Here is a 253,721-nt window from a genome sequence, read left to right on the forward strand (position 1 = left end):
TGGAGAACCATTGACCTCGCTGATCAATCAAAAACTGCCTGTAAAAATAGCTGAGACTGAGAGATTAACTCTGCCATTCCACAAGGAAAGGCACTCAACATCATCCAACAGCTGGGGTTTTTGCTCCAACTTCCACATTGATTTTATCACTAAGTTAGCCCTGAATAAATGTTTTTAAAGTAGTGTTAATAGTGACTGAAAATCTCAGGATGAGAAGTAAAACTATCTAGTAAAAACTGGATTGTTAGGACACCAAACATCGGAGTGTTTCCAAATATAAATAGGCCTTTCATCAAATATCTAGATAATGGACATCCACATAACCTGAGTGGTATTTCATCTAGACTTTTTTCAAGTTTTATAGACCAGAATGAAAATGTATGTCTGGTGCTGGTCAGTACACATTTGATCCAGGAATAGAGATGCCTCCTACACATGGAAACAGATTGCTTTTGTAGAAGTTTGCATTTTCATTACGCTTTCTGAATACCTACCCCCGCCACAGTCTTACCCTCTGTTGATGCATGTTACATTTCCAAGATACCTTTCATCCATGCATTCATTTGCCCATTCATTCATTTCCTACAATTTTCTGGATACCTCTTACAAATCAGTCACTCTTCCAGTCACATAAAAATTAACGACATGGCCTTGGCCCTCAAGAAGGTCAGACTCATATACAGGAGTCAGACATGAAAAAATAATTACAACACATACAGTGCTTCAATGATACACTGAAGAGTAACAAGAGGTAGCTTAGGGAGTTAGGCTGCCACGTCCAAACAAGGTTCTTCTATTTACTTACTTTATAATCTTAGGCATTTTACTATGCCTCATTTTCCTCAGATGGAAAATGAGAATAACAATACAACCAATAATTTTATCTACTTCACAGGATCATTGAAAAAATTATTTAATTAAAAAAATTGTTAAAGATATCTATGGAACATATTTAGGCTATACACATTAAGTGCCTATTATTATTACTGTTATAATGAATTTAGACTGAAAGGATTTTATTTTACTATTCTGAAGGTTAACAAAGGCATTTCTGGAGATTTTGCTCAATACCCTATATATTGAAAGAGTTTTCCAAAATAATTCTAACCTCCTCCCAATTCCTTTGCCAAGTGTTCTGGACAAGAACAATCTATTTACAGATATTGAAATAATCTGATTAGTCATTGATAAGGGAATAGCTAAATAAGTTAGAGATATTTTATTCTTGTTCACCACTGTGTCTCAGCATGGGAACTCAGTAATTATTCGTTAAATGAATGACTAGATCAATGAAATATTATGTAGCCCTTAAAAATATATGTCCTTATTTATTGATATAAAAATCTATTTATTAAATGCAAAATAGTCACAAAACAAAAGAGTATGATCTCCATTTTTGTCTTTAAATAGTGGATCTATTTAGATCAGTGGAACAGAATAGAAAGCCCAGAAATAAACCCATGCCTTTATGGTTATTTAATCTATGACAAAGAAGCAATAATTTACGTTAGGGTAAAAACAGTCTATTCAATAAACAATGCTGAGAAAACTGGACAAATACGTGCAAAAAGAAAAAAAAAGAAACTGGACCACTTTCTTACTCCATATACAAGAATAAACTCAAAAGAGATTAAAGACTTAAATGACCCAAAACCACAAAACTCCTAGAAGAAAATACAGGAAGTAAACTTTCAGACATTATCCTAGCAATATTTTTACTGATATATCTCCTTGGACAAGGGAAACAAAATAAAAAAAAAAAAAAAAAACAAGCGGGACTACATCAAACTAAAAAGTTTTTTCACAGCAAAAGAAACTATCCACAAGACTAAAAGACATCCTACTGAATGGGAGAAGATATTTGCCAATGATACATCTGATAATGCGCTAATATTTAAAATTTATAAAAAATTCATACAACTCAACATCAAAAAAACAAACAACTCAATTAAAAAATGGGCAGAGGACATGAAGAGACATTTCTCTAATGCGGACATACAGATGGCCAAAAGACATGAAAGATGCTAAACGTCACTAATGCAAACAAAAATCACAATGAGCTACCACCTCACTCCTGTCAGAATGGCTGTCATCAGTAAAAATCAACAAAGTGTTGGCGAGAATGTGGAGAAAAGGCAACACTAGTGCACTGTTGGTGGGATTGCAAACTGGTGTAGCCACTATGGAAAACAATACGGAGGTTCCTCAAAAAATTAAAAATAGAACTACTTTATGACCCAGTAATTCCACTCTTGGGTATCTATCCAAAGAAATCCAAAACACTAATTTGAAAAAATATATGTACCCCTATGTTTACTGCAGTGCAATTTACAATAGCCAAGATATGGAAGCAACCAAAACGCCCATGAATAGGCGATCGGATAAAGAAATTGTGGTACATTTATACAACGGACTATCACTCTGCCATAAAAAAGAAAAAAAAAACCTTACCACTTGCAACAATATGGATGGGCCTAGAGGATATTATGCCAAGTGAAATAAGCCAGACTGAGAACGACAAATACCATTTGATCTCATTTATATGTGGAACCTAGAGAACAGAATAAATGAACAAATAAAACAGAAATAGACTCATCGATATAGAGAACAAAGTGATGATTGCTAGATAGGAGGGGGTTGGGGGACAGGTGAGAAAGGTGAAGGGATTAGGAAGTACAGACTGGTAGTCACAAAATAGTCATGGGGATGTGAAATACAGTATGGGGAATATAATCAATTATGTTGTAAAACTATGTGTGGTGTTAGATGGGTACTAGATTTATCAGGGGAGGATCACTTCATAAATTACATAAATGCTTAACCACTGTGCTGTATTCATGTACCTGAAACGAATATAAAATAATATTGAACGTCAACTATAATTAATATAGAGAGAGGGTGCCAAAAAATGTATACACATTTTAAGAAAGGAAAAAAAAAACTGTATTAAAATTGTAATACTCAACATATACCGATAACAAAAGATGAAGGCAAGTCACGTTTGACTTGCAATTACAAGAGGTGCTCAAAATTACCATCAGCATAATTTGAATACAGTTTTTTCCTTTCTTAAAATGTGTATACATTTTTTTGGCACCCTCTGTATATATAATATAGTCATGGGATGTAAAGTACAGCATAGGGAATAGAGCAAATGGTACTGTAATAGCTACATACAGTGTCAGAAGAGTAGTAGACTCATTGGGCTATCACTGTCAGGTGTGTAAATGTTTAATAATTATGTTGTTTTTGTACACCTGAAACCAATAATAAAACATAATAAATAATGGATGTCCCTGAAATAAAAAATGGTGATCTCTTTATATGCATTATATATGCACAAATTCTAAGAAAATACACATCAAAGTGGTAACAGTCTCTTAGTAATCAGATTATGATTGGCCTTTGTCTTGCTCTTTGTAATTTACTGAACTTCACTATACCTTTTTGCAATACACATGTATATTTTTATTATTTATTATTTTCAGGTTAGCATGTATTTCTTTTATAAATAGAAAAAAGGAAATAAAACTCTTTTAATGGGACACTAATGAGAAGCTAAGTGGCCAAAGGTAAAGAGAAAAAAAAATAGCAATAAAGGGTAAAAACTATCCACAAACAGGTCATTGGCCTAGTACAGAAGTGACTATTACACAAATAAACTTCTGAAAATTATACTAAAATTATGCATTGATAACACTTCTTTTTTTAGCTAATTGTCTCTCTACCCGCCTTATGCATCCACTTTGGTTACCATAAAAGCTGGTCTTACCACTATAATCACATTATTAAGAATTTATTATTGGTAGTCCATAGTAATTGACCATTTCCAATGGATTATCCATTCCATCTTGGTTTAAGAACAAAATGCTAAGCTTGAATGTTTTTTATCCCTGTAAGTTACTTCTCTATGTATTTCAGAGCTTCCCTATAGCATGGATCAATCACTATCTTTATCCTTATTTACAATAAAAGCTTTATGAATTAACTGAGTCTGAGGGCGTTCTGAAAGTGCAATGTTTAAAATTCCCAATGGTTTGCTGCCTCTTTCCAGCAAATGAATAATGAACTGCATAACTGAGCTTGTAGGTTGAGGACAAAGTGTAATTACTACAAAATGACAATTCAACTATGAAAAAAACTGTAATCGGTGAATTTGCATCTGAAACACTCTTCTGAATTTTCGTGCAGTATATAAAAGAGTTCTGGATTAAACTCCTGGGATTATTGGCCTGTTGAATGCTGCAGTGAAAGAGTGAAATAGTACATTGAGGAAGATGCATTTTCTTTGTAAAAATCAGAATCTTAACTGAAATTTCCAGTGCATCATGCCACATGAAGAAAGCTTGGTGGAACAATAAATGCTACTCTCCATATGTCAGCAGAAGCAATGTTTTGACAGTCCATGGCATATTTTGTAGGTCTACTGAGACCTCAGGATTGTATTAAAGGAAGGATTTAGTCTTGTTTCTATGGAAACCATAACTACTCTATAATCCTGTTAAAAAAAGACAGTTTGCAACATGGTATCTTATTCATGATGAATAGTCTTTGCAATACATCATTGATAAATTTTTCAATCTGGATTTCAACATCTGCCTGAGACAACTCTAAATCTATGATGACTTCACGAGAAAAAGATCAGCTGGCCACAGTGTGAATAAACTTTGCACTCAGGTTCATATGCTGGAAATCACAGTGGCCTCTACTTGAAGGAAAAGGGATTCTGCCCAGAACACAGGAATAGCATTTTTACTTTAAATAACTGATGAGACACCCGCATTTTTCCCAACTAGATTTTATTTGCATTTCTTTGAATTTCTCAATTTTCTTCACTGCAAAGAGATTAATGCATTTATAATTAAGTTGCTTTAAGGATTAAGAAATGGAAAATTTGTGGTGTCTATTCTACCTACTAGTTGGGAATATTTATGCAAGTACATTAGACTATGTTTCTTACTGTTAGATCACCAGTATCTATCATAATACCCAGCACTTAGGCGAAAAAGCAGTGATATTAATATGATAGCATTATCAGCCATCATTTTTATTGAGCAACAGCTATATTCCAAATAGTGTGCTTAATGTTTTATATGAATTACCTCATTTAATTCTCACTACAGCCCTATGAGTAGATACTTTGATTAGCCCCGAAACATAGATAAGGAAATTGAAGTTTAGTAGGCCTAGGAAACTTGGCCAGCAAGACACAACCACTAAAACAGCCAGAAATGGAATTAAAATTTTGGTCTGATTCAAAATGTGATCTGACACTGTGTTATTCTGCATATTGCTAAATGAATAAATAATTAATAATGTAACTCCTCTGAGCCTTTGTTGCCTCATCTCTAAAAAAATGAGGATGGTCCCTACCTCACAGAGGGCTTATAATAATTCTATGGTTTATTTTATAAGCCATAAAAACCTATAAAAATTTTAGCAGAGATATTAATTATTATTGGCTCTCTGTATTTGTAAACAAGACACCATCTGGATACAATAAAAGAACAGTGCTTGAACTTACTTTTTTTTCCATGTGGGTGAATTGCTTTTAATAGTAATGTTGTGAGAGCATCACGTAGACAGTGACTTGCAAAGAAATATGAGTATGAGTAAGCTGGACATTAACCCTAATGACAAAGTAGTTTTATATATTCTTTTACCTTTTCTCTGTACCCAAAGCCCAAGGGAAACAAACTGTTGCAGTATTCATTGTGGACGAGCTGGGTTTCTGCTGATTACAACTGGGTTTCTGTCTTATCAGGACAGAGAGCAGTGAAAAGTAGTGAGCAGCCAGGTAGGTGGGGATTTGGGGGGGATGGGTGAAAAAGGTAAGGGATTAACTAGTACAAATTGGCAATTAAGAAATAGTCACAGAGATGTAAAGTACAGTGTAAGGAACACAGTCAATAAGATTGTAATAAATATGTATGGTGTCAAGGAGGTACTATACTTATCAGGGGGTCACTTCATAAGTTATATAAATGTCTAATATAACATTGAATTTCAACTGTAATTGAAAAATTTCTTTTAATTTTTTTTTTAAGTAATGAGTAGCAAAGGAGCACCTAGTCAACATTTATTAATTAATTGATGACATGGCTGATGATGACATGTATCATTGGACACACATGTGTTTGTGTACCAGTGACTGACCTTTGTTTCTGGTGACGGTGGGCACTTTTAAGAGCTGTCACTCATTGCAGGCCACCGTCCTGTGAGGGTGAACATGCAGATGTCGCAGTGGAACCAGAGAACCAGAGACCTCAAAAGTTCTACCTTGATCCTACTGAGCTGTGTGGGACTGTGACAGCAGGAATTTGGGGACAGAGCCAAGCTGGTGAGACAAGCAGGATAACAGATACAGCTTTCAGTTCTAGCTGCATCACTAACTAGTGTATGGTCTTGGAGAAACTACTTAATCTTTATATATTTTGGTTCCCTAATTTATAAATAGAAATGATACCCATGTGGAAAATAAAAAGAAAAGGGCCCAGAATGGGATGGAGAAAGGGCTTATCGAATGCAAGTTGCCATTATTTGGGGAATTACCATATTTAAAGTTCTAAAATGAGAACTTACTTTTTCAATTGGCTCTTTGATTTTGTAAACCGGATACCCTCTGAATTGGTGGGATACCATGTATATATATTAATAAAAGATTTTTAGACATTCTTCAAAAGGTTGTTTAATGTATCTATGTCTTGCCTATCATGCATCCTCTGTATTTCTAGGAACTATGGAAATGACGATGAATAGGACTCTGTCTTCAGGAAATTCACAGCAATACCCAGAACACAGTATATGTTTAATTACTGCTTATTAAATTCGTACATGAAGGAAAAATGTCATTAAACTCAGTTTCTTGGATTCACTGGAATAAATACGTACTTTGAAACTTAAAACTAAAATTTAAATATCAGGTCTTCTGATCATTTGCTAGTGTCAAAATAAATTGCTCTCAGGATAGAGGAGGCCCCTGTGTTCAATCTGTGGACTTATGGGCAATATTTCTTATCCATGACTAGAAGAAAGAGCTGGACTCAAGGTCAGCAGGAATTATGTACAAAGCAATGCAGAACAGATCATTTTGCGGCTAAGGCCAGTTGACTCCAATTCATAACTGACTCTGTTTCCCTGATTGCAGATGTGAAAAAGCAGTATATTATATTCATCACACCAAGAAGTTCAAGTTAATGCCATTAGTACATAGTCTTTGGAAAATTAATGCTGCAGAAATCATAGTCCCTGTATCTTAACATTATTTTAGTATATGTGCTGTCTTAACATTATTAAACTGCAAAATTTTAGTGTTGAAGAGATCTTAAGGATCAAATTTTACCTAACATCTTCATTACAGATGAACAGTGTAAAGTCCAGAGAGCTTAAAAGGCTTTCTGTGATCACCGAGCTAGCCTAGTGACACAGCTAGGGCCAGAATCTAACAAAACAGTAATAAGAAAACTAGCATGTTCTGAGTTTACTACGTGCCAGGTGGTACTACCTGGGACAACTCTTTCTGCCACTAGAATCTTTAAAAAAGAAAAAAAAAAAAGAAGAAGCATACAGGTAGATTTGTCAAAAAAATTTGCCTCCATTTGTGAAAAAAACAACAACATTTTTTTTTGATATGGTCAAAAATATGGATTTCCTGTTATTGGTCCTTTGTCTAGTAGGGATTTAAAGTCCTGATATATTTGAGAACCACTTTCCCTTTTAAGTATTTGCACGTCTCTTAGTGAACAAGAGAATCCAAATAATTCTTGTATAATACATGCTAATTTAAGGGGGTGCAGCCTTAACAAGGATTCTATTGTTTGTAAAGTGGGGAAGGACTACATGGAACGTGACCACACAACTAAAGAACAGATAAATGACACAAGGCTGGGAAGTGAAAAGTCACTCCCTTTCATTTCCTGTCCTTACATCCCTCTACCCTCCTGAGTCTTCTCCTAACGATGTAAAAAGGATGTGCCCAGAAAAATATGCCTTCAAAAACTTTAAGATAAATATGGCAAGTAAGGTTTATTCCAAACCAAGTCAGCTACCCTGTCTTGTTTGAGCTACTTCAGAAGATGGTAAATCAGCTCAGACGGTCTCGAAGCCTTTTTACAGAGCCTATCTCAGGAAGGCTGTTTCAGTGTCCTGCTGCTGGCACTTCTGGGAACTGAACTCCCCTGAAAAGTACAGTCTAAAGCAGATGCCTGAAATTGCTACTGTGTTGAATTGATTATACTGTAGCATCAATATTTTCCAGCAGTGAGGAATAACAGAATTAGACATGCATTAAGCTTGGGAAGACTTTTCATCATTTCAAATATGTTTTATCATCTTGTCCATTTTTAAAAGTCCAGGATTGACGGTTACTTTTGCCTTCACTCCAGCCATCTAATTGTACTACTTACACTTTCCTACCCCTTGCAGATGTTCCCCTCCCTCCTATCAGGTTGGTCTCTAAACATTTTCCAAATGAGCAGAGATCACGCTGGTCTCCAAGCCCTTGCTGACGAAGTTTTCACTTTCTGAACACATCATCTGCATTCTTATTCTGTCAAAGTAGTAAAGCAGATAAACTCACACAGTCCCAAAGGTCATGATAGAAAAGAGACAGATACTTTAACTCTTAGCTGTTTATACACTCTAATTACCTCTGCATTCCTAAATAATTTATGCACAGTATTAACTCTTGAATTTTAAACATTATCTACTGACTTGCTCTTACAGTAGAAGAGAATTAGTTCTCTTACTATATCCTCCATATTTTTAATCACAAATTTTAGTCATTATTTGACTGTGTTAAAATTGTTTATGCTGAGCCAAGTAGCAAACTATGATTATGGTTCCTTCCTTGTACAAATGTTTTCCCCTAGAGCTAATAAGTATCTTATTTTGTCATTAATTTAATATTTTAATTTCTGAATTTTCTTTCCACATCCTCTGAAAGCTCTACAAAATGCTGCTTAATACAATTTTCCTGTTGGTCAAACCTGTCAGATAATCTACTAAGTCCATTTCTCTCCTGGAGACATGGACCTTTCCGGAGCCCTCCCTTTTCCTGATACAGTCTAGACTGGTTGGCCCCCAGCCTGGTGTGAACTTGAACTCCTTGTCTCTCTCTTGTATTGAATACTGTTTCCACACTGCATTGTCTTCTTCTTTCTTGCTTTAGCCTTCAATTTAATAGAGGACTTCTAGGATCTTCTTGAAATAGGGCACTTGGCAGACATATTTTTTAAATTGTGCATGCCTGGAATACTTTTATTTTACCTCATACTAGAATGATCCTCTTGTTTGGTTTAGAATTCTATGTTGAAAATCATTTTCCTTCAAAATTTTGAAAACCTTTTCTAGTATCTTCTAACATCCAGCGTTGGTACTGAGCATTGTAATGCCATTCTGATTCCCAGTCCTTTGTATGTGATCTTGTTTTCTTCTCTCTGGAAGTTTTCGAATCTCTTTTAACCCCAGTGTTGGGAAATTGCATGATGCTGTGCCTTTCGTTAATTATACTGGGTACTCGACAGGCATTTTCAATCAACAAATTCATATCTTTCAGTTCCAGGGAAATTTTTTGTATTATTGTGTTGACTCCTTTCTTCCCTTCTGCTTGTCTTCTGGAACCTTCATTTTGATGCTAGAGTTCCAGGGCTGATTCTGTAGCTTTGTTATCACCTCTCCTATTCTCTACTTCTTTTATTCCACTTTCTGGAAAATGTCTCATGTTTGCTATCCTCCTTACTATTACTCTTTTTTTCCTGTCTGCAGCGCTTATTAGTCCAACATTGAATCTATCCTCTAATTTTCTTAACTTTCTATTGTTCATTCTTTGATTCTTTTAAAATCTAATTTCTGGGAGATTTGTTTAACCTTTACATGTTACTATTTTTTTATTTAAAAAAAAAATTTCCAAGAGTACTTTACTGTTTTCTGATCATCTTATAGCATCCTAAGTCTTATGAATACAAAAAAGTCTCACCTCTCCAGGCCACTCTATCATTTCTTCTACTCTCTGCATTTTTATTATTGCTTATTTTGGACTTTGTCTTTCATGTTCCAGAGCCATCTGGGGAAACAGGCTTCATCTTTCCATTTTTGCCCTTTTACAAAATCCCTCAGTTTTATGTCTGATGCCACACCCTTGCCCCTCTCTAGGTCTAAGAGCTCGGCTAACAGGGGCCAGAGAGGCAGTCACCATGCAGAGTAAGGATTTTTGCTTTTTATATAAACTTTCTAAGAACCCCAGCTTTTCAGCCTTCTAACTCATTCATTGACCTCCAGCCTCACACTTTCTGGGTACCTGGTACATCCAATGACTGAAACTTTTTGGACATCGGCGAATGAACTGCCTTATTTCTCATTCATATTCTCTGTATGCATCCAAGTTTGACTTCCTCCCTGCCACCAACTTTCTTACCCTTCCTTCATCTGCCTTTCATCCTCAGATGCTGGTTTAGAGTTATAGATGCACTTATTTGTTCTTCCCCTTGGTTTGTCTTAAATTTAGTGTTTGTTTTGGTTTTTTTTACTAAGAGCAAAAGAGTGGAAATATCTTTATTCCCCTTTATAACCATTATTTTCCTCTAAAATCTTTTACAGGATACTCTGGGTCATGTTTTTCTTTCCCTTTGCTCAAGTCTAAAAGTCAGAGTGTAAGTGACCACTGTGGTTTCCCAGGTGTTGCCCACCTTGTCTGTACCCTTTCACTGTGGTCTGGTCAAATTCCAACTGCTTTCATCTACTTCTCTCAGCTTGAGGGACCTTTCTGGAACTGCAGAAGCTGTCTACCTGTGTATACATGGCAGTGCAGAAAGAACGGGAAGTTATCACCCACTCGAAGCATCTCCCCATGGATGACACTTGGGAACTGATGTAGAAATACCCAAAGTACCTTAGCCCTGTGGTGATAAAATAATGAAGTGTGTGTTCTTTTCTTTCTTTGTCTCTCTTTCCTTCTCTTTCTTTCTTTCTTTCTTTCTTTCTTTCTTTCTTTCTTTCTTTCTTTCTTTCTTTCTTTCTTTCTTTTCTTCCTTCCTTCCTTCCTTCCTTTCTTTCTCCCTCTCTCCCTCCCTTCCTCCCTTCCTCCCTTCCTTTCTCATAGTTTTGGGATTAAGCTGCAGCTGCTCACAATGGTGGACAACTTAATGATGGACCCACTTATGGGAGAACCAAATACAAAACAATTGGTAGCATAAGTGCTCCTAGAAGAAGAGCCTCAGGAATTGGATCACTCAAGGTCAAATGACAACCAGAACACTGCTGTTGACAAGTGGGGTTTTGATGATGCCTAAGCATGCCAAAGCATCACAATCACTAAGACTGTCATCTGGGGTAAATGGAGATGGGATCCAGATGGAAGGGGACACACTAGCTTGTGCAATCTCTCCAGCATGGCGGATATAGGGTAATTAGAAGCAATATGAAGTTGGTGGGTTGCTCTTATGTGCCACTCATCACTGAAGAAAGAAAATGACAGGCTCAAGTCACATCAGCTAAGGTGATAGTAGAAAACCAGAAATACATTCTAAAAGTGATGAAAGGGACCTTTAGCTTCTGCCCAGATTCTCAGCATCTTGTCCCCAAGCCAAAAATCAGATGGTCTGAGGGTAGAAGTGACATGCAGCTTACTTTATCTCTGAAAGGCTTCAAACTGACTTCCTCAGCAATTCTCCAATGCCTTCACACACATTTGTTTCCTCTACTTTATCTTATTTTTTTCAGTTTCTCTCAGGAAAAGTATTTGTCTGCTACAAGCTACAAGCTACTTGTCTGCTACAAGCTATCATAACAGTTTACTTAATTTAATCTTCTCTTTCCATAAAAATCTATTATTTCACATTTCAAGTAATTTCAGTAACAATTGTTCATCATATGTACTAAAAATTCTACCAACAGTTACATTTAAAGTGAATTTAGTATTGCAGGACATTTGTAATGTTTGATATATGAAACAATTTTTACTGTGATAAATTGTAATGGACTTACAGAATATGTATCATTTTTGCCATTTTCCCACTAAATGTCAATATATTCCAATCATTATAGCAACAAAAAAGATATCACTACAAAATACCAAATTTCCGGGAAGTGAACAACGTCCTTTCTCTGGGAACTATTGGTCTCTGACAAACACTGTAACCCCTTGTGTGGGGACAGAATCCCAGAGAGCAGTTTCCAGGCTCTCGGCCTCACATGGAAAGGTGCTGGCTCGGGTAGTAGATGGTCATCAGCTGTGGCTAATTGGCCGTCAGCTGTACCCAGTGAGCCAATTAGCCACTGATATAACTGCCACCGGACAGCAGGTTGCAGGTCGTGTGACTCCAGCCTCCAGTGAGACTGTAGTGGTCTGACTCCCCTACCTATGGCTCCGTGGGTGTTCCTTTTTGGCCTCACCATGTCCTGCGTTCTTATGTGGGGAGTGGGACTAGAGGCCCCGCAGGTCACCTCGCACGACAAATGGCAGAGCGGGCAGGGTCTCCCACATGACACCTTATCAATGATTATTTCAGGAATCTAGACATAGGCAATCAACTCATGGCATTTCTCTAACATAAGTTAATGGTCCAGAGGGAGGCTCATGGTCTAAATTGGTGCAAAAGAATGACTCTGAAAAATATAACCTGGGTTCTTGATGCCATGTGGTGCTGCTTAATCAACCAATTATTTATAACCTTAAAGCCCATCCTACCTCTGGACTTCTAGCTATGTGAGATAGTTACATTATTGTTTAAGATAGTTTGAGAAAGGCTATCTCTAACTTTCAGTTTAAAATGTTTTAACCGATACAAGTGGAGAAAGCTCACTCTCTCCTCTGTTATACCAAGTAATATAGGTCTGACCTCAACTTACATGGCCTATCAGCAAAACAAAATTCCTGCCTTCCATCCTTAGGAAACAGTTTATCAATCACCTGTGGCCAACTGAGCATTGTTTTAGGCTTTTCAAGGGAAATAGAAATATATACACACACATGCACGCACGTGCGCGCGCACACACACACACATACACTACATATATATATATGTGTATATATACATGTATATATACATATACATGTATATATACATATATACATATATATATATATATATTCGCATTTATTGTAAGAAATTGGCTCACGTGAATATGGACGCAGGCAAGTCCCAAAATGTACAAGTGAGTTGGCAAGCTCAAGACCCAGGAAGAGTCAATTTGAGTCCAAACGCAGGAAAAAAAGCCATTGTTCCACTTTGAAGACAGTTAGGAAATAATTCTTTCTTACTCAGGAAAGGGATAGTTTTTTGTTCTGTTCAGGCTTTCAACTGATTGGGAGGGCAATCTGCTTTAGTCAGTGTTGGAGGAGGTGGTCAAGAGGACATGACCTCTGGCTGACTTGAGAGCTGGATTCGGGCAACCAGAGGTCCCTTACCCCTTCCCCTGTCCTTGGAATGTACATTCCACCCACCATTCCCACATGAGGAGCTGTTCCAAGGACGTAGCCTTGAGCGAGCAATGTGTTGTTGAAAACATCTGAGCTGAATATGTGAATAAACCCAGTTAAGACCTCTATAAACTTTAAGATTCTGGAGGCTGGGTGCAGAGATCTATTATGCATCTTGTGGTCACCCCAGATAAGCCTTGTACGTTAAGTTCCCTTGCTCATTAAACCTGCCACTGACCAATCTTGAGCAGCCTGTCTCTTTTTTCAGTCTTTCCTTGTCTTTCACGTAACTGGAGGCCAATTTGGGAACCAAAATTCAGTCTACTGACTTAAATGTTAATTTCATCCTAAAACTCCCTCACGGATACATCCAAAATAATGTTTGAACAAATATCTGGATACTCTGTGGCCCCGTCAAGTTGACACATGAAATTAACAATCATAAGCAAGCACTTTTAGAAGTCTTATTCTACCTCACCCAAGTAGTTTATCAAATAATTATTGCCCACTACACACCATACTCACCTGAGAAAAGGTTTGAATAAACATTTATACTGTCCCTTATCTCCTTACACTTGTAGTGGTATTGTATATCCTTTACAAATTGATGACCAGCCAATTGCCACCTCGACTTGCTCCTTATTTGGCTTTGCTTAAAGTGCTTTAAGTAAAACTAGTTACAATCACAGCTATTTTTAACAAATGAGCAAACAAACAATCAAGGAATACACTATGACAAACTTTAGTTCTAGCTCTTAAAAATCCATCTTGAAAAACTGAAGAGTGCTCTGAAGCTAATCAGACAGTTAAATTAATGAATAAGCTATTGTGTACAAATTAAACCAACCTGGTACATGGCAGAAGAAGAGAGCAGATCGGAGGGGGAAATGACGTAAATGCTCTGCAAGTAGGTAAATACCTCCCTCTAATTGGAAAAGGAAAGAAACAGAGGTCCATAAGTAAGGGCAAGTTGTGTCTTGGTTGAGGTGGAGAGAACTGAAGAAGAGGAGAAAAGAACTGAATTAAAGCCATTCTTTCCCCACTCCAGTCCTCTAATCATTCCCTTTCTCTCCATCTTCCTGTCACTCTGTACCTCAGGCCACCAGCATCATTCCCAGAATCACTGGGCCTCCTAACGGCTCTCTTGGCAGCCAGGATTGCATCCATTCACCATCCTACAGTCAAGTCATTCTTCCAAATGTAACCATGGTCTGGTTGTTTCCCTGCTTCAAACTCTTCCGTAGTATATTCTATTCTCAGAATAACATCTTAATTCCTTATCAAGAGGGACAAACCCTTCTCAATCTGGACCCTGCCTATACCTACATCTGTAATCAATTGGGCACTGCTTGCACCTTATGCTCCAGCCATTCTCAAATATTTTCAGTTCTAGGAAGGTACCATGCTCTCACTCACCTTCAGATTTTGTAATGCTTCTCTTTCTTACCTATGATTCAGTTACGATTAAGTTGTGCTGCAAGTGACAGTGACTTACACAAGACAGTTTATTTCTTGCTCACATATTCAAGTCACCACCAAGGGCTGTTGTGGAAACTGATGCAAGGGGTCAGGGATGAGGACTAATTTGTTCTTCTGCTCTGCCTGGCTCCCAGGCCTAGGCTGACTCTAACGTTTAACACAGTTACCCTAGCTCCAGTTATCACAACTGCATTGCCTTGAGAAGGAACGAAAAACGGAGATGAGAAATACATGTCTCTTTCCTTTAAGAAGACAGCCTGGAAGGAGCTCCCACTGTTTGTGCTTATATCTCATTGGCCAGAATATCGTTGCATGCAAGTCCTAACTTCAAGGGAGGCTGAGAAATGTGTTTTCTGTTTTGGGCAGCCGTGTTCCTAGCTAAAATTCTACAATTCTATGATTGAAATAAAGGAAAATGGATATGGAGAGACAACTAGCAGAGTCTGATGTCACCTAACCTGCACTCTCTTTTCTGCCATGTAGCCTGGCTACTTCTTGGACACTGTAGTTCTCAGCCTCACTGTCACCTTTTACAGAAAGCCTTCCTGAACCCCTAGCTCAAGTCTAGGTTAAATGACCTTCTTTTATGTTCCCACAGTCCCCGTCCCTCCATCCCCAGTCAATCTACTATCCACCCCCTCCACATACCCTATTAGGGACCGAATGTCTGTGTCCTCCCCAACGTCACATGTTAAAAACCTAATGCCCCACGTGACCATATGAGGATGTGGCGGCTCTGGAAGGTGCTTAGGCCATGCGGGTGCTGCCCTTATAAAAGAGACCCCAGAGAACTTTCTCTCCCCTCTGCCACTTAAGAACATAGCAAGAAGACGGCTGCCTACGAAGGAGTCTGACTATGAACCTCACCGGATACTAACTCTGCTGATGCCTTGATCTTGGATTTCCTGGTCTCCAGAACTGTGAGAAATACACTTCTGCTGTTTGTTAGTCATCCAGTCTACGGTCTTCTGTTACAGCAGCCTGAATGGACTGAAACACAGGCTAAGTGATTTGCCCAGATCATAAAACAATAGGGGGTTTAATTGGTATATGAACCCAGGCAATCTGTCTCTAGAGACAGATTGCCCTGAGCCACTTCCTTAAATGTACCTTGTAATATTTCCCCACTAATCTCTGTGGGAGCAGTAAATTGCCAATCTCAGTTACCATTGCTTTCCCATTACCTAGCCCAAAGCCTGACACTTAGTAAGGTCCAAAAACTATTGTTAAATCAATGAAAAGGCAAATAGCAATGCCTCTCACTGAAATCTGCAGCTGGCCTGTATTATCTCCAGCCCCAGGCAAATTATACAAGATAAGGAGTGGCTACAGCTTGATTTGTAATGAGATCATTTATTCCAGTCCCTTATTTAACAACAAAGTAAAGAAGAAATAAAAAATATCTCACTGTACACCTGAAACTAATAAATAATAATAAGAAGAAACAAAACAAAACAAAAAAAAGTGATGATAGCTAAAAAAAAAAAAAAGAAAGAAAGAAAGGAAAAAGAAAAATATCTCACACACAAAACAAAGATCTTCAACTTGTTTTTGATACATCTAGGGACTAAATCTTCTGGGTCCTTGTCCAAGGTACCATACAGGCTCTCGGGTGAGAGGTACACTTCTGAAATTCTAAGATGATAATAAACCCACAGGTAAGAACACCTACTTTAAACACAGTCATTCTCAGGAAAGTAAAGGAACCAATCAGTCACCATGAACCCGATATCCTACTGCTGTTTATCTTTTAGTTAATCTGGATATAGAACTAGTTTCATGACGATGTCAAGTAATAAAACATTTCTTAAATAAAGCTTTCCAGAATGCAGTTACGTGTTTCATAGCTTTGCCTTCTCTGTGTGTACTCATTTACTTTCAGCTGGAAAACCACAGTGCCTTTATATTCATTGCTCTCCTACATACTACTAAGAAACCAGGATTGTACCCTACCCTTTGGGACTGAAGCTTCCAGTTGTCTCATTCTTGACCCAGCTGAGATTTTATTGCTTTTGGTCAAAGATCACTGTGAGAGTTCCATCATTTATATGATCATTTTTAAAACCCAAGCACATTTTCCCAGATGTATAAATGTGGATTTATATTTGATGAGTGCCTACATTATTTAGAGCAAAGAAGAAAAATCTAAGCATGATTTAATAACAGCCTCGAAGACATCCAATCATTGTGCTGATGATATATGACCTAAGGGCTGGGCACAATGGGAGAGGGGTAGGTAAATTGGATCAGGGAGAATTTTAACTAGTCAAAAAGAAACTCCTCTGTTTCACCATCACCTCTCAGCTTCCCTTTCTTTCCCCACTCCAGCTCCAATTCACACCTCTACTCACAAGCCTATGTTCACAGTGAGGTACAATCATCATCTTGGATTGTGTTTTCCAAGAGATTCCATATTTGAACATTCCATTTTAGCATCCAAACTATCAGAGTACAAGTCTCAAAATGTTAAAAACATAATTTGCATACCAATAGAGCATGAGCATTAATGCAAGTACTAAAAGAATAACAATGTTGATTCAAAGAGAATTTGAAAAATTAAGATTTTTATTGTGAATGGGAAAAAAGGAATGCTGAAATTAGACGGCTGCATTAAATACAAAACTGATTAATATGTTTCAGGGCAATAAAAACCAGAACATTATGTACTATCTTTTCTACAGAAAAATATCATTTAAAATGATCATATTGTTTATAGAATTGTTTACTCAATCATACCAAGTTTATTCTCCTGAAGAGTCAAAGGATCTTTTAAGACCCATTAGACAATGTTCTTTGTATGATATTAAAACTTCACATAATCAACTCTTTGCTTTAATCCTGTCGATGCACTTCAACCAAAGTCCACCAAGAACACACCTACAATTGAATAATTTGGGTGCATCACTTGTTGCAGCGAGGGAGAATGCTCACGTGGGGAACTGTGGGGTGTGTCAGTAAGGGGACATGAGACAGAACCTTCTACCGGATTTGGGTTGTGGTTGAGTATTTGGTGGAGGGGTCTAAAAAAGCCAGGGTTTGACCTAGAGTAGGTGCTGTCAGAAAGCAGGGGGCAATTCTATGATTGGGAGTCTCATTAAGTCTATATATATATAATGTTATATACACATATACACACATATCTCATTTCAGGTACTCCTTACACTGTGACATTGACACCCCTCCATTGAGACACAGGATTCATACCCTCTTCCCTCTTCCTCCATCTTGAATCTGTGCTGATCTTTGTAATTATCTTGAGCAATCAAACATGGCAAAAGTGACATTGCTTGACTTCTAAGGTTAGGTCATAAAAGTCAATATGATTTCCACCTGTCTATCTATCTGTCTCTCTCATACTTGCTTGCCCGTGGAACCCAGCTACCATGTTTTAAGGAAGCAGGGGCCCTATAGAATAGCCTCATGTACAATGTCCCTGTTGACACAGCTGACAGCTCTAGCTAGGACCCCTGTGAAGCAGAGGCAAGTCATCCCCATCTTATCCTATCTGAATTCCCGACCCACAGATACCATGAGAGGTAATGAATGATTGCTATTTTAAGTTATGAGGTTATAGAGTCATTTGTTATGCAGCAATAGATAATACAGATAGATTTAGCAATCAACTCCTCTCAAAAACAGATATGGCAATCTTAAAACATATACTCTATCTCCTATTTCTACTTCTTGTTCACACATAAGAGAACACGCAGGAAGTCCCATCACTGTCTTCTTCAGGTTAATTATGGAAGTACTGAGTTTAAAGTTGAAAAACACCGCTATATTTGGTATAACCAGACTCTCAGGAAATAAACCAACTCCCACATGATCAGTGTACAAGTGTTACCTTAACCAATGCAGTTGTCATACCATGTTCTTGATTCATCCACTATACAGTGGGAAATACTACAAATATAAAAATTTCAATCTCTGAAGTACAAAAATAAAAAGTTTGATTTGAGATTTGATGAAGTAAATTGATCTCTTCCATCTCTTAAAACATTATTATTATTTTTTGGTATCATTAACCTATTTTTCTCCCCACAGGAGCCTAATAAAGGGCAGGGCAGCCAGCCAGGCCTTGAGAACATCCAAGGAATCCTCTACTCCGAATTAAGCAAGTGTCAGACCCTCTTCTTACAATGTTTCATTTAATACCACGTGAACCCTGTGCAGTTCATTTAATTCCCATATTACACATGATGAAACTGAAGCACAGAAAATTGGACGGAGGCTCTTCCTCAACACATCAATTTAAGTGAATTCAAATATACACATTCAGTCAAAATATAAGACAAAATACTTATTTTTAACAGTGCCTATGGCTCCAGACATTTCATTGAAAGAGCATTTGCTTCAGATATCAAATGGTATCTCAAAGAAAAAAGATTGAACCTTAAAGAGTATATGACCACACAGAAACACTTGAGTTTGTACTGAAAGAAGGTGAAGAACTGTCAGAGGTCACTCTGACTATGCACACTGACTTCACAACCTGACCCTCATCACCATTAAGCCCCCACATGGTAGTAATTTATCCAAAGTCACAAAACTAGAAGGTGGTGAAGCTAAGGTTCAAACTCGGGTCCACTGGACTCAAAATCCCATGCATTATTTACTCCACTATGTCTGTGGTTTCTCTACAGATCCATTCTGTTTACTTTACAGATTTCCATGCCTGCCTGCTTGGGGACTACACATCTGTAATCACCAATATCAGGACCATAACAACAGAAAGCATTGGAGGGTGGGTCAGAGAAGAACACTGGTTGAGAGCAAGGCATCTAGACCCAAGCTGCCTGGGTTTCAATCCCAGCTCTGCCATTTACCTGCTGTGTGAGGGTTCTGGTTATCTATTTTGTATAATAAGCCAACACGCAACAGTCGGTAGGACTGTTGTGAGGAGTCAATGAAGTAAGACATGCAACATGGTTAGAAGAGCACCTGGTACATAACAGGGACTCAGTGAAAATTATATTGCTGTTATTATTCTATCTTAGGAACACCATGTTCCTAAGGCACCATGAGGCACTGGGACCGAGTGCCTCACTCGCACACTATACTGCTTTTAGAGGCCATCACCAGGATCATGATCATTCTTGGACGGAGAGCTTCACAAGGGCATCCTGGGAACTCTTTGTTATGCTTCATGAGGCTCATTCCCACCATGTACAAATGCAGAAATTCTATCACTTGTTGTCAACATGGCATCTCGAGGAGGATAGTTCAAAGCCAGCCACACTCAACAGGCTCTCATCCAGGCAGATGAAGGAGCATACTCACCAGCTGTCTTCACAATTTTAAACATGGGTTCAAGTGGACCCATTTAGCAGTACACTGCCTCCCATCCACTCCTGGAACCAAGCTGAAAACTTCTGTTCTTTTAGAGGTCAGCTTCAAAGACTGGAGGGCAAACAGGGACCTTGTGGTTCCCAGGAACCTTGGCCCCAAGCTGGACAACTTTCTATACAACCAGCCAGCTGAGGTTCCTTTTGAAAAAAGGAGAAGAAAAAAAAATCACCCCAGGCTCCACATAGCTGAAAAGCTGCACAGTTCTGAAGAAATCCCTGCATAACTGGCCCATGGTCACATCCTTTATCCCAGTGCAAAGATTTTTCCCAGGCTCCTGCCACATAGATTTGTGGCATCAAAGTTTAAACATAGCTGATGGGGAGATTAGACCCACAGTGCAGAATATGGAAGTTCCACTTAATGCAGGCTTAACTTCTTTCTTTCTAGATTCCTTCAGAACTCTCAGGAAGCAGCTGGGCATTGTGGCCTCTTCTAAAGAGAGTCACCAATTCATCTACCTCTAAATGCTCAGAGATCCTTGGTGGAGCCAGCCATTTTGGTGAATGGCACAGATTAGCACTGGCATAGGGGAAGTTGAGAGGCATCAGGGTGGACCCTCTGTTCCAAACTGCTTCCCTTCCAATTGCCATACTGCCTGATATGCCACCAAATGTGCTGTATTAATTTTAGTGCTATGTCCTCTTGAAAAATAAAAATGTTCTAGATTGAGTTAATTCATTATGAAATGACAGTTTTCAGAACTCTGAATAAAATTAAGAAAAAAATGAGGAAAACTGGGAAGGAGAGGAGTAAATATTTCTTGATTAATATGTGTAAATTTCAGGAAAGTCAAGGGTAGAGCTAGGCCTAAGAGAAAACTGGAAGCAGACGCTTGACATCTGTAGGACTCGAACTCTCAAATGTGTCAGCTTTTTATCTTAAACAAAGTCTCTACAATTAAAAACGTGGACACTAGCAATTATAGGCTTCTATTCTTTCACCCTCAATATCAGAAAGGAAAGAGACTATTACCTTCCTGACAGGTTAAAAAAAATTGTAAACAGAACTCTGATTGGCCAGTTTAGATTATGTTTTTATCCCTGAATCAATCACTGTGGTTAGGGAGAAGGAATCATTAGAAGATTAAAAACTCTCATCTATATATAACTGTGAAGGTGAGGTAAAAAAGTGATTCACTAAGAGGAAGAAAGTGAGAGTCTCACAAGAAGAAACAGGTTCTGGACACACACACACATTACAAATACCCACAGCAGATGTTATCAGCCAATAACATTTTAAAATATATTATTTTATCAAATCAATTGTAGGTGAGACAAGTGGACTGAAGGAAAAGGGATGTTACTGAGAGGAAGGAGATAAGAAAGAGGTCATTTTGAATGAATTTATATATATTTGCAAATATTAATTATAATTTGTATGGTTTTTTATTTAAATACATTGGCAAATCTTTTGTCAAACCAGGTGACATAATTTTTTTTTTTGTCTAGAACATAAAATTATTTTAGTCATGGTACCTAAGAAGGCAAAAAGTAGGTAACGGAACATCGGTTGTCATTATAAAAATGCCAGGGGTGGAGTAAGGGTGGGATGGAAGGGGGTAGGACCATCATCAAAAAAGGCAAAGTGAAAAACTCCCCAAAATAAACTTCAATGACATCAGTTTTGCCTTTGGTTTAGATTTTTGGATCTATCTGCTCCTGCATGCTTTTTCCATTCAGTAGCTTCCATTTTTATCCAGGAAAATATCTAGGCAAATTTTGCCATATCTCAGATGGAATCACAACATCCATTATGGGGCTGGATTTGCAGATCTGCTGCTACATGCTTCCATTTCGAGTCTGCATACAGAGCACAACTCCAAAGGTTTTCCAGTGCGAATCTAAGCGCCTATAAGCATTGCATGCCTAATAAGCTACAGAGTGAAGCCTCTGAATTTTCTTCTTCAGTTTTTTTCTGAGAAGTTTCATTGAATGATAGGAATTAGGGCTGGAAAGATTTACATTTCACTGGCTACATTTTGCCAAACGAAAGTTCAAACTTTCTTTAAAATGTCTTACAACTCTTAACCTCCCACCTGAGGTAAGACCATGTAAACCTCAATGTTTACCTCAAGAACAAAAGAGCTAAAGTCATTTTATTTGCTTGGTGTTCGCTTGTACAATAGCGGTGTCAAAGCAGAAACTCCGATTTCCCTCCCCTCATCTGTAAATGGCAGTAACGACTGTCATGTGGTAATAGGAGCAGGTGCAGCGGTCCAGTGCCCGGCACACAGGAGTAAGAGCAGTTAACCTCCTGTCAAGGAATGAGTCTCATACCTGGGGAGTTCTCAAAATGTCGTCCATCTTTGTAAAAAGCACTGTGTCTAATTGTCCAGGTCAAGATCTACTCCCTTAACTGGTTTCCTCATCTCAAAGGAAAACTTGCCCCTTTCCCTACTTGAAGGTTATATGTTTCTCTGCACTCTGGATACCACTCTTTCCACTCCCTCAACATTCCTTTCCCCGCTCCTTCACCCCCTTCAGGTCTTATCCCACCAGTATCCTCCTTTCTTCTCCCTTCAGTCTCTCCCTTCTTCAGGCTTTCATCTCACTTCCAAAACACACCGAGGCCTCTCACAGCTCCCTTTGAAGAAGAAGCTGTGTTTCCCTGGGCAGAGACCAGTGCCTTTTCCTTAGAAGAGTCAACATTTAGGATGGAGGGAGAGTGGGGTGGAGGAGAGGGAGAAGAGTGAGCGAGCACAGCAGCTGTTGTCTTTTGCTTGGGGTAAAACAATATTTTACTGATTCCTTAGAACTCTAGTTTAGCGCAAGTTGCGTCCTGCTCAGAACAGTGCTGGCAGAGAAAATAATGTAAGACATGGGATGAGAACCATACAGGTGAAGACACAGGAGGTGAAACCTAAGACATTGACAAGCTCCAGGCTGCAGAAATATTACTGAAATTCAGTGAAAAACAAACAAACAAACAAAAACTTTTGCTATAACAGATATGACCTCTGTATAACTACATACTTTTCATGTTGATACTACCACAAGTACAGGTACCAAGTGATAGTTACGTGGCAAGTTGGGGAAATGGTGCCAGATTCCTGGGCTATTATAGCATAGAGATTTCCCTACATTTTTGGATGAAATCTCCAAACAAGAAATATGTGCCATTACTATAAGGTCACCTTCCTGTCACTCTCCAACAGATAAATTTAAATTTTCACTTTGTGAATTGAATTATATTTTCTCAACGAATGGCAATTACCAAGAGGCTCTTTTTCATTTATGACTGATCTTCAATTGAGTATTTGTCTTTAGTGCTTTAGCTTTTATTTTGTCTTCTCCCACTCTCTCTTGTCAAGTGGCTAATGATCCATAAACAAGAATTTGAAAGAAAAGACTGCTTTTATACTATGAATAATTATTTTCTAATTTGAATAATGAACCCTATTCCTTCTTTGTTCCTATCACAACCGCATTCGTGTGTGTGTGTGTGTGTGTGTGTGTGTGTGTGTGTGTAATAGGTCTCTTTTAAAGACAAGTAAACACAACAAAGATATCTGGGGAAAATTTTTTCCTACATCATGTTCTAAATGCATCAAATGTGTTTTTTCTCTCTGTCATGCAGGGTCTCTGGTCCCGTTCCCCACATTAGAACGCATAGTATGGGGAGGCCCAAAAGAAACACCAATGGGAACCATGGATAGAGGGTTCATACCACTATTTTCTCGCTGGCGGCTGGTCAAGACACAAAATCAAACATCCGCCAGTACCCCTACAAGGGGCCTTCCCACACCCGTCTTGCTGGTGGCCAGGCGAGATACAGGAAGTAGGATCAACATGATCCACGATCCGCAATCCGCAATCCACAATCCACTTGCTAACCATACTCACTAACCGTGATCCACTGTCTGCTTCTCTGCCAACCAACCAACGCCCTAGCATAGTCAGGGCAGTTATATTACTGGCTAATGGCTAACCGGTAACAGCTGATGGCCACCCAGCCACAGCAGATGGCCATCTAATGACTGAGCCAGCACCTTTCCACATGAGGCCGAGAGCCTGCAAACTGCTCTCTGAAACTCTGTCCCCACACTCTCTCTTCCTAAAGCCTCAGGATAAAGAAAAGCCAAATTCTGCCTTAATCTTGGCATTTCCTTTGAACAAGCAGCCTGACCTAGTTTTCTCACTTAGTGTCACAAAGTCCTCTGAGCACCTGCAGAAAAACAGACAAGAACAAAACCCATTTACTGGATACCCAACATCAGATATGTATAAATGTGCGTATTTTAAAGAAAACACTTTACAGAGTATAAATTTTAACATAATCATGGAGTCAGATTTGCAAGAATATAATTTTTCCTTACAATTGAACTTTCCTTAGTTTCCAAGTTTCTACTTTGACTAATAGCAGAAAACCAAATCTTGCAATTCAATATAAATTCAACGATTTCTGTTTTAAAACTCAAAATGTCTCTTTCTGGGTTAAAAATTTAGTTAACTTAAGATTCTCAAGCTCCTTCTTAATCTTACATTCTCTTTCCCAGGGATGGGACTAAATGACGGGTGGGGACCAAGGGCTTTGTAGCTTCCTGGCATCGTGGGAGAGGTGGTGGGAGAGGTGCCTGAGGCAAGGCCTCTGCTCAGATGGCCTTGGTTTTAAGCATCTCTTTAGAATTTTAAAATACAATTTTTTGGGGGTAAAATCCAGATTGATTTCCCCCTTTAGCATGTGATCACCAGATAAATCACCCATTTACAGTTTCAGACTAACACATGCTTAACTCAGTTCTGCTCATAGCAGGCCATTCCACATCTGAAATAGTAGCTACATTGAAAAGAGAGTAACTAAAGCTCCTTTGAAGATCAAAGCAAATAGTATATGAAGTCAGTGAGTTATAGTTTCTAAAATACGCAAAGGTTAGGGATGTTACTAGGGTAGTTAGGGACCTCGTGTTGGTAATTGGAATAGAATTCTCATATCCTCATCAAAGTTCTAGCCATTAGAGAGCCCACGCAAAAATTGATAGTCAAATGAATTCACAGCACTTGACTACATTAATTGGTCTACCAAATGCTCAGGAACTTCACAGGATAGGAATGGGCTGGCCTGGAAAATGCAGCTTGCATATGAGAACTAATTAGAGGTCTTCCTTCTCACGCTGGAGAGAGCTTGGTTTGCAAAGCAAATTTAACCTACCTCCACATCCAGCTGCACAAATCTAGTTGCTAGCAGAATAAAGAGAAAAAAGATCAAGAGATGGGCTCATGTTGTGTTTTCAGTGCCTCTATCCCCTTTCCCCAATAAAAATGGTGTCCAGTGAATACCCCCCAAACTCTGCCCAGTTGTGTCAGCTACTCTTCCTATCTTCATGAGGTATAAATAAGTGATTAGAGTGGAAAAGGTTCAGTTCAATACAATCCTCTGATATGAAGGAGAATAAAGTTTCCCTCTCTATTGAATAATGAGAATGGAAAGCTGCAGATTTCCCCCTTAACACATCTCCAAAAATAAGGAAGATTTTAGAAGAATCTGGTACAGTAGTCACCTGAATAAGAAATTTACTTCATATTTAATCTTGTATATAAGCACAACTTCATTAAAGTTTGGCCCAGAAAACAAAAAGGGTAGTGTTTGCCATTCCCTCACTCTTCTACCCCAACAAAACTGAGGGTCTGTTCTTGGCACCCTGCTTTTCTCTCGTCCCACATTCTCCACAGAACAACCCATACTCTTGTGTTTAAGCTGATGACTCCCAAATTCATATCTCTCGTCCTCACCACTCCATGAACTTCAGACTCATTCATCCAACTGCCTGCAGACACCGTCATTGGAAGTCCCATGGACATTTCAAAATCAGTATAACCCAAATAGAATCTCATAGAACTTAGTAACTTCCCTCCCTATTCCCATTCCAAACTTTTCCTCCTCCTATGTTGCAATTATTGTTAATGGCACTTTTACCATCTACCTAGGCATCAATCCAGAAAACTCAGAGTGACTCTAGGATACCCCACTCCCTTACACATTCCATCAATTGCCAGGTTCTACTGATTTAACATTTTACATGTCCTTGAATCTTAACTTCTCATACAGTCTGGTTTGGGTCCTCCTCAATTCTTATCTGAATGACAAGTCTCCCTGCCGTAACTTTTGTCCCTTAAATTCATTCTCAACAATGTCACCTATCTAAAGTGCACATCTGACCTGCCATGCACTAAACCATTCGGCAATCCTCCACTACCTACAGGGTAAAACACAAGCTACTTAGCATGGCACATGAGCCTTCCAATACCAAGTGCCCACCTACCTCTTAAACCTTATCTTTCTACCTCACATTTTTAATGTTCTAGTCATCAAACCACTTGCTTCCTCCACACTCCATGATCATCCAAACATCTGTGACTTTATAAATAGTCCTTTGTCCAGAATATCATTTCCACCTTTTTTTCCTCCTAATTGTATTTATCTATTATGATTCAGCCAAAGTGTCATTTCTTTCTAGAAGCTTCTCCTAAACCTCCAGTTTTTGCCAAGTGCCGCTTCCCACCCTGTACTTCTATGACACCTGCATTTTTCTCTTTTACGAAATACACAATAGTGCACTAAAATGATCTGTGCACATTTCTCGGGCTTTTGGAGAGTTGGTCAATAACAACACTCTTTCTCCCACCCAAGTTAGATAACAACTGAAAAATAAAAGAACCAGGTAGATGGAAACAAAAATATCACCTTTATTATGGATAAAGCTAACATTGGAGAATGTGGCAGAGTCTGTGAGTCAAGTGGGTTGAGTTAGACTTACCTGGAACACTTTCTGGTGCTTCTGTGCAACCACAAGCCTCCCCCAACCCTGCCCCACATGAGGGGCTGCCTGCCCCTGAAAATCCACACAGAGGCATCAGGAAGAATGCATGCGTTCTTCAGGTAAGCATATCCTAAAGAAAAGAAGAGAGAGAAAGGCTGACCCACTCAAGCTCTGTTCTTTCTCAAAGAGAAGCCATCCTTCCTCCCCCAAAAGGAGGGAGAGGAGGATTTGGGGCAAGAGGCCATGAGTCTCACTCTGGTGGGCCTCCCTCCACATGGAGCATAAAGCTGAAAAAGTGAGGTTTACCTCCAAATAGCTCTCTCCCTCATTAGATGGTAAGCTCCTTGAAGGCAAGACAATATCTTATTCCTCTTTTTCATCCATAAAGCTGTCCTCAGTGAATGCTTATTGAATTTAAGTGTTTCCTCAGCCATAATCATTAATATCAACTTTGAGTAAGTTATTGAAGATAGTTACAGAAGGAAGAGTCAAGGTAAAGGCAAAAAATGGAAAAGTATCTAGCCTAAATTGGTGATAATTTTAAAATGTCTGCAATGTAATAATAGAGCAGAAGGAAATGGGAAAATGTAATTGGAAATGAAAATTATTACATTGCCATTATAGAATTATTGGTGATGTTTTTAATAAATAATATTTTTAACATAATGTTTTTTGAGGGAAAATGCTTTAATATATAAGGCAGTTTAGTGTCTATTTATTGTTTTATCTACTCATAACAGCACCCTCTTTCTTCTGTGGAACTGTTCCTTCTCCTCTCCAACCAGGTGATTTTGATAGGAACTGCCAGACACAGTATCTTATCGTGGTCAGAGGGGTGGGCACCTGACCACGGACAGACCCAAGTCCTGACTAACATGGGCAGGTGGCAGGGAGGGGGCTCCCATTAGAATCCCCTCCTGTAGAAAGGTTTGGTGTGTCTTGTAAATGGCAAGAAACTTACATATACTTTCTGATGAGAATTTACTGTAGTTAAAGACAAATCTTTCCTCAGAAAAGCAGCACCTATCTCATTTCCCCTTCTCTCTCATTACCATTTTTCTGTTAGTGCTTATGAGAATGGCTGCTCAGGCTCTGTGGATTTGGACATCTCCTTGTTAAACAACCAGTAGGGAACTCTACTAAACTACTACCTCCATACCCAGGGCCTTCTTTCCAATTAATTCTGGGAGTCCCAGCAGGTATCTTTTGGTGTTCAAGAAAACGTCTAGCCAGGCAGAAAATGGCCTCTCTCATTTTCTCCCTCTCCCTCACAGGTCACCCTCTGGCTCAGTCCTAGCCAAGCAGAAAGGTCACTGTTCCTAATGGCTCTTTGAGTGGGTGCCCCAGCTTAAAAGAATGACTCTATCAAAACTCTCTGAGGAATCTGAATAAGGCCACACACCTTCTTGGGCTGTGGAGAGCTCATCCTTGTTCTTGCCTCACAGCTGGAGGGCCCAGCTTCTCTGGGTCATAACCAAATGATGCTTTGTTTATGCCCAGTAAGAAATTTGAAAGGTTCTTTAGTTGAATGAAGTGCTCATTTATACCTTACTAGCTAATGATACAGAAAGTGCATTAATGTTAATTGATTCCATTTGTTTTCTTTCATTTGTTTCTCCAAAAGTGGGATAGAAATAAAATGAAAGTTAAACATGCTGAATTGTACTGTTTAGGAAAACTGACTATTATCATTTTGGCCATGGAGCTCCTTTAATGAAGTATGTTCTGTGGTAAAGTGAAAGAGAATGCTGCTTCTCTTTTTACACAATTCTTAGTGACAATAACTTTTTCCTCACAGCCTCAGTTTTCCTAGGTCCCAACATAAATGTGGAGCTGTTTCAGGTACAAAAGATAGGTCATACACAACAGAAGGAACCCATGATTACCCACCCTCAGAAAAAGAAAGTTCTGTTGCTGCCAATGTCAGGCTTGCCATTCCAGAGCCTGTCGTACATCACTAGATGTGTCTGCTCCTTACTGCAGACATAAGTAGATTCTCTGAAAACTCTATAAAATATCTCCTTGTGTTTGTGTACAAAGTTCTCAAATACATTATACGAGCATATAATATTTCTATATCAGTTCTATACAATAGAACTTTCTGTAATGATGGAAATGCTTAATATTTGCACTGTCCAATATAGTAACCACTAGCCACATAGGGCAACTGCACACTTGCAATGTGGCTAGTGACACTGAGGATTGAATTTTCAATTTTATTTGATTTTAATTTAAACAGCCACATGTAACGAATGACTAACATTGGACAAGACACTTCTGTAGGGAAAAAAACAATTCCTTGAAAGTGACCAAGGATTCCAAAACAGGTAACTAGAAATGGGTGAATAATATCAAATTAATTTTGCTCAAGCTTTTCCTTTAAGATGCTCCTAATAAATAAGCAAAAATAAAATGAACTTGTAAGTCTGGGGCATTAGGGATATAAAATTTTTCCAATGTATGCATAGTTTCTAATCAAGTCAACACTATATTTTTTTAGTTAAAAATGATGTTTAACATTACTTTCCAAGTAAAACTAGTACTTGAGGAAGATGTTTCCCATACCCCCAGCACACCATCTTGTGCCCGCTAGTATATATCTTGGGAAATATGGGACTAAATCATAGGCCAAAGGTAATAGCAAGATGGAAAATAGGGCAATGCAGTTTTTCTGGCCCCAAACATCACTCCTATCTTCTTAGTCCAGGCCTGCAAATCTCACTACCTTCCTTTTTCAGATTAAAGACAGTAGAGGCAACTTGAGTGCCCTTTCAAATTTGAGAAAATTCTCAAGACATCTACTATGGTGAGCTTTGTGTCCCTGTTGTTAACAAGAGGTTACAAGATAAACACACGGGTAAAAGCCCAAGAAGGGCATTCCCAGACAGCTATGTGAAGTAGCTCTTGTGTTCTTTTGTAAGACAAAAGAGTCCTATCTGGACACATTCTTTCCTATTTTTTCAGTGGCTGTTTTCATCAAGGCACCCAGGGCTGCCATGTTACTGGCTATCTCTGATTAACCTGAATGAACTTAACTCATAATCTTTATTCACAATAATGTATAATTGCAAATTAGCTTTTCCCTAGAGTATGTACATATTTATAAAGAGAGTTTCCTGTGGAGGCAGTAATTATAAGTGCAACTATGCTACCAAACAGGAAATTCAGAGATCTCTGGCAGTATAAAACAGAGAATCCAATCTTGTCTAAAGGACTTGAAACAGCTCCTGTGTGACTCTCACACTGAACAGAAGCTCAAAGTTTAGCCAAGATTTGGCGAGGCAAAGATAGGAAAGAAAAACATTCCTGGGCAGAATAATACAATAGAATGAAAAAAGAATAAAATTTAAGCGAGAGTGTGTGTGAGTTGTTAAAATAAATTCTGTAGAGTAAGATTGTTAAAAGAAAGGAAGAATGGTGCAAGAGAATGCTGTATATGTAGGCAAGGAAATATCTGATTTGGAGAATGTTTTGATGTACAGCTACTCAGGCTATTCAGGCTGGTCCTGTACTCAATTCAATAAGTTTAGGAGATTAGGTAAATCTTTGCTCTGGAAAGGTTCCCCATTCATTCACTGGAACTATGATCCCCTTAGCAGATAACAGGTCTTTTCTCCAGCTATTTCATAAACAGTAATTCATTTTCAGAATGTCTCTTCCATATGTATCTGTACTTGTTGGTTTCTATGCTGTAAAAATATGGAACAATATCAAATTGATTTGCCTTTTGAAACCATGAAAGATTCCCATTCAGAGGGAGACAATTCAGGGTCAGAATTTGTGTCCTTCTGGATCAGATTGTTCCAGCAGAATTAAATAGGAGGCATTGCTCACATTTTGCATACATACCAATAAGCCCCCCCCCCCAAAAAAAATTATTGCATCTGACTGCCTGAAAATTAATGCAATAAACCCCTGTCTATTATGTTCCCCTTGGACACCTATGAATAGGTTCTAATTGTATGAAAGGAAGTCTGTTCTGCATGGACTGGAGTAACAAAACACTTGGAAAATCTATTTAGGTCTCTAGACATATGAGGTGGCTAGAGGCCTGCTGTCCATGATTAGGTAGGAAGCTTACTCTTTCCTCCTGTGGAAGTCAGCACTCCCTATAACATGGACAGGTAGAGTGCTTCGGCCAAGGTTGTAAAAGTAACCCAGAGAGAGCTAGATAGACAACTCAGGTTTTCTACTTTGTGTGAATTACTCAAACCAGAAGGTCAATCACTATGCTGGTTGCTTAGCATAGTGGGATTATGAGTAATTTTTTCAATACTTTTCAGGTATTGTAATAACTAATTATTAGTTCTATAGATGAGGAAAAAACCCACACTTAAAAATATTGATTCTGTAAGACTCTACAGACCCCTGCTAGCTATTTTTATACCTGAGGATGGAGCTTATCCTATCACCACCCTCCTTTGATAACAATAAATTAGCTTCATTATGATTCTGTGAGACTTTCAGTCAAGATGTTGAAGTAGGTAAATGTTGTGCTCAACTCCTCGCACAACCACATCAAAATTACAACTACATTATACAACCACTCTTGAAAACCACCTGAAGATTAGCTGAACAGAACTCCTACAACTAAGGATATAAAGAAAAGGCCACATTGAAACTGGTAGGAGAAGCTGAGATGTGAAACAGGCAGGTCCCACACCTATGTGTAACAGTTAAGAATCAGAAGGGATATCTCATCTGTAGAGGCCCCTCTGAGGAGTGACAGGTCCCAGTCTCACATTTGGTTGCCCATCCTGAATAACCAGTGCTGAGGAGTCCTCAATACAGCTGCCTGGGAAAATCATCAGGGACTCAGTCTAGTTGAAACACAGGGCTGCTGGACACCCAGGTATCCTGCTAAAGGGCCCAAGCACAGACTCATTTGTTGATGGACTCTCTCACTCCAGCAATGGGCGAGCAGCTTGGAAAGCACCATGGACATATGAGGAGGAACTAAATTATCTGGCTTCAGGGTGAAGGCTGGAGGGTCAGCTCTCTCCAGGACTAAAGTGACTACAAGGGTCATTTTATTACTTTGTTGAGCTCCCCCCAACACCCACTCCACAGAGCCAGGAGGTGGGCACCACTATTCCTTTGCTGAATCCTTTACAACTCAGCCTGCAGGCACAGGTACCAAATCTGAGTTTGCATCAAACTTGTCCCACCTTGGTGATTCCCTGAGAACCAACCTGCAATTGGTGCACAGGCCAGAACCTCTTTCATCAGCTGTGACTCACAAGTGGCTAGCCATGGCCTGCACTGTGGACCTCCCTAAAAACCTCTGAAAGGTCCACAAATGCCAAGGAAGCAGTGGATGGCCTTAACATGCCCTGTACCTCTTGCTAAGTGGCCCCCCAGCCTGGCACTAGTGGCAGCCAGCCTTGGTTTGCAACATAGCCTCTCCCAGCCAGAAAAGGCTTTTCTCCAAGCCCAAAAAAGGCAGCTATAAGCCTCATATCACTTTGTAACTCCTACTAGGTGGTCCCAGGGTTAGACATAGGCAACAGCTGGCCAGGCCTGCGCTAGACACCCTTCAAAGAGGCCCCAGAATCAATACACCCTGTGACTGACTTCAGGCCACATCAGAGCATGTGGGGACAGAGCCCTAGAAAGCAGTTTCCAGGCTCTTGGCCTCCCATAGAAAGGTGCTGGCTCAGGTAGTAAATGGCCATCAAGTGTGATTGGATGGCCGTCAGCTGTGGCTAGTTGGCCATCAGCTGTAACCAGTGAGCCACTGGCCACTAATATAACTGCTGTGGCTATGCTAGCAAAAAAAATGGGGGGCTAGCAAGAGGATGGTAGCTGAGCCTGCAAGCGGAGCAGTGAGGGTTGTGAACAGTGTGGCTCCTACTTCCTGTGTCTCCAATCTAGCCACCAGTGAGAGTATAGTGGTATGACTCCCCAATCTATGGCTCCATGGGTGTTCCTTTCTGGCCTCACCATATCCTGTGTTCTTATGTGGGGAGCGGGACCAGAGACCCCGCATGACACCCTGAGTGACAAATGGCGCTGTGAGCAGGATACGGTGCTGGCCAAAGCTCTCTGAAGTGCAATGGAGCAGTTTGTGCGTGAGTCTGAGGAAAACCAGGAGGAGCAGGTGCTGGAGAGCTGGACCCCTGTGGAGGGGTGGGAAGACGTGGACGGTTCCCCAACCAGCACAGGCCAGAGAAAGTGAAGGTTGTTGCAACCCTGTGGGCTAGGAAGTGCTTGCTGAGGCAGCCCGGATGCAGGACTTGTAGTCCCAGGAGGAAGCACTTGCTGAGTTCTCCATGGGAGATGAGGGTGAGGTCAAGGTCGTCCCTCACCCCCAGGACAGCTCTAGTGAATGACTAGGGACTATGGGGAATCATCCCTAATTTAATGGACCGCTTGACTGTTTGCTTGGGAACATAACACCATGTAGTGGAACTGGCGGATGTTTGCTTTTGTGTCTTGACCAGCTGCCATGGAGAATATGTGAGAAAGACTGGCTGTGCCCAGAAAGACTAGTGGTACCTGCAAAACCCTGGCTGTGCCCAGGAAGTCTGGCTGAGCCCAGAGAGAGTGGCAGTGCCCAGAGAGAGTGGTAGTGCCCTGAGACCCCTGGCTGAGTCCAGAAGTCTGGCTGTGCCCAGAGAGAGTGGCAGTGCCCAGAGAGAGTGGCAGTGCCCTGAGAGGCCCTGGCTGTGTCCAGAAGTCTGGCTGTGCCCAGAGAGAGTGCCAGTGCCCAGAAAGAGTGGTAGTGCCCTGAGACCCCTGGCTCAGTCCAGTAAGTCTGGCTGTGCCCAGAGAGAGTGGCAGTGCCCTGAGAGGCCCTGGCTGTGCCCGGGGAGACTGGTGGTACCCTAAGAAGCACAGGAAGTCTGGCTGTGCCCAGAAGTACTGGTGGTGCCATGAGAAACCCTGGCTGTGCCCAGAGAGCCTGGCTGTGTCCAGGATAGTGCATTCACCTCAGGTTCCTCGCAGAGGACCCCTTGCAGAAGACGCTTGTTGCATAGATTGTGAGGCAAGACCCTGTAGGGGTGGAGTGTGGGGACAGAGCCCCAGAAAGCAGTTTCCAGGCTCTCGGCCTCACATAGAAAGGTGCTGGCTCAGGTAGTAAATGACCATCGACTGTGATTGGATGGCCATCAGCTGTGGCTAGTTGGCCGTCAGCTGTAACCAGTGAGCCATTGGCCACTAATATAACCGCTGGCTACTCTAGCAAAGAAGAATGGGGGGCTAGCAAGAGGATGGTGGCTGAGCCTGCAAGCGGAGCAGTGAGGGTTGCGAACAGCGTGGCTCCTACTTCCTGTGTCTCCAATCTAGCCACCAGTGAGAGTATAGTGGTATGACTCCCCAATCTATGGCTCCGTGGGTGTTCCTTTTTGGCCTCACCATATCCTGCATTCTTATGTGGGGAGCGGGACCAGAGACCCCACATGACACCCTGCATGACAGAGCACCACCCAATTAGCTCCCAAATGACATATCCATAAGATGAACTGAGTAGGTACCAGGTCCTACAATGAATCCCACTCCGTGGGGTCAGCCCCCACACAACAGCTCGTCTGCTCTAGTCACAGCCAGTCATCATAGCCAGTCAGTCTGAAGATCAATCCCAGCCATTGACATGCCAACAACAATCAAGACTCAACCACAACAGAAGGGTGCACACAACTGATACAAGGAACACAGGGTGGCTCAGGTGACCAGGGGGACTCTGCCCCTGGGCCCCACAGAGCACTTGCTACATAAGACCATCCTGCCGAGACTGGGAGATGTAGCAGATCTACTTAACACGTAGAAAGAAACACTGGGAGGCAGACAAAATGAGGAAACAAAGAAACATATCCTAAATGAAAGAACAGGACAAAACTCCAGAAAAAGAAGTAAATTAAATAGAGACAAGCAATCTAGCAGATTCAGAGTTGAAAAGACTGGTGATAGGATGTTCAATTAACTTAGGGGAAAAATAGAGGAACTCAGGGGAACTTATACAAAGAGACCAGAAACATAAAATTATGTAATTTCATTAACAATTGTCACCCCAGTAAATAAATTTTAAAAAAAGAAACATAAAAATGAATCAGTCAGAAGTGAAGAAAAGAATAAATGAAATGAAAAATGCACTAGAAGGAATCACCAGCAGACTAGATGAAGGAGAGGATCAAGTCAGCAATTTGGAAGACAAGGTAGTAGAAAACACCTAATTAGAACAGCAAAAAGAAAAAAAGAATAAAATAAAAAAAAGAGCATAGTTAAAGGGGTTTCTGGGACAACATCAAGCATACCAACATTCACTTTACAAGGTTACCAGAAGGAGAAGAGAAACAGCAAGGAATTGAAAACCTATTTGAAGAAACAATGATGGAAAACTTCCCTAACTTGGTAAAGTATGTAAAGATATAAGCCCAGGAAGCTCAGAGAGTTTCAAACAAGATGAACCCAAAAAGACCCTCACCAAGACACATCATAATTAAAATAGCAAAGGTTAAAGAGAGAATCTTAAAAGCAGCAAGAGAAAGGCAGTTAGGCAGTTAGTTACCTACAAGGGAGCTCCCATAAGACTGTCAGCTGATTTCTCAACAGAAACTTTACAGGCCAGAGGGACTGGCAGGAAATAGTCAACGTGATGAGAAATAAGGACCTACAACAAAGATTACTTTACCCAGCAAGTCTACCACTGAGAATCGAAGGACAGATAAAGAGCTTCCCAAACACACAAAAAAACTAAAAGAGTTGATCACCACCAAACCAGTATTATAAGAAATATTAAAGGGACAAAGAAGGAAAAAAGGAGAAGGATGAGGAGGAGGAGGAGGAGGAGGAGGAGAAGGAGAAGGAGGAAGAAGAAGAAAAATATGAATAATAAATGGCAATAACTACATACCTATCAACAATTACTTTAAATGTAAATGGATTAAATGCTCCAATCAAATATATAATGTGGCTAAATGGATAAGAAAACAAAACCCTTACTTCTACCTACAAGACACTCACTTCAGATTAAAAGACACACAGATTGAAAGTAAAGGAATGGAAAAACTTATTTCATGAAAAAAAAAAGCTGGCGTAGCAATACTTATACGAGACCAAACATATTTTAAAATAAAGGCTACAATAAGAGACAAAGAAGGACATTTCATAATAATAAAGGGATCAATCCAATAAGAAAATATAACCCCTGAAAACATTTCTGCACCCAATGTAGGAGCACCTAAATACATAAAGCAAATATTGATGTACATAAAAAGAGAGATTGATAGTAATACAATCATAGTAGGGGACTTTAGCACTTCATTGATATCAATGGATAGATCATCCAGACTGAAAATCAACATGGAAACAGCGGCCTTATATGTGGAATTTAAAAAATAAAATAAACAAGCAAACAAAACAGAAACAGACTCATAGATATGAAGAACCAATTAATGGTTGCCACATGGGAGGGTGGTTGGGGAGGGTATGAAAAATGTGAAAAGATTAAGAAGTACAAATTAGCAGTTATAAAATAGTCATGGGGATGTAAAGTACTGCACAGGGAAAATAGTTAATAATGTTGTAATAACTGGGTATGGTGCCTGGTGGCTACTAGATTTATCAGAGAATCACTTCATAAGCTATATAAATGTCTAACCACTATGCTGTACATCAGAAACTAATGTAATATTGAATGCCAACTGTAATTGAAAAATAAAAAAAAATTTTAAATAATAAAGTGCTCTAAAATGAAAGAAAAAATAAAATAATTCTGTGCCAGAAAGAAAAAAAAAGATTCTGGAATAGTTAGTATTCTTGTTTTACAGATGATGAAACTCAGGCTCATAGAGCATAAGTAACTTGCCCAAGATCACATTAGAAGCACAGTAAGGAGTCAAACCCAGGCACTTCTGATTTCAAAGTCTGGGCTTTTTCTATTAAGCAACAAGTTTATTAAGCTATTAAGTTTCTGGCATGACATCTGCTTTAGGTGAGACTTGGTCATTGGGAGCAAGGGAAAGCTGTAGTCTTCTATGAAGGGCAGTTGACCACTTCTGTAGGCCCAGAAGCTTCAGAGAAACCTGGGGATTTACAGCTCTCAGGGGCAACTACCCAAAGACCTTAACCCTAATACCAGGGTGTCCTTCCTACGAGAGCCGACTTTGATGTGGATGATTTTGTGAGGCGGAAAAGTCTGATGTCTATGAAGTTCTGCCAATTTTACAATTAGGTCTTGGGCCTGGTCTTTCATAGAATCGGACTGTACAGCAGGAGATGAGAGAGATCATTAAAGGCTGTCAGGGAGGCCTCCAGCTTTCATACTGTCTTAAATCAATAATTAATTGACCTGAGCTTATTGTTTCCTCTCTTCAGTTTATAATGGTACTCAGCAACAACCAACCAATTCCACACAGTTTAATAAAATAGAAACATATCTGTAAAATGTAGCATGTGATAAAGGTGGAATTTCAAATAATGTGGAAATTTCTGAATTATGCAATTAGTAGTGTTGGAACATCTATGAAGCAATGACATAAGAGCCATACCTCACACAGTATCAAAATAATTCCAGATGTAATTACATGTAAAAAAGCAAACTTCAACACAACTAAGAAAAATAAGTATAGGTGAATATTTAAATAATCTTCATTAAAGAAGGCTTTCTAAGTATTTCACAAAAGAAAAAACAATATAAGAAATATCTTAGTTTTATTTGTCAGGTATATCTCAATAAATTTAAAAAAGAAAGATAGCTTTAAGGAATTTTAAGTTTTTAATAGTTTCTTTTAGAAAATATCCCATAAATAAAATAAAAACCAAAGTGCAAACTGAAATGTTTGTAATAGATACGACGTGCAACTATAATATATGTGTGCATGTTGGTATGTAATACTGATATACTTATTAGAGCATAAATTTCTTTAGATATCTATTAGAAAAAATAAATACATCAACATAAATAAAGGGGAAATCACAAAAACAAAAGTTTACATGGCTAAGAAAACACATGACAATCTATACAACCCTATGGTTTCAAATAAATTCCAAAAAATATATATATATGTGGCCGACCTGGTGGCTCAGGTGGTTAGAGCTCCATGCTCCTAACTCCGAAGGCTGCCTGTTCGATTGTTCAATTCCTCGAGTCCCGCAAGGGATGGTGCTCCCTGCAACTAAGATTGAACATGGCACCTTGAGCTGAGCTGCCGCTGAGCTCCAGGATGGCTCAGTTGGTCGGAGCACGTCCTCTCAAACCACAAGGTTGTCGAGTCCCGCAAGGGATGGTGGGCTGCGCTCCCTGCAACTAGCAACGGCAACTGGACCTGGAGCTGAGCTGTGCCCGCCCCAACTAAGACTGAAAGGACAAAAACATAAAGCTGAATGGCACCCTCCACAACTAAGATTGAAAGGACAACAACTTGACTTGGAAAAAAGTACTGGAAGTATACACTGTTCCCCAATAAAGTCCTGTTCCCCTTCCCCAATAAAATCTTTTATATATATATATATATATATATATATATATATATATATATATATATATATGTATTACTATGTATGTACTTGCTAAATTGGGAAAGGCTTTTTAATAATTATTTCCATTACTTACATGGAAATTTAAAACAACATAAATGTTTAATAATAAAATGTTTTCAAGATATATAGTTGTGCATGCCTAAGAATGGAATACTCTTGTATTCATTAAAATTTTTTAGGACTCAAAATAATAGGAAAGGTGTTCATACTACATCATGTGAAACAACAGGTTTCAAAACCATATGGATAATATCACCCAATGTTTTAAAAAGAAACTGTATGTTTGTGCAGAGAAAAGTCCTAAAGGATATGTTAACAATATTTTCTATGAGAGGTGGAACAGTCTGATGACTTCAATTTTTTTCTTTTGGTTTATCAATATTAAGTAAGTGTCCTAAAATGACCATTCATTTTTTTGAAATGAGATGTACAGTTATCATTTATTAGCTTTTAAAAGTACAATTTTCCAAACTCCCCTTAATTAAATGTTCCTTTGGCTATTCAACCACACTTGTGATAAAGTTTGGGGGAGGACCTGGGGAAAATGCAGATCGGATAAGTGAAGTCCTAATGGCTCACTGGAGAGTCTGGGTGTGGGGCTCGGAGGTCCTGAGAGGTGGGCCTTGCCTTTCCCATCCTTCCTGCCCTAACACCTCATTCTCACTGCTCCACAGGCCAGGGCTCACCTTGTTGAACAGTGGCCTTTGTACTTGCTGGACCTGACCTCAGCACGACCCCCATTCACAGCCTCTTCATCAGAATACTAGCCCTATAGTGTAACGTCACACCATCACACTGTATCCTCAGAAGAGCAAACTGCTTCCCTGGCGATGACAGGTTTATTGCATTTCAAGGTGAAGGTTCTATAAACTTCAATTAGGACCAGACAGAATTCTACCAAAAAGCTTTATAATAATTAGGCAGGAATATGAGTCATTCAAACTCAATATTATGGAAGTTTCACTAGGGATTTCTTTCTTCTCTGAATGACAAGTATAACAAAGGCCTATAAAATAAGTGACAGTAATCTGTAAATCTTTTTTTCTTTTTGACTAATAGAATTGTTCAGTTTGTCCCCCTGGGTCTTAAGGCATACGTGTCATAAAAAACTGCCTCTCCAGGGTTAATGACACTTTATATTTGCCTCTGGAGTTCTAATGTGACTATAGTAAAGATATTTTCAGCCAAGCATCACATATGGCCAGTTAAGGGAGACTGCTTTCCGGAGAGGCAAAGAGAAACCCTTTCTGGACCACTACCTGCCATCTCTGAGACATGCAGTTCCACAGAGCAAAGCGAGCCACAGAGAATAATGGCTATCATGAAAAAGCCCCAGGCCTGCTTCCTGAGCTTTAGGTTAGCGGGATTTAACACGACAGTCAGGCCATTCGTGATTCCGCTACTGCGTTGTCTGTGTATATTGGCCTTTCCACCGAGAGACAAGTTTGAGAAATGGGTGACCAACCCCATGTAGTCCGGCTTCTTAGTTTATAGCCTAGTGAACAAGAGGAGAATAACTGGATTATGAAAGAGTTTGGTATAAGATTATTATAGGTAGTGTTGGAAGGGAATACATTTTCTGTTTCTTTTTCTTGTATTTATGTATTTAACAAACCATTAGCCATGCATTCACTTAAATAAACACTAAAGAGCTACCATGTTTCCCCGAAAATAAGATCTAGCCAGACCATCAGCTCTAATGCGTCTTTTGGAGCAAAAATTAATACTAGACCAGGCTTCATTCTAATATAAGACCCGGTCTTATTTAAGACCGGGTCTTATATTAGAATAAATATATAAGACCGGGTCTTACATTAATCTTTGCTCCAAAAGACATGTTAAAACTGATGGTCTGGCTAGGTCTTATTTTCAGGGAAACATGGTAGAACAAGGAAAGCAACACGAAGAAGCTAATCAGAGCATGAACCTGGTTCATCAACACGTCTGCCCAACCAACACCTCCAAGACCCTCAAGAGGCAATTGTCAAACTTCATAATAGCTTACATTTATATATTTGCAGACAGAAATACCTAAATTTATATTTATATATACTATCTTACATTTTCCAAGTGTTTTTTTTTTTTTTAATAAAAGAAAAAAACTGCTGAGAGATTAAATGATTTGCCTGGTCAGCAGCAGAGGCTAGTCTGGAAGTCATGCAGGCTGTTTTGGTCCACATTCATTAGTTAGTAAGAGAGATTACTATAAAGCATTCTTTTAAGTGAGAAACATATCTGTGGAAGATAGAGCGACGTAAGGCTTCAGAATCAAGTTTTATAATTTTAAATGTGCCAGGCACTGTGCTGAGTTCTTTAAGTGCTACTAATACAAATAGGATATGCTCCCATCTCTTAGAAAGGAAATTAACTGACAGTAGAGAGGTATACACAAATAATCCTAACACAAGGCAGATGATGGCATAAAAAGTACAGAGTTTAAAAGATATAAATGAGGTAACTTCTGCACAGTAAGATTTGGACAGATAGAAAGAGGGGAAAGTCTTTCCAGGTGGAACAGAAAGAAGGAGCAAAGAGTCAGGAGCGGAAAAGTTCAGGACGTGTTTGAGAGAACATCCACTTTGACTGGAGGTCAGGGTGCTCTTCTTAGCCTTTTGGAAACATAGCTTCTCTTTAGGTGGCCCCCTAGATAGTAGATAAGAGCCTTGGAGTTGCAGTTTGGTTCTATCCGGTCCAGGTCACTTCCCAGACAGCAAATGATGACATTGGGCAAATAACATCACCATTCTCAGACTTGATTTTCTCATTGGTATATGGGAACAATAACAGTGACCTTGTGGGAGGTTCTGAATATTCGTATATATGGGCCAGCACTGCTCTGTGCAGCACAGATAATGCAGTGAACCAACTGAGGAAGGCCCTTGCTCTTTAGAGCTCTGCTAGTAAGAGTATCAGATATCAAACAAATGAGAGCTATTCGTCCTTCATTTACTGGCTTAGAAGGCCTTTCCTGACCGCTCCCTCCTACTTCCTTCCCAGTGTAAACTAGGTCTCTTCCTTTCTTATTTTCTCTCAGAGATCTATACACATTTCCTTCAAGACCCTTGTCTTCATTTTAAATCGTAAGTTTATTTCACTAATAGCTCAATGAAAAGTAGGTGAAGAAAGTTCCAAGGAAACCATGGTGGTGCAGCAGCACGCTGAAGTGGGAAAGATTTTGGACCTTTTGAGGGATTAAAAATTTAGCGCAGATAGAGCACAAAGTGAGGAGGAGAGAAAGGAATTTAAGACACAATCAGAGAAACAGGCATGCGTCAGATCATGCATGATCTCCCAGGCTAACATGAAGAAATTTTTAATTAACAAACCTAGTAACACGAAAAGAAAATCTTAATTGAAATCTGGCTTGCACAATGTTAAATCATGTCATGGAGGCTAGGAATGCTCCGTCACTCTGTGTGGCTAAAGCCACCAGGGCTCTTGAGGAAAGATCCCATTTACCTAAGTGCCTTGAACGTCTTCAGGACCACAGGCTAACTCTACACAGAACTTTCATTTTATTTTCATTGCCATAGGAAGCCATTAACGGTTTTAAGCCTGTAAATGTCTTCAATGAAAAAAGACGTGAGTGAACACTGCAGTTCCCTCTTTAGCAGTTATTCCATTGCCCCCCAAGTAAAGGTGAGACTGGCCCATCGCCAGGCAGTTACTGGTTCATGACCCAAGCTGGCAAACTGGAGTGAACTCCAGGAGTTTATTTTCACAATTAGAGGAGAAAGAAATCCCTTCTCTTGCCCAAAGAAGTATGCAGCACCAGGAACGGCTGCCTCTTCGCCATCAGAGGGAAGCCTGGTGAGGATGAAAGCAGGAGGTCCCAGGTGAAGATGAGCACAGAGATGGGCAGCAGTCCTGCACAATGAAACGTCCCACTGAAGCCTGCCCCATCTGTGGACTCACTGGGTACCCGAGCCAATCAATTCCACTCATGATTTAAAATAAACAAATAAAAAGAACATTAGGGCCAAATGGTGACCTTAACTGCAGAGCTCTTTAACATGGAACTAGGGAAATGGGAATGTAGACAGGTGACTAAGAAAAGTGATTAGATCTCAGGCAAAGGAGGTAGGCAGGTTCCATAGTGGGACCTCAAGGCCTCTTGAAACCAAAAATGGAAGAATCTGGTATCAAAGGCCATGAAGTTTCCTTCAGCTTGTCATGAATTTTCTTGCTAATGTTCTGCCCAGCATAATCCAACTCTTCTTCAAACGCTTTTTCTAGTTCCAACTGGGTTTCTTGTCCTCCACCCATATAGGATATCTATCTATATATCTATATCTGTATCTATCTATATATATGACATGATATCTATACATAGATATGATATATTTATATACCTATAAATATCTATAGTTATCTAGAGGTATACATATCTATAGGTCTCTCTCTCTATATATGTGTGTGTATGTGTATACATACATACATACATACATACATACATACATATATATATATATATATATATATACCAGGGGTGCCAAAAAATGTATAGAAGTGGACACTTTGGTCAGTGTTGCTCAAGCAGTAGTTCACCATAATCAGAAATGTCTGGACGCTGATAGTAGCCACTTTGAGCACTTCTTGTAATTGCAGAAGTCAAACCTTTCTTGTATTCATTCATCTTTTGTTGTCAGTATATATAGAATATTACAATTTTAATAGTTTTCTTAAAGTGTGTATACATTTTTAACACCCCTTGTGTGTGTGTGTGTGTGTATTTTTATTTGCAACTTTGACTTACTTTTTGGCCCATCATGGCTCTCAGATCGGCTTCTTTCTATCATATTTCATAGCAGCTTCAGATTCCACTACTGACTACCTGAACACATCCATATTTCCCCATTCGAATTCCTGGGACTACCACTAGTCCAGCTCCTTCCTCTGTGAGCAGAGCTCATCACACCAGACCACCTCACTGACCTGTGGGTTGACAGCCCTCGGGTCATGTGTAACGAGAGAGGAGGGTCCTTGGCTGCAAGGCACATGACACCTATCCACACACTGGGGCTGGTAGGGGGAAAAAAGAAATACCTTGAAATCTCAGTCCACAATACTGGTTTTACTACTATATGGAAAAGTTTTTCATTTTGAAAGGATTAGAATGCTATCATTCTCTGGTGTCCTTGGAAAGAGTTTCTTTGAACCAAGAACTAATCATTTACTGCATTAGGAAACAAAATGAACCATGCAAATGGAAACTGTGAGTTACTCATTTGGAGACTAATTGGGAGAGAAAACAAAGTCTGCAATCAAATGTGTATCTGCTTTAAAGCAGAGTGTTTGTGATAGAGCCAAGTGTGTTTTCTTTCCTTCTTTTACATTTCTCTCCAGGCTTTTTAAGTAGATGACATATAACTATAAATCCAAGAGCATTTTATTTATTGCTACCAGGGCCCAATAGAACTCAGGCATCCAAGCTTCTTAAAGAAAATTTAAGAGAACCCTGGATCATACTATCATCATTGCTTATTTGTGAGTCTGGCATGTGTTTTGCATTATTGTCTCTAGTCTGATTTATTTGGAGATTATCTCTATGCCTTTAAAGGAAGAATGTACTTTAAAGGAAGAAAGCAGTATCATAAACTTTAGCTCCAAATATCCTTCCATGTAAAATATTGTGTCTGCTTTCCATTATACCCTTCTCTTGCCTTCCTCCCGAGTCAGCTCATCCTTTCCTTAGCAGCCAAGTAAATTCTCAAGGCTACACCCAATCTGTGGGCTACTACTCCCTCCTCTCCTTACCCTGCTACCCAATCAACCCGACAAGCAGCAAACCTTAGGGGTAGATAAGAGAGAGGTGGGGCACCCTCCTCACAGAGGGACAACCAAAAGATTAGGAACTAGTCTCAAGTGTGCCAAGTTCTGATCAATTTATTTGTTTGCCTAGGGATCAGTCACATTCTAGGAACTGATTTCCTGCTTTCCAAACTCACAAGACGCTGCCATGAGGGCTGCTTTCATTTAGATAGAAAGCAGACTTTATTGGAAACTGACATCCTCGTGAATACTGTGAAGGGCACAGCCCTCCCTCCACCCATGCCACCTAACCTCCAGCTGTCAAATTACTGGGAAACTGACTTGTCACAAGATATGTGGTAAGCATACTATCCCAAACAAAGAAATTCAAGTGATGTTTTGGGTTTTATCCCAACTCTACTAGGTAGTATAGCTTTAAGGTGACTAGAAAACTCATGTCTGCCAGACAATGTCTCTGTGCTTCTGACAATGACAAATTAGCAACAACAAATTCTTCCCAAACACTTGCTCTTTCCATGTTCCTTAACAGCCACTAAAGACTTCTGCCATGATATACCCTCAGGACAGACATGTCATTATTTCCAAGGTAACAGCTTTTCTTTCATTAGTTACATTGTAAATTGACCCCTACTTTTCTTAAGGGGGAAACACCTTGGTTCCTTGGCTGGGAACGAAGAAACTCCCCGACTTTAGGAGAAACACTCATCAAAATCCTTTCTTCCTGAAAAGATTTCCACAGATAGGCAATCTAATCTCATTCATTTCTGATGCTTTATTACTTTTAGTTTCAAAAATTGCCATATCCTTACTTTGCTCCCAAATAGTTGGAGTGGACATGATTCTGAACCTGCGGCTGAGGTCAAGTGACTTGAGTGCACATACTGGACACGGGAGGTGGGGGTGGGATGCATGAAAAGCAGAGACAAAGTCCTTGCCTTCAATACATGTATATTCTGGAGTAGAAAACATCTCCAAAAACAAGACAACAATACAAATACCATATAGTACGTTAAAGGAATGACAGAGAGAGATGAGCTACTTTGAGAGTTCAGGGTAGACAACCTCAAGGATTTGTCACTGTTAGGACCTGTGGTGGGGCGGACGGTGGCCTGCACGTCCATGCTGTACTCCTGAAATCTGTGAAGGTGACCTTATTTGGCAAAAGTGTCTTTCCTGATGGAATTAAGGATCTTGAGATGAGATCATCCTGGATTATCTGGGTGACCCCTAAAGAAAATGACAAATGTCCTTAGAAGAGACAAAGAAGTGAGAAGACGATATGAAGACAGAGGGAGAGATTGGAGTGATGTAGCCAACAAGCCAAGAAATTCCTGGGAGCACCAGAAGCTGGAAAAGAAAAAGGAAGAATCCTCCCCTAGCACCTCTGGAGGGAGCACGGCCCTGCCGGCCAACACCCTGATTCCATACTTTCGGCCTCCAGAGCTGTGAGAGAATAAATGTCTGTTGTTTTAAGCCACCGAGTCTGTGGTAATTTGTTACAGCAGCCAAGGAAACTAACACAGTCCATTTGCCTGTGACACTCTTTGTTCCCCCAGCTCTTGAGATCTTGGCTTTAACACAACGTTCTCAGAGAAGTGTTCTCTGATGTGCCCTCACCCCCATCCTAAAGCTAAATGAGGTCCCCTCATTATACTCTTAAAGCCAGCTCCATGTACTTTTCCTTCCTAGTACTTCTTAAAACATATTCTTACCTATTTGAGGCAGAACAATTTATTGAGACGCTAATTTGTTTGTTTCTGTCTAAAAATTCACCTACTGTGCTCCTTAAGAAAAACGGGACTGTGTTTTGCTTTGTTTCCTTAGAGCCTGACCCACTGAGATCATATAGAGAAGACACTCAGAGCACCAGGGAAGCTGGTATGAGGAGAGGTATGATCCCCCACAACGGGAGACGAGCACAGCCCTCATCCCACTGCCTGCCAGCACCCAAGGCGGCAGTGAAACTCTGAGGAAACCACTGGACCTCAGAAACCTGGGCTCACGTTCTCACAGATTTCCACAGATTTCCAGACCTGAGCACAGTGTTGGACCACAAGGGGCCCTGGGAGATACATCAGCAAGACCCAGTGTGACCAGGTGCCCAGTTACTGAATGTATCTCCCTAATGTTTGGTGCCACAAACAAATAGCTGTGTCCTCTGGTGGGGGACAGAGGGAAGTGCGCGGAGGGTAGGCAAGAATTGCTGTTGCTTCTCATCAATGCATCTTAGTGCAAAATGACGTTAAAATGGAACTTTTCCTGTTTTCTCAGTTATGGCTGGTATTACAAAGCTAAGAACAAAGGGTATTAAATACCCACATATTCCAAAGAGACGTACCAATGTTTGTAAAACTCACTAGGATGGATATCCAGTCCAGCAGACATTGCCCATCACCCAAGAGGGACCCTTCGTAGTAGACCTAGAGATTATATGCTGAGGATTTCTTTAGAAAGGAAATTGTCTGAGTGTTATGGTATAACATCCCTTCCTTGGGAAGGAGTAGAGGACTTCCGGGAATCACTGAGAAGGTGGCATGTTTCTCTTGGAGTTAGAAGGAGGTAGGGACATAAGCTGTTCTAAAAGTGAGGAGCTGGCTGGAGCAGCACTTAGTGACAAAGCAGCAGGGAATGCTTCAGGAATGGCCTGTGCTTCCAGAATTCATCAGTACCTCCCAAGGTATAGACCCTTTAAAACATAGTTGATTTTGGTCATTTTAAAAAATACCCCAGCCAAGAGGATCATCTTGAGGGGCTGAGTGACCCCCTCCCCCGCAAGGAGTCTGTATGAGACAGATGACAGAAATTCAGAGGGGCAGTACCTGTACTGGAGAACTACAGGAAAGACAGCCCCTAGGAAGGGGATTCTCTGAAGGTCCCCCAGAACGATCTTCAAGGAATTGCAGGAAAAGACCAGCTTTGGGACATCTGATACCCCCAGACAGATCTGATACCAAGCCACAGAGTTTTTTGTTTTGTTTTGTTTTGCTTTGCTTTGCTTTGCACCTGACCTGTTTTCTCTCCTGCTCCAGCTGTGATGGAACCGAGGCAACTTAGAGAATGGACCAGAGAGAAGGACATAATTAAAGTATCACCAGGATCTCCTTTCTCCTGCAATTTTCCCCGTCTGGGAGGCTTAGTTGGGAAAAGGGAGAAACTTTGAATTGGATGAGACTGAAAGTTATATATCGGACTGGCCTACACTTCCAATACTTGACAAAGGAATTATTTATTAATACATGAAAATGACTTGATAAAGCTATGGGATTTACCCATGGTGTCATCTGGAAGTAGAGAAGAAAGCGGCACTGAATCTTCCTTAAAGGCAATCATGGGAAAGAATAAAGCTGCTTTCTTCTTGTGCCTTTCTCAGTGCAGTGCAAACAAAATGAGGTGCAGTTGCACACGCTTCTGGCCCACAGTGATGCCAGGTGCGGGTCCTGCACTGCTGTGCTGGGACTCATGCTCAGGTTCAGAGCCTCCTCTTACAGCCACAGCCCAGGGACAAGCCAGGACCTAACAGGATGCACTGTGACAGGGTCATGTGACCCTAACTGCAGCATCCAGTCCATGACAGTCTTTTCTCCTCAGGACTAAAGCATCTTCTGTAGCCACTCAAAATTCAGTAAGGTCGTCTTATATCCACCTCATAAGACAGGTGACCATCTCCTTCCAAACATATATAGCTGAAGGAGCCCCTGAACGTGGTCTAGTTGACTTCAATTTGCGTAAGTAAGTAGAGACAGCAAAGTGACACCTCCCGGGAACAATGTCTGTTTCAAGTGATCTGTTCTCTCCATCTCGGGCATTTGAAGACCTTTCTCGATGGGCATCCCATATATTTCTGCCCTAATAGACTGTTATACCTATGAATTGTTTAAGCAAGGAAAAAGAATATTGTTTCTAGTTGAGAGACAACAGATTGGGTAGATAAGAATAGATACCTAATAAAGAAAAGAGATGGGATCTTGACCCGCTAGGACAGGAGAGAGGGAAAAAGAAAGGCATCAAACACATCTTTGATTGTGGGACCTACCCCCAGCTTCCGTCTGCCTCACTTTTAGTTCTCAAAACTTCATCATTTTTGAAACTGTTCTTTCCTTGACTGAGGTTTAAATGGGACAAAGAGCCTCTACTGGCTGTAACCCAACTGCAGCCACGTTTTCCCCATGTCTTTGCTAAGCGTGCTCAAGTGTCACGGCTCTGTACTGTTTCTCTGCTACAGGAAACATGTGAAAACAAAAGGGGTGGGTTGCTTCATCACAGCTTTCCAGGGTTCATTAAATAAAAACGGCTCTAAATGAAGTTGCATTAGAAAGCACTCACGTTAAATATCAACTGCTAATGAGCACCTTTTTAAGAGTGTTCCCTGAAAAACAGAGCTTGCCACCCATTAGCAATTGTTTTTAAGATCAGGTAGGGGAAAAGAGTGGCTTTTCCCTGAAAATCAGGGTGGCTTCCCGTGGAGATGGATGTCAAACGGTGCAACCAGTTCACTGAGGAGTCTCAATTGCTAGGATAAAAAGAGACCGTTTTTTCCCCAAAAACTGCCACGCCACCCACTAATACTACGTCATATCTATCTTTCCTTTTGACTAGGTGCTATAACATGTTAATCACTTTTAATTTTCAAAAAACTCTTAGTTGAGACATTCCAAACATGTCTAAGAATCAGTCTGTTCATTCAAAGCTCTTCCCTTGGCCCATTCCCTCCTCAGTCGTAATTCAGGTTTGCCTTAAGGTTCTAGCAGCTTGTGATGGAGGATGGAGCGTGCCTGCCTCTCACACATCTCCCTACATCCCTCTTCTAATTTCTCGACTGAGCGAAGTCTCAGTTCTCTTCTCTGTGGGTATCCAGGGTCACTTTCCTTGGACACAGACTGTGGGCTCCATGGGGGCTGGTGGTCATCCCAACCTGCACTGCTAATGAGGGGTCCTCTCTCCAATAGCGACTCTAGGCCTCAGCAGTCATCTTGGGCACCATCAGCGCATGTGGGGACCATCTTCTCTGCCTCCAGGTGGAGAAGCAGCTTTGGCTCCATCTTTGTTCGGCCGTTTCCTCCCCAAGGTGGTGCCTTTCTTGATTCTTTTCCCCCTGTGCTTCGGTAACACAGATGCAAATTGGCAGGCTCGCTATTTAGGCAAAGACCCAACTAACGGGTAACATGCCGGTCTTTCTTCCCACCCACTCCCTCATCTTTACAAGTGGCTCCACTGGGACCCTTCCCCCTTCATTGCAGGGAAGGATGACACCCCTTATCGCCTCTCTCCACCAGCAGGTCTTGAGGGAACAAAAACAGTCTCATCAGATGCACTGCATCACACTTCCAAAGGCAGAGCCTCCTGCTTGCAGATCTCTGTTTATATTAAGCATGAGGAGTAGGAGGGGAGAAAACGCGGTTGGAGAAACAGAGAAGCCATGTTAAGCCACTTCTCTGAAGCAGAATTTTTTTAGTAAGCTATATGTATACATAGCTGTTTCTCATTTTGGCAGTTCTCTGGATTTACAGTACCGGTGTATATAGACTTTTTTATTCCTAACTTTGAAATCCTGGGGTAACAGAAAAATTCTCACACGACATCCTGATGCAATAGTTACCATGGAATAAGTGAATAAAACATAATATCCTTAACATTTTCAGTCTTTCTGGAACTGTTGAAAACTATAATTTTAACTGAAAATGTTAAGGATATTATGTTCTAATACTCTTTTTCCTGGACAAGTAATTTGGTGATGGAGGAGAAAGAGGTTGGTGAGGCTCCAGTGTGTAGAAAATAAAGTCCAAAAAACACAGAAGTTACATACATACACATACATCTGAGGTGTGATCAAAAAGTACGGTGAGGGGCAGCTGGATGGCTCAGTTGGGTAGAGCGTGAGCTCTTAACAAGCTTGCTGGTTTGATTCCTACATGGGATGGTGGGCTGCGCCCCTGCAACTAGATTGAAAATGGCGACTGGACTAGGAGCTGAACTGCACCCTCCACAACTAGATTGAAGGACGACTCGACTTGGAGCTGATGGGCCCTGGAGAAACACACTGTTCCCCAGTATTCCCTAATTTAAAAAAAAAGTACGGTGAATGTATAAATAAAAACAAATTTATTATAATAAAAGACACATCGCCATTACTCCCCCTCAAAATACTCCCCCTTGCTTCGAACATACTTATGCCATCGTTCTTGCCACTTTCTGAAGCACTTCTGGAAGTCCTCTTCGTGACTGTCTTTACTTCATCCTCCATCATGACAATGCTCCACGTCACACATTGCTTCTGGTACGGCAATTTCTTTCAAATAAAAACATCATTGTGTGTCCACATCCATCTTATTCACCGGATCTGGCACTGTGCAAACTTTGGCTCTTCCCCAAAGTAAAAAATGACCATAAAAAACAAACATTTGGAATCAATTCAGGACATCGAGGCAGCCACAACAGCGCCACTAAAGACACTCATGGAAGACTACTTCCAGAACTGCTTCAGAAAGTGGCAAGAATGAGATAAGTGTGTTCAAAGTGAGGGGGAATATTGTAAGGTGGATGAATAGCAATGTGTCTTTTACTGTAATAATTTTTTTTAATATTTAGACATTCATTGTATTTTTCGATCACATGTTATATTCACATACAAACATACATTTGAAGTTGCATGTCCAACGATATCACAGTTACACTGGGAACAGTAGGGAATATATTAGGTTGGTGCGAAAGTAATTATATAAGACCCACTTATAAAGAGTCACAACCATTTCTTCTGGTTACAAAAATTGAAGTGCTTCAACAGGGTTCTCATGATATGCGAGGTCTCAAAATTAAGTTTGCAAACTTGTTGCAATGATGTTGCTAATCTTTTTTTGGTATCTGAGGGATTATTCGTTATGAATTTGTACCAACTGGAAAAACAGTTAACCAAGTATACTATTTGGAAGTACTGAAAAGGCTGTGTGAAAAGGTTAGATGACCTGAACTTTTTGCCAACAATTCATGGCTCTTGCATCACGACAATGCTTTGATAGCCATTCCAGAAAAAGAGTTCCAAAATTGCTTTGAAGAGTAGACTAGGTTCTGGCTTCGGTGCATAGCTTCCCAAGGTGAGTACTTCAAAGGTGACCATAGTGACATTCAGCAATGAGGTGTGTAGCACTTTTTCTAGGAAGAGTTCGCAAACTTAATTGTCTGAAAGTAAAATGTACAAATTCTAGTTTCACACAATTTAAAGCACTAAATGTCACAGTTGAGTATTTGTGCAACTATTTTCTTAGGATAAATATTTACAAGCAGAATTACCAGGTCAATGAATATTTAAAATTTTGAGTGTCCTTCAGAAATGTACTAATTTATACTCCCACCAAGAGTAAATGAGGATGCCTGTTTACCAAAATTTTCTTTCTAAATCAATGAATCTAATAAACATCTAGAGAATGAATTAGAGGACATTATGAACTGAATTACATCTCCCAAAATTCATTTCCTGTGTCAAAACCTTAACTAACCCCCAATGTGACTATATTTAGATAGGGCCTTTAAAGAGGTAATTAATGCTAAATCCACTGTGACTGGTGTCCTCAGAAGGAAAAGAGACATCAGAGATGTGTGTGCACAGAGACCATGTGAGGACACAGTGAGAAGGCAGCCACGTGCAAGCCATGGAGAGAGGCCTCAGGAGAAACCAAGCCTGTTATCACTTTGATCTTGGACTTCCCATCTCTAGAAGTATGAGAAAATAAATTTCTGTTGTTTAAATCACCCAGTCTGTGGTATTTGTTGTGGCAGCCCTAACAAACCAATAGGAGAAATGTGACTGGAATAAGCCAGCCCATTTAAGCTGTGGCAGTAATCAGTGAGAAACAAGGAGATTCTGAAGTGAGGCAGTGAGGGCAGGAATGCAAGGAAGGACGTAAACTCAAGATATATTTAGGGAGTAAAATCCAGCATTAGCAATTAACGGTATGATATGCTTTGGTAAATGTGTCACTTAGAAAGTGCATTTGGATGCTCATAAGACCCTGGATATAACGAAGGCTTTTTAAAAAGGTGTAAGTGCATTTCTCCTCACACACAAAAAGGTGGCTGCACAAAAACCGGTGCTTCAGGACCGGTTCGACAGCTCCATGGAGTCATCAAGAACACTACAGTGGTACCTTGTTTTTCGAACATCTCCGTTGATGAACATTTCAGTTTACGAATGTCGTAAATTTTATGGATCTATGGTATCATTAGATAATAAAATTCATGCTAAATTTGCAGTTTTAGGTGTTGACTTTAAAGGTCCAGAATGGATTAATCCATTTTGCATTACTTTCTATGGGGAAACTGTGCCTCAGTTTTCAAACATTTCATAACTCAAATGGTCTTCCGGAATGGATTACGTTCGAAAACTGAGGTACCACTGTAGTTTCTTCCATCTTTCTCTGGCCATCCTTAATGTGTCACTTTCTGGACCAACATGGCTCCTAGAGCTCCAGCCATCATATCCACATTCCAAACAGAAGGAAAAAGAAAAGACAAGTGTTGGAGAGGCTGTGGAGAAAAAGGAACCCTCATACACTGTTGGTGGGAATGCAGACTGGTGCAGCCGCTATGGAAGGCAGTGTGGAGGTTCCTCAAAAAATTAAGAATAGAATTACCATATGATAATCCAGCAATCTCTCTTCTGGGTATCTACCCAAAAAAATCTGAAAACATTTATCCATAAGGATATATGTGCTCTGATGTTCATTGCAACTTTATTTACGGTGGCCAAGACATGGAAACAACCAAAGTGTCCTTCGAAAGATGAATGGATAAAGATATGGTTTATGTACACAGTGGAATACTATTCTGCCATAAGAAAAGATGAAATAGTGCCATTTGTGACAAAATGGATGATCTTGAGATTATTATACTAAGCGAAATAAGTCAGACAGAAAAAGTCAAGAACCATACGATTCCACTGATATGTTTGATATAAAACTGAAAACAACAAAGGTACAAAACAAACAAAGAAAGAAACAAAACCTCATAAACACAGACAATAGTTTAGTGGTTACCAGATGGTAAGAGGGGCGAGGGACTGGTAGATGGGATCAAATAGTAAACGGGATCAAATATATGGTGATGGAAGGAGAACTGACTCTGGGTGGTGAACACACAAAGTGAGGTACAGATGATGTAAATACAGAATTGTACACCTGAAATCTATGTAACTTTACTAACCATTGTCACCCCAATAAACTTTAAAACACAACAAACAAAAAGGACAAAAATATACTCTATGTTTAAAAGTGTTCCTAGAATTTCCACCCAATGAGTTCCACTAACTCTCACTGTCAAGAACTTAATCCTATAGCCAAGACTAGTTGCATGAGGTTAAGTATCATCCGGTCTAATGGGTTGAGGGTTTCTTATTAAGAAAGAAAAGATGCCATATTGGTAACTAGCAACTGGTAGACTCTGCCATTAAGACGGGCACAGTTAAATAAATGCTGCTGACATATTAACAAAGCTGCTAAGAATAGTTTTGCCCAATGAACAGAAAAACCTCATCCTCTAGCTGCTCACATTTGCACCTGCACAAGCACATCCACTTCCATCCAATACTTTCTATAAACTCCTATCTTTTCCTTTTTCTGTGACTGCTTTATTAAGCAAACTGAACTTGAAGGTATACATAAAGAAAAAGATCTTCCTTCCACTGCTGCAATCAATCTGCTTAGTTAGATCTCCCCTCCATCTCTCAACTACGGTTCAGGCAGACATCCCAGCTCTATAATCTATTTTAGTTTTAGGTACAAAAATGGCCGGTCCACCCACATCAAAACTTAAATCTCTCTTCCAATGGCATAGAATTCCCTTTCTAGTGAGCTCAGGTCTGACAGTGAGGGTGAGACCCATCAAGGGAAGGGGACATGGTTCCGTCTGCTCTTTTGACTATGCTCCTGACATCTTGCTCCTCTTTCCCCTGCCACCCCAAGTTCTGATACCTCAGGCTCTTCTCAGGACAGTGGCAGGGACAGGGGACTGGAGAAAAAGGAGCCAAGATACCAGCAGCTATATTCTGTCATATTCTAGTTACTGGCAACTTCTGTTATGACAGACATTGAAAAGTTGGCTCTCTCTTGTGGGCATATTTGCAGGTTCTCCAAAAACAGAGCACCCTTTGGCAACTGTGCGCCGTCCCTTTCCCTAATACGGATTGTTTCTCTGGCTCAACTCTGACTCTTGTCCCCCAGGTGGGGGACACCACCACCCAGCAATACACCCACATCCACTCTGCTGGGACCCCTCACTTTGGGCGGCAGCCCACACAGGCAGGGATGTATCGTCTTTGCCAGCCACATGGCCTGAGGGAACTCACGTATCTTTCATCTGCCAGTGCAGGCTGCTTCCGTGTCCTGCTGTCACAGCTCAGGCAGTTCAGCCAGCTTGTCTTCCAGATTCTCCACACAGGAGGCAATTACTAGTCTTTGGCTCAAGCGTGCATTCAAACGCATGGGGATCCATTTTAGCATCTCCCAAGAACTCTCACCCTGCTCCAGATCTGCAGACATCCCAGGATGGACCTAGGAATTTCTACAGCTAAGTAAGCCTGTGGCTGGTGAGTGAAACACCACTTTCTCTTCTTGCAACTTCTAAGTTTTCCCTCTTGCAAGTTGTGCCTTTTCCTTAAAATCTTCTATCACTTGGCTGGAAGGGGAGAAAGAGGACACAAGACAAAGCATTCTCCACTCTTACAAACTCCTTAAGTGAATCTGTTTGACAGCCCTAGTCTCCTACAAAGACTGGAGGTGAGTGATGGATACACATCGATCATCTTTGTGCAGGTCTTGTGTGTGTGAGTCTAGCCATCTCTCCTTAGAAAGTGGGTATATCTCCCCATTCATCCTTAGCGCTGAGGCTTTAGCAGACATTAGGAGGCAATAGCACATGCCCCATTTAACAGCCTATTAGATTTGTTTAAAAAACTTGATAGTTCATTCCAAGAGTGAAGAATTTCATTTTGGCTCTGCTACTGACCAGTGGCTGATATTTTCTGTTTCATTTGATCTTAGTTATCAGCTGTCCAGAAGTCCTTTGGGATATTCACACTTATCTTTAGAGAATGGGGAAGAAAAAGAAGCCAGAAATGGAGCCTTAGTACTAAAAATTCTTTTCTATCTTTGCTATGTGTGAGTAACCAACTTGAGCTTGTTTATAAAGTAAAGACTGAGGGAAAGGTAAACCCATTGCTTTTCTCCTTTGATACTTTTTAGATAGGTAGAGCTTCCGAAAACCAAATTTGGATAAAGAATAACAAAAGCTATGAACAATGCTCAAGTGCATTCATTTCTTCCCAAGTTAAAAATCTGGTGGAGTGGGGGGTGGAGGGGCGAGGGGTGGGGGGGTGGGATGGGAAACACTGTGAGCAAAGCATCCACTCTTTATTCAGTTGACAAGTATTTACTGAGCACTTATATGTCAGGTACAGTGCTAGGTTCTGTGTCCTAATGACCAGACTAAGCTTTGAATATTGTCTTTAGATTTGTTCATTAAAATAGCAATATCCTTCCCTTTTACAGATGGCAAAGTGTGCCACTATTTCAAAGATGTAGCTTTCCTACATCATCAGGATTCAAGCCACGTTAACCAATAAGATCTGTGAATATGGTTGGTCAATTAGTATTCCTTGTCTGGATGTGCAGCTTATGAAGATTCTGAGTATAGCTTTAACACAGCTGTGAAGTTAGTTAGAACTTGGGGTGTTTTTACTTCCTGAGCAGCCGAGCACCTCCTCTCCAATTGGGATCTTGCTTCACCAGCCTTCTGAACGAACTCAAGCTCTGTGTGCGCAGCCAGAGCATGGTCAGGCCACAAGTTGGCTGGTGACACTGCGGATGGGAATATTTTTCACAAAGCTGAGAACGGAAGAAGGGCTTCTGGCTCCAGAAAAGTTATACTCATAAAAAATTACAAATTCTCATGGATTCCATTTATCGCTTTTTAATATTAGATTCACTTCCTCCTAATATGCAAATGGATAAGGGAAGAACGGATAGTTGAGACAGGCTAGGACTAAACTTCAGGATGCAGAAAGAGAGAAGAAAATCTTACCATTGCTAAGTTCTTATTTCATAAAGACATTTAACAACTGGGTATAAAATAAACAAAGGTCATAAATATCTACTTTATGTGCACTTGTGATCAGATGTAACTAGATAAGTAAATACAACAGGCAAAAAAAGAAAAAGAAAATATTGAAGGAAAACAATGATCTTTTTATTGTTTTCTTTTTTTTTCTAGATGCATCACATTCAGCACAGCTTTTCAGCCAGCAACCCCAAAGGCAGCTTTCTTTGAAGCTTGACAGTACTCTTTCTTTGAATGAGGGGGCATTAGTTCAACTGAAAAACTAGTTTAGTTGCTAAGGAAACTAGAATAGGATAAAGTCAATCAGCAATTATTTATTGGGCATGGCTATACGTTGAATAAATAATAAGTATAAGCTCATAACATTTATTAATCTATGGGATATAAGAATTATATACAGACGATGATGATGATGATGAAACAAGGATTCCAACTCTTAAGAAGCTTAGCATCTATTTCAAGAAATATCATTCTTTAACTTGCTACCTGTTACAGGAAGAGGGAAATGGCTATTTGAGGAATAGATATTTGGGTTTGAGTAATTATGACCAGAGTCTATTTGTAAGCCAGGCCCACTCACAGGCATGTGAATGCACTCTATTGGCTTAACCCTTCCTTCAGATGGATACCATCTTCCAGGTGAACTTTGTTTCCAAGCATTGCAAAGCCCTGCATCTAACTCTAACCCTAGGAGTCTAGGCCCTTGGGGGGGAGGATCAGAGTTGTTGACCCAAGTTCACAATGTCTGTGAGCTGGTGTTCTCATGTCTGCACGTGAGGTTCATCTTTACCTGAAAGCAAGGAGCATTACAGAATCCTTGTTAGTGCAGATGGCTGTTCTGACTCCAACAGCCTGTGCATCACTGCAAGAATAGTGGCTTTAATTTCCACAGAAAACACCAAATAAAATGCATTTCTTTAATCAAGGAAGGTTTCATCTGATGCATGCTGTCCAAGTCACAGAGTAGATTAGGCAGCTACGTAATTGGCCTGTAATATGGATACACTTGAGAATGCAATTTACTTTTTCTCATCCTTGGTCGGGTCATGAATTGAAATCACAGTAGGAACACCAGGCTGTCAGGGCATAGAAAACAGGATTTGTCTGCAGGAACCCAGCCAAGGAAACATGCCAAGTGAGGCTTAAAATGAAGTTTTCCTGTCCATATTTCCCAAGTTCAGACCAATAGGGAAAATAATTCTTCCCTTTCCCTACCACCCCCTCCACCATCCTACTTTAAACTTTGGATGGAATACACCATAATGATATTTACACTAACTGATTATGGTCATGTCCACTGCACTGGATGTCCCTTCAGTGACTCAGGTGGCCAGGCAGAAGGAAATCAGAATGCAGAATCCGAAGAATAGGAATTTCATTTTGTCTCTGCTACTGACTAGTGACTGACACTGGGCAAGTTACAACCTCGCAGAGGTTTTGTCATCTGTGAAAGACAATACATGACCTGCCTATTTCATCCGCTATTATAAATCTTTATCTTTCCCTTCATGGTCAAGCTTCTAGAAGAATGAAATAGTCACAATTTTGACTTCTTCACCTCTCCCCAACCTAAAACTGACCCTCCACTGAAATGCTCTGCCAAAGACCACTGCTGTCAAATCTAACAGTGCTTTGCAACCGTTCACTTGCTCTCAGATACTTTCAGCAATATTGAATACTGCTGTTCTAAAACTTTTGTAGCAACCCATTTTCACAATATCCTCCTTATTCTCCCCTTTAATATTAGTATTCTCCATGGCTTTGTCCTTGGCCTTTATGTTTTTATTGATTTTTCCCAGTTTTACTGAGATGTAACTGACATATAACATCGTATAAGTTTAAGTTACACGACATAATAGTTTGATATATGTACATACTGCAAAATGATTACAAAATGATTACAACATCAATCACCTCATATAGTTACACGTTTTTTTTTCTTTGTGATGAGAACTTTTAAGACCTACTATCTCAGCAACTTTCAAATATGCACTACAGTACTGTTAACTATAGTCATGCTGTACATTACATTTCCAGGATTTATTTCATATCACTTTGGTTAATCTCACCCAGACTGTGGATTCAACTACTATCCATCAGTTGATGACACTCGGATTTATCTCCAGGGTCACCACTTTCCTGAGGTCTAGTATACTTTTGGAAATATCTTCCTGAATGTCCTAGAGCTCACAACAGTCAAAAAAATCTAAACCCAACTTCATGTGGTTTATTTCCCCTGACCACTATCCGAATTGCTTCTCCTCCTGTGTCCCCTCCATCGCCCAAAATCTGGGGCCCATCCATGACCCATTTTCAAAATTCTATTTACAAAATATTTCTCAAATATGTCTTTTACCTACTATTGCCACTTCTGGGGTCCATGTCCTTCTCGTGTGAACAGACTACAGTGTAAATGCCTGTAAACTCATCTCCCTTCTCTTACGCCAGGTTAAGGCATCCTCCACGTGGGTGACAAAGTGGTCTTTCTAACAACAAATCCATCATCTCTCTGTGCTACCTTAAACTCTTTAATGATTCCCATTACCCACAGATAAAGTCCTAATTTGTGAGTATAGATGTCCTTTTATGTCTTGGCTCCTTGCTGCCTCACCAGGATCAGTTCTTGGATCTCCTCCATTCTCACCTTGGGTTACAGCCATTTCTGAAATCTTTGTCAGCTCCACTTGCTATATGACAATTTGATGAATTTGTACTAGGTTGTCTCTTTCTGGAATGTTCTCCCTTACATTCTGTTTGTTTAAATACCATTCATCCTTCAAGGCTCAATTCCCACATCTTCTTTCCTGTCACATGGTCCTTGACCTTTCCCTTGTTCCCACCTACCTCAAGTAATTTAATTTCCTTCTCCTTAAATTAATACTTAATTTAATTTCCTTCACAATGCATACCTCTATTCTAACATAAGTCACCGCTTATTGTAACTGTCTTGTTATCTAAGCTTTTCTGAGGATAAGAATCATGTCTTACCTATTCTTGTAATATAACCCATCACAGCAAGGTCTCAGTAATTCCTGGATCTGGCCCCATTTGCTTTAAACTCTCTAGCATTTACCTGGTTTCCCTGGTTGTTCAACCTATTGTTTCCCACCTAGATTCCTCTCAGCTTAGCCTTCTTGGATCAACAACCCAATTGGGTGGTCTGCGCCAGTTTGACAGAGCTTGGCCCAAGGTGGCAGCCTATGAATTCCTCTATTCGGCTCCATGCTCTGAGAGCAGTGTGTCATCCACTCCCAGGTTCCCATATGAGCAGCCCAAACCCAGGGCCCTGAGCACCCACCTGTCAGGTGGGGGACAAAAAAGAGTGAAGGAGAGACTGGACAACTTGGAATATTATTATCTTCTAATAGCAACATTTAAAAAACTGTGTATTTAGATAGCAGGTAGTCTGCTGACAAGCATCACTGTACTGCTGAAAGGATAGAAAAAGATTATGTGAACTGGAATAGTGATAGCGAAAAGACAGCAAGGCAAGGTTTAAGGGAAAAAAAATGAACACTGTTCTCATCCTGCATCCCTGTGTTGTCTGTTGTGATGCAACTGGAGGGACGGAAACGTCTGAAGTCAGATCAAACTGCCATCTATTATTCAGCTTTGCTAGATTGTTGCTGAAATGCACATGAAGGCAAGTACCCAATTAAAATGCCAGACCATTGATTATCTATTATTAGCTCTAAAAGACAATGAATGCTGCTGTAGCTATGTGTAAACTATTTTGTCTAATGTGAAAGATAAAAGACCAAAAATGTAGATAGCTAACCAGAAAATGGAATGGAATAAATTAAAGAAAAACACTCACTGCACGCTTCTAGTCAACTCAAGGCTCAATGGTCTCACACCAAATACTTGAAATGAAATATGTAGATTAAAAATCCTAGTATTTGTCCTTGTTCAAAAAAAAAAAAAACATGGGAGATTGTCTAGTCTTTGTCTCTGAATTACACTGAATTAAACATATGTGAGGTTTGTCACGAACTCAGAGAGAATTTATTAAAGGAATTCATCACAGCACTCACACGTAGATTACAGTCCTGCTACGGGATTACAGCTTTGAAAGCTGCTGGAAAATGTGTGAATACTTACCAGCAAACCACATAATAGAAAAGGATGGATATGATTATTTTTACTGCCAAATCAGAAGATCCTGAGATAATAGAAAATCCCTTCAGATTCTAGGTTCAAAGTTGTTAATAGAACTCACCTTTCTATCATGTAAGCCTAAGAATTGTGTTTATTCCTTCCAGCTGGGCCCACAACTCAAATTATATATAGCAGACAGCGTGCGGTCTCTGGAGTCAGAAAGATGAGAACTTGAGTGTTTGCCCTCCACGTCACCACCAGCACCACTGTGATAACTGTGCAAAGTATGACCCGCTCAGCTCCAAGGGGTGCTGTCTCCTAGGCTGTGACGTGATTACCCTCTCTTGGTGTTTTCAATTGCCTGCTGCCTGGAAAGGCAGAAAACATTTTATTGTCAGGATGGGAGGCTAAAAGAATTGCAGAGAGGCTGGCTGTAAGAATTTGGAGTCAGCTAACCAATACAAGTGGTTGCCTACTCCCAGACTTCTTGCTATATGAGATAATTAAAAGTTTTACTTCACAAGTCACTGTTAGGTATTCTAGTTGCAGCTGAACACATTCTAAGCGTTGCAGTATTTCTCTCTTAACAAAAAGAAAATATAATTATATGCCTTAAGGAACCCAATAAGCTCTGCTCTTCACTTTGGGTCATTTGGCTGATGGGCTCACTTTATCACTAACAGCATGGATTTCACTGTCATTTCCCACAGAAAGGTCATGCAGGACTTCTGTTCCTGCTAAATCTCACTGTTCCATCCAGGCATCTCTAGGGGCACCTCGCAGACGCTCACAGTCCAGCCCGTCACCTCTATTCTCCAGCCCCCTGGCTGATGTCTGCTTCTCATGAAGCCACAGAGGGTGCTTCATCATTGCTCTGGATTGCCTTACCATAAGAATGCTGATATACATTTCAAGAAGGTATCTTCTAATATTCACAGATCTACTACGTTTCAAGGCCTCAGAGCAGCACTTTGTTCTATAACATATAGAGAAATGGAAAGGATAACAATAATTACAAGTCACTGAGCACTTACTATGTCCCAGCCTAAGTGATTTATAGAGTATCTCATTTATTTTCCACAATAGCCCTATTAATATACAAACAGGTTGTGTGTCCAAAAATCACAAAACTAGTGGTGGAACTGAAGTCAAATTTAAATCTGACCCCACCACATGTAGCCGCCGTGCCCCATTGCACTGTCACCTGGGAGCCTAAGGAGAATGGTATGTTAAATTGGGAGTTTCCAATGAGGCTCCACCATAAAATAGATATAAAATTCCATAGTGTTTTGTCACAAGGTGCAGACTTTGAAAGGAAATTTAACAATTCTAAAATCACATCAGGGATATAAAACATTGAGGCAGTGGAGAGTCGAGGAGGATTTGTGAAAATATTTGGAGAGAGCAAGTGAGTACTGGGAAAACCACCCATTCCCCAAAAGCAGAGAGGCAAAAACACAACTCTACTTCCTTCACCTCCAGTCTCCAGAGAGGGCTTTCAGTGGGGTCACTGGAAAAGCTCAACAGGTATCTTCTTACGTTTGGAAGAAACAGTGGACTAAAGTCTGACAGCTGCCTAAGAAATCTAATGGCTCCTCCTCCATGACAACATAACCAGCGGGGTGCTCCAATGCTGAGAGCACAGTAGAGGCAGCTGTGTTGGGATTGCCCTGCCCTCCTCAGTATTTTTTTTTAATTAAAGTTTATTGGGGTGACAATGGTTAGTAAAGTTACATAGGTTTCAGGTGTATAATTCTGTAATACATCATCTATACATCACATTGTATGTTCACCACCCAGAGTCAGTTCTCCTTCCATCACCATATATTTGATCCCCTTTACCTTCATCTACCACACCCCTCCCCCCTTACCCTCTGGCAACCACCAAACTACTGTCTGTGTCTATCAGTTTTTGTTTGCTTGTCCTGTTCCTTTTCTGCTATAAGAAAAGGCGCCCTCCACAGTTTTATGAGTCAAAGGATTCATGAATGTTTTCCATGGACCAAATGTGGGCCTCAGTGGGAGAGTGAGCCACAGTGTAGTCTGCCAGAAAACTAGGGCTGAGAGGCAAGTGACAATGAAGAAAGCGAGTTCATCACACATGACAGTACAGCCCATCAGGGGAACCTCCAAAATGCCATGAATACAGCAACAGGACAGTCAACTTTCTACATCTGCCAAACTAAGAGAGCCAGAAGTCAGCTTAAGCCCTATTCAGTGAAACTCTCCAGCCTACCTTCTCCTTTCCCACTCAATATTCCAGCTCCATCTGGAGGAGTCAGTAATAAGAGGAGCTAGTAAAGGAGGGAGAAAAAAGATTAAGAAGTCAACCACCCTCTGCTGGAGGGGGCAGGGGCCCTCCCACTATAGGCCCTAACAGGACAGCAGGAAGTCCGTACTTTGGAATGAAGAGTTTTCTAATATAGTGAACATTTTAAACCATGGAATCGGGACAACTTAGTTACCTGTTAGGTAACATGTGCTACCTAACACAAATCAGGAAAGCTATGAGCTGGCCCAAGTTTCATCCAGGGCATGGGGAAAACTTCCTCCATCATATGAATTTTAAGAAACTAAGAGAGACTAAATAAATTTCATTCAGCAGTATTGTAACGTTATCAATACACAAATAACACATTGGTACCTATATCTCCCTCAGAAACCCTATAAAAAAAACAGCTTCTTCAGCTTTTACTTGGATTCTTATTCCTCCATGTAGCTTAAACAAAATCTACGGGAGCCAAGTGGGAAAACAGACACCCTACAGTACTTTTACCTATAACTCAGGCACCCATTAATTCTCCTTCCCAATATGGCCCAAAACAGAAAAACTTCAGGCATATTAATGAATAAAGACTGATGTCTCAGGGGCCTTCTCACCCACGCAGCAAACACAGTCATGTTTTAATTGCGGTGATGTCTCAGGGTAATAGACCTCCTACACCAGCAGTTAACCTAGTTGTTCACAACACGGGCAGTAGCACCCCCTAGGGGAAATTCTGCAAATCTATGGGGACATTATTCTAAGTGTAGTTGTGCCTGAGAATTAAGCCATTGAAGAACATGATCTGTTGCTCTCATGTTGCAGTAGAACATTCTATCATTTTTTAAAATTTTATGTGTAAGTAGGTTTTATTTTCTATGGATTTCATCCAGATAGCAAAGATGGTATGGAAAATATTTATGAAAACGAGAATTGGGTCTGATATGATTGGTAAGTTAGATGCACACTGTATTGTTTACCCAGTCTAATTTTCTTTCTGATTTGTCTATGCATTTCCCAAATTTTATTTTGAAAAATTTCACACATTCAAGATTTTCAATAATACTACACTGAATACCTGTTTGCTGTTCCCCTGGAGTCACCAGATTTAACATTTTGCCTCATTTGTTTGATCTCTTTATATACATTTTCCCCCCTCAACCATTCAAGAGCTATTTTCAGCCTTTGAAACTTCATCCCTAAATACTTCACCATGCATCTTGGAAGAACAAACACATCCTCCTACATATCTCAATACAATGATTACACTCAGGAAATTTAACATGGATGAAAAACTAGTATCTAAGATCCAGTCCCTTTTTAAATTTTGTCATTTGTCCCAATCAAATTTTCCCAACTGTTCCTTTACAGTTGTCTTCTTTTTCTTAACCAGGAATTAATCAGGAAACACACCTGGCATTTAGTTGTCATATTTCTTTAATCTCCTCTAACCTAATCAGCTCACCAGCCCCTTTGTGTCTTTTATGTCACTGTATTACTATATGACTAGCTTCTTTGGGGACCAGGCACACTTTAAGTCCACATGCCAGATTAGTAAGTAGCTGGATGAGCAGAATCTCATCACTGCTATGTAAAATCTATTCAAAGAATATACCTTACTAGGGGAAGGTCTTTGAATTCAAAGACTATTTCACAAAATTTAATTATAGCAAACCTCTTGGGGAAAAAATAGTTTTTGGCTTCTAATAGAATGTTACCATGGGCATCCAAATTCCTTGATCACTGATTTGTTGATTTGGCCCATTTGGTTCTTATTCAACGTACTTAAAAGAGACCATAACAGCTTGAAATATTTAAGTAAGGTCTAAAAAACTGAGCAATTTATTTCCTACTTACTATTAGGTTGATGCAAAAGTAATTACAGTCTAAAAGGTTAAAAATATTGCAAAAACCGCAATTACTTTTGCACCAATGTAATAGAAAAAAAGCTCCTTTGAGTATTATGAACATCTTGCATAGATGTATAGAAATTCTCAAAAATTATGCCAGCTAATAATTTAATATATCCTGTGCTAGACAATGAATTGGAAAGTAATTTAAATCCCACAGATCTTCCCTAACAAGAATAGGACATGTTCCTAACTGAATAATATGAACTCAGACACAAAATGTTTAATATCTCAGAAAAGACCACAGAGCCCAGCAAGTGTAACAAAACAAGAAACCATCTCAACCACTCCTGAACCCTTCACCCTCCCTGACAATTTCCTCAGGCTACAAAAAAAGTAAAGAGAATGCGAACTATCCAGGCCTCAAACTACAGAGCTAACTGGAAAACAAAATGGTCCAAGTTAAAGTGTAAAGTTGTGTGATATTTTTGATAGACTGTATAGCACATACCTCCAAGGATGAGCAAGATGGAAAGAAAACATCCTGGTAACTCTGTATATACACCATGATAAAAAAGTTAGCAAAAGAATAAATGTATAAGTAAATTGAAAGAAAGCATGCAAACTACAAAGAACAAGACTCGAAGAAAACACACCAAAGAAATAAATTTTTATAAATTGCTCCTTAAGGAACTTAACAAAAATCTAAATATAATAAGCAAAGGCTCAAAAACAAGATGATTTAAAAAAAAAAAAAAAGAATTAAGGAGATTACCAAGCAAAAACAAAAAGGCAAACAGCATCACTACACAATCAATTAATAAATTAGAAACAGCAGGAAACAGAATAGGCAAGGCTGAAAAAAAAAATCAAACTTACTTTATGCCCATTTACTTAGGTGACACCAAATATCAATTTGGATCAACTCAAAGGAATGCAGAGTACTAGGAGAATAGCAAATATTTGAATAAATATAAAATAACATTTTTTTCTCATCAATAAAATTGCTTTAAAATAGAATTAGGTGTTCAAAGCAAAAATAATAACGTATTCTGTGGATTATAAATAGAAAGAGAAGTAAAATGTAGGACAGCAAATGACAAGGTGAGAGGAATGAAAGAATAAAGTCTTAAGGTTCTTAAAATGTGAAGTGGCATATTTTTGATGGACGGACGTAGAGTGGCTTTCATTATATTCTGGTCCTGGAGTTCACATCCTGTGTGACCCCATCCCTTTGAGTGTAGGCAGGACCTGTGACATGCTTCTGACCAACAGATATGGCAATGGATGTATGTCCTTTGGTGTGATGGTGTGATTGCGTTATGTAAGATTTCAGAGGCCATCTTGCTGGTATCTTCCTCTCCTCTGCTGGTTGTGAGGAAACAAGTAGCCACACTGGGGAACCCCATGTGGTATGGACCTGCTGAAGACCTACAGGAGCAGAGGGAAGTGGGGCCAACAGCTGGCAAAAAAATCTTTCAGTCTTAGTTGCAAGGAACTAAACAGTGCAAAGAACCACATGGGTGGGAATAGGGCCTTTTCCTAGTTCAGCTTCCAGATGAGAACCCTGTCCTGACCCACACCTTGATTACAGCCTGGTGAGACCCTCAGCAAAGGACCCAGTCCAGCTGTGCCTGAACTCCTGACCCATAGACGCGGTGATAACAAATGTGTGTTACTTCAAGCCGCTAAGTTTGTGGTGGCCGTGCAGCAAAAAATAAATTTTACTGGTATGTTTAGGTTTAAATCTATCATCTCGCTATTTGTTTTCTTCTGTTTATCTCATCTGAACTTGTTTTTTTCTCTTTTTCTGTCTTCATTTGGATTGATAGTATTTATGTTCCATTTTATCTTCTTTCCTGGCTTATTGCTATAAATTTTTATTTGCTTATTTATCTTAGGGTCTGTTTTAGAGTTCATAACTATCCATCTTTATCACAGTCTGCTTCAAGTATACAGTATACTTGAAGTACATATACTTCAAGTATATGTAACAGTATACTTCCATTTCTCCCCTTCCCGCCTTTGTCATTGTTATTTATTTTGCCTTGACATGTTATAACCTCACTGTTTTTCTTTAAACAGTAAAATATCTTTTAAACAAATTTGAAGAATAAGAAAAAAGTCTTATATATTTACCCATGTAGTCACCATTTCAGTGCTTCCTTGTATGCCCGATAACTTTTGACTGGATGCCAGACACTTTGAATTTTATGTTGTGACTACTGGATATATTTTTATTCTTATAAATATTTTCAAGCTTTGTTCTGGGATGCAGTTAAGACACTCAGAAACAATTTGATCTTTTCGTCTCTTGCTTTTAAGATTTGTTTGTCAAGACTAGCTCAGTGCCAAGTCTTGGGATAATTCTTCTATAGTACACACGACCATTCTGTATACTCTACCCAGTTCTTGGCCTGTCTTGAAATTTGCCCTTCTACCTAGTGGGAAATGTTACCTCCTATCTTCTCAGGTATGTTAATCTTTGCCTGGTCTCGGGTAGTTTCCTCTCACGCATACACTAATCAGTGCATAGATACTTGAAGGGGACCCTCTGAAGATTTCTAGAGTTCTTTTTGTGCAGTGATTCCCTCTCTAGTAACCTGTCCTGTTGTCTTGATCTCCCCAGACTCATAATTCTGTTTCCTCAACTTGGTAAGTTCAGTAGGCTCTGCCTGGATTGCCCCGCATTGCACCACAAGATGGGAACTCTCCCAAAGCAATCAGATAGGGCAAGCTCGGGGCTCATCTCTTGTGTTTGCCGTTTCTCAGGGATCACTGTACCTTCTTGCCTGATATCCCATGTCTTGAAAACCAACATTTAACATATGTTGTGTACTTTGTGGTTGTTTTAGGCAGGAAGGTAATATGGTTACTTTGCCTTGGCTGGAAGTATAAGTCTTGAGCTATTTCTTATGAAAAAGAAAGGCTGATTCAGAGTTGAACCAAAAGGAGGCAGAGCACAGCCAAGGAGCCCCATGGAATCATTCTCAAGAAGGTCTGAGGCCCTAATCAAGCAACTAACTTAACTTTAGAATTTTAGAATTACTAATTTTAGAATTACTAGTGAACACTCACTGCAAGGTGCCTCAAGTTTTCCTTTTCAATGAATGTTCCCACTGTAGTTATTGTATGCTTCTCTTACTATTGTGTGCGCGCACGCGCACACGCAAGCGTATACACACACACAGGGGATGCAGATAATTTGACTCTTAAGCTCACAGGTCTCCAGATTGAAGCATTTGGGCAGCCTCATCTCCATCTGGACCAATTTAGATGGGATTCTGAATTTCGGGCCTAACTTTAATGCCCTACTGGGATGAGACTTTCTTGGTAGGATTTGAATATATTTTTCATGTGGGAGGAGTGTAAACTGGTGACCAGTGAGTAGACTGTGGTAGATTAAAGATGGCCACACATTATTTGACACTACTCCCACTGAGAGGTAGGGTTATGACCCCTCTTCTTGAATGTAGTTAGGATCTATACAACTTTGACAGAGAGAATATGACAGAGAGAAAAATGAAGCTGTGCTCATTTCTGGGCCCCGGTCCTAAAAGAGTGGCACCTTCCACCTCTTATCTCTTAGAACTGTCTTTTGGAACGGTCACTGTAGAGGAAGCCACGAGACATGCGGCAAGTCCAACTACCCCAGAATTGCCAAAAAGAAGAGTGTGTCATCAGCCATCCCCAGCTGTTCCAGTGCAGATAGTAGACGTGGGAGTGAAGGAGCTATTTCAGTGACTCCAACTTCAACACACACCACAGGAAAAACAGAGGCCCCATATCCCAGTCATCTCCTGATGTGTGAGCCATTCCAGCCGAGAAAACCAGACATCATGAAGCAGAGGCAAATCATCGAGCTAAGCCCTCAACAAATTTCTCACTGACAAAACATGAGATATAATAAAATGGTTGTTACAAATAACTGAAACATGACGCAAATATGGAGATCAGTTTGGATACCCATGTTACAGATACAGATTCAGTAGAGATGCCAAGTTGGTATATGGATATATGATGCTGGAGTTCAGTGAAGAGGTCCAGATTGAAGATATAAATTTGGGAGACACCTTTCTCGTTCTGTTCTACTCTTCCTTTTTCCATAGTACTTATCACCTCTGACATGTCTAATGTTTATTGTCTGTCTTCCCTGATACAGTGTAAAATCCACAAAGATGTGAATTTTTGTTTTATTCACTAACATCTCACCTGCATGCAGAGCAGTGGCCAGCATACAGAAAGAGTGACTAGCGTAATAGAAATTGTGACTAGCATATAGAAATATTTGTTGAATAAGTGAATCAACTTAAAAATGGTATTTAAGATTATTTTAGTGATGAGATTACCTTAGGAAAGAGTGAGTGTAATAGAGAAAATATAGGTTTGAGAATGGGCATTTCAACAGTTAGATGTTGAGAAGATTAAGAAGAAACAGCAAAGGAGATAGAGAGGATGCAGCCAGTAAGGAAGGAGGATAAATAAGAGACAATACTCTAGAAACAAAGTAAAGAAAGTGCTTCAAGAAGGGGAAGTGATCAAGTATGTCAGTGATGCTGACAGATAAGAGTAAGATGAGTACTGAGCATTAATTACTTGATTGGCCAATGTAGAAGATTCACTGAGGATCTTTACATAAATAATTGTGGCGATAAAGTCCAACTGTACTGAGACTAGAAGGAGAATGGAAGGAGAGGCAACAGATTTTAAAAATGAGTTTTGCTTTCAAGTGGAGAAGAGAAAAGGTTAAAGGGGGATATGATGCCAGGGTTTGTTGTTGATATATTACAAAACATTTTCATATGCTAAATAGGAATGAATAATCTTATGGAGAGGGGAAAAAACAACACGGAGAGAGAAGGGCAATTGAGTAGGTAAGAACGGATGAAATCCCATACATAAATGAGAGGATTAGCCCTACATAAGAACAACAAAAATAATTTATCTACAGCTAGCAAAAGGAAAAATAGAGTACATGGGTACAGATGCAGGTATATTGATAGATGTAGTAGAAATTCCCTTCTATTTGGTTCTATTTTCTCAGTGAAACAGGAAGCAAGGTGATCAGCTAAGAATGAAGACGGAGATGTGAAAGAGTCCTTTAGCACTGTACACCTGGCATATATCTTGCTTTAGAACTTATGTTGTGCTATAATTATTTATGAATATTTCCTTTTCTCCACTAAACTATAAAATAATTTATGGTAGAGGAAGCACTTTTTTATTTTTGTACTACCGGCACATAACGAAATGCCCTGCAAACAACTGTTTAACTCACTGACTGAATAAATGAATGTTATAGATTCCTCTAAGACTGCAACAAAGCCAAAAGACTGAGAACAGCAATAAAATACTATCAAGAATCCATTTGATAAATATACTTAAATACAATTGCAAATATTGCAAATATTGAGAAACCAAAAACTATTAAATTTCAACTTATATGTGAAATTTAAAAACTACATATAGAACATAAACATTTCTTTTTGACATACTAATAAAGTAATGAGATGTCAATATTAAAAATAAGTATGTAGAGTTAGTCACGAGTTACTCTAGAGTACCCATCACACTGATTCTAAGTATTGAACATTTCATGACAAAATGTCAAGATTCAGCTCTAAAAAACCAACATCTATGAAAAAGTTACTACAAAAATATCATCCATATAAAAAAAAGTAGAACTCTTACACCATGGGCATATTTTATAAGTGTGTGGTTTTTTTCGTAAGAACAAAGAAAAATGAAGAACAGAATGTGTTCCTGACCTTTAGAATATTCTGATTACTTAAGAGTTTGTAATAATCAATACAATGCAAAAACGATGATTTGGCTAAAATTTTTAACTTTCATACAAACCCTAAATAACTGTGAACTGTGTTACGTGAAACAATTACTTTTAAAATGACCCAAAATTTAAAGACTGTATTTAAAAACCTAGAAATAAAAACAAATCATGAACATGTTATACTTCATTTAACTCTTTATTACCTTTAGGACATTCTTTTTCCTTCAATAAAAAGAATAGCAGTGATATATATGTTATTGGTAGAAAATTAAGAGCTCATCTATAAAATGTTATGAAAAAAATTTCAATTATTACTGAATATACCAATTCTTAATTTAAAAAATGCTGAAGAAGTCAGTCAATAGACTTAACCTTGAAACCGACCTACCTCCCTCTGAACCAACGATCTGCTAGATTTCCTATGTAATTAAGAAAAGTCTTTCTATATATTCACTGAATAGTCCAGAACACCAAGGCGCAGGTATGGAACAGGAAGGTGAGAAGGTCACCCAATACATCTGGTCCCTCCACTCCGACCCGCTTCCCCGATTACTACACTGAAGTCCACAGGAGCAGGTGGGGAAGGAAGTGACACAATCCGACGAGGCACAGCTGTCTGAAACCCAGTGCATGACTTTCTTTCCCTAGGACCTGAGGGTCAGTTGTTTAGTTAGATGCAAAGGAAACGAAACCAAAAGGATTGTGAAGAGGAAATAAAAAATTAAAGGTATGACTCAACATTCTTTACTTTTGGTAAAGTCAAACGGTTTCCACCACTGAGCAAACTGCAGTGCTTTCTTTCTCTGATCCTCAAAGCTTTCTCGGATCCCTTTCCTCCAAAGTCTTGGTTCTAAATCCAGCATCCCACCAATGATTTCCTTTGAAAGAATGAGAAAAATACAGGTATGTATAAATACTGAAAACAGGAATGAAAGTATTTGCTTATTCATATCTTTCAGTATGTGGATACTCACATGCATTAATTTGATTAATTTTATAGCTAATAGCACAGGAAAACGATCACAAAGGAAATAATCTAGAATCCATTCCTTTTAGTGGTTGGGAATGTGACTTTTAAAATGAAGGTGATTTATAATTTTTAATTCTTGGTTTACTTAGATTAGTAACATGCTCATCAAAATATGCTTTTGATTCCTGAAAAAAAGATCTCCAGCTCATGGTAGAAGAAACTGGTTTATAAATATACTGGGTAGCCGAGAGATTCAACTATAGCTGAACATGTTGATTAACTTTTTCTTCAAACCGTTTACCAGAGGATAGATAAGGACCAAATCAATTAAATTCCACTTTGTCTTCCTCCCCTTTGCTGCTGTCTGGTAGATGTGCTAACAAGCAACAAAATGGACAAACTCCTTGACAAGCAGATACAGCCACCGTGTTTCTCCGAAAATAAGACCGGGTCTTATACCGTATTTTCCCAAAAATAAGACTGGGTCATATATTAATTTTTGCTCCAAAAGACACATTAGGGCATATTTTCAGGGATGTTTTATTTTTTCATGTACACAATCTACATTTATTCAAATAGAGTCATGTGATCTTCTAGAACATCATCATAACGTACTAAATGCATCCATCTGGCTGACCATCTTAACTGGGGCTTATTTTCGGGGAAACACGGTAGCACTCCTAAGATTACAAAGTTTGCATAGTTAGATGTGACATTCCTGAGTGTTATAAAAATTCTGGGATAATTTTATCAATAGTTTCTAGGTTGTCACTCTAAAATTGGGTGGAACAGTACTCACCAACTTTACTGTACATTGTGACCAAAGATTTGACTTACCTTCAAAAGAAAAGTGTTACCAAGTTGCTAAACTCTGGGATTTTATTAAATCTGTGAGCATACCTTTCCAAAGTAACGAGGGAATTTGTGTTGATCTTCAATGACATGGGCAAACCCTCCTTGGAGGCCAAAATCCACAGAGAAGTAAGGTAAGCCTTTGGGTACCTAAATAAAGATAAATCACACATAAGTACAGCATGAAATCAGAAAGTCATGCTTACTTCCTCTTCTTGCTCTCAACGTGGCAGTAATTAAGCATCCCTCATGACAAAAGTATACAATATTTCCAATTCTAGAGAGAATGAAGCAATGACCTAACTTTCTAAGTAAAATATTTCATTTGGTAGTGTTTCAGCCAGATAGCTCTTCGCAATAATTCAGCAATTATAATCAAAACCAGTTATTTTACTGTCTTTGGTGAAAACAGGGAAAAAAAGGGGATTTTAAAAATATATAACAGGGGAATAATTTTCCTTAGACTACACAAATAGAGAATAAGGATATGCTTTCTTATATTTTCCTCACAATGCAGAATAGAAAGAAGGGCCTAGCCACATACTTAGGGCTTTGTTTATAATATCCCTGAGACTTTACTCCTACTTATTTATCAAAGATAAATGCAGGAGTCATGGGCACTGAACCACATGCAGTAAAAAATCCGCATGTAACTTTTGACTCCAGAAGAATTTAACCACCATCAGTATCCATGGGGCATTGGTTCCAGGACGCCCCTGCAGATACGAAAATCCATAGATGCTCAGCTCCCCTATTATAAAATGGTGTAGATCAATGCATACAGCTGGCCGTCTGCACCCACGGGCTCCCAACCGCAGATCGAAAACAATACAGGTATTTATTGAAAAAACCCATGTATAAGTGGACCTGTGCAGGTCAAGTACATGTTGTTTAAGGTCAACTGTATTATCTTTTCTTCTCAACTTCTTTTTACACACACACACGCACACACAATATTTTAAACTCTATTTTAATTGGAAAAGGCCATAATTTATTGCTTTATTAATTAAGTAAATCTTGTCCTTGCAAGCTTTTCCTGCAACTTCCAATTCTGTCATTAGAAATTATTCAAATTAGTCCATTTATAGTACGATCTCTCCTCTCTAATCCCCTCATACATTCTGCTTTTACTTATTTTGGCCATGATTCACAAATTTCTACTCAACTATATATATTTTGTATTGTGTCTTCAAGAAGGTTCAACTTGTAAGTAGATAATATGGTATGGTGAAAAGAAAGTGGTTATCTTGAAGTAATATATAGCAATTAAAATTAAGGGTAATAAAAAGTTGTTCATGTTATATGAAAAGCCTAAGTAAAACAAATCAGTTTACAAAATAGTATATAATATGAAATGCAGAAAAATGGGCTAATGTTTTGTGGCTTTGCATTTTTTTTTATGTTTCCACATTTTAAAAATATAAACATGTATCATCTAGACAATTAAGAAAAAATAAAGAAACAGACAAGGCTCTAATTGCAGCTCTGATTCATGTAACTACTGAATAAGCACAGGCAAGTTATTTAACATCTCTAAGTCTCATGAGAACTCTGAAGAGCTCAGAGGTTTCCTGTGAGGACCGAATAGGAAAATGCACATAAAGTGCATGGCCCAGTACTCAAACATTACTTTCACTTCTGTCTTGCAAACAATAGTGCTTTGTGCAAAACTAAGTGCTCAAAGAAAAAAAGATGGAAGGCTCCATTAGAATATTTGTGCTGTCTGTCAACATGGATGGATCTTGAGAGTATAATGCTAAGCGAAATAAGTCAGACAGAAAAAGCAGAGAACCCTATGATTTCACTGATATGTGGTATATAAACCAAAAACAACAAAAGAACAAGACAAACAAATGAGAAACAAAAACTCATAAACACAGACAATAGTTTAGTGGTTACCAGAGGGTAAAGGGGGTGGGGGGAGGGAGATGAGGATAAAGGGGATCAAATATATGGTGATGGAAGGAGAACTGACTCTGGGTGGTGAACACACAATGGGATTTATAGATGATGTAATACAGAGTTGTACACCTGAAATTATGTAATTTCATTAACAATTATCACCCCAATAAATTAAAAAAAAATAAAAAATAAAAAAAATAGAATATTTGTGCTGTCTGAAATAGATCACCATGTGCGAAACATGAATCTGAATGGCTAAAACAATATTATAGTACGTCAACTAAAGGACAGTACTTTGAAGGAAAGAGAACTTGAAGAAGCAATTTGTGATGACAGTGCCCACAGCTTTTGTTTATGTCATACTGTGTTTGGCAGAATAATGGCCCCCTAAATATGTCAATAATCTAATCCATTATTTTCCATGAATATGTTGCCTTATACTGCAAAAGGGACTTTGCAAATGCAATTAAGTTATGAATCTTGAAGTGGGGAGATTATCCTGGGTTTTCCAGGTGGGCCCAATGTAATCACAAAGGTACTTATAAGAGAGAAACAGGAGGTTGAGACTCAGAGAAAGACTGGCAGATCCTACACTGCTGGCTTTAAAGATGAAGGAAGGATCATAAGCCATGGGCTGCAGGTGGCTTCTGAAAGCTGGGAAAAGCAAGGGAATGGATTCTCCTGAGAACCTCCAGAAAGAACGCAGACCTGCTTAACACCTTGACTTTAGCTCAGTGAGACCCATTTTATACTAATGACAGCCAAACTAATAAATACAGAATGTGCCCCAAAAATACACATTATAAGAAAAGAAAAAACTGTATTAAAATTACGCTGATGGCAACCACTTTAGCACCTCTTGTAATTGCAGAAGTCAAACATGACTTGTATTCATCTTTTCTTATCGGTATATATTGAGTATTAGAATTTTAATAGGCTTTTCCTTTCTTAAAATGTGTATACATTTTCCCCTCTGCATGTCATTTTTCTTTCTGTATGTGTTGTTTTAAACCACTCAGTTTGTGATAATTTGTTATAGCAGCATTAGAAAACTAACACAGACACTAAATCTCAACAATCTACTGCACAATTGCCAAGATGGCACAATGAACACTTGACTATTTTTACACAAAGAACAGCTGCTTCCACAGCTTCTCCTCTGTTTACTGCAGGCTGCAAAATGTACAACCTACTGTCTTGCTAGAAGAGTTGTTAGTCAGTAGGCATTGCAAAGGCTCTAGTATCAAAATATATGCACAATTACCATCTTCCTTTTCTTGTAATTACTAGAATCACAAAAAGATTTATTGCTGGTAGAAAAACAGCAGGATTTGAATTTTCTCCTTTTAATATTTCTCCTGTTACCCTTGACTTCTATAACTGTCCTTGAGTTTGAAGGTCTCTGGGTAAACCCAAATTTTCCTTGAGATTGACTTTCCTTAGTTCTCTCTTTTTTTTTTTTTTTTAAATTGGTCCCTAAATGTGTTAGATGTTTTTCAACTATAGTTATCACAAAATTAAACTTAAAAACCACAACACTTAAAAGTTCAGAAAGAATTCATATGAAATCTCAATAAAATAGCCTTGTTAAAAATGACCACTTTCTTGATAAGTTATTTAATATCATGCAACTCCTCTGCAATCAACATTCAGATCTGTTTCCCGTGTATATTTTCAGAAACTTCACACTACACAGCAAAGATAACAAAAGACCCAGAGAAAGTAAACAAAATGGACATATAAAGAGAAGCTTAAACTCACACTGCAAGGAGAAACATAAATCAACGAAGAATCAGAAAGAACTACAAACATGTGAATCTTTACTACAAGCCAAGTTATCTACCGTGGGGAAAAAACACACAAAATTACCCTCCTCCCAAATAAAGCAGGTCAAATACTTTATGGAACTGCAAAGGATGTAGAACTTTTTAAAAGAAATATGTGAGTGTTTTTTTTTTTTTCAGAATAAAAATACTGTTAAAGTAACTAAAGACTATTATAACTTCATGCTCAGAAACATTTTTATCATTTTTAAAAGGCACTGGAAAGCTTATTAACCTAAGAGTGACCTGCTTTGGAATTACTCTTATACTCAAGCTCTCTTCACAATTCCATTCATATAATTACGGAATCCTAAAGCTTACAGAAACCTACAGAGGCCATGTCATCTGGATCATACCCAATATGCTGTGACTCACACACAACACTATGTGGTGGCTTAGAAAAGGCCATTGGTGTTATTTGTAACACTTCAAAATTGAATATACAACCACCATTCCTATAAGGATCTCTGTTTCTTATTTTCCATATTTGTTGTTAAAATATTAGAACCCTCTGTGTACTTAACTACTTATCCAGGTTTTACAAAACAAACTTACAATAGGGAGGAGATAGTTTATCAGTCCGTAACAAAGCTGCATATGCAGTGTAGCAAATGGAGAATAATATATTTATTTTAAAAGTTCTACTTTGAAATATTTTAACTGAAATTTTTAAATGTTCTAAAAAATATTTAGAACATTTAATGGCATTGGAAATTATGATATGAGAAGTGAAAAACTCAGCCACAAAAGACATATGTACATTAGATGCCTTTTTTTCTATAGGCTCATACATAGGACATTTAGGAGAGGTTTTTGTTTTGTTTTTTTTAATATATTGACTGACCCAATTCACCAGCAAAGGGAGAGAAAAAGATTGTAAATATTATATTACCTTTGAATTAAAACTATCTTCAATAAATGCAACAAAATTTTAATCTTTTGACTGGAATATAATAAATGTAATAAGAAATCCTACCAGTCTCATGTATCCGGTGTCTGGCTTTCCAAAAGAAGAAATGGGAGAAAAATATTCTAGTGACATCTACTAGAAGAGGGGTCAGCAAATTAAAAAAAAAAAAAAAAAACTTTAAAAAGTTCCAATTAAAAAAAAATATTCTGGGCTTTGCAGATCATACAGTCTCTATTGCAGCTCTCAACTCTACCCTTGCAGCACGAAGCTGCCAAAGACAATACATAAACGAATGGGTGCATCTGTGTTCCAATAAAACTGTTTACACAAAGAGGCAGCAGGCTGGATTTAGCACACAGGCTGGAGGTTCCCAACCACTGCACTAAGCTATAAGCTCCATAAAGTCAGGGATTTTCTCTGTTTTGTTCCACCGTGTATGAAAAGAACCTAGAATTTACCAGTGCTCGGTAAGTAGGATGTATTCAATAAACTATGTAAACTAAATTAAGTTTTTAACAGACAAACAAAAAAAAATCCACAATTCTATTACATCTATTCTATTTAATTTATATTTCTAGGGAAAAAAACAGAGGTCATTACAGAAGTACTCAACTTGTGTAACTTGTATCTAAAAGTTGATCTGCAAATCACGATTAAACTATGAAACATGGTGCAGAAACTCCCCAAAAGAATAAAGAACCTGTAATCTAACTCACTTGTTTAAAGGGACGTAACAAGGAACCTTTGTATAAAGGGGGGAAAAATTAAAAACGAGTTCCAAATTCAAAATAGAAAAATGTTTCTCTCATTATAATTCCATTAACAAGAAAGCCCCTCTCACCACCTGTCCCACAGAAGCTGAGAAGCCCATGAGAGGAGCTCTCCTGGCAGTCTGAGAGCTGTAACAGCCAATTATAGGGACTACGACAGCCAGCCAGGGATCAGAAATCAACATTCAAACTAGCATCTGAACAAATATGTACTTGCTAGATCAGGTAGAGAGAACATAATTTCTTCTGTATTTGTAGATGAGTTACTTCACATTTGGTCATTCACCAAATGGTCTTTTTCTCAACTAAGATGTGGAAATTAATGAAGATCCTGGGTAATGTCTTATATTAATAAAGAAAAGATACTTACAGACTTTCTGATATCTTTTGAAGAGAGATCAATCAATTTCTTGTTCATAGACCACTCTTCATCAGATTCCATTATGGCTTTCTAAGAAATAGCCATTTTTTAATAAAAAATAATATATATGCAAATACAAAAAGACAGTTAAAAAATAAAATAATACAGTAAATTAATTACAGGGTATATTATACATGGTAAGCCATTATTTTTAATGTATTACGCTTTAATTTGTGTTATTTAAAACAAGAACTTGATTTTTTAAGTCCTATCTTTAGTCAAGATAATACTCTTCATTCTCAACTTTTGTACTGAAATTAACTTCAGATCCACTTTACATGACAAAAATAATCCTCAATAAGACCAAACAATTTAATATTGTGCATAATTTGTGAACATAAAAGTTCCCAAACTCCTTACTCCATTCACAGAAATCTACTCAAATAAATACACTTAGTTTTACTGCTCTTGTCCCAAATATGAAAAGAGTAATTTATAAGTTTTCTAGCAACCAAGTACTTGAACAATTTCTGGCCATGTAACAAAGAAGTGAAAATGCTGGGGGAAAAAATACATAGAAATGGTATTGTAAGAATTTCTAGGCTAAACAATAGGACTAAGATTTATGGTTAAGAAATGTTTAATAGAAAGACAGGCCAGGGTGATGAGCATCAAATAGTCTCGTTTTGTACAATATTATTATTAATGAAGAAAATTTTAAAGATGAAATTAACATTCAAATAAGCACAATTTAAATACATCAGATATACTGCTGTTCCCTATTTAAAAGGCACGGGTCACTTGTGTTGACATTATAATGTAGAATATTCAGTGTAAAATTGAAGTCAAAGACAATAAATGCATCTTTGATGATCATAGAAAAGCTTTGGTGTAGAAAAGTGACACCATCATGCTAAGAGATTTCTGTCACCCAACATGAGCACCAGTGGCTGCTCTATGTTGTGCCTTATACCTCAATGCGTATAGTCACAATTACCAAAGACCCCCATGTCCCCCCCACCAAAAAAAAAAGAAACCACTGAAAAACAGTATAATAGTCTCTTTCTCAATTGATTTTGCTTAACATAGGATTGGCATGGATTCTGAGATTGTCTGGCTTACACAACCTCCTATAATTGCATAATTCTTCAAATCAAAAAACCAGATAGTTTTAAAAAATTTCTAGACAAAAAGTAGATTTTTCACCACCTATTTATCCTTAAAAAGTTGTATAATCCTCTTTATTGGAATTTCCAGTTCACATTCATAAACTTTACCATCCAATACTGTATAAACATTTCATTTGCAAGTCTTCCTATACCACTTCACAAAATATTACTTCCTTTTTTTCATCGCTCATATTACTAGTTCATATATGGTTCTACATTTATGTATTTATATTAGTCTATAAATTATATTATATTCAGGTCAGCAAAACACATGCTATTTAGTAAAAGTTGCTTGAATATTATAATGACAATTAAGAACTCTAGTCATTTACTATATACCCAAAAATGTATGTTGAGAGTAGATGTTAGTTTCTTTTTACAAATAGCATAATGGGGTATTAAACACTAAACTTACATCAATAAATTGTCTCATCAGGTACAATTTGTACTGTTTGAATGTAACTATCTATGGTTCTCATGAATTTCAATAAGTTTTCTAGAGTTTATGACTATAATTTTGACTCAGAAGTTCCTCAAGGTAAAACCTGATTTTTAATTTGAGAAATGATAAATTAAAATAGAAATTATAAATTACCATTTGACAGTATATTCACACTTATAAATAACCATGCTTTTAAAGGTCAAAATCCCAAATTTCTTTATACAGATTTTTTTTGTGCTTTACTTCATTTCTTTCTGATATAAAATTTAAGTATATTGGAGAAAACTACAAGAATAAAGATAATGCCTTCATAAAACAGCTCTGTAACAAAAAATAAGTATGCATGTAAAGATTATAAATACCTTAAAATAGATGGGAGCCATATCACCCACTTCCTTCGGCAGAGGAATGCATTCATAAACCATATGATACTGTTTCTTCATGCTCAGATTAGTTTCTAAAAAGATGCAGTCCAATCCTTTATCTTTAAACATGTTTACCAATGATTTTCTAAACATCTGAAAAAAGGAAAATGGTTATGTAAATAAAACACTTAGAGAAGATTCAAATTATGAAAACAATAAAAAGTACAATGAATCTCTTTAAAATAAAAAACAAATAGTAAACAGTATCTGAACTCTGTAATGTTTGTTACCTTATAGTTACTTCCCTTTCTAAACCCACTACATAATTTCACATATGGCAACATTTTTTTAAACTGAAACTCATTCTACAGAGTTTTATGTATATATTAGACGGTTCCAGTAAACTAAGAAAAAGAAGAGAAAATCAAATTTAGGTGGTAAAATATGCAGAACTGACAGTAAAATCATAGAAAAACACCCAGAAGCCAAAAAAGATACTCTGAGCAGGTAGGCATTCTTAAATTCAGTAAGAGACAAGCAGAATTCATTTCTAATGTTTCCTCGTGCTCATAGCACGTTCACTTGTCGGTTCCCTTATGTATCTACTGACCATTGTAACCTTATATTCAAGCAATCCTCTATTTTCACACATAATCCAGTCCTACCAAGTGTATAAAAATTGAATATACTAAAGTTGAAAAGTAAGGGTGTTTGCTCCCAAAGAACTCATCCTTATTATAAAATCCCAATTTTTACTTCATTTACTTATTATTTATTTATTTCACACCCCCAAGCCTGAGGGACAGTTGTTTGTAGAGAGCGGTTGGATAGAGCTCAGATGTGGGGTCCAGGATATTCGTGTGTATTCACAGGACATCCCTTGTAGTACATGATGAAGCCAGGGGTTAGAAGAAAGGGGAGAGGCTGCAGACTAGGAGTCAAAAGCCACCTCTACCCAACCACCATGGGTGGACCTCCAAAGTGTCTGGGAATTACAAATTCAAACTTGGCCTCATACAGTATTATGTAAGTATATTTGTATAAGTAGGGGGATGAAGCGTTTTTTATTTAGATTTGTCAGCTTGATTTGTAACTTTTTAATATTTTAATTAAAATTTATATTATGATTATAAATCACATGTAGAAATAATACAGAACAATCCCATGTACCCTTAACCCAGTTTCGCCCAATTGGTAACATCTTACAAAACCACACACACCATGATATCGATATTGATACAGTCAAGATACAGAGCAATTCCCACGCTATGGGGATCCCTCCTGTTGCCCTTTTAGAACCACACTCATTCCCATCCCCCCTTCTGAAACCTTGGCAATCACCAATCTGTTCTCCATTTTTTAAAATTTTGTCATTTCAAGACTGTTATTTAAAAAACAAACAAACAAAATCAGATTCATAGAAACAGAGACCAAAGGGATGGTTACCAGAAGGAAGAAGGTGAGGGGATAAGTGAAAAAGGGAAATGGAATATAGTCAATAATATTGTGATAAGTTTAGACAATGACAGATGATTACCAGAAGTTTATACATTGTAAGGTATAGAAATGTCGAATCACTATATCGTACACTAGAAACTAATATAACCAATATAAGATTGTATACCAACTATACCTAAATTAAAAAAAAATTTAAATGTTATATAAATGAAATCACATAATTTTGGGGGGTTGGCGTTTATCACTCAGTATAATGCCCCAGAAATTTGACCAAGTTGCTGCTGAACCATTGCCTAGTTATACCACATGGAGACAGAAGTTCAGGTTCCCCACTTAGCCTCCGTTGACACCCAAAAAGGGGAGAGGCTGTGTAGGGGATGACGGACAATCTGAGTTCCCACCAGGCCTCTACTGATCACTTATTATTGACCACTCTTCACTATTCTGTTTTCCACTCATTTTATAAAATAAGAGCAAGTAAAAAAAAAATCAAGTTATTATAATTTGAGGTGAACTAGAAAGGTACCTAGTAAGCAACAGAGATGGGATTCACTTTTCATTTATATAAGCTGAACATAGTTTCTTTATTTCAGACACTCAATTTGTTGTTCAATTCAAAGCCTTGGTTAAGAATGTAAGGGAATGCAAACTTTCCACCAGCAATCTCATTATAGGTGATTGTTAGATAAATCATTACAGATGATTATTTCCCCTTTTAAAAATTCTGACTGAAGTATTATATTTTATAAAATCACATTAATAGAAATAGCATACAAACGAGGCTAAATTATGATAAAAAATAATAAAATATAAAATATTGGTATAGATAGCTAAATGGTAAAATTGATCATTCAAATTTTATAGTTGCCATGCCCCCAATCAGATTTCCGCAGACAAAAACCCTTCCCCAAAAGGGCCTTGTTAACTAAACTGTTTCATTTTCCTCCTCCTCAGCAAACAAGAAGACTGAATTTCCCAGCGTCTCTGAGACTTAGGTGTGGCCATATTTCGTTCTGAGTAATAAATGTATGTAGAAATCATATGTCACATATGAGTTGAAGCAGTTAAGAGGTAGTGTGCCTTCTCGTGTTCGTTTTCTTCCATCGCAGGGCCGAAGGAGAAAGACTCCACCACAGGAGAGTCATCACGAAAGGAGCCTGGATGTGTGAATTACTGCTCGGAGGAAATCTGCCTTGAAGAACTGTCTGTCCAGCCTACACTGGACTATGATACAAAAAATTAACTTTTGCTGCCTCAAGGTACTGTGAGTTAGGTTTTATTTGCAACAGCAGTGAAGAATAATAAGATGGGCAATTAACTGACATCAGTGATGTGACTGAAGCAGCTAATGAACCAGAAAGTGACCAGTTAACCCTATTGTTCCCTCTACTCAGCTGTATGTCCCAGACAGTCACCTTCACATGCACAAAACAACTAAAAAACAAAATCAAATGGAAACATGTATACATTTGGTTTTATAACATAGTTTTTTTAGAATGTCTCTATTTTGTTAACTGTTGCTATATTTCTGAGTTTTTATCTATTATGAATATTTCCACTTAACTTTATTTCATTATTTAGTTTTGTAGTGAAAAGATCATTTTATATAATAGAAAAAGAAAATCATTCCTAGAGTGGAACTATATATTTGAAAATTAAACTTTTATGAAGATGAGGAATAGTGGATAAAAAGCAGCAACAACAACAAAAATTTACATAATCCAAAGATTATCTCACAAAATGCCTTCCTTCATGTTTGTTCATAATTCTTTCCTGGTTTAACTGTTGGATGATTGTTCTAAATTCTATCTGGACAAGAGTGAAGACAGACTCAAGATCATCATGAGTTATAAATGAAAACTCAAAAGTACTAAATCAGTAATGAGGCAAAACTAATTCAATATTATAAAATATATAAACATCATACTGATAGCTTTAAAGAGGACACACATGTTTAAGTTCTTCCCCTCTATGTACATAAACGACTTGAATTTAAAAATATGAGTTTAATGGTATAATTTGAGGTTAATCAACTCCATTAAAGCAGGACTTCCTCCAAGCTCAATATAACAAATACACTATACATATTTAAATAATATTCATTTTTTTAAAGTTGTATGACAACAGTGAAGAAAGCTTTTTAGTTCAATATCCTAAGATACCAAAACTATTTTATACTTCAGAGATATGTAATCCCATGTTATGGGGATGACATAAAATTCCCATATTCCTAGTAGAAAACACTTCATCCTTTGGGTAATCACTGTTTTCCATATTTCTAAACTATAATTACTCACCTAATTGCCGTCCATCATTTAGTTAACAATGTGGACTAAAATCCCTTATAACATATTTAAGTAAACTATACTATAGGGTGTTATAATTCTTAATATGCATCAAGTCACATTACAAAACGGCAAGTAAATATGAACAAACAATTTTGAAATGAAAATTAAAGTATAATATTTTCCTTAACAATATCAAAGCTATTTAGGGTTGATCATGTAATAGTAACACTGTAATTTATTCAAGTTTTCTAAATAAAATATGTCTAACTAAAGATAAAGTTATCCAAAGATAAATGTTATGAAATAGGACAGAACATACATTTTTAACTTTATACCCTTCACGGAGTGACCCTTCAAAAATGACATTCACATAACTTTTAAAACAATACAAACTTACTAAAACAAGAGAATGAGACAAAATACACTGTAACATCAGATGACCCCGTGTATCTGACTTAAACACTAGAAAGCTGGTTCACACCTAGGTGGGGTGGGGGCAGGGGGCTTAGGGACAGTAAAGAAGAAAACATGCCGCACTTCAGAGTCCTCAGAAGGCTCAGGAACTGGTAGTGCCAAGTAATTATGGAAGTAAAAGTGAAGGTGTGGTGCAAAACAGATGGCGTGCTGAAAGTCTTTTGGAAAAGCAATTAACATGCCAGACTCCCTCCTCCACAACAGCAGAACATTATAGGATTATCCTTTAGAGACAGTGTTGGGCTGGGAAAACCAGCCAGTTAAGAGTATACAGTCTGAAAACAGGGGCATTATAGGAAGTGTTATTAATGTTCTCAAATGTTCAACATTCTGCCACCCCAGCCTTCTTCCCCAGCTCAGCTCCCAGAACACTGGTAAGTGACTTAGATGCTCTAGGCCAAAGATTAAAGGAGTCTTTCTAGAGATTCTGACTGGCCCCAAGGAAAGGATCTAAAGGTAGCAACACAGGAGGCTGCCCAGTAAAATGGCCCAATCATATCACTACACAGTGAAGCCCAGTGCAGATAAATATCAACCACCCCACCGCTACACGGCTAATCTGGGATATTTTTAAAATGGACTTACAGTGTCTGACTATAATGTATGTTCAAGCATATTTGTCAAACTGGTAAAAATGCATTTAAAGGAGGCAGAGTTTCATTATATATTTAAGAAAACTGAAAATTTGGATCTTACTCATTCGAATTCTGTGATTATTCCCCTATGCTCTGTTGAAACTTATTTTTGCATTTTCTATTAAATATAAAATATAAAATTCATTAAATGTTACTAGAGGATGGCGATAAAAATCACAAAGAAATGGCTCCTGTATTTGCAAACAACATATTTTACTTAAGTCTAATCCTTTTTTAAAAATATATTCTCTAAAAGAGGTAAATGACCATAAGGATATTCATCAAGACATAATTTGAGTTTTTGTACATATTTTAAGGTAAAAACAAAAATCCAAAAATGCTACATTTCTTTAAATAAGCCAGAATTCAGATATTTTATTCATCCACTATCTTACAGTAATTTACAACTTCTAACAACTTTTTCTTTCACAAACAAAAAGAGCTATTATTTGCATAAAACAATTTGGCTTTTCCTCCTTCACTCAACTTTCCATAACGCATCGGCTTACAAAATCTGCTAAACTATAATGTAACCTGCAGTAGAATATACTGTTCCTTTGGGCAAAATTAATGAATGATTTTGTCTCGGCATTTCTCACAACCTCTGGATTATCTTATACCCATGTTCTCAGTATATGTTGTACAGAATACATTTCTTCTTTATCCACCTCAATGTTTTTCATCAAGTAGCTTAGTTTCTTACAGAAATATAAAACACACAGACCAGATTCCTGTATTACTTAAAATCTTTTTGGCACTGTAGTTTGCTCTAAGTTAAATCAGTTTTGCATGTATAAATTTTTAAAAGGCATTTCAGAAAAGTTCTAAAATAATTCTGAAAACCAGATTTGCATACTTTCCACTTTAAATTATTTACTGCACTGGCATCCATTACTAGGGAAAAAAATTTTTTTTCATGTCAAATATACCGAGGGTGCCAAAAAAAAAAATGTATACAATTAGACACTTTGGTCACCATTGCTCAAGCAGTAGTCTACTGTAATGAGAAGTGTGTGGATGCTGATGGTAACCATTTTGAGCACCTCTTGTAACTGAAGAAGTCAAATGTGACTTGTATTTATCTTTTGTTACCAGTATATATTGAGTATTCCAATTTTAATAGTTTTCCTTTCTTTAAATGTGTATAAATTTTCTTGGCATCCTCTGTATTTGTTCACATTCTTAACCCTTCTACCTTTTGACTTTCTCAGCATAAACTTAAATATTACAGGGAGAAAGAGACTAAATTTTATTGGATATAGTCAAAATATCTCCCCTTTAAGTATCTTTATCAGCATGATGCACAGACTCATACAGTCTCTCTTTTGAAATCTTACAATTTTCACATTTTTCTAACTAGGAGTCCCTGTAACCCTTAACACAAGAGTTTCATTCGTTCTTTCTTTTTTGGTCATTATGAGGTCTTGAAATAATTCAGCAGCAATTTCACCCATGCTGTGCCTTTCAATTTCTGGAAAATCAGACGCGCGTACACACATACACACACACACACACACACACACACACACACACACACACACACAATAAAATCCCTGAATCCAAACCCTGGGCCAGGTTATGAAAGGGAAAGTGAGGAAATTAAACCTGGTAACAAAAGCACAGGAGCAAAGAAAGCCAATTCCATTACAGGAAAATATGAGAACTGCTGAATATAAATGTTTCTCTAACTTCCCCAAATTGTTTTTCTATTATCTGAAAAATAACTTTCCTTTTGGCTGTAATTTATTAGTTTATTGTGGTAAGAATGATTATTCCATGTTCCACAAAAGCAAAGATTAGAAATCTTACACTGATTTTTTTTTAAGTAAAAATAATTATTACTTTGTCACAGTATATTTAGTAGACAAAAGTTTTCAGTAGTACACCTGAAGCCAATATGTCAATTATATCTCAATAAAAAAAATATTTTTAAAGCTTTCAAAACATTGAGTCTACAGAGGATCATGATGAAAATATCATGGGCCATACCGTGTTTCCCCGAAAATAAGAGCTAGCTGAACAATCAGCTCTAATGCATCTTTTGGAGCAAAAATTAATATAGTAAATTATATTTAGTAAATATAGTAAATTATAGTAAAATAAGACTGGGTCTTTAAAATAATATAAATATGATATGATATATGATATGATATGATATAATATAATATAATAAATATAATATATATAATACAATATAACATAACATTACATAACATAATAATATAATATAATGTAATATAATATAATATAATAATATAATACCGGGTCTTACATTAATTTTTGCTCCAAAAGACACAGTTGGAGCTGATAGTCCGGCTAGGGGACCAGGGTAGATTATTTTCTGGGAAAGAGGGTAAATATGCGCACTATGGAAATGTACACCAGTGTTTAAGTTCAGAAAGTAAAATCATTGGACAAAGGTATAAAACCTGTTGGAATTTACCACAATAGTTTGTAAAAATTGCTGATGAGCATTACAATAATAATGAGCAATATCATGCTGACCTGAATTTCCTCCCAGATGTCTTCATCCAGTAAGGTAGCTGCTCTGTGGTGTTGCAAAGGGACAATCAGGCAGTGCCCCTCAGTAAGAGATCGAAAGTTAGGTAAACATAAATAAACCTATTGGGGAAAAAATGAAATGTTATTGGTATTTATTTTCAGTTGCAACAGATGAACCCCTAGTAGGGAAACATGGCTAACATTTAATAAAATATACTTGTTTATAAGCAATATATTTTATTTTAATATTTTAAAAGATAAATTTAATATTTTAAAAGTATTATAAAAGCCATGAAAATTGCTTTTAATAAATTGAAAATAGCACGAGTCTTAATTTTAACTGTTCTACATCAAAGATTAAGCTTACCGAAAGACAGAATGGCTATATGCTTTCAAAGCCCTTGAAACAATACAATTTTTGCAAGGATTTAATAAAAAGAAATACATGGCCTAGTAATAGCAGAGAAGTCTAACTTATGCCTATTAATTTAGGACTTCTTCTCTCATTGGCTCAGAGAAGAGAATTAACCAACTAAGAAAAAAAGGAAATAACTTCTGTATGGCTTCACTGCTCTGGTTAAGTTTTATTTAGTTACATACATGTATTACCTACAACTTGGTGCTATTTTTCCATTATAAACTATCTTTTTTTTTAAAAAGGGTCAATTAGTATGTATGCAGTGACCAAATGTGTGCATAAATAATATTCTGCAGAGGCTTGATCTTATTTTCTGTTATTTTTTTTGTTAGGTTTTAGCTAGAAATATTTCATATGGCAGACAATGTTTATTTAAGAAAATAAGGCAAAATTTTAAAACTTTGCTGAGAAAGGACAAAGTAGAAGTAGATATGGATATTCACCTACATTTCTAGTAAAAATCACAACCATATTCACAATGAAAAACGATTTATTAATTCTAACAAATTTACTGCACTAATGTAAGATGTTAACAACAGAAGAAACTGGGTTTGGGGTACATGGAACTCTGCAGTGTCCTCTCAATTTTTGGATAAATCTAAAACTGTTCTTAAAGAGTCTAGTTTTTTAAAACAAAAAGTAAAGCTCTGTGTTAAGACAAGGAAGTGGCTAGATTACTTTTACTTTAAAAAAAGGAGGAAGAGGCAGGGACAGGTGATGACCAGAAAATAATTTAACTGTCTGACTGTAGTAAGTACTAATATAGTTTCATTAATACATGTGGATTTAAAACATTAACTTCAAATATTAAAAATTCAAGCTGAATGAGAACTATTAAATTGCTTTGGAATACTACTTATCATTTCTGCTTAACGGCAAAGTAATTTCTTAGAAACTCATAATCAAATATGATTAACATGGTAATAACTAAAAGGAATAATTTATTATTGTTTATCCAGATTAATAAAATAACCTATTAACTACAATCGATGAGATAGGCAGTCAGTGCCTTAGGAAATGGATGAAATTCCTCCCAATCAATATTTCAAATATTTATATATTATGATATTCACAGATGAAAGGATGAAGGTTTTTAGAACAAAGATGGCATATTAAAGCATAGGTGAAGAAAGGAGAGACTCAAATGGTTTTAAAATGAACCAGAATAAAAAGGCTCCTCGAAGAGGAAAGAAACAGATCAGCCAACTCTCAGTTAAGTTACAGGCAAAGAGAAGAATTGGATACCCCTGGAAATGACTAATTGGAAAATGTGGATTACTTTGTAGCAGAAGAGGAAAGCTGAGAGGAATGGGAAAAGGAATGTATGCAATAGTAGAATGAGTTAAAAAAAAAAAGAAGAAAATGTCTCTTTACTGGCCAAGTTTCCTTCCACCGCTGAATGAGAAATGCCTACTTTGGTATTGAACCTCCAAAGCAGGAGGCTAACAAAAGGTTCGCACACATTATCCTCTGTGCCTCCCTGCATCCCGCCTGTCTTCAGTGCACTTGGGAGAATGAAGTCATTGAAAAACACCCAACCTTCTCCTAAAGCACTGTAGGAAAAATTTATGGTTAATTTCCTCTTACATTGTTTTTAAAGGTAGGAAATCAGACTAAAGGAAAATGAAATATTTATACATAGTGTCATAATTATAAAAATGTAAATGTGTATGTAAAGGTCTGGAAAAGAACTTAGAAAAATTAACATAACTAACTGGCTTAACTGTGTGTTTTTTAATTGATTAAATTTTGAATGGAATTTTTACATTTTTTTCATAAAGTATGGAAGGAAAGAAAGAAGAAAAAGAAAGGTAAGGGAATAAAGAAACCAAAATCCAAACTGATAAACTGACTATCTTAACAACCTAAAGATACTAAAAGACTAGAGTTGGAATAGAAAAACTAATTCTTCAGATACATAGGAGTGTGTACTTAAGTGAATATACAAAATAAACAAGCTAATTAAGAAAAATGTATAGTATGTTCCTAAAACTATGACTTCTTATAATTAACATTCATTCATTCAACTTCCTCTCTCATCAATTTTCCTCCCTCACTCCACTCCAACTACACTAGTCTTCTTTCTGTTTCATGAATGCCAATTTCATTTCCATCTCAAGGCTTTTCACTCACTGATGCCCCTTCCTGAAATATCAGTCATTCATATCTTCACGTTGTTTGCTCCTTCTCATCATCCATTTCTTTACACAATACCTTCCCAGGGAAGCCTTCTTGACCACCTTCTCAAAACATACTCTCCTATCATTTTATCCTATTTTCTTGCTTTATCTGCTTTATGACAAGCAGTAACACTTTCTTAAATCAGGGAAATCATTACTTAGTTTATTTTCTGCACTATTTCACTAGAATACAAGCTCCACAAGTACATCAGAGTCTTTACTTTCACCATGATAATTACACAAGACTAATTAGTCTGATGTATATCAGATAAATAATAATGATTTACTTAACATAAGAATTAAATCACCAAATATTTATTGAAATAAGTGACTATTATTAGTGACTATTAAGTAAGTGATTATTAATATTTATTGGAATAAACATGCATGCTTGGTATACAATGATGAATATAAGTTATCTATGTCTTTGTGGAACTTAGAGACTATTGGGGAAGAGACCCAATAAACAAGTAAAACAAAATATAGTAAACCTCTTCAAATTATGAGCTATACTACGAAGAAATAAATAGGTACTTTGAGAAAGTAAGAGAAGGAGCAAAAACTACTTTAGACTGAGTATCTTTGAAGTGATTTTAATACTGAGACTGAGTGCCAATCATAAAAATAAGGTTGCACAGCTGATAAATGGCAGAGCCAGAATCCGAATTCAGGTAGCCTGGCTCCAAAGCCCGGGGCCTTAACCACTACTCAATGCTTTCTCTCTAAAGAGCAGAATCATGCAAAATGTGAGCTCCAAGTCATTTTAATATTTATGCTCGCTCTAGAGGAGACTCTAAGAATCATGGGAACCTAGAAAAGAAAAATATTTGAAACACAGAATAAGAGAAGAAAGATTCCTCGGGAATCTTGTAAGAGTATGAGGAAAGAGGCAAATCTACATAGACCACTAAATGGTTTCCTTAGGGCAATAAATGCTCTATTTCTTACCTTAACACCTATTGCAACAATAAGGTGCTTGGGAAATTGAGAGCTGTCAAAACAATACAGACATTTGTCCATTTGTGCAGCAAGCCTCCGATGTTCAGCAATAGCTTTTTTCCTCTGGTTCTCTTCCTCTTCACCAAAACGTTCTCTCTCAGCTGCTCTGGAAACAAACATGTCATCCAGAGTGTAATAGTCTCCATCTGTTTTTCCCATAAACTGAAAAATCAAAATAACAGTAGTGGGAAGAAGATAGTAGTTAAGATTGAATTGTACTAGCACACTGAAATCATATCCCAGAGTTCTATGATAAAACTCTTACATTAAAAAAAGAAGAAGAAAAAGAAAACATGATTAAAATTTAAGCTTGACCTTCAAGGGTCAATCAATCATCATCATTGTCATCATCATCATCATCACAGCTAAAACTTACTGAGCAATTACTATGTGCAATTCTATGCAATTTGATTGTTTTATATTCCTATGAAGAGAGGACTGTTCTCATTTCCATTTAATAGATGAGGAAACTGAACAACACTAAGTAAGAACTACTATTACTTTAAAATTAGCATACACTCTATACAGAACATAAAACATTTTTCAACTGTATCTCCAGGTGCCTTCTCCACACCTCCAATATAAACTGTAGCCAGGGTGTTGCTTTTATAACACAAAACACAAATTTTATTTATGTTCCTGATTAAAATCCTCCAAGACTTCTACACTGTGAACAGGGTCAAGTGCAAGCTCTGGTTTGGCCTACTAAATCAAAGACACAGAAAGGTATGACGGTTCAAAGCTTACACTCTGTAGTTAGAACGACCGTGGTAAGCTCTATCGCCTGTCTGTATAACCTTGGGCAAGTTATTTAATCTGTCTCTGTTCTCTCTACACCTCATTTCTTCATTTTACAATGGTTATAACAATATTACCTATAACAAGGTTACTCACTTAATCCTCACAACACATGCATGGCATATAGTAAGGACTCATAACTGTGAGCCACCATTATTACACATCTCTTCATGATGTGACCTCTCCAGTCACATTCGATCACATTCTTATGCAAACTGTATATTCCAGTCATCTTATTTTCAGTCCCCAAAAGTACTGTTCTCTTCAGAACAGTATTGCACATATTACTCTCTGAACAATTCTGCCCTCAATTTTGCCATTCTACTCCTACTCATATTTCAGTCTGAGGCTTAGATTTAGTTGTCTCAATGAAAGAACTGTCGCAGAGCTTCCAAGCTCCTCTGGTGCTACATTCCCAACAGTATTGTGATAACCACGCTGTATCATAATTGCTCATTAACTTGTGTTTTCCTTCCATTCGACTAAGTTCTACTTGGCCTACTAAGTACCAAAAAGAGAACTACCTTTTATCATTAAATAAAAAGCAATAGAAAGATGCTTGAATCTTAGCAGATATTTCAAAAGAGTTTAAGGAAGATGGAATGGCTATATTTGTGTCAGAAAAAGTAGATTTCAAAGCAAAAAGTATTGTGAAGGATAAAGAAGGTTATTTCATAATGATTAAAGAGTCATACCATCAAGAGGACACAACAATTCTAAAGTTTATGTACCTAATAACAGAGTTTCAAAATATATGAAGCAAAATTTAAGAGAATTGCTGGAGAAACAGACAAATCCACAATCATAATCAGAAATTTAAACAACACACTGTCAAAAACTGATAGAACAAGTATAAAATCAATAGGCATATAGAAAACTTGAACAAATTATCAACCAACTTGACCTGACATTGATAGAAATTCTCTCCAACATCAGCAGAATACACATTCTGCTCAAGCACACAGAGAACATTTACCAAGATAGATGATATTCTTGGTCATAGAACAAGTCTCAATAAATTTAAAAGGATTCAAGTAACATAAGATATGTGCCCTGAACACAACAGAATTAAATTAGAAATCATAACAGAAAGATATCTGGAAAATTGCCAATTACTTGGAAACTAGCACACTTTCAAATAACCCATGCATCAACAAAAAATAAAAACTGAATCAGAAAGTATTTTGGACTGCAAAAAAAGAAAAAATACAACATATGAGAATATTGGGATGTTGTTAAGGCAGTACTCACAGGGACAATTAAAGCACTTAACACCGAGCATATTAGGAAACAAAAAAACCCAAATCAATGATGCCAATTTCCACCTTAAAAAGCTAGAAACACAAAAGAGAAAATTAAACAAAATGTAAACAGAAGAAAATTTCTAAAATATCATTATTGAGTCAGATAAAAAGGTTATTATTAGTTAGTTATTTCTCAGACCACATTAGCTTCCTTGCCCATACTTCCTTGCCTTCTTTTTATCCATATTAATTGTGGTATATCTGTCTATTCTCTCAGGTTTGTCTATTTATGTAAATTGTCCTAGCTTACAAATTCTTATTTTAACTTCAGACCTGTATCTCAACCATAATATATTATATTTTGAAAAATATCAGAACTGGTCACTAATCTTTTTCATAATAGTGACCAACTATGTGCTAGGTTAAGTAATCTCTTATCCAAATATCCCTGCAACATTAGGAATCGTCATTCTCACTTGTACAGATTAAAAGGATGAGGCTAAGAGAGATTGAATGACAATCAAAATCACATAGCTATTAAGAGACAGAATGAGGAATCAAACACAGGTTGACCTAAGTATAAAATTGAAGGCTATATGGTATATAGTAAGCCTCTCTCACTTAAGAAACCCACTTTTAAAATACAGAAAGGGTATACTTTGAAGCAAAATAGAGAATTTGCAGAAATCTTAAATTTCATCTAGAACATACCCAACTGGGTTAAGTACTTATCCAAGAAAACATAGGTATCTAATAGGTATTTATCTTATCTAAAATATATTAGTAGGAGAAGAATATGCACTTTTATACATAAAACTGTGCCTTCTTATGATATGTTGTTACAAAAACATTGTTATTAAAAATCAATTCATAATTGATCAGGAAATGTATTCAATTCAAATCAATCTTCTGTACATGGAACATAGCATTTCTGTTCTTTATATCTATGTTCATAGATGTTGCCAAACTTCTCTGCTTTATTCATAGTGTTTGAATTAAATAGGGTACAGTCGTACTAATTAAGTCTGAATGATTCTTCAACACAATTGAAAGAAAATATGATCCAAGAACAATAATTATAACTCCCTGATCCTACACCTTCTACTTATTTGCATTTTTCCCATTATCTTTTCTTTGGGGGTACATCCAAAATGTTTCAAATTTATCAGTCATGTACACATCTTCTATGACCTTTAACCTACCATCTTCCTATATTTGGCAAAAATAATCAACATTGTATAACAGAAAGAATATTTTTTAATTTACAGACTGTTAACAGACAGTGGAGACTATATTAAGTCTAATGGGTGGCAAAGTAAAAAAAAAAAAATTGCTGGAGGAAAGGAGGTGAAGATGACCACCAGACAATGGTCCATCCCCATTTAATTCACCATGTTCTCCATCATTCTGAAGTAGCTGGCAGGATAGAATAGTGAACTGGCCTTTTCCAGATTTAATTACAAGTGCTGGCTAGGTGACATCTTGTGGGGCTAGGTGACATCTTGTGGAGCTAGGGCAATGTTTTCCAGGATGAAGTATATACATTCCAAATCAGTATCCAAACTATGATGTTGTCTCTCCCACAGCCAGGATTCACAGGTCTGGGAACCTAGGGGTAAAAATCGGAGTGACCCATCTCATTATTGTCCCTTTTGACATACTAGCAAATTTTTGCCTCCCATCTGAGATTTCAGGCCCTACTGGTCTAAAGGTTTTAGTTCCAAAGGGAGGAATACTTCTACCAAGGGACACAACAATGACTCATTGAACTTGATGTTGAGAGTGCTACCTGGCCACTCTGGCTCTTCATTCCACTGAATCAAAAGGCAAAGAAGGGAGTTACTGTACTGGCTGGAGTAACTGATTCTGACAGTCAAGGACAAATTGGGTTGCTATTACACAATGGAGATAAGGGGAAATATATCTTGAATGTAGGAGATCTTTTAGGGCACCTCTTAATATTCCCATGGCCTATGATTAAAGTCAATGATAAACTACAACAACTCAATTAAGGCAGGACTGCTAATAAACGGTCCAGACTTTTAGCAGCTTAGGGGCTGCTGAGAGCAAAAGGAATATGGACTGGGTAATAGAAAAAAGCAGTTGTAAATACTAGCTAAAACCATGTAACAAGTTTCAGAAATTAATATTGTAATAGTTATAATATCCCTTCAACATTTTTACATGAACATATATATGCAAATACATATTTAAATATTAAAGAATTTTTTTTCTTCTCTTTCCCTCTCTCATCCCCTTACCATCTAACACAAGATGTATTATTAATAATAGTAGCTTTATTTTCTAGTCTGGGGAAAGGGTTAGCCTGCTTTTGGTTTTATGTGGGATAGCTATATCATGTTAGACAGAAGCATGGCTTTGTTCTTTTCTTTATTTGGAGATTAAATATAGTTTAAAGAGATGTGCCAAGGTAACAAGGCATGGGTTGTGGTCACTTTGTCAACTTGACTAGTCTGACATACATTTATCAGAACTCCGTTCTCTGTGTGTTATGGTCAGGGTGGACAACAAAAGAGATTCTTACAGAAGGCTTGGAGACTAGAAATGGAGCAGCAGCAATTTTATAGCTTGCATACATTGTCATTTATCTGCTGGTTTACGTCCTGACAGAAGGCAGCAGCTGAGTCTGTAACTGCTCTACCTTTCCCTCTATCCTCCTTCAGCTTCACCACCATCCAGGCCAGATGTGTGCACTAAGCTCTTGGCCTAGTCTATAGGATATACATACCACCAAGGTCAGAGGTAACAAGCACGGATGTGTGTTTCTGTCCATCCTTGACAGCTCCAGCTCATGGCTGGATTCCAGCTTGTTCTTGTTCTCCTCCTCTTCACATTCATTGTTCCCTCCCAACTGCCTGCCCTTTAGACTTCAAGCTCCAACATCAGATGCAAACACAAAAGCCTTCAAATGACTGCTTAACAAGCTCCCACAATTTCATAAGGTCAAACCTCTGTAAGAGACCTGCATCTGTGTATCTCTTAGTAGTTCTGGTTCTCTGATTGAAAGGTGACTGATACAGATTTAACCTTCTAAAAACAGCAATAACAAGCTGTTCGGGGGCTCTGCTTGTACAACATTTTTTTCAAGAATGTTCCTGGAATAATATTATTTTTAATATCATTAACCACTGTTCAAAAATAGCATATAACAGTACTGAAATTCAGAGATTTCAAATGTCAATTATATAATATGATGGTTGAAAATTAATGTAATAATGAAGTAAAACCATTCCTTTTCTGCTTCGGTCCACTATCTCTAATGACCAAATCCAATAATACTATTTTAGTACACTCTAATCTGAATGGAGTCAATCATCTCCCTTCTCTGGTCCTATGCCCTGGTTGCCATGTTATTATAGAAAAGTCACTCATTTCTGCAAATGGTTCCACTATAAACTCATAAGCTGAACCGCCTCTTCCATACAATTAGAAAAAAAACCCATTTTCCACAGTGGCTATTTCAGAAGATCACCACTGAACTTTGACACTCCATCAGCTCCCCTCTCACTCTCAGGAGATGGCCTCAAAGAGAAAATTCAAATCAGACAAAAATTTCCTCATCTTCCTACCACCAAATCTCCAAACCACTCGGCAAATATAGGACTTGTAATTTTTCCCTCCTACTAAATAGAAGGGCACATGTACTCCTGTTTAAACTAAGCCTATCATCCATGCACTGAACTCTAATCCCTCTCTATACACTCTGGATACTCTGCTCAGATATGCCACTCATAACTTCTCCTTTTTATCTTTTATTATTGGCCTTTGTTTCCCTTTCCAACAACTCTTCCAAATCAGAATTTAAGTATTCAAGCACACTAAAGATTCTTGTTTTAAACATTCCTTTGGAACACATATCACAGTCAAAAGCTAAACCTCTTAAATATATTGTCAAGAGAAGAAAAAGTCTGGATTTTATTAAATAGTGATTGATAATTGATAATAATATGGGAGATATCAAATTATGACTGATATTTAGAATACAACTATTATTGTAAACTGATAGGATAAGTCTTTCTGAACAGCCAAATTTCCAAGTAGTTAAGGGTTTACCACTTAAGTATAAAAGCATTTCTTATTGTAGTCGCTTTGAAAGGAAATGTTTCCAGTGTTATAAACTTTCCTGCCTTTTAAAACATAACATATGAAACTTAATCTTTCTCTGATAATACAGGATAATTATTGGGACTATTACTATAATGTGTCATAATTCCTGAATGGCCCCTCTGGAGGGCTGGTTGCTTCTGTGAAAGCTATATCAACCAAGATGACAATGATTTTTTTTAGTTATTTCTCTCCATTTTCCCATCTCATTCTTTGCTCTCTATGTTCTTTGCCTTCTTTGCACTGATAAAAGTGAACTGACATCTTGGGATGCTTAACCATGGAGCTGGGAGGACTGTGGGGGGAGCTGCCCCCCCCCCCGTTGACTCTCTAGCTCTGACTTCCTGTTGAACTTTGTGGTAACTTCAGGGGGCGGGATGCTAATAAATAGAATAGCCATCTTAGAACCAGGCCATTATTTTCCTTCTTCATGTGGGAGACTATTGGACCTCCGAGTTGGGGGTGTGCGTTCCTGCACTGCTTTGGTGGTATTTTGTTTCTTTTTCCTTTTGTCACGAGGGGCGGCCTGCGGGGCCTCTGGTCCCGCTCCCCACATAACAACACAGGACATGGTGAGGCCAAAAAGGAACACCCAGGGAGCCATAGATGGGGGAGTCATACCACTACATTCTCTCTGGCGGCCAGGCGAGACACACACAGTAGTAGCCACATGATAGGGAGTCAGCCATTCACTTCTCTGCCTGCCAACCAACCAACCAATCAACGCAGCCCTGCAGTTACATCAGTAGCCAATTGGCTAACTGGTTACAGCTGATGGCCAATCAATCACAGTTGATGGTCATTCACTCCCCGAGCCAGCACATCCCCACGCGAGGCCCAGAGCCTGGAAACTGCTCTCTGGGGCTCCGTCCCCACAGCTTTTTTCCGCGAATAAACCGTTTTTCTTGTGGATTTATCTGGAGAGTTATTTTTGCCAGTCAACACACTAAGTCACCTGTCAGTTCTCACCGCTGTCAGCAGTTTTCCTTGCGGTAGTCTGTTTCCCCACTTCTAATTTTCAGCTTTTCTTATACTTCTGGTCTAAAACTGGACAATCAAGTATATTAGAATTACATATAATAAAAAAGTAAGGCCCCTAAGGCCCTCTCCAGGTAATCAATAAATAGTTGTTATATTTAGAGTAAAACTAGAAAAGTTAGCCTACAGTTTATAAACATTTGATTAGCATCAAGAGAAGAGACAAAGAATGCTGTATTTTAAAACCATGACAAATCATGGGGAAAAAAAGGATTCATATGCTTGTCTTTTTCTGGTCTACAATGACATCCTAGCTAGAAGCAACTTTTTGAATGCTGTTTCTTCTACTACTAATTATCATTTGTATATTGCATTATTGTACTAAAATATTCACTATAATTTGTTAGAGGAATAAAATAAGGAAACTAATGCTATACATTTTCAAAATGACTTAAGATTGTTTAAAACCCAAAGACTCACACGGAATTATTTTTCAAAGTAGAACTAAAGCCACTGGCAAAGACCAAGAACAAATGATGTATTAAGACAATATATCTAAACTGTGGTTTTGGCTTCACCTTAGACATTCACACTATGGGAAGTACCATACTACCTAACTCTTTTACAGATAATTAAAACCCTCATAGTTCATAAAGAACTAGCATCAATATTACCTAGTTTTTAAGTATCAGCTTTATGAAATGACTAAAAATATACCCATGATTCAGTTATTCGTATAATTACCAGATAAGCATACAACAAAGTCAGTCTTTTGATGCACGGCCTACTGATGATTAAATTTAGTTGAGAGAAAAATCTCAAATGAAATACATCTTACTACAGCAACTCTCAGCTGAAAAACTATTTCTAAAAATTACTCTCCTGTTAAATCATGTACCACTGCAACGCCAGAAAGTCAGCAGCTAAACAGATATGCCAAATAGATCATAATTTTAGCTACTAACAAAGTCTGTTTAAAAACAAAAAGAGCAAGACAATAAAAACCAATGGATTTCCATCAAAGCATATTAAAATATTATGAGATAACATAACAAATCATTCACTTCCAGGTGGTTTAAGTCCCAAAGTTAATTTCTTACTTGTTATCTTTGTTCTTCACAAAACACCTGGGAATTAAAACGAACTTATTAGAAATATAAGTTTTATGGCACAAGAATGAGTCACTCTTTCTCATAAATGATTGTTTTCTTCACAGAAGAAAAACAACACATACACAAATTATTATGCCCTATGAAAAATCACTGATGTGATGAGGTTTTTAAGAAAACCTCATCTTAAACACTGAAAATGAAAGTAGGTGTTTCTGATGCCATTAAAAGCATAAGAGATTTGACGTATCAATAAGCAAAACTCCAGGGCCATTTTTAATTCCACATTCTCTTACTATCTACGTAAATAAAAATAAACTTTAATGATAGCTTTTACAAACAACTCGCATAGTTTTTCATTAGAGTATTTCCATGTATAAAAGACCTGGGAACATTATAAGTATCTCTGTCATGCTTGTTTTGCTGTACAGATAATTTAACATTCCTGTATACTACCTTTAAGAAGACAATTCAACAAGGTTTATTCACTTTTTAAAAAAATCACTAAGTTTACTTTTCCAGTGTTTCCATCTATAGCTTTATTGGTTCATACATATTACATTAAGGTGTAAATAACTTGATCCCTCTCTAATGGGTTAGTTGGAAGAGGAACAATAATAGGAATTACGGAAAGAACTGAAGAATATTCTCCAATATGGTACCGGCTTATGTTTAATTCTATATATTTGATATTCAAATTAAGGCATGGATTACCGACAAATGTTTATTTTTTTAAAAAGGTGCTATTAAAACTTTGTTAATTTTATTCGGGCAACTTAATAGTTAACACAGAGGGTGCCAAAAAATGTATACATATTTTAAGAAAGGAAAAACTGTATTAAAATTGTAATAGTCAATATATACCAATAACAAAAGATGAATACAAGTCATGTGTATACATTTTTTAGCACCCCCCCCCCCGGTATATATTCATCAGGTTATTTGTTAAGCATTTGAGCTTCCCAAAATAACATTTTTGGAATTTAAAACAATATATATTTAATTCTTGATTCTGTGTACTTCCACATATTCCACAATCAACGACATATTCCAGGAAACTCATCCTATCATCTGACTATCCCTCTCACCACACCATCATGAAAGTACTTCACACGTCACTCAATTGCAGTTAAAAATGGTTACAATGTTAAATTTTATGTTATGTATATTTTACCATAAAAAAAGTAAATGAGACCTGAACTAAAATATATTAAATAAATTACTTTCTGGTGTTCCCACCCCTAAGTGATGTTCAGAGAAACAAAAAATAGTTCATTACACAGTTTAGACTGGATTTAAATCTATCTTTTAGAGAATGAACAAACTAAATCAAAATTTATTTTATTCAGTTCCACGTAAAAGCGAAATATCACTTCTATCATTTTATGAAACTAAATTTCAAATTTTTTTTAAAGACTGTCACAGGAAAATATACATAATTTCACACTCTTGGATTAGCCTTTTCCAACGCTAATTTCAACCCATATCAAATGAAAGCCTATGAAAATGGAAAAGGCTAACACGGGAACTGAAACAACTGAAAGGGTGTTGCAATGTGTTAGCAATTTTGACATTCCTTACTTCCTTCTAATCATGCCTTTAAGAAAGGTATGTTGCTTAATCTCTTAACATTTGTTATTAATATTAGTTTACTGAAAATAAAAAATAAAGGACTTTAGGTTCTAGTACACATTATGGAAATATGTACTTTGTATTTTAAAGACTTGAATCAGAAAATATATCAAGGCTTGAGTGTCACAAAATCAGAAAAAATGAAACTATCAGTAGAAACACAAGCATCTTTTACTAGAAAAGGAAATCATCTTGTTTTCTTAACAATTTAAGGTAAAACCCTAATTACTTTGATTCTTTTTCTTCCTATTCTTCTCTCGTACCTTCCATTTTTCTTCCTCTCCAGTCCATTTTTAACACACTATCAGTACAAAAAGTATAAAATTACTGCCCACCAGTGCTAACAAAATTAATGAGGAAAGATGTATATAGCTCTCCTGAAGATGTGCCTAAGTCTACGTTGCCAAGGAAACACTGACGTCTTAGATTTTAAACGGGGGAGTTTATATTTAAAGAATGTTGGAGTCAATAGAATGTATTTTAAGAAAGAGCAAAGCACACGCCACTTATTTCCAAATACCAACAAATGACACATGGAAATTGTACAAAGACAATTAAATTTAGGCAACAATCAATAACTATCCCATTAACCTGAGTCATTTGAAAAGTAGTTTTGTTTAATGAAAAATGCTGGACTGGCAGTTAAAAGTTGAGGTTTCTGGTACTGGCTTTTGCAACTCTTTAGCTATGGGAACTTGGGAAAGTTACTTAGCCTTTCATAAGCCATTTAATTCTCTTAGAGTCTTAGTTTCATCGTTAGTAAAATGTTAAAGGTTAAGCGAGACTAGTAAAGTCCTTTCCTAGATCTGAATATTCTTTAGTTCTATGATTTTGAAGGAAGAAACTTCCAAAAACCATGTACCTATTTTCTTCTAAGAAATCATAATAAATACACTCATCCATACTCTAAAATACATACAGTCTGATGGTAGATGCACATACTCTTCTTTGTAAGGATATTTTTAATTTTTCCCCTTTTCCTTTAATTATGTAGTAAATACTCAGAAAAATAATGAAAAATACAGAAAGAATGAAAAAACCAACAACCATATTTTTCCTATCCAATCATAACAACAAAATCAAGTTTATACTTGGCATGAGATACCTTTCTTAACCTGGTTATAAGAAAGAAATGGTATTAAGATTTAATGGTAAATACAACTGGAAAGAAAGTGAACATAATCTGAATTTCAGAACTACAAAAAAAGGACAGTCAGTAAAAATGAAATAAATAAACAAATAAATATAACACAAAGGGTAGAATTGAATATGGACTGGAAGTTGTATAAAATTTGCTGTCCAACCTGAAATATTTCCTTCCTCCCATTTTAGATTAGGACACCCTGGTATTGTTCTCAAAAGACTTTCCACTTGTCTTTCACAGTAATTTGCACATAATTACTGGATTCGTTTCTCATAATTATTTCTTGAATGCTTCTTTTTCCTCACTAGACTACGAGCTTCCTTAAGACAAGGACCATGTCTTCCGAAAGTGCCAGTGTGTATCCCCCATAGAACACCTCACACACTGAATACAATCAACGAACATTGGCTGATTGAATAAACAAACTGGAACTTGATCTGTATCAAAACTATTCCTGACTGGTTACTACTCCCAAGGCCTTTTAAGACCCATTTTCAGGGCAACTGAAAATGGTAAGGACCCAAATTCAAAGACATTTGCCATAAAAAAAAAAAAAAATAGGATATAATTTAGATATGTCAGACCCAGAATTGACAAAACATGACGCATAGGCCTAATCAGGCCAGCCCCGTTTTCGTAAATAAGGTTTTGTTGGAATACAGGCATACCATTTATTTACAAATCGCCTACAGCTGCTTTTATGCCACAATAGCAGAGCTGGTAGTGGCAACAGAAAGTTGAAAATATTTTCTACCTAGCCCTTTAGAGAAAAGGTTTGCCAACTTCTATCCTAGACTAATAAGGACATTTAACTAACAAAAGAAGAAACATGGGGGCGGCCAGATGGCTCACTTGGTTACAGCACAAGCTCTTCACAACAAGGTTGCCCGGTTCGATTCCCACATGGTCCAGTGAACTGAGCCCTCCACAACTAGATTGAAAACAAAGGCTTGAGCGTGGAGCTGAGCCACCAGTGGGCGGCGGGTTGGTTCAGTTGTTAGAGTGAGGTGTGCTCATAACACCAAGGTCGCCAGATCAAGTCCCACATGGGCCAGTGAGCTGCGCCCTTCACAACTAGATTAAAAACAACGACTTGACATCCTGGAAAAACACACTGCTCCCGAATATCCTCCAATTAAAAAAAAAGATATGATAATGAGCTCTTGTGGTCTCTTCATGAGAATATTTAACATCTAAACTATGTACCATTGATAGTACTATCTCTAAAAATGCAATAACAGCTACATTAGTTCATAAACTTTTAAGAGTGTAGGGATTAAGCACAGGAATGATTAATAGAAATAATTAGTATTCCAAATACTTTAGTTTTTATAAACTTTGAACATTACTTCAAATTTTTAGCAGAGCTGATTTTAGTTATTAAATATACAAAACAAACTGCTACTTTGATTATTACCCATGGTGAACAAAAATCAAAATGCCAAATCAGCATTTCTGTAGTAATCTGTAACTCCATTAGCTCTACCACACACAGGTAGAGACAGGCATTACTTCGTGAATTAAAATTTAAAAAGTGTTTCTGTTTTCTGTAAGAAATTACCTAATATGATTCAAACCAACCAACCCTCTTCCTTCTGCTATCACACACAACTCAATCTTCAGCCAAAAATAAAAGAGAAAAGATAAATCTGACTGCAGGAGGGGAAATGGGATGGCACTTACCACATTGCCTTAGCTGCTACAACCAAATTAACATCTCCATTATATAACACAAAGAAAATTTGCTCAGAATAAAACAACAGCCTTTTGAAAATCTTAATATCACACTATTACAAATTCAACAATGCATAAGTTGCTCAGTCAATGCTTTTTGTAAAATCTGAATTTTATGTCTATCTGAGTTATGTCTAACTTTGCAATTCCAAAGTTTGTCCAATTTGTAGGTTTTCTTATTGCTATGAGTTCTGGCTGATTTCTGCCAAAAATTATTAGGCAGTATCTAAATCATATTAAAAATACTTATGAGTAGTGTAAAAAAATGAATGGAAGATGGGAAAAAAACATTTACTGAGTGCCTACTATCTATCCTAAGAAGTTTTCTTGTAAATCCATTTAATAAGGATGATTTCATGTGACTATTTAATCTAAAATGTGTCATTTTATTAAACTGGAACATTATTTTATAAGTCAAAAATTTCTGTTATAGCTAATATAGACTGGGAATGAAACTTTTAAGGTTCATATACCATAGACACGTTTTTTTCCAGTTTATTGAGATATAATTGATATATATATATATGTTTAAGGTGTACAATGTGATGATTTGATATGTACATACCGCAAAATGTTTACCACAATAAGGTTCCTTAACATATCCTTTACCTTCCATAATTACCATCATGTTACTGTCATTGTTATAGTAGTGCGATCATTAAAGCTCTACCCTCATAGCAACACGCAAGTATACAATACAGTACAGCTAACTATAGTCTCCATGCGGTAGATTAGAAACTTATCATACTATTCATTCAGAAACTTACCAAAACTTATTCATACTATAACTGCAAATTTGTACCTTTGACCAGTATTTCCTTCCCCCACCTCTCACCTCTGGCAACCACCATTCTATTCTCTGTCTATGAGATTAGTGCTTTTAGATTTCATGTACACATGAGATCATACCCTATTTGTATTTCTCTGACTTATTTCACTTATAATGCCTTCAAGGTCAATTGTTGTTGTCACAAATGGCAGGATTTCCTTGTTTTTTTTTTAATGGCTAATATTCATATACATCCCCCCACCACATTTTCTTTATCCATTCATCCACTGATGGACACTTAGGTCATTTCCATGTCTTGGCTATTGTGAATAATGCTGCAATAAATATAGGGTGGAGAAGACTTCGAGATAAGTGTTTTATCTTCTTTGGATATATACCCAGAAGTAGAACTGCTGGATCATATGGTAGTTTTATTTTTAATTTTTTGTGGAAACTCCATACTGTTTTCCTTAGTGGTTGTATCAATTTACATTCACACCAACAGTGCACCAAGGTGCCTTTCTGTACGTATCTTCACCAGCATTTGTGATCTCTTCTCTTTTTGATAACAGACATTCTAATAGGTGTGAAGTGATATCTCACTGTGGTTTTGATTTGTATTTCCCTGATGAATACTGATGTTGAGCATCTTTTCATGTACTTGTTGGACATCTGTATATCATACTTACAAAAATTTGTCTATTCAAGACCTCTGCCAATTTTAAATTGGATTATTTGGGTTTTTGCTATTGAGTTATATGAGTTGTTTATATATAGCTTCCTTATTAGAGAGATGCCTTGCAAATAATTTCTCTCATCCAATAGACTGCCTTTTCATTTTGTTAATTGTTTCTTTTGCTGTGCAGCTTTTTAGTTTGATGTAGTCCCACTTGCTGATTTTTGTTTTTGTTGTCTGTGTCTTTGTGTCATATAGAAAAAAATCATTGCCAAGACCAACATCAAGGAGCTTTTTCCTGTTTTCTTCTAGAAGTCTTACAGTTTCAGGTTTTACATTTAAGTCCTTAATCCATTTCAAGTTAATTTTTGTGGTAAGTATAAGATAGACGTCCAACTTCATTCTTTTGCATGTGAATATCCAGTTTTCTCAACACCAACTATTGAAGAGATTATCCTTTTCCTATTCAGTATTCTTGGCTCCTCTGTAAAATATTAGTTATCCATACATGCATCATATATATTTACATCTAGGCCCCCTATTCAGTTCCATTGGTCTATACATCTGTGTTTATGCCAACACCATACTGTTTTGATTACTAAATCTTTGCAATATAGTTTAAAATCAGAAAGTGTTATACCTCCAGCTTTCTCAAGATTTTTTTGGCTATTTGGGGTCTTTTGTGGTCCCATACAAATTTTAGAATTGTTTTGACTATTTCCGTGAAAAATGCCAATGGAATTTTAATAGTGATTGCACTGAATCTATAGATAGCTTTGGGTAGTATGGAAATTTTATGGACACAGGATTTCTTTCCATTTATTTCTGTCTTAAATTTCTTCCATCAATGTCTCACAATTGTCAGTGTATAAATCTTTCACCTCCTTGGTTAAATGTGTTCCTTCCTAAGTATTTTCTTTTTCTTCATACTATTGTAAGTAGGATTGTTTTATTTCTTTTCTAGATAGTTCACTTAGTGTATACAAATATAACTGACTTTTGTATGTTGATTTCGTATCCTGAAATTTTACTCAATTGTTTATTAGTTCTAACAACTTTTTTGATGGAGTATTTAGGATTTTCTATATACCAATTTATATCATCAGCAGAGAAAATTTTATTTCTTCTTTTCTAATATGGATGCCTTTTACCTCTCAGAAGCAGCTGACACAGTTATTCACAATCTCCTTCCTGTCTTCTCTGATTTCTGAAACACCACACTGTGTTTTCTTTCTACCTCACTGGCTGCACCTTCTCATTCTCATTTGTTAAATCCTTTTTGTCCTCTTCCAGGCAGTGCTCGGTCTTCAGATTTTCCTCATTAATAACTTTTTAAGTCCCATGGTTTTAAATACATTTAAATCTTAACAGCATCCAAATATATAAGGGAGAACCAACATCTACCCAAAACTCCACAAGCAGTCACTCCACACTACAATGTGAATGTCTAACGGGCATTTAATACTTACGTGACCATAACAGTATTCTTGATCTCCTACCTCCTGAAAAATCTGTCCCCTTGCAAAGTTTTTCTATTTAAGTAAATGGCACCAGCATTGCTTCAAATCCTAAAACTTCTTACCAGTTTACCAACCTAATCCAATACTCTGTCTGAATTAATGCAACACCCTCCTGACTGCCTTGCTTCAACTCCTCCCTCTCTATATTACCTTCTCCAGAAACACCTTTTCAAAGCACGAACCAGAGGTTTCCAGTCTGGAGTTTAAGGGGCTGAGCAGTAGCCACTGTCCCAACAACAAGTACAAAGCTGAAAAACGGAAAAATCAACATCTCTTTTTAGATCCATCAGGAAGTGACTACCCCAAAAGTCAGAGAGACAGGAAGATGGGTACAATTTATATGTGCAGAAACCAGGGGTTCTGCTGGGATAGGAAAACATAAATTGTAAGCAACAAACTGCTGGATGCTCAGTGTAAGACAAGTCTGAGAGTTAAAAACTGCCAGGGGGACCCAATCATAGGGGATCCCCTCCCCCATACTTTCGTGAGTTTTACCTCTAGGATCTCTACCAGGTTCTCAGAGTAAAGATCAGAAAAAAATATTCTCCTGCTTCCAGGGGAAAAGGAACCATTTTGAAATACACCAGAGCATTCTGTTCTTAACAAGGCCTGCCTTAGTAGAAACTATTTTACTAGAGCTTAGCCTGCTGGGGTTTTATCAGAGCACAACCTACCTGAAAGAAGGAAAACACCCAACTCCAGGCCCACTTAGCCATCCTATCCCAACTAGCATGGGGAAAACTGAGAAATACCGGTGAAGTTCAATCCAGGGGCACATGCAGAGAGAACACAGACAGCAAAAAAACAAAACGGAATATACAGGAACTGTGGGACAACTACAAAACATAAACCACATCATAACACTGTCCTACTAAAAACCTTCAAATGGCCTCCCATCACCTAAAAAAAAAACACAAAAGTTCTGTTTCCATATCCTAGGAGATTTCTGGTATTTCCCCCAAAATAAAAAGAAGGAAAATGATCCCCATGGACTAAAATTTAAGATCCCATACAATTCTTGGTGATGGGAAGAATTTCTATTTCTATTTCAATCCAAATTTGTTTACCCCCGCAAGATACAGATACACAGATACCTTGGTTACCTTTATTCTAGTTTTCATGAATTTTTTCACCAGGAAATAATTCACATCGTTTTTTTAAAAAGTCTGAAAAGATACAGTAAAAAGCCTCCTTTCTATGCCTCAGATACCCAGTTCCCACTCCTATCATCAAAAAGTAAAGCCAGGAAAGGCAAATGTTTTCTGTAAAGGGACAGATAATAAATATTTCAGCTTTGTGGGCTATTACAGTCTCTGTCACAACTATGCAACCTGGTCATTATAGAGCATAAACAATTTTAGACAATATGTAAACAAATGTGCATTGTTGTGTTCCAATAAAATTTTATTTGAAAATACAAGCAAGTGAGCTGAATTTTTCAGTGCGGTCAAACCCTGTTATAGAGCTAAGTTTACACGTATCTCTTTTATTAAAAAAGTTTCATGGTGGTGTTTGGAAAGGACTGTAATGAAAGAGACTGCAACAAAGAATGCTATTTAAAACAAAAATTCATCCTACTACCAATAATAATGTATTAATATACATTTTCATATAAACATAAAATACAAAATTTTCATATAAATAGACAAGATTATTCCAAGATATCTTCACTATAATCTACAATCTATTACTCCACATATCCCTGTGGCATAATTATGAAGAACTGGAGAAACATTAAAACAAAACAGTCTGATAGATAACTAGCAGCACGTTGTCAACATTAAACTCTGACTCAAAACTTTCCCTTTCATGGTAGATCAAATATATAATTAACTTTTTCACGGAATACATTAAAAAAATAAACCAGAGACCATATTTAAAAACAAACTAAATCTTATATGTATATTTCCCAATCAGTAAACTCCAAAATACATGTTTCTAATATGTCTTACACAGGTTTTAGTAAAATAAATCAAGATTAGAAAGAACCAGCTCTGTCTGAAAAGTAAATCACTGCTACACTGAGTAACCAGCTTCGCAAAATTCAGAGGTATCCTAGGAATGACTATATCTTACCTTAGATGCCATTCTCATAAAAAGTTTGTTTTGATTTTCTGCTGTTCCCATCTTTTCGTTCTTGACTAAATCATTCAGGCTTAGATTATCATCATCATGAAAGTATCGAACCCTTTCTTTTTCCTCATGGGTTGAAGCCTATGACAAAATGAACATTATTAATTTAATAAAATCATGAGTTTCTGAAGTATTTTAATGAATTACCTATAAACCTGATATTAATTGTAAAAATCCCACTCTGTATCACAATCTTTCCTCACAGTTTATTCCTATCCTACCTGCTTCCATGTGGAAGAATTACCAATAGAATAACATGCTCGACTTTTCTGCCCCTTTACTTGCCTCTTCCCCGGGGATAGAGGCATGACATTATCTGATTTCTGACTTTGGGTTAAAAGGCAGAATTGTTTTATCCCCCGCCCCTTTCTCCTCTCTGCTCTTCTCCTGTAGTAAAAATTCCTTACTCCTATGGAAGGAAATCTGTAGCAATCCAGAGATCAAGTAAGCATCCTGAAAGGAGGTGAAGTATTAACAAACCCACTTCAAACAGCTTTGTCAGAAGCAAAGCTGACATTCTGATTCTTATCTAAATCAATCCTGAGTTTTCCCATCAGTTGGTCCCATACCTACATGTGGAAAAGAAAAGTGTTGCTTGTTTACTCCCAAGTCAAATATTCCCAACACTGTTCTCACATTCCCTTGTGCAAATAAAACCTGCTCTTCAACTTCTTTGAGCTCTTTGGAACCATGTTCCCAATACTTTTCCCCAATATTACTATTCCTGCCTTCAACGGCTGAAATTTCATATTCCATGACTTCAATCACTCTTTGGCTCCAGACTCTTAAATTCTGGCCCTCTTAAGCCTTCATTATTCTCGAAAAGCAAACCTCAATCCTCAATGAATGTGTCTACCCTCTTTACTCCTATATGTAGTTTGCTCGGTAGCAGGCAACTCAAGTAGAGTGCCCGACGCCATCTGGCAATGCGTCTATGGATCCCTAGCCAGTTCTGTCACTTCACATAATTGAAACCTTTACTATTTTCCGCCACATTACCCATCCAAACCCCTAATTCCTCCCATTTCATTATAAGAGGTATCTATCCCACCTCTATTTGCTGAATGAGTTAATTACTATCTCTAGCAGCATAGCCACTCAACAGGCAAATAATAAACATTTGACAGAAAAATTCTAAATGAACAAGTCTTTTGTGTACCCAATTAACACTTGTATGATCTTTCGAATTTAAAACAAAAACTTAACTTGGGAAAACTGACTACATTGTTTTTGTCATCTCAAGAGCCTCAAGGTAATGTTAAAAACTAATTGATACAGCTGAAAGATGGAAAAGAAAATTAGGTTTATAAAGGATCACAGCAACTGCGTAATTAAGATATTACTGTATTTGGATACTCCGTCATTACGTCCCAAATTAGCTAACACAGACTACAGGTCTGAGAGACCAAGATTTTCCGTAAAAGCTATGGTGAGTATATAAAAAGAAACTAAAAACAATATCAAAGAAATGTACGCAAAATTAAAATTGCCTTAAACATTCAATGTTCATAGTTATTTGAAAACTGTAGTTGAATTAGATTCCATTTTATAAAAGGCAAAAGGATATAACTAAGAATAAAATGGTAACATATTTTACTACCTTCTAATATTTGTATTATACAAAGGTTCCAGAGAATATTTTGAAATCATCTGATGCAAAGAAAGCCCCATGCGGGGGGGGGCGGGGGGGTCGGGGGGATTCTGAATAAACAAAGACATATGTTATAGACATACCATCTGTCTCTTCCTTCTTCCTCCTTTAGATTCTAGAGGTTTCCCCGGTGTGTTTACGGGCCATACTCTTCCAGACTGATCTGTTCTGACAAGAATCACTTCTTGCTGGTCTTCATTCTATGGGAAGATTTCGAATTTAGAAGTAACTTTTGAAATTATTGTGAATAGTGTTAAATGCTTATATTTACTAACAAGAAAAAAAGTATAAAAATGATTCCAGCTTTCACATAATATTATGGATTGTCTTAAGTCCCCTGGACTTTCATTACCACTATAATGTCAAATGACTTTAATCTTTTCAGGGAAAAGGTGAGGAAAAAGAGCCAGTTTATTTTATTGTTGCTTTTTTCTTAAGCAGTCATAGAAGCAAACTTCAAATAAAGTTGTTTTTTTCATCTAGACAATGTTAAAAGATGACAAAGAACCAATATTCAAACAGACATTGTATGAGAGTGTTCATCACTTACACGTCGATGTCGTGTTTAACCGATGTTTCTTCAAAAAGATCATACTAAAACTTGATTATAAGAAACGAAGTAACCAAATGACAAAACAAACTTGTTAATTTAGCCACTTCACACAACTGTTAAATTAGCTACTCCATACACAATGACACTCCACACAACTTCTGTTTTTTCCATTAACAGTTCTGAAATACTTTTCACTTCTCTGAATCTTCGGAAGAAGTTACATCCCTACTTTCAATCCATAACCTTTTTTTCCTACCGATTTTTAACCAAATATATATATATACACATACACACATACATACATACACCCAGTACAGTGTAAAATAACAGTAAACTTTATTCTATGATGAAAATAGAATGTTATTGGAAAGATACTAATAAAGAATCACATAAAGAATATTAGATAATTACTTTATTAAAAATCAATTTGAAACAAGACCAAGCAAATTATGCACATTTCAATTTTCTTCTCAAAGTAGAGTCAATTATTAAAAATTAGTTCCACTTAATAGATTTGGTTCCCTTGTTGAAATAAAATTTAAAAACATATCAATTATAGAGCTTACATTCACACACAATACTAAGTGGATAGTAAAGATTATCAATACTTTTCTTCAATTAATTATCATATTTTAAGGGGTATCTCTATTCACTCTCTTATTGGATAATAGAGATGGTCAAAACACTATAATCATGCTTCTAAATTAATCATATTGCTAAAGCTGATCTAAGGAATTTCAAATTACTATCACCTTCCTTGATTTGAAAGCATTGGATTCTGTTTTTTATATTCTCAGCCTAAAAGTCTTCTTTTTCCAATTTTAAATACCCTACTTTCCTGGTTAAGCCTCACCTCCTGACTCATTCATTCATTCATTCATTCATTCATTCATTCATTCATCATGTTTTAAAGTGCCCACCTTATGTAGTAACTAAAGAAATATAGTCTCTCCCTATAAAAAGCTTATAGCCTATTGAAAGAATGATTCTCTACATGATCAGTATAAAGAAAGTCAATTTCACTTTCTCCTCCATTTCAAGCTACCCTTCAATGCTGATGATTCCATCTTTCCAGCATGAAACCTAATTATTACTCATATTGTCAAAAAACTCATTATGTTAAACACAAATTATGTCCTTCTTTGCTGAAGAATCTGAAGAGACCCCATATCATCTAGAAAATCAACACCACTGAAAGTGTGACCCACAGACCAGTGCCAATCTGAGAATTATCAGTCATAAATATTTGTTCCCAACCCATGATGAGTTAAGCACAAAAAAGAGTGTTTAAAAACTTTCATAACAATCTTAAAGAGCAATCTTGCTGTTTCATAACTGCTTCCTTTCATCCTTTTCCTTTCTTCATGCCCTACACTGTATTTTCTATACTTGGGATAGGCCACCTGTCAAGGCAGGGCTCACCCTTCAATCCTCTCACTGTCAGCTCGAACACCGGTAACATTCCAGGCAGGAGGCCCTCACTCATAAATCCCCTCTCCCCAGCCTAGTAAGGGACAGTCCTACAAAGGAGCTGAGACCCCAGGCCAGGAGCTTCTAGCAGCCTGAGTGATTGCGGTGGAGAGCCTACCTATCCCACACCACAGCAGTGTGCTCTTATCCCTCTAGGCATGAGCAGGAAATGTACATTTTGAAAATGTTGCTTTCAGCCTATAGTGTAAAGTTTACAACAGATTATAGATTGTTTTGCCCTTTGACTATGTAGGTCTTTTGTGAGGAAAAGGGAGGCAGACAGAAAGGGAAGAGGAAAGAAATGAAAGAGAAATAAAGATAGAGATAGAGACAGAGATAAAGATATAGATAGACATAGACACATATATATATATACTCGTAGATACACAGATATTTGTACATGTATAGATACAGATATATAGATATAGGCGAGAGTAGAAAAAAGTAGATTTCAAAAGAAGTGTGTTAAAAATATAGAGTATATGCTCCATGGGCAGGCATGGGCTATGCATTGCTCTAATTGGTCAACACTGAGAGGGGTGTGTGTGTGTGTGTGTGTGTCAGTAAGTTCACAGTGAGGGGATAGAACATCATATGCTTTTATAGTTCACTTGCTTCTCTTTACACATCTGTCCTATTAACAGAAGCCTAAGTAATGTCTTTAAAACAGGGGAACCTTAAGCCTTAAGATAGAGACCACCTGCCTTCTGGGCTAAATCTGACAGATGTTGGGATTCAGAAATCGTTTGACTCCCCATGTGGAGATAGAGGAGAAAGCTAGGAATAGGGCTCATTCTGAACAATTCAGGCGATTCCACCTGTATTTGTTGAAACAGAAATAGGCTGGTTTCTCAGGGAAATTAAAGAATGGAGGCCCCCTCCACCCCCATACACACCCATACCTAGTGTGAGTGAGCGGTCACCAAGCTATTTTAATGTGAGTTGTCTTTACTATATTTAACCTAGTCATTTGGGAGTGACATCATGGTCACTGAGTAATCCCTTTGAAAGTTAAGTGGTAGAGACAAGATATTAAAATGGTCCTGGGGCTACCTGGATGAAAGCAGGCACAGGGTGTGAATAAAACCACTTATTAAAAGCAAAAAACAAAAAGTAATCTTATGTTGGTTTAATCTAAATAAAATTTGGATTCATGTTTTATCTTTATTTCATTTTTTCCTATAATTTTTGTTTTACAAAACTATTAGTCCATGATGGATTGAAAAATTAAAGAAAAAAAACACAAAAAACCCACTCTGATCCTACATTACAGTCTGGCAGCACGGTACTAGAAAGCAGAATAAAGGCCAAGCAGCTTAAGATAGTACACAAGGCCTACAACTTCAAATACAAAGCCCTCTTCAAGTTCACTTTTTTTCTAGCTCTTCATACTTTCTTCTAATTTACTGTACATTTTACTTCCTAAATAATTTTAGGCATATATATATATATATATATATATATACACACATACATATATATATATATGTATATATATATATACATTTTTTTGTTAGACCATAATCTTTTAAGTAACTATTTGTCTATTTACAAATTATCTGTCTTTGCTAATTTTCTAGTCCAAAGACCAAGCTATATATGCTTGGTATCTATTGTACCTGGCACAGTATCAAAAAACAGTGGGTTCTCAATAGATGCTTGATAAATGAACTTAAGTTGGTGCCTCAGACAGATAAATTATACTCCCAAAGCTGAACTACTACTTCTTCTTCTCCAGCTTTTCTACTTTCTGTTCTTCAGGCATGCCAATACAAAGGACACTATATTTTCCCACTTTGGGTACCCAAGACAGAAATATTCAGAAGACTTGAAATATTGAGTAACTTCTATATTTGCTACTACATTAATACAGAATACGGAGCTTATCTAAGAATTGATATCAGGGTCAACACACTAAGGCCCACAGGCCAAAGAAAATAAGCAAACCAAAAAAACACAAACCAACAAAAAAACCAAAGCAAATATTAATGCCAATTAAGAACATTTTTTTTTAACATAGAAGACAGGAAATCATAATACAATTTGGCTTAATAGTGTCTATTTACAGACTCAAAAGATAACTTTGCTTAGAAATAGAGAAGTAAAGCCAGAAGACACAGATGAGAACTAAAAGTGGCTGTCTCCAAGATCCAATAAAGGTCTGGAAAGGACTCAAGGCACTGTAATTTTTTTATATACACCTTTTAGCAATATTTGTATGCAACACATTGATTAAAAAGAAAAATTAAAAGCATACATCACTTTGAATCAAAGCTGGTATTAAAAATTCTAAGTGTTTGTTTGAAAGCCTTTTCTAGCATTCTGGAAATAAAGGAAAACCCTTCCCCTGGATCAGATTTTCCCACCAGTTGGTATTCTGCAAGTTTGTCATCATTGAAAGCCATATAGCATCTGCTTCCATTTTTACCTTTTAAAACTTCAAGAAATAAGCAGGTACTATTGTTCTTAGTATTGTCATGGTTTTTGAACAATCTCTACTGCATTTCTAATTACGTCCACAGAAAGCATGTTGTTCACCACACATGTACGCACCCAAGGCTATGAGCAGACTGAGCACTAAGCTACATTACATTCACCGAGATGTGTATCCTGGCTCAAGGCTGTTTTTTAATTTATACAAAGATATTCACAGGACTGCACGTGCTCAAAAGAGGTACCTTTTTCTAATCCCATAAAGGCACCTGATGGAGTCACAGCACCCTTAGTTATGTCTCCTCTTTTCAATACTCCTCTTTTCCTCTCTTCTTAATACTGTTTGTGTCTTCTATTTTCCCCCCTTAATCCGTCTTTCTAGAGGATGACTTACTCTATTAGTTTTGTTTGGTTTTGCCCTGCTTTTTGGATCACTTCCACTTATTTTTGGTTTCCTACTCAGTAATTTCAGCTTGTATCTATCCATCCTATCTCCTATCTGCGCTTTAATATATTTTCTGTTTTTTGGGTTGTTACTGTGTCACGCCACACGCAGCAGCACAGAGCGCTGGTGTGGACGCTTGAGCCAGAGTGCCCACGTTTCAGTCCTGGTCATCATAAAACCTTGCAAGTTATTTAATCACCTCAATTTTCTCATTTGTAAAATAAACAAAATAAGGTGTTTTCTGGATCAAATAAATTAATACATGTAAAGTATTTAGAACAATGCCTAGGTACAAAAGTAATCAATGAATATTAGCTATAATTTTTAGTTACTTTTCATTTCACTAATTCTTTCTTTCTTTAACTGAGTCCTGCCTGGGATTTATTCCATTTCACCTCTAAAATTCCTAGAATATTGTTTCTTCTTCAAATCCATTGATTGTTTCCCTTTTGCTTGGTTTTATTTCATAATATCGTATTCTTCTTACGAATATTATTCTGTTCTCATAAATGAAGCTACCAAACATAATTAATTTCAAAAACATTTTAAGACTGCTTTACCTTTTTAAGTTTACTGCCAATGAGGGTTTATATCCAGTTATTTTTTACTATCTTTCTGAGGGAAAACTAATGTTTTCTGGTATGCTGGTATACAAGCTTATCTTAAAGTGGGAGGTTTTTTCCTTCTTTCCTGTTCTCTTCCCACTCTCATTCTCACCAATTAATTGATAGTTTTGACACTGTCTCCATTTAGCCCATCAGGATTTCCAGTTCTTACAATATCTCACATGATATTGGGGATATTTCACATGGCTGAAAGGCTGTGTCTGCTTTCTCCACACCTCCCATCATAAACAATTTCCTATGAGCTACAGCCTTAAGTATTTGGAGCTTTTTCCAAACTCATTTTACAGGAATTTTCGAACCGGGTCAGGTAGAGAGAGGCTATGTGAGGGGGATCTTTAGATTCCCATTATCTCAGACGAGCTCAATTCTCAGCCGCTCTGCTTATTTTTGAAGTTGGATCCCTGCAAGTTTCAGGTCGTTATGGTTTTATGTTTCTGTTCAGTTTCCCATTTACAGAAAAGTGTTTATTTTTGATCCATTTCTCTTGATCCATTTCTTTTTATTTTTGATCCATCTCTTCCAATTTTATCTTTTTATATTTTGGCTATGATTGCTATGTTTTTGTACAGAGGGGAGGCCTCAAAGCATTAATGTACCTCTAATCATAGAACTCAGAAATGATGCTCAATAATTTTTCAAATTCTCTAGGTTGTAGAGACCACTGTGCAAACGCCGTATCAGTATTGAGATCCAGAAGATCAAAGATAATCCAGATACGAACAGAAAATATATTCCATGACTACATCGTTTATGTTGTTCAACTCATCTATCAATCCTGGAATTCTTGTAGAATTAAAACGAAGGTACATATTTATTTTAGCCTCAGTTTTATTTCTTGTAAAACTGATATAATAATGACCTGCCTAACTTCTCTCTCATAAAGCTACTGGTAGAATAGATACTGAACATGTACAAGACTGAAAAAATTAAATATTAATGTAAAAGATCATTACTAAAAACATATGAGTAATATTTAAGACTAGACTACAGTTAATTTCACAATTTGAAAAGTGGATTATTCGGGGACATGTTTAACCGCCAGGGACATGTTTAACCACTACTGATTTTAATTTTGTTAAGCAGTTACTTTCTAGAGCCAGTATAGTATCTGACTCTAGCATAATATGAAAACCAATTCAATTCTTCAGTCTCCTTTTCTTCTGTCATGATTGTTCCTTTGTAATTCTTACAGATGAAGCTAGCTATGAGACTATAACGTTATATTTCTAACTAGGGTCCTTTCAGCATGTGCCAGGATAAGGAGGGAGGAAAGAAAAAGATTTTTTTTTAAATTTTAAATGTTGAAATTTTAGAATTTTTTCACATTAAAATTGAATTCTTTTAGATGTGAAAATTTTTTTAGCTATTTTGACGGTTATAAAATAGATAAATTTAAGAACAAATATTTTATTTTACACATTAATAATACCAATGAAATCTGAAGTCTCCCTTATATTTTTCCTATTTAAAAACAAAGACAATTTTTCCAGATAGAAATTAATATTGATATAATTATAATTTTATAAAGTTCTAAAACATACTTCATTTAATTTTAACAACTCTCTAACCCAGGTTCATTTTACTAACGAGGACACAAAGGATCATATGTAATAATGAAGCTCCAGACCCACTTTTAGATCTTTGGCTTCAAAAATCCCATGCTAGGGGCTGGCCCAGTGGCTCAGGCGGATGGAGCTCCGTGCTCCTAATGCCAAAGGCTGCCGGTTTGATTCCCATATGGGCCAGTGGGCTCTCAACCACAAGGTTACCTGTTCAATTCCTCAACTCCCACAAGGGATGGTGAGCTGCGCCCACTGCAGCTAAGATTGAACACGGCACTTTGATCTGAGCTGCTGCTGAGCTCCCAGATGGCTCAGTTGGTTGGAGCGCCAGCTCTCAACAAGGTTGTCAGTTTGACTCCCACAAGGGATAGTGGGCTGTGCCCCCTGCAACTAAAGCAACTGGACCTGGAGCTGAGCTGTGCCTTCCACAACTAAGAATGAAAGGACAACAACTTGACTTGGAAAAGGTCCTGGAAGTACACAGTTCCCCAATAAAGTCCTGTTCCCCTACCCCAATAAAAATCTAAAGAAAAAAAAAAAATCCCATCCCTATACTCTTTGCATTACATGCTATTTCTATTACTCCATATCTCTAATAAAAGTGGACAGTAAAAAATGACATTTTAGTAAACACTGTCAATTTTTGAAAGAAACAGTAAGTTGACCATCCTTCTTTTACTGGTGAATTGTTTCATAATTATAGAAAATTTCTTTCACATTCATGAAAATTTGCCCACCTTCTAACTGAGAATGCTTAACTACCTTGTTAAGGACCTAACAACAAAGCTGAATTTTAACTCTTGGTTTAATATATTTCATGAGACTATCTGTCCTTGGGATGAAACTGTGGGCAACCTGATATGTTCATAACTGGCATAAACATAAATTAAAAACACATTTTTTAATTTTTTAATATTCTATTTCATTTCATTCTATTTAATCAATGAACTCAGAACACTCAGAATTACTTTTACATATTATAATCCAATGACATGAATGTGTCTAAAAAGGTGAACAAGATACGGTTCCAGTTGTTAAGAAATTCATAGATAAAATGGCAGAGAGGAAGGAGAAGGAGGAATTAGGGGTTTATAGAAATCTTCATTAGACTACTAAGTAACGTAAAGTTTAAATCAAGTAGCACTGGATCACAGGGATGGAGAATTGGATCCATTATTGGATACAACTGAACTGGATCTTCAGAAACAAAGGTGCATAGGTAAAGGGCTTAGAAGTTTATTAAGAAAAACTTAATAAAAGCACAAAGATCCAGTTTTGCTTAAAGATTTCTAAGCAAAGCCATATGCATGTTTTAGAAAAAAAATTAATTTATATTATATTTTAAAGTTCTCGATAATATTTAAGGATCTTAAGATAAATAACTTAGATAAAGGGGTAGATAAATAAAAGAGTAAAGAAAATGAGACATGACCTGAGGTTCTAACCCCAAATGCGGAGTTTTTTCAACCATACCACAAATGCATTTAGATTAATTCTTTCAACAATTGAAAGGATACTTTGATGAGCAAAGGAATAGTGGCAAAAAGATTACTTAGAATGTTACTGTAATACTCTAAGCAAGAGATGATGAGTCATTGAAATAGGGCAGTGATTGAAGAAATTAAGGATGAGACATGTACTGGGGCGGGGGGAAGGTAAAACCACACTACTTGATGACAACTTGAATGTTCTGCCAGAAGTAATTAAGGACTTCTCCTGAGATTTTAACTCAGAAAAACAGAGGGATGATCATGCAATTAAGAGAAGGGAAAGTACATAAAAGGGAATGGTTTTATGTAATCTGAAGTTATGGTACACCCATAAAAGTCTAGCAGACAACTGAAAATGCTAGTTTAGAGCTCATGATAAAGTGCAAACCTAGTTACAGATGTGAGAGTCACATTCTCACAAGGATGTTAACTAAACCATGAAACCGGGAGATATAGTCAGGATGAGAACAGACATTTGATCTTTGTCTAGCTATCCAACCTCTTCTTCTTATACTCTCATATTTTTTACTCCATAAACATTCAGAACAATATGCCACCTTTAAATTCTACCATCCCACTCTCACCTTTGCACCCTTACCCATGCTGCCCTGCCTGGATCACCCTTTCTCACTGGTTTGCCAGAGGAGGATGGTAAATTTGCTCAGGGAAAAGAAAGTTGTATTTTGTTTGTGTTTGTTTGTTTTAAGGACATAGAGACTTAAGCATATTTATAAGGAATGGGAAAAGGGCCAAAAGAGGAAAAAGAAACTGAAGATTCCATAGAAGAGAAAAGGCAACTGGTGGGAACTGGTTCCAGAGGAGAGAAAAAGAATGGAAATTAAGAGCACTGGTAAAGAAGTTGGCCTCAAGGAAAATGAGAACACTGTTTCCATTGCCAGATGAAAGATGCAGAATGATTCATTTTCAGGGAGAATAGGCAGACATTCAGACACTCCTTGCCATCCAATCCTGGATGGTAGACATTCCCTGAAAATATTCAAATTTACAATCTCTAGTTTCCAAATGATGTAGGAAGCAAAGTGCTAAGAATAAAGCAGGAAATCTGGAGAGACTGGCAAAAGTTTTGAGTAACTGCTAAAGAAATGTAAGATTTTTTTGGCATGGGAGCAGAAAAAAAGATCATTCTGAATTTTTTAAGTATCTTTTCCTTAAATTATAGAAATTATACTATTGGGACACTCAATACATTGACATGATTGCAATTTCATTAAATGATAAATACAGTACAGTATGGAAAAATGTTGATACAACGAGTAGAAAAAAGCTGACTAAAGAAAGATTACAATTACATGAGATTATGCATGTGTGCACATATTTATACTGGACAGAGACTTGAGGAAAAACACCAAAAAACAAAAAGAAAGTGGATTTTTCTTCTTTTTTGCTTTGTTAATTGTGCAAAAATATTTAACATGTCATTAGGAAGGGAGGGAGAGAATCTGTAGGAGAATATTTAAAATATTAATCAGTGGGTTACCCCTAAATGGTAGGATTGGGGGGAGGAGTTAATTTTCTTTTATTTATTTATTTGCATTCTCTACATTCTATAAAGAATAAATATTTTACTTATAATTAAAAGTCACCTAAGAATGAGAAATAAAAAAATACATACTTCAATTTATTTTTTTAAGCCCATATACAAAATCACTTTAATGGAAAATTTTCTATTTAATTATGTGAGTACTTCTAAACAACTTAAATTTTTGTGTTTAGAGCTTGCATAATCACATAAATTAATTTCAACATCTAGGCAAGACTGTCTTTTTATATTTCAAACATCAGCTTATCAATCTAAGTCAAAACAAATATTCTAAATTATTCTTATGTACTTCAAATAATTTTAAATTGCACACATATATCAAACCTTATTTCTTGTCACCAAATTAAAACTTAATTGAAACTCAGCTCACCCTGCACTTAATTTATTTTAAAAAATGAGGATAAATGACCTTATAGAGTTTTAGTGATAAAGAAATTTCTATATATGAAGCACTTAAAACAAGTCTTGGCACATAGTAGGCTGTCAAAAAAATCATCTATTACTATAATAATAGCAGGAGTAGAAGTACTACACATGTCAATTAATTTCATTATTTTAAAAAATAAAATTATATCTTGAAATTCAGTGAAACTTAGAAATAAATAAGATTAAAAGAATTTAAAGCAAATTAGTTTTCTCAAGGTAATAATTCTTTATTAAACAAACCCTATAATGCTCATATGGTACAGATTTCTAAACCATTCCATATATTATAAGCTAATTTTTTTACTTAATTCAAAGAATCATACATGGATGATTTATTTGGTTTTTCAGGGTAGACAGGAACATAACAAATACTATAAAATTTTTTCTGATACACTGTGATATAATTTCAAGTGTTTTTCTTTGTTTTGTTTTTTCGGTTTTTTTGATGGTGTTCAGTTTCACTCAACTAATTTTATCTTCTCTTCCTCGTAAATCTTTAGTAGACAGTAGCAACTATCTACTACAATTATTCTAATCAGAACCTGTCTGATACTTGTATATTTATTACGCATTATAAAATGAAAACTATATTTCTAGCTTTCCTAAAAACACATTAAATTTGACTTCTTATAACTATCTTCAACAGTTTGTTATGCATTCTACAATATGGTTGAAGTAAATTTGAATACATAAGGACAATATTTACTTTGAGGTTGATTTGTTTCACTTAAAATGTTATCCCCGAAAATCGCAAAAATACAGTATAAATATGTGACATCATCCCTTGCCTTCCCCCCAAAAAAATCTGGAAAGAGAACATATGAAAATCAAACCCTTCCAGAGAATATAACAGTTTCAAATGCCACTCAATACTATAAGGATTCACTATCTCCCATATAGAGTAACATTTCATTTTTCCCTTAAATTGAATTATACATCATTAAAAAAAATGAAATGCTGATGATAATGAAAAAAAACAAAACAAACCAAAAAGTAACAAGCACTTGGGGGAACAGAGGCAACCTGGTGGAGGAGAGAGGCTGCTGCTGGGTCATGTTCCCTTCTCCAAGGAAACCAACTATTTAATGGCTTCAATATCTTTTGGAAAGTCCTGGTTCAAAATTTGAGACTGTCCACAAATAATTCTTCACCTCAAAATCCAATCTAATAAATATACAATCACAGCTATCCAAAACAATTACAACTGTCTCTAAAGTATTATACTTGAGAGAATACTCTACACAAAACAAAATAAAAAACTGCTTCAGGACGCATTAACAATAAAATGTGGCCTACAGTCATAGGAGTGGGTGTTTCCTACTCAATGACTGATGCCTAAGCGTCATCACTCACATCTAGGCTAATACTTCACAGCCACGTTAAAGGTTATTTCTGTGGCATAGAAATGAATTTTACAGATAGCAGTCATAAAGAGAATAGCTTTTCCTTTGGCAAAGTTACAAAAATGGTAATAAGATCCAAAAACAATGGCTATAGCCTCAAAACCTTCTCTGGGTACCCCAACTGTACTGGGTCCTTTTTACAACCCCTATATTTCTAAACTGTTCCTTTGAAGTACCATCAAAACTGTAATGTTTGTATAATTAATCTTATTTATATGTTCTATTTTCAGAGTGAACTGTTTCCAAAGGAAAATAGGATGCCTGAGTTAAGATCTAAAGGATGAATAGGTAGTAACTAAGAAAAGAGAGGGGGAAATAATAACATTCTAAACACAGGAAAGACTTTGTGCAAAAGTACTGAGGCAGGAAGAAAAGCCGCTACTTCAGAAGTCCAGAGGATAATGACGAACAGATGATGGTCATCTAAGTGTAGCACGTAAGAAAAGTCAACAGCAGATTTAATAACTATTTAGCAGGTAAAACTGACACTATTTCATGATGAATTTGATGTGACATGTGACAAAGTACACAGATATAAGATTCTATATGTTACTATAAAATGTGTTTGCTTTAATTTAGCTTAAAATGTTTGCTCTTTAGTAATAGTCTATTTAAAGAAATAAGCTCTCTAGTAATGTATAAGATATTATTATTATCTCTAATTGGAGAGCACAGAAATGAGTGATAATCTCAGGAGGGTAAAAAAAAAAAGGTTGAACTGTATAAACAGTGGGTACATCCACTGACCTATTTTGCTTGGTTGGGGAAGAACCTCGCTATATGACTAAAAGGAGATAACCTTTCTGTTCAACTACTCTATGTCAGGAAATGCTATGCTACGACTAAAGTGTTCCTATGGTAATGTGATGTGTGGTAAACAGTGGCATAAATGCCAAGATACAATGTTTATTTTAGCTTGAAAATATTTGATTTGGAAAATTGAGAATGCAAATGACTTCGACAAAGAAGGAACTAAAAACTATTGTTTAAATAAAGGTCACTGCCAGGGATGTCATCAAAATGGCAGCGTGAGGTGAGCCTCTGTAAATCTCCCATGGAATTTACAACTAATCCAACAACTGTAACTCCACAAAGGACTCCCAGCACAGCAGACAGGCAAGACGAAGAGGCCCACTACTGAATTCACGACAAGGTGGTCAAATTGCGGGAGCCGCTGAGGGAGGGAGAAGTGCGGAGACAGAGCCGTGCAGGCACAGGACGCAGACCGAGCTCAGGGCTCCGAGCTCGCTGCATCCCTGAACTATCACAGCTCCGGGACAGGGAAAAACTCAAACTGCTAGGGCTCCGCTTAAGGCCCACAGGTCTGAGGGGGCAGCGCTCACGGCAGAGACCTCAGACCAAAGACTGAGGGAAGAAGGCTGAAAACGGTGGTTTAAGCCCTTACTGCCGAGCAGAGAACAGAAGCCTTAGGCACTGAGACTGGCAAATCCTCCCTACCCTCCCAGAGCTCGCCCCGCCCCCACCTGCCTGGTGCTAGAAGCGGAACAGTAGCAGTGTCAGATCAAAAGAACAGAATATTTGCTATTCTGAGAACTGTGGACCGCAGACACAGATTCACAGCCCAACTAGTTCCGGAATAGGGGAGAGAGCTGTGGAAGCAGGACCAGCTGTGGTGGTGGTCGCCGCCACTGCTCTGGGCCACCTCTCACAACTCACCCTGCCCCTGGCCCCACCTATCTGGGCGGATCCCTGCAGGAGTAAACAGAACTGCTGAAACATATGGGATCTGAATCAGGTGCAGGAAGAGCTTTGGAACTTCAAAAGCTCACCGCATACCCACACGGACACTGCACCCTGTGACCCAGGTGAATTATTAACAGAGGAGAAGCCCGTCTCCCAGGGAATCCCCCCATTGTGTGAGAAGCTGGAATAGTGCAGAGAAAATATAGCACTACCGTCTGAGAGAGGGAAAAAAAGGCTACAGTCAGAGAGAAAATAAAACATTCTACCAACAAGTACTGGGAAACAAAAGAAAGCCCTCTTATTATCAACCAGTTGCAAAAGCCACTCCTGTAGATGTCTAAGAAGACAAATAATAAATCAGTAATTGCCATAAATAACCAAGAAAACAAGACAGCTCAGAAAGAAAGTGAAAAGTCTCCAGAAAAAGAACTTATAGATATGGAAATATGTTACTTAAATGACAGAGAATTCAAGATTGCAGTTCTGAAAAAACTCAACGAGATGCGAGAAAACAGAAAGAAAGTTTAATGAACTCAGAAACACAATCAAAAGACAAAATGAGTATTTTACGAAAGAATATGAAATTTTAAGAAAGAACCAAATAGAATTTCTGGAGATTAAGAACTCAATAGAAAAAATTAAGAATGAAATAACCAGCTTAGGTAGTAGAGTTGACCAGATGGAGGAAAGAACCAGTGACATCGAAGATAGAAACCTGAAAATTAAACAGATGGAAGAAGAAAGAGACTTGAGACTTAAAAGAAATGAAAGAACTCTACAAGAGCTTTCTGACTCTATCAGAAAGAGCAATATAAGAATAATGGGCATACCAGAAGGAGAAGAAAGAGAGAAGAGAACAGAGAATATATTTAAACAAATCGTCGATGAGAACTTCCCAAACTTGTGGACAGAACTGGATCCTCGAATCCAAGAAGCAAATAGAACACCTAGTTACCTCAATACCAACAGGCCTTCACCAAGGCACATTGTATTGAAGCTGTCAAAAAACAACAAAGAAAGAATCCCAAGGCAGCAAGGGAAAAGAAGACGATAACCTACAAAGGAAAGCCCATTAGATTGTCATCAGATTTTTCAGCAGAAACTCGACAAGCCAGGAGAAAGCGGAAACAAATATTCAAACTATTGAAAGAGAGAAATTATGAGCCAAGAATAATATATCCAGCAAAGATATCCTTAAATATAAAGGAGGAATTAAGACCTTTCCAGACATACAGAAGCTGAGGGAATTTTCTAATATACGACCTGCACTACAAGAAATACTAAAGGAGGCTATTCAACCACCATCAACAGGGACAATTTGTGGCAACCAAAACATAAAAAAGGGGAGAGTAAACGCCTGAACTGGAATATGGGAATGGAGAAAGTAAGCGTACTGAAGAAAATGGAATACTCTAAATGTCAAACTTTCTTTTACATAAACTTAAGGGTAACCACTCAAAAAAAGTATCCAGAACTGAAATATATACTGTAATAAAAGAAGAAACACAGGGAAACATCATAGAATACCACCACACAGTAATAACAGACAACAACAAAAAGGCAAAGAAACAATGGAGACACAGCCTTACCAGAAAACTAAAGATACAATGACAGGAAATCCTCACGTATCAATAATCACCCTAAATGTAAATGGACTGAACTCACCAATAAAAAGGCACAGAGTAGCAGATTGGATCAAAAAAACTAAACCCAACCATAGGCTGCCTGCAAGAGACACATCTCAGCTACAAGGACAAGCATAGACTCAAAGTGAAAGGGTGGAAATTGACACTCCAAGCAAATGGTACCCAGAGAAAATCAGGTGTAGCCATAATGATAGCAGATGAAACAGACTTCAGGGTGAAAAGATAACAAGAGACAAAGATGGACATTTCATAATGGTAAAGGGGACTTATACAACAAGAAGACATAACAGTCATCAATATTTATGCCCCCAATCAGGGAGCACCGAAATATACCAAGCAACTACTAACAGAACTAAAGGGAGAAATTGACCAAAACACAATTATACTAGGGGACTTAAATACATCATTGACAGCTATGGATAGATCATCCAAACAGGAGATAAATAACGAAATAGCAGCCCTAAATGACACATTAGATGAAATGGACATAATTGACATATATAGAGCACTTCATCCTAAAACATCAGACTATACATTCTTCTCTAGTGTACATGGAACATTCTCAAAGATAGACCATATATTGGGACACAAAATCAGCCTCAGCAAATTTAAGAAGATTGAAATCATACCAAGCATAGTTTCTGATCACAAGGCTTTGAAATTGGATATCAATTGCAAAAAGAAAGCAAGAAAAAACACAAATACATGGAGATTAAACAACATACTTTTAAAGAACGACTCGGTCATAGAAGAAATTAGAGGAGAGATCAAAGGATACATAGAAATAAATGACAATGAAAATACATCCTACCAAAATTTTTGGGATGCAGCGAAAGCAGTTTTAAGAGGGAAATTTATATTATTACACGCCTATCTCAAGAAACAAGAAAAATCCCAAATAAATAACCTCATGTTACACCTTAAAGAACTAGAAAAAGAAGAGCAAGTGAAACCCAAGGTCAATAGAAGAAAGGAAATAACAAAAATCAGAGCAGAACTAAATGAAATAGAGAACAAAAAGACAATAGAAAAAATTAATGTGACAAAGAGCTGGTTCTTTGAAAAATTGACAAACCCCTGTCTAGACTCACTAAGATAAAAAGAGAGAAGACACTAATGCACAAAATAGCAATGAAAAAGGGGAAGTTATGACGGACACCCACAGAAATATAAAGGATCATCCAAGAATACTATGGACTACATGCCACCAAATTCAATAATCTAGAAAAAATGGACAAGTTTTTAGAAACATATAGCGTTCCAAGGCTGAACCATGAAGAACTGGAAAATCTAAACAGACCGATCAGCAGTAACGAAATTGAATCAGTCATCCAAAACCTTCCCAACAGCAATAGTCTGGGACCAGATGGCTTCACTAGTGAATTCTATCAAACCTTCAAACAGGATCTATTACCAATCCTGCTCAAACTCTTCCAAAAAATTGAAGAAGAGACAGTACTCTTAACTCATTTTATGAGGCCAACGCTACCCTGATACCAAAACCTGGTAAGGACAACACAAAAAAAGAAAACTACAGACCAATATCTCTGATGAATACAGATACAAAAATCCTAAACAAAATTCTAGCAAAAAGAATACAACAATCAATTACAAACATTATTCAGCACGACCAAGTGGGGTTCATCCGTGGGGCACAAGGATGGTTCAACATCCGCAAATCCATCATGTGATACATCACATAAACAAAATAAAGGACAAAAATCACATGATTATATCAATTGATGCAGAAAAAGCATTTGACAAGATACAATATCCATTTACAATTGAAACACTTAATAAAATAGGTATAGAAGGAAAATACCTTAACATAATAAAGGCCATATTATGACAAGCCCTCAGCTAATCTCCTAATTAATGGTGAAAAACTGAAGCCCTTTGCTCTACGTTCAAGAATACGACAGGGCTGTCCCCTATCACCTCTGCTTTTCAACATAGTGTTGGAAGTCCTTGCCAGAGCAATCAGGCAAGAGAAAGAAATAAAAGGCATCCAAATTGGCAATGAAGAAGTTAAATTATCACTCTGTGCAGATGACATGATGCTATACATAGAAAACCATAAGTTTTTCTTAGGGTTAAGAGAAGCTAGTTCTTAACTGAAAAGCTATTAAAAATAATCAATGAATAGAGTAAAGTTGCTGGCTACAAAATCAACATACAAAAGTCCATTGCATTCCTATATACTAACAATGAAATCGCAAAAAAAGAAATACAAAAAACAATTCCCTTTGCAATTGCAGCAAAAAGAATAAAATACCTTGGAATAAACTTAACCAAGGATGTGAAGGACCTATATGCTGAAAACTATAAGACATTTATGAAAGAAATTGAAGAAGACACAAAGAAATAGAAAGATATTCCATGCTCATGGATTGGAAGAATCAACATAGTTAAAATGGCCATTTTACCCAAAGCAATATACATATTTAATGCAATCCCCATCAAAATCCCAATGGCATTTTTTAAAGAAATAGAACAAAGAATCATCAGATTTGTTTGGAACCACAAAAGACCCTTAATAGCCAAAGCAATCTTAAGGAAAAAGAACAATACTGGAGGTATCGCACTCCCTGACTTTAGCTTGTACTACAGGGCTACAATAATCAAAACAGCATGGTATTGGCAGAAAACCAGACACATAGACCAATGGAATAGAATTGAGAACCCAGAAATAAAACCATGTTAATATGGACAGATAATTTTTGACAAAGAAGCTAAAAACATACATGGAGCAAAGACAGCCTCTTCAATAAATGGTGCTGGGAGAATTGGATAGCCACGTGCAAAAGAATGAAACTGGACTGTTATCTGTCACCATGTACCAAAATTAATTCAAAATGGATCAAAGATTTAAGCATAAGACCTGACACAATAAACTGCATAGAAGAAAACATAGGTACTAAACTTATGGACCTGGGGTTCAAAGAGCATTTTATGAATTTGACTCCAAAGGCAATGGAGTTAAAAGCTAAAATAAAAAATGGGACTATATGAAACCTAAAAGCTTCTGCACAGCAAAAGAAACCATCAACAAAATAAAGAGGCAACCAACTGAATGGGAGAAGATTTTTGCAAACAGTACTCCAATGAGGGGCTAATATCCAAAACATACAAGGAACTCATGAAAGTCAACAACAGAAAAACAAACAACCCAATTGAAAAATGGGCAGAGGACCTGAAGAGACATTTCTCCAAAGAGGACATACAAATGGCAAATAGACATGAAAAAATGCTCAATATCACTAATCATCAGAGAAATGCAAATAAAAACCACAATGAGATATCACCTCATCCCAGTCAGAATGGCTATCATCAACAAGACAAATAGTAACAAATGTTGGAGAGGCTGTGGAGAAAAAGGAACCCTCATACACTGTTGGTGGGAATGCAGACTGGTGCAGCCGTTATGGAAGGCAGTGTGGAGGTTTCTCAAGAAATTACGAATAGAATTACCATATGACCCAGCAATCGCTCTCCTGGGTATCTACCGAAAAAATCTGAAAACATTTATCCAGAAAGACACGTGTGCTCCAATGTTCATTGCAGCTTTGTTTACGGTGGCCAAGACATGGAAACAACCAAAATGTTCTTCGATAGATGAATGGATAAAGAAGTTGTGGTATATATACACAATGGAATACTATTCGGCGGTAAGAAAAGATGACATAGGAACATTTGACAACATGGATGGATCTTGAGAGTGTAAAATGCTAAGCGAAATAAGTCAGACAGAAAAAGCAGAGAACCATTTGATTTCACTGATATGTGGTATGTAAACTAAAAACAACAAAAGAACAAGACAAACAAATGAGAAACAAAATGTCATAGACACAGACAACAGCTTAGTGGTTACCAGAGGGTAAGTGGGGTGGAGGGTAGGAGATGAGGGTAAGGAGGATCAAATATATGGTGATGGAAGGAGAACTGACTGGGTGGTGAACACACAATGGGATTTATAGATGATGTAATGCAAAACTGTACACCTGAAATCTATGTAATTTCACTAACAATTGTCACCCCAATAAATTAAAAAAAAAAAAGTGACCCTAGGCTTAACAATTTGGGGTCATACAGATGTTCCTAGGATTTTAAATTTGAACTTTACAAAGTTTAATGAATCCTTTGACTAATACTAATGCTTTTTTGGGAAGAAACTATTTGGAACAATAAAATATTTTGCAAAATTTCCCCTAAAATAAATAAATAAATAAATAAATAAATAAATAAATAAATAAATAAATAAAGGTCACTGCTTAAAAATGAAAAGCAAATCATCAATACCATCGTTTTTTTAACCTTATAATTAAATTTTTCTGCTTTACTATGCTTATGGGGATTAGCTGCAGAGGCTGGGACGCCAAAACAGAAAAACAGGCTAAGTGTACATATATATTCTGAGAATCCCAGCAACGGTAACACAGTGAACTTAAAAAGTATCTAAGAGTCAGATTAAATAAACAGTATTACAGCAATAACAAAGTATGGTTAAACGACTGGAAACACTTCACCAGTCAAGTGCCCGACTTTATGTACAAAATGTCCCAGATGAGTTTATCTATTTAATTAATTAATTATTAGTTAATGTTTCTCTGTGGCCCGTTAAGACCTTCAGTTAACTCCCCAATTTCTTTCAAGAGAAGGTCTACGAAACCCTCTCCACACAGCTTCCCATGGATTATAATAATGTATTTCTCTTCTTATCCAGCAGTGTGAACTAAACTTTAAAGCCACTCACCATTACGCAGTGATTATTTCATTATTTACTGCAATGAGTAAGCTGAATTTCCTTCACTACTAGAAATAAAGTGTAGAGTGAATTCCCTTAGATTAAAAGTATCCATTATGTCATTCCATGGAAGGATTATTAAACAGTAGGCGCTACAGAAAGGCAGATTAGCATCTAATATAGTAAAAAACTAGGATTGGATTTGTCCCGATATAGAACTGGCGATCTTCCAGAACTCAATGGATCTCATTACTCAGTGTCTAAGCACAAGTTAGATGGAGATACTATGTAATTGGGTTATTGTTTAAATAAGGAAGCTACACTCGTAGGAAGGCCAGACTAGAGGATTTAGAAGTTTATGGATCATTTCTAAGATTTACAATGGAAAACTATAGGGAAGAAAATAAATTGAAGATACTCATACAACAAATACTTCAAGTATTTCTTGGTTATCTACAATGTGCCAAGCATTGCCCTAAGTACTAGATACGAAGTAATATTTCACATATCACTAGATGTGAAAGAAATAGCACTTGTCCTAAATAGTAAGTAGCTCATGCTCTAAAGGGGAGGAAAAATAAGCAAAGCAATAATTCCAAGTGCCGATGGTTTTTCACTAAAGCCAAAATGATAGTCATAGATTGCTGAATCAAAAGATTTACCTTGTTCATATAACCTAACATTTCTAACAAATAAGCTAAGACATGAAAGGATCCCTCCCTGTTCAACTGTTTTATGAATGGGAATTTCTTTTCTCTGAAACGGCAAAATTTCTATTAGAAGTTATTTCAGGATTTTCCTCTAAAAAGTCAGCACATTTCTGTGTTCCAGTAAACAGCTTTGAATTTTACTCTCACGTCTTAACACAAGAACTTCGAAAGGTAGGTAAGTCATCAGGCCCTAGCCCTGAGGTAATAAATGACTTTAATGGCAGTAGAAAATTATTTCAGAATTGTTGGCAGAGGTTTGTTTTAAGTATATGCACAGTTAAAGCTTGAACTAAATGTGCAAATATTCCATCTCTGCAGAGAAGATAAAAAACTGTCTTTTTGGTCAAAGAACCCTTAGAATAAAAACCTTTCTTTGAGAGCTTTAAAGAGCCATATAGTTTCCAAAAGAGGCTCACAAATAGAAATTCTACTTTGTATACTACTTTGAGTACAACTTTAAATTCTACTCCACTGAGTTATGAGGGCCAATTCTGAAAAGCTAGGAGGAGCTAAAATAAAGCCATCAGTAACAGTATAGAGCTATATGCTCAAGGGATGAGATACAATCTGTCCATTACTGTATGATATCCTTAAAAGAGAAGAACAAATGCTACTTAACAGAAGATCTGCTTCAGTTTTTTCAGTTGAACTGCTTTCAATTTCAAGAATCCCCGGAAGCCCAGCCGCAGCTTTAGAATCCTTACATATAAAGTGACAAGTGCCAGGAAAGAGACAGGTATAGATTAGAGGGTGATGACAAGAATACAAATACATGTAATTTGAAAAGATAAATTCCACAGAGAATACTTTAAAGGTCTTTGAAGTTTCAAAAGAGGAAAAGGGTTACAACAGTTTGAAAGGATTAGAAAAAAGGCTTCGTGAAGGAGGTAGAGACAAACTGAAAAGTAGACAAGCCTCAAGAGGGTACTATCTGACATAGAAAATTAATAGCACAGATAAAGGTCAAAGAGACTTGTAGATAATGTGTAAGAGTCTTGAAGGTAAGGCTGGAAAATGGGGCTATACTGTAGGAGGCTATACTGCAGGAAGATCTAGTATTTAATATAGTTAGCACTAAGAAACCACATGAAAGTTTCAGAGTACAAAAGTGTTATGACCATAGGACACCAGAAAAAATAAATTTTGCAAAAGTGTATGACTGTACGGTACATCTAGTTTTAGCTATTCTCTTTTAGTCCCTACCTTTTAATCCTACTTGTAGTTTCTCACTCTCAGTTTATTAATCTGTACAAGAAATCCTACATTATCCACTTTTTAAAAACATTAGCTAGCAAAACTTAGTAAAAACAGACAATTTCATAAGCATACTCTCTACAATATTATTTATGTCATTAATAATGTTAGCGTGAAGAAAATTCTATAGAACTTGACTTCATACATTCTCACCTCTCATCCTGACATTAAATTATATAAATCAATCTTTGAGAACAGTCCTTTACAATTAGTTGTAAACCTCATTATAAACCTCCCAACACTGTAATGCACCCAGTTCAACTTTTCCTATCTGCATTTACGCTCATGGTGACTTCATGCAGTACTGTAGCTTTAAATACCATCTATATGTTAATAACTACCCAATTTCAGTTTCTAGCCCAGGCTTATCCCAACTCCCAACTATATGTATCCACCTGCTTACTTGACATCTCTACTTGTTCCAAATCTAAAAGATATTCCACATCCAAATTCAATATATCAAAAAACAGAACTTGTAATTGTTGCCTCCCAAACCGACTCCTCTTCTTTCTTCTACATCTCAAATAATGGCCACTCAATTCTTCTAGTTGCGCAGGCTAATTACTGTAGAGTCCACTTTACCTCCTCTGTCTCATAGTACCCTCCCATCTGAGCCATCATAAAAATCCTGTCAGCTCTCCTTTCAAAACATATACAGAAAACACTTATGCATATGCAAACTCTAACATTTCTCACAAGCTTCTCAGATCCTATCTTGGTCAAAGCCACTGTCATTTCGTGTGTGTATTATTGAAAAAGCTCAACTAGACTCTAGCTTCTGTACTTATTCTCCTTTGATAGATTCTTAACAAAGAAGTCAGGTTGATCCTGCCAAAATATATTTTTCCATTCAAAACCCTTTACAACTTTCATCTCACCCAGAATAAAAGCCTACTTCCTTTCTATGACTTTCAAGTTTAATATGAACTGGCCTCCCATGGTCTCTCTAACCTGGATCTGCTACTTCCCTCTCATTCATTCCACGCCAGCCACACTGGTCTCCTTGCTGTTCTTCCTGCACATCAGACATGTTCCCATCTTTGGACCTTTAAAAATTCTGCTTCTTATGCCTGAAGTGCTCTTCCCTCGTATACACAGAGATTCACTGCTTCACTTAAGTCTCTGCATCGATGTCACTTAGCCTGTGTACCCTAAGCCACCAGCACCCCTGGCACTCTAGATCCCCAGTACCCTGCCACAGGATGTATAACTTTCTAATATACTGTGTAATTTATGGTTTTTATTGTCTCTCTCTCTCCCTACCCAAGTGAAACTCCATGCAGGCAATTGTTTTTATTCATTTTGTTCACTAATAGATGCCTGAATACATCATGGAACAAAATAATTTGTTTTATATAAAATGGACACCAAACTCAAGTCACTCATTCTGTAAGGGGAGAATTTAAAACACAATGTGACTTGTACAAGGTCAAACTGTCAGCAAATGGCAAGGTCCAGAAAAAAAAATCAGGTGCCCTTGGCCTAGGCTTTTTTCTCCATCAGGACACACTAGCAGAACATAAGAGAATACATATGAAAATAACTTTTAAAAGCAAGCAAACAAACACACTGACACAGTTATAGACACGTTTTACATTAAAATACTACCACTGCCACAAAGTAGTATTACACAAGGTAATTATATACCTACAAACAAACATTTACTACTTACCTCAACCCCAGATTTTTTTGATGATATCTGTGTTATAGCTCCTTTGACTTTATTTGCTTTTTGAAGTTGGGCTTTAAGTTGTCCAGCTAACTCCTTCAAACAGAAAAATAATAGGTATAATATATATAGCTTAATTACTCACTGTAGAATATTTCAAATTTACACAAATTTGAAAGAAAATAGCAAATTTGAAAGAAAGGAAAATAGCACAGCGAACACCCATGTAGCCATCACCTAAATTTCACAGCCTAGTATATCACTTTTTAATGAACTTATATCAGATACAAACTTCTCAAATACCTGTGGCATTTGTTTATGCTTTGAAAGTAAATAATTACAAGGGCATATATTTTAGGGAAGATTGGGAGATGGAGGAAATACATAACCTTAAGAATGACATTTTTACAGTTCCTTAGATATTATAAACTTCCAGTCCTCAAAATTTGTTATTTTTAAGACAGAGACATCACAAGACTGAAAATATCACCTTCTTTATTGCTAAGTAATTTAGATAAAAATTCTGAATATATTTCATTTTTACTTTAGGAAGCGTATAGGAATTTATATAAAACAACTGATATACAAAGCAATAAATCACAAAGAAATTAAATAGATTTATATGATAAGCAAAAAACAGAATAGTCCACTGCCGTCGTTCCATAAACATAAGAACACTTTTAAGATAAGTTATCCTAACTTGATCTCTCTTTCATATGATTCTTTTGTTCTTTCAAAACTCAAACTTTATTTTCTGCTATTGTTATTGTTGTTAGCTTATCTCTCTTACCAATTTCTGGGCTAAAGTTCTGAGTTGAAGTTCAGTGTCACCAACAACCAGATTCAAAGAGGGAGAGAGAGCAGCATATATGAGATATGACTTTTATTATACATACAGACTAATAACAGAAGTATCTTGTTCAGCCACATTTTGTTCTACTAAAGGGTTTTGTACTAATAGCATACCAAAACAGAAGACAACTTAAAGATGACTTATATTTGAATTTGAGATGAGTACATACATATGACCATGAAGGAATCTATTCTGTCAAGACATGAAAAGCTATCTGACTTTGCTATTCTGCCAGGTACAATGTAACACATGTTAGTATAACAGGAATGTGACAATATATATGATAGATAGATAGATAGATAGATAGATAGATAGATAGATAGATAGATAGATAGATAGATAGATAATAGATAGATGCAGCTCTTACCAAATCATCCCTATATCTATTCAATTCTAAGGTAAACCACATTACTGTAAAAATTACATGAGCTAACCTATACAAAGCATCTAACACATTATCAGGCACAAACACACTGACTTAAAATTTCAGTAAATGAATCCTTCATAGGAGGTAATTTTTAGGTTTCTATGTAAGAGAATTTTAAAAAGTAACACGTTCTCAATAATATATGACTAAAAAAAGGAAAAGGCAGAAATATCTTTATCTCCTTCATATATGTTCAATAAGTTAGAAGTGCAAAAATAAAGCAAATAGCACAGTAAAAATGTAATGTAAAAGTATTTATTTAGTTCCCTAGGACCTTAAATTTCAGAAATCTGACAGAGAAGTGGATAATTTAGACATAGACAGTATTGTTTTTAGAAGTGTTCAAGAATTTCTTTAAAGAATCAGTAAGCAGCAGTTATTTTCAAAGTGTGCTGTATCCACATTGCTAAGGAACTTCCAAAATTACTCTTTAGACGTTAAATACTTAATTACTATTCTGCAAAAGAACAACATATAAGTCTTACCATATTTCCCATCATCTCTGCCTTGATAATCTTGGCTCCCAACTTGTTCTTCTCATCAACACTCAAGATGTGGATGGACTCATCCTCTGGACTACTTCTGTTTGAACAGGTCAGATTAAAAGCAGATGAAGTATAGGTATAACGCAAGGGACACTATCAAGACTCAAACGTACTTTAAATGACCTCAACAAAGCATCAGCACCCACAGATCATGATCCTAATATATATAAAATCTCAATGTTCCATCATAAATTTTTAAAGTGCTCTGTTATAATGCCAGGATGGTCTGTGGCAGCTCTAATAACTGACTAAAGTCCCAGTGACGACAAGGTAAATAACGCAAGTCAACTGTTCTTCATTATTTAATATTCCCATACTCATCCTTAAAAGGAAACAAACAAAAACACTAAAATCAGGCCATAATTCTACATATCTGGGGAAACTCTTCTCATCCAAGGTAATGTTATTGATAACGTAAAAAACTCTAAGTAGGAAATGACATTTAACTGTATTCAAAGAATAAAAACAATGATCAGGTGCTCTTTTGCAAAGTCAATCCAAAATTAGACCACATGAACTAATTTATGACTAAGCTTATGTACCAAATCTATACTATGGAAGCTTCACAGAAGAAAAATATCCAACCAGTGTCAGATTCCTGGCACATACAAAGTTGCCCCAGCTTCTTGCCTTAGAGAGAGACTCAAGACTACAATGAATAGAAGATAAACCCAGGCAGAGCCTGGCTCCTCAAGAAGGAGAAATCACTTAAGAGTCCAAGAACTCCAAGGCAGCTAAAGAGGAAAGAACTGCACAATGATAAAATCCCAGAGAACCACACAGAGCTCCCCTGAAATATTCAGCAAGAAGCTACCCACAGTCAGGAAAAGAACTATCCGAAACGGTTAGAGAAACAGTATTCAGCACTCCTGGAAACAGTGCGTGGTCTCACTAGCCAGACTAGGAAAATTCACAATTCACAAAGCACTGAGTAGAATATTAAGGGTCTTGCTTCATTAGTGGGAAATAATAAGCCCTACGCCTACATAACAAATGTTAAAACAGAGCCAAAATGATCAAAGGGTTTCCAATTAACCATGTCCCAGAACAAATCTCAAGAATATTTATAGAAATGCAAAAATATCCAGCACTCAACAAGTATTCATAATATCTAGTATCCAATCAAAGATTACCAGACCTACAAAGACATAGAAAAATAGACCCATTATTAGGAGAAAAATCTATCCATCAAAATGAACCCAAAACTAAAAAAAAAAAAAGAATCCAAAACTGACACAGATGTGACAAGGGCACCAAAAGTTATTATTGTAACTGTATTACTTCATATGTTGCAAAGTTAGAAACAACTAAGATATAAAATACATCGAATTCAATTTCTACTGATGAAAATTAGTGTCTGACATAAAAAATACACTGGATAAGTTTAATGGAACATTAGACCGCAAAAGAAACTATTAGTGAACTTGAAGCATTAGAAACTATACAAAATGAAACACAAAGAAAGAAAAGAATTTTTAAAAATGAAAAGAGCATCAGAGAGTTGCGGGACAACCTTAAATACCTTAATATTCATGTCTTTGGAATCTCTGAAGAGGAATGGAATACAGAAGAAACAGAGGCCAAAATTTTCCAAATTTAGTTAAAAACTAATAAATTTCCAAAATTAGTTAAAAACTAATAAATTTACAGAGATCCAAGAAGTTTAATGAATCCCAATTACAAAAATTTTTTTTAAATCTACATTAAGGGACATCATAATCAAATTGCTCAAAACTAGTGATAGAACATTTTTAAAGCAAATATAGGGGGAAATAAAATTTATGCACATAGAAACAAAAGTAAGGATGACAGCAGATTTCTCATCAGAAATAATGCAAGAAACCAGCAGCAACATCTTTAAAGTACTTTATATTGTCAACCTAGAGTTTTATATCAAGTGAAAATATCTTTCAATAGCAAAAGTGAAATGAAGACTTTTTTAGACATAAAAAAGCCAAAAGAATGTTTTTTGGAGAAGCCTCCAGGCAGAAGAAGAATTAGACCAGACTGAAGTATGGATCAACCCAAAAGAAGGAAGAACAACACAAATTTGACTACAAGGATAAATATATAACATTTTATTCTTATTACTTAACACTCCTTCAGATAATGATTTAAACAAAAATAATGACAACATATGATGGTTTTATAAAAAGTTTAAGTAAAGTGTATGACAACAGTAACAGAAAGGACAGGAGGAGAGAAATATAAACAAACTATTGTAAAGTTCTGATACCATATAAGAGTGGCATTGTATCACTTGAAAGTAGATATGTTAAAGATGTATACTACTCAAAGCTAAAAGAACCACTAAAATTTATATATATGTATATGTATACATATATACATATATATATGAAGAAAAATGAAATAGAATCATAAAAAAACTCAATCCAAAAGAAGTCAGACAAAGAGAAAAATGAAAACAAAGAACAGACAGGACAAATAGAGAGCACATAGTAAAATCACAGATTTGAACCTAACTATATCACATAAATATCACATAAATGGTCTAAACACATGAATTCAAAAGCAGAAATTCAGGCCAGAATGGATTGGCATGAAATATTCAAAGTGATGAAAAGCAAGGACCTACAACCAAAATTTATCCAGCAAGGCTATCATTTAGATTCGAAGGACAGGTAAAGAGATTCCCAGACAAGAAAAAGCTAAAGGAATTCATCACCACCAAACCAGTATTACAAAAAATGTTAAAATGTTAAAGTGACTTCTTTAAGAAGATTTAAAAAAATCAAAATATGAAAACAAAATGGCAGTAACGCCATTCGTATCAATAATCATTTTCAATGAAAATGGATTAAATACTCCAAACAAAAGATATAGGGTGGCTGAATGGGTAAGAAAACAAGACCCATACATATGCTGGCTACAAAAGACTCACTTCAGATCGAAAGACATGCACAAACTGAAAGTAAAAGGGTGGAAAAAGATACTTCATGCAAATCAAAATGAGACAAAGTAGGTGTAGCAATACTTATATCAGACAAAACAGACTTTAAAACAAAGTCTATAACAGTAGACAAAGATGGACCCATCAATTCTACTTCTGATTATTTATTGGAAGAAATCCAAACACTAATTCAGAAAGACATATGCATCCCTATGTTCATGGCAGCATTATTTACAACAGCCAAGATATGAAAACAACCTAAGTGTCCACTGACAAATGGAAAAAGAAGAGGTGGTACATATATACAACAGAATATTACTTAGCAACAAAAGAGTGAAAATGTGCTATTTGTGACCACATGGATAAACCCAGAGGGCATTATGCTGAGCAAAAAAGTCAGACAGAAAAAGACATATATACTTTCACTAATATGTGGAATCTAAAAAAACAAAATAAATGAATAAACAAACTCAGACACAGAACAAACTGAGAGCTGACAGATGGGAGGACGGTTGTGGGGAAGGGGGAAAAAGGGAAGGGATTAAGATGTGCAAATTATCGGTTATAAAAACAGTCACAAGGATGTGAAGTACAACATAGGGAATCTGGTCAACAAAATTGCAATAAATATGTATGGTGTCAGATGGGTACTAGACTCATTGGGGTGATCATTCTGTAAGTTATATAAATGTCTAACCACTATGCTGTATTCCTGAAACTAATGTAATATTGAATGTCAACTGTAATTGAAAAACATATTTTTTTAAAAAGCAGAAATTGTCAGATGGATAAAAAAGCAAAACTCAATTACAAGAAATGCACTGTTAAAGACATAAATATGTTAAACATAAAAGAATGAGGAAATGTATCATTTTAACAATAGTCAAAAGAAAGCTAAAGTGACTTCTTTAATATCAGACAAATTGGATTACAGAGTAAAAAATATCATCAAGGACAAAGACAATGATTTCATATGAAAAAGAGATCAATCCATAGAGTACAGAACAATCTCTAAACCTGTATGCACCTAATAACAGCTTCAAACTACTGACAAAACTGCAGGAAAAACAGACAAATCTACAATTGTAGCAGATTTCAAGACCCTACTCTAAATACTTGATACATTAAGTAAACAGAAAATCAACAAGGATATGGAGGACTTGAATAACACTATCAACTAGCATGACCTCCTAATGGACATTCACAGTATACTCCACCAAACAACAGTAAAATATACATTCTTTCCAAGTGCATACAAAACATTTACCAATATAAACCATACTCTGAGCCATGAAACAAGTCTCAATATATAAAGGAATTCAAGTCATAAAAACTATGTTCTCTGACCACAGTGAAATTAAATTAGAAATCATTAACAAAGATCTCTGGAAAATCCTAAACTATTTGGAATAGTATACTTGTAAGTTACTCTTGGTTCAAGAACAAAATCAAAGAGAAATCTGGAAGTATTTTGAACTAAATAGAAATAGAAACACAACATATCAGAATTTGTGGGATGCTGCTAAAGTAGTACTTAGGGGAAAATTTATAGCACTAAATGCTTCTATTGGAAAAGAAGATCTCAAATCAATGATCTCTGCTTACAACTAAGAAAGCAGAGAGAGTGAATTAAACCCAAAGTAATCAGAAGACCAAAAAAAATAAATAAATCAGAGTGGAAATAAATTAAATTTAAAAAACCAAAACAACAGAAAAACAAAAAAAATTCAATGAAACCAAAAGGTAATTAAGACAATGAAATTGATAAAACTCTACCTCGACTGATCAAGAAAATAAAAAGATACAAATTACCAATAAAGAAATGAGAGAAGTAAAATCACTACACATTCTAAGCACCTTGCAAATAGATGTCCGATTGCTTCTCCACCTTTTGGCTAAGATCGAGTGTCAAATAGATATCCAAAGCAAATAAGCACATGAGCAAATGCTCAATATCAGCAGTCACTAGACGAATGCAAATTAAAATCATGAGATACTGCTACACATCCACTAGAATAATTAAAATTAAAAAGGCTGACCATACCAAGTTCCTACAAGAATGTGGAGGAATCGGGAGTCTCATACACTATTGGTGGTAATACAAAATGATACAACCACTTGGTAAAGCAGTTTGACAGTTTCCTAAAATTTAAACACGATTACCATATGATCTAGCCATTACTCTCCTAGGTATTCACCCAAGAAAAAAGAAACTATACGTACATACAGAAGACCTGTACATAAATGTTCAAAGAAGCTTTATTTATAATCGCCCAAAACTGGAAAAATTCTAAATGTCTACCAACAGATGAATGGAAAAACAAATTGTTGTATATCTATGAAAGGCATAACACCCATCAATAAAAAGGAATGAACTATTATTATATGCAACATGGATAAAGCCCAAAATAATTATGCTTAGTGACAGAAACCAGAAAAAAAGAGTGCATTACATATGAAACCATTTATATTAGACTAGAAAATGTAATCGAGTCTCTATTAAAAAAGAAAGATGACTGGTTGCCTAAGAGGGTTGGGAAGGTGTGAGGAAAGGTAGGAGACAGGGATTATGAAGGGAACAAGAAAACTTGGGGTGGGTGTGATGATTTTGTTAAAATGCACATATTCCAAAACTTACCAAATTGTATACATATATATGTATGTATGCAATTTATTATGTCAGTTATACTTCAATAATTTTAAAAACCCGTCAAAGAGTGATAAAAAATGTTTTAAGTAGGAAAAAAGTCTGTCATAATCTCAAACATAAAGTATATATCTATAATATTACCAGTTTTTCTGAATTCCTAGATTTCATCATACCCTACTAAACTTAACGGCTCTCAACACACATTATGAACAAGTAATAGCAAAATATATAATAAACCTCCAAATTAAAACTGGACCTAACAACCATATATGGAAATTATTTTTGAACAGTGGATTCCTTTTTGGCAAAAAACCACAAATATTCTAATAGAACTTGAGGTTTTTTTAAAAGACATTAATTTATGCAGAAATTCTATATGAACCATTTCTTATACTGGTAAAAGGAAATACAATACTCTGGTGTTTAGACTAAGAAAACTAAAATATTTCATGTAAAGAACCATTAGAAAGTAACATATTTTTGTTCCCCTCAAGTTCTTTCAGTCTACATTTAAAAAAACCAATTAAGATGAACAGTAGGGGCACTGCATTTGTATAAGCAGGAGAACGTCATTACTTTTTATATGCTTCTGTGGGTTGAAGTACTGTTTATATCATTAGTTGTGCTTTTTTTGTATGGAAAATAGTTTGCAATAACTTTTTTAAATTAAATTCTGAAGTATAAGTCATTTCTATTGTATTGTAAATATAATTTATTTGAATTTGCAGGCAACCCAATCATATTTTAATAAAAATTTTGACTTACTAATCAACACAACTTTTCTCAATTTGCATTCTTTCCCATTCAATTTATTTTCCAAAATTCTCTGCTTTGAATATTTACTATTCCTGTCCTCTACGTGGAAATTATAAAATTAGTTAAATTTTTATATGTATGTATAATGTAAAATAAATAACCACAGTTCATGCCCCTTCTAAACAATATCAGTGCAATTACTCCCCCAAGTAGTTAGCTTGCTTAAGGATCTGCCTCTCATACTACCCAGCTTCCTGAGTGAGATACTTCCTGGCTGCTTTTCCTTTTTTTCTGCCTTTCTTCACTGCCAAATGCTTAATTTTTTTCCTGCAGTGATGCCTAGTTCATCCATTTTCATCTCAACACCAGCCAACTGAGAAAGTAAAGAACAGAGGAGAGATAAAATGGATAAGGGGGTGGTTTCCCCAATATTTCTCCAAACCCTTCTGTGTTAATCCAGTAAATGCCTACTATAATCCAGACACGAGTCCACATAGGGTTTCTTGAGCTCAGCCATTCAGAAAATAAACCATCCTGCAAGCAAGCTTTGAGTTTGATAGGAGAATGAAGGCCAATTCAGAAGAATGAAGGCCAAAAAGCATCCACCAATCCATCTCCTTTTGAGAAGAAAGATTTTAGGGATGTTAATAAACCACTATTCAAATGTCAATAGGTCAACAGACTCATGCCTACTAATAGATATAAAAATATCTATTTATATGAAATACAAATACACTACTACAATTTGAAGAATTCCTAATACAAGCTTTTCATGAAGCACTAAAAGCTTTTTCTTTATAATAACAATCATTACCTTGTATCATCCTGGCAAGAAATCGGAAATCCCTCTCAGTATTACAAGAAAAGGAATTTTGCAGTCAGACTGACATGGGTTTAAATCCAGACTCTGCCATTTACTACCTTTAAGATTGAGCAAGTATCTCAACCCCCCAGAGGCATAAAATCAGGAAAATGATTAATGCCTACCTTCACATTACCGAAATTAAATGCAATGATGAATAAAATTACAGTAATTGCAGTAATATAATTACAGAAATATATTAGCAGAGAGAATCTGTAAAGTTATCTAATTTTAGTTCCAAGAGACATCTCAGATACATAAATAACCACCCCTTAGACCAGATACCTTTTTTCAAATTTGAATGAGTAAAAGAAACAAACAAAACGAGAACCTTATATATGCTGCCTACAAGAGACTCACTTCAGATTGAAAGACACACACAGAATGAAAGTAAAGGGATGAGAAAAATTATTTTATGAAAATGAAAACAAACAAAAACAGCTGGGTAGCAATACTTATAGCAGACAAAACAGACTTTAAGACAAAAGCTATAAAGAGACAAAGAAGGGCCCAATAATCCCACTTCAGGGTATTTATCTGAAGGAACCCAAAACACGACTTTGAAGGGACGTGTGCCTCCATATGTTCACTGCAGCAGTGTTTACAACAGCCAACATATGGAGGCAGCCCGGGTGTCCATCAATGGATGAATGGATAAAGACGAGGTGGTACATACCTACAAAGGAATATTACTCAGACATTAAAAAAGAATGAAATCGTGCCATCTGCAACAACATGGATGAACCCAGAGGGTATTGTGCTAAGTGGAGTAGGTCAGAGAAGATAAATGTCGTATGATTTCACTTATACGTGGAATCTAAAGAACAAAATAAACAAACAAAACAGAAACAAAATCGTAGATACAAAGAACATTTTGAGGGTTGCCAGATGGGAAGGGAGTTGGACGGATGGGTGAAAGCAGAGAAGGGATTAAGAAGTACAAACTGGTAGTTACAAACTAGTCATGGGGACGTAGGATATAGCATAAGGAATATAGTCAATAATACATATGGTAATAGTTATGAATGTTGTCAGATGGGTACTAGATTTATCAGGGTGATAACCTTGTAAGGCATATAAATGTCTAATCACTATGTTGCACACCTGAAACTAATATCATATTGTATGTCAACTGTAATTGAAAGATTAAAAAAAAATACGTAAAAAATTCAAACATAGCAGCTAACCTGATGCTCAATAATGAAAGCCAATTACTAAGTCAAAGAATTTTCCAATCAGTCCTTTGTCCATGATGCTTAAAATCCAATGGTGAAATCTCTTCAAGAACAGTTTTAAAAAGAATGTCCAGAGCTGGTGCACATGTAAGAAGGAACCAAATCTTTTCAGGGAGCCACAGAATTAAAAGCTTCAGCACTGAGCCATGGATGCCAACTCAAGCTCCTGCTCTCCTCTACATTCACTCCTCTGCTTCATGACTGCTTGTCTCTGGGCTACAGCCTCCTAATCAGGGCATCAGCCTTAAAACTGTTCCATTTTCCACAGTAAACTTCACACTACTTTCTACTCTTTATACAATACAAATCTGATCTATTTCAAATCCTTGAGATACTTCTTCCCTATCACTGTAGAATAATGTCCAACTCATGAACATGACTTCTGGAGCCATTTACAGGATGTACAAAGCAATATTTGCAATAGCTGCTTACTCATTTTCCTGTCATTCAACTACAATCCATAAATTATTGAGAGGCTAACAGAATTCAGAGATGTAAAGACTAGACAGAGATATACCCTTCTCTCATGGAGCTACTGCATCAACACTCCAAATATTATTTGCAAATGCTAAACTATACCATGCTGTGTCTTCATGTTTTCCTCTCCATGCTAGTTGCCCTTTCCCAGTTACTGTCCAATGGGTTCATCCTTCAACACCCCACAACTTTCCCAGATTCTGTTGTCCCTAATCATATCCCAGAAGAGTTAACCACCTCTTGTTGTATATAAGTACTGTAAGTACCTATACTATACCTTCAACTATAAGAAGCACGGCATTTATGTACCATACTTTTCACATGTATACCTAACTGGTTCTTCATTACTGTGAGTTCCTTGAAGGCACATATTACATCATAATTATTTTCACACCAACAGACCTAGGAAATAGAACCATTCAGTAAATTTAAGAGGAATAGCAAAGAGAATTTGTCAAAGTTGTCTAAGTTCCAAGGGATATCCCTGATACAAAAACAACCTCCCCTTCATACCAGGTACTTTTCCCCTCAAATTTGAATGAGTAAAATAAACAGTCTGTTTCTCAAACTTTCAGTTTCCAAGGATTATTTAAAGGAAACATGGACTAACAATTGTAAGGTAATTTTGTTCCAAAGGTTCATCAATGTTTTTCAGTAAAATAAGCTAATAGCAGTAAGTCATAACAATGAGAAGACATTTCAATTTGTGAGCTGTGTGTGAACCAAATTGTTGCATCGCTTTTTTTTCCCATTAAGCTACCAAACTCATTGTGGTCCAGAGAGACCAAAAGGAACACCAACATTCTGGGGGTCATATGTTGAAATACACCGACCTAAGTCATCAAAAAAGGATTTCTATAATTTTCTCTTGTCACCCACGATCTGTAGCTGCACTTTCCTCTTTAACATTTCCACCCAAAGCTAATCCTTTTACTTGTATGAGAACACTGGACATACATTCATTCACGTGTTTAGCTTCTTCTAAAATTGATACTCATTCCCACTATGATATAAGCATATTCAAGTATATCTACCTTAAAAGAAAATGAAAGGTAGAGTGAGGAGGCACTTCATTTAACCCATGTCTCCCATCCGTATTTTCTATCTCTACCATCTCACGATTAATAAATTCATAATCATAATTTATTCTATGAAACCTGGCTTATAAATCCTTTTACTATAATATTCTTGATTAAAGTGCCAAAGACCTCTGTTATAGTTTATTCAAAGACACATCTTTGTCATTTTACTTGACCTTTCTCTTCACTTTACTCTTCCCTACACTTCTTAGTAGGCAACTTAAAAATTCAATTAAGAGAGGGCAATGAAGGTATGCTGACGTCCAACCAAAGCTTACAAGCTTCAAGGAGATAACTGTAATCTCATAGACTTTTTTAAAGATCTTTTGAGGCAACTTTCACTGTCATGAAACTCGTACTCCACATTTTTTTTTTGAGGGGGTGTTAATTTTCTAACAGGAATTAAATTGTTCATTAGGAGATGAATAGTAGATGAGGATAAATGAGATGATATACAAGAATTCTGAACATGTCTAATACTAGTATTTTCAATACTGACAGATACTTCAACATACTTAATACAACAGTAACAGGTATCAAATAAAGACATTAAATGAGTTTGGGACACACAACGACTGAAGAACACATTATTTCATCTTGTTAAGTACCACAACAAAGACACTGCTCTGCAGCAAACAGCAAGGAACTGACCTTTACTTTCCCTAAACATCTGTAATAATAACCAGATGCACTGAAAGAAACATGACTATGAAATTTGCAATTATTCTACAAAAAGAAGAAAGTAAAAGCATTTCTCATGTTGCAGGATTACTAGTATAATTTCAGAAGTTGTCTTCATAATTAATTTCTAAAAAGCACATCCTATTTTCCCATTAAAATGTATTCTCTTTACAACACACACACACACACACACACAAAACCCCTCTGGCTGAAAAATTTTAATGAAGAAGTAATTAAAAGAGCTGCAGACCAATGACATTTCAGAAACTTTGAGTATATTATATTGTAATTATTCTTTGCCTGTTGACAGTGTTCAGAGATCTCCTCCCTTTAATTATTTTCTACCACTTGTCCTCAAATTTTCTCTCCTAAAGATCTCAGGATTATACTGAAAGCCTTCAGGACCTAGCATCCCTCTCTTGACTTTCTGGGCTGCCAGAGCAAACTCTGCCAAGAGCGACACCCAGAAGTTAAAATATTATATACAGTGAGTTAGTTCCTGATACTACATAAAATCTAAATGAACGACTTCACAGTGGTTTTTGCTAGTGTTACATACTACTCTAGGCTCAAACTCCTGAAAACACATAGCTAATATATTTTCCAACAAAACAAAACTATATACAAACACATTTTATTGCTAAGAATAATAAGCTTAACATTTTTAATCACAAGGCCACTACTAGAGGATGTTTTTCAGCTACTTTAGGCAGGGTGTAAAAAGGACAAAGGCAAAGAATGATAGCTCTGATGATAGTAAGAATGAATGAAAGAATGGATGAAAAGAAAAGAGAAAAAAGGAAATCTACAAATGATGAAAAAACTATATACGTTACACACCAACTATGAAGAGCTCTCACAAAATACTCAGAAAGTAGGCAAAACATGACTAGTTAACAAAAATAAACAACATTTATAAAAATGTGCCAAAATTTACCCATATTTAAAGAAATACAAATCGAGAAAAGATTATGTTTCTCAACTATGTCTACAGCAAAGATTAAAAAGCTCAATAATACTATTGGCAAGGAAGGGAAAAGTCATTCCCACATATGACTGCTAAGAGTGTACATTGGTTAATACAACAAAATAAATGTAATTCCACTCCTCTGAATTTATTTTACAGCTATATTTAAATAGTGTGCGAAGATACACATACAAATGTACACTTGAAATCTATATAGTTTTACTGACCAATGTCAATCCTAAAAAAATTCAATTTAAAAAGATATACATACAAAACTATTCACTGCAGAATTATTTGTAAGAGCAACAAAATAGAAACCTAAAGTCTATCAACTGAAGACCGATGAGAAATACTAGCTTATATTTAAGTTTTACAACAGAATATTAAAGAGCCTTTAAAATGAAAAAAGTACATACAAATGGGCTGATGTGAAAAGATCTTTAAGATACATTGATCGGAAAAATAACAAGGATCAGAATAGTAAACGTGTATGTTCTCTCTTGTAAAAAGGTCACAGACCTAGGAAATGGCTAGGTGTTACACATGGTTGCAGATAAAATACATGAAAATACAGATAAAAATGGCTAGGTGTTACACATGGTTGCCGTTAAATTTGAATTTCAGATACAAATAATTTTTTAGTCTAAGTATTTCCAAATATTGTAAGAGACTTATTTGCTAAATCGGGCAACCCTAATTCCAATAACACTAAGGCAACACTATCAGTTGCCTTAGTTTCCACATTTGAAAAATGCAGGCGTCAGACTATGATTTCTTCCAGTTCTAAAATCAGTTCCATGATTTGTTTTTCTAGCTCTAAAATTCATTGGTTGTAATGCTCCCTAGAATTCTGACATTTTATAAAGAAGTCAACATATATCCATGATAACGTTCAGATAAACTAACAACTTCTAACAATCCTTCACTGAATCTTTCTAGTCCCTGAAAACCGACAGTCTTTAAGGTCCTAACTTAGTCTCTTTACACAACTCTATGCACTCAGGACTTTTTTTTCTTCCACATATACGTGAATGATTGCTAGATTGTTCTTTCCCTCGCCAGCTAATAGTGGAATTCACGGAGAGCCTCAAACCATTTGTAACATCAAAATTAATGCAGCTAACAAAGAATATTGTCTTTAGACCAAATAATATAGCTTTTAATGAGTGTCTGTACATTAAATATATCTATAGCTTACAACTTAAATATAACATACAAATATGAAGCAATTAGAGAAGAATACTGTTAGTATTCTTTCTAATATGATTGTTTCTAATATGATTCTTTCTAATATGATTGTTTCACACACTCTGCTTTACTGCAGTCATAGAAGTCAAGACCTACAGATCATCCAAATGCTAAGTCATTTGATATCATCATTCCTGATGATATCAGGAAATAAGAGCCTCATCCCACTAGTAACTGGAGACTAGAAACAGTTTACCTTCCAGAATATCTGGAGTAAAGCCTGGACAATTATATATGTATAAAGCCTTAGTATTCTCTAATCCCTGCCATGTTTATCCAGGCAAAACAACTAGGTTTCTACTTTGGTTTCCTGGGACCAACCCCTTTTGATGGGACTTTCCATCATTTATCCAGATTTTGCCCACTTCCTCTCACTGAAACCTACATACTGTGCTTTATAATCCACAGCTTCAGATGGAGTCATTAACAAAAGCAAATACCAGAGTCATGACCTCAAATCATAAGGTTTAACTACTACTGTCACCACTAAATTCTGTGATTTCCTAAAACCTCTTCCTTCAGTGTTTCATTCATTTGACGGTATTTTAAAACATATTTTGATGATCATTTAAGTATAAGTTCGTCATTAGCCTTTGGATACTCATCTTCTACTTATGGCTATCTCCTATAGTCCCAGCCCTATGGCTAAATCAAGTTTTCCTAGGTCATATCCCACTCAATCTGGCTTTCCTATTTTATTGACCTAATCCTATATGTAAGTGTAACAGGTACAAAAATAATAAAACCACTAAGTGCTACTATTTTCCTAAACATTATAAGTACAACCACTATCCTACATATATTTTGTTTTGAAAACTCTCACATTAGTTTTAAAACCTATCAACTATCAAAAGCAGATTATTTCTTTCTCTGCAAAACCATCACTATAATTCATACTTCCTTCTGCAGGATCTTTCACATATTTTTTTCACTTTGTATTTGGGCTATGGCAACATATTTTCCTTCAGAGTCCCAGACCTCCAATAGGCACGTAATATTTACATTTATGATTATTCTTAACAATGGAGTAATTTCCTTTGAAAGTAGTATGGCAACAGTAACAAAATCTACCAAAATATCTCCTGTAACACATCCATTTAAAAGAATTAACTCAATTTTTTAGGTTGCAAAAGAGCGACAAATTTTGAGCAAATATAACTACTGAATTCTTCTTCCAGCTCTTTTTGTTAAGTAAAACTCTGAAATGAAATGCAATCCATAAAATGATACTGAATTGTTCAACATGCTTATCTTATCTCTTCCATCAAATTCAAGAAATAGGAGACAACTCACATCTAATTGATAATTCATGTTCTAAAAATACAGTTCAGTTCTTTGAATCCTCTGGACTTTAATATACTTTTATCAGTTTAAAAAATAAATGACAAAATACCTAGAAAATGACTCTGTGTCCTGTAGATGTTCTTTTTTCAAAGAATCATCTCTCAAGCTTTCATCCTGTGAGTTTTTTCTTGCATCTTCTGAAATGTGTCGACAGTCAACACTGCGACTGGTTTCTAATGGCTTTTGATTTGAATGTTTCCTCTCTCCTTCTCTCTCATCAGATCGATTCCATGATGATAAACTTCCTTCACTGCTCTCTGTGGGTTTTCGAAAACGACAATGCATAGAATCCTGAGCGACCAATGCTGAAGATGAACTAGATGATTCAAAATTTCTGTACTTGCGATGAAATGACAGTTCTTCATCATGAGAAGGTCTTAAGAATTTAGGTCTCAAATTTCCAAGAGAAGAAAAGTCTTGATTTTGCTTTGGATTGGAGTCTCTTCTGTATGTTTCTAAAGACCCAGATCTATTATCTTTCTCATCACCACTAAACTTATCTTTATTGTTTATAATATACGTTGAACTACATTTATCCCTTGAACTTTTATTATACTTTACCAAATCTGATTTTATACTTTCTTTATCTGAGTACGTTGGTTTCCTCCAACGTTCTCGTCTACAATCTTCTTTTGTGGATGCAGTTTTTTCAGCTTCTTCTAATTTCAACTGAAATATTTCCATTGACTACAAAGAAGAAAAATTAAACAAGATATATAAAATTTAAAAAGGCTCCATGATTCATACCCCACATGCCACTGTGCCACAATAGACTGTTATGTGGCACAATGAATGAAAAACCCCACCAAGGGGGAAAAGACCCATACAATGATCTTACTTGATACGGGCTGAATTGTGCTGTCCCCCCACCAAATTCCCTAATGTGATTACTTAAAAAAAAAAAAAATCAATGGAAAATTACTAAATAAAAAATATCTAGGAACTTAAAGGCCACTTGGTAAAATATATATTACAGAAAACAATAAAGACATAAGTTTTAAAAAATATTTCCTACTGTCAGTGAGATACAAGAGAATGCTACATTGCTAAACATAACAGCCTCTCATGAAAACAGCACAGCTGAACAAGACAGACTTATCAAAACTGTGTGTCTAAAACGTGAAGATGAATGAATGGAAGAATTGAAAGTATTGAATCCAAATTAGTGAATTCAACACTAACCTGAGAATTCTCTATACTTAGGAAAAGACGGTAAATAGATAAGTTATAAGCAAAAACGACACATGGACAATTAATTCTAACAGAATTTAATATGCATATACTAGTAGTTTCAGAAAAAAAGAGCAAAGATAAAAGAAAGCATTAAGAAAATAATAATAAAATTGCCCCAGCTAATTTTCCAGATCTGAAGGGCTCATCCAATAGCCATAGGAGAGGGGAGAAAGTAAAGCATACAAAGACTCATGTATTTAAAACTCCAATTACTGAGTCTCAAAATTCATATAAAAAAAAATTCTTCAAAAAGACCGGTTCATAGGAAGGAGGTAGTAAATATGAGCATGAAAATTATAAAGAATTCAATTCCTAATCAAACTATCTTTCCCTGGTATGGACAAAAAAAAGTCATTTTCAAAAAAATACAAAGAATCAGAAAGCAAATCACTTACTAATTCTTGGGGTGAGGGGTGGGGAAGGCGGAAGGATTACTCACGATCATTAAGCCAAACCATATATGAATTAGGGCAAAAATCACTAAAAAAGTAAGACATGCTGGGGGCAGCCGGTTGGCTGTTGGTTAGAGCGAAGTGCTCATAACACCGAGGTCACCTTGTGTATGTCTATTTATACATACACCTGATGTATGTATATAGAAATGTATGTCTATTTCCCTTACTAGAACATGAACTTTTACTCCTGGAAGTCCAGGACCATGTCTGATTTATCTTTATAGTTTTGCACATAGTAGGTGATCAATAAACATTTGTTAAATAGTCTAAAAAACTGAAACTAAGAGGAAGAAATGTGAACAGATTAAAAGTCTTAAATAAATATCCAAAAGGAAAAATTAGTAAATAGTATCAATAATCAATTCACCTAAAAAATACAAATGACCACAGAAATATATGAAAAAATATTCCAATTCACTAGTAAACAAATATATAAAATTAAAGCAAAGAAAAAAATGTGTTTACTTATCATAGTAACAGACTATAAAGAACATTGAAAATCATATGATAAAAGAATCATTTTAATGAGTATAATTGATCAATCTTTCTGTAGAGAAATCTGGCTATATCTCTATCTCACTTAGGTATCTCTATCCTTTAAACTACCAATTTCATTTTTAATAATTCATCTTAAGAAAATAACAGATGCAATACACATTGTACAAAAATGGTCCACACAGTGCTTTTTAAGAAGGGAAAAAATAAAAACATATAAATGTCCCTCCATTGGCAATTACATAAATAATGGTAAAACTATATAAAACATATTAAAAATTAAGAGGTCATTAAAATTTGTATATTTACTGGCATCCAACTATGTCTGTATTAGTAAGTGAAAGAAGCAGGATACTATAAGCCTAATTTAATATAATTGTTTATTTTGCCTGGGAAAATGCATACATCAAAATGTTAACAAAGATTATCTTAAAACAAAGGATGATTTTTCTGACTTTTTCTTTCTTTCTTTTTTCTTTTTTGCTTGCCCATATTTTCAAAACCTTACTATTTTCTAAACCTACTTTTTTTCTGGAATTAAAAAAAAGAAAAGACATCAATAAGTACTGAAGCAGAAAGATTATCCACAGATGGTGAATGGAAGAGCTGGCCCTAAAACATCATGTCCTGCTGCATGGTTTCACTGTTTTAAAAGTACACGTACACTGTTAAAAATAAACAACAACAAAAAAACCTTTTATATTCCAAAACTCTGAAATACACCAAAATTTCAACAGCGGTTATCTCCAGAGGTGTACTATGGAGGCTTTCCTATATTATTTAAACTTTCCTCACCATGAGAAAACGTTATTTTTGCATTAAATACACACATTTAAATTTTATATACTTTAGTTCTATATTATGTCAATACAAATATTACATTAGTTTATATAATAACAAAAAGCAGAAATGGCTTTAACAATGTATAGATTTGGAATTTAATATCAATTCAATTCAAAAGTGTTTATTGGCACAAAACACTGACAAAGTTAAAGACACTTAATTTCTCATATAACTGAAAACAATCTGTATCTCCTTAATATGAATACTCACCCCATATCTTTCAGCTACAATGTCTTCAAAATTTCTATTTTGTTTCTCAGCTTGTTCCTTCATTCTTTGATAAGACTTCTTTAGCCAGCTTAATCCACCATCTTCTATTACTGAAACTAAATTCCAATAGTAAATGTCAGTCACTTTTCATGTCATAATTGCTTTTAAAATGACTTCTAAAGTATAATGTTAATTTTTTTTCCTTGAACACAAAAATCACAAGTGCATTTAAAATTTAACATATACGAGGTGTGATCACAAAACATGGTGAATGCTGCTGCCAAGTGCCATCCAACGGAAAGGCAGGGATCTTCAATATGGTAAGCAACACATTGAACCTTAGTAACAGTGTGTGACAAGTTTCAACTTGTCCAAACTGCAGAAAGGTGCTAAAGAAATACACGGAATGTTAAAATTAGTTTATGGTGATGCTGCAGTGACCATGAAGAAGTTTACAAGTGGTTTGAGAGATTTTGTAATGGTTGTGAAACAACTGAAGACGACAAGAGATCGGGACGTCCCTCAACATCAAAAACCCAAGAGAATGTTGAAAGAGTAAGTGAAATGATTTGATCAAACAGGCAACTGAGTATTAGGGAAATTTCTGAGGATCTGAACATCTCTTATGGTTCCATTCAAAGCATTTTAACAGACTTGAACACAAGGCAAGCGAGTGCAAAATTTTTTCCACAAGTTTTAACTGTCGAACAAAAGCAACAGCGTTTATCAATTTTGTTGGAGTTGTGTGATCGTGCCGCTTCAGATTCCAGCTTTTTAAGACACGTTATCATGGGAGATGAAACCTGGGTCTATGGTTATGATCCTGAGACTAAGGCTCAGAGTTCTCAATGGAAATTACCCAGTTCTCATGAGAAAAAAGTGCATCAATTAAGATCAAACATAAAGGTGACGTTAACTGTGTTCTTTTTACCTTAAAGGAATTGTGTGAGCTGAGTTTGTATCCAGGAACACTACAATGAACTCTGAATATTAAAAGGGCTTATAAGAGTGTTTAAGAAACAATGTGCAGAGAAAACAGCCTGAGAAATGGGAAACAGTTTCAGCCCCCATCATGACAATGCTCCATGTCACACATTGCTTCTAGTATGGCAATTTCTGTCAAATAAAAACATTATGGTGTGTCCCCATCCACCTTATTCATCGGATCTGGCACGATGCAACTTCTGACTCTTCCCCAAATTCAAAATGACTATGAATGGTAAACATTTTGAATCGATGCAGGACATCAAGGCAGTCACGACAGTGCAACTAAAGACACTCATGAAAGAGGACTTCCACAACTGCTTCAGAAGGTGGCAAGAATGATGGGATAAGTGTGTTCAAAGTGAGCAGGAATATTTTGAGAGGGATTGATGGCAATATGTCTTCTACTGTAATAAATTGTTTTTTTAGTTTAAACATTCACTGTATTTTTTGATCACACCTTGTATTTGGGTGTCTATATATGCAAGGTACAGAGTTATGTGACTATGACAAAGGAAAAATAAAACTATCCTCAAAAAAACTGCCATCTCAGAGAATGAGAACAAAAGGATACAAGTAATAACAAAAATAATACTGGATAAATATAAAACAATATAACGAATTACAGAAAAAAATAGAAAAGGGAAGGATTATTTCTAAATGGAAGGTAAAACTTCACAAACCAGGCTCAAAACCATGAGTTGGATTTCTATACACAAAGATAACAGTAGGCAGGACATTCCCAGAAATAAAGAATAAAGGGAAAAATAAGAAATAGAGGGAAAAAAGCTACCTCTGATACAGCACAAAAACAAATAAGGAGATTATGGAAGATGATGCTTAAATGTATATTAACTCATATTATTATACTTCAGTCATGATAGCAACTATGAAAATCTGAATGCCTTCAACAAACTTTATTAAGTTGCTTATATTTCTTCTACACACATCACACTTTTGATATGCATAAAGAAAAATCTAATTAATTTAAGTCAAAACTTTCTGATTTTCCTTGTCCAGATACAGGACTACTTTAGAATCACCCCGGTTCTACAATTAATAAAAATGCACACAAATAGTCCCAAAAGACATGTAAAGAATCTTCATTTAATATCTGCATCAATACCAGTGTAGAACACCCCAAACGTTTATCATCAGCAGGATATGCATATATCATAAATTATGATTCATTCCTAAAATAGACTACTATACAGCAATGAAAATGAGTGACTACAACTATACAAACAACATGGATGAATCTGAAAATGTGGACAAAAGAAGCAAGAAACAAAAGAGGGCACGGTGTATGATTGCAGGAAAAACTGGTTTTTTTTTTGGAGCTAGAAACCAGAATATGGTTACACTTCTGGCAAGAGCCTCAGAACTAGAAGGACCACAAAGGGAGCAATTTGGGATGCTAACAATGTTTGTTTCTCAAACTGTGTGCCTCTCATAGAGATGTTTTCACTTTGCGAAAATTATCAGTTTGTATACTTATGAGTTGTTTACTTTTCTGTGAGTGTTAAACATCAAGAAAAAGGTTGCCTAGAAAACAGATTTTTCAACCCTCAAATTCTAGTCCCTCATTCAAATCTAATGAGTTTAACTTTACTAAGCAATCTGTTCTAAGATAATGGGTTTTTCTTTACAGGTCTAAAATACTTTGTACTTCAAAACCTAGATCTCTAGTTAACTCAGTGATTCACTTTTTATTCAAGTTTATCTTCCTCTTGCTCTTTTTTTCCTTATTTATATAGTCTACGGGTTCAAAATTAACAATGCAACTACTTAAGGAAGTTAGTCAAAATCCGCAATTTACACAGTGGTAAGAGAAATCCACTATGAGTAACACCTATGCTAATGTTTCAGCTATGTAATTAAATTTATTCCAAAGACTTATTTGTGAAACTGATAAAATGCTGATGGGTGTAGTGAAAAATTTCCTGAACAATCACCAATATATTAATAGTTCAGAGAAAAAAATCTCAAAGAAAAAGTAAGACTGCTTTTATTCCTCTGTATTGACATTTATTAAGAAAATCTAACAGGAATAAAAATTTTCAGTCATTTAGTCATAAGTCAAATCCACAATTTTAGAAATATTTATATAATAATGCCACCTTCAGTTGATTATATGTTCTATTTCAATATTCTTATTAATCTTATGATTAGAGATGCAATAATATTTTTAACAAGAGAAATCACCAAATTTAAATACCACCAAACAAAAAATACCAATTTGCAGCACCATTGATCATGAAATTCAATGCAACAAACATTTATTGAAATTTACTATGAATATGAAAATTTGTTTATGCACAGCAGATAGTAAAAACATGAATAAGACATAGTCCCTCTCTTCTATGCTGAGATAAAGTATCAAATAGTTGTAAGAAATTCATTGGTATGCAGCACATAATATACACCTGTATCTGAAATTACTTTTTATTTATCAATAATTAAGAGACTGAAAAAGCATGTGCTTCTGTCATTATTAAAAGTTATATGGCTATATACAAAATACAACCAAATGAATCTGGGCTGCATTCCCCATTTTTCTCAGAAGGCAGGATAATATAACAATAGCAATAAACTATATATCAGGAGATTCCTAAATTTTCAGTCTTGCTGCTACTGCTAACTAGTTTAAAGCTCTTAAGCAGATCATTGACTTCTTTGGACTCTTGTGTTTTTACCTGTAATATAAGGCAATTGATTTAAACCACCTTTGCAATTTCTTCTATCACAAAAGATTCTAAAAGAGAAAGCCAAAAAATAGATGGGAAAAAATACATAGGAAGAACACAAACATATCAGAAGAGTTTTGTAAGCAAGGATTTCTACTAACTACACGGTAACAAATAATAGTCTTCTAATGAAGAATCCAGAGTAACTAACCCCAGACTAGAAATCAGAAAACCTGGATTCTAGCACGATTCACATGACTACAAGCAAATTTCCTGGCCACTCAAAAACTTATTTTCCTGAGCAACAAAATCAGGACAATAGCACCTACTTTACTATCTTCACATAGTTTCTATGAAAACAAGCTGATTACAAATGTGTCATGTAAACTTTAAAATTGTACAAATATTCTCATTACTAAAATATAACTAAAAATAATTTTGTATGGATGCTGAAAACAGTTTACTTACTTTTCTACTTAATTTTCTCTAAAAAAAAAATCTAGCTTAACAAATTATTTAAAATATGGCACCTCAATCATTACAAAAACATTGTTGATAAAATCATCCCAAAACATTTAATCACTTAAACAAGTATTTGATACCATTGACATTATTGAGTATTTACTATATTCCAGATACTGTGCTAAAAGATTTTCTCCTTTATTCCTCAAAATAACTATATGATAGGTATTATCATTAGTCCCTATTGCAGAGGAGTAAATTGTACTCAGAGATCAAGAAAATTTCCTAAAATCGCAAAGCTACAAGTGGAAATACAAAATTCTAATCCCAAGTAGCCTAACTCCAAAGTCTGAGTCCTTAACTATTAATACAACACTCTAGAACCTCTATACCTCAATACTAAAGTTCTAACACTTTTAGGTGCCTAAACGTTTCAGCCCTACCATTGGTCTAAACAGAAAGACCACACTATCTACACATGCAGTCAGATCTATAGATCATTTTTTTAAAACTTAATTTCAACTGGGGATCTGAACCTCTTGACAAACATAAGCTTTCTGTCATTTTTCCTCTTTCTAAATAAACATAATATGGGAAAGGGAAGTGGTAAAAGCATGATATGAAAGGGAAGGGAGAAAGATCCTCTAAAAGCTTTATGAAAGGTCATTTTTCTCCTTTAATGTCTTTGATTTGTCGTTTGGGCCCACTGAAAGATACTACTTAAGGTAGAACTTTGGGTATTTTACACTTATGGAAGTCAAGAACCTGGTAACTACAAATACCCAAAGACAGGGTTTGTCGATTCTACTAAGTTCTCCCCATAGAAGAATTTATGCACTGTCCTCTGATAATATTGGTGGTAAACACTTGGGTCATAAAATCAGCCCTACATGGTCATGGTTTACTGAGTTAACTTACTGCTCCCTAAACTTTTTAAGTTTCTGAAAACAGCATTTCAAAGAGATCATTGTATGACTACAGTTACTGTAACCCAGCAGAGACATTTCTACCCATGCTGAAAGGCAAAAAAGAAGATGTTACAATTACTAATAACTTTGTACACAACTAAAGAAAAATTATTTTTAAAAAACACTATAAGGTGGCTCTACAGACATCTCTACATAAAATACAAAAGAATTTTAATAAGTGGTAAAAATAAAAATATGTATAAAAAGCAAGAAAATATTCTGATAAATCATTAAGGTGAAAAGATAAACATCATGATTTACAATATTACTATCTCTACACTGGGTTAACAGTACTATAAATAAACTTTTAGTTGAGTAGTCAAGGCAACATTTAATTGGCATATAATTATTTTTTTAAATTATGGTATCGTGTATAAATATGTGACACTTAAATATTTTGTCTCCATCTGCTGGAAACTAATAGCACTATCTTAAGAGTAATACAAATTTTATGAATGCTGGAAAAGGTGGAATTTCTGAAGACAGAAACTCACATCTGTAAGGTTTATACATTATTTTCATGAATTTTGAGACTTAATACTTTTCCCCCCTGCTTCTTCCGCCTTTCCCCACCCCAGTCAGGTTCAAGCCATTGTTTCTCAGTCTAGTTGTGTAGGACACAGCTCCCTGGCCCATGCTGGTATTATGAGCCTTGTGCTCCCCCCGCTGAGGCAGTCGGTCACCGGTCGTCGGTTGGCCGCTTACAGCAGCTCACGGCAGCTCTCACAGGCTGCCAGCCGCTCACGATGGCTGCCAGCCGCTCACGATGGCTGCCAGCCACTCACACCGGCCACCGACTGCTCCTGCCAGCACACAGCAGCCCGCGGCAGCTCACACCAACCTCCGGCTGCTCACGGCAGCCCAGCTCCAGGGAGACCAGTTATCCATAATCTTAGCTGTAGAGGGCGCAGCTCACTGGCCCATGTGAGAATTGAACTGGCGACTTCGTAGTTAGGAACATGGCGCTCCAACCACCTGAGCCACCAGGCAGGTCCAGGCTTAATACTTTTTACATTTCGTTATAGAATGTAACAAAACAAAAAATTATTATATCCTCACAGGATCATACTCTGCACTAATCCATTCAAAATAAAAAGTCAAAATCATGAAGTATAAAATACATATTTAATCAATTTACTCCCAAATATATCATCTTCCCAGTTATTAATAACTTAAATATGGCCTCAAAAGACTGCAAACATTTCATCAATGCTTGACATTACTAAACTGAACCTTTAGTAATAATATATAGATGCTTGTAATATGAAATCATACAAATTTCACATCAGACAATTAATAAACATATAGTTTTGAAAACATAGAAGCAAACATAGATAATTAAGGACTTGATCAAGATTACAGCATCAAGCAGAAATATTAAAATAACCAGTAATAAAATTTAGATTTACTATATCTCAGAATCTCATTTATATATTAAACATTTTTGGAATTCATAATACATCTTGCCAATTTACCAACAAACTCAGTTCATTGCCTTAGGAATACCAAGTTACAAAAACTGCTTATGTGGCTACAACCAAAATATAAAGAGATACCTTTAGTAACTGATGACGCATTACAGTCTTCCGGTGGAAGACCTGTCCCACCATCCTTCCAGTATGGATTCAATTCTCTTTCCAGCAGTCTGGACTAGAACAAAACATTTTCAGAAGTCATAATTTTAAAATAATCTCACCATAAAATCTAGCAATAAATAATGTATCTGAGACTCAGTTAATAGTCGTAATCTTGGAACAAATATTTAAAACACTCTTAAGATACACTCTTCTGCAGCTTGCTGGAAATAATGTGTAAATTAACATTTATCCATTGCTTCCACTGAATGCCTACTATGAACCAGAACTGAGCTAGATACAGAGATATAACAATCAATATACCTAACTCAGCCCTTGCTAGCTTGTGAGATAGTGAGGAATACAGACAATAAACAAATAACTAACAAGTGCTTTGAAGATAAAAGTCCAGAGCACTAAAGCCACACATAATTCAAACTCCTCTCATACTGAAGGATCAAAGATTTCCTAGAGGAAGTAATAAGTGCAGTCTTAGACCTAAGGATGAACAGAAATTAGCCAAATTTTCTTTTGTGGGAAGAGAAGGCACAGAGATGCTCCAGGCAGAAGGAACAACAGCATGTTAATAAAACCCAAGAGGAAAATGAAAACATAGCATCTTCAGGGAACTGGTTAAAGCATGAGTAAGTAGTGGTTAAGAGATTAGTTTGTACAATGATCAGGGACTAGGCCACATAAACCATTTTAAACTGCTGTTAAGATTTTATGCTGGGGCAACAGTGAGTCATGAAAGAGGTCGGTTTTGTATTACACAGACAGCAAAGCGGTTTCAGGCTGGAGGAAAGACTGAGGAGCAAGATTAGAGACAAGAATCCAGTCAGAAGATTGTGGCAATAATCAGTAAAGAGAAGATGATAGCCTAGTCACAATTCAAGTGCCTCCTGTGTTCCAAGTGCTATGCTGGGCACAGGTGCTACAATGAGTAAGCCAGGCATAGGCTTGCCAATGAGGAAGCCTTGCCATCAAAGATACTACGGTCTAGAGAAACGGGGGAGACAATTAGGCAATACCAATATAAATAAGTGCTATGAAGGTAAAGGGTGCTATAGACCACATACTACTGGTTCCTAATTGACCTTATAGGAGGTCAGAAAATGATTCTTAGAACTAACAATGGCAATTATTAGAACAATGGTAATTAGATGAAAAAGAATGAAAAGTTAATTAAATGTTAGTTTCCAGTAGTATGAATCAACCATACCACTGATAAGAAAAACAGTGGAACATTTTTTTAAAGGCTTTTAAAATGTATCCATGAGCTGACAAAAAAAGCACAGAATCTTCAAAAGATGACATTAAGTTAAAGGTTAAGTTAGAGGGATAAGTAAAACTGTAACAATTTGGTTTCTTTTATACCAAAAAAGATTCTGTCACTTCTAGTACAAAATCTCACAGTATCTACAATCAAGGAATTTCTTCCAGTGGTCTTATCTAGACACTCAAAGAGATACACATCAGATACTCAACAGGATAAAAAAGGCTGGAATTACATACTGAGAAGGACAACTGACACAGGCTAGACAAACTATGAGATCCTATCTGATAATATACAAAAGAAAAAGGACTCTGTACACACCAGTTTTACAAAACAGCTTTATAAAAAATAAATATTGTTAGAGCGAGAAAAATAAAAGAAGAAAAAGGGCTGACTATATAAAGACTAGTACAAATCAGTAAAAGAAAACTTCAGAAGAAAAATAAGCAAAAAAACATAAACAAGCAGTCTGTACTATAAGAAATCTGAATGACTGAAAAACACGAAAAGCTCTCTCATATTAATCAAACAGATGTATGTTTTTTAAAAAGGAAATATTTCTCAGCTATTAATTAGCATGACAAAAATTTTAAAGTTTGACAATACAAATACTTAGTATGGTAAAGAAACATGCATTGTTGGCAGTATAAATTGTTGTAATCTCTTCCCAAGTAATTGTAAAAGATAAGTGCACACTTTACAACTTAGCAATTTCACTTTTAGATATGCATAAGGACCTTCCTTTAGCACTGTTTGTAATAGCTTGTAAAAGTGAAAAACAGCAAATAATGTAAATGTCCACAGATAGCCAAAAGGAATAGATATCTACAGTATGTCAGTTAGACGATGGAAGACTATATAGTAATTAAAATGAATGAAGTAGAACTAAGATATATCAACATAAATCAGTCTCTGAAACACTCTCAGGCCTTCTAGTCAAGATGGCTTATTAGGGTTCCATTCATCACAACCTCCCTGCTCAGGATAAACAGAAAAATATACAAAATAGAAAACACACTTGAGTTCAAAACAAGATAAACATCTCTGTGGCCCAGAATAGATATGCAAAGCAGTAAGCAGAACTGAAACTAAAGGCCTACTGGGCTCTGTATGCAAGCAGAAAGTGACAGTCCTTAGTTCAATCTGTAAGATAAACACCGAAAGTGCCCCTGCTGAAACAAGGGACAGGAGACAGCCTCACCACATGAAGCCAAGGACTGGGATGGCAAGATCTACTTGTAAAAGAAGGTTGAAAAGTTGGCAAGCATCTGTATCACGCTACAGACTGGGTCTAACAGGTACATGCTTATATATGTGCGTCTATAGCTTATAGCACAATGGGGGCACGAGAAGCCCAGAGGACACAGACTAGCCTTGAGCATTGGTTTTCAACTGTGTGTGACCTTGACCCAAGGTCAAAAGATTGTGTGTGTGTGTGTGTGTGTGTGAGTGTGTGTGTGTGTGGTGTGTGTGTGGTGTGTGTGTGTGTGTGTCAGAAAAGATATATTACTTAGAAAGCCTGAAATTCAAAGCTGGAAAGTTAGTACGATAGGCACAACAAAAGTATTAGAGTCTTAGGAAAGTGAAAACAGTTTTATAAAAAGCATTTCTAAGAAAAACTAATCACTGTTTCAATCTATGAAATATATTCAAGAGTTAACTATGCCCTATTGTTTGATATGGAGAACAGATCTGAATATCAGCAAACTGTAAGACCACAAGCCAGGGTTGCCCTAACATACCAGACCACCAATACCCACAAACAGCACAGCATGATTTCAGAAGCAAACATTCAATGGCAATGTGTAAAATCAACTTATAAACCGCATACAGTTCCCCTTTCTTGCTCCACTATCCACTGATTATCCCCCAACTGTACTTTCCCTTTCTCTTTTAGTACGATAGCAGGAGTCCCAACCCCCTCAGGACTAACTCAGAGACAAAAACATTTTACAGAATTTACTCAAGATGTTCCAAAATCCCTAGCTTCCAATGTACCATATGGATAGCTATTTTATTATAAGCCAATACAATTAACCACACCTACATTTTCAGAATTAAAATTAAACTGGAGAAAAAAATAGAAAACAACATTGATCATAGGACTCCTATGATCACTCTCATATTTTTCATTTATTAGCCCTTCTATGCTGCATTCAAGGTAAATTCTTCAAGACTATCTTCATATTCACTAATTCTCTCTTTGGCTGTATTCAATCTGTTTTTTAACCATCTACTGACTTTCTAATTTCAACTATAATATTTTTCATTTCTATAAGTTCCTGTCGGCTCTTTCTCAAATCTGCCTTCTGAATAATCTCTTCCTTATTCATATGTTCTATGCCTACTGTTACTGTATAAAGCTATTTATTCTGCTGTTTATTGTTTCAGATGATTCTCATTCATGGACCATCTTTGTATTTTCATGTAGTTTATGATTTTAGATTATGAGCTGACATTCCAGAGAACTTGTTTCTGGGAAACATGATGTGCAAATTAACAGTGTGATCCTCTAGAAAGGAATGGTGGTTACTCTTCTACCAAGCACTTCAAGGCATTACCAACTCAAGAATACTTTAAAATTAATTATCACCTAAAGATTTTTAGACCACACAGGTAGTATAGTTCAAGTCCTAAACCTTTATGAATCCAAGTGATAAACTAAACTAACTGACTCAACTATATATGCCCTCTATTAATAAATCTAATATATCTTCAAACTGACTTCCTACAGGAAACTTATTTTAAAAGAACTTATATTTCATAGTTGTTCCCACTATTTTATTAAATATCACAAAAAAATATTGTGTTACAAGTAAAACTGCACTTCTATAAATGTCTTATCAGTTTTATTAAAGGCAAATTAGAAAGTTAAAGTATTTGAAATACTATCTTACCTGTTCCATTGCTTGAGTTTTCTCTTGCTCTATTTTCTTCATAGTTTCCTTTTCAGCTTTGAGTGATGATGATGACACAGTTTTGACAGACATAAAATCAACAGTCATCCACTCATCCCTCTGTTGAAAAAGGAAGGCATTTTGATCTAAATTATTAGAACACTAAACCCTTAGTAGTAAGATTTGGTACTTTGGTGGCACTCAACCCTGGATTAAATCCTACATGACTGTCTAACCTGAAGCAAATTTCTTAGTCTCTCCACTGTAAAATGAGATAAAATTCCTACCTTTCAGGACTGTTTTAAGGAGTCAACAAGAAAACAGATTTAAGGCATCCAGACCAGTGCCTGACACACAACAGACATTCAAAAACATTAGCTCCTTTTCACCTTTTCTCTCTTCCCTGTAGTTAACAGTGTATGAACAGCATTCTTCCTCAGGCATATGAACTACAACGCAATATCTATGAACTATCCAACTAGAAGTATTGCTAAGAAAATTATGATATGAGGATAAAGGAAAGAAAAACTGTGATTGAACTCTACTCACTGTAGAAAGGTCAGATGGGGGTAACATACAAGGTTTCAAGTACATACCGGGAAAGTGCCACTTTTCTATCAAAAACCAGAGAGTAGGAAACCCTCTAAGAGATTAGAGTATAGATAATAAGCACTTACTCCCTCACAGAAAGAGAAGGGGCGTCTAATGGCTCAGCAAATAGCATTACTGCCAAAATTATGCATAGAAGTACAGTGGTACCTCGGTTTTCAAACATAATCCGTTCCCAAAGATCATTCGAGTTCTGAAACATTCGAAAACCAGGGTACTACAGTATATTGTTTTCAAAGTCTAATTTTTCTACTTAAGAAATTAGAATCATCTTTCGTTTCAACATTTATCTATGCTTATAAATTCACACTTATTTGCTTAAAATCAGGTGGCTTACCTGAATAACTTGGTTGTCTTCTTTTTCTGACTTTTCATCTTTCACTTTCCAGGCCTTTTCCTTGCCAAGAGTCTGGGATGGAACAGCCTCAACCCACTCATCGTCAGAACTCTAAGGATATTTAGCATGTAAGTGAATTTCTCAAATCTGCATATAAAAATTCTGTTAAATAGTAGAAATTCAGCTTCCTAAAGAAAATTCTTACACTACACTTCCTCTTGAAAACATTACATTGAAAATCGAAGAACATATAAATTCTCTATTTAGGAATAAGCTCACAAAGCACCAGTCAAATTATTTCTGTGTTCTTCGTAGTTTATTACCAAGCCAAGGAAAAACAAAAAATAAAGATTAGAACTGCTGGATAGAGAACTCAGAGATTACAACAGAGCTGCAGTTCATACCAAAATCACATAAGACTGACATCTTTGTTTAACTAGAACAAAAGCAACAATACCTAACTAAACGAGTTTGCCTTAAAGTTTCAAATTTTGAGATTTCCCTAGACCTGAAAATGCAGAGATCTCAGTTAACAGCTAGGCTGGAAAAGTACTTTGCTTACTGTTTAAATACCCTACGATCAAATCAACTGAACAGTATTTAGTCAACATCCTCTATGTGCTCAGCATTATGCCAGGTTTGGAGTTTCGTTTTCAACAAATATGTCCATCAACTCTTCTATGTTAATCTGCCACAGTAAGTACTTTCACATATGCTATCATGTTGACGACTTAGAACAACCCTACATGAAATATTATTTTAGTTTCACAGATAAATTCCCACAAATTAAGCAACTTACCCAGGACACATGGTATCCAAACAGGAGAATCAGAATAGAAATCTTCATCTGTCTAGCTCTAAAATCTATTCTTTAGAACTATATAACTTAAATGTAGAAAAGATCCGGGAAATCACCACTGCAAACCCCTTGTTAATGCAGAGCAGAAAAACTCTGAAGCCAAGGAAGAAAGTGGGTTTCCTGAATGAAACCAGCATTCTTTCATTTCATGAAGTTCCTGAAAATCACCTAAATAGAGAATGCAAGAACCATGTTTCCCCGAAAATAAGACCTAGCTGGACCATAAGCTCTAATGCGTCTATTGGAGCAAAAATTAATATAAGACCCAGTATTATATTTATATCATATATATTATTTGTTATATTATATTATATTATACTTGGTCTTATATTAAAATAAGACTGGGTCTTGTATTAATTTTTTTCTCCAAAATACTCATTAGAGCTGATGGTCCGGCTAGGTCTTATTTTCAGGGAAATATGGTATGTCTAGTAAAAGGTATAATCCGCATAATGTAAACATATTTGTGCTCTGGCATTTCAACTGCCAACTGTTTCCCAATGCAGAGCAAATTTTATTCATTTATTCATTTATTTATTTAGGTCTTGATTTAGGTTTAGAGAAACCTTAAAACTATTTATTTATATACACAGTTACAATATTTTAGGGTAATCACCATAAATGTATTTCTGGTCTACTCATATTTACATTGTCAAATAAAAATAAAAAACTTAGTACTTTCTTTGGGGGAGTGCCAATTTGCTAAGATCAAATTAAGAAAAACTTAAAATTGGTGTTCCACAGGATTCAATCAAAGACCTTCTTCTAAAATTACAGATTTTCTCTATCCTTCCAGATGCTAACCAATTACTTGAAATTCACCAATCAGAGCCATCAGTTGCTTCACCATTACAGCTGCAACTAATCTCTAACCCTGGATGAATTCATCACCACGATCTATAACTTCTTTCCTACCAACAGAATCTCTTTCATCCAGCCCTTACATATCAGTGTTGCTTGGGGTTCCATTCTTTGCCCACTGCATTTTTTAATCTCTAAATATTCCCCCCGGGTCATTAAATCCACTCTCATGACGTGAACTACCACCAGTTGTGCTAATATCTTTCTAATTTATCTACCCAAATATAACTTAAACTGCCTACAATATTTGATGTTACGCTGAACCCAATAAGAACAAAAAATAAACCCATCATCATCTTCCACAAAATGTGTTCCTCCTTCTATATTACTGAACTGAGTTACCTGGCATCACCAACCACCCACTTACCCAAGTCAGAAATCTCAGGATCACCGTACCCTTCCCATCCAAACTTACTATTTCATTTCCAAAATATTTCTCAACTATACCATACAGTGAATACCACATGATTACGATGGGAGCTAACCTCCATCCCCTGCCACGTCTGATTGTTTCAGAGGTAAGTAATTGACCCAATTCATACTAATCTTAGTCACTCTCCAAGAATTTGAATCAAGACTAACTATGTTGTTCTATAACTAGAGAACTTGAAAGGCACTGGCCGAGGCCATTTCTGTCATAAGGAATATAAATGAGCAAATAGTGATCTGTATCAAGGAAAAAAAAATAGAACTGAGAGGGGAAAAAATAGGGAAGATGGCAAAAATACTAATAAAAGCATTCACGATTCTAACTCCAGCTATTCCTAAAGCCCAGAGGCATTCCTAGATGTCCAATGAGACTTTTGTACTCTAATAATAAATCCCCCCCCTTTTACATATAATCCAATTCAAGTTTGATTTCCATCTAAATTGAAGCACAGAAAGGAAAAGGTTAGAAAGTGAACAGAGGCTCAGTGACAGTGACCTGGGGGACAGTATTAAGGAGACTAGAAAAATAGGAAAAGGCAGAAACATTACAAAACCATAGCCAGAAAGTTTTAAATTTGATGGAAACTATGAACTAATGAATCAAAATAACATAATAAACACAAAACAGGATAAACAAATAAAACAATATGAAAACACATAATTAATTCACTAAAAAATAGATGGTAAAGAAAAAACTTTAAAAGCAGTCAGAGCAAAAAAAAAATTATATACAGAAGAAAAAGGATAAAAATGACTGCAGAATTCTCATTAAGAATAATGTAGGCCAGAAGACAATAAAGTGACATTTTAAAGCGCAGGAAAAGAACTATACATAAAATTTACACTATTTCCTCAATCCTTACATCCTACTTCTACTCCCAAATTATCTTCTCAAATGATTTTATCTTCTACTTCAGAAAAGCAACACAGAACAGCAGAAACACTGCCAATAATCTGCTTCCCCTCTCCCCATACTTTTCATTTACCTTGCATTTATACACATCTCTACAACTTTCCTCCGAGCTCATAAAAGGTGTTCCTACTCCTGATGAAAGCTTCCCCTTTCCCCTGGGACCTGGCTAACCCAAACTTGTCATTCTCTTTGATATGATTTATCCTTCTTTCCCTAAAAACATTTCCTCAAAAAGACCTCCCTTCACCGTCGGTATAGGCTTCTCTTGCCTTCTTCAATCCACTTCAATGTAACGCGTGCACTGAGCATTCATTCATACTACTCTCGACAGTATTTGCTATACGACGTTATAGGTACAAATGTACAGACTGTACGTTAAAAAAAAAAAAGACATGTATATTTCCAGGAAAGAATGAAGACAAAGAACAGAATAATGTGTCTGTAGTAAGGGGAAGTAAGTGCCCTTAATCAAATGACATAAATGTTTACTTAGCCTGGAAGATGAAGCCCCATGGGATGTATATTCTTAACCTGTGATCCCTGCATAAACTCAAGGGAATTTTATAAACCCCAGTGAAATAACACAGTTGTACTTCAATTTCTTTTTGAAGAAAAGATCATTTACTTTTATCAGTTTCTCAACAGAGTCCACAAGCCAAACCCACAAATATGGAAACAGTGCCTCCATCTTCTTTTCACATAGGATTTTCTAACTCCCTTTGCCCTGAGTTATATTTCAAAAAATTTTTTTAATATAATTTAAATATTCCTGCCATTACAAAACATGCTGGTTACTGACAAAACTATCCAGTTGTATTTCTCATTATGAATTAATACACTGCATTCTCATATAAGATAGGTTTTCATGAGCTAATTATCATCATAGGGTATACAGCCAAAAATTTACTTTCTGAAACTACAAGAGAGCCAGACTTTGGAATGTGATGATTCACCTGAGAGTATAACCTGAGCAGATCACACCTAGGGGACCAATTATCCCTAAATATCTCTAGCTTATCACTCTCTAAGCACAATATACCTCCTTCTTCCTGAGAACAAGCATGAAGGGTTTCGCCGATTTTCCTTTCCTCTGTGAGTCCTCTCATCCCAGAACTAGCTAGATAGAACAAACACAGCATTCTCTTTCTTTTGGCCCCAAAGATTAATATATAAACATATTCTATTTTAGAGACTTAAATATTAATTTCTGTGAAAAAACAAACAAGGTCACAGACTCTCAAGTATCCTGGAATCGTTTTCCCTTATTTTTACAGTTCTGCTCTTTCCTGATTCTAATTTTCCAACCACTTCTACTTATGTCTTTTACTTCCTGTCTGGCTCCTCAGTGTTGGTGTTTATCTTTCTTTTCAGTTTCCCGAGACAATTCACTTATTCTAATAAGCAATGATTCCGAAATTTCATCTCCATCTTCTTACCTTTCTCTGTAACCTAAGATTCTTATTTCCAATATTTCCTTGACATCTCCAAGTAGATGTCTCCCAGGCTTTTTCATATCCTAACTGGTAATATTTTTTAAGTTCTCATACATTATTTCTTTAAATAAAATTTTCTCAAGTAGCTTCTTTGATTAGTCTTAGTACATACGTACTGATGAACTATCAGTTGACTCGTTTTTTTCATGCTTCTGTTTCTTGTTCTTTTTTTTCTTCTCTTTCTTTACTTTTTTTGAATGCTTGTCTTTTTTCTTCTTTTTCTTCATAGAGTTTTCCTATAAATAATCATTTTGAAGAGGTAAGAAAGGAACTTAGTTTTATCTTACTTTAAAAGGAAATATGTTAAGGGAAAAAAATCTGTTCCAAAAATATTTAATTTTTTTATGAATTAGACAAGAAATATGACTACATGAACAAAATCTTCTAAGAAATCTTAACATGTTTCTATAATACACGCACTACTAATAAATCATAGAGCTGAGATATCTTATCCAAAAATATGAGGGAAGTTTTCATTTATTTGTAGATTCATTTTTACAAAGAAATATAATCAAATCAACACATATATACACAAACTTATGTGTGTATGCATTTATATGTATATATCTTCTATGGCCCCAAAAGAATTAATAGAATATTATTGGGACATTTAAAATATAACAAGATAGCATAAATTAAAATTACGGAAAGAGAAAACAACGATTGAGACAAGAAGAAAAACAAAATAACAAAAAAAACCCCATGACATTAAGCTTGAAACGCATAGATTTTTAGATCCATAAGCTTACAAGTGGGCCAGAAATTCTACCAGCCAACTCAAGTAACAAAATCTACCCAATATCCAAAATATTAAAATATATTTTTTCTGCCAAAGAGATAAAACTATTCTGTAACGCCCACTATGTGATATTTATTCTGTAACTTGAAAATAATCTATAAAGTTGCTCCTCCAAGATTAACTTGCAAGATTAAACGCAAAAACAGTCCGACGTGTTTACATCAAGTAGACCTGTCAGTATTCACCTGTGAGAATTGTTCAATCCGCTCATTCACATCAGGTAACATCCATGTATCCTCACCTCGAAGTCGTTTAAGTTCTTTACGCCTTTCTTCCTTTTCAAAATTAGCTTTAGCCTAAAATATTGAAAAAAGAAAAATTAACAATTGATCCAACTGCGTTTCACATAAAAGTAAAACAAAGTCTCCCATTTTCATACATGTTCTGATGAATCAACTGTCTGTCTCTTACCAGTAATTTTTTCCTACGCTTCTACCAAAGTGTAGGAAAGATTTTCAAAAATACAAAAAAACAAAACAAAAGAACCTCTCCTTGCCCATTACGAATCTCTAGTGAATAGAACCACCAATCAAGGACAGAATCTTGGGACCTATTCTAGACCCTCCCCTTTCCTTAAGATTCCAACCTCAAGTATGACTTGAAACTCTTTTCCCTTCACCATCCCAGGGCTACTGCCGGAGACATTTTCAATTGTTAGGAGAATGACCACCATACCCCATACATTCAATCTGCAATGCCCATAACTCTCTAATCACTCCCCCAAAATGCTTCAGGAAAAACCATCTTTCTAAAAACACAATGATTCTATTGCGAATTTCTATTCAAACTTTAACAATATTCAAATAAAGTTAAGTTCTTCCTAAAAGGTTGTTCCTGCTCTTTCATTCTCTCCCCAAACTCGAAAGCTGGGTTTGGTCCTTCTCAAATTCTATGCTTATCTCTATTATAAAATTTATCGCAGCTTACAAACCCTACTCCCTCCAAACCCTGCCTGAAATGTCAAAGAGACAAAAATAAAAAAAATATTTGTTACACATATGTTTCATATGCTGAAATAAAAAAAAAAACAATACTGACCTTTCACCTGTCTAAGATTAATCACCCACTCACTCTTCCTCTTTAAAATCTGGCTGTAGTCATTTTGTGTTCTCCGTCCTTGTCTCCTTTACCTGCTACTTCCCATCTGCATTTAAACTCGTTTAAACTCTTCCATCTTAAAACAAATAAAAACAAAAACTCTCACTTACACTTTATGATGCTCTCTGCTTCATTTTTCCCTTCATTGCCACACTTCCTACATTTTGTCACACAATTCCATAGTTCACTTCCTCCATTCTTTATAAGTTACCTCTCTGCATCTCAATCTTAATGAGAAATAGTTTGTCAATCTTTTTCGAGGGGTGCAATGTCCTGGGTCCCTTGTGTCCACCCGTTTGGGTCCGTAAGGGTTTACAATGGGCCAGGCACTGATACCCATAGTACGAAAGGAGAATGAAACGGTCAAGCGCAATTGACTCCAATGCGCCTGACGTGTGTTCCTAAAAACGAACAAACCGCAGGAGTAAGGGCTGGGGCTGTGACACACGCTGGGGAGACTCATTCGTTGCGTAGTCCCTCGAAAGTGCGCAGCCCAGGTGATAGAAATGTCAGCGCATTATGTAAAAGGTAATGAAACTCAGAGGAAAGAAACAGGTCTTCCTGAAAAGAAAATGAGCAACTGGAGCCTGCCAGAGCATCTAAGAGGGAGAAGATCGTCAAAAATGTGCAGGCATCCCAAAGGGAGACCCCCTTTCGACCCAGATAAGGTGAGGTACTGAGATGGAGAGAGAAGAAAAGGGGTGGGGAGGGAGGAGCGCCAAAGGCCTAGCTCCAGGAAACAGCCACCGCCACGACTCTAAATGGTCCCCAAAACCCCAAAACGGAGTTACCTGGCGCAACACCTCGGCCCTGGCAATCCGTGTCTGCTCTTTACGCTCTTGGATACTCCTCTCACTTTCAAACCGACCACTGGCAGCCGCCATAGTTGTTGCTGTCGTAAAACTAGGAAACCATCACGAAGTCTTAGTTTACGACTGTCGTAATTAATAAACAAACCGGGCTTCCGACGAGGGAGAGAGCAGGCGCGGCTCCACCAACAGAGCATGCGCGGATCTGAGTGTCGCGTAAGGTTCCTGGGGTTGCTCCGACACCAGGTGTTAGGGACTTGAAGGTTCAAGCCAGGAGTTGTCCTTCTTCGTGTATCGGGATCGCCCTGAGCAGAATTGATGTCGCTATACATGTATTATGCGCTTTGCACGATAATAGCATTCTCAGCGATTTCCTCTTAAAATCCCCGGAGGAAGTTAGAAGCTCAGACGGGTTAATTAAGTTCGTGCATCTCAAAAGTTTTCCACCAAAGTGCCCTTCTCAGCAAAGAATTTCCCTGTGCTGGGGGAATGAAGTGACGGGAGGCTGGCCCGAAAGGTGGTCGGAAGGGCAGAATTGCTTTGAAGATGCGGTGTTTTGCTTTGGTGGATTTTTTTTTTCCAGGATATGAAACAGTCCTGTGAGTGTTGCACTGTACTCCATAATTTATCGGTGCTTCTTTAAGCTGTTGATAAATGTTACATCATTTTTATTTAACCTCGTATTATTTGCTCATATCCATCCAATCTTTTTTCATGACAGCGTGCAATTACCTATTTGTGTGATTTTTGTTGTTTTATGTTTGTATCTTCCAAACTTTAAGTTCCATGAAGAATAGGACATTCGGAAGTACTGTTCAAGGGTTTTGAGAATACAACACACCGAATTCACACTTATAATCAAAGATAAAGAAGGCCGGAGGGTAAATATAAACTGGATACCTTAAAGACATTAAAAATAGTTAGCATCAGCCAGATTAGATAAATATGCTTTCTTTCCAGGTTTTGTAAACTTAAATTTGTGTTTGCACGAAGTTTTCCCAGGAGTTTCTGCTTTACCAATCTGTAAATATCTTGACCTTGAGCATGTAATGTTTACTTGTTTGATATATAAAATAGAATGTACACGTTGTATTTTTGTTACAGAAAAGTGAATTTTAATTTACAAATTGACCTTGAAATATTTAATCCCTTAATTATACCTTGACTGATTTTGTTATTACTAACTAAAATAACATTAAAAGTCTTTTCAGATTCTTTTGGGGAAAAACGTCTCTCCCCCACCTCACATCAATTATGTGGCAAATAAGAACAAACAGTATTTATAGTAGAAACATGCAAAATTATGACAAAAACTTTTAAATCCTACTCAAGGCACAAAAGAAGACTAGAACAAATGAAAAGGTATACCATGTGCTTCAAGAAGGCTCAACATCATAAATCAGTTGTCCATAAGTGAATTTGTAAATATAGTGCAATACTAATAAAACTACCAACAAAAAAATGTTGGGATCAGGAAGGGGTAGTAGATAGGTTGATATAGAAAAACAAGGGAAAAGGAAGTTGTTTTGATTAGTTTGCATTTGGCCACATCTGATACTAGAGATCCATGATTTAATTAAACAACGGATAATGTAGTACGGAGCATGAAGCTATGGTGAAATTGCTGAAGGAATCAGGTTGTTTCTCCTTTTCTGCTTTATAACACAATCTGTGACTTAAGTTCTTCACAATCACAAGGAATGCACTGCATTCTTCCACATCTATGCATAGCATCTATAAGATGTAGGAATAAAAGGATAGAACAAAGGGCAAAAGGTGTATGCCAGCTACACCTAACCCTTTTTAATAAAATTTATGACTTTTCCTAAAGCCTAGTCCAGTTTCTTCCATTTTAATCTTGTGAACCAGAAGTAGGTCATGTGAACACAACTCACTATAAAAGAGTCATGAAGATTCCAGGACAGATGTTATAGAATGACACTTAACATGGGTTTGCCTGAGGTTTCTTTATGGTTGGACTCAGGTTAGGCATCTCGAGCAGAACTATTACAGAAGTGTGACCATTCTCATTGAGTCCTATCAAGTAACACACGATTTCCATTTGTTCCATTTCCAGTGATGCTAACTCTGAACATTTCAATAAAATTGTTGTCTGCCAAACTTCACTGCAAAGTTACTCCTTTTCCCTTTGTAATTAACAAGTATTTTGGGGGTCAGTTCTTAAACCTATGCAAATTCCTCATCAAACTTTCAAATTATTCATTTTATATCAGTATGGACTCATGATTTGTTTTAGTCAATAGATTCATTTTTTATTTGGAGGGATAATACATTAAAAATATTTATTTTGATGCTCAAATTGTCCCAGGTTTGACCATACTTTATTTAAATTTCCTTAGCATTTTTTACCTAATGTCCTTTGCCTGTTCCAGTATCCCACCCAGTTTATCACATTTAGTCATCATCTCTCCTTAGGCTCCTCATGCCTATGACAGTCTCTCAAACTTTCCTTGTTTTGATGACCTTTACAATTTTAAGGATGATTGATCAGGTATTTTTGTAGAACGCACCTGAGTTAGGATTTTTCTTATGATCATCATTGAGGATGTTAACTTTGATTACCTGGCTGAGGTCGTACTTGTCAGGTTTCTGCACTGTAAAGTTGCTCTTTTCTTCCCTCCCTTTCCATACTGTAGTTTTTGGAAGAAACTCACTATGTGACTCTAACATGTAAGGCATAGGGGTTTATGTTGCACCTTCTTCAGCATGGAGTATCTACATCAATTATTTTTCTGCATAGGAAATTTTTCTGCATAGGAAATTTGTCTCTTATCCCCCATTTATTTAGTTATGCAATCATTTATCAGTATGGATTCGTGGATATTTATTTTACATTTTTGGTTAAAATCCAATGCTATTTTATTTTCGTATTCAAATTGTTCCAACTCTGGCGATTGGGAGCTCTTTTGGTTGGCCCTCATCATTATAGGGTTTTATTTTGTTTTAGCACTTCCTTACTGTCTGGCATGACAAGATGCTCCAGATACATCTTGTATATTTCCTCAGTTCTAGAATCAATCATTTCTCCAAAAAGCTCTGGTGCCTTTTCTTGGAGAATGGTATTAGAAACTAAGATACGCAAGCTGTACTCAGTGCTACTGGAATGTTATTCCTTCTAGGCCCCTTAACTGACAAAGATGAATGTTTATATTCTAACCCATGTGTGTACACATTGCTGTTTGACCATCTGTATCTACAGTAAGATACCAGTATGAGTTCATACTGATATTACCCATTGTATTGCCACATAGATCATTCTAACCTCCTCTTGCTTATCTGTAAATTCCCATTCAAGCAATGAGAAACCAGGCTCCCACAATCCTCCATCCGTTTAATTATTCAGCTCAAGTTTATCAATTAAATTACAGTGCTTATATATAGTTTTATTTTAGTCTTACAGACTCCACTCATTTCCAAAATTACTTATGTCCTTTTCCCCCACCCCCTTCAATGAAGCACCTTTTCCCCCACCCCCTTCAATGAAGTTGTTTCCTACATTTGACACTCATTATTTTGTGTTGTTCTGCGTTTCATTCTTGAATCCCCACAGCTCCTATAGAATTTTTTTTAAGTGTTGCAAACATTAAGGTTCACTTTGGCACTGTATAGTTCTGTAGGTTTTGACAAATGCACAATGCCATGTATCCACCAGTAGAATATCACAACAAATAGTTTCACTACCCTGAAATAGCCCATGTTTCACCCATTCAACCTTCCTACTTTCCCTCAAACAATTAGCAATCACTGCTCTTTTTACTGTTTCCGTAGTTTTACTTTTTCTAGAATGTCATATAATTGGAATCATATAGTATGTAGCCTTTATAGACTGGATTCTTTTACTGAGCAATATGAATTTAAGGTTCATCCACGTGTTTCTGTGTCTTGATAGCTTTTTTTTTTAATTACTGAATAGCATTCCACTGTATGGATGTACCATCATTTATCTATCCAATCACCTATTAAAAGACATCTTGGTTGCTTCCAGTTGGGGGCAATTATAAATAAAGCTACAACGAGGTCAGGAAACTAAGTTTGCGAACTCATCCTAGAAAAAGTGCTACATACCTCATTGCTGAATATCACTACGGTCACCTTCTAAGTACTCCCCTAGGGAAGCTATGCACTGACGCCAATGCCTAGTCCATCCTTCAAAGCAATTTGGAACTCTTTTTCTGGAATGGCCATCAGAGCTGTTGTATTACCCTTGATGTCCTGAATATCATCAAAATGTCTTCCTTTCAACATTTCCTTTATCTTCGGGTAGAGAAAGAAGTCATTGGGGGCCAGATCAGGTGAGTAGGGAGGGTGCTCCAATACAGTTATTTGTTTGCTGGCTAAAAACTCCCTCACAGACAGTGCCGTGTGAGCTGGTGCATTGTCGTGATGCAAGAGCCATGAACTGTTGGCAGAAAGTTCAGGTCATCTAACTTTTTCACACAGCCTTTTCAATGCTTCCAAATAATGACTTTGGTTAACTGTTTGTCCAGTTGGTACAAATTCATAATAAATAATCCCTCTGCTATAAAAAAAAAAAAGGTTAGCAACATCGTTGCAACAAGTTCGTGAACTTAATTGTCAGACCTTGTATAAACATTCACATGCAAGTTTTTGTGTAGACAAGTTTTCAGATCAGTTGGGTAAATGCCTAGGAATGCAATTGTTGAATTGTATGGTAAAAACTATGTTCAGCTTGAAAGAAACCAAAACTATTTTGAAGTGTCTGCAGTATTTTGCATTCCCTTCAGCATTGAAGGAGAGTTCCCGTTGTTCTGCGTCCTTGCCAGCAATTGGTATTACAAGTTTGGGAGATTTTAGCCATTCTAAATGGTGTGTATAACATCTCATTGTTTTAATTTACAATTCCATGCTGATAAATGATGGTGAGCATCTTTTTGTATCCTTATTTGTCATCTGTATATCAACTTTGGTGAAATGTCTGTTCAACTGTTCATTTTCTTATTGTTGAGATTCAAGAGTTTTTTTGTGTGTGTTTTGAATAGAAGTCGGTAGGGAAGATGTTAGGTTTAGGTTAGGAAAATTCGCCATTGACTGATGTGACTCCATTGTTTCATTTTGTCTGTTTTTCCCTCATCAGGAGATGAGGTGAAGAAGTAACAAGTTATATAAGAAGGACATGACAGGCACGTTGCCAAGCTTTAGATAGCCCTGGGCCGATGGCCCCAGGCTGGAACAGCAAGCTGTTTGTCCAGATGAAATGGCCCTTCAGCCAGATGAACAATATCCTTATCACATTAGCTAAGGAGCCCTCACGGAATTGGCCGTTCCTTGAGGAGGAGGCAGGAACAAGAAAATTGGCTTCTAAAGTGCATCTGAAGAGATATATAAGACAGACCTCAATTGGCAGAAAATTGGAACTTAGAATTTGGCACTTGGAACTGAAACTTACTTATAGCTTGCAGCACTGGGGGATGCCTCAATTTCCAGCCGCGGACCTGGTGAGATCTCTTTGGGTTCCTGACCTTTCCAGTGTTGCTTCCCAACAACTTGGTGAGCTTTTTGGCATAACATTGTTGTTAATGTGTATAATTTAGTCCTAACTGCCTTTACCATTTATTATTGTACATCTTCTGATGCCTTTGTCTTTCACTATATATTTCCAAATACACTGATTGGGTCCTGTTTAGCGTGTGCTCCCCTGCCTTTCCCCGCTCGTCATTACAGTCCTTTATCAGATATCTGTTTTATAAATATTTCCTCCCAGTCTTGTCTTTTCATTCTCTTGGTAGTGTCTTTCACAGAGCAGTTTTTAATTCTAATAAAAGTCCAACCTATTTTTCTTTTTAATGGATTGGGCTTTTGGTGTTGTATCTAAAAACTCATCACCAAGCCCAAGATAACAGATTTTTCTCCTTTGTTTCCTTCTAGAAATACTTTATATTTTTGCTCTTTGTATTTAGGCTTATGATACATTTTGAGTTTATTTGAAAGGTATAATGTCTGCATCTGGGTTCATTTTTTTGCATATGGTTGTTCAATTGTTCTAGCACTGTTTATTGACAAGACTGTCCTTTCTTTATTGAATTGCTTTTGCTCCTTTTTCAAAGATCGTTAACTCTGTGTGGATTATTTCTGGGCTCTCTATTCAGTTCCATTGATCCATGTCTATTCTTTCACCAATATCATTCTGTCTCAATTACTGTAGTTTTATAGTAAATCCTGAAACTGGATAAAGTGAGTGTTCTAACTTTGTTTGTGTTAGCTACCGTGTTTCCCTGAAAATAAGACCTAACCAGACAATCAGCTCTAATGCAACTTTTGGAGCAAAAATTAATATAAGACGGGTCTTTTATTAATTTTTGCTCCAAAAGACACATTAGAGCTGATTGTCCAGCTAAGTCTTATTTTCGGGGAAAGACGGTCTTTGAGGCCTTTTTCCTTTCCCTATAAAATTTAGAATTAGTTTGTCAATATCTACAAAATAGCTTGCTGAGAATACTCTCACATTTTTCTCTGTAGTCTATATTTTTAGAAAACTAGATTAGATTTTCCAAACATTGAAATGTTATGATATTAAATATTCATATATTAAATACAATTCTTCAAACTATCGCTAGAGGTTCTGACATGCCCCCTGAAGATATGAGATCTTCCATACCACACAGAAACACCGTTTGTTGCCATCAGTCCTTTCAAAATCATAGTTCCTGAAGGTATTTTATTAACCATATACACATAGAACTTAATATGTACCAGGCACTGTTCTAAGTACTTTATAAAAGTTAATTCACGTAGTCCTTAACAACACCTTGTGCTATACGTAGGTGTTGTTATTATAATTGTTACATTTATTCTTCAGATGAGAAACTGAGACATGGAGATGTTAAATAATTTGCAGAGTTCACATAGCTAGTAAATTAGAGAGCCACTCTGAATTCAGATAGCCTCTCTCCCCTGTGTCGTGCTTAACCGCTATTCTACATTGCCTATCAATGACAAATGAGAAACATCAGCCTTTAATGAGTCATTTCTTCCTTGCCAGTGGGTGAAAATAGTTGTTTGATAATAATTTTAACAAAGTAAAACACTCATTTACTTATTCTACAAACATCTGAGGGGTTCCACCATTTAAAAGTCATTCCACAGATTTTTTTTCTACTAATTATTAATAGACACAGAAATCAGTCTTACTCATGCCAAATGATTTTCACATTGTAAAATCCACTTAGCAGATTTGCATAATAAAAAACAAAATTATGAGTCAGAGAAAAAGCCTATGAAACTTGATTGGTTAGGCTCAAAATTTAAATGATTAGACACTCTTTTGTGTTTGTTCCATTTTAATATGACCACCCTCAACAGATGATATCTAATCGATGTTTCACAAAGATAATTACTATACATGTTCTAGAACCAGGCACTGCGAGGAAAATGAGGGCTCAGTTATTAGGGGCAAAGGTTAATCTTCTCAGGTCATTCCTTTATTACATTGCCTTAGTGCAAGTTCTTTGGTGGTAGCATTTAGCACAACCAAAAATTACAGCAGCAAATGACCATAGTGGTACTTTTTCCTTCTTAAAAACTACAGCTTATGAAATGCTGCTCTCTTGGCACAAAAGAGCTCATATTTTTTCTGAGTAAGATTTGACAGCTGTTGTCTATATCAAATGTAAAGCAAAGACAGAGATTTTTAAATTTCATATTCAGTATTTAAAACTTTAGAAACAGGTATGTTATTGAAATTGTTTATACATAGGATCACTGAGTCAATTCATACCTTCAAGAATCAGCTAAAAACTATTTCTTCAAAAGAATGTTCCTCACCCTTCAGAATTGGAGTATCTGCTCCTATGCCACATTCCCTTCCTTCTGTCATATCGCTGTATTCTGATATAGGCTAAGCTGCTATAAAAAAAGGGACTCAAAACTACAGCAGTTCAAGTGAGATAACCTTCTTTTGTATAAAGGTCCAACTGTAGTAAGGTAGGTAGTGACAGGGATGGCGCTCCTCTACCACCCAAAGGCCCGGGTTCCTTGTTGCTTGGCCAACCTCTAGGGCGCTGCCCTCATCTACAAGATCAACGCTGGCCCAGCAAATCTGTGTGGCAGCCCACAGAATAGCTACTAGCAACCGCTGGCTACTGAGGATTAAAATGTGACTAGAAACACAAATACCATATGATCTCATTTATATGTGGAATATAAAGAACGAAATAAACAAAACAGAAACAGACTCATAGATACAAAGAACAAACTGATGGTTGCTAGAGTGGAGGGGAGTTGGGGAGCTGGGTGAAAAAGGTGAAGGGATTAAGAAATACAGATTGATTGTCACAAGTCATCATGGGGATGTAAAGTACAGTATAAGGAATAGAGTCAATAATGTTGCAACAACTATGTATAGTGCCTAGTGGGTACTATACTAATTAGGAAAGAATCACTGCATAAATTATATAAATTACATACATATCCTTGGGGTGGTAAAATAGCAGCATTTAAAAAAAATTAACTTTCTTTTTTAAACAAAACTCAATTAAGAACTAAGCAAAACTACAATAAGAATAGGATAAATACTACAGTAAAATTTCAGCAATTTCAGTCTCAAACCAGCAACATGCTTAACAGGAAACACAACAATCATTTCCACTCAAGAATAAGACAGAGATAATTACTATGTTCACTATTATTTAGCATTGTACTGCAGGTATCAGCTAATACAAATAGACAAGAAGAAGAAATTAGAGTCATAAAATTGTAAATGAGGGATTAAAACTATCCTATCTGCATATGATGTGACTGGATATGTGAAATAAAAGACCTCATTGGAAACTGCAACTGGACGGGACAAAATTAGTACACAGAAATTAAAGATTATACACACAAACACAAAAATTACCTAGTTAAAATATATGCATTAGAGGACTGAACATCATAAAAATATCAACTCTTCCTAAGTTAATATATAAACTTACTACAATCTAAATAAAAATACCAACAAGTTTTAAAAATTAAGGTGATTCAAAAATACAAACACACACATACACAAAACAGACAGACAAACTCTGAAGAAGAGCAATTGGTGGGATGGGGAGGTGACTACACTTACCAGATATTATAAATCCTCAACAATTGAAATTTTATAGGACTAGCACATGAGTAGACTGAAAAATAATGAAACAATTAGAAAACACAGAAATATATCCAACTATCTGGTAAATATCACACCTCAAATCAGTGGGACAAATATAGACTGTAATAAATGGTATTGGGTCAACTGAGTAGCCATCTGAAAGAAATGAATAAACTTGATCCTTATGTTAAACTGTGTACTAAGATAAACTCCAAATAAATCAAATATTTAAACATAAAAAATAAAGCCAAAAAGATTACTAAAATTTAAGTATGGGGTGGGAATGGATGAGAAGATACGAAACAATTCCTTAGTATCTTAAGGTGTGAAAGATCTGCCTAAGTTTAGTTCAAAATCCAGGACCGTTAAAGAAAATTTGACATCAAAGCCGTATGTATGGCTAACTATATCACAATTAAAATAAAAAGCAGAAAAATATTTGAAACTCATTTCACAAAGGGCTAATCTCTTAAAAATCAGTAATGAAAAACTTGAGTCAAAATATGTGGAGACAATTCACAGAAATTATAAATGACTTAATACACGAAAATATATTCAACCTCACTCATAATTTGCATTAAATACAAATGTCCTGAGCTATGATTTTCCACCTATCAAATATGCAAAATTCAATATTTTTATAACAAATTCAGATGGGGAGTTATCTCATACATTGCCAGTGGGACTGTAAATTGATACAAACTCTTTGATGGGTAATATGAAAATATCAAACAAATTTACAAATACACATTCCCTTTGAGCCAGAAATCCCTCACTTTGGAGTTGCTCCTAAATATATTACTGATGTATATGCAAATTGATAGCTGTACATACATATTTTTATAATGGTAAGGATTAGTGTATTAGTTATTGCTGTAAAACTTAGTGGCTTAAAACAACATACATGCATTATCTCAGTTTCTGTGTGTCAGGAATCTGGAAACAGTTTGGCTGGGTCCTCTGCCTCACTGTCTCTCACAGGCTGCCATTGAGATGTCAACCTGGGGTCTGCAGTCTCATCTGAAGCCTCAGATGGGGAAGAATCTGCTGCTCAGCTGACTCAGTGGTTGTTGGCCACATCACTTCCTCATGAGTTGATGGACTAAGGACCTCAGTTCCTCACTGACTGTTAGACAAAGTCTGACCTATCTTCCTTGCCACGTGGCGTCTCCCCGATGGTGGGCAGCACCCTCTGCAACTAGTAATGGCAACTGGACCTGGAGCTGAGCTGCACCCTCCACAACTAAGACTGAAAGGACAACAACTTGAAGCTGAACGGCACCCTCCACAACTAAGATTGAAAGGATCACGACTTGGAAAAAAGTCCCGGAAGTACACACTGTTCCCCAATAAAGTCCTGTTCCCCTTCCCCAATAAAATCTTAAAAAAAAAAAAAGAAAACTGAAGCATAGAAAAGTTAAGGATTTTGCCCAGAGTCCACAGCTAATAATGGCAGATCTAGAATTCAACTTTGGGAAATCTGATTCAAGAGCCAAATTCTGAATTCCTATACTATTTTTCAACATCTTCAATTTTCTATCTCTTCTTGAGTTAATTTTAGTATATGCATCTTCCTAGAAAACCACCTATTTTATCTAGATTTTAAAATTTATTAGCATGAGTTGAACTTCAAATTGTGATATAAAGTCTTAGAATCTGTATCAGAAATAAAACTATTTTTAGCCCTATATTCTTTTTTCCCATATCATAAACCTCATTAAATCATCTGGAGGGAACACTTATATTCTTGTATTGAAATTCCATGAGAAAAATAATCATTGTCTCATGTAAAACCTACTATTGATCATCACGGGTTTCCGAAAGTTTGATGCCTGAAGGTAAGTATCACTAACATTTAGTAACAAGATATTTAATTGTCAGGCAGCCCTCATTCACAGCAATTTTCTTTTAAGTAATCATCAGCATTACTAATATAAAAGCAATGCATGCTGGGAGTAAAATATTTAAAAAAAAAAATTTTTCGTCTACATGACAATTTGACCTATGGTTAACTTTCTACCTTTGTTCCTCCTGGAAACTTGACCTAAGTGGTAAGTTAGTGAGGAAACTATGAAATATTTTGTAAAAAAAATAACCAGATTGCACCTGAACTGGAACAAACTATGAACGAACTAGAAATACCCCATAATAACACCATAGCTTTGGCTGTAAGGGCATAATTAGGTCTGACTGACAATTCTTACTTTTCTATTTTCATTTTTTTATTTACATAAAAGAATTATTAAAAGAGAATATTTGGATTGCCTTTAGCACCTAGATCAGTGCATTAGGAATACCAATTAACTCTTGGTAATAAACCACAGCCAGGATTAGTAGTTATTTCAGCACTTTAAAATTAATCTTTTGTTGCCAGGTAAAACTCCACTCTTGTTTTATTTTTTTCCCCATGGCATTTATCTGGCATGTAGCCTATATTTATTTATTTGCTTGTCTGTCTTCCCTTCTAGAATGTAAGCCCCATGAGGGCAAGGATTTTGTTCTTTGTTGTTGACTGCTCCCCTCCCAGTACTTAAAATAGTAACTGGTACATAATAGGTGTTCAATAAATAATTGTTGGATGAAGCTCCTACTGATGTATGGGTATTATCTGATTGACTAAAATTTTATCTACTATGTGTCATGCCCTATACTAGTAAGGTGTGGTGACAGAGTGTTTATCCTCTATGATTTTATGAAGCTAACAATCACAGATAAAATTTCAGATAATTTTTTACTAAATAGAAATTTTCTTTATTAAAATGTTATATGATTACTTCCCTATGATTCTACATAATTTAATTCATTTAGTAACATTTTATAACAAAAATCTACCTTCAAAATGCTGTACTCTTACCCCAGGATCCCAAATACTTCATGAACTTTGATCACTTTAAAAAACCATCCCTGTTCCTCCCTATAGGAGAAGCGTACATTTATGGATAAAATGAGGTGATCAACAATAGTAGTACCCTATTCCTAACTGATCTCTACTTCCAAATTTCTCTCAGGTACACTGCTTTAGTACTTTCGTACAAGTTTTCTCTTTAACTAAAAATAGTTAATTTAGTCTCCTCTTTTAAAAAGGCTAAGCATTTCTTCCCTGTATATGATGTTCATAGAGATAATCAGACCTTTTGAAGAATCACACACCAGTTCCCCTGATCATAGTAGCTTTGCAGAATATTGACATTACTCAGAGTCTGGCAGGCAGCTTCCAATTCGCCCTCACAGAACACATGGTAGTAACGGTGAAACACAGGACTTGGGTCATGGGATCCTCTCAGATCAAATGGCTCAACAGGTTTGTCTTTACCAGGGTTTCCCTTAAGATGCCAGGGAACCAGTAAGTCTTGAGAATGAAAAGAAGTCCTGTTAGTGTGAATGGGTAGCTTGGAATTAGTTACTTTCCTTGAATTACATCCTCCCTTCTGAGAGTCACTGATGGAGGGGGCAGAACTTGCTGAATCTTCATTGCCCACGCCGGGCATTTGTTCCACAAGCAACTCTTGCATTGATGCGTCATTGAGGATCTCCTCTTTTTTTACTTGGCCAATTCTGTTTTCTCTGAGATACTTGGACTTCTTCTTCTTATATTCTTGTTCCATTGCCCAAACATAAATGAGTGCCTTCCCACCAGGTCTCAGGAGTCGAACAAGCTCTTGGAGAGCTGCCATTCTGCGCTCCTAGCAAAAAAACATATTGCCACTTATCAACCAGGAGGAGACATAGGGAGAACAGGAAAATATACCTGACTATAGGACTGTTTTCAATTAAGATGAACAGCCCAGAATATCTAACAAAATATATAAACAAAAAGGGAAAAAAGGGGGGGAGGATTTTGTTCTGTAATTGAGGAGTAAAAAAAAAAAGTATTGAAGAAGTAGGAAAAGGAAATTTTTATTTCTATTAATAAAATAGAGGCATAAAAGGTTTTCCATTCTGTTTCGTTTTAAATTCAGTTAAGGCCATAAGGTATACTGAAACTGCTGGTGACTCCAGTACAGGGTGATCTATAAACTAATTGTTTAGACTGGGGGACAAATCACTGACACCAGGAAAAGGAAGATTTTTTTCCAAAAGAAAAATATAAAATTCACTTATTTTAAAAGTAGGAACAATATATGATTAATTAAAGACATCAGGGCCATACTATTACCAGCTAAGTATTGAAGTTTTGAGGAAATAGCAAAAGAGGAAAAATAGAATGGGAAAGAAGTGAGATTCAGATGTCAGGGATGAAAGTGACAGCTGAGAAAGAAAGATGGGAAATAGAGAAGAAGCTTAGAGGGGCTCTTAAAGTCTGTTTGTTACAATCAAAATTTAAAGATAAGTAAGACCCATGCTAGAGAAAAGCAGACACATGCAACAATAAAAACAGAGTCCCGGCAGGTTTCTGGTAAACTAAGTACAACTCCCACGTAACTCATCTCCACTCCACATGCTCTCTTAACAAATGGGGCAAATTGTATGACAAGAAAAGAGAATGGAAAGAAAAGAAAAGCTAGTACAGGGTCCAAACCAGTAAAATTCATGAACAATTCCTGCCCCTTTAGTTACAAGTTCTTGGAGAGAGAAAGACAGTACTTACTGCTGTCGCGAAATGGTGAATAACAGCAATGGAAATGCAGGCATCACAAGCCCCACTGCGGATGGGTACGGCCAATGCATCACAGACAAAGGCCTGAAACTGCCTCTCTCTACAAATGTCCACAAGGTTTTGGCTACGATCACAACCAATCTATAACGGAAAAAGAATTTTGTAACACCTTGTTTAAATGTCGTGAGAAATTAAGAACAGGGGGTTTATTCCTTACCATAGAGTTCTGAGACAGATTTCATATTCCTTGTGAAATGGTCTAAGGCCATATTATCAGTTCTTACAGCCAGTACAAAGTCACAATATATAATTTACAGAGGGCAGCATTTATTAGCTTGATAGGTATCAAACAGAACTCAAATTAGGGAATGGAAATGAATAACTAAAATAAAAACGACACTGGTAGATATGGGAGGTCTAATTGGCATCTAATTGATCACCATTCAGAATCCAGATCTCTTTGTAATATCTATCATACATAAAAATGTAAATTATCCCATAAACATTGACATATAGTCTTTGGGGGCAGCTACAAATAAAAGGATCTAAGGTTATCTCTCATTCTTACATACGCTATACTCTGAGGGCCCAGATAGCAGGAAAATAGCTGATTTTCCACCTGTTTCTTTATATTTTTCAATATGTGTTAGTTGTACAATCATAAAATAAAATCCCGAAACAATAAACAAGCAAAATAATTTATTCCATTTTTTAAAGCTATTGAGTCTTGTTCTGCTCAACACCTAATATATATATATATATATATATATATATATATATATATACATATATATGTATGTATATGTATACATATATATATATTAGGTGTATATATATACATATATATATATATATATATCACGAATAAAGTGCTGAATTCAAAATCTGTAAAATGACATTTAATTAAATTTTTTAGTACAACCAAATCATCCTATGGGAATAAAAACACTGAAGGCAGCTAGCAACATCCTTTCATCTCTCCAAGCAGGTAAGGCCTCATATGCTTTGTGCATGTGTCTGGTTCTATGGGAAGTGTTTGGAGGCTGGGACTGCCTATTTTCTGTCTAGTTTTGTTATTATTGTTTTTGTACACAGGTTTATTGTTTAGTTATAAGAATGCCATGTGTGTACGTGTGTGTGCATGTGTGTGTGTGTGTGTGTGTTGAGAGAGAGAGAGCATGCATGTATGCACGCAATTTGCACATGTAAATTGAGAAAAGGATGGGAGGGTTTAAGAAATTTTAAATCACTACTAATCATCCCCAAATATTTCTTATTAACCCAGTCTCCACAACAGAGAAAAGATATGTACAAGCAGATTTCATCAAACAGAAGTAGCCACCTCAAGCTTATATTTACTCATTTGAATTTTTGATGTAGTAAACACTGATCATTCAGGTCCCCTCAATCCATCTGAGAATAAAGAATATTAATCTTCATGTCAAACAAGTCTTACTGAATTAAATCACACGGCCATGATACCCATACTAGTATGAATTTGCTCAATTTCTAATTGGTATTAAACAGCCTCTATATTCTATCCCAGAGATGCATTAATTTCTGAGGTATAATAAAAGGTACCAAGTTAGAGGTAAAGTATACCAATTTCTCTTTGACATATTTTAAGATGGAAAAGTACTAAGGGTCCATTCATAACAACAGTGACACGATTCCCTTTGCTCCCTTTACCTGTGTAAGATACACAACTTGCTTATTTTTTTATTTATTTCCATCCATATTCTATGCAACTGAACCACCATCAAGATAACAATACCACTCAAGTAACACATTATATTTTGTATACCTTGCTAAAAGTCAACAGGAAGAAATCCAACTTGCTTGTAAAACAAATCCCCAGACACAGAGCTTGATAATTATTCAAAAGAGGAAAGTTAGTATCTGAGAACCACAGATAAAACAGAACAAGAACAGCAGCCAAACAAAATCAGAGCAAATGTCCTTTCTCTTCCCACCAGGCTCTTATGGTTATTTGTAGAGAGCACTCCTTTTTGCCAACAAGAGAGCGGGGGCAATATCAGTCATAAGGCACCAGATTCCATGTAGACTCTCCACTGGTCAGTGACCTGACTCATGCCCAGCTCAGCACTTTCATCTTCCACTTATTTTGCGTGTCTTCCATATATGATAGTCAAATCATCACTATTTCATTCTCTCCCCTTTCTATTTTTAAATTCTCCTAAGTTTTTATACTAAGGATAGTACCAAGTATTTGAAATTCTCCCTAATAATACTGTATAATGTCAGCAACAGGACCGAAAATGGCTTATTTCTGAATACTCATTGATATTAAAAGACTCAGGTAAAGCTACATACTTCTGTGTGTTGGATGGAGATCAGTGACATAAAAACATATTGGTTGAGCTTAAAATGGATACTTACACTCCTATAAAAGTATATTTTTAAATCTTTGACAAAGCATAACATGTAATTCTGGAAGAACAGGTAAAAATTTTAAAAAATATTCAACTAAGTAATCCAAGGTGCACTCAAAGTGCAAACTAAAGGTGCAAACTAAAACAAGTTTTCATTTTTCTGTTAAAGTATCAAAAATTTTAAAACCAAAGTACACCACAGTGATAATAATGTGATAAAACTTACTCTCATAAAACGTCAGTGACAGTACAAATTGGCTCAACCAATTTCAAAAAGCAATTTGGCAAACCATTTGTTAAGGAAGATAAAAATGTTCACAACTTTTGATGCAATAATTATTCTTCTAAAAATTTATCCTAAGAAAATAGTCCAAAATATAGAAAAAGCTAAATAGGCTAATAAAATTGCCTTTCACTGAGTACCCACTATGTATGAAAGATTCTTTGCATTAATATAATTAGCCCTCATAACACACCTTGAATTAAGTATTATTACCACCATGTTACAGATGAAGAAACGTCATCTCAAAGAAGATAAGCCATTTGCCCAAGTTGAACAGTAAAGTAGTAGAACAGGGATTTAAACCTAGGTTTTTCTCACACCCAAAATCCATATTATTTCTTTCTGTCACATTGTCTCTCAATATACATGTTCATTACAGTTATTTATAATAACTCCTAACTGAACACAATCAAATGTCAAGTAAGATCAACAACCTCTTAGAATATTATAAAGTCCATGAACTATGTAAGGTTACATGTCAAAATGGAAATATTATTAAATAATATAAATGAGTTATCAAATTTATGCACACTATGAGTATATAAAAATTTTATGGGAAAAACACTGGAAGGACATTCTCACAATAAATTGGTTTATTAGGGTATTACCTTTCCTTTCATCCATTTTCTGAATTATGGCTATATAATTTTTATCTCTTAAAAAATATAAGTTTAAAACTATTAAGAAAATATGCAATTATAGGAAACCCAGACTGGCAGGATATAAAGTGCCGAGAAACAGGTAAAGGCAGTAAAGTACAGTGAAAAGAGCACACTAAAATGCAGATTTGAATTCTGGCTTCCGCAATAACTAGCTGAACAAACTAAAAAAGCTACTTTATATCTTAGAGTCTCTTTTTCCCATCATAAAAATACCGACTTCTCAAGGTCAGTATGAGAATCAAACAAAACAAAGATGATGTTTAATAAATATTTCATTAACCATAAAAGTGCTATGCAAATGTTGGTTACTGTCAGTATGTGGAAGAAGGGGTGAGCAAAAACTCTTGTCCTGCATCCAGACATGAAGAGGCATCCACGTATCCGAAAGAGACCTTCCTCTGAGTTAGAGCCCACCCATTTTGATGTTACATTCCTTCAAGGTTGCAGAACACAGCACTGTATGTATTCTGGTTTTCACGTAAGAAACTGAAGGTGAATTTGCTCCTCACCATTCAACAAACCATTAATAAGATTCTATTACGTGCTAAGTAAGTGGACAACAAAACAGACACGATTCCTGTCATGTCTGAGTTTATAGCCTGGTGTTGTCTGTCACCACAACTAGCCTTTAAGGTCTTTCTTAGCACAGCACCAGAGTATGGACTCTGGAGTTGGAGCTGAGGTTCTGATATTTGCCCTGACACCATTTAACCTTGGGTGTGTCAAACCTGACTGAGCACCAGTTTTCCCATTTGTAAAATGAAGACAATAGTGCCAATCTCATACACCGCATATGTGAGACAATACAGCACCGCATTTAGCACACAGCTAAATGCTGGTTTCCTTTCTGTTTGTTCCTTTACAAGGGTGGTCAACAGTTAAACAACAACAAAAACACATACAAATGTACAGAAGAGGCCTAGATAAACATACCTCCAATTCTTATAATTATCAATAGACCTCTGACATTATTATTAATGTAATCCCAACTATTTACAGCAACCAGGAAAGTCCATACCACGTATTAGGTAATTATCTAAGAAACACATTTGGATCGAATGTACTGAGATCAAAGCACAGAACAATCACTTAGAGAATGAGGCAGGCCATGCTCTGGAGATGTACACCTTATTTATTATTATTGGTACTGTTATAAAGGCAATAAGCCTCTTGAAAGTATAAAATCTTTGCTTATAAAATTTAACTCTAAAAATAAAGTCAACAGCTAGTTGATAGAAATGAAAAGTAACTGAAGAAATCTAAAAAAGAAAGGTTCTTAGACAGAATGTAAAATTTCCGAATTGAAGAGATAAGCAAGCTCAGTCATGGTTGAGATGAGATAAGAACAGATTCACAACATACACTTCTTACAGAAATGAAAAGCAATTCATATAACTATTTCCATGAGACCCCAACTGGTATTTTTAAAATGCATTTTGTTAAGGAAATTGTAGATAAAGTGATATTAGTAAAGTTTTAGATTCTGAGATTATATTCTACATTTAAAGACCTAGCATGGATGTCTCAGGTCACATCCCCTCATGAATGTCAAAAATGCACACATTTTTATGTTCAAAGATGGCTGCTCAAAATACACTCAGTATCATTGCTCTATCCAGGTTGAAGGTTCAGCAGCTTAAAGAAGCAGGCTTCCCTTTTATCATAAATAATTCCATTTTTGGTATAATGAAAACCAGAAAACTACAACTAGCCAAGTCCTTTTCGTTTATTCATTAAACCAACACTTACTGAGCTTTCCCTAGAGGACAGACAATGCAGTAACCTCCAGGAACAACAGACAGGAAGGAATACATGCAGACCTCCGCTGATAAAATGAATGTAGGTAATGGGGATGAGTGTATTGTGATTTTCCACTCCTTCTAAATATATACTTTGAATCAGCTTCCTTCAGCTTTTAGTTTAGTTACCTATTCATCAAGTAACTGTTTTTCTCAATTGTAAAAAAATGTTATCATTATGACTAAGCCAGTAAGGTTAACTTCAATCAAGTTTCACAACCACAAATAATTCTTAACTAGATAAAGCCATGGGTTATCTATCATCAAGAAAGTGCAAGAGCAGTGCTTACTGAGAAACATTTCTGTACAGTACCCTAAAACACCTGAAGATACCACACTGTTTTGAACTCAGAGTTGTGATTTTAAGTCACAACTTAAAAAAAAGCTTATTTCCTTTTCAGCATGAAAAAACTTATCTCACTAGACCTTATTCTTTAAACTAAAATGTAATTGTAAGCATGACAATATTTGTCTTATCTTGATGAAAAACTATTCTTTTATCTAAATGCACAAACTCTACCTTTCCTCAACTGTAGTAGTAACTTTCTTTATGTAGGTGCACAATATCTATGATGAAGTAAAAATGAATTATAAGCAATCTGACATACTACAATAGCCCATGAATGGAGACTGCTCTCGTTCTCCTTACCCACGCCCCTTCTCTAGTCTAGCTCCCCTAATCTTGAGAAAAGGAAGCTCCAGTGCTCACAGAGCTGTGGTGACATGAGTATTTACAACAATGCACTATGGGGGAAGAACTTCCTAATTCCTAGCACAACAGAAAAAAAGAGTAGTCGCAGAAAAGGAAATTATAGCAACTGAAAAGAAACTTTGGTACGGGACAAGAAGTGGGTTCAAATCCTGGGTCTAGCACTGTCACCTCAGTCAAAATTTTAAATCTGCTTTAGCCTTAGTTTCTTTAACATTAAGATACCAATGACTAGCAATCTTTTTTTTTTTTTTTCACTATGAGTAAAAGAACACTGGATTTCGAGTCAGTTCCACTTATGTTCCCTAATTATGATATCAGGGAACTAATATAACACGTGAGAGCCTCAGTTTCTTCACTTATAAAAGATAGGTGAAAATGTTTGCTTTATCTTTCTCATACCTAGGAGGACCTAAGCAAAGAAAATGGTTTGTATAAAAATCCTTTCTAATGTGTAAGGAGTTTATATAAGATAGTTTTACTAACAAAATAATCTGCTTAGAAAGCAAAATCTAAAGGGAGAAAAAAACCACAAGCAACAGCATGCCCGTAAATTTCTAGGAGAACAAAAAAGAATGGGAATGTTCATTAATTTTCAATTTGCTGGTTATAACTTTTCTGCGATCTAAAAAACAGCATTATATCACGAGGAAGGAGGTGATAATAACCCTTACAAATAAAGTAGAAAGAAAGCCAGAAACAACATTACTTGCCATATATAATTCCTTATTGATGCCAAGATACTTCCCATTTCCACATCCAATATCAGCCACTAACGAACCACTTGGCAAGGCTTTCAAAAACTCCATGATGTGTGGCCAAGGGGTATGTCTCGTGCTGCTGAAGTGCCCGGCGATCTCTTCGTAAACCCGGTGGACATATTCTTGCTCCAGTTGTGAGGCTTCTTTATCATTCTCTGGAAATGATGGGGGAGGCTCCTTCATCTGGCTGTCACGGACCAAAGGGTAACCTAATGAAAGGATAAGGCAATATAAACCTTTTCTTTTTATCCAAATGATTCATAAGGTCTCGTGATTTTTTTAAAAAGAAAAAGCAAATCAATCCAAATTGGGTGATTAGGGATAAGTAGGCTCTGACTTCTCAGTTAAAAAAGTAGCTCTTACCTAGCAAGTCCAATTAAATGTGTGATGGATCTAATATAAAAAGAAGGGGGAAAAATCCATTTGCAACAAAACATGACTGCAATTCTGCATGCCTTATAATGTAGATGCCTATTTCACCTTGGGATTAAGGGTCCTCTTATTCAGGAAAGCATCCTGATGGGCCTGGCCTAACCAGAAGAAATTTAGCTAAGTTAAGATTTAGGGTTTTACTTGTGGCAGGTAAAGGAGATAGGTGTTCTGGGGGAGGCACTAGGACTCTCAGAAGAACAAGACCTAGAAGCAAAATGTCATTTGGCAATAATCACAATAGTGTTTCATGAACACTATTTGAAGCAGTTTATATGCATTGTCTCAATTCTCCCAGTAACTATGCGATAGACACGATTACACCCATTTTACAGATGAAGGAGCTGAAGCACAGAATGCTAAATCACAATCCCAAAGTGAAAAAGATAGTAAGTCACAGAGCCAGGATTTGAACCCAGGCAGTGGAGACTCCAGAGCTCACGTTCTCCATGACTACACTGCATTGCTTTCTTCCATAGAATGAGCGATTCCTAAGGAGAACACCACCAAGTAGAGGAAATGACAAGAGCAAATTTAGGATATGATTAATTTTGCTGTTTCCCGTTCTCTGATATAATGTCTAATCCTTATTTTAAATCCTTGCCTGTTCTCTGCTGTGCTATAATTTCCTTTGTCTTCAGCAAAAGTTTGTGACACACAACATCTTTTTATGGGTAGTATTCTAGAGAATAAAAGAAGGAAGAGTAGTATTCCCAGGGAATGCCAGGGAATGCACAGACAAGACTAAAATCATAATTAGAATAGAATTGGGCTATAGGCATTGATGGCTTCAGAAATTTTCCCTAAATATACCTAGAGTATGTCAAACCTTGAGAAAACCTAGAATGGGGATGAGAGTATCTAGTCCCTACAATGTGTGAAGTGAAGCTCTAAACATTTTAAGTGGACGTTTAAGAAAATGGCAAACCCAGAAAGCTTGAGTGCTCTAAAACATACATGTGAAAACAAATGGGTTACATTATGGTGGTTAAATCAGAATTACAATTACACTACACTAGTCTTAGTAAAATGTTATCCTTTTGGAAATTATGAATATCTAAGTTATCTAAAGGGAGTACCAATCTTTAGCTTAAAATCCACAATTTTGATCAAAATTATCCAAAGATGGCCTTGAACTTTAAAAAAAATCTATAAACTGAATATACAATCAGAGCTTCTTATAGCAACCCTTACATTTAATTAATGCCCATAACCAAGAAATATTTGCATAAGAAAACTAACTTGTCTCTCCAATTAGACTTCAACTTCCTTAAGAACAAGTGCCATACTTTACCTTTCTATACTTTGTAAAGTTACTGGCAATGTTAGACCAAATACTTAATAAACATCTTTTCATTGATTAAAAAAAATTTTCATGTTTTCAGGCCCTGATGACACTCTTAGCAAAAGAAACAAAACCTGTTTAAAACTTCACTACCATCAATATAACGAATATAAAAAATAAAAATAAAATATTTATTAAAAGATATCAAATGTAGATTTCCAGTTTTCTAACAGGATAACATCTTATAATAAGGGTTTTTAATTTAAAATGTTTTTAAGATTATGACTAACTCCAAAAGCTTTTGCTAGATATCGCCTGTAACTGAAACCCCCAGGAAGGAAAAAGGATCTTATTATCACTGTCATCTTAGAATAAACGAAAGTGGTTTTGTTCATTGAGTTTAAGAAATATAGGTCATAATGTACTTGTGTAGACAATTCAGAATAACATCTTCTTGACAAGTTTTTGAGCATTTCTTCTATTACCATCTAGCTTTCCAAACTGACGTAAACCACTCTTTATAGCCTTAAAGTTATCTACTTAGAACAATTTGTCATCTCCAATTTCCCTGTTGGGTTAATGAGAAGTAGTTTAGAAACCTGACAAGCTGTTTTCAACAAAACCTCTTTTTTAAAGTCCTATGATTGTAGCACACTTAACTGTGACTTCAATTAAAATATATATATATATATATATTATATATGTTTATAAATATATATATATATATATATATATATATATATATATATATATATATATATATATATTTATTTGGCATCCAACTATGCTGAAGTACAATGTTTTGGGGGGAAATGATGCATAACAAGCAGTCCCTGGCTTCAAGGGATACAAATTCTAGTGGGGGTAATTCCGGAAAGTACATGTAAGTACAATACCAGGTTCAAGGTGGGAAATGCCATTAGAGAAGTTAAAACAAAGTTCTGCTTGGTTCTGATGGGACTTGAACAGATTTTTGTACTAGATTTATTCCATTTTACAACAGAACCAAAATCATATACTTACCGCAGTGACAGGGTGTTTGCCTCACTTTCCTAAATGTAAACGATGTCCGTACTCCTCTCTTGTTTAAAGTTAAGTCTCCAACATCACTGGTGATAATTCCACTTTTGCAATTCTTAGATGCTTGAACAGTATCAAATTTTCTGGGTGTGATTCTAAAAACAACAGTCAAAATAATTTATTTAAACACTGTATTCATAAAAATATTTCAGGTCCTTTAAAAACGTTAAGGGACTAGAGTAAACCTAGAAGAATTTATTGAAAATATCTATTTGATTTCCTTAATTGTTAAGCATTGAAGAAAAAAGAAATAGAAATCTCGTCTTTTATGAAGTTATTTTCAAGGTAATCACATTAAAGAATATATAGCTAACAAATTATTCAAGGGGAAAAATGGAATAATAACAAATATTAAATAATACCAATTCCAAGAAGGAGGAAAAAAACCCAAGAAACAGATGGGGCAAAGAGGAAACAAATACATGGTAAATGTAAATCCAATATCAGTAATTATATTAAACATACAAAGACTAAAAATTTAAAGAACAAAGATTTTCAGACTGGATTAAAAAAATAAAATCCAGTTATATGCTCATTACAAAAGACACACCTTAAGTATAAGGACAGAGAACAGTTGAAAATAAAAAGACAGGAAAAAAAGATAACATATAAAAACAAAATATTTTATACATACCAAGCAAAACCAAAACAAAATAGACTTTAAGGCAATAAGTATTATTAGAGATAAAGGGGCATGTCATAATGATAACAGGGTTAATCCAACAGAAAAATATTGAAGACTTATATATTTGTATGTACCTAACTAATAACACAACCTCATAATAAGCAAAGAGTAAAAAAAAAAAGAAACTAACAAAAGAGACAAATATTTAACTATCATTGGAGTTTCAAGTCCATCTTTCTCAGGAAGTGAAATCTAGTTGAGGGTCAAGGACATCAACATCAGAAAAAACAGATCATAGAAGAGTGCATGATTAACTCTTAAGTTTTGTAATATAAACACAATAAGTAAAACAAAGATAAAAAAATAAAAAGAGAAATACAAGCCATTGTGCATTATAAAAACATTTAAAGCGGATCTTTGGAGTAAAATCAAATTTTCGAATGAGAAAAAGGAATCATTTGGTAAGAAAATATTGCCTTTTTCAAGTTGAATTTACAAATGCACAGATCTTAAGTGTACAGTTCAATAAGTCCTGACAAATGTATACAACCATGTAACCACCACCTCAATGAAGATAGAGAACATTTCCATCACCCAAGAAAATTCCCTTGCGCCCTCTTCTAGTTAATCTTTCGAAACCTCAAAGCAAGCACTGTTGAATTCTTTCAGTATAGCCTGTTCTTCAATTTCATATACAGTTAGCACTATTTTCTGTCTGGTTTTGTCTATTCGACAAAATAATTTTGAGATTCATCCATGTTGTATCAGTAGTTCGTTACCTTTTCATCACTGAGTAATGTTTCATTATATGAACATAACCAGAATTTATTTACCCCAAATCTCCTCTTGATAGATATTTTGGTGTTCCCAATTTGGGACTTTACAAATAAAGCTTCTGTGAACATTCTTTTGTATACATATATAGAGGGTGCCAAAAATATGTATACACATTTTAAAAAAGGAAAATTGTATTAAAATTGTAATACTCAATATATACCGATAACAAAAGATGAATATAAGTCAGGTTTGACTTCTGCAATTACAAGAGGTGCTCAAAGGGTTATCATTAGCGTCTAGACACTTCTGATTACGGCGAACTACTGCTTGAGCAATGTCGACCAGTGTCCACTTGTATACATTTTTTTGGCACCCCTGGTGCATATATACATTTTTTTCTTTTACACACACACACACACACACACACACACATTCATTTGCATATGTATATACTGGGATGCCAAAAAATGTATACACATGACTTGTATTCATCTTTTGTTATCGGTATATATTGAGTATTACAATTTAATACAATTTTCCTTTTTTAAAATGTGTAAACATTTTTTGGCACCCTCTGTATAGTCATATTATATATATATAATATATATATTATATATGTATATATAATATATATATTATATATGTATATATAATATATATGTATATACATAATATATATTATATATATTATATATATTATGTATATATAGAGAGAGAGAGAGAATTACTCCTGGGTAAATACCTAAGGGTGAAACTGGTGGCTCACAAGATAAGAAACTACCAGGTTTCAAGGCGGTTGCAGATGATTTTATACTCTCACTAGAAATACGTAAGAGTTTCAGGCTGCTTTATATTCTCAACACTTGGTATTGTCTGAGCTTTTAATTTTAGCCACTTTAAAGGTGTGGAAAATGGGGCTGGCCCGGTGGCTCAGGCGGTTGGTTAGAGCTCCATGCTCCTAACTCCGAAGGCTGCCAGTTCGATTCCCACATGGGCCAGTGGGCTCTCAACAAAAAAAAAACAAAAACAAAAAAAAAAGGTGTGGAAAATGGTATGCCTCTTCATTTTCATAACGGTATCTTTTGATGAGTAGAAGTTTTTAATTCTGATGTAGACACTTTGTCTTTTTCTTTTACAGTGTGTTCTGAAATCTTTCTTTAAAAAAACTTTGCCTAGCCCAAGTTTACAAAAATATCCTCCGTATTTTCCTCTAGACATCTTAGAGGTTTTGCTTTTACACTTAAATTTATGATCTACCTCATATTAATTTTTGCAAATGGAGTGAGGTAGATCAAGGTTCGTTTTATTTCCACGTGACTATACAGTATCATCTGCTGAAAAATTTCCTTTATACCTGTTAGAATGGTTACCATCAAAAAGGCAAGAAACAAGGGTGGATGAGGATGTAGAGAAAAGGGAACCCTTGTGCACGGTTGGTGGGAATGTACATTGGTGCAGCCACTTTGGAAAAACCATGGAGGTTCCTCAGAAACTTAAAAATACAACTACCATATGATTTATCAATTCCACTTCTGAGTATTTATCCAAAGGAAATGAAAGCACTAACTTGAAAAGATACATGCTTCCCCGTGTTTGTTGCTGCATTACTTACAATAGCCAAGATATGGAGAAACACCTAAGGGTCCATTGATGGATAAATAAATTAAGAGTATGTCTCACACACACACACACACACACACACACACACACACACACACACACAAAATGGAAGATTATTCAGCCATTAAAAACAAAAGGAAATCCTGCCATTTGTAATAATATGGATGGACCTTAAGGGCATCATGCTAAATGAAGTAAGTCAGACAGAGAAAGATAAATACTGTATGGTCTCACTTATATGTGGCAGTAAAACAAAAACAAAACAAAGTTATAGATACAAAGAACAGACTCATAGTTGTAGGGTAGGCAGGGGAATTGTGGCAGGGAAGGTGTGTGAAATGGGTGAAGAAAGTGGTCAAAAGGTACAAGTTCCAGTTATAAAATAACAAGTTAAGTCCTAGAGATATAATGTACATATGGTAACTATAGTTAAATAATAGTGTGTTGTATATTTGAATGTTGCTAGACAGTGACTTAAAAGTTTTCATCATAAGAAAACAATACTTGTAACTATGTAGTGATGGGGGTTAACTGGACTTATTGTGATGATCATTTGACAATATATATACATACAGAGAATCATGATGCTGTGCATCTGAAACTAATACAATGTTATATATGTGTGAATTAAATCTCAATTTAAAAACAAACAAAAAATAACGGGCAGCCGGTTAGCTCAGTTGGTTAGAGCGTGGTGCTCCTAACAATAAGGTTGCCAGGTTGATCCCCACATGGGCCACTGTGAGCTGCGCCCTCCACAACTCGATTGAAACTACCTAACTTGGAGCTGATGGGTCCTGGAAAAACACACTTAAAACAAATTTAAAAGTTTATAAAAAATGAAAATCAGAATTCCCAGGCTGAAAGCTTTTAAACCACATCATAGTTAATTAACGAATTAATTCAGAGTACTGAAAATAAGTATTTTATAGGTCTTGATGCTATTTTAACAAGTGTTTTATTTCATTTTCTAAAAATTAATTTTTTTAAAACTATTATTAATTTTAAGTGTGCTTTTCCAGGACCCATCAGCTCCAAGTCAAGTAGTTGTCTCAGTCTAGTTGTGGAGGGTGCAGCTCACAGTGTGGCCCACGAGGGGAATCAAACCAGCAACCTCATTGTTAAGAGCACTGCTCTCCAACCAACTGAGCTAATGGGCTGCCCCCCAAAAATTAATTTTTGAATATTGACCTTATATGCTACAACCTTGCTATATTCACTTATTAGTTTAGCACTTGTGTTATAGATTTCCTAGGATTTTCTATATCCACAATCATAAAGAGTTTTACTTCTTCCTTTCAAATATGTATAATTTTTATCTTTTTCTCTTGACTTATATTGGCTAAGACATCCAACATAGTATTAAATAGAAGTGGTGAGAGCAGACATCTCTGCCCACTTCAATATCTTAGTAAAAAGCATTCAATATTACGTTAGATGTGGGTGACATTAGATGTGGGTTTTTCATAGGTGCCCTTTATCAGACTGAAGAAGTCTCCTTTTTGTTTTGGTCTACCAAGTGTCTATCATGAACGGATGCTGAGTTCTGTCAAAAACACTTTGCATCAATCAAGATGATTATATAGTTTTTTCTCTTTTGTTCTCTTAATGTGGTGAATTACATTGTTTGGTTTCCAAATGTTAAACCAATCTTGCAATCTTAGGGTAAACTCCACTTGGCCTTAATGTATTTTCTTTTCTATATATTGTAAGTTTGGATTTTCTAATATTTTGTTGAAGTTTTTTCATCTCTGAAAGATACTGGTTTGTAATTTTCTTTTCTTATAATATCTTTATCGCTTCTCAGCCTTTTGGCTAAGATCACGTGTATAATATCTTTGACATGTTTTGGTGTCAGGGTAAGGCCGACCTCATAAAACAAATTGTGAGAATGGCTCTTTTAAAAGAACTTGCCCTAAAGGCAATTTTTTAGAAGTAAAAGCAAACAATCACTGCTTGAATTTATACAATTATTAGTCTGATAGCTAAAAATGATTTAAAACTATGGTGTTGAACGAAGTCACAGTCACATATTTTAGAACAATAAGTATCTTGAAACTCCTATTAGTAAACGAATTTCTTTCTTGGGGACTAAGTAGTTCTCTTTTATAGTTCTCAGAAGTCAATTATTTCACTTGCCTAGAGTTAAATCTTAGGCAAAGGTCAAGCTGTACTTAACTGCTTTGGGCACCAATCTCAGATTTGTAGGAACAGGTAATTCATGTTAAGAATAATGAATTCCTTAAACACCTCAGAACACCTTCTTCCCCGGCCCCTCCCCCTACCCCCACACACACTCAAATTATCATCTAGTTGGGAAAATAGTAAATAAAAAGATAAAAACATTTTTATAGGTTAAATAATAGTTCAATACTATAGAAAAGGCATTGCGAGGTAGTAGAAGACAATACAGTGTTTTAGGAATTAAGATACACGACAAATTATTTCAGGCTAATGTAGTCAGAAAAGCTTTATAAATCATGAAGGAAATAAAAGTTGAGCTGTATAGTATCTTTAAAAAAAAGGAAAAGGAAAGGAAAAGGAAATTTACTGCATTAAGAGTTAACAAGACTGTGAAGGGTAGAAGGCATAGTGAAAAGTTGCAGAAAAGGGAGCAAACAAGTTTAGCTGTAACATTATGGTTAAGAGCACAGATCCTGAAGCCAGGCTTCTGATCTTGGTTCTGCCAATTAATGGTTTGGTGACTCTGTACAGGTTATGTAACCTCTTTATGCTCCAATTCCTTTTACAAATGGGGACAAAACTATAGAAGAAACTTTCCAGTCTGGCTGTGTGAGTTAAATGAGTTAATATGTATAAAGCTTTTAGAATAATGTCTGGCACAAAAATAATGCTCCAGAAATAATTTAAAACTACATAATTCACATATACTCCTGAAAGAATGCCTTCCCAAGGCCAAACAACCATAAATGAGTGAAGCAGATGGATTTGTTCGGAACACAGTTTGCCATTAAACACATAGGAATCGTCTTCATTTAAAAAAACAGTCTTCTCTTCCATTTTTCTTAAAACACATTCTTGCTCTTTCTAGCTTTCCATTTCCTACTTTTAATACAGCCATGAGTTCAAGAAACATTTAATTTTCATTTAACTCTATTGTAAGATAAAAACAATGGTACACACACAGAAATAAATGACACTCATTTATTTTAAAGTGATACTCAGCCTTAGTTCCGGGAGTCATAGAAAGTGGTAGGAATTGCAGAGAACTGGAAAATATAGGCCTCATCAGAGGGAAGCCATTGATAATCTCGGCCTTGATAATGCTCTCAAATGATACTGTGGCCCAGTGTGGTCAGGTCTTCTCAATTTTCAAAAGAAAATGAAAATTCAGTATGTTATGTGAAAGCTCCTGATTTTTATATGCAGGCCATTTTTTAAAATGTACCATGCGGACGGACTATCACTGCCCCAGCCAAAGAGCCTGGCTGCTGAATCTAATCCCACATGCTTACAGTTTGCCACCTTTGATTTAGGGCATGGTGGCTCAAAGAGTAAACTTTTACTAGATCAAATTAAGTGTTTGGAATTAATATTATAGGGCTGTGTTAATCAACCTTTTTCAATTCCTTTCCCTCAACAGTGCTTTCTAGTGCTTTTTTTAGCATAGAGATCAAAATATTTTTTATCAAGGTTTATTTCCTATAGTTTATGTATACACGAGTATTTCTAAGTGTATTAAATGTGATTTTTTTCAATCTATTTCCCCTTCCATCTAGAGATTCCAGTGAGCACCTCCATAGCTGGTATATGATTTGTTTGGTCAGTTTCTCTCCATTCCTGTTTCTGTTTGAGCCCCCTCCTTCCCTACAGTTCCCCTCCTGGCTCTCTTCCTATCTCTCTCTCTCTCTCTCTCTCTCTCTCTCTCTCTCTCTCTCTATATATATATATATATATATATATATATATATATATATATATATATATATATATATATATATATCTCACATTACAGGCAATGGGTATCAATAGGAGCCTTTAAAAATAACACTTAGGTTTTTTTTCTTTTTTTCCCCCTGAAGTTATTGTAGAGAATTTTGATTCTAGAGAGAGGTTTAAAAATAAATATCTGCAAGTCAATCTTCAAGAGATATCACTCTTAACATTTAACAGCACAATATGTTTTGAATAAGATAATGTGATCAAACCGGTGTTTAGGAGGACTAATCTGCATCATTACCCAGAACAAACTAAAATATTTTCATAACATAGGCCTATGAAAAGTAATTTTTTTATTTTGTTTTTGTTGTAATACCATTACTCTTAAGTCTAAATGTTACCAATAGTAAAAATGCTTGAACCTACAAAAACAAAATGTGAATATTCTCAAAATCCTAGGAAAACAGGAAACCACTGGATCATTCATCATTTTCATTTCCTGTAAGTAAAAATATTTTAAATGGCCATGAAAAAGACTCAGGCAAATTTATGTTTCGGAGCACAAAATCAGGCCATCTGTTTTTATGGCTCACATTTAGGACAGGTTACAAATTCATTTACATGTTCATTTCCTTGAAATCTTATAAAAACAGCTCAGCTAAAATCTCTAAGCAGGACAGTATTGATAAGTACAGAACTCAGCAGTATTTTCTGTACAATAGATGTAAATTTTGGCAGTGGGATGCTTCCTTCTCAAAAGGCTAAAGATATCTTCTTGCCAAAAGTGCATAACCCACTTCTTTCAGATAAATTTAATTCAATAAACTCAAATTGAGGGACATTCTAAAAAACAACTGGCCTCCTTAAAAGTATCAATGTCATGAAAGACAAAGAAAAGCTGAGGAACTGTTTCAAAGTAAAGAAGACTAAAGATTTCAGGTGTACAATTCTGTGTACACCTGAAATCTATGTAACTTTACTAACGATTATCACCCCAATAAACAAACAAACAAAAAAGATAAAGAGAACTGACAAGTAAAGGTGATGAGGGATCATGGACAGAATCCTAGATCAGAAGGAAAGCCAACCATGAAGTACTGACAGAGACTCTCTGCTTGGCCGAAGTTTGGTCAGACTCCTGTGAGCCTGACTCGGTCTCATACTTGGGCATGTCCTCCAGGAGCCCAATTTTAACAAGAATCCTGCTAAGTCAGTTTAGCCAGAATCCCCCACCCTTCATATCTGATCCTCCTTGACAGCTGATAAAACTCTTCATTCCCCACTATCCCCCACTAACTGATCGCCCTGGCCTTCCTTCAGCAAGATTCCTATGGTTGATTTAGCCAGAATTCCCCTTTACCACTGAGGTTTCCTCTTAGTTATTTGCCATCCACCAAGCCCCATCCCCAAGCCCAGGCTCCTTAGCTATAAATGCCCACATTTCCTTAGTGTATTTGAAATTGAGCCCAGTTCTGTTCTCAGGTCTCTTTTCCCCTATTGGCAATAGTTCCTGAGTAAAATCTGGTTTTGCTGCTTTAACTACGGGCAGGCTCTGGTTTTTCTGTGACAGCACTATAAAGTACCACTAGTAAAACTTAAAGATTGATTGTACAAGAATATGATGTGAGTATTTTATCATCAAATTTCCTGAATTTGAAGATTGCACTGCAGTTTTACAGAACAGGGGTTGGCAAACTATAAATATTTTAGGAGTAAATATTTCACTCCTAAATATTTTAGGAGTAGAGGGCCATGTACAGTCTCTGTTGCATATTCTTTGTTGTTTTTGTTCTTTACAACCCTTTAAAAATGTAAAAACCCTTATTAGCTCAAGAGCTGTATAACAACAGACTAAGGGCTGAATTTGGCCCACAGACGTAGTTCACCAACCGCCAATGGAGAGTGTCCTTGGTCTTAGGAAATATGCAATGAAGCATGTAAGAGTAAAGGGTCATGATGTCTGCAACTGATACTGATATGATTCAGCAAAAATAACAACATGTGAGAGACAAATAAAACACATGGCAAAGTGTTCATAATTGGTAAATCTAGGTAAAAGGTGAAGGGAGTTCACTGTACTATGCTTGCAACTTTTCTTTAAATTTGAATTTTTTTCAAAATAAAAGGTTACTATTTTTTAAAACGTCATAGATGTCCCTGGGGGTTTAAACCCAGAGCCTCAATGTGTAGGCATGGGGCATGGTTCTAGTGGCGCACAAAGGAAAGAATGAGAGCTCTGACAAAGCCAAAGCCATCTAGTCATCAAGGTCATGTCAATACATACCCATGGGTCCAAAGGTATCTAGATTCTCCTGTCATCACCAGCAAACTCCGACGAGGCAACAAAACCGGCACTGTGACACCATCTGGGTGCTTAAAATCCATGACAATCTTGAAGTAAAGACAAAAAGCATAAAGATTAATCCAAGATGTCATGCATTCCACGAATAAGAATGATTCCTTGATTTCTCCGTGTCTTTCTAGGCTAATAGACATTAAAACATGATAATGCTTACAGAACAGCATAGCACAGTGGTTCTCAAACTTTGGTGCACATAAAACTCAACTGAGTGACTAAAAGACACACTTCATCCACAGAGACTCAGCAGGTTTAGGGTGAGGCTCAAAAATCTGCTTTTCTAACAATCACCCCAGAAAATTATGATGCAGGTGGTCTGAGGATCATACATAGTACGCCAAACACTAGGGTAGTAATCGAATGCGAGGACTTTGGAGCTGAAACATTCATGTCCTGGCTCTTCCATTTACTAACCATGTGACCTAGGACAAGCCACTTAATAATCCCTGTGTCTCAGTTTCCTCAACCCTTACAGAGTTCTTTGTGAATTAAATATACAATGATATAAATCACAGTATCTGGCACATAGTCAATACAAAAAATAGTAGCCATTAATAGAATATTAATTAATAACCCAAGGGAAAATAATCATTAGATGCAGATTCTCAGATAATCCATTTTACCTTTAAAGTCATGCAATATTTTGGATACTAGAGGCTAATCTATAAGAGATAATCAAAGAACACAGGAACATTTTCAGTCACTCTTCCCAAGTTGTGCTCAAATTATTATTATGAATAGTAATCTATAAAGATATAAACCCCCCCCCCAAAAAAAAGATATAAAATCCAAGAAAATGTTTTTGTCCTCAGAAACCCAAACACCAAAAGAATTCAGTCTAAACATAGCAGCAGCTGACAAATGTGAATTTAAAAAGCATGCCACAGAGCTTAAAAAACTGCTGTTGTTTTTTTGTTTTGTTTTTTAATTTATTGGGGTGACAATTGTTAATGAAATTACATAGATTTCAGGTGTACAATTCTGTATTACATCATCTATAAATCCCATTGTGTGTTCACCACCCAGAGTCAGTTCTCCTTCCATCACCATATATTCAATCCTCCTTACCCTCATCTCCCCCCCACCCCTTACCCTCTGGTAACCACTAAACTATTGTCTGTGTCTATGAGAAAAAACTTCTGTTTTTTAAGTGAACAAATCAACCCATTTGAAAAATAAATATGACAACCAAGTATCAGACGGTGAACAGAATTTAGCATAGTACCTTACCCTCTGGTAACCACTAAACTATTGTCTGTGTCATTGAGAAAAAACTTCTGTTTTTTAAGTGAACAAATCAACCCATTTGAAAAATAAATATGACAACCAAGTATCAGACGGTGAACAGAATTTAGCATAGTACCTTCATTAAAGGTAAACTTAGCATAGTACCTGGCACAAAGTAAGAATTTAATAACTTAGCTACTATTATTAATAATAATATTACATCAAACTAGATAATGCATATGAATATTCTTTGTAAATTACAAAGAATTATACAGATCTAACCTGGTGTTTCCTTTTCTCATCTGACCTTCTAACCTAACTACTAAAAATAAAGTAGGATGATAGAATTTAATTTTCCAACAATTATCTGTTCCAAATGATTGCATATAATTTTAAATAGCCATAGTCCCAAAGCATTCTATTTATAAACATGGTAGATGAATTCTGAAGTTTTGGGCGTAAGTGTACTGCAACTTCCCTGAAATGTTTAAACAAAAGAAGATAATGTTTAAACAAAAGAAGAAATGTTTAAACAAAAGAAGTCCTATAGAGGACTGATAGATGGATAGATATTTGATCAAGCATATATGTTAAAATATTAAGTGTAGAATCCAGGTGGTAGGTATGTAGGTATTTACCACACAATTATTTCAACTTTTCTGTATGAAAATTTTCATAATGAAATGTTTCGAATAAAAACCCATTTTTAAACCAATACAGACAGGTTTCAATGTTCTGATAGACATTAAAGTCTACACATAGGAAAAAATGAGCATATTTATGAATTATTTTATTAGAGTAAGTCATTTGTGGCTTAAAGGAATAAAAACTGTCTGGATGAAAACTCTTGACAGGAAAATATTCTGAGACTAGACCCTAATTCATTCATTAGACAAATATTTATTAATCATTGTGTGAGACATCAAAGGCTGTAATGTTAAATAAGAGACATGTTCTCTGCCCACCTAGGGGTTATAGTTTTGGGCTAATTAATATTCAACATGTTTTATAAATACACAATACATATATATATATATGTGAAATTCAAACACATTCCCTCCTATCAACAGAGAATGATGATTTCAAAATAGGGAAATCTCAGTTTCAACAAATAATTAGAACTGACAAGAGAAGTATGAACATGACACCAGTTAATCTGGAAACACGTTCCTTAACTGTTTACCAGTTTATTACAAAAGGATATGATACAGGATACAATGAACACACAGATATATTGGGCAAGGTATGTGGGATGGGGCACAGAGCTTCCATGTAGGCTCTGCGCACACCACTCTCCCAGAACCTCCACGTGTGTTCACCAACCGGGAAGCTCTCCAAACCCTATATTGTTGGGATTTTTATGGAGGCTTCATCATGTTGGCATGATCACTTATTAACTCCATTTCCAGCCCCTCTCCCTGATCTGGAGAATAGGGGGCAGGGCTGAAAAACCCAAGCTTCTAACCATTACTGATTGGTCTTGCTGGTAACCAACCCCCATCCAGAAGCCCACCAGGAGCCATCTCATTACAATAAAAAACATTGCTCTTACCCAGGAAATTCAAAGGGAGTTAGGAACTCAGTTAGCAGTTGGAGTGAAAGGCAAAATATTAGAACAAACGATGTTCCTAGTCTCTTATCACTTAGGAAATCACTTGGAAATTATAAGGGCTTTAGGAGTTCTGTGCCAGAACGAACCTGGGGCCGGGAGCAATATATATTTTTTTCTATTATCTCACAAGTATGTAATGTGAGAGTATAATTTTTTAAATAAAATAATTTTTATTTACGAAATTAAATGCACATTTTCTATGAAAATTAAATTTTCCTTAAAACATTCCATAACACAAATAAAGCATTATCAGTATCATATTTAAAGTATCTGTAGCTTAACTAAACAAAGCTTGTTAAAAGACTAAAAAAAAAAAGATTTAAAAAAAATTCACTAAGGATTCACAATTAGTAATGCTGCCTTGCAACTGCTGAACCACTCTGCCACGTGAGTTTTGCTCCAGAGGAGCCTTTTCCAATTATTCTATTTGGTTTTACCTATTTTCTTTATTTTCTGAGATGGCAGAGTCAATAAAGATCAAATTCCCAGAAAGCTCATGGGGCATGAATGAGGATAATGTTCCAAAGCAAACAAACGTAAAACCCTAGACATTCTGACCTCATAAAACCTTTACATATCCAAAATATGATAGAATGAAAACCCCAGACACAGCTATCACTCTATTACTCAAGTAAAGATAAGATTCATAACAGAAAAGTACATGAAGGAATAAACAGATTTCCACGTTGGCTAAACAGGAAATTGAAGAATATATTGCTACTAGGAACACTTCTGAGAAAGAAGAGAAACTTAATCCTAATCCTTAGTGGTTAGACATAGGCTGAGATCATTAACCTTTTGAAATCCTGAACGGTATATAGGCAAGAGGCAATATAATATGAAGAAGGACATGGGATTCATAGAGAATGATAAAAACTGAGAGGACATCAGTGACTGTAACTGCAGAAAGTATTTTATGGCCGAGAATTTAGCAGAATAGAGAGAAATCCACCTGTTTCCCTTAGCGTGCCAAATATAAATCTTCTGTAGTTGCATTAAAGTTTTCACTGGACCCAAAAAAAATAAGAGTTTGTTTTTTTATTTTAAATAGCAAACAAGTGATTCCACATACCTCATCGTGGCCATGTTTGAACAAGTGGGGGAAACCATGTTTGAACAAGTGGGGGAAAAGGGGGGACAGATTCACAATTGCAAGTATACAAGATTGAAACAATTTACAAAGAAATACAGCAATGTCAAAAATGTGTTTACATAGTTTCCCTGAATTTACAAATATAGAATCCCACCACATGGTGAGATAACAGTCCATGATAGGGGAGAAGAGGAATTTTGAACATTTTTAATAAAACAAATATAGTTTTCTGTCTCCCTACAAAAGATGATACTCCCAGAAATACGAATATACTTGGCTAAAGCTGAAAAGTAGCTGGAAGAGAAGCTTGCTGGTATGTCATATTTTTCCAGGGCAGAAGAACTAATACAAATTTTGTCTAGGACACCTTGGAGACCAATGGCTAATGTCAATGACCTTTAAATCTCCTACCTGTGCCATATAAGCCTAGCTTCCATCCTTTAAGAAAAGTTAAAATAAAAATCCGTGAGAAACCCATTTCCCATCCTTGATAGGGGGAAAAAAACCCAAAAAACAGGAGCGAATCCATTTGCTAAATTTCTTGAGAACTGGAATCTTGTGAAACTCAAAGGAAGGATACAATGGCAGCAACACACCTTGGAAACAGCATATAGGACACAAGACCTCCCATTTGAAAATGACTAAATATGCTCTGCCCCTGGTCCTGCAGAGAAGCAATTTTCTCAAGTATTGGCCTCAATATTCTTGTCATGAGAGAAGAAAATCTCACACATTGAAACATGAAGATGAGTGGTACCTTATGGCAGAGGAGTGGCTCGGCAAGTAGTTTATACAGGAGCTAAAAGCACTGGAACCAAAAGGAACTTATTTCTCATTGCTTCCGAGAGAGGATGGGACACGTAGAGCACCATTTGCTATTTCTGGCGTGAAAACTTTCCTACTTGATCATGTACCATGTACATATGTAGGGTATATAACTAGGAACTTAATTCTAGTATTCTGTATATGAAACAAGCAAAATTAGAACAGATTAAAATTTAAGAAAAAAACAAAACAATAAAACAAATCTACTCTATAGTATATGCCAGCAAATCTACCTTTCAAATACTTCTGCTTTACAAAACTAGGTCCCAGGTACTCAATGAACAGATTTTGCAATCTTTTCCTCTTCATCCCCAAATACAGATGATTTTGAACTGTTTTATCTGGCTAAGCTCAAGTGAAATGTAAAATAAAAAGAGAAGCATCTTTTAGTTTAATAGTCTAAACACACTGCCAAATAGCAGAATAGAGAGCAAAATAAACACTGCATAACAGAAAAATTGAGCTTGAAAAAGCAAAGAAGCTAAAGTGAGGACACTTTAGCCACTACTGAATATTCAATATGTATTATAAATGCTAAGTTTAAATGCCAATGAGATAATACAATCACTCTTATGTGTTTGCACTGAGAGGACTTACTTTCAGCTTTCATTTATAACAGTGTAGCTTCATTTGTTTGCAGGAACTGTAAAGTGAAATCCACCAACATCCAAAAAAGGACTCTCAAAGTCATTACAAACCACTTCAGTAAAATTAAGTTTTACTTTGTATGTGATAAGGCTACAGAGATCATGAAACATTTTAGCTTAAAAAATTTGGGGGGGGATTTTATTTTTATTTACTTGTTAGATAAAAAGGATGAATCCTGACGTTTGTGACAACATAGATGGACCTTAAGGGAACTATGCTAAGTAAAGTAAGTCAGACAGAGAAGACAAGTACTATATGACCTCACTTATGTGTGGAATCCTAAAAACAAACAAACAAACAAAAACAACTTACAGATAAAGAAAACAGATTGGTGATTGCCAGAGGTGGGGTTTGGGGGCTGAGCAAAATAGGTGAAGGTGGTCAATAGGTACAAACTTCCAGTTATAAAATAAGTAAGTCCTGGGAATGTAAGGTACAGCATAGTCACTATAGTTAATAATACTGTATTGTATATTTAAAAGTTGCTAAGAGAGATCTTAAAAGTTCTCATCAGAAGGGAAAAAAACAACATAACTGTGTGGTGTGGTGATGGTTTTAAACCAGACTTACTGTGGTGTTGCTTCACAATATTTACATTATCAAATAATTATATTGTTGTATACTTTAAACTAATATACGCATAATGTTATATGTCAATTATATCTCTATTTTAAAAAAATCACTATGAGATATGCACCAAAAAAAAAAAAGAATAGGTGGTGATGATCATGGTAATGGTAGTGTTGGTGGTAGGAGTAGAAGCAACAATAGCTGTTGTTATTATTATTAAATGCTTATCAACTCCTTATGACAAATGAAAATTTAAGAACTGTATGCCAACTTCAATTTATGATAGAACACAGAAATAAAAGCACTCCATGGTCTATTAAAAGTTACTAGCCAGACGCAGTGCAAACACCTAAGGATATGGAAACAATACACGCAAGCTTTAACTTTTTCAGTTTCTAGCACTGTACTGGAACATTTAATTAAATGACGATTAGAACTGCCATTGGGGGCCTATATGACTTCATTTCCACTTATTCTTTTGCTGAAAGATTAATCTGAAATCCTACTGTCGTTGGAGTTGGTATTACACAGATTTAGCATTTCAGCATTTCCTAACTCATTGGTTCAAAATCTAGTTAAATACCATAATTGCCTATAAACTTTTTATAAACATAGAAAACCAGCCTCCATCTCAGACACTCTGACTCAGAATAAACTATAGCACCTGCTCTGGAAAAAGATAGTCTAGCAGGGAGGTCAGAAATGATCTACAGGGACCTCAAGTATTCAAAGATCATGTACAAGCTGTAAAGCAAACACGTTTATCATGTTCAAAGACATAAATGCTAAGCTTGACAATTTCTGCAGAGAACTGGAAAAGGTATTTTAAAAAAGACACTGTAAATATCAAGAAAAACCAAACAGATATCCTAAAACAGAAAAACACCATGACTGAAATTAGGCCATCAATGAATGGGTTTAACAGCAAATCAGACATGGCTGAAGAAAGAACGTGTGATAGAAGAAACTGGTGTAAAGGAGAGACAAAATTTAGAAAACACAAGAGACAGGGTGAAACAAAGTGAAACAAAGAATTAGAGAAAAGGTAGATGAAGAGAAAGAATGGGACAGAGGCAAAATCTACATAGGTAATGGCTGAGAGTTTTCCAAAATTCATGGAAGAAACCAATCCATAGATTAAAGAAATCCAATAAATCCCAATAAAGCAGAATAAACAAATACATCAAAATAAGCAGAATCATCAGGCATATCAAAATAAAACTATAGTAAACAATACATTTTTAAAAATATCTAAAAGAAGTCAGAGAAATAAACAAAGGTCACCTTCAAAGGTAACAAGAGCAATAATGTAAGCCAGAAGAAAGTAAATAAAATCCTTGGTGCACTGAAAGAAAATAACTGCCAACCTCAAATTCTATACCCAGTGAAAATACCCTTGAAGAATGAAGGTGAAATAAAGACACTTGCAGGCCAAAATTAAAATGGAGTTAGCCAAAAGCAGACCTGGACTAAAGGAAATTTAAATGTTATATATTATACAAAAGGAAAGTTATCCCAAGATGGAAGATGTGAGATAAAAGAAAGAAGAAACAGCAAAGAAAATGGTAAATAGGTCTAAATGAGTATGACCATATAAATCAAAAAAAAATCTTTAAAAATTAAGAGAATTCAAATATACAATAATAGTAGCATAGAAATTAGAAAGGAGTGATAGAGTCAAAATGTTCTAAAGTTCTTAAGTTGTCAATCAAGAAAGCACAGATACCAATTAAGCTTAGAATTTGAATGAATATCAAATAATTCTGTTGAGTGAAAGAAGCCATACAGTAAAGAGCTATACTGTATGATTCCTGTATAAAAAATTCTGGAAAATATTAAGTAACCTAAGGTGTTAAGGAACAAGAGGAGATGACAAAACCTTTGGGGATGATGGATGTATTCACTGTCTTGAGTGAAGGAAGCATTCATGAGAGTATATATAAATGTGTGGTTTACTGCATGACAATTACACTTCTAGAATGTTGTTTTTAAAAGAAAAAGTATTGTGGGATGCAGGTAAAACGGTACTTGAGAGCAAAATTCACAATCTTCAAAACACATGTCAAGAATACTTCCCAGGTTCTAAATTAATCAACTGGAGGACAATTAACCAGAGCAGAAAACCAAGGAATAGCAAAAATTTGTTTTGTTTTGTGTGGAATAGCAGTAGGTGGTAAATGGCTAAAAACGAAAGATAATGAGTTTTGATTTGAAAAAAGGAAATGTCTTTTGGAGAGCTGAATATTAGGTCCAAATCTGAGGGGGAAAATAATCAAGGCTGGAAATATTTTCGTATCTTCTACATTGCCTGAGACAATGCTGGTCACATAAATAAAACCTCTTTTAAGAGACATCCATTTAACCAACCAACATGCTCCATTTCTTCTGTAATGAATTCTCATGCCCTGAATGTTTGTTAATAATCGCAATTCTCCAATATGCTCATGTACTTCCATTCTCATTGTTGAGCTTTATGCTTGACAAGTCAATTGTGTATGTTTCCAAACCTCTTTGTGCGGGCAACACTTGTTTTATAATTATTTAATTTGATTAAATATTATGTAAACCAATGAAAATTGAGTAAAAAAAAGATAGGGTTTATTTTTTTCTATACAAACTAAGTTGAATGTTGTTGAAAGACTCAATAAAAGTGAACAAATTAATAAATTGTTGAACAGATGTCATTCAATAATATCTTGGAAAAAGTAACAGAATATATGATGTTAGAAAGGTGTTAGATGGGGAGGTTATCACTTTGTAAGGGTATAAATACCTATTATATTGCTCTGTACACCTGAAACTAATAAAACATTAAATTTTTTAAATAAAGCTCTGAAGCATGTATGGCAAAAGATTAAAAAAAAACACATCAACACTGAGATGGTTTCATAGATGTTTTTAAGCTTTTGTTTCACTTTAAAGAAATGGAAACTGGAAAGACAAGGCAGACTGTGGACCCTAACAGAAAGGCCCTAATCGAAATACTGCTGAGTGAATTTATATGTAAATTAAAATAAAATGTTTGAAATTTGTATGTATCTTTTACTATTATTAAATTTGTGTGTATCTTTTACTATTTTTATTCCCCAATTTAGGTGACTTTTCAATTAACAACCAACCACTGGTTCCAACTACATCCCCTAAATGGGATTCCACTGTAGTTTTCTACATTTAAATTATAATTTTTTTTCTAGTTTTACAATATAGCTGGAGTGATATAATGCAGCTGTCTTGCTACAAAGTAAATGCACAAATTCTAACTAAAAAGACAGAAGAATCAGTACTCTGAAGACTCCAAATAAAGCAAAATGTTCTATTTTATGATGTCACACTGTGAAACAGACTGTTTGAGCAGATTGCTGCTGAAATAGTTTTATCTCTCTGCCATTATCCTTACTATAGGGGCCTGAATAAAGAAGATCTTACTCCATACAAGGGAGATAAAGAGTATACTTGAAGAACTGTCAGCAGAATCCCATTTGCCCAATTTATACAAAAGGGATTTTTAGCTTCCAAGAGATCTTGAAAGATGAGAAAATTACACAAAAAATAGGAGATCTTCAGAGTATTAGTTAGCACAGAAAATGCTGAAAAGTGAAAATAGAATTCGATGTACAAAAAGGAACATGATGAAATAAGGCAGAACATTTACTTCTGGCCCACAAACCAACAGATCTACTTGTCCATAGACGTTATGAATGTTAGGGACATTGGCTAAAAAGAGAAATGAAGATTTGGTCCAATGCCATGGTGACGGCACTATGATGCAACTAAATAACCCTTGTCAGAGTTTTAGTCTCTTTCCCCGTCAACATTAATATACGTAGCCATTTAGAAGGAACCATGTCTATGGATACAAAGCACACACACACAGATGCAGAAGAGATATACACCCGCTAGGACAACAGATCATTACACTTTTAATGCTAAGGGCAATACTGATGATGGAAAATATCACAAATAAACTATAAAGGATGAGAGAAGGGAGTACGGAGCTATACAGCAGAGACAATCCATTAGAACTTCAGAATGTAAATATTCCAAGGACTCTCAGATAAGAATAAAGTCTGCGTCCTGGAATCAAGATAAAAATAGGAAGGAGAAATTGTTTGGCTTCTGAAGCTGTAAATATTGCTTATATATTCAAATGTCGAGGGCTGAAGCTGAGGTTGGAGATGAGGTCAGTATGCCCAGGGTTCAGATTGTATTTGTTGTTTTAAGCTTTATAAAGAAAATATCTTTTTTCCCCCGTTTGTGCTGAAGATCAGATCAGAAAATAATGTAATATTCGTCCGTTAAAGCAATAAACACCTAAAAGAGAAGTACCCTGTAAATCATTCCTGACAAATAGAAGTGATGGGAATTGCTCCAGTATCAGAACATCTCTGGGGCAAACCACACAAAAATCAGGCTGGAAAAAACCCAGAGAAGCTATAAATCCATTCAGCTGGCAGTAGAGAAATTGGGTAGCTCAAGACATTTCACACACACAAAGAACTTTATTCAATACCCTATTTCAGGAGATCAAGCTGGACTCAGTAACGATTTGCTGAAAACATGAGCCCGGAGAGAGAAGAGATAACATAATGAAAGATGTAGCCAAGGAGAAACAAACAAACAAAAGAAACACTACTAACAAAACAAAACAATGGTGCCACTGACAAATATTACAATGAAATGGAAGCTGGAGTAGAATTATAGTACATTTCTTAAAACAATTAAGGCCATCAAGAATGAGAAAATAAAGAAAAAAGGACCCAGATTCTATGTCTGAGACAAGAAGCTAGGAGAGAATTCAAGTAATTACATGGCATCAAAAACAAAACAGAAGAGTAAAAGTGGGTAAATGCAAGAAGAAAATACGAAAGCCATCTTTCTGGTGGCGACTTGAAATCCTATTACAAAGCCATGAGATCATGAGCTTCCCTTTGTCACAGAGTGAAGCTTTCAAAAGAGGAGCCCAAGAAGCAGCATGCCTTAATAATAAGCCTTTACTCATGTGGATTGCTCTGAGTTTGAAAAACATTTTGACATTCATTAACTCACTTTATTCCCATCACAATCCTTCAGCCAGGCAAGTGGCATTATTAATCTCATTTTACAGATGGAATAAAGGGCCCCAAATATAGTAGACTGTTTTAAATAGTCTAAAAAATTTAAATGTTTAGTAAATAGAAAAATTTACAAAGATTCACTTCTTGTCAAAAGCTGTCTTTTACCAAAAAATCTACTGTTTTTGTCGTAACTTATAAGATGCGTGCTTTCCTGCTATTGCAAAGATGGCTTTAACCAAAAACTCCATTCAAACTGGCAGCTAAAAATGATATGCTTCTAGAGACACCAAATGGAGATAATGATTACAGCAGATTTTCATTTCAACTAAAGTGCAAGTTTCCCCTCCTTTACAACTTTTAATTAAAAACTGCATAATGACCTTGTAAGGTGTTAGAACACTGAGTTCCCATTCCTCGTATTTCCATAGAAGAGGAGGGAATTTACATAGGAGTGAAAGTATAGGAAGAACACACCTAACTTCTCTCTACTCCTTCACTTCTAACTCCCCAAGAGAAAAGGCGTACCTTAGCTGATAGGTTAGCCTGAAGCCAAGCTTCCTTGGCTGAGCCCTTCCCTCTCTCCTGATCAGATCCAGCTGGTTTGCAGAATCTGGTCTGGGCTCCTTCACGTCCTGTGTTATAGGGGCAGTCTCTGACTCTGTGAGGGAGGTCTCCAGTTGCCTGGCTGTGCCTGGCTGTGGTATGTCTCTCTAAACCAGAGGTGAAGTATTATAACAAGTCCACTTGGCTACAGATATACAGCCACATTCTTCCATATTTTTCTCAGTAGTTAAATTGACACTCTGATCTCCATTTACTTTTTTCTCATTTCTCAACTGGTTGGCCCCCTAAAGCTACAAGCCAGGATAAGAGGTAAAATGAAAATAAACCAAACAGAAAAGAGCTCTTTTTCCTTCCCATCCTCATTATTTTTGAAAGGACTTAATAAGAATCCACACATGTAGGGGCCAGCCCAATGGCTCAGGTGGTTAGAGCTCCATGCTCCCAACTCTGAAAGCTGCCGGTTCGATTCCCACATGGGCCAGTGGGCTCTCAACCACAAGGTTGCCGGTTCAACTCCCGCAGGGATGGTGGGCTCTGCCCCCTGCAACTAGAAAACGGCAACTGGACCTGGAGCTGAGCTGCACCCTCCACAACTAAGACTGAAAAGACAACAACTTAAAGCTGAACGGCACCCTCCACAACTAAGATTGAAAGGACAACAACTTGACTTGGAAAAAAGGCCTGGAAATACACACTATTCCCCAATAAAATCTCTAAAAAAAAAAAAAAAATTCACACATGTAGTGCCAAATAGCACTCCTCTCTAGTCACAGTATCAACATGATCACACGAGCTCAGCAAAGGTTCAAAAGTCAAAGCTCTGAAGACCTACAGTAGTGTTAGGAACTACACAAATACAATAAAATACTAGTAAATAGTATTGGCCTCAAGAACAAGATCAGATTTTGAAGCAACCTCTAGTTAGATGAGACGACCTCAGATTTGAAGGATTCTTCTAGATTTAAAATTGTTTCCTACCTAAAACTCAACCTGAAGTTTGCATGGACTATTTTAAACCATGATTTTCATAGCTTCTTTAGCAGCAGATCAAGTAAAGTGCAACTATAGAAACAAGTCAAGGAATAAACACGAACTTCTTATTCCTCATCTGTAAAAATGAAGCCATTACCCTCTAGTGCTCAAAGTTTTTGAAGGGACCGAATCAGGCAATATATGTGAAAACATACATTTATCAAAATTCCAGACATGTACCTACATTTTAGTTGTTTCCTTTCTCTATAGCCTGAAACTACTATCTTTTGCCACTAGATGGCAATGCTGCTTCAGCCAGCTATTGAACTAAGGGAAGTATGGATTTTAAACTTCTAAAAATAAAATGTGTAAAAAATTAAATTACAGGGTTTTTCCTGGCATCCAATGACCTGACAGATAAAACTTTAGACACCTAAAAGAAGGGGCTGTGATAATTTCACATTCTGTAAGAAATAAAAGTGTTGATGGTGCCTTTAGTTTTCATTTTAAAATCTTAATTCATCTGAATTAAGAAATGTGAGAAAGCCTATGAAAAAGGCATTGCATAACGTAAGACATTTGTTGATAACTAATAAAAAATGTCTAGGGTGGCCCGATGGCTCAATTGGTTAGAGCGCGAGACTCAACAACAGGGTTGCCGGTTCAATTCCTGCATAGGATGGTGGCCTGCGTCCCCTGCAACTAAAAGAGTGAAAATGGCGACTGGACTTGAAGCTGAGCTGCGTCCTCCACAGCTAGAGGACAGCGACTTGGAGCTGATGGGCTGATGGGCCCTGGAGAAACACACTGTTCCCCAATATTCCCCAATTAAAAACAAAACAAAACAAAAGTCTAAACATTTACCTCTGACCCCAAACTGAGAGAAACGATCTCATCCTCAAAAGCAGAGTGTGTATCAATATGAGCAGGAATTCCTAAGATGAGACAGGATAAAACATTACTTCATTTTTCCTTTTGGTAGCTTTAAGATGACTTTTAATATAGCCTCACACTATTAAGGTGAAAACATTGTTTGGTAATCAGGAATGTACTATAATTTTAGTTAAAAGGAAACATTTAGGGTGAGCGTGACTAAGTAAATAAAATTGAAGTAAATCTACACTAAAAATATCTTAACTTCATGTTCAAGTGCCACTGGGACTTGATTCTAAAATCAAGACATGAGAGTGAACGCTTAACTAGGACATTTACTCAATCCCAGCCCAAGAGGAAGATGTGAAAGATAAATAAACCCATTTTTCTCCTTAAACACTGGATCCCCAAGTACTTGTAGAACAAAAAGCAACAGCCAGTTGTGAAGACTAAGCATATAAATAATTAAGATGTGGTTTCTCCCACCAATTTCTCATTCTATGTTAACTGAGCATCTCTTAAGCAAAAGGAACTTTGCTACATGGTGAGAGTACATAAAGCACGTAAAATATATAGTCCCTGTACTCAAGGAGCTTACAGACCAATGAAAAGACTGATCGGTAAATAAGCAATCATAATACATCATGATAAACGCAGAAAAACAAACCCCGCAACTCCTGACATTAATAAAACTCTTAAGATCATTTGATTACTACAAATATCAGATGTAGATGTTAACAAGTACAAAAAAATCAATAACCTAAAGATTTTTCACTAACATGTCATCCTAGAATTGTCTTCCACATCTCAACAGAGGGAAAAAAAAGAGCAAGATCATCCAACCAATTAGCCTTCTCTGTACAGACGTAACTCTATCCCAGACCACCGCAATAAAGCAAGTATTACAATAAAGTGAATCATAATCTTTTGGCTGGTGGAGGGTCTTGCCTTCAATTGTAAAAAGCAACATCTGTGACATGCAGTAAAGTACAATAAAACAAGGTATGCCTGCACCTGTAAATTATTTGGTTTCTTCCATTATACATGTCTCCTGTTTTTAAAGAAATCTTGTCTCTCTCTAAATAAAACATTGGGTGAAGAACAGAAAAAAAAAAAAAATCACAAATAACAATTGTGTTAGTCTGTTTACCCTCTGAGATGCAAGTTTCTCCAGAGATTGACTGAGATTTGCAAAGGATTAAAGTCAACACAGGTAACAAACATAAGCAAATTACTCAGTTTGAGCTAAAAATATATTTGATCTTGGAGAGTTACATCGTCTACTTAGTTATGAAATACATGACTGGAATTGTAAAAGAAATACTCACCATGCCCAGGTTCATACTGGTTTACGGTCATTTGATCAGGTTTATATTTAATAAATCCTTCCTTCAACCACTTCTCCAAAATGCTATCACAAATGTCAGGAAGACCTGAGGTATATAAAGGTGAAATATATTAAAATACTTACCTTGCATGTTTTACCCAAGAATAAAAAAACAGTCACTGTGATAAAAATCAAACAGCTTTGAATTTAGTATTCAGATTCAAATATAACAATAAACCCATAAGCAAAGTAAAATAAAAAGAAAACCTTAACAATCTTGCAGTTACTGTATTACATTTTATTAAATACAATGTCCAAAATAATAATTTTTTTGTTTGTTTTGTTTTGTTTTGTTTTGTTTTTTTAAGGAAGGCACAGCTCACAGTGGTCCTTATGGGGATCGAACCGGCAATGTCGGTGTTATTAGCACCATGCTCTAACCAACTGAGCTAACGGGCCACCCCTCACAATAATAATTTTGCTGACAATAATTTTGGTATTTTGTAATATCAAATACTATTTGGTAAATAGTAATAAAATTATAAAACTTACTATATTATATACTGGAAATCAACGTGACCACTTTTTGTTTTATTTTAAATAATTCAGTTTATTTTTTAAATTATTTGTCTTTGAAAAACAATTTTCAAAGTGGAACTTACTTTTATTGGAGTCATAAATGTTTTTTCATGAGGGAAGAATACCCTTAAATAACACCAAAGTCATAAAAATATAGATAAATTGAACTCCAACAAACAATTGTACCAAAGGATTAATATCCAGCTTATATAGTAAATGCTTATTAATAAATTAAACAACAGAAAAAAACTGGTAAAGGATATGAAAATGAATCCACAGGAAAGGAAATACAAATGGCAATCTCACCAGTTAATCAGGTAATTATAAAATCAAAAATTTAACAATATCACATGTTGGTGTGGGGGTTGGGAATGCACACTTGGTGAGAATATGTTGCTTTGCTGTTTTAGGGGGCAATTTGTCATTGTCTATTAACATTTTTAAATGAACGTAACTTTGACACAATTCTAATTTAGTAATCTACTTTAGAAACTCTTGCTCGGTGCATAAAGAGTCATGTACAAAGATATTCACTGTAGCACTACTACTCGTAAAATCTGAAAACCAGAAATAACCAAACTGTCTATCTGAAAGGAACTAACTAAATAAGCTATTATCGATTGTCATTCAATAAAATGAAAACCTATATAAGACATCCAAGATATAAAGGGAAAATAACAAGTTGGAGTGATACGTGTAATATATGAATATACAACTTATACGATAATACATGTTAACAACGATATACTTTTATAGTATATCGATATACTTTTTATAGATATATCTATATATATCTATATTTGGATGTAAACTCATTTTTTAAAGGATTGGAATAATATATACCAAACTGTTACTGTTACTACTTCTAAGAAGAAGTATGGATGTCAGGACAGTGTTCAAGAGGAACTTTAGCTTTGTCTATATGTATGAATTTTTTAACACAAACTACTTTAGCTAACTAAAATGTTTTAAATTTAATCAACTGTTTTGATAATTTACCTACAAATGACAAATGAAACAGCCTCTGTAATATACTTCTAATACATTAAATCTTTTTTTCTGACCAGCATTTATTAACAATTACTTACCCCCAGGTAACGGTTTATCTTTATCTACATTGTTGTTCTCATAGTGGAATTCATAACCAAAATGCTTTACCCTTCTGTGTTTTAACGACTTTTGAACTGCATGAAGGGAAGAAAATAAACTGTTTGGGTAAAAAAGAATTTCATTCCTTCATATATTTCAAAGTAAACATTGTAAGTAAGGATTAATTACTTTAGTAATAGCAACTTTTATTAACTGCTAAATTATGGTCATTAATAAAATTCACCAATATCTGCTATTCTTATACATCAAAAATTGTAACACTCACCCAATCAATCTGAAAGAGGTAAATATGTATACTGCCACTCACAGTACTGCTAATGATCTGGAAAGAGTCAGAATAACTAATTTGCAACTATCTCCAGGAGGCTCTTACTACATGATAATGGTACGGCAGTGAACCGCTGATTCCTCATAAAAAATATGCCTTACAGAGGAGAGAATCAAGTAAGATAATATATGTAAAAAGGCTCATAAATGTTAGGTCTACAAATGTTGGCTAATAAATATTAACCAGTTTGGAGTTTAAAATTGATAGCAATATAAATGTCATTTATTATGAATGCTACTCAGGATTGTTGGTATGACTTCCTCACATTGGATCCAGGCTACCTTCAGTAATTTTGAGGATATACCAGAGTTTTAATGAACCAAAGGAGGAGAAAAAAAAGAAGGATCAGTAACACGGCATTTTGCAGAAACTTCTAAATATCAAATTTTAAAGGTTTTACTTACAATTTTGATTGTCTTTATCTTCTGTCCAGTTAACACTTTCCAAAAGCATTTTCTCATCCTCAGAAGAAATAATTTCTTCTACTACCATGAGGCCTGGGGGTAAGGCTTGAAGCCCCAACTCCTTCCACTGTGCTGTGGGAAAACAAATTAAAATAGTCACATACAAAACTTGAAGTTCCTATATACAAAAAATTCTGTCCAATAGCCATTTATCAGTTCATAAAACTCCCAATCTCATTTTAACAAATAAGAATGCTAAAAGGCACAAGACATATTAACAGTATAAAATTAAAGACCAAGATAAAAATTATGGTACATTTTATCCACTGCAATTACCAATAGCAAATAGAATAGTATTTATTTAAATATTCTGTTCGATCATGATTGAGCCAATTTTTAAAACTCACTAAGAAACAAAATTTCTTATAATATCTACAGTATAACCCTCTATAAACAAGTCAGATTGTCTATAAATACTGAATATAAAAAATTTAATGCTCACTTTTGCCCATAGGTTCTTGACACTGGCTGTGGTCAAGTAATAGAAACATAAAATAACAAAATTTTCTAAAATAAAAATGTCATTGTATGAAGAATTATTTAGCATATATTTAGCATAAATTAAGAGCCCATGTCCTTCAAAGTTTTAGATAAGTACAGCTCTAGAAGGAAAAGGAAAAAATAATTTATGATTAAAGGGAATAGTATAATTAACATTTACTATTAGAGATCTGACCATTCTTCTTATGGACATGATTTTTGAAGCTTTCTGCTGAATAGTTTTCATCTTTGAATAACTTAATGTAAAAGTCCACAAAAATAATATAAATATCTACTAGATTTTATTAATATTTCAGAAATATAAATAGTGAATCATCTGATATTTACAAAGTGCTTACTATATTCCAGGCATTATATTATTTATTCAAATTATATAAGGAAAACTTTGGGGAAAATTCCTTAAAAATCAGTAACTTACAGTACAAGTATAGAGTTTTCCAAATATATGTATTAAAAAGAATTAAAAATATCCTTGTTATTCAGTGGTTATCTGGTAGTAGATATCAAAGCAAGTATCAAAACATTCATGACATAGTTCTATCTTCTATACATTGTATTCTCTATTCATTTCTATTAAAAATGATTTCCATGGTTATAAACATAATTGTAACAATCTTAGCAGTACATCAGGATCTAATGTAGGATTTTGAATAAAGATGACTCTAAAACTCACTTTGTGAATTTGTGTGTGTGTGTGTGTGTGTGTGTGTGTGTGTGTGTGTGTGTTCAATTTCTTAAAGAATGTTCAATATGCTGAATGGGGGGAAAACCGAAGGACAGTATTTTCTGATTAAAACTTACTCCTAAGCCATTCAATTTTCAAACATAAAATATGGAGGTAATCTAGTTTTTATCATCTGTAAAGCGTAAATCAGATTTAAAATTAAATACATATAACCACAGAAAATTACAACTTTTAAAATGTATCTTTAAAAGAGTCTTTAAAGGTTTCCTTTGAGTTTTATTTTACAAAAACATAAATTGGGTAAGATTACACTCACCTACCCACCCACAGGATATTTAAACAAAATTCTCTAACTGCCTAAGTAGGTGACAAATGATTATAGTAGAAAGGTGAGATGTCTAAATCAAAGTTCATCTCATTACATCTCATTTCCATGGGACAGGAGTGAAAAGATGTAATAATCCCTATAATATTTCCGTAAACCACTTTATAAAGCTTTTATTTAAATTAGTAAACTTAATTAATTTAAACACAATTAAATTGAAAAATCAGTTCCTCAATCACAATCATATCTGTTGGAAGCTCAGATATGAACATATGAACATTTCCATCATCACAGAAAATAATGGACAACGCCACCGTAAAGCTTTAGGGATCTTTGGTGGCTCAAGGTGTTCCTCCATAAATATGAAACTTAGCACAGAATCATTTAGGTTACAATTAATTCTTAAGTAACTAATCACAAGCTTTTGGGTAGATACCGTAAAATAAATTGGTGATCTGAATCCTCAACATTAAATTATGAAAAACATAAAGACAGGTAGCAGGGTTCCAAAATAAGTAACATGCATAATAAATCTATTGTTAGGTTGGTGAGATCAGCTCCTTAAAGGCAGGCTATGTCTTAATTTACCTCTCTTCAACCACTTGTCCCAAGCCTGGCACCAACTAGGTGCTTACATAATGTTAAAGGAAAAAGGGCTGACTTAACTGATGTCCTATTTTGTTTCACAATAACTGAACCTCCCAAAAAAAGGAAAGAAAACTCAAACAAAAGCAAGAACTAGTTTTTAAAAGATACCTGTATAATAATACCTTTTTCCACAAAATTGAAGTACAGAATGATCTTTTGTCCTAAATCATCCACTATTTCTTTTCCATTGAGGGTAACATAGGCTTTCTTGGATTCTTCTATAGTTTTGTATCTTACAAATGAGTAGGGCTTATTAGGAGGCATGAAGAGAGCATCCACCTGTCCAAATCTCTCTAAAACTGGAAACAGCTGGTTCCTACTCACACCATTACCCAAACCACCATTGGCAACAACCAGGATCTTAAAAAAAAAACAACAAAAGAAGAAACATGAACAATTGATATCAACCTGTTTATTTTTAAAGATTTTAAAATAAGATTATTTTTAAATAAGATAAAATAAGATTTTTTTAAACAAGATTTCTACAAAGGTGTAATTAAGAAAGAAAAAAAGTTTCTTTATAGTGGTTATTTGGTTTTCTAATTTCACACAAAGTATGTAAATCAATTTGCTAAATATTTAGGGATTAAAAAGTACCCCTTTGTTGTAAATAATACCGGTTTTTAAATAGCATTTTTAGTAAAATATTCATTTCTTAATGACCTACATACAATTTAAGATAACTTATTACTGTTCAAATATAAATTTAACATAATGAAAGAGAAACAGGAGGAAGAGAGGTGGAAGGAACAAGGAGTTAATTACTAATACTTTTTTGGCAGACACTGTGCTTGCTATATATTTTCACCTACTTAATCCTTATGAAAATAATTTTCACAATAATTCTACAAAGCTGGTAATATTAGCCCCACTTCATCGAGGAAGAAAATGAAGATCAGAAAAATTAAGGTTATGGTAGTAAATTAGGAGCTGGGTTTCAAACTTATTTCTGTTTCTGTCAGTTTCCAGAATTCACACTTTTGATATAACCATTATACAATGTTTACTAAAAACTAAAAGTAAAGGTACTGAGACTCAAAAAAAAACAAATTACAGGTATACTGAATATAAAATTTTTCTCTGTGTTTAAGTAACTCAGTCATTTTGTAATTACAATGTTTTCCTTTTTAAGTTTCGTGCTTACTTCCTATCATCTGCAGTCCTGCACTAAACTTTATTCAGGGATTTTTTTGGGGGGTGGGGGTCTCCTATTTTTATTCTGATGCTCATGGCCTAGTGCCCTTATAGTCTTTGTACTTAAAAACATTCTACATGGTGTTAAGATGTTTAATTTTTGATCCATGCCTTCTAAAAACTTTGTAGCATAGTAAAAGTAAAGTACTGATGGTCTATTCTCATCAACTCATCTATATCAGGTATAGGCAAACTTCTACAGAGGATCAGATGGAAAATATTTTAGGCTTCACAGGTCATGTAAGTCTCTGTCATATAATCTTGGTTTTATTTAACAACCTTTAAAAATGTAAAACTCACTCTTAGTTCACAAGCCAGATTTGACCTGAGAAGAGTAGTTTGCCCCTGATTTATACTAAACTAGAGATTAGAACATACTGTATTAGTTTCATATACACAAAATGAGAATATCTAGAACCCTTGCTTTTAAAGAATGTAATAGAATCATTTAAAATGAGATAATAAGAAATGTAAAGCTCTATTCTTTTATGGGACAGCCAATACTTTGTATGTCTGCAAGTATACACATAATAAACAACACACTGATACAATACTATAACAAATGGTATAAAATTTAGCCTCAGATCGCTTGCCCTGGACCTCATTCAGTGAAATTTATAAATTAAACTACCCAAATAATTTGGTTATATGCAGCCATAGTCACAAAAACATGTCCGTATTCCCAAATCTAGGGAATTCAAAGATTCTGTAAATGACAAGGTTCCACTGCGTATCTAGGAACTGAGGACCATGGTGAGGTGTGACCTGAGGAGTTATCAGTGGTCCTCAAAGATTCTAAGTGATTTGTAGGTGAGCCTAACAGCAGACTAGACGATAACAAGTTCAGTGGGAGACAGAAGGGAGAAATTTAATTTGTATAACCTGTGAGTTATACAATATAATTAAATGCAATAATTGTTTTATTTATAATTTTTCAGCCAAGCAATTTTCCCAGTAATATGAAGTAGAGAATTCGGAATTTTTTGTGTTATGTTTGGTCCTGACAATTTGAGGATCACTCTAGAGAAATCTCACCATGGCTATACATTTCCATAAAGGCACCTATATTTCTAACACATGGTGAAAAAACGCATTTGTTCTCCCCTGGATAGATCATATGTCATTGGAGGCCCTTCTACAATTTTACTCTTTTCCTCTAAAAACACTGTGGAGAAAAATATCAAACCTAAATAAATTGACATTTTAGAAGCCACAAAAGTGAGATTAACGCTTCTTCAGATTTGAAAGAAAAGACAGACCCAACCAGAAACACGCTTCAGAGGTAGCAAACAAACTTAGCCCATTTCTTTTCTTACCACTTCTCTTCATGACCCTGGTAAGGAAGAAAAAGCAAGTTACACTTGGGAAGAGAAGACAGAGGGTATGCCAGTTTAATCTTCTGAACGCTGCATAGCCTCAGCGGCTCTTGGGAGAAAGTGTGTGAAGACATACTAATCCTAATCTATCATCTATTCCAAGCTTTTCATAGGAATTTGGTTTAAATTCTCTGAAGTCATTAATAGTGAAGAAAATCGACGTGTGGGCCTTTTACCTGCTAAAATTAAATCTCCTCAAAGATTGCTCATTCCTAAACTATGATGCAGCACAGAAAACAGCAGGAGCATGATACAAAGGAAGAGAATTTATCTGGGAGTCAAGAGACCTCAATTTTAATCTCAGATTCACCTTCTCAATTGTTTGTCTTTGGTCCTCAGTTAGATGAAGGCTAAGCTTCCTTTCTACTCTTATCCTATATCTTTAGAACTAGAAAGATATTGGAAAGAAGGAATGAAGGAAGGAAGAGAAGGATGGAGGGAGGGATTCATATGGTATTTTAATGACTAGTAAGTGCTGTCATATACATATCCTCTTTAGAATCTAACATTCTAATTGGATTTTAAAAAGTATATAATACAATGTCCTTACAAATGAAGAAAGCTGAGGTCAAAGGATACTGCTCATGCCCAAATAAGTGGGGAATCTAAGAGTCACAGTAAGTTTTTCTAATGCATAGCCTAGGAAGTTTCAAAGTCCTCTATATATTAGGTTGGTGCAAAAGTAATTGCAGTTTCTGAAATTATTTTTAACCTTTTAAACAACAATTACTTTTGTACCAACCTAATATAATTTAATTATTGCCATAAGATAGTGAAAAGGCTTTGTAAATAAGGTATAATAAACATGAAATGTTTTCTAGCATATAGTTACAATACAGATGAACTTACGAAGAAAAGAAAGAAGACTGAATTAGGATACAAAAGATGTAGCTTTAAGTTTCGGTCACGTTATATCAATTACAACCTCTCAAAACCTTAGTTTACTCATCTATCTCATAGGATTTTTTAAGAAATTAAATAATGAATGGGTATGCTTTGTAAACTGTAAACAGCTGTACAGTGTTATTGTTATTAACACACACCTACAACTTCCTCATAGTTCTACGAACACAATCGATGGAAATTCAAACTACACTAGGCTATGTCTCAAAATAGGTTAGCAGACCCTAACATATGGATATTTAATATAGATATAGCATATGACTAAACCATTACGGCCTCCTTTTCTGAGCAATTAACAAATATCACTACAATACATTGCATGGCAATACATTTACATTCAAAGGACAATAATAGTTTTAGGTCACCTGAGTGGCATAGGATACTGTTTCAATGCCTTCATGTCTCAACAAAGTGTGCCTGGCTTTCACCTGTTTCCTTAAGAACTTCTTCTCAGTTTTACTGAGTTTGCAATTATTTTGATGGTTGCTATCCATGGCAATACTGGAAAAAAAAAAAAAGTACAAAATGTCAACCTTAAGAGTCCTGAAGTTATAATGATGCTATTCATATACTCTGCAGTTTATAAATATTTCTATGTAACACCTTTTTTAAAATGCTTACTTTACCTTTTACCAAGACAAGTGAGAACAAACACATGCACGGACAATAAAGAAATATTTAAAAGGTAACAAAGAAGCAAGAACATCTACTTGGGTTCTACAAAACGTTCCAATGCTCTAGCTCTATTGAGTGAGCTATTTTACCCATAGATGATAGATCCCTTTATTTATAAAATTCTAGGTAAAATGTGCCACAAATTTCACAACCATAATGTTAGGAAAGAAAAAAAAATTCACAGAAGAATATAAAGTATGATTCCATTTACACAAAGTTTAAAACTCAAAAGACATATATTGTTTATATATAAATGCAAACAAAGCAAGGAAATGATAAACACAAAGTTTAGGAGAGAAGTTATTTCTGGGAAGAAAGAGAGGAATGTGATATGAAAAAAAATCATTAAAGGTACTTCTTAAGCTAGATGATGTTTTAGGTGTTTATTCTTTTTTTAAAGCTGCACATGTTACATATTTTTGTATCTACAGTTTTTTTAAATAACAGATATAAGAACCCCATAGAATTGTGTTTTCATTTAACTGAAATACATCAATCAGCAAGTAGTTACTGAGTACTTTCCCAGAGGCTTTCACACTATCCAATTCAGCACCGTACATCATGAATTATAATAGTCTATTTTGTTCACAGAATTTGACAAAATTTATGGTGATTCATTATTAGCTTAATTCCCCAATCAGGATGTTAACTCAGAGAGCAGTTATCGAACACAGTATGTGCTCAATAAAAATTTGTTGAAGGGGTAAACAAATGGTAATGGATGAATACACAAATGTCTATTTGTAGTCTCAGCACTCTGCACCATCCAACCATGATACAGTATATGCTTGCAACAAGTTTATAAGTTAATTAAGGAAAACAGACAAACACTAAACAACGAAAGAATATGACACATCTTTATATATTAATGGTATATCTGTAGGTTGTGACATGAACTAGAGACAACAAAAAAATCATATCAATATTAACTGGAAAAGTTTGGAAGAACTTCAAAACAGAAGAGGACTTGGGCAAGAAAGACAAGAAAAAGATAGTCAGTTGAAAGGGAAGGTATCCAGTGAGTCAATGAAGACCCGAAACTAAATTCAGAAATGGATGTACCTGGCAAAGACAGTGAGAGGTAAGCATGATTTTTTAGAGCACAGAATATTAACTGATCCCCTGACCCCACTCTTCACGCACTTGAAAGTCTTCAAAGTTAGCAAACGAAATAAATTGAGTAAGTTAAACAAAATTGTTACCGCAGGTAGAAAGAACAAGGAGAGAGGGGGGAAGAAGGGAAAGAGGAAGTGTGGGAAACAAAGGAGAGAGGAGATGAGATCATTCTAAAGAAAAGGTGCAGCTAAACAAACAAAAAAAAAGAAGAGAAGAAAAGGTGCCACTACAGCTACTCGCAATAGTTGCCCTCCTCCTGGCCTGCCCACTCCCATTATTTTGGGGAGTATACTATTTCCTACTCTTAATAAATCCACTGCTTGTTCGGCTTTGTTTGCGTTGCTTATTTGGTACATCCTGGAATTCCTTCCTGTTACCATACAAGAACCCTTTTTGTCCTGGTAACAAAATCATATACCAAAACAACTCATAACCAGTAAAAACTCTAATTACTAACCTATATGGATACAAGAAAAATTAGCTTAGTCTACTGAAAGAACTAACATACAGCGTGCATGTGATGGGAGATAAAGCCAGTAAAACAAGCTGGCTAGACAACACAGAAGAGAAGTGAGAGGCAAGAAGGAATGCTAGCCTGATCTAGGATGGAAGCTGCAGGAAGAAAGGATATAGGGAGAGCGGGGAGGGCCAAAGTAAAGTTCAGGTACAATGAGTAGGCCTCGATGACTACTCACACATGGAGAGAAGAGTCACAGATGGCTTACTACCGGAAACAGTACAGAGCCTGGGTGCCTGAAAGACTACTGGTGTCATTTCAACACTGCAAAGGTCAGGAAGAATTACTAAGTGAGGGCGGTAATGAGTCAGATTTCAGATTTAGGATATACCATGTTTGAGGTACTGGTGAAATACACAGTTGCAATGTCTGGCTGGCAGGTGACAATATAAAGTCACTAAAAGGAAAGGGAATAAGGTTAGAAAGTTTCCGAAGTCATTATTACATACGAAGGGTTAGCTGAAAAGGTATTTTTAACATGTACTAATTATAATTGTTTATTCTGATGTTCGTCCCCTTCCATTGGACTATGAGCTCTTTGAAGACAGACATTGAATTGTATTTCTTTTGTTCAATGCCATGAGATAGTATAGTAGTGCTTAGCGGTCCGGGTTCTCAGTTCAAATTTCAGCTCTGCCACTATTAGCTGCCCCTGTGTGAGTTCATTATTTCTGTGCTTAGGTTTCTTCACCTGTAAAATAGGAATAATAGTGCCTGTTCTTGGCACATAACTCCATCCATTCTCTGGACTAAAAACTTGACCAAACTCTAGCATGGCTTCTAGCAGCATAAAGCAATATCCCTAGGATGACCCCAACTATCCATTAAAATGCCTGCCGAAGAAAACTCAAAATGCTGCCAGGAAATTTTACTATTTGTTCTAGCAACTACTTGTTGCTAGAACAAATAGTAAAATAGGCCCCAGACAATAGACCCCGACCTCTCTTTCTTAGAGTGTTTACTAAATAGGGCTTACAACACTGAATATGCATTTCTTGCCATTCAGAAGTGTCTCTCTCAAGGACCTGAGGGCCATTCTTTGAAATTTAGTCATCAGGAGGGATAGAGCCTCCATCTCCCAGTCTCTGTGGCAAGATAGAATCCAAACTTTGATAACTGCCAGTAGTAAACATCGGGCCTCGTTGTATTTGTATCAACCAACCTTTTGTAATGTTCACTTCTCTGACTCTACTGAGACTATTCACCCTACCCCTTCCTCATTCACCCTTTAAAACACCCAAATCGCTGCTGCAGCTCTTTCCCCTACTATCAGTAATTACTAAAGAAAATCTGTTTTCACTGCTTTAACTAATGTCCAGCTGCATTAATGTTTGACACAATCTCATAACTTTGTTAAAAGGAGTAACTACCTCTATTACTAAATTTAGTATTACCATGTTTCCCCCAAAATAAGACCTAGCCAGACAATCAGCTCTAATGTGTCTTTTGGAATAAAAATTAATATAAGTCCCGGTCTTATTTTACGATAAGACTGTGTCTTTTTAATGATATGATATGATATGATATGATATGATATGATATGATATAATACCTGGTATAATATAATAAGACCGGGTCTTATATAATACAAAACCTGGTCTTATATTAATTTTTGCTCCGAAAGACGCATTAGAACTGACTGTCCAGCTAGGTCTTATTTTCGGGGAAACATGGTAACTACTACTGTTAATTTCCAGAAGAGCCTGACCAGAACGGTTTAATTAGATACAGAAAAGCTGAGGACTCTGAAAGAAACTATCTTACTGCCATTCTATTCCAAGGTCATTATTTTTGGAATGGCATCTTTGCAGTATGCAATGGAGAACAAGGGATCGATGCACTAAGAATTTGTTTCTTAGTATGTCACATGAGCAAAGACTGCAAAGTGGAAGAAATGATTAAGAAAAGATGTTGAATATGTCTTTTTAAAAGTCTGACACTAAGTCCAGCACCAGTAGATGGAGCTTCATAATCACATTTCTATCATTCCCCTTCTCTTCTTCCCTCAGTTGTGTAGTATCACGTGAAGAAACACAAGAAGAAGCCTCCGTGTTGCTCTGGAGGCTCCTTTGTCCCCCACTCCAATGACCCGGCAATGCACTGGCCGAGCAGGTTTCAATCACCTCAACAAGGAATAAGCTAACACCAGCTGCTGAGGTCTGGAGGTGCTTCCTTTCTAACAAGGCCACTTCCCTGGCCAAGGAATTTCCACTATTGCACAAAGGCTTGGATGTTCCTTGCCATGTTATGGGAGTGTTATGGGATGTTACAGGAGTGAGGTCACTATTTACTAGAATACTAGACACGCTGAGTCAAGTCTAAGCACATCCCACCTAACAACATTCTCTGTAGGATAACGAGAGTTTAAAGATCACACAGGCTCTGCTAGTAAGTTTAACCCCAATATATCCTTGGTTATTGACCTAAGTGGTACTAGTAGTATATGTGTCCATACCCTCCTTGTGCAACAGGTGCCTATAATGAACCAAGCAGTATAAACAAATGGTCCTGTGCTTGTATGTAAATTATACTTAATCAACAGCAAAAATTAGAACTGAAATTCCTATCAAATGAGGCCTGACCATAAAGTAGAGCATAGGTATACAGGGTATACATACAAATCTTGAGGACACACAAGAAATTGGTGATATGGGTTGTCTCCAGGAAGGGGAAATGGGTAGATTGGTACGGGAATGAAAGGGAGCGTTCTTTTTTTGTACCCTCTGAATCTAGTAGCTATTCAAATTGCATCACGTATTAAAAAAGAAAAAAAATTGAAATGATGAAAAAAAAACTGACCACATCACTTGTCATATCATCCCATTTTAACTCTTTGAACACCTACTCTATATTTATATGCCCTCATTAATTTTTTTATTCTCCATCTTCCTCCTCTAATTTACCAGAAAGTAAGCTCTATGAAAGTAGATTTTGTATTGTTCACCTGTAGCCCTCAGCACCTAGAAAAGGATCTAGTAGCCACTCAATAAACGTTTATTGAGCAAGCATAAACTTATTAACTTACTAACCTTGCCATCTTACCTCCTAAACCTCTTCTTCACCAACTCTGAGTATGGTGGCCCTCTTCAATGTTTTCATTCGTGCCTGGTGTGTATCTCTATCTCTGTAGTTTTTACATTGTGGTATAATCACACTTATTAGTGTTTGTGTGTTGGGCTCACCCAGAAGCCTGTCATCTACTATTTGAGGGCATGGACTTGAGTGCCTGGTATACAGCAGCCACTCGGTACATACAGAGGGTGAGAAAAAAACGTATACACATTTTATGAAAGGAAAAAACTACATTAAAATGGTAATACTCAATATATAGTGACAACAAGAGATGAATACAAGTCATGTGTACACATTTTTTTTGGCACCCCTTGTATTTAACTGAAATGAAAACCAGAGGCTGACACTGGCCCAAGGGTCTCTGGGATCACTCAAATAAGAGCAAGGAAGATTCAGCTGTGCGAGGTACCAGACCACTCGCAATGCCTTTTCTTCACTGGATTGGCACCGGCCAGAAAAGCACAAGAACTGCGAGACCAACACTCCCCAGGCTGCAACCGCCAGTCCCCAACGGAAACAGAGACACACAGAGCACTCGTCGGCATCCGCACCAAACACTGGCAGGACCACCCAACGCACAAACACCCTTCTACCCAGGGACCGCACCAGGGCACCGCTGGGGACATTCATCCTCTCCCTAGGTTCGCAGCCCCACACTAGCAAGCCGATAACGACCGGAAAAGGCCGACAAGAGAAAGCGATGATTTGCAATCATCATGCCCGCCAGTAAGAAGTGCCACAAACCTCCGCATCGGCTCAGGCTGGGTTCTCGCTACGCGGGGGCTCACTCCTCCACCAGCCTCTAAAATCTATCGCTGAAAGCTGCGGCGGGTACTCTCACGTCACCTCACCTGGGCGCAGCCATGTTGGAGAAAAACTGCACTACATTTCCCATGAGCCTGCAGGGCGATGAACAGAGCTCCCACAATCCTCTTCGCCTCCCAAACCTCTGTATCCACTCTTTATCGGCCGAGTCTTTGGGCTGTAAACCTTAGTCCGTTACAGTGAAAATTCAGTTGTCTTATTTGGGGAAATAGTGAGGATTGGGAGTGCAGCTTATGTTAGGTAGCACCCCAAATGGACACAGTGAAGCAGGTCCATCAGTAATGCCCCCCTCCTTGGGCTGTTTGTGCATCTTTTCTGCTGAATCTTAGAGGAATGGGAGAGGACTTTGGGGGGGGGGGGGTCAGAAAAATGACATCGCACGGACGAGAAAGAGGGAGGCGAATATGCACGAACGTGCCAAAGGAATGGTGAGTACCACAGAGTGGAAGAATGTTGAAAGAAGTAGGACAGAGAAGGTGGGCCACGCCAGATTCTAGAAGACTACTTTATTTTCTAATAATTTGTAGGCCTAAGGGGGTCCCTAGAAGAAATGGAATGATGTGGCCAGTGCTTCTCTTGGAAGGTGGAGGAGAGACTACAACCAAGAAGACTATTTAACAGGCTGTTGCAGTGGTGAAATGAAAAGTAACAAACTATTAACTGGCACACGGCAGTGACAGATGGAAAGGAAAAAGATTTGGTAACATCAGGAAAGAAACAGGAGAGGGGAATGATTAGCCATTGGTCCTGCTCTAATGTTAGTTGTGTGACGTGAATGTATTCTAATCATTCTTCCTATGAGAATGTATTATAATCATTCTCATAATCATTCTGGATTATGAGCTATATAAAGTGCAGGGAAGGAAACTCGGGAGTGGGGAGGAAATTACTTCCCTGTAGTGCTGGTAAATGCCCCAATCCACACTCCCACCTTAGTGGACTGTCAATAAAAGTTATAGTTGGCTGGCCAGGAGAAGTGGCACTGACAAGAGAGTGCTGCTGAGTAGAGGAATGATTTTTATGGAGAATAGGCTAGAAGGAGGAAACAACAGAAGTTGAGAGGCAGAGAGGCAACCACTATAGTCCAGGAAAAAGACAGTGAAGTTAAAACTGAATAGCAAAAGTGAAGAGGTCAGATCCACCAGACATTGCAGAAGAGAGGATAAGGAAAAACATGGTCAGTGCGGTCTTGCTTCTGCACTTTCAAAAACACATTCACATAGGACTTTCTGTGATGATGGAAATGTTTTATAATATGAGTTGTCCACTACGGTAGCCACTAGGGACATGTGGCTTTTGAGCGTTTCAAGTATGGCTAGTACAACTAAGGAACTCAATTTTGAAGTTTTAGTTTTATTTAGTTTCCGTTAATTTAAATTTACATAGCTGCGTGTGACTAGTGGTTACCAAATTGGACAACAGTGTAAAATGTCCCCTTATCTCCTGTTTGCCAAATTCACTTATTTCATCTCTGTACCGTCCTATTTGGAGATACTGAAGCTTTTAAAAGTTTTTAATTTCTCAGCCTCAGTGAAACTACTCTCTCCTGGTTCTCTTTACACATTCAGATTACTTGTTCTCAGAATTTCTAACTAGCTTTCCTCACTTTTTCCACATTTAAATACAGGCAATCCTTCAGATTTTGTATTTGGCTCTTTTCTCTTACCCTACAGTCTTTCCCTGTCTGCCTCCCAGAGTTTTAAAGATATTTATGAATCATTCCCTAATCTTTATCTTCTGATTTGCCTTTCTTCCCTTGGCTTCGATTTAGGAGGCATTTTAGTTTAGTGAAAACAATATGGGCATCAGAGTATGACCTGAAGTAGAAACTGCAAAACAGCATTTACCTTTTGGGATTGATGTAATAATTAACTCCCACGTATAAAGTGGCTGTTAAGTGGTTGTTCATTCCTATTCTACTCTTCTGCTGCTGAGGCCCAAATTTCCAACAACCTGCTGTCTATCCTTGTCTCTGTATCCTTAGAAAAAGGTGGACACATTTAAAATTTTGCATGCAATCCTTTTTATACAGGCCTTTACCTTTTCTCTCTGAGAAGATGACTCCCTAAAGTGGTTTTCAGCTATATTCAAACCCTATTTTATTTATCATGTAGCTCCAGTGTCTTCCATAATCTTGTAATAATAGGAATTCACTAAATGGTGAACTGGAAAGAAATTTAATTTGAAGATAGAATTCATTGTCACCTGTGCCACAAGCTTTACATGGTGATCTATAATAATTTTTCAAAGGTATTAAATGCTGACCTAGTGACTCTTTCCTTAGTAAAACCCTACTCTCAGTTTCATGACAGCTGAGTCCTCTGTGTGACAGTGTAGGAGTTGGCAAATTATCCCAGGGCCCAATATAACCACACAGTTTCTTAAGAGCTGAACACTTTACGCTGGCTGGAGCAAAAGAGGTCAAGCAGAAGAAGTCAGATTCCAAGTGTGAAGGATTCAATACACCATTGTGCAAAGTCCACGTGCAAGGACGGGAGAGAGACTTTTATGAGCTAGGGGCAGCCCCCAGCTGAGAGCTAGCAAGAAAATGGGGACCTCAGTTCTACAACCACAAGGAAATTGGTTCTGCCAACAACCTGAATAAGCTTGCAAGCAGATTCTTCCCAGAGCATCTTGGTAGGAGTCTGGCCAGCTGACACCTTGATTCTGTCCTTATGAAACTCAGAGCCAATCCAAACTAATGACCTACGGAACTGTGAAATAAATGTGTGCTAATTAGTTAGAGTAGCAATAGAAAACTATTACACATGCTTACCCCAGACTAATCACTAACTAAAGGGCATAGAATTGCCGTGACTGCTTTAGGCCAGTCATGATTAACTCCATGTGGCTGAGATGAGGCCCATCCTCCCTGAAATCAAGAGTCCTTGATAGACTGTACTAGCTGGAGAACAATTAGGATTATATTAGCAAGAAAAACGGGAGAATAGCTGTTGGGTAAACAATTAACAGGATGTTCATTAGGGGTTTGAATACCATCTGGCTGGATTATAATATAGTCTATCCGAAAAGCTAAGAGAAAGGGATGCTAGAGGGATAAGCACTCTCATCAACCAACAAAGCCTTCAGAGGTAGAATTCTAATAGTTGTTATACTTCTACTTCAGGATGGCTCAGTCAGAAAAAATGGAAAATGTTCCCAACAGTCCTTGAAAACTTATATTTTTACTATGGTTCCAAAAGGTGATACCATTTATTTCACTGCAGTTTCAAATTCAATTCCTATGTAATGAGGTTTCAAATTGCCCTCCCCCTCCTTTGGCTACCTTCTGATTTTTTCCTCCACTTGTCCCCAGTGGTAAGTATACTAGTTTTGCTTTTTTTTTTTTTTTCTATTTATGATTAAAATACCTTTTTTCAGTCTTTCCTCTCCATGTACTCTTTTGCTACTTATTTTATCCCTCTTGGGTAAATGACTAATTTATATGAAATTTCCTTTTCAAACTTTTGTCTTCTCTACTGCTTTCCTGGATTTCTGGCTTCTTGAAACTCCAGCATGAATGCATTATGTAGAACCACTTGATGTTCACTGTGACATTTCAGGACTCCATGCATTATTCATGCCATGATGATAAAAACTCAATGAAAAGTTTGCAGTATTACAAGTTATATGGTGAAGGTATTCCTTGCAGTAATTAGAGGCAAAGTAACCAAAAAAAAAGAAGGAGGAGGAGAATAAAAAAGGGACCGGCCTCTAATTTGTAATACAGAGCATGAAACTGCTTAAAGAACTGTGTTTTGGTCAGTCGCAAAACCTATTTAGCTGTGAAGCATTACCTCCTCCCCAAACAGGTGTCTCTATTATTGAGGTTGAAAACCTGCTTACTTCATAATAACTTTTTTTCTGCAACATTCAAGTAGAAGAAAATAAAGAGATAGACAACTTGGTGCAGGAAAATCTTTGGGGTGGCCAGAGGACTGAGATTTGTAGATTTTGAAAGATTATGAAAAAAATGAATCAATTTTTTAAAAATGCTTCCCTTAACTCTACAAGAAAAAAAATCTTTAAAATTTATAAACAATTCATTTTAAAATATCTAACAAGTTTCATGGCTTCATACTGTCATTAATGTCTCAAAGACCCCAAAATACAAAAGATGCTTGCCCCAGTAGCGCAAGCTTCATCACTAACTATACTGGATGTAAATCCATATTTCATATAATTTTCATGATCATTTCTAATTTGGGCAGTAGACTTCTTGTTAGATCTGATTAGTTGATCTTAGCTTTTACTTACATAGTAGCTAACTAAGACCTCATACAAGAAGTATCAATTTTGGCATTTTCTGTTGGTTATTTGTGCTTGAATTCTCTTTATGCATCTCCACTGGAGGGAACTGAGAATGTTCTAACCACTTGTCCGTTTTGCAAACATAGCGTTTGGATTACATAAGCATTTACCAGCCACAGAAATGATGGCTTGCTTAGAACAAACAACCGAAGGTGCCAGAGGCAGTACCCCTGCCTGTGTACTCCCACTCTTCTTTTACAGCTCCTCTCAAAGTGTGTGACTGTGACAATCAGACATGCAGACTTCATGAAGGCTCCAGTATACTAAATGTGAGCGGAGATTAACCTGCTTTAAATGAAACTATAACTAGAATCTCCAAGCCTTCCAGATACCCGAGTTGTGCGTACTGCACATTCGAGTCCCCTGCACTAAGGCATGCATCTCAGAGGATGGGCCTTAAACACGCTGCATCAGAATCACTGGTGAACTCGTTAAAAACACAGAGTTCCGGACCCTACTAGACACAGTCAACTAAAAGCAATGAGAAGTTCTAATAGTTTCCCTGAACCCCAATGAACTATAGTATGCGTTTCAAAATCTGTGGGGTCAGGGCCCAGCAATTAGCATGCTTACCAAGCAACCCTACTGCTTTTGCAAGTGTTCAATCATCGAAGAAAACTATTTTATATTACTCATCAACATAGAACTCTTTAAAAATCTGCCCCAGAGTAACAAACTGCCTCGGTTCTAATATATTGGGGGTTTGTATTTTAGGTGAAATGTTTTAGTTTTATAAGGTACAAGGGATCAAGAAGCCAGATGATGCAGCACTCTGATTAACAAATTATTAAAGAACCCATACAGTTATGTCTCAAAACAATTCTAATTATCAGCATGTCCATATCCCATTTTACAGATGGAGCAACTGAGACTTAAAGACAAAGTACACGTAAGTAGGAGATATTTTTTAAGAGTGCTTTGCGTTCATGTCTGTGTTCTCACATGAATAAAAAGGGCTCCATTTCATAAGTTACAATATATCTATCTACAACTTCATTTTAGTGAGGTATTAAAGTGCTAAACACTTAACATACGTTATTATTTAATACTAACAATACCAAAAACAACCCCAGGAGTAAGTTTTATGCTCTTAATTTTACAAATGTGGAATCTGAGGCTCAGAAAGGTTAAGCCACTTTTCCAAGATCACAGAGTTCGTGACAGAGGCAGGAGTCTAACTCAAAGTCCCTCTTCCAATTGTGTGCGTTATGCCAAGGGACACAGTTGCAGAGAAAATGCCTTTTTAAAATATATTTTGAAGTCTATTCAAGTGTTACAAGACAAATATAGACATGACAAACATGAAAAATGTTTTGTTTAAATGGTTACGTCTTTTAAGCAAAGTGCATGCAAGAATAATGTACGCAGTATAACTTCTAAACCTTCAATAAAAAGAGTGTGTTCAGAATCTTAATTGAAAGTGTAGATGCTATATTAAGAATTTTAAAAAGACAAGCGGCATAGTCTTGTTTTCTTCTGTTGTTCCAACTTACAATGTCAAAAATAAGATTGGCTGTCATCATTTTCCTCACCTATTTGAAATCATGGCTTAGGGTACCATGCAGTTAATAGGAAGTTAACTGGACTTAGAATTTACTTTTCAACATCTCTAGGAAGCCTGTTGACATTCTCAGGATGGAGAATTAATAATTGATTAGCATTGATTATGGAACTCTTCATGAAATTTAACACACCATAATGGAAATAGATAGCTTTGAAAAATCATTTGAAACAAGAAACTTAGTGAAGTTGAATTATTGAGGTGGTGATATAGGTAGACCATGATCTCAAATTAAAAAAATGTTTTCCATGTCTGTCAAAATAATTGTTTGGGGCTTATGGGTCTCTGACAGATTACTTATGTCATCCCCTCTATTACAGATTCCTCCAATAGATTTAAATGCTCTTTCAGTCCAATGAATGTAAATGTTATTGTGACAGTGTCTTCATGTTCATCAGGAAACAAAAGGAATTAAAATTGTTAAAGAAATGGGGGTCTAGAACCTAAAGAAATACAGTAAGCTCATAGCCACATTCCTTCCAGTGTAGCAGGCACCTTTGACCAGGAGATGGCAGCAGCAGTGGAAGCTGGAACTTCTAGAAGAAAGCATCCTGGGCAAGTACTCTACTACTTGGAAATCAGGATCCTGCCTCCAGTCAGAATCACCAAAGACGTCTAGTTGATATGAAGACCTTTAGGAGGTACCACGTCACTGAAATGATCCCAGGCTTCTCCCGTTCAGAGTCCAAATCTGAGTCTGAAAACTAAAATCAAAGGTTAGGAGTACTGAGCAGATGTTACCAAGCCTTCGTAACAACAGGTCACTGAAAAATCAGCCCAGTTTATACCAAGAAAAATGAATTAGAAGTAACACACCAAAGCACTGCAATAAGAAGCAGAAAGTTGAACAAGGCTTTAAAAGAGCCACAAGTCACAGAACAAAGAGCAACCTGACTGGGAACCAAGAATGTTGTCCTATCTACTAAATTTGACTTCTTCAAAATAGACTTCAAAAATAGAAATTTGCTAGTTCTGGTGGGCAATGGCAATCTGAAGATGAATGTGGAGCTCTGCACCAGATGCACTGCACAGCCTCAGGACAGCTCCCGCGAGGTCCAAACCGTCCTCTCAAGTGTCCTCTTTCACATCAGAATCAAAGCTCATTAGACCAGATTTGGAACAAGGTTTTGGCAGATTGTCCCAAGGTAAAGAATGGTAGGCAGGCAAAATCAGCACTCCACAGACAGTAATCGGGATTTGTTTCTTACAAAAATGGGGCAAGAGAGCCTCCAAGGGAAGTCTGATAGAAATTTCAGACTTTGATCACCATGATCTAAGCCCTCAGGCCATAAAAAAATACGGTGAGAACATTCCTTGCTCCCAAAACACTGAATGGGAGATTGGGAACTTTGTCCGTTAGCTATGAAATGCTGGTCTCCACACGACAAGGCCCTAGACCATGGAAGAGACCACATTCAAAGGAAAGCCCAAGACTCAGGTGTATTAGGGTAGCGTCAGGCTATGCCAAGCCAAATAAGTGCCAGCACATGTGCTAGAAGGAAGTGCCTGCAGGCCAGGTCCTATATGAAACTAGAGATTGAAGCTCCAGCCAATATCCTATCACTAAAGACTTAGCCGAGGTTGACACAATTGACAGGTCTACTGTAAACTGCTGGGGCTTGAGCTTCTCTGCTGTGAGGCACTTCCATTTCCTCTGGGGAAGGACTTCTAGCATAGAATGAAAAACGTAGCTGGTTTACTGCTTCTCTCTCATATCATCAGTTTCCCTCCCTGCAAACTGGTCAGGTCCTGCCCATAAATGCTATCGTGGAGGCTGTTACTCACACAGCAGGTTGCTTACCCCTTGAGGCAAATAATCTTCAGCCTGATTTTCATGTGATCAGTAGAAGAGTCCACGGCTAGATTCTAGGCTCTAGAAAATGAGAAAAAAGTAAGTCCATACCAAATAGCTAGACAGGACATCTGTAACTCCTCTGCACATGTCAAACTGTCAGTGAGGTGGGCCACACTAGGATAACATGTGCCATATACTTGGTCTTCAAGAGTTAGTCCTCCTCAGTGAGGAAGGAGATGGAAGGCCTTGGCGTAGCATTCTGCTCCAGCAACTCCTGATCCGGATGCCAGAGCCACAGTATTCCCTGGGTGGCGCAGGGCCTGGAAGGCATAGGTGAGTATGCTAGCCCACTCATGTTCCTATATGCAAGACAGGCTGTCAGAAACAACTCCCCAACCCCCTAATGGGCATAAAGGCCTAAAAGATACATATGCCCTCAGGTAAGGACAAACACATTCAATTAGTCTGGTAGCAGCTGAGGCCAGAAGCCCCCAGCAGGAAGGGTCAGGACCTCTTCAGCCACAGTTGGCAAGTTCTGCCTAAACCCAAACGGAAGATATAGAACTACACAGAACTAGACGTCAATCCACCGGTGTCACCAGGAAACAGCACATCCAGAAAGCAGCAGACTTGTACTTGACATGCAAGCGATATAAGGTAGCAGAGTCATCACATATCACGATGACAGGGACAAAAAAGATCCAATAGCAGTCCATTCTTGGAATTTCCAGCAAGCATCGGCAGGGAAGTCCACCAGGAGGTAAAAAGCCTCAGTTACCAGAGTTTAAAGGCCAAGTCCATTCCTTAGAAGAAGAACTCACAGAAGCAAAGCAGGGTTTTGCTTCTCTGGGAAGGCCAGTTCCCACCACACAGGCTCTGCAGCAATCGGCAGAAAGCATTTCTGCAGAGCTCACAGCCTAAACCTGAGACTGAGCAGCAAGGAGGAGCCCTGTAGGGGCTTTAAATCCCTCCTGGGGGAAGCAGCTGGGGCAGGTTTGAACCTACTGGTGAGAGATCAAGGGATTCCAGGTGTGCTCAAAGGCACCCACTGTGGGAAGCAAGCAAATCCTCAGGGAACAGAGATCGGCGGGGTCTGACCAGTCCTATAGCAGTCAGGTACGTCCCACCTCCTAGTCCCTTCCAGCTATTCAACTTGTGCATTAATTCAGGTTTCCCTAACTATGCTCTAAACTCTGAAGGCCACAGCCTATACTTTCCTATCCTACGCTATAGCAGCCAGGAACGAGTACTGCGCATAAATAGGGCTAATACATATATATTTGTTGATTCTGTTCACTAAAAGCAGCATGGTACTGCAGAGAACACACTACGTGGGGGTGCAAGTGAGAGGAGTATTTCATTCCAGCAAGTCTTGTTAGCTTTCTGCACCTCAACTGCTTCTCTGTAAAATGGGGCAGTCAGACTAAACTTGTGTCCCTTTGAGGCTTAGTGTTTTATAGACTCACTGTGGGGACAGAGCCCCAGAGAGCAGTTTCCAGGCTCTTGGCCTCACATAGAAAGGTGCTGGCTCAGGTATTAGATGGTCATCAGTTGTGACTAGTTGGCCATTGGCTGTTATCGGTTAGCCATTAGCCACTGATATAACTACCATGGCTAAGCTAGCAAGGCGTCCTGGAGTGGTGTAGTAGTGCAGTGCATGGTGGCGTGGCGGAGTGTGGATTGCGGATTGCAGAGAGGCAGATTGCAGCTAGAAAGTGAGGTTGGTTGGCAGAGACAAGTGGACGGCGGATTGTGGATCATGTGGCTCCTGCCTCCTGTGTCTCCAACCCAGCCGCCAGCGAGACTATAGTGGTATGACTCCTTTACCTATGGCACCATGGGTGTTCCTTTTTGGCCTTGCCATATTCTGCGTTCTTATGTGGGGAGTGGGACTAGAGACCCCAGAAGAGAACCTGCCTGTCACCCTGCATGACACTCTATGCCTCAAGTAGTCACATGCACAGTGGGAGTAGGGAGAGGAGAGGGACACTGGCCCATGCCCATTTATTGACAGTAGATCTACTTTCATTGGTGTCATGCGGGGTCTCCTGCGGGGTCTCTGCTCCCTCTCCCCACATAAGAACGCAGGATGTGGTAAGGCCAAAAAGGAACACCCACGGAGCCATAGGTAGGGGAGTCATACCACTGTGGTCTCACTGGAGTTTGGGTTTACACGACGTGCGACCTGCCATCCGCTTTGCTGCTAACCGACCGACTCTCCTCGACTCTCCTCGACTCTCCTTCACTCTCCTCAACTTCCCTCCGTAGCCGCGGCAGTTATATCAGTGGCCAATGGCTCAACGATTACAGCTGACGGCCAACCAGCTACAGCTGACAGCCATCTACTACCCGAGCCAGCACCTCTCCACATGAGGCCGAGAGCCTGGAAACTGCTCTCTGTGGCTCTGTCCCCACAATTGGGTTTACATTTGGGGTTCACAGTGGAAGGTCATGTATAAGGGTTCTGTGGCTAAAATTTTTGAAAATTACCTGACTAGATTATTTCAAAGGTCTCTTTCACTCTAACAGGATGTGATTTTGTAATTCCATTGACATTTACTATGTGGGACAAGTGTCTTGTTAGGTAGTGGTCCCTCCCAGTCTGAAAGCTTTGTGACCCTTTACCCTCACCAGCCTCTGGTGACATCTCCTACTTTGGCAGAGATGAAAAAAAGACAGCTGTGTTGTTTGCATCTAACTACATACCTATTTCATTCTTCTCAGCTCCGTCATTTCAAATGTGTAGCCACCTCCCTTTCCTCCACCTTCCTATGAATCTAATTTGTGTCCTAATTGTTGAGAGAGCCACCTGGAATGCCCCTCCCTCCAGGCAGTTTGAATAGATCCATGGTTCTTTCCTTCTTTGCCCTCACAGCATTCTTATTATAAATATATATTTTTTTAATTTTTTTTTAAAGATTTTATTGGGGAAGGAGTACAGGACTTTATTGGGGAACAGTGTGTACTTTAAGGACTTTTCCAAGTCAAGTTGTTGTTCTTTCAATCTTAGTTGTGGAGGGCACAGTTCAGCTCCAGGTCCAGTTTCCACTGTTAGTTACAGGGGGCAGAGCCCACCATCCCTTGCGGGAGTCGAGGAGTCTAACCAGCAACCTTGTGGTTGAAAACCCACTGGCCCATGTGGAAATCGAGCCAGCAGCCTATGGCATTAGGAGCACAGAGCTCCAACCGCCTGAGCCACTGGGCAGGGCCCCCTCACAGCATTCTTGCCTCATACTTCTTACTAGTCCTCCTTTGCCTGGCATAATATTCGGCCTTTCCCCCCCCCCTGCCTATTTATACCTAAAGGATCTCAAGAACGCTAAGAAATTTCTGTGGGTGATGTCTGTGGATGAATGGCCTAAGAAATAGAGAAGGAAAAGTAATGTGGTAGGAAGGAAGGGGAAAAGAAAAGATAAAAGGAGAAAAGGAGACCAAGAAGAATCAAAGAGAAGAGTGGTATGTATGGTCTCTTGGCATATGGAGATATCCACTCCTCTTGCTCCTTCTCTAAAATAATCCCAAATTGCCACTACGTATGGGGCTGCCTTTGACTAAGAATCTAGTAAAAACAACAAAAAAAAAACAAAAAACACAGAATAAAACTTGTACTCTTTATTCCTTCTCACCAAATAGCAGGACATTAGTATGTCTCTGAGAGACAATATAACATAAATATCACAGTGGTACCTCGGTTTTCAAACATAATCCGTTCCAGAAGACCGTTAGAATTCTGAAACATTCAAAAACCAAGGCACGGTTTCCCCATAGAAAGTAATGAAAAATGGATTAATCCATTCCAGGCTTTTAAAATCAACTCCTAAACCTGCAAAATTAGCATGAATTTTACTATCTAATGATACCATAGATCCATAAAATTTACGGCGTTCATAAACCGAACTATTCATCAACGGAGACGTTCGAAAACAGGTACCACTGTACGTAGTTCAAATGTGGGTTCTGCAGTCAGACTGCCTGGAATCTTGAGAGCTTTGTGACCTTGACCTTTCTATACCTCAGGTTTCTCATCTTTAAAGTTGAGATAATAATAGAACCCAATTTTATGGTTGTGATGAGCATTAAATGAGATAATGGAAGTAAAACATTCAGCGTGAGGTCTGGCACAAAGGAAGGCTCTGTGAATGTCAGTTGTTATTTTTTAAAAAAATGTTTTGCTTTAAGGCTTTTCCCCCATCTCTGTCTGTTACATCATGTTCTTTTGTAAATGAATTGGCTCAACCTCTTGTGGTCCTACCATGCCTACCACAGCCTAATAAATGTTAATGGTAAACATTGCTTCTCTCTATGGAGTACTTATTAAATGTTCTTGCTGATGTGCCAGTAAAGCACTAGTTTCACGTAGGCAAAGAAAGGAAATAACCACATCATAGTCTATTCACAATAGGCCTGTTTAGAAGCTTCAATCTGGGGCAACATATGAACTTTATTATTTTATTTCAAGAGCGTAATAGAATAGGAAACAAATGAGCTGCAGTTGATGCTTTTACAGAACTTGGTTTAGCTAGGTGTGTGGTTCTTAATCAGCTGTGTGCATTACAGTCACCTGGGAGAATTTTCAAAGAACATATACATGGGCCCCATCCCCCAAGGATTCTGATTCACTAGGCTGAGGTGATGTTCTGGCATGTTTATTTGAAAAATAGTTACCCCAGTGATTCTGATGCAAAACTAGTGTTCCAAGTATTCCTGGCCCTGGTCCTCCCATTCGATGAAAACCACTTTCAATTAGAAAGACCATCCACAATTTTGATGCCACTCTCCTTATACCTATGTGTACTAGAAATTTCTTAACAAATTCTTCATTCACACAAGAAAATATCTTTAGTTCAAGCTTATAACACAACCACAAAATTATAAATTATATTCTACTAATATTGAGCTACCAGCAACTCTTCTAATGGGTTTTTGCCATTTTAATAAGAACAACAAAAACAAAAAGAATGTAGAAAATTTTGTGATTCACTTTCTTCACCTGAAGCTGACTCTGCAGTGGGATTTTGAAAGCATGATAGCATTCCTGCGGCAATTTTTATTTTTCTCTTGGATGCTTTTCCCCCTATTTTCTTATTTTAGGATATTTGTCTGCTTTAATATTTGAGGCACTCCAGTCTTTCAGCCCTTTAGAGACAAGAGCAGAACAGGGAACAGGAAAATATAATTTAATTCTGTTCTTTTTAACTAAAGCATGCTTTTTAGTTTCATAAAAGAATAGATGTTATAAATAAAATAAGACATATTGGTTCACCTTCTTGTGGCTCCTAAGCCTCAAAAGTTCTCCCAGTTTTTATTGGCTGCTTCTCTGCCTTTAAAAATTGTTGATAATCCTGCCATCTGTAGCAGCTTCTATACTGGCTGAAGGAAACACTGGCTGAATGGATCTAGCAAATAAACAAGGGATTTTAAAAGAGAACTTTATTTCCTCACACATTCAAACAAAATTTCTCATTGCCTTTATTCCCAAGTCCAAAGAAATCAATTAAGAGAGAGACTTGTGAGAGTCTCTCACAAGTCATAAGGTTATCAAAACTAATAACCATGTCATTTTAGTTGAGTTAATAAATAAAGTACTTATGATAGTCCCTGGTACGTAGGGAGAGGAATGTGGAGGTATTAGTTATTTTTATCATTACTTTTTTATGATTTCTGGGTGTTGTTATTATCCTTGAGCTACAGCTAAATTTTAGGACCTAAATATGTGAAATCCTCTCTAGAAGTGTGTCTTAGTTACAGCGGACACAAGAAATGCTTGTTGACGTGAAGGAAGTTAATGGAGTGTGAATTTATAAATAATGTTTTTGCATTTCTGAGATGTTTCAGAGAAGAAATGCCCTTCCTACAGTAACAAAAGAAAGAACAGCTACTCTAAATTCCAGCTGTTAGGTGGAATTTCAGGAGCTAAAAAATCAGACTTTCATAGCACATCACTCCAGGCTGTTCTACATTGTTGACTCCATAATACATGCAAAAATACATGATGCCTTGAAATGTAAAGCAACAAATTTTTACATGACCTGCATACCTGTACGGCATGAGTAACAGGGCACTGCAGTGACATGCCACTCAGCCAAGAGGAGACAGGCTCTTCAGTGGAATATTTTTATTGTGTGTAGAAAATTCCTGGACATACTAAAGAAAGATGTATGACACCCCTTCCAATGGGCTCCCATCAGAAATCTGTCCATATCTCCAGTGCACCACTTACTCTCTTGCATTAAGTGTATCTGTCCCCATGACCTTTCCTGCTACCAGACGGGGAACTTTTTGAGGGCAGCTTCTAGATTCATCTTCATATCGCCATTGCCCACCAGAACTAGCACACAGCACTCAATAAGGGTTGCATGAAGACAGGATGACATGGTAATCTTCATCTTTTTCAGTCGGCATATTAAACTAGTAGGAAAAATGCCTCCATACATATGGTAACACATTTTCTGGGGAAACCAGAAGGGAAATGTGTGGCTTTTGGTTTATTAAAATAAATGCATAGTCAAAAAGATTACTTTTTTTACTTGTTAGTACAGAATTTTTTGCTAATAGCTCATAAAACATAGGTTTTAAAGTTAAAACCATTTACCAAAATTTAAAAATCTAAATCTAAATCTTCCCTCTGTCTATATAGATAATTATCATGGGAAAAGCCACACTTTATTACGTTTTTCTCTCTGTCTACCACAAGCTTGTAGATTCTGAAAAATAAACAAATAAAAGGAAGGCACCAACATCTAAAACTTGATTTTCATTTTCTCACTTGAAATGAATGAATTATATAGATTTTCAGAAGAATCAGAATTTTCCAGTATTGAAATAAAAGTGAAAACTTCTACTCCATAGACACAAGTAAGCCTTTTAGGTTATATGGTGATTGTGAAGTAAGTAGTATATTTAAGATGAAGGCAAATGGTACAATACATATGTGGGGTATACGTGTAGATCTTTCCTTGGAAAATATTTTAGAATAAAACAACCCCATAAATTCACAACAATGTTAGAATAAGAAATTTGTAACAATGCTATATTATGTAATAGCTATTTGTTATAATGGTTCAGTTGTATCCTTTCAATAGTTTAACATAACCAAACCATCTGTCTTAAATGTAATTTTGCCTGATTTTTTTTATGTCTAATCTTTTATTAGTCTGACTATCGTGCAGCAGAATTCTCTTAAATAAACTAGGTCCTGATTCAGATTTTTCACTATATCCACATTGTCTGGCCACATAGATTACTCCCAAAAGTAGTCAGCAAGTTGCTGTCTACTGGCAGGTTTACCATGATAAAGAAGATAACATAAGAAAATAGGCCATTATTTTAATGAAAACTGTTTGTGAATCAGAATTATTTAGGCTGCCTAGATATCTATTATTGAATAAAAGCACAGATTTAAGATTTTCAAAATGATTCTTGATCCTCACTCACCTTTTTTTCCTCCAAATGGAAAACTTTTCTTCCTAGTGATGAGAACTGTCCCTGTTTCTAGAAATGGAGACTTCTGACCCCAGTGGATTAGAAAAGGCATGACTTCTTTGCCGTCTGGCCACAGCCTTCTTGACTTCATTCTCCTAGTCAATGCCAGAAGTGATGGGGAGCTGAATGTTGTTATGTTCTGAGACTCCTGGATGTTGATTTCTTCAAGCTTGACCACCAGAGCCATGAGTTTGAGTTCTCAGCACTCTTTGATGATGCCATCAGCAATGACAGCAAATTTTACCATTCCACCTAAAACAGTGTTGAGGATGGTTTCAACCTTAGGATAAGCCAAAAGCAGTTTAAATATTGAATTCACCTGTGCTGCCTTTATACAACTACTGAGATCCATAAAGTTGGGTGGGTTTGGACCATTAAGGGAACTTATGTCATATGGAGCTACGTTTAGTCGAGTACCATTCACAAAGCAAGTGGTGTTCCCATTTAGTTTTATGTATTCAAGGTCTTATCTGGTGACTGACTTTTCAATAGATGCATTTTTTATTTGTTGTCCATGGCAAATGTGTCTTTTTATAAGTATCTTGAATTGTCCTCAAAGTTTAGCTTGGTATCAAAACTCATAACTTGTCCTTCCAGAGCTTCACCAAAGGGTTCACTCCAACCTAAGTAACATAAACTTCCAGGAAGAAATTTCATAGCTTCTTAATTTGATTCACAGCCTGGTTTTCATAGACCCAGAGAAGCCTAAATTTTGTCCCATCTACTAAACTTGACTGTTCTTCAAAATAGCCTTCAAATATGTAAATTTGCTCCTTGAAATATATATTCTGGTATAGATACTGCCACCTATTAAATGTCAATGCCCCTACCCTAGAGACTGCCCATCAGTAAGGGCCATTGCAGGATGGGCCCATTAAAATTTCCAAGTAGGGGCATCATATACAGTGTCAGCCACAAAATATTCGTGACTTGTTGTCTGACATCACTTTCTTGCTCTTGGGTTGCTGCAGAATCAGATAGCTTATGGAGATTAAACTCCCTTAGACTTGGCTGTCAAGAGTGGGTTCCTGAGCACTGGGATTCACAGATAATTTTGACCTGCATTGTTATGGGGGGATGATATCTTAAACAAAACAAGGCACAGAGGAATTGGACTGGGTGATTTAGATAGGAGGAGGAGTCTTAGTACAGATTTAATTTTATGTTGGATACAAACCTGGAGAAAAAGCCCATAGTGTGGATGTGTTTGCACTTCTGTCTGGATATGAGTTCCTCAAGATTGTGGACAGTGTTTTATCCATCTTTGTATCCCTAATGTCTAGCATAGTACATTATATATACTAGGTGCTCAATGAATGATTATTAAATGAGTTGCATTTTGGATCAGTCTTGAAGTCGCTGGAAAGCCCTCTCTAAATCATCTTTCGAGAGCTGCCACAGCTGCATGTCTCAGAGTCTTAGAGTATTTGGTTTGCTTTGCTTAGAGATGATGATTAATCCCAGTCATAATTTTATCAATATAGATATTAATAGGCATACTGGATCTAACTGCCGTTTCAGTTTTGTACATAGAACTCCCTAGGCCTATAAATTCATCCCATTGGAAAACAGAATGGCCTTATATTAATTTTTAAACTTTATACAACAATTAAGCAAAATGAGACAAGGCCTGATACTTTTTAGTATCCAGAGGTTTCTAGTTTTATTATGAAGCCAACATTTACAACACATACATCTCCTACTACCAATTCTTCAAGTCACAACACCCAAGACCAGAGCTAGATTAAAAATAAATAAGTGGGCCGTGACTTCCACCCCACCCACAAAATGATCCAGGCAGGAAATTCCACCTGCCCATTGCTCAATCTAACCTTGCTAAAGAAGGAAACCTCTGGGTGTGGAAGTTTTTATATATTCAAATAAATTCCTAAGGATGATGTTCAATGAGATATCTCCTGAGCAAAGCAGCATGTCCACATGTCTGGACAAGATCCAAACTCTGTGTCGCTTGTAATGAGCCAATGTGGAGTCCAGGTAGATGATAGCACGGCGTCTCCTAGGTCTTCCTCAGCATCCCTGCTGTAACTGGGGCAGGCTTTAGAGCACAACTTCCTCCTCCCTGGATTCTCCACTCATTACTTCTAAATGATACATCAGGTGACCTTAGTTTCTTAACTACCCCCTCTGTTGATCTCATGGTAATCTATCAAATAGGCTATTCAGAAATATGCAGCTGGATTCATAGCTAGCATTTATCGAGCTCAATGGGCCAAGTTCTTTACAAATCATTGCTAACTTAATCCTGTCAGCAACACAGTGAAGTAAATGTTCCTATTATCACCCTCATGTTAGAGATAAAACTGAAGGAAGTTAAGCCCCGTCTCTTAACTTCCAGGCTGGTGCTTTAACATTAGGTAACATTGCTCTAGCAAATGTCACCAAACACTTTACTTCCTTCATTCAAACAACTAATTGCTTCCAAACTACCTGGGCATGGATCCCTGCCAGTGTGGAAGCCCATGAGAACTTCCTGGATTAATCCAAAGATACACTAGTCTCCCAACAAGTCTATTACCTGAAATTTTATAAACCTCTCTAAATGTCATCTTACTAGATTGTCTATTAGTTGTATTTTTGCAGTATTTATTAACTGATGCAGAATGCTTTGTTTGCCTGTGACAAAGCTTCACATCAGAGTAGTTTTCCTTAAACAGTATCTAGTACTATAAAAGACAAAAGATGTTTGATGATGGGGATATTTAGGAAAGGCACTTCAGGTCAGCAGAGCATGAAGTCACACATCTGTGTGTGCCTACAGACTTGGCAGATCTAATAATATCCATGATAAAGCACAAAAGAAATGCCCGGAGATGGGAAAGAACCAATGAGTTTAGAGGACCCCTGAGAACTTTACACTAGCTAGTTTCTTTTTAGTCATCTTAAAAGGGCATAAGGGTCAAGTCAGGTTTCCTAACAAACTCTCAGTATGTTTGTTAGATATGGAAGGTGGTTGAGAGAAAGAGAAATTGGTGATAGCCGGAATAGAGGGACTAAAGATGGAAGAGAATAGTCTACTGGTCTAGACTAGCATTCAAGAATAAAAAGAATATCTACTCTGCTGAGTTTGATGAGGAAGAGGAAAGAAAGGGTGTGGAAGATATATTTACAATAATGAACTAATTTCTAGGGTGATACTTGATGGTCTCTTCTGGTGCAGTGGGGAGAACCAGATATACATTGTTAAAAGCATGGTGGGTGGGAGAGGTGGAAAAGAGAAAACAAATTTAAAGATAGTTGCTGTGACTGAAGGCAAAAATAGTGACACTGGCTTACAGATGATGGGTTGTGGCTTTAGCTAAAAGACAAAGTTGTAATGAGTTGTGGCTAAGATTTCTTTGCACAATGCTCTGTGGACCCCGAAGGGTAGAAATCTGTGGATTTGTGACTAGAGGGAAATTAGTAGACTAGGAAAGGACAAAACTAAGCCAAATCGTAGGGTTAGTAAGAAGACCAATTAGAAAAAAACTGGTCTGAGGAAGCAAGAAGCATTGAGACTTTGTATACAGTCATTCATTCATTTCACAATATTTTATTGAGAATCTGTTACACGATTATCTACTAAGTTCTGTAATACAAGGATTAATGAGATTCTGCCCTGGAGTTAAATGTTAAACAGGGCAAGACTCACACTAATTGCTATGAAATACATGTGTACAAATATGCTTTGAAAAAGTAGGTTCTTAGTGGTGCCAAGTCGTCTCACACTCAGACAATAAGAAAAACAAAGAGAAAACATTAAGTTATTCAGACAGGAGGTACATCCAAACAATCAAATGATATACAGCAGAGAATAACTATTGACATAAATAGAGGCCAAAAGTGGTAAGAAGGTGAGGGTTTTGGAATTGTACATGATCCTGGAAGACATATTTGGGATGCAGGAGATCTGGGAGTTCAGGGTGAATCTAGCCATTGGGGAAATGCTGTTTCTTAAGGTTAGAGAAAGGATGTAATTTGGTGTGGGGATTAAACTCTATGGCCTTCCCCCATCAGCTTTTATTCATCATATGGATTGCAGGTACCTACCTACAGGGGGTCAAATGAAAGGAGTAAAAATCATTAGTTCAGCAACAGACTGGCAGGGATCCATGTCCATCTATAATAGTTCGGTTGGCCTAGGGCCAGTATTAATATTTTTATTGATGTTTTTGGAAGAATAAATCAAGACCATCTGGATTAACTCAATGAATAACACGAAGATCAAAAGCAAAATACTTGTGTTCTTGGTGATTATCTATTGTTTAGGTGTTTATTGCCTATGTTCTTCAAACTAGATTCTAAATTCCATGAGGGCAAGTACCTGGTCTGTCTTGTTCATTGTTGTTTTCCCAGCATCTAAAACAGTGTCTGCAAATAATACTTGCTCAGTAAATTGTTTTACATTGCTTAAACAATAGCAATCGACTGCGATAAGTGCTGTGATAGCAGTATGCCCTGGTGCTAGGGCAGCAGAACAGCAACTCTTATCTTGAAGTTCGGGGAGGCCTTCAGAAAGAAGGGAGCATTTGAGCTTTGAAGAGTGATTGGGCCTTTGTGAAGTGGAATGGAAAGTATTCCAGAAAGGGTGGAACACCATAAATAGAGGCAACATATTATGAAGAACATGGTAAGTTTGGGGGAAAATGAAAAGTTTATTTTTGGAACATTGATAACTTTAAAATGTGGAGTACT

The 253,721-nt window shown here is 36.4% G+C and overlaps 2 protein-coding genes across 3 annotated transcripts; both read right to left on the reverse strand.

Annotated features, from left to right (window-relative positions):
- Window positions 1-66,384: 66,384 nt before the first annotated feature.
- On the reverse strand, window positions 66,385-172,501 carry CWF19L2 (CWF19 like cell cycle control factor 2). The gene is made up of 19 exons (XM_081061758.1): window positions 172,392-172,501; window positions 170,688-170,798; window positions 169,820-169,939; window positions 165,149-165,259; window positions 164,203-164,322; window positions 160,012-160,105; window positions 153,355-153,470; window positions 150,168-150,805; window positions 135,849-135,945; window positions 134,087-134,179; window positions 110,471-110,587; window positions 108,680-108,817; window positions 90,824-91,036; window positions 87,281-87,397; window positions 79,918-80,073; window positions 77,954-78,034; window positions 72,227-72,328; window positions 71,105-71,234; window positions 66,385-71,007 (listed from the first exon to the last, which is right to left on the reverse strand). The coding sequence occupies exons 1-19, from the start codon at window positions 172,482-172,484 to the stop codon at window positions 70,862-70,864; spliced, it is 2,793 nt and encodes a 930-aa protein (XP_080917884.1). The 5' UTR covers window positions 172,485-172,501; the 3' UTR covers window positions 66,385-70,861.
- Window positions 172,502-180,567: 8,066 nt separating this feature from the next.
- ALKBH8 (alkB homolog 8, tRNA methyltransferase) lies at window positions 180,568-233,941 on the reverse strand. 2 transcript variants are annotated; one of them, XM_081061759.1, is made up of 12 exons: window positions 233,800-233,941; window positions 228,041-228,176; window positions 224,325-224,562; window positions 221,984-222,115; window positions 221,230-221,325; window positions 219,564-219,668; window positions 218,227-218,297; window positions 204,723-204,829; window positions 195,460-195,611; window positions 192,675-192,931; window positions 186,107-186,256; window positions 180,568-185,201 (listed from the first exon to the last, which is right to left on the reverse strand). In XM_081061759.1, exons 1-12 carry the CDS (start codon window positions 233,805-233,807, stop codon window positions 184,644-184,646), a joined length of 2,010 nt encoding a protein of 669 aa, XP_080917885.1. In that variant the 5' UTR covers window positions 233,808-233,941; the 3' UTR covers window positions 180,568-184,643. The 2 variants fall into 2 exon arrangements, with proteins under 2 accessions (XP_080917885.1, XP_080917886.1); XM_081061760.1 differs by lacking the exon at window positions 228,041-228,176 and having other exon boundaries at window positions 233,800-233,928.
- Window positions 233,942-253,721: the final 19,780 nt, after the last annotated feature.

This window comes from Rhinolophus hipposideros (genome assembly GCF_964194185.1).
Source record: "Rhinolophus hipposideros genome assembly, chromosome: 10".
In the NCBI taxonomy this organism is placed as follows: domain Eukaryota; kingdom Metazoa; phylum Chordata; class Mammalia; order Chiroptera; family Rhinolophidae; genus Rhinolophus; species Rhinolophus hipposideros.

Coding starts and splice junctions, on each gene's coding strand:
- CWF19L2 (XM_081061758.1), bottom strand. CDS start 172,484: ATGGCGGCTGCCAGTGGTCGGTTTGAAAGTGAGAGGAGTATCCAAGAG. Junction 134,180..135,848: donor CAGAGATGATGGGAAATATG/GTAAGACTTATA, acceptor TTCTGTTTGAAG/GAGTTAGCTGGACAACTTAA. Junction 87,398..90,823: donor TTGTTGCAATAGGTGTTAAG/GTAAGAAATAGA, acceptor TTTCCCCAATAG/GTTTATTTATGTTTACCTAA.
- ALKBH8 (XM_081061759.1), bottom strand. Junction 224,563..228,040: donor CAGTATCCTATGCCACTCAG/GTGACCTAAAAC, acceptor TTTTTTTTTAAG/ATCCTGGTTGTTGCCAATGG. Junction 185,202..186,106: donor TTCACCATTTCGCGACAGCA/GTAAGTACTGTC, acceptor TTTTTTTGCTAG/GAGCGCAGAATGGCAGCTCT.